Below are 243,793 nucleotides of genomic sequence, written 5' to 3'. Positions count from 1 at the left end.
CACAGCTCTCCCACTCCAGTGGCCACAGGTGAGGCTGAGCACAGGTCCACAGTCGAACCTGCAGGAAAGGACGAGGGAAACACCAACAGCAAGTCCGACCCCACAGGCTGGACCACCACAACAGCAAGAGGCTTTCCTAGAACACTGCCCTCAAGCTTCTCCAAACAAAAGAACAGAAGAGGAGGGCTCTCCTGTGACCCAGGCAACAGAGCATTCAACAAGGCCAGCCCTGGCCTCTTGGCTACTTTTCCCAGCTTCCCAAACTCCTGGAACATGGGCTTCCAGGCCCAAGCACGCTGCTCTGGACAGCCCTGCAATGCTGGGTCATATTGCAACACAGTCCCCCTGCAGGGCTGGCGCTCCTTACCCTGGGCAGGGCCTTTCCCCCTAGAAGATGGGGCCCTGGCTGAGAACATTACAGGACCCCATCCCCTTTGCTTTCCATGGTCCAATCCAAACCCGTAGAACTGAATGTGAGCATCTGAGGGCAGAATCTGAATCTTACACAAATCAGCCACCTGGTTGCAGCCACCACCAACACTCTGCTAGAGTGACGGAATGGTGGAAGGATGTGCAGAAGGCCGCAGGGGAAGGGAGGAGGGGGTTCAAGAGAGGCTGACACAGCAGGTCAAAGGGGCTTCTGATTATCACCAGAGCTGGAAAGGACCTCAGACATCAGCCAGTTCCAGTTACATGCTGCTGGGGAGGAAAGTCATCTTAAATCTAGGAATATTAGAAAGCTGAGGGAGCAGGAAAAGATGGGAAACAAGCAAAATATAGGAATCTCCATCACAACAAGTTACAGAAATTGACCTTTATTTATTGTACTAAAGTCTGTTTAACTTTTGATACAAAGTAAGGTTTCAGTACAGAAAATCCCAGTCTGTCAGAACAGTACCTGTGCACACTGTACCATCACAGTCCCACTGCCCACAGCGCAGAGCCACAGCCGGAGCGCGCACAAGTGAGACCTCGAGACAGCCTACAGCTTGTCTTAGTCGTCTGAGCTAGAAAACTTGTACCTGGAAAACAAGGGGCAGCATTGAGGACTGAAACGTGTCTCTTTTTGAACAACTGTGCAAGAAAATATATCCCTTTTTTAAAAATGTCAGTACGGCTAAACTACAATCTAGTGTCTAGAATTACAAAGAAAAAAATGAAATCAAAGATTTCTTGCTAGTAAAATGAAATGTTAGGAACAGTATTAAAATATAGGTCCCACCCCACTGACACATACACGGAGCCTAGCACAGTACCTATCACTAATGGGACGCACAGTTCAGGGAGGAACCACATCAAATCTTCAGCCAGAGACATCCAGCGTCTGAAGTGCAAAAAAAAAAAAAAAAACAAAAACAAAAACAAAAAACAAAAAACAAAAAAAACATATCCTGAACGAAGACATCCTCCTGGAGTACTTCTTGTTCATGTCGTGAGTGCGTAGCCAAGACTAAAAGATCCCACTCTCTCTCTTTAGATTTTTGACAAGGACAACACTAATCATCAGGCTTCCCCGAGGACTCTCAATTCAAAGCTTGAAACACTTTTCACATCCAAAAGAGCTGATGTGCCTGCCTCACTCTACAGAGCTTAAGAAGCACCCTGCCAATGCTGCACTGATAAAGGCTGTCACTATTTACAGAACCAAAAGAGGACCCAAAGGCATGCATGCATCAGCTTAACATCCTGCCCACAACTAGTTGTCATCGGGAACCCAAGAGGCTGCGATGGACCAGACAGAATGCTGAAATGGTAAACGCTGATGGAGAAGAAATAAGAGGGCGTGGAAGGCAGGAGGGAAAGTCTGAGAGACGAGGTTGTAAGACTGCCAATGTTGCCTTCCCTGCCACGGGCGAGTCGGCCCCACAAAGGCACTGGTTCTGCCACCACAGATGGCTAGGCATCTGCAGTCACGATGTCCTTCCAGGAGAGATGACGTTGAGGAGCAGAAAGTTTTTCAGAGCTCTGGTCCCACCAAGAACCTTCCAGAGCAAATCAGCCCCAATGAGGTTCCAGAGTTGTTTTGCTGAAAACAGGAACTAAACCAACACCAAAGCAACACAGGGGAGTGACAGAGGGCAGGGGCTGGGCACCGACAACATGGGCCATTCAAGTAAACATAAACAACCAAATACTTAGAAAAGGCTTGTAAACTTGTGATATGAAAGGGTCTCTTTGCAGCATCTCTGATCAGCTGGCTAAAGAAAGGTTGGTGTTGAACCTCTCTATCAAAGTCTTTTGTGTTTTTTGTTTTGTCTTAAAGCACACGTGTGAGAGGAAGACAGTCTGCTGGGCTGGGCCTGGATCCCATTCATCTGCGGCCCTCTGTCTCAAAGGAGGTGCTTCTGGAGTCCTCGTTCGTGGGTCCTTCCCCTTCGTGCTTATATACAGACAGACTCTATTTTTAGTCACTAAGGAGCTGTGCCAGATATTGACACCAGCAGACAAGCAACAGTCGTTTCACAGCACGGCGTCCTCCTACGGCGGGCAGGCTGGGATCCACAGGACTTTATTTTGTTCTTGATTGACCAATGCCAAGATCTGAGTGCAAATGCTCGACAGGGCTCCTCCTTGGACAACCCCTGCAAAACACACATGTCACTGAGCTCAGAGGAGAACCCCAGGTTTGAGGTAAGTAAATGCATCCTTTACTCTTTTGGTTTCTCTGCCTGTTTTGAGCCAGTGCCTCATTCCTACCCCACTCTTCCATCAGTAGGAAATTGGAGAAGAAAAAGAAATGAAGAGTTAAAACAAATCACTTTGGCTTTGTATCTGTCTCTCTGGTCCACTGTTCAGTAGGATGCTGAAAACACAGGCTTAAATGAAAGCTGGTGCCATATCTCACCTGGCTTCCCCAGCCCCTGAAACAGGGTAACCAGGATTTAACTACTGGCATCACATGCAATATGCCTTGTCTCACCATGGGGCCAGCATATCAGAAAGCCATTTGAGGTGTGTTATGATAGTCTAATCAGCAGCAGAATTCTACAGAAACAGGTGGGTTTAGCAGCTGAACAGCCTACAGACCAGAGGGGATTCCCAGCTAAGACAATGGCGTGCTTCTGTGTATGGCCCAGCCCTCAAAGAAGGCTTTTGACCCCTCGGGTCCTACAGACACAAAACCAAGGTGCTCAGTGCTCCAGGCAACAGCGCCTGCAGACAAAACAGGTGCCAGCTGCTTGCTACAAGGTGCATGTACAGGAATTGCTGGGAGTATTTACAAATTACTATAAAAACATGAGAGTAATTGTATGTCTGCTGACTCTAACAAAAAGGCAAGGCTTGTACTTTGTAAGTTTTGGAGTTTTAAATTTTCATTTCTCTACCGACTAAAATATTGGTCTGTGATGGACTGGGAATTAAAACACACACATAGACAGAAGCACCAAAGTTGGTTTTGAGAACAAATGTTGCCTGAGAAGCACCAATCTAGATCACAACACCCTCTACAAGTTAATTAAAATGACTGTCCCCACCTCTCTGTGGCCTCAGTATTATTACCCCCCCTCCCCGCAAGGGACAGATTGAAAGCCACAGAGTCAAATGACAACTAGGAACTGGAGCCATGCTTCTTTTGGTTTGCATCCTTACGAGAGACAGGAAGAATGCAACTTTTCTTCACTAAACCTCATGGTACAACTGACCTGCCCTGGAGGGTGCTGGGGACGAGGGTCATAGCCACCACCACCATGCTGCCCCCTGGGAACACTGAAGCTATTATACAGGGCGGTGAGACACACCTGCCACTGCACATGTAAAAAAATCTGGGTGAACAACACCAGACCATGACCCAAGTGACCCAAGGCCAAATCAGTGAACTTTATACCTTTCAACCTATAATCTTTCTGGCATTGCCCTGTGCCTGCAGTCAGAATGCCCACAATGCCAGTGCTTACATGGCATCCCCAGGCATCCGGAGAGCAGGGCTGTCACCACTTCTAAGAAGGATGTCTTTGGGACACCTGATTCCATCCCTGCTGTCTGCTGCTCCTCTCCAAGCCAACGCACACCTACCTGTGAAGTACCTACTGTACTCCTGTTCAATCTTCTGAGCCGTCTCAAACTGCTCCTTGGAATGCCTCTGAGTCACCTTGTCCTTCAGGTACAAGGGATCTCTCTGTTCCCTGTAGGGACATCCAGGGAACCAAGCTAAGTCTCTTGCTTCCCCAGGCCCTTCTCTTACCTTCCTGTGTTCAGAGTCACAGGGATCTCCATTGCTTCAGGGGCCTGGTGTGCTCCCCTCATAAAGCACAGGAATAGCTTGCAGACCCATGAGGAGCTCTGGGCCAAGTGGGGAGGTGGGCACCCCAGTGCATGCACACAGTAAGCAAACACCCCAGTAGCCCCTGAGAACAGAAGCTTGGAAGCATGAAAAAGCAAAATGGAGGGGGAACCTGATGAGCTGTTAGCCCAACCCATAGGGAAACCGAGGGTCAGTGAAAGCAAAGTCTTATCCGAGTCACAAGCCTGCTGGCAGAGCTGGACCTGACCCAGACCACCGAGTTCCTGTGTCCTTACAAGCACCAAGCTGAGAGGCAGGAACAGGGGGCAAGGGGAAGGGGCAAAGGGGGTGCTTTGCAGACAAAGCTGGACATACTCGGAACTGTGGCAGCACCCAAACAGGGCAGAGGGATGGTAGGCAGGGAGGGGCTGAGCTAGGCTAACACGGCCTGACTCTGAATGTGACAGTGGCTTAAAGTGGAAGGGTCATCCCCACATGTGCTGTCTGTTTCAAGGCCGATGGGTCTGTCTCGTTCTTCCACCCCCACCCAATACCCGACCCCTGCCACCTTGGCCATTTGAGCCAGTGGTCCCTGCCAGGCCCTAGGCTGACCCCCAAGGAGTCAGCCACCTACTTGATGTGCTTGGCGCTCTTGTAGTGGATGAAGATGACGATGGGGTAGATGTGCATGTGGTGCAGCCGCTCGATGGCATGGGGGGCGATGTCCAGCAGACAGTGCCGGTTCTGAGGGTGACAGGTAGAGAGTGAAAGCCAGGGCCAGGCCAGGGGAGCTGGGCCTCAGAAATACTGGAGCCCTTCTGGGGACACCCTCCACCCTTCTCTGCCACGAATGAGTCCCACCTCTCACCTCACACTGCTCTACCTAACTCCATAAATAAACATATAAAGTTCTACCCATGAACAAGGAAGCAAGACCTTCTTTTATGAAGACCACACATGGCAAACCGTGGGGAAAGCTTACCCCGAAAACTCTCTCTTCCCACCAGCTGTCAGCTCTGATGGGGTCAAGGCTGGGAGCCAGAGCTGAGTGGAGTTTGAATGGCCAACTGCAAACTTCCTTTCCTGCTTTTGCCCAAACATGGGGAACTTCTTAAAGTACTACCCCAGGCCATTTTTAGAAACCTTACTTTTGCCAGACTGAGCAAAAGAAAACTTGAGAACCTCAGCAGTGCCTGTGGTGGGGAAGGGGGCTGTCCGTCTTTGCAGTGCTGTAATAAAATGCATTCTGGGGTCCTCTGAGCCTCCAGGAGTGTGAGCCAAAGGAAGACCACAGGCACCGTGCCTATGGCTCTCCCTAGTCTCCGACAGCTCCAGAGAGCGACCCTACCACCAGCAGGCTAACTGCCCAGGGCACCGCTGACTGGAGCTCATGCTCTCCAACTCTACTTACAGCTCTAAGAAGCCACTCCTTCAGTTAAGAGGAGGAAAGCAAAGCCCAATGAGGTGGATGGACAACTGAGAAGGACGGAGTGGAGAAGTGCCCACACCCTCGAGGGCTGCCTTTCCAACACGATTTGTGATGTCCCCCCTTTTCCTCATGCTGCCTGGCAAATGGATCCCAAAATACTTGAGAGTCTGAAGATGAACAGCAGTGGCTCTTGGCCCTCTCAGGGGCGGGGGCCCTGAGGGTAGCTGTGTGCCCCGTCCCCAGATAAGGCACACGGAATGCTCTGCGCACAGGTTCCACAGATGCAGCTGGGGCCCTGCTGTGCAACTCCCTGGGACAGGCCCTTCTTAAGAGTTCAAGGTCTCATCAGAGGGGCAGAAGAGGCCTGCACACAGGGACTCCTACACTCCTCTCCCAGACTAGCTTCGTCTTTATGGAAGTGGAAGCACACAGAAGCACTGGGGGCAAACCCCGAGCAAGTTCATCTGGTTCATCTGGACTAAAGGACATGGGGGAGCTCAGTAGTCAGAGCTGCACAGAGCAGGGGACAAAAGCACAGGGTGGTGCAAGTCCAATGCTCAAACAGGTGCCAAACCCTCTGTCTGAAGCAACGGGTACCTTTTCTGTGATCTCCTTTATGGAAGCCACTGTGGTGACATCAAAATGGCCACTCCTCCGCTTGTAGTCCACAAACAGGCAGTCTTTGACACCTCGCTCAATGGCCTGCTGGGAGGCCTTCATCACCTCTGCAAAGCACAGACTCAGGAATCAGAATGCCCTGGTACTCGGCACTTTCTGGGGAAGAACTCTATGCAAAAGGGCTGTTAGGAACCCAGTCCTGCCATCCTGTCTTCCAGAGACAGAACCGGATGCTACTCGCTGGTCTGATCCAAGTTAGGAAGGCTCTGAAACACTGTGGGAGCCAAGCCCAGGAGATGGTGGACATGGACACAGGGACAGGCATGCAGGGGGCCCCTTACCAAGGGGGCATCTGCAGAACTTGCCAGGCGCCTCGTTTACCAGCATTTCCTTCACCACATCCAGTAAAGGCCCCAGAATCAGGACGGGCCTCAGGGAGGTGCAGTCTACTTTCTGGACCCGCTGATAGGCAAGGCTCACTGAATCTGAGGAAGAGAGAGGGGCAGGTCATGGGAACCCACTTGGAGCAAAGGGAGGGACAGTGGCTGGGGACACACCACTCCTTGGTCTTGTTAACTCCAGGCAGGCCCACCCACTTCACTCCACAAGTCCAGAGCCAGGTAGAACGTCCCACCCACCCCAGTATGCCTGGTAGTTAACCAGTTTTAGCACCAAGAGTCAAGAGTCTCACATCCTAGGCATCATTCTGGAGTGATTTCGCACTTCCTTCTGCTGCAATTCTTCCTTCTGTGTCTTACATCTGCTCACCTCACCCCCAGTACCAATTCCCTGCTCCCTAGAATGGTGATCCCTCAGAGGTCAGCAGGTACAGCCTTTCCTTCAGGTAGTTGTTCATGTGACCCAGACCTGCCCAGTACAGTGAGCAGAGGTGAAGGCCCTACTTTCTCGGCCCCTTTCCCATGGGCCAAAATGAACAGAACCAGGTGCTGTGAGCCAGCTCTGATCCTATAGATGAGGACAACCCTCAGGAAATGGCAGAGCACAAGACAAGGGATCTAGGTCCCTGGACAACCCCCAGAACAGGGCTGTCTCCCTAAACCACCCACCAGCTCAGATGTGTACATGGCAGAAAAATCAGCTCCTTATCATGCCTCAGCCACTGTTCTTTGGCCTCAGTCTCAGCAGTCAAATGAATATCCTAGCTGATACATGTAGAATAATCTAGTCCATGCAGGAGGTAATGGCCTAAGAACCGGCTTGTGAACACTTGTAGGCTCCTCGGCATCAGTCATAGTGCTGGCATCTCAGAAACACTTTTAAAAGTGTAAAAGAGCACAGTCCTTGCCCTTACTAAGCTCATACTCTAACCAGTGTCATAAGACAGCACCACGTGACAAGACAACCACAAAACAGCTGCCCAACAACTCCAGGCAACAGAACAAGCAATCCCAGGGATGGGACGGGATTAAACAAACACTGTTGGATCGGACGACGAAGAGACACAGGGAAGGCCCAGGAGGGCGGTGGGATGGGAGCTGTTCCTCAGGCAGAGCATGGCAGGATGGTGGGTGATGGCGATAGGTGGGGACAGAGCTGAGATGAGAGGGTGGAGACTAAGGGGGGCTTGTGAGAAAGGGTGGAGGAGAGGCTCAACCTGGAAGATGTGAACATAGCTGTGCATCAAAGTGCAACTAGGAGATGAGGAAAGAGGAGGCAGAAGCGTGGCTTTAACTGAACACGGCCCAGTACGAGGTGCAGCCTCAGCTCTATAAAGACCTTAAACACTGTAAGTCACCTTCCTGTTGGCCGCTCTATGGGTGGAACTCTGAGACTAGTTCAGGCTTCCCAGTTCACTGACAAGCATGGGAAGTGTGCCCAGCTGGCTGGAAACCTGGCAGTGACACCACCAAGCCCGATGTCCAGAAGAGCAAAGAATATTTCTCTAAGCAGAAGTGAGCACTGGGCCATTATAGGGTCATGGCGGCAGTGTACAACTCTGAGAACAAAACCTCTCTTTTAGTATTGTCATACATAAAACACAAGATCTTAGATTTAGGCCAGATGTGGTCTGGGATAAAACAGGCCTTTCCTGCAGGGTTTGGGGAGGCCAGCCTTTCTTTTTCTGAAGGAAATGGCCTGAACTTATGGGGGCCAACTGAAGTGTATAGTAGTGGGACATCACCTTTTATTTTGTGCAGTTTCTATTAAACTTGAACTGAGAAAAAAAAATCATAAGAATGAAATCATAAAAAGTACCTTCTCTGACCACAATGAGATAAAACAAGAAATCAATAGCAGAAACAAAATCCACAAACATGTAGAAATTATTTTTTTTAACATGTGGAAATTGAACAATTCTCTAACAACCAATGGCTGAAAGAAAAAAATTACAAGGAAATTTAAAAAACATCTGGAGACAAATGAAACTGAAAACAAAGCATACAAGCCAACACTTCACAGCAAAAACAGTACCAAGAGGGGAAGTATATAGCAATAAATGTTAACACTGAAAAAGAAGGAAGACCTCAAACCAACAAACTATATACTTTAAAGAACCAGGAAAAGAACACATTAAACCCAAAGTTAGCAGAAGGAAGGAAATAATAAACAGCAGAGATAAATTAAATAGAGAATAGAAAAACAATTAGAAAAAAATCAATGAAACCAAGAGTTAACTTTTTTAAAAGATCAATAAACTCATACCTGACTAATGAAGAAAAAGAACACATAAATAACTAAAATTAGAAGCAAAAGAGGGGACATTAAAACAAACTTCACATAAATAGAGAAGATTAAAAGAAACTATTATACTAGGAATAATTATATGTCAACAAATTAGATAACCTAGAATTCATGAAATATTCCTAAAAACACACAACCTATCAAGACTGGATCATGAAGAAATAAAATATCTGAACAAACCTGTAGCAAGAAAATTGGAATGGTAATCAAAAAACTTCCCAACAAAGAAAAGCCCAGGACCAGATGGTTTCACCACAGAATTCTACCAAACATTTAAAGAAAAATTAACACCAATCTCCTCGGATTTTTCCAAAAAGAATTTATGAGGAAGGAAAACTTCCAAACTTATTCTGTGAGTTTACTCTGATTACTTTGCTAGCAAAACCAGAAAAAGACACAAGGAAACTGCAGAACAGTATTACAGATGAATATTGATGCCAGAATCCAAAGAAAATACTAGCAAACTTAACAGTATATTAAAAAGATTATACATCATGATCACATGGGATTTATACCTGGAATGTAAGGATGGTTCAACATAGAAACACCTATCAATGTAATATAACACATTAACAAAATGAAAGACAAAACCACAGTATCATCTCAATTGATGCAAAAAAATCTGTCAAAATTCCACACCCTTTACAACAACAACAACAACAACAACAACAACAACAACAAAACACTCAGCAAGCTGGAATAGGAGGAAACTACCTCAATATAATAAAAGCCACATATGAAAAGCCCACAGCAAACATTATACTCAATGGCAAAAGACTGAAAGCTTTCCTTCTGAGATCAGGAACAAGGCAAAGATGCTCACTACCACCACTACTATCCAATGTAGTACTGGAAATCTCAGCCAAAGCAATTAGAGAAGAAAAAGAAATAAAAGGCATCCAAATTAGAAAACAAGAAATAAAAGTATGTTTGCAGATAACATCATCTTTTAAGTTGAAAACCCTAAAGTATGTTTAAAAACTGTTACAACAAATAAACAATGTTAGCAAGGTTTCAGTACACAAAATCAACATACAAAAAATCAGCTGCAGTTCTATAAGTAACAATGATCAATCTGAAAAAGAAATTAACAAGCCCATTTACTATAGTATCAAAAACCAAAATAGGAATAAACCTAACCAAGGAAGTAAAAGACTTGTACTGAAAACCACAAAATGTTGCAAAAAGAAATCAAAGAAAATACAAATAAATGTAAAGACATTTTATACTCATGGTGTGGAAGATTCAGTATTGTTAAACTGTCCATACTACCCAAATTAACCTATAGATTCAATGTAACCCCTATCAAAATTCCAATTGTTTTGCAGAAATGTAAAAAACATCCTAAAATTCATATGGATACTCAAGGGGCCCTTAGTAGTAAAAAAAAAATCTTAAAAAGAACAAACCTGAAGGTCTCATACGTCCTGATTTCAAGACATACTGCAGTTGACCTTTGAACAGCATGGGGATTAGAGGTGCTAACCCCCCAACGCACACACAGTTAAAAATCCATGTACAACTCTTACCCAAAACTTACTTACAGTTGTCCCTCAGTATCTGTGGGGTACCAGTTCTAGGACCCCCTATAGATACCAAAATCCACATATGCTCAAGTGCCATATATAAAATGGCACAAAACACTCCCAACTGTGGACTGAAAATACTGTCTTCAATCCATGGTTGCTTGAATCCATGGATACAAAACCTGGGTTTATGGAGGGCCAACTGTATGTTTATGAAAAAAACCTGCATATAAGTGGACCCATGCAGTTCAAAACTGTGATGTCCAAGGGTCAACTGTACAAAGCAACAGTAATCAAGGACAGTAAGGTAATGACATAAAAACATATATTTGTACCAATGGAAGAGCATAAAGAACCCATGAATAAATCCTTGTATATATGGCCAAGTAATTTTTGCTAAGGGTACCAAAATTATACCAATAGGGAAATGAAGACTCTGATATCTACAGGCAAAAGTATAAAACTGGGCCCTTATCATACACCCTTATACTAAAATTAACCCAAAATGGATTAAATACCTAAATGGAAGAAAGCATAGAGGAAAAGCTTGATGACTGGTATAGGAAATGATTTCTTGGATATGACACCAAAAGCACAAGCATCAAATAAAATAGATAATGAGACTACTTCAAATTTTAAATTTTTTTGTGTTAAACAATCAACAGAGTGAAAAAACAATTTATAAAATAGAAGGAAATATCAGCAAATCATATATATCTAATAGGGGTTCTATATCTAATAGGGATATCCAGAATTTATAAGACACTTCTAGAATTCAACAACAACAAAATTTTTTAAATGGGTGAAGGATTTCAGTAGACAATTCTCAAAAAAAAAAAAGACATAAATGGCCGACAAGTATATGAAAAAGATAATTAATGTCACTAATTAGGAGGAATGCAAATCAAAACTTCATTGAGATACCACCTTATACCACATTAGGATGGCCACTACCAAAAGAATGAAAAATAACAAGTATTAGCAAGAATGTAGAGAAAGTGGAACTCTTGTGTACTGCTGGTGGTAAAGGAAAACAGTGCAGCCACTACAGAAAACAATAGAGTGGTTACTGTCCTGGCTGGTGTGGCAAAGTGGACAGAGCGCGAGCCTGCAAACCAAAGGGTCACTGGTTCGATTTCCAGTCAGGGCACATGCCTGGGTTGCAGACCAGGTCGCCAGTGAGGGCCACATGAGAGGTAACCACACATTGATGTTTCTCTCCCTTGCTTTCTCCTTCCCTTCCCCTCTAAAAATAAGTAAATAAAAATTAAATAAAACAACAACAACATAGTGGTTCATCAAAAAAATTAAAAACAGGATTACCATGTGATCCAGCAATTCCACTTCTGGGTAAATAGACAAAAGAATTCAAAGGAGGATCTCAAAGAGTTATTTGTACACCCATGTTCATCCAGCATTATTCACAACAGCCAAGTGGCAGAAGCAATCTAAATGTCCATGGACAGATGACTGGATAGGAAATTTGTGGTAGACAGATCCAATGGACTGTTATGCAGCCTTACAAAATTAAGGAAATCCTGTCACATGCTATAAAATGGATGAACCTCAAGAAAATTTTGCTAAGCTGAAGACAGAGGCTTAAGGTATACTTTGCCTCCTCGCATAACCAAAAGGACAACAACAAATTAAAAAAAAATAACCAGGACTGCCAGAAAATCAGACTGTATGGAAGTCTGACAACCAAGGAGTTAAAGTAGAAACATTCATCCAGACAGGTAGGAGGGGTGGAGACAGGCAGCTGGGGCAGAGAGGAGCCACAGTAAGACAGAGGCTGGAGGACCAGAATGAGCAAGTCAGCTGCTGGCAGGCCAGGTGGTCCCACATTTGCATGAGGATAACTGAGAAGAACAACTGGGGAACCAGACAGACCATGTAACCCAGGGTTCTAGTGTGAGGAAATAAAGTCTCAAAACCTCTGACACTAAAAACCTGTGGGGGTTGAGGCAGCAGGAGAAACTCCCAGCCTTACAGGAGAGTTCATTGCAGAGACCCACAGGGTCCTAGAACATACACAAACCAACCCACCTGGAAACCAGCACCAGAAGGGCCCAATTTGCTTGTGGGTAGCAGAGGAAGTGACTAAAAGCCAGTGGAGAGCCAAGCAAGTGGAAATGTTCCCTCTCGGACCCCTCCCCCACACACATCATCACAACGCAACAACACGGGTTTCCCTACCCTCACAAAGACCTAAGGCTCTGCCCCTTACAAGGTAACAGGCACACAGAGACAAAAAACATATATGGTCCAAATGAAAGAACATATCAAAGCTCCAAAAATAGAGCTAAGCAACAAAGAGAAAGCCAATCTATCAGATACAGAGTTCAAAACACTGGTAATCAGGATGCTCATAGAAATGGTTGAGTATGGTCACAAAATGGAAAAAAAACTGAAGGCTATACAAAGTGAAATGAAGAGAAATGTACAAGGAACCAACAGTGAAGGGAAGGAAACTGGGACTCAAATCAGCAGTTTGGAGCAGAAGGGAGAAATAAGCATTCAATCAGAACAGAATGAAGAAACAAGAATTCAAAAAAATGAGGAGAGAATTAGGAACTTCTGGGACAACTTTAAATATTCCAACATCAGAATCATAGGGGTACCAGAGGAAAAGAGGAAGAGCAAGAAATTGAAAACTTATTTGAAAACATAATGAGGATTAACCTCCCTAATCTGGCAAAGGAAATAGACTTCCAGGAAATCCAGGAAGCTCAGAGAGTCCCAAAGAAGTTGAACCCAAGGAAGCACACACCAAGGCACATCATAATTACATTAGCCAAAATTAAAGATAAGGAGAGAATCTTAAAAGCAGCAAGAGAAAAGGAGAGTTACCTACAAAAGAGTTCCCATAAGTCTATCAGCTGATTTCTCAAAAGAAACCTCACAGGCAAGAAGGGGCTGGAAAGAAGTATTCCAAGTCATTAAAGGCAAGGACCTACATCCAAGATTACTCTATCCTGCAAAGCTACCATTTAGAATGGAAGGGCAGATAAAGTACTTCCCAGATAAGGTCAAGTTAAAGGAGTTCATCATCAACAAGCCCTTATTATAGGAAATTATAGGAAATGTTAAAGGGACTTATCTAAGAAAAAGAAGAAGATCAAAACTATGAACAGTAAACTGACAACAAACTCACAACTACCAACAACTGGAACTAAAAACAAAAACAAATACAAAAACAAAAACTAAGCAAACAACTAGAACAGGTACAGAATCACAGAAATGGAGATCACATGGAGGGTTATTAGCAGGGCAGGGAGGGAGAGAATGGGGGAAAGGTACAGGGAATAAGAAGCATAAATGAAAGATACAAAATAGGCAGGGGGAAGTTAAGAATAGTATAGGAAATGGAGAAGTCAAAAAACTTATATGTACGGTCAAGCCATAGACATGAACTGAGGGGGTGGGGAATGTGGGTGGGAGGAGGGTGCTGGGCAGAGGGTATTAAAGGGGGAAAAATGGGACAATTGTAATAGCATAATCAATAAAATATATTTAAAAATGAAAAAAAGAGAAAACTTTGCTAAGTACACGCCTATCACAAAAGGACGAATGCTGTATTATTCCATTCACATGAAGTATCCAAAGTAGTCAAAATTACAGAAACAGAAAAAGGTGGCATAGTTATCAAGAGTGGTGAGGAGATAGGAGGGGACTTAGTGTTTAGTGTGTATGAAGTTGCAGTTTTGCATGAAAAAGTTCTAGAGATCTGTTGTATAACAATGCAAATACATTTAACACTACTGAACTGGATACTTAAAAATGGTTAAGATGGTAGATTCAATGATATGTGTTTTTACCACAAAAGTATCAACTGGAAACTAAAATTAAATATGCAATTTCTAAAATAAGAACATATATATTGGACACAACAGAAGATGCACTGAAAAATGGGAAAGAGGGCAGTAGAAAGCATCCACACTGAAGCATGGGAAAAAAAAGATGGAAAACATGGGGGGGGGCGTGTAAAACACATATGGGACATGGTCAAAGAAGAGAGAAAGATACAGAAAGAGAGGAAAGAAGAGCACAGAAGTACTTTCAAGGAAACAATGGTCAGGCATTTTCCAAACTAAAACAATTTTCCAAAGTGTAAGTATATGGGCACTTTTTCATACCTATATTGTACTTGAATAAAATGAAAAGAAGTTAGTCACTGTGGGTTAAAAACAGACCCACATGCTGCTTGTAAGAGACATTTAAATATAAAGCTATAGAAAAGTTTAAACTAAAAGGATACAAAAAGATGAACCATGCAAACACTAACCAAAAGAAAATGGGTGTAACAGTGACATCAGACAAAATAGACTTTAAGGGAAGAAACATTACTAAAAGTATATTTCATGATTATAAGAGGCTCAATTTGCTGGAATATATAATAATTCAAAAGATGTATGCACCTAAAGACAACTTCAAGAAACTGGCAAACTAAAAGGAAGAATAGACAAATGGCTATTTTTCAAAGATATTAATATGTCCATTGAACATACAAAAATGCACCAGAGATGGTGTCTATGGGGGAAGGGAGGGGGAATATGAAAGCGGAGATCAAACAAATAAAAGAAGGAAAAAAATAAAAAATTAAGTAAGTGAGAAACCTTGCCATAATCAGGAGGTCAACAGACTTTATCTGCCAAGGGCAAGATGGTGAATATTTTTAGGTTTTAAAGGCCAAAAGGCAAAATCAAGCAACTATTATTGCCAAAAGGCTACCATTTTTACATTTTACAATGCCAGAACTAATTCTTACCACGCAGCATATAAAAACAGGCAGTGGGACCTGTTGGCTCAGTTGGTTGATGTCATCCCACAAACTGAAAGGTCACTGGTTTGATTCCTGGTCAGGGCACATGCCTCCTGGGTTTCGGGTTTGGTCCCCAGTCTGGGTGCATGCTAGAGGCAGCTGATCAATGTTTCTCACACATCAATGTTTCTCTCCCTGTCTTTCTCCTTCCCTTCCCTTCTCTTTAAACAATAAATAAAATGTTTAAAAACAGTCAGTGGGCCACATGTAGTCCATGGACTGTGGTATGCCAACACTTGTCCTGACTCAGATGACAGTGAGCCATGAAAAAGGTAGAAATCACTCAACTCACTACGCCGAAGGCCTTAATTTTAAAAATAAGGAAGGAGCCCTGGCTGGTGTGGCTCAGTGGATTGAGCATGGCCTGCAAACCAAAAGGTCACTGGTTTGATTCCCAGTCGGGGCACATGCCTGGGTTGTAGGCAACATCCCAAACTGGGGTGTGCAAGAGGCAGCTGATCAATGTTCCTCTCACACATCGATGTTTCTCTCCCTCTCTCCCTCCTTTCCCCTCTCTCTAAAAATAAATAAAATCTTTTAAAAAAATAAAAATAAGGGCGGCACGGAGGGAAAAAGGAAATAGCCTGTTCTACCTTCTGACGCTCATTGCCACCTCCACGCCCAGAAAGAAATAAAAGAAGGTGCACAATCTAGGACAGTGGACATATACGAGGGTCTGAGGAGCAAATGTCACAAGCATCTCCTGCCTTATAGGACAAATATACCCTTTCCTCAATGGCAATCTGCCAGGAGATGTCTGACTCCCCCCTATGCAACTCCAGGCCTGGGTCAGCACCCAGCCCTCGGAAGATCTTATAAAAATCATTAACAGATACAAAAGTGAGGCCAGAAAAGGGCAAAGATCTGCAGAGACTGGTGGTCACCACTGAGTAACCTATAATAAGCGTCCCCAAAAACTAGAAGCAGCACAATGAGCATTTTGCCTACTTACTACCTGTCCTTCCTTACTAACAGAACCTGCATTACAGGCTAGCAATGTGCCTTTTCAACTTTCTCGCACATGCGAGTGGCCAATGAAATGCAAGTAGAAATTGCAGGGTGGGGCTTCCAGGTGAGCTATTTAAAGAGGCACACTCAGCTAAGGCACATTTTGCCCCTTCCTTCTTCCTGCTGCTGGAACATGGACAGGATGGCTGGAGCTGCAATGAAAGCCATATCCTACACAGCAGACTGAAGACAGCAGCACCACCATTCCACCCCAGGCCCCTAACTCTAGATTATTTCTGTGCAAAAGCAAAGTAAACCTCTACCTTGTTTAAGTCACTGTTGTAAGGATTCTGTGGTCAACAGCACACCCAATCCCAAGAGCCCATTGGAAAAACAAGCTCAGTCACTTGCCTTCAAAGAGTGGAATGGAGTCACTGGAAAAGGTATCCAAGGTGAGAAGGTCTTTCCCATCTTTAGACCCGCTGCGTTTGTGCTTATGTTTTCTTCGAAAGAAGGATCTGCGTGCAGCTGCTGACAGTGTCTTTGAGGCATTGTTGTCATCTTTGACTTCAGACATGCTGAGCCTCCTGGAGAATTCCTGGTCCATCCTGCAATCACAGGGAATGGCAGTCCTGGGAAGGGACCATCTCCTGCCTGGCCTGCCCATGAGGAGAACGAGAGCTGAGAGTCCAGGTTCCTCCAGTGCTCCTCTGCAGGTGTCATGGATACTTCACTCACCTATGCCACCAAGGGCCCCTGGCACCACTGCTGTGGGGCGACACAAACACCAGTGCTGGGGGCAAGCTCTCAGAGCAGGCAATTTCTATATTCAGAAGGGTGTCAAAAGCAACTAAGCCTGCACTTGGTGGTATTACAGGTAATGCTTCCTGCCATAAGAGGAATGAAGCACTGATACACACTGAACATGAACAAACCTTAGAAAGATTATACCAAGTCAAAGAAGCCAGCCACAAAAGACCACCATGCTATATGAGTGTATTCACATTAAAGTCCAGAACAGGGAAATGTACAGATATGGAAATATTAGTGGTTGCCTACAGTTAGAGGAGGAGGCAGGGAAGAGAAGGACAAAAAGAGTAGCTAAAGGCTACGTGACTTCTTTCTTAGATGAAGACGATGTTCTAAAATTGACTGGTGAGAGTTGCACACAACTGTGAATATACAAAATCCCACAAGTTTGTACACTTCGATGTAAACTACATGGTATGTGAATTACATATCAATAAATCTGTTAAAAATAAAAAAAGTTATGTCTCCTAAATTGCCACTGTGCTCTTGTACAGAACTGACTTATGTACAAAATTGACTTAGGCTAGAAGTAGCTTTTTAGATGAGCAACTGTGGCAAGACAGACAGACCAGAAGCCAAAATAAACAGCAGAATGAGTCCCCCATCCTGTGGGATAGTGTCACAGGTGCCACCCCAAGCACCGTACACAAAGCACTTACACGTATTTGCTGGGGATCTGCCCCCGCTGGATCTTCTGGGCACTCTCGTCCAGCTGCCACGCCATCCAGGACCCAAATGTACCCTGGGGCAAGGTGTCATCGACATAGAGGATGTCGTCTTTCTTAAAGCTCAGCTCCTGCTCCACCTCTGCCAGCCGGTCATACAGGGCCCTGGACCAGGTGACGGAGGGAAGAAGGTCAGGAGGCCACGTGCCTTGGCAGCCATGTTCCTGGGTCTGCTCTCCTGCTCTGAGCTCTCCCAGACCATGATCAGGTCCTGCCATCTCCCCTCATCCTGGTGGTGGTTCCCCAAGAAGGGAGCCCAGACTTTACACAACAGGACAAAGAAGCTGCCTTTACTCCCTGAGATAGGGGCTCTCTGGGAACAAGGGTTCCCTCATACCAATCATGTACAGAACTTACTGCCAAGAACCAAGACCACATCCACCCTTCCTATTTGCTGCCTTCTCTGAGGCAAGGCTGATGGTTCCTACAGACTGGAAACTCCCTAGGATGGAAACATGTCATCCCTCACTAGGAAGGGGATCCTAGGGACAGGGACCCATACCTCATGGTACACAGTTGACCAGTGTTTTTATTTCTCTTGTGGCCTCAGATCTTAGGGAATATGAAGGAAGCTATGAGCACCCTTTGGAAACCACTAGGTGCCTGCCCCCTAGTGGGGGGAAATCAGAGCACTGTGGACATACTGCAGCAGGATCACCAGAGCTGGCTCAGGGGAAGACTGGGAAAGGAGGGTAGCCCACAGGAAAATGGAGCTCTGAGGCCTCAAAATCCCCCAGGACCAAACCCTAAAGGGTTTGGGTTTGCCTGGGCCCCGCAAGCCCTCGTGGGTTTTTCTAAGTCACAAGTACCTTGCCATGACCTTGCAGTTGGGCCCTAGTAATGATCACGGGCCTCACACTTTGAGGCAAGAATGCAAAGACATTTACTAGGAACAGTCTTCATCAAAAGCCCCTCCCCTGGCCCCAAATCCCTGGAACCCATGGCCACTGGCACCTGATGTAGAAGCTGTCGCCAGGCAGACCCTTGACCTTGGCAAACTCCTCTGGGCGGTACTGCACCTTCAGGCGGACACCATCCTTGGGCTTCAGCATCTCCACATAGACCTCCTCTACTGTCTTGCTGCGCATATCCAGACTGCCGAACTGCCCAGAGACAGGGAACTGGGGTCAGAGGGCAGAGGCCAGGGGCAGCTTGGGCACCCGTGAGGGGAAGATCGTGGGATCAAGTACAGATTCAATATCCCCCTCACTGAGAATCTGCCTGCCTCCCCTTCACAGGCAGCGCCGAGTCGCCTGCTCACTGTCTGCTCTGCGCTCCAGAGCAGGATAGAAACATGCCATCCCCCACCAAGGAGGGGATCCAAGAGACAGGGACCCATACCTCACAATACACAGTCGATCAGTGCTATTATTCTTTTTTGCAGTCCAGGAGAAGCCCCGCTCTGTCCCCCAGCAACAAACGCTGCACTTCAACTTCCTTATGCTACCTGTATTTCTCAATGTCTACAACCCAGCTTCCCTATCCAACAGGAGACCCAGTGAGAGGCAGATGACACTCTCATCATCACATCAGAGTCCTGCCGCTGACAACAGCAGAGCATCTTCCCTCCAGACACCAGTGCCTGAGCTGGGGCACTGCCCACTTCCCTGTGATCTGCCCAGAGGATCTTGGCAGCATTCAACACTGACAAGGGTCACCAGGTGAGAGGCTGCGTACGCTCTTCCACCTCCTATGCCACCTGAGAACGCAGGAAGCCTGAAAAGCAGACAGAGGAGCCTGGCCTGCTGCTCAGCAGCTCAGAACTCACCTCAAGGATGAGGTCCCCCGGCACAAGGCCATCGGGGCCCTTGGCAGGACTGTCGTCCTCCACCTCAGCCACAAACACCCCATGCAGGTTCCCACCACATAAATGCACTCCAAGCTCCAGCTGGGACTTTCTGATGAAAACGACTCGTGGCTCTGGGCTCTTCTTGGCATCTCCCACCATCCTTTCAGGAAAGAAAACAGAGTTCTCTAATCATGCACAGGGTGGAAGGAGGGCATGGAAAAGACAAAACAGTGGCCAAGGCCCTAACCGTGTCTGCTTGCTCCCATATCTCATGAGGCCTCAGAATCACAGGGAGCTGAAAGGGGTCCCTGCATAGGCTCCAGTTCTAGTGATTTAGCTTACTGGCAGGACACTGAGGTTTGGCAGAGATGAAAACCTGGGCCCCAGGTCACAAAGCCAGTTGGGAACAGAGCGGAAATCAAACCCCCTGCTTTCTAGCCCAGCTATTAACCACGTGCCTTAGGCTGTGCATCTCTCCTACCTGGATTGTACTTGTTTTCCTAACCTTATTTTGCCTAAGGAAAGTTAGAGCCAGTCCCCCTGGCCAGAACACAACTCATTCAGCAAGTGTTTACTGAGCAGCTTCTGAGGCCCAGGGACTGAGCTAAACCACAAAGACGGACCCACTGCCATTAAGGAACTCACAATGCAGTGATGGAGACTAAACCACTGGCAACAGATTGACTGAAGGAAAGGGGACAAGGGTGGAATGTGATGAAAGGGAACTCAGGGGAGATGCCAGCTGGTGATTACAATATGCTGTAGGTCAGTTCCAATACGACGGACTTTGGTGCAAAGGACACAGAGCTGGCCTATTCTGAGTGAGGCCAGGGCTTGGTCAAAGTCCCAATGTGACAGGGATACAGCTCCGTGCAAGACCACATGCCCTGGCCCTCAGGGCCCTCTCCCCATTTCCTGCTCCAGCTCCCACGCGTGCCCTGCCTCCTCCTGCTCACAGAAAAGCCAATTACTCCTCTGACTGCTCTCCACCCCCACCCTTTGTATGCCTAACCCCTGCTCATCCTGAACATTTGACTTAGCTGTCACCATTCCCTGCCACACTCCTGACTGCTCCATCACGGCCTGTATGGCCCCTCCTAGCAAGTATAAGACAAAAAAAAAAAGAAAGAAAGCACGAAAAGGTAAGAGGGAGGAAGGGGAAAAGCCTTGTGTCAGTAGCACAGGGCAATACTGCTGTCTAGTACCCGCACCTCTCAGAGGATGTGCTCCTGCCAAGAAAACGACCCACCTGGCCCACCCATTCACTGAGGCACACAGGTGAAAGGCTCACAGCATGCATTTGCTGACCTGGAGCTGGGGCCGCTCTGCTTGGGTGAGGGGGTGTCAGGGCCTTCATCTTGCTCCATCAGCGGGTCAATGACAGAGGGATGCTCTGGGGTGGTAGCACCACTGCCCTGGAGAGTGGAGTGGGTGCTGGCAGGGTCCAGGTGGGAGCTGGGGATACAGGACAGGAAGAATAAGGAGCACACAGCCTTCAGCAGCCTGGAGCCATTTGCTGTCCCGCAGTGACCAGGACTAGGCCGTGAACAGGAACCAGATTACACGACACTGCACCCTGAGCCCTGAGAAGAGCAGATGTCCTGGGGGCTTGAACTCAGGTCATCCACCCTGGAGAATTTGCCTGTCCTCTCCTCATCTCCAGTTCTCAACTCGGGGACACACTGCGAAGGTGTCAGCCTAGGGGACACACAAATTTGCATCCCTTTTCCTCTGTGCATCTCATTTCACCCCTCAGCTGATCTGTGCAGTGCTGCATGGCAGGGGCACGTCCCCCTTCTCTCATCTACCCTGTAACCCACAGCATGAGGGCAAGTAAGGGTGGTGTCTGCTTTTGGACAGGGGCTGTGTGTGTGAATCCTACCCCAGGGCCTCAGCTCCTGGTTACCATACCCCAAGCTGTGGGGCCTCCTGCAGCTCAGGGGAACCCAGCCACCTGTCTCCATACCTATTTCAAAAGGAGAAACCTGCCCTCTAATATGTCCTTTCTCCAAAACCCAGAGCTAGTCAACTCTCCTCTTACAGCAATAGAATGCACAAAAGTTGCAGCTGGTACCCTGGGTCTCCCTGTGGTGAACCATGCATCTGCCACACTCATCTCACCACCCCCAGCCCAGACAGCCCTTCAGAGGCCCAGGCTCTTACCTGGACCGGGAGTGGCTGCTGAGCTGGTGCATGTGGGGGTTGTACTGGGCCAGGATGGTGATGGTGTCACACTGCTGCCCAATGATGAGCCGGGCCTGCTGCTCCGTGGCACTCCGCAGGTTTATGCCATTGAACTAGGAAATACCCAGAGTGGGGTCAGTGATATGGCAGGGCTGGGAACGTGGGGAACACGGCTCTTCCATGGAAAGGAGGCAAGGAGGAAAGGAGGGAGGGAAGAAAGTAGTGCAGACAGGCAGCTCCCACTTACCTCAAGTAACTGATCCCCATACTCAAGGCCAGCCTGGTGTGCAATGCTGCCCCCAGTCACCTTGGAGACATAGACACCACCCTTCTCTCCACTCACAATGGAGATGCCCAGCGGCTCTGAGCCCTTCTGCAGCTTGACATGGCGTGGCTCCTCCACGTAGGGCCTTGGAAAAGAGACAACAGTTTGGGGGACTCGGAGCCAAGGGAAAGGTTTGGGCAAGACTGGAGGCAAGGCATGCAATCAGCTATGCAGAAAGGGCCAGTGAGCACCAGATGCTCCTATGATGACACAGCTGGATGGGAACGTGATGACCCCACCTTTGTATGACAGTGATACACATTCCTGAAACCTCATGCTACACAAACACAACAACCCAAATGGACACGAACACCCAGCCCCAAAGACACAAAGAATAGTCCAACTGAACTAGAAGGACTAATATATGCAGGGGGAAAGCACAAAGATTTTCATAACATGAGAACAGTTCCTTCACAATGTGCAATTTACAAACCCCCAGTGGGGTGTAAAGATGGCCTCAAGTGAAAAGAAATGGCTTCTGGGATGATACTCACCCAAGAAAAGACAATATAAAGTATCAGTTTTATATTTGCCTATATACCGGGTGATGTAAAATGATCATGGAAATTAAGCTAATGCAAACTCAAGCCATTAAAAAGGGAGCAGGAAGCCTGAGAGTAAGGCAGCAACCATGCACTTGCTGGCCTGGGGAAAGTTTACCACGTGCCAAGGGCACGGGGGGGAGGGGGGGCTCAAGTGGTGACCTCAAGTCAGGCCAACCTCAGACTCCTCAGGGAGGAGGCCCTGGGCCTGGCAGCCATGGGCAGTCTCAGGAGGGATCTGTGGTGGTGAAGACATCTGGAAGGTGCGAAAGGTTAGAAACAGAGGGCTGCTCGGAGAAGGAAGACAACCACAGACTCCTGGAACGTAACAGACAGAAAGACAGCCAATTGCACTTTGCGCTGCCCTGAGCTCTTCCTTTCAGGACAAAATCACGGCCAAACGTAGAACCAGTAGGAGAGTCATCTCCTTGGGCTGCCCTCCAGAACATATGGGTAGGGTGGATCCATGTGGATCCACGCAGCAAAGGGTAGCAGAGCAGGAGGAGGGCAGGGCCCTGAACCATCCACCCTTGCCGCCCAGAGGCACAGCAATCTCTCAAGCTCTGTGAGCCTCACGCTGCGTCCCTGCTGCTCGGCGCCCAGTCCTCTTAGATGCTGAGGTCAAAATCCTCCTTGACTTGTCACTTCTCCTCTCCCACACTCCAAAACATTCTCCCCTTCCCAACTCACCTGCTGTGCAATGCCTTCCTTGACCCTCCAGCTCAGACGCATCACCAGTCCCCGGCCTGCACCCTCCATTACTTTAAGACTCAACACATATTAGAGTGCCAAGCAGTTTAAATGTTCTAAGAACCCTTAGCAAGCAACCACCCCAACACCATCCTCATGCCCCAGCCAAGGACAATGATATTAAGGCCCAGAGCCGTGAGCAGGTCGCCTGCCCAGGCCAGCCTGCTGATGCAGCAGAGCTGGTTTCTGGCTGCAGGTCCTCATTCCTCACTGAATACCCTTTCCTCTGTTCCTCCTCCAAACAACACACCTATCTCAAAAAAGAACAGGTAACTGAACCATAACAGCCATACAACAGACGCCATGAAGCCATTACGAATGATACCAAGATTGACTGACACATAATGATATCTAGGACATGATGTGGCTGAGAAGATAAGGCAGGCTGCTGGGGCAACACATCAGTGAATGCTAGGTGACCCAAACAAGGGTGGCCTCGCCCTCGGATCAACTCAGTTGGAACTCTCCAACTCACACTGCTTCCACCAATAAGCACCTCCCCTTGCCTGAGCCCTGGCCCGCCTGCAGGGATGCTTTGTCCATCACTGTGTCTGGCACAGATGCCCAGGTCATGCTCACCTGTCCTTTCTCCGCTCCCCGAGGGCCACGGGGTTGACTGCAATTCTAGGCAATGTGGAGGCTGAGGTCTGGGACTGGCTACAAGAGGACAGGGTGTCGATGTTGAGGGGTGACTGCGGAGGTGTGCTGCATTCAGAATGCGACAATGAACCTGCCAAAAAAGGTGTGAGGTAACTCGGGCCTTGATCTTGTATTTCATTCTCTAGCAGCAAAGATCCAGAGGGAGACATGATCCAGACATGTGGCCCCATGCCACAGCCACATCACATGTCCTTGAATTCAGATGCTTGGCTCCATATGGCCTTTCTATCCCCCACACCACTAGTGTTTACAGACTGGCTGAAATGACGACGCGGCTATAAGCAATGCCCAGACACTGCACTGTGAGGACAGCATGAAACAGCAGGCAGGGGAGGGAGTGCTGAGTTCTCACCTCTGTCAGAGCCCACAACAGACCGGGGATATCTTGGTGTTGATGGGATTTTAATGCGTTCTGCCTTGAACTGCAAGTTGCTGGAAGATCCTATGGTTCCAGAAGAGGAGAAAACTTTAGGTCTGTGAGTAAACACCACCCCTCACCCCTCCTAGTGGTCAGGGAATACACTCAGTCATGACAAAATGCAGAGCAGGGCTCTGACATTTATCCCCAAGGGGACGTGAATGTGGAACAGGCAAGAAAAGCAGACACTTAACGCCCAATATTTGAGTAAACTGTGCAGGAATGGCCTGCTCCACAACAGAATCACATCAATCTCATTTTTTGCCTTGGAATAGGGACAGTGACCAAGTGAAAGAGGTGGCTGCTCACCTTCTCTCACAAGGCTGAAGCATCTCCACAACAGTCTCGTTGTGGGTAAGTGCCAGACTCTGCTCTGGGCTGCATTTCCCATAAGTGAATAGCAATACAGAATCCCCTGGAATGCCCACCAAGCTCAGTGACAGGGAGCAGGGCTCCTGGGCCAAGGGGTCACCAGAACAACACACTGCCGCTAGGGAAAGCATGGAGACACAATAGAAGGCCAAAGGAAATGTGCATTGCAAAGCTGATCTCAGCTCCGGAAAGGGAAGAGCCACGAAGGCAGGCCACCAGGAGGCCAGCCAAGATGATGCAGGTGGAGATGAAAAAGGCCAGTGACCTACTATGGTGAGAAGGTTCTAGCGGTGCAGTTACCAAGGCGGGCGCTGGAGGGCAGTGAGTTGGACCCATGGGAGGCTCTCATCTCCGAGTAGTCGCTGCAGGCTCTGTGGCTCAAGTCCAGGCTCAGGCGTCCCTGGTGTTGAACACTGCGAGAGAACCAGACAGGTGAGGGGCCAGGACCAGACACAGCTCCTGGGGAGAAACACAAGTGACAGGCTTAGGCAAGGCTCCCTCCCTGGGCCGGCAGAAGGGAGGCCCAGAAGCCAATGGCTGTCAGCTGAGGACAGCACCCTGCCTGCAGCCATGCCCAGAGGAGGCATCCACGAGGCACCCTGTGCATGGAAGAAAAAGGCCCACAAATGAAGCGGGATCAGCACAGCCACTTCAGCCTCAGCCAGGGTTGGGCTCACTGTAGGAAGGGCTTCTACAGGGAAAACAGAGGCTCTGAATCCTGGGTGGGGTCTCAGAGGGGAAGCCTCTCCTCCAGGGTGAGCAGACAGAGGCTAGCTAGGCAGAGGGCCTTGGAGAGCTTCAACCAGAACAAACTGAGGAAACCTGAGGGCAGAGAGCCCAGACGACACCCACACCAGTGGGCCTGCAGTCAGGCCCGATGCTGTCCTTTTCTAATTGCATAATGAGACTACAGCCCTTTCTGCCTAAAACCCTGGGGGTCTCCACTGTGCTTAGAATAAAACCCAAACTCCGTATCATGACTGCAGCCTCTGCAGGATTTGTGCCCTATGACCTGGGCTCGCCTCCTGACTTACCGTGCTTTTGTCAAGCTCCCCGACTCTGTCCCAAGAGCCCTCCACACTGTTGTCAGGTGCCTGGGCCACAGCGCCAACAGCCCTCCTTCCTGGGGACTCTGCCCCAGGTCTTGTGTAGCTGGTCTCTTCTCAGCCTTGTGGTCACAGCAGCCTCCACCTGACCAGGGGGCCCTCCCCACCCTCTTCCAAGTCAGCCTAGCTTGTTACCCTGTTTTATGGATTTCAGAGCTACTTATAGCACCATCTGGTATGCCTCTGTTCACCTTTTCCTATCTGTCTCCCACACTTAAACACAAACGCCGCATGAGAAGAGACTTGTCCATTTAGTTTTCCCCTGCATCCTCTTGGAACTAGAACAGTCCATGTCACTTAGCAGGTGCTAAATAAACACCTGTCAAATACATGAATAAACAAATGAATGAAAGTGAGCTTGAGCCAGTCCACTCACTTTTTAAGGATCAGTTTCCTCACCTATATAAAACAGAGACAATAACAGTCCCTAGAGCCTAGGGTTGTAGCAATTAAATGGGGTATTTATAAGGGTCTCAGCACAGTGCCTGGCACATGAGCAACAAAGCATTGGCTACCAGCACTATCATCTTTCCTTAAATACATTTTCAAGCTCCATGTTGGTGAACCAAGAGAGCATCCTTAAAGCCCACTTTGTGTGAGGTCCTTGAGCTGCTCAAACCAGCCCCTTCCCAGCTAGGCAAGGAAGCAGCTCTGTCCACGAGCCTCTTTATGCACAAGGGGGCTTTGTGTTCAGGTAGGCTTAGATGGCTGTGGTGCAGGAGGTGTGGGGTGACTTCACATACCTTGGATGTAAAACTTGGGGGCCGATCTCCCTGGGGACGGGTGGAGAGCTGCAAGGGCCAACCCTGTGGCTACGCACGGTGTAGATGGGGTTCCTCAGGATGGAGCTCACAGTGGTGCTTGGAGTCATGCTCCGGGGAACAGTGCCTAGAAATGTACTGGGTGAGAACACTTGTCCCAAAGCACCCAGCCAGCCCCAGACCTGTGCAAGCCTCTGGCCTCTCTCCATCTATAAAACAGGAGACCTCTCTTTGATGCTTCCTATTTCCTAGGCTGCTATGGGGAGAAAGCACTCTGAAAAGCTAAGAAATGTCAATGGAACAAGACTAAACATCACCCCAGACAGGGCAGTAATTGCTAGCTCTTTGGACCTCTGGCTGCTCCTTGAAATGACTGCCTCCTTTGGGTAGCCCTGTGGGCCCACAAAGACCCTCCTCCTCCCGGCCCCCACAGCTGACTTACCCACAGATGCTTTGCTGGGGTAGAGTGGGGGGTTGCTGTGTCGGTTGGAGTGCCCTGGCGAGTAAGGGGACCAGTCCTGAAGCTCTGGAGAGAGTTCTCCACTGGCTGAGACACACTTCTGCTCCTGCTGAACCAAAGGCAAGAGGGAGTGGCTGGAAACAGGGGAACACATAGGTGTTTGCAAGCAACTCTGCAATTCTGTTCCTTATACACCAGCTCCTCCCATTTGGGCATGAAGTAACAGTCAGGAGATGTCACTGCTCATTCAAGTTGCCTTACACACCTCGAAGAATTTCCCTCAAAAATACTAAAAAAAACCCTACAAAGAACCTGTTCTTTCCAATTAAGAGAAGTTATGCATATGTGTGTAGAAGGTGGACTATATATGCATCGGGGCTGTGTGAGGCTCTCTGTCTGCAGAGAGTAGCATGGATTTGTTCTCTGCTCACAGCACCCTCCCTTCTGGAAATGACTCTAGTACCCATAACAACAAGCCAGACTGTTAGCCAGGCTAACAGATTCACGAGTGCTATCTTCTCTCCCTAAACCCTTCAAGGTAGGCCTGTGTCACCTGGCTTTGTTGTACAACTTCAAAAGCTTCTTGTTGAATAAGCAAATTAAATGCTATATCCAAGAACGTGTTTCTCTCTTGGTATCATATCCTCAGTAATGTGCACATCCCACACTACTCTCCAGTCTCTTAAGGAGGGTTGCTTCCCACCAGCAGGCACCAGCTACCCCTTCCCCTCCCTCGGGTAGATGCTCAGGACAAAGGAGCCAGGGCCAAGCACAAGCCTGGCAACACAGGTGCAGGCCACTTGGAGCATTCTCATAGACAGCTACCCTTCCCCACCCCAAACCCCAGCCCAGCATTGGTTCTACCTCCAGGAACTGAGCAGGAATCACCACTGGTGCAAGCTTTGGCCGGAAGCTGGGAGCAGACTTTGGCCGGCGACGCTTGTGTCCCAGCTCATCTGTCTTCTGGGAGGTGAGGTCCTCGTCACAGGACTTCTTGGCAGGCAGGTAGGAGGAGTCCCCATCCGCCTCAGGGTAGTAGCTGGAAGCAATTCGGACCCTGGCCTTGCGAGGGGGTGAGGAGTGCATGGGTTCCCCAGGGTCCACGTCGGGAGGCAGGGCACTCGGGGGGCTGGTGGATGGGGAGCTGCCCACCAGGGTGGCCTCAGACTCGGAGCTGGTTTCTAGCCTGTGCTGGAACTTAATGGAGTCACTCCTCCTAGGAGGTTTTGGGGGCGTCAGAGGCCCCACCCTCTTGGAGGGCTGGGGGGAATGAGCAGGCCCAGGGCCTGGGAGCAGGTAGTCTATTTTGGGGGGTGTCTGGGGGCGTTTGAAAGTGTTAGGGTCAAAGATAGACTTTCTTTGCTTTGGCTTCTTGTAAACAGAGAGCTTCTCAGGCCCAGCCGTGGAGCTGAGCACAGCCTTGGGCCAGGTCCCACCACTGTTGGAGCTCTCGGGCTCGGCCTTATCCAGGGGAGCCTCTGTTGCCCCACAGGAACCAGCCTCAGTCTCGAAGGGCAGCAGGGGCCGCCGGCTACGCATGTCCACCAGCCCATAGCCACGCTCCCCAGAGGCATCTGAACGAAAAGAGCTCAGGCTACGCTCAGAGGCACTGGGACACGTCTCAGGGGAGACTGGGAAGGGTCCCCCAGGGAATGGCTTGTGCAGGAAGGCGCTGCTACCTCCTGGGGGCTCCTTCCTGTCCTCCAGCCTGTCTGTGTAGAAGATGTCTGTCTGAGTGGAGTTATTGTGCTGCATCAAGTTCCGTTTATTCTGAGCCTGGACCTCTGGGCCATGGGCTCGGAAACTCAACATCTTATCAGAGTCCTTGATGTTTTCAAAGATGTTCTGGCCACTCCATGAGGAGCTCTGAGGGAACACCTAAGTAGGAATTGCAGAGGAATGAGAAAGAGAAGAAAAGACTATAGAACCTGGCACTGCCCCTGAAAATGCCCCTGCAGGTAGAGCAATGGCCAGGAATGGGCCACACCCCCAAAAAAGGCAGACATCCACACATGAACACACACACACAGACATGCACACATACCTCTCCCTGGCAGGGGAGGCTTTCTCATGGCCCCGGTCACTGTGAACCCACAGGACAGCCATAAAGTGCTCTTGACTTTGAGCACTTTCTGGTATCACCTGTGTAATGTCCTGCACACTTTTTAAAATTGTTAAGTAAAAAAAGATTCATTATTAAAAATGCATATCTTGTAGTACATTCACACAGTGGAAGATTATTCAGCAGTAAAAAGAAATGAGCTATCAAGCCATGAAAAGACATGTAGGAAACTTACATGCACATTATTAAGTGACAGAAGGTGATCTGAAAAGGCTACATATTGTATTAGTCCGACTATAACACAATCTAGAAAAGACAAAACTATGCAACCAGTAAAAAGATCAACGGTTTCCAGGGATGGGGGCGAGAGGAAGAGGAATGAATAGGTAAAGCACAGAGGATTTTTATTACCGGGAAACCATGCTGTGTGATGCTGTAATGGCAGATACATGTTGCTGCATATATGTCCAAACCCACGAAACGTACACCACAAAGAGCAAGCCCTCAAGTAAATTATGGACTTCAGTTAATACTAACATATTAACATTGAGACAAATGAACCCCACTAAACCAAGACACATTAACAATAGGGGGGAATCAGGGAGGGGGATATGAGAATTCTCTATATTAGCTCAACTTTTCTGTAAATCTAAAACTGCTCCAAAAAAAGTCTATTAATTTTAAAATAATTAATTTTTTAAAATTTCACTTAGTAAAGTGGATGGATCCTCTATTACTAATCTTTTTTCCCTACCCTCTATTATTAATCTTTTCAATTCTGTAGGAAAGTTGATAGAAGAGTACAACAAACAGGCATAAACCCACCATTCAGAATCAACAATATTTTAAAAAATTATCTGTATCTGTCAATATTGCAGAACATTTGAAGTTAAGTTACAAATATGACATTTCAGCCCTAACAATTTTATCATGTACTTACCCAAAATAAGGCCATTCTCCTCAGTAACCCCAATACTGTCGACTCAGAAAATTCAAGTTCCCTAAGTTCACTAATTATTCAATCCAGATTCAAAAGCACGCACTCTCTCCAAAATGTCCTTCAAAGCTGGCAGGGGGAGGGGGGTTGTTTTTTTGGTTTTGTTTTTAAACAAGATCCTAGTCAGGGTTCATGCACACCCTGCACTTTATAAATCAATACCCCCTTTTCAAGGATCCCAGGGACGCAGAGAAGATCAGGCGTATGGAGCTGAGGCTTGCTCAGCGCACACACAGCAAGAGCAGGGATGGGATGGGCAGGGCCCTTACCTTCAGGAGGGAGAGGGTCAGGGAGTCCTGGCAGCTACGCAGCAGAGATTCACACTCAGTCAGAGACTTGTTGTCCAGTGCAATGCCATTGATCTAGGGCCAGACAGAGAGCCTGTCAGGCCCGCTGCCAGGACAGGGCTCTGCACCCTGCCGGCCCATGTGGGACAGTGGGCCTAGTTCTGTAAGGTGTCCAAGTCTGACGCTGGCAAAGGAAAGAAAGCCCCTCCCCAGGAAGGCCTTTCTGAAGCAAATGAAACACACAGCCTTAAAATTACTCTACAGGGAGGTGCCTATCTGACTAGGCCCAGGACATCAAGGGTCCTGGAGGAAGAGCCCAGCTCTGGGGCTTCCTGCTGTGTGATGTTGGACCTTGATTCCAAACTCCTTCCTGCGTGTGTGCCCCACAGGGGCGGGAAGAGATAGAAAAACAACATCATGGGGTGAAAGGCCTTTGTAGACTAGAAAATGCCACGTGAGATGAAGTGTCGTCACTGTCCACTAAGACACACCACACCACTCATGGTTAAATTTCTGGCCACATCCCTCTCAGATGTGTTCCAATCTTTGGAAAAGCACATGTGCAACAGGTGAAGGGTTAGCCCAGGCTGCGTCCACACGCCGGAGCACTACACCCTGCAGTGAGAAGGAACACACTACCCACACACCCAACCATGTTTCCTTCTCACAGCACTGTGCTGAGCAGAAAAGCGAATTGAAAGGTCACACACTGTATGGCTCTACTTATTATATACTGTTCACGAGATGATGACGTTACAGAAATGGAGAACCAATTAGTTGCCAGGGTGTCTGAACGGGGGAGTCGGGTGTGGGTGTTAGTATAAAGAGATAACAGAGGGAGATCGTGGTAGTAGGACAGTTCTGTATCCTTTTTGTTGTTGTTTACCTAAACATGATCAAATGACACAGAACTAAATACACCCACAGCACCAATGTCAACTGTCTGGTTTTAACTTTCTTTATAATATTAGTTAAGTTACGTAAGATGTAATCATTAGAGAAAACTGGGTGAAGGGTATATAGGACCTCCCTATATTATCTTTGCAACTTTATTTTTAATACTTTTTATTTAATATAACTGAATTATAATTATTTATGTAACTATTTCAACATCAAAATCTTAAAAAATACATGCAGAAGGATTATTTTAGAGTGATAGGTTAATTTGATTGTTTTTTCTTTGTAACTTTTCCACATCTTGAAATTTTTCACAATGGCCGTGTAACTTTTAAAGTCTGGCACCCCTGGAATCTGGAAAACACTGGCAAAGATGTGAAGCAATGAGCTCCCCTACACACTGTAGGTAGGATTAAAAACACCATGGCCTTTTGGAGGCACAGGGGACCATATCAAATGTTAAATGCTCATAGATCCAGCAATTCCCCCAGCCCAGGAATAACTGCCCCAGTGGCACACTTTCGTGGGCCCCATGCAGGGATGCAGCAGTGGCCACACAGCTCCACCTGTGCAGGCAAAGATGTCCTGAATGACCACTGGGGACAGGGGGTTGCTTAACAGCTGGTGCTGCTGTCACTAAGGACCGTGCAGCTACTGAAATGAGCCAGACACACCTAGGAAGAACCACAGATCATGCTGATAGCAACAAAAACAAGGTTAGCAGCCAAGAATATTATAACCCCACCTGCTTTTTTTTCCCCCCCAAAATGTGGGAGATGCACATGTTTTAAACATTTCTGGAAGAAATGTTTGTTCTTCACAATAATTGCCATGAGGGTGGGATGGTGTGGCCAGGACCAGAGAGGAGTTACTGTCACTGAGCCCATTGAATGACTGGAATTTCAGGTGTGTGTCATGAAAAAGTGTATGCCTTCAATTTTAAAAAGTAACTTAAAATTATTAAATGTGCATGCCCCATGACTGAGCAATCTCACAGCACTGCAGGGATGTGGTCACGACGGATGCCGTTAAATATCCCCAAAGCAGCTGCTTCACACAGGTAAAGTCCACAGCAGGGCTGTTTGCAATTGCAGAAAACTGAAAACAACTTGTGTCCACCCATCACAGAATAATTTAAACTACAGATAATCAAACAACAGACCACTATGACATGGACAAAAATAATAAGGAAACACAATGTAGAATGTAAATTGCAGAATAACGTAAGATGATTCCAGTATTATATTTTTAAAAGCAAACAGAAACCATGAGTCTCAATCTGTGTATACAATTTTGGTTGAGCTGGGAGCACATCTTCCCAGTGGGCATAGAGAATACCTCCAGGAGTGGGACTGAAGGGAAAAGAGGAGGCTACTACTTTATACATTTTTGTGTTGCTTGAATATTTTACAGCAAATGAGTCTTACTTTGGTAATAAAAAAGAAACATAAAAATAAATGGATAAAAGATTTAGTAAAAGGATTTCTAAAAAAAATCACATATAGATATCAATTTTTTAAAAATTGACCTAACTTGACATTCATATATAGAATACTGGTTGTAGAGAAATACAGTAAAAATGTTAGTAACTGTTATCTATAGGTGGTAGCAATAATGCTAATTCTTATTTCCTTCCTAAGCTTCTTCCATACTTCCTCCTTTTCTACAGTAAATAGAAACATACTATCAGAACAAAAAAGCCACATTTAAGTGTTCACATTTAAAGAGTAAGGCAAATATAAAAACAATGTTCATTATGTCTCACTCATACCTCCCACATTTGCAATCTAACTGTCCACATGCAGCAGACGGCCCGGCTCCTAGAGACTCACCGCCACGATCCTGTCTCCCACGGCAAGGGACCCCTCCTTGGCAGCCGGGCTTCCAGGCACCACAGCAGCAGCATACACTCCATTCTCCAGACTGATGCCACTGTCTGTGAACCACAGGGTGGACCACAGGTGGTCCCTGGTTAATCCTTGCCCCAGGTCTCATGGTCCACTGGTTGTCCCACCTCATCTTTGGGAGATACTTTTACAAAGTTGGCAGACTGTGACCTGTCCATTCCAGCACCTGACCTGAGCCAGACCACCAGGGGCTCAGTCATATCTGGTCTGGTGAATCACTCAGAGACAAGCAAGACCCAGGACCCAGGACCCAGGTGGTCACATGTCAGGGAAGCACATAGGCTGCACTTAAGCAGCATCAACACCTCAACCCTGGCAATAAAGTACACCTGAAAACACACATATCCCTCAGCACAAGAAAGGGCCACCCTGCCATCTGAAGCACTCTGCCCACTTTTGTGGGCCACTACCTTTCTGTCCACTCAGGTTGATGTGCAGTGGCGTGACCACCTTCCCACCTAGGGACTTCCTCCGCCGCACGACCATGTTGATGGCCCCCTCCCCATTGAGGAGAGCCTTGATGGCCTGCTTCTTATCCTTGTTGATAAGGTCCACGTCATTGATTCTCAGCAGCCAGTCATTGACCCTGAAGAAGGGCACAATCAGGTCAGTGTCCATGCAGGTCTTTGGACCAGGGGGCAGCCCAACTGCTCCCACTGGAGAGTCACATGCCAGAAAGCGGGTGGCCCACATACACATTCAGAAAGATTTCCCCTTCCAGGATGGTCAAATGATTAAACTCAAATAGTGGAGCTAGACTGCCTGGGTTCAAATCCTGGCTCTACCACTTACTAGCTGAGTGATCTAACCCCTCAGCACCTCAGTGCCTTCAGCTGTAAAATGGGGTAACACCTACCTCATAGGACTGTAAAGATTAATTATGTGAAGTGCTTAAACCAGTACTGAGCATATAGTAAGCACTCTTTTATCATCATAGGTATTTCATGGAATGAGCATGCAATGTATATGCTATGCTCTCATACATATTGCCTGAGCACTTTCTATCCAGAGATGCGAAAGGCAGTGCCTGGCGACTGGAGAAAGGTCGGGTTCAAAGGCAACTGCGAGTCAGACTGTTAGAGTCCACCCTGCCTGGTCTCAGGAAGCTATAACCCCCCCGTGACTTAGGCTGAGTGAGAGACCTCTGGACCAGGAGCCACTAAGGAGACAAAACTTATTTCCCTGGCATAAACACTGCCTGTTCTGTGCCGGCCCCCAGTGCTTGATCAGTTAGCCAATGACAGGTAAGATTTCCCATGAGGGGAATCGCCTAAGACAGGCATGATCACGTGGAGGCCTCAGGGAAGAGACTCGGGGCTGTGGAAATGAAGGGGTGATAAACATCAACCCCTGCCCCCTCGGCTTTGTCAAAGCCTAAGTCCTTGTTCTTAGATGTGAGAAATCCAAGTCTCCTGGCTGCCTTTGTCTCCTCTGCCCGACTCAGGCCTGCAGAAATAACAGGGGCAGTGCAGTCCAGACTAGAGTCAGCGGACCCCCAGGGTAATCAGGCCTGGGACATAGAATATGCAAGATCCTGTGAGATCTGCTGCTGGTGGATGCTATTGAATTAGAATATGAAGGCATGGGCAGGAAACGAGACTAGCCTTTTAGGTCCTGTAGCCTTTTTAAGTGATAAAACACAAACTCTGCCCATAATCCCAGCGGGAGTTGTCAGTCCCTCTGAAAACTACCTATTCCTTTTGATCTTCCCTGCCAGACTGTAATCCACAAACTGTATCTGTATTCTTAATAAAAGCCTGCTTGGGCGGGAAAACAGGGCGCTCTCCACTAGAGAGAGTGGCCATTTCATCCCTATTTCTCCACAGGACTCAGTTGTCCCTAGGTATGTTTTTCTCATGTTTCGACATCAGACAGTATCCTTTAAGAACAATGTTAGCAGCTGAGCCTGCAGGCCTCAGATAGACTCAGTCTCTCAGACCCTGGGGTGCATGCATTTAACTACCACCAGGCTCCCCAGGCTTCATTGGGTCGCAGGGCCCAACCTTCCCTCCAGAATCGGGGCTTCCTCAACTCTTACCGTAAGCGGCCATCTGCAATGCTTCCTTTGTCCACCTTAGTAACAAATATGCCACAGTCCCCAGGCAAACAAGGCTCATTCACACCTTCTGCCATATCGAACCCCAGTGCCTTCAAATCAATGTCCTCCTGTCAAAACAGTAGCAGCACACTTTACAAAGCAGTGACGAGAAGCATTTGGCTCTTAAACCCCAAACCATTCACTCTAATGTGGGGACTCTCCCTTCACCATGATTGACAGGACAATTAGTCCCCAAGATACAGCCTATGAGCAGCTATAGTCTTCCCCTCTCAGCCACTACAAACACACATCCCCACCAGCATCACGCTCGGGGACTCTGCTCTTCCCTCTTCAATCTGTGGGCTGTGTCAGCACCTGCCCCGTGACATAGGAAACCAACCTGCTATAACCCAGCTTGAACAAATGCAAGGAAAGGATGCATTTGCATCCTGGGAGGAAAGCCAAACCTCCAAACTAGCAATTATGACACTGGGTGAAAATGCAAGAGGGCACCCCCTTCCTCCACCATCCAAAGTCTTCATGTCAGGAGAAGAAGAAAAGACATGAAGAAAGCTTACGGTCTCCCTTTCAAACTCTACAACTTCTGTTTCCCACTCCATGGAATCTGTGTCGATGGCTGAGTCATGGGAGCTGTGGGCCATCAGCTGCCGGAACCGGGCCTCCTTTTCCAACTGGGATTCCATCTGCTCCCTGTGAAGAGAGGGAGCCATGGCAATGGCCCTATGGGAGGTGAAATATCCCCCGCAAGTCTCAGCTTGGAAAGCAGGTGGACCACTCATGAAAGCTCAATGGGGCTTTCACCGCATACTTCCCAATAAATCTGGAGCATCAGGTCAAGGCTTCTTGGGTATCAGTAGGTTTTTATATGTTTTTTTTAAAGACTCAGAAATTCTCATATTCATCTAGAGGTTTAATGCAATTCCTACGGAAATGCTAACAAAACATTTCCATAGATACAGAAAAGACTATTCTAAAATTTACAGGGAAAGGCAAAAAAGGTAGAATACCTACATCAAGACAGTCTTCAACCAGTGAGGCTGGAGCAGCTGCACAACCATGGCAAAGAAAAAGGGGATCTCAACTTAAACACCATACCTTATAAAAACTAATTCAAAACGTATTGCAGATTTAAATGGAAAAATAAAACTATAAAACTTTTAGAAGGAAAATATGGGAGAAAAATCTTTGAGATCTAGTGTTAGGTGAAGGGTTTTTTAACATAATACAATTCATTGAAAATTAAACAAAAAATCGACAGACTTCTGGCCAAGACAGAGGCATAGGTAGACACACTGTGCCTCCTCGTACAACCAAAAGAAGGACAACTACAATTTAAAAACAAAAATCAACCAAAACCGACAGAAAACCAAAATGTATGGAAGTTCAACAACCAAGGAATTAAGAAGACACATTCATCCAGACCAGTAGGAGGGGTGGAGACAGGCAGCTGGGCAGAGAGGACTCGCAGAAAGGTGGTGGCTGGAGGACCCAGTGAGGCAAAGGATTGTGCAGCAGAGCACGCAAGGCTGCAGCTGGCCAGCAAGGGAGCAATGGGTGGACCCCTCGAGGCAGTGCCTGGTGGAGCAGGTGGTCTCACATTCACATGCAGATAAACCAGGAGAAACAAATGGGAAGCAGGACAGACTATGCAACCCAGGGGCCCAGCGCTGGGAAATTTTATTTCCTCAAACCACTGACTGAAAACACTGGTGGGGGTTGAGCCTCACAGGAGAGTTTGCTGGAGAGACCCACGGGGTCCTAGAACGTACATAAGCCCACCCACACGTCAATCAGTACCAGAAGGGCCCAATTTGCTTGTGGGAAGTGAGGGAAGTGACTGAAATCCGACAGAGAATGGAGCAAGTGCCATTGTTTCCTCTCGGTCCCCTTTCCCACATACAGTGTCACAACCCTGAGACTGAGTCAACCTGCCTTGGTGAACACCTAAGCCTCCGCCCCTTACTACGTAATGGTCGCGCCAAGACAAAAAAAATGGCCCAAAGGAAAGAACAGATCAAAGCTCCAGAAAAAAATACAACTAAGCGACGAAGAGATAGCCAGCCTATCAGACGCACAGTTCAAAACACTGGTAAATCAGTATGCTCAAAGAATTGGTTGAATTTGGTCGCAAATCAGATGAAAAAATGAAGGCTACGCTAAGTGAAATAAAGGAAAATGTACAGGGAAGGAAAATGGGACTCAAATCAACAGTGTGGACCAGAAGGAAGAAAGAAACATCCAATCAGAAAAGAATGAAGAAACAAGAATTCAAAAAAATGAGGACAGGCTTAAGAACCTCTGGGACATCTTGAAATGTTCTAACATCCAAATTATAGGGGTACCAGAAGGAGAAGAGGAAGAGCAACCAGTGGAAAAGTTATTTGAACAAATAATGAAGAACTTCCCCCATCTGGCAAAGGAAATAGACTTCCAGGAAGTCCAGGAAGCTCAGAGAGTCCCAAAGAACTTGGGCCCAAGGAGGAACACACCAAGGCACATCAGAATTATATTACCCAAGATAAAAATGAAGGAGAGAATCCTACAAGCAGCAAGAGATAAGGAGAAAGTTACCTAACAAAGGAGTTCCCATCAGACTGTCAGCTGATTTCTCAAAAGAGACCTCACAGGCAAGAAGGGGCTGGAAAGAAGTATTCTAAGTCATGAAAGGCAAGGACCTACATCCAAGATTGCTCTATCCAGCAAAGCTTTCATTCAGAATGGAAGGGCAGATAGAGTGCTTCCCAGATAAGGTACAGTTAAAGGAGTTCATCATCACCAAGCCCTTATTAAATGAAATATTAAAGGGATTTAGCTAAGAAAAAGAAGATAAAAAATGTGAACAGTAAAATGACAGCAAATACAATCATTAACAACCACACCTAAAACAAAAACAAAAACTAAGCAAATAACTAGAACAGGAACAAAACCACAGAAATGGAGATCACATGGAGGGTTATCAGCAGGGGAATGGGAAGGGGAGAGGGGGGGAAAGGTACAGAGAATAAGTAGCATAGATGGTAGGTAGAAAATAGAAAGGGGGAGGGTAAGAATAATATAGGAAATGTAGAAGCTGAAGAACTTACACGTATAATCGATGGACATGAACTAACGGGGGGGGGGTGGGTTAGGAGGGGGTGTGCAGGGCGGAGGGGATTGAAGGGGGGAAAATGGGACAAGTGTAATAGCACAATCAATAAAATATATTTAATAAAAATAAAAATTGATTTAAAAATATCAATAAGTTAGACTTGATCAAAATAAAACTTAAGCTCTTAGAAAGACCCAGTTAAGAAGATGAAAAAAGGCATAGTAACCTTGTCCTATCCTGCAGTCACTTGCATATAATGCCCTTCTTCCTAAAACCTGGGCCCAGGCCTCCTTCTCAATTCATCAGCCCTGCCTACTGGGCTCCTGGCACACTCGTGACTTACTTTTGTTTCCTTCTCCCAGGTTCACACATCTGGCTAGGCTGGGCTCTCACTGGCCAGCTCTAGAATGCTACCCAGCCTCCTGGGCCCTAATACCCACTATATAGCCTGGAGCTTTTCATTTAAAGCTGACTGCACCTGCTTCATCTCTTTCCCACTATTGCTTCTGGTGTAGCAGCTCAGACTGTGTCACAGCATCCACAGGTTAGAGAACTCAGCAGGAAGGAGATACAAATACAAATGTGCTGAATGAACCAAGGAAGCTGACTTTCTTAGACAGCCTTGGCAACTCCAGCACAATTAAAATGGAAACCTCCTCCCATGCTGAAGCCCCAGAGGATCTACTGAAGTTTTCTTTAGAGCACTCAAGCCCCAGAGGTTCTAGGTTTTTATTTAAGAAATGCAGTTGCTTGTCTTATATGTTAGATGTTACTGAATGGGAAGGGGAGGGAACCTGTACTCCCTTCTGAAAGGCATACCCCAAGTAAGCTAGGCTTGCCCACTCACACTCACAGGCTTCTCACCTTCCTTCCCCACTCTACAGCTTGGGAAGTCCCTGGAATGGATAGAGAACCATTGCTTCTCAATTAGAATCTGGCTCTAGGCTCTAGTAATGACTACTGGCCTCTGCCAATTTCTCTTTTAAACTTTGATCATCGTATTTTCAATCCACTGCTTAGAGTCACCATGTCTTAAGGGATACCCCCAGGGGCAGGGCTGTCGCTGAGCTGGGTTGTCTGACATCCCAAACAGTTTCTTCCAGACGGGCATCCATAACACAGCAGGACAGACTGCTGAGTGGTGGTCACAATTACCTGCAAAACTCTGCACCACAATCACTTGTTGCTTTGTTCCTTTATGCCCTCGCCTCTCTGATGGCTGCCTGTGGTGTCTCCTGCGTGCTGTGAGCCCCACAGGGCAGGGACCTGGTCGGCCTGCTCAGTTGTTTCCCCTGTGCCTCCCTCAGGCCTGACCCAAACAGAGCAGGCACGCAGTTAGTCCTTGCTGAGTTGATGAATGAGTGAGGGAGGGAGGGAAGGAGGGAATGAATGAGTGGACAATGCATGCTTGTCTGTCCCCTGATGGCCTGTCTGCGAGCAGGGCCCTTCCTTCCTGTCTTTGTGCACAGTGCACACCTCCATGTGCTCACAGGGCTGCTGTCATTTTCTCTGCTGGTCTAAGAGTGTCTAATAAACTCTCCATGTGGAGGCAGCATCTGAACCCTTTCTACAGACTGACAGAGTACAGGAGAGGGAAGGGACAGACGGTCAGGCCCTGCCCTGCCCTGAGAGGAGAGCGGGCGCTCCACTCCCAGATACAAGCACGGCCCAGGAAGGCGCCCACCCCAGCATACTTGAGCTCCTTAAGCTCCCGGCTGACGTCGTTCTTCTGTTTTCGAGTGTCGTCCAGGCTGCGCAGGGCCTCGGCCAGCTCTGTCACTGCCCTGTCCCTCTCCCTCCTCAAATTGTCACACAGCGTCCTGGCAGAAGAGGCAAAGGTCAAGGTCACCAAGAGAGGTAAGGGATGGAGGACCCACAGCCTGCAGTGAACACCCCAGGATCCCACCTTGCCCCCAGATGCACAGGAATGTTGGCAAGTTTAGAAGGCCATCAAGGCTAACCCCACTGAGGGACAAAGGTAACCTGAGGACCCAGGAAAAGAGACACCCCCCAGTTACCAGGCAACAAGCGCTGGGTTCCAAATATCCAGTGCTCACCCCACTGCTTCACTGTCAATGTGCCTGGGGTCAAAGACCGCCTCTCACCCCAGCCCACCGGGCAGCCCTGTGCTCCAGCACTGGCCAAATGCCTCATAACCACCCACACGCAGGCCTTTCCAGAGCCACCCCCAGCCCACAACCAGACTGAGACCCCCCCACTCAGACAGGAATCATGCCTCATGCGTCTCTGCAGCCCTGAGTTCTATGCAGGTAGCAAGGGCAGGCTTGACAACCCTCTGCTAAAGGACATATGGCTTCTGGGACCTCGAAACTACCTCAGCCATTCAAAGAGGAGGTGGAGACAGGGGGTCTGGCAGCAAGAGGATCTGTGCCCTGTGCCACCCCCAGAACTGCATCCTGTTACTGGATGGACCCTGAGAGCTGTCCCCCCTTCTCCATGGCCCCATATCCTCCCAACCCTGAACACTCATCTCCTGACCAGCTTAGGTGGACATCAGTCTCTCCTTAAAAAGGCCGCAAGGGATCTTTCAGAATCTCTCATTGCCAAGTCCTTGCTAACTACCAACACCCCACCCCACCTCCAGCCTCTCCCGGCTCTACCTCAACCAAGGATCCAGTCTACATTCCCAGGCTTCCCTTTCAAGGCCCTAACAACCTGTGTTCAGGAGCGCTGTCAGCTGCCTGTTCTGTTACTTCACACCTATATCCCTGCCCTGCCCTGATCACACCACACCTTTGCTCATGAGGTTTGCTCAGGTTGCAATGCCCTTCCCCCTCTCCATCTGGAAAAATCCCACTCATACTTAAGTTCTGGCTCAAATACCATGTTTTCTGGAGAGACCCCTCCATCTGTCCCCCACTACCCTCCATGCCCCCATCACAGCTCTGCCTGTGACCCTAGAATTCCGTCCACGCATCTTCCTTCCCCACTGCCCTGACAGAGTGGCCCACAGCCCCACAGTGCCAGCCCCTCACAGGCATCACAGCCACCTGGGAGCTTTGGAGGCTATCTCCCAGGGTCTCCTTACTCAAGTGACCTGAGATCCTGGCACGTAGTAGGTACGTAATGAATACTGACAGAGAGAATGCAGTTCTAATTGTCAGAACTTAGAATAACACCTGGTCTGGTGCCACTTCATAGTACCCGCTCGGATGCCTAGGGTGAAGTGGAATAGGATGGAAACACATAATAGAAAATACTAGTGCTCTGAGGCAAGGTGGGGGCATCACCTAGGGTGAGAAGGGAAGAACCTAGTCACTCTCACCCTACCCGGACATGTGGCAAGTGACTGTGGCCCTCCCCACAAACCCCGTGTGCCCTGGGGAGACCTAAGGCCAGGCCAGCCCAGGGGCACCGTACCGGATGCTGTCCCGCTCTGCCACGATCTTGTCCCGCTCCTGGAAGGCCCAGTCCCGCCGGCACTTGGCCACATCTGCCTCCTGGAGGGCCTCCTTCAGCTCCTGGCACAGAGCCTTGCACTGCTTTCGAAGAATTTCAGCCTCCTTGTTGGCTCTCCCGGCATCCATAGTTACCGTGTCTTTGATCTGGTGGGAACGAGGGGCAAGCAGAGGAGGAGGTAACTGGGCCTTCTGGCTCAGAAGTACCATCCGATGGGTGCAAGGGCTGGGGCTGAACTCTCGGGAGCTGGATAGAGGGAGTTAGCAGGATCCCAGCCACAGCCCATCCCAACAACCACCCTACTATGCCTGTTACCATCGCCCCCCACACCAATGACCACAGGCCCCACAGCCATGCTTAGACCCCCAGTGATGTTAAGGTCCAATCCAAATTCTTACACAAAGCCTGGACTAGAACCCCAGTCCCTTCTCAGCCAAGGTCTCACTGGCCCGGGTGGAATGCTTCCCCTGGAGGGCTTGTTCCAGGCCCCACCCTGCCACTTGTGTGGTTTGTACCTACAAAGAGCCACATCTCTCTAAAGGGTGCCCGTAACATAACATAATGACGCAAGGCCTGAGTGCAGCGAAGGGTACAGACACTGGTCATGATACAACACAACTCCCTGTTTCTGCAATACCAGTTTCTATATTCTGGTTTTCATACTCTAGCATACAGAGTTATTTTTAAATAACTCTATATCTGAAAAAAACAGCAGCATTTTTGCTGGTGAAGTCCCATGTATCTCAGCTCATTTTCAAAGCTGAATCTGAAGCATTTGCTTCTTGACACTTCCTCAAAGCATTGCATGCTCCATTAAAATTTCAATTCAAACTCTTAGAAGTGCTCATAGAGAAAGCTCCCTCGGTGCCACTATAGCTTTAGAAAACACGGGGGAAATGGCAAGTAAGTGTCTATTGCAAAAGTGACTCCTACCCTAGCTGAAAGGCTTTCTGAAGAAGCAAAGCACAAACAAGACAGGAGAGGAACAGATTCTACTGTCTCTGCATTGGGAATCTCCACCTCTGAGTGATAAAAATAAGGAAGAGAAACACACTGAGAACGTTTCCACTGACTCCACAGCAGACAGCAATGCAGCCTCCACTAAAACACGTTCAAAAAGATCTCAGAAGTTCAGCCAAAAGACAAGTATGAGGGACACAGAAAAATGTATGCAGTCAGCTTATAACTCCCCCCTTGTCTCTCACGTACAGAATCAGAAAGAACTGGGGGGAAATCTGCACAAAAAAAAAACACCTTACCTTGAGAGAGGGAGAGCGGCATGCTCCGCGGAGAACGCGGTTCCCAAGAGCAAGTCAAATTATTTTAGTTTTGATTTTTTCCCATTTTTATGCAGTAATGGGTATTTTGATATTTTTAGAAACAATTATTTTTATTAATTCTATCAAGAAATTAAGAGTGCTCATAAATTTAACAATAATATTTTCTTAAGTTTATATTTCACTCAGTGTTTTACAGTAATATAGTTTTCTACTTGAACTGTGTTACATTATGGTTTCAATGAAAGGTCTTTCCTTTTGGCCCTGGATAATTACCTCAAGCTGAAGGCCAGAGGTGGAGACAAAGAGGGACCAGCACCAGGGAATCGGGCAGAGCCTACCCTCTCCCCGTCTCCCCTTCCTTCCACTGGGCCCCCATCACTGTTAGTCTCCAAAATGAGAACACCTCCAAAACACTGCTTCCTTCTGAGAAACCCTGGAAGTATATAATACTTAGTTTTATCAAGAGAGAAAAGGAGGCCCTGGCTGGCGTAGCTCAGTGGATTGAGCGCAGGCTGCAAACCAAAGCATCGCAGGTTCGATTCCCAGTCAAGGCACATGCCTGGGTTGCAGGCCATGGCCCCCATCAACCACACATTCATGTTTCTCTCTCTCTCTTTCTCTCTCCCTTCTCTCTCTAAAAATAAATAAATAAAATCTTAAAAGTAAAGTTTAACTTAAAAAAAAAAAAAGAGGGAAGAGGAGGAATACAGTGTCCCAATTTAAAAGGACAGGAGAATTGGGGAGCTAAGGTCCCTGTCCAGGGACCTGTTTATACTGATGAGAAACCTCAGGGTCCAGAAGTGACTGCCCCTGAGGTCCCACCTCAGGGAGCTGAGCCCAGAACCCAAGTCTCCAGGACTCTTGCTCCTGTGCTGCTTCTTCCACAACATGCAGATCTCAGTCTGCAAAAGCACCACCCATGATCTCCTTCTGCCACCCTGGGTGACCTCAGGGCCACAGGCTAAGGAAGAGATGGGCTGGTTTTCTCGAGACACTCACCCTGCTCGGGAATGAGGCCAGGGAAAAGGCCCAGGGACTGCACCTCAGCCCCTAGAAGAGGAAGGGCCCACACCAGGGGGTCTCATCAGGCCATGAGGAGATTAAGGCCCCCCCACCCATACCTCAGAGCCAAAATGGGCCAGGCCACAACCCTGGCCTATTCTGGATGAGTGGGAAAGTGGTCTTATGGGAGAAACCAGACAAAGTAGAGGAGGAGCCAAGGGTTTCAGTTCTGGAAGCTGTTGGGGGGTTGGGGGGGACGACACTGTCCTCTCCTGCCTGCTGACTCAGATCAGTGCCTGGAAAAGATTCCTGCCTCAGCTGACAGGCAGACTTGACACCCAGCCAATGCCCCCCTGCGAAGGCTGGGAACCAGACTCCAGGGTGAAGGGCACACATGAATGCTGGGAGAGGGGTGACAGGCTGCCACCAGATGCTAGCACCTCAGGGAGTCAGTGGTTCTGTGTCTTTCTTGGTGCTTTCCACCATCCTACAGAGGGCACAGTTAACCTCATAATCCCAAAAACCCCTCCCTGTGGGCTTCAGTCGTCTCCCGGGCTCACCTCTCACGTGCTTGACACATTGTCCTTGACGTTTTTGGTTTAGAGACTGACTCAGTCATTTTCAAAGTTTTACTCTATCAATTTGTTCTCCTTGTTGGATAACATTCTCCCAACCATTAAAAGCTCTCAGATGTCAGAGTGTGAAAATGAGTTGGTAGTTTTTCTAAAACAATTACCGAGTCCTAATACATTGTATTTGCTTATTAAAAATTGCTTCTCATGATCTTTTACAAAGTTCATCAAGTAAATTCTCCTTTTCACAATGGTTTTCACCTTGATGATATGGAAGTCTCACTCCCTTGACATGAAATTGCCATTAGTTGGTCCATTTTTGCCTACAAAAACAATTTCATAGGGTTGACAAAGGAGCTAATAATCATCTTAATAATAACGACTCAAGACATGCCTACTTTGTGTGGGCACAATTCTAAGTGTGTTTTCAATATTAAATCATGTGACTGACATACCTGCCCATGAGGCAGATGCTATCTATTATCATTTCCATTTTGTAGATGAGAAAACTGAGATCCAGAAAAATAAGAGGTCACATGACTGAGAAGGGCTGCTCTCCCAGCACAGGGCCTGTTCCCCCTGCATCCATGGCCCCTAGTACTACCTAGGCATGAGAAGGTGTCACTGTCCAAGAAAGCCACCCAGGGCCGGGCCACCCCTGGGGCATCAGCCCTGCCTTGTGTTGGGTCCAGGAGGTTCCAGCTCCAACAATCAAATGCCTGCCATCCCCTGCCAATTTGCCCAACCTCTAACACCTTGCTTTTTCAGTTCTCACAGACCATTTTTAAAAGCTGCATTCCAAATGACCTGCATAGAAAAGTAGAATGGAGGCATTTCAATGGGAAAAAAATCTGCTATGATCAAGTTCAGCAGCTCTAAACAGAGCCACAACACTGACCAACAGGATGGGGAGGGAACCTCAGATCAGGGAGCAAGTAGGACACATCTGCACTTGGGGGTGAGGGCTGTCGGTGATGAGGCCCAGAGGCCAGGAGGAAGAATTCAAAGAATCAACATTGAGCCCTCAGGAGGCAAGCAAACTGTCCTAACTCTAATGCTAATGAACCCCAGGCCCCTGACCCTGGTGGCATGTCCCCGAGGGAGCAAGACCCACAAAAGGGCGTCTGGCACAGCCTATACTATCTTTCCAGCAGGAGCCAGACTGCCCCTTAAAAAGGAGACCCTTCAGATGCTGGGAAAAGAGCCCTAAGGGTGACTCACAAAGCCAAAGGTATCTATGGCTTTGGGATGTTGGCCTTGGGATAGACCTTCTTAGCGAGCAAGTCCGAGATACCACTGACCTTCAGCACGACTGATTATTGAGTGTGAGTGTCTGTAGCTGGAGCACATGAGTATCTGGGCATGTCACCTGACTTTCTTCCTACAATGTAAGCTGTGGAGGCCTGAGACCATAGCCAGAACTCCCCTTGCATCCCTGTAGCCCAGATTAGAGCTGGGCACTGAGTGTAGTGAACTCAGCGATATCCTTGGCAGTGTCCAATAACCCAGCCCCAAACTCTGATGCAGGAGCAGGCTGCTGGTCGGACACCGTGTGCACCACAGCCCTTCCTTTCTTGCTGCTTTCCCAGGGTCTGGGAGGCCAGCCGCCCAACCACATACCTGTCGCAGTGCCTCCATCTCCTCGCTGGCTGCCTTCTTCTCCGAAGTGCTACTTTTGAGCTTGGACTCGGCCAGCTCCACCTCGGTCTGCAGCTTGTCCAGCTCAGAGATGACCTGGTCACGCTCACTCATGATGAGCTTGTACTCGCTGTATACCGCATCCCGCTCCTCCTTATACTTCTCCGATTCCTTGGCGGTTTTCGCCTGCGTGGTCCTCAGCTCTGTCAGCTCCGACTGCAGCAGCTCCATTTCCCACTGCAGGTCCTTATTCTGGGCTGTGGCCTTGTTCAGCTCATGGTGGATCGCCTCGAACCTGGGGGAGAAAGGCAGCCAGGACGTGGGGGGGTGGCGGGGACTGGCCCGGTCAGCTCTGTTGTGCTGGACAGTCAAGCATGAAGTTTCAAGGGAGGTCATTCTCTACACCCCTGAGAGAGAAAAGTCACGGAGTGCCAGTGCCCTGGACGTGGAATTTTCCTCAGCCTTTACAAAACCAAAAGCTGAACTGAGGACTTCATGCCCTCTGCTCTACTAAAAACAACAGCAAATTTCTCCCACCATCAAGCTACATTTTTTTTTAATGCTAGAATCACAGCATATGAGAGATAAAAGGGAGCTTAACAGTCATTTAATCCACCCACCTCATTTCACAAATACAGAAAAGAAGGAGATGTAGTCAGCTGGCCCGAAGTCACCAGGTTAGTGTCAGAGCACAGCTGGTCAGATTAAGAGCCTAAGGCTCTAGCATCCAGAGTAACACTTCAGAAAGTGTGTTCTTTGAACACCAATCTCCTGCATGGCTCTCCATTTAAAAAAAAAAAAAAGTATGTCTTTGATGACTTATGTTTGGGAAACACTGCATTCTGTGTCCCCATCTTAGATAGTCTAGTGCTCAGCACCAACCTGAATGCTCTGAGAAGTCCCGCACTGCAGATACCCATCCTTGTGCAACCTGGCAACTCCCAAACCTTTTCATACCCAGAGACCACTTCTCACGGGAAACCAATGAATGCCCCCAGGAACTAGTATTCTGCAGGAGGGTACTTTATGAAACACTGCTTGAGGCCAGGGCTCACATCCCTACAGACGATATACCTTAATAAAAAATCAAATTTTGGAAGAAACAATACCTAGGATTAACTTTGCTATTTGCTAGGTGGGTGACTGACAGAAGAGAGGCCTCGGAAGCCCTAGGCACTGGGATGGTCGGTACATACTGAAGTTGTTCAAATGAGAATGACAACTCCCAAGACACAGCGAATGTCCAAAAAAAAAAGTTTCCTGGAAATAAGCACTTTTCGATTGAAAAAACACAACCACGGTGCTGTTTTACTCTCTGGTAGTGTCTGAGAGCCTTGTGGATAACCACAAGCCCACAGAGGAGAGTGGCCCCAAGCAAAGAAGGTCCCTCTGGCCCTCAGTGGCCCCAGCTCCCACCTCCTCAAGGAGAGGGCACACTGGTGCTGCAGCTGGATGGCTGTGTCCCTCTGCTGGGTGAGCATTTCAGTCTGCTTCAGCAGGCGCTGGTTCTCCTCCTCCAGCTGCTCCAGCCGGCTCAGGTCCGAGTTGTGGATGGCAACTTTCTCACTGTACCTCTTCCGCAGGGCATCATAGTCCTTCTTAACCACCTCCAGCTTGTCCATGGCCGTGTCATACAGCTTGTTGAGAATTTCTGAAGACCCATTGTGCTTCAACACCTGGGGACCAGAGAGCCACACTTACCTAGGGCCTGGCAGCAGGAGGAAGGACAGACTGACCACTCTTACCTCCCTGTGTCTAAGGGTAGAACTGCTGACCAGGGAGGAGAGGTCATGGCCTCTGGCCTTTGGAGGCCAAGCTCTGATTCCACTGGCCCTGCAGTCACACTGGGTGATTCATTTGTTCACAAACATTTCTTAAGTAGTGTGCAAAAGGGTGTTACCCTAGTAGGCCCAAGACTTCTATCCTTTGAAAGCCCTACTTGCCAGTTCACTCTTGGCTGGTGCCTGGGAACTTGAGTGGCAAATAGTTCCCTACACTGATATAAAACTTGCCCCAAGTAATAAGAGGGGCTCCCAATGCCTGGATCAGACAAATAGTGTGGCTTAGGCTGAGTATGGCTTTCTCCTGGGAGTCTGAAATCTCAGTACACACTAGGCAGCAGTGCCTGTGGGGCCAGCCCCCAGGAAAATCCCTGGCAGGGAGTATTTCATGGGTTTCCCTGACAACACCTCACATGTGCTGTTGTGCTTCAGTACTGGGGGAACTGAGCATGCCCTGCATCACTCCACAGAGAGACTGGCTGGAACTTGCACCTGGTTTCCTCTGGACTTCACCCCACACACCTCTTCCCTTTGCTGATTTTGCTTTGTGTCCTTTCGCTGAAATAAAATTTAGCCATAAGTATAATTATACGCTGAATCTTGTGAGTCTCCCCAACAATCACCAAACCTGGGGGTGGTGTTGAGGACCACCAACATAAGTGCCTGACATGTTCTAGTGATGTTCTAGATGCTGGCGGTGCCAGACAGGACACATACAGACCGTGGCTTACTGGAGGATATGAACGCCCAGCTGGACAGACAGACAAATAGGCAGGTAGACAGAAAGGAAGACCAAATAAATAACTTCTGGGCAGAATAAGAGCCCTCAAGAAAATAAAAAATAAAGTAGGGTAATAAGCTGGAGAGACTTCTGAGCAGCAGAGCAGAATGTGTGAGAAGGTCTGAGGACGTCTCCCTAGGAAGTTGACTTCTAAGCTTGGATGCAAATGAAGAGCAGCAGCAAGAGCGCACCTGGCAGTGGGGTAAGCAAGTACAAAGGCCCTGAGGCAGGAATGACCAGAGTGTTCTAGGCACAAGGAGCAGGGGAGGACAGAGTGACTGGAGCCCTGTAAACAAGGAGCAGTGGGTTCAAGAGGAGGCTGGAGTAGTGGGCTTGGCTTCAAGGCTCACAGCCAAAGCCAAAACTGTCCTAAGGGAGATGGGAACCCTGGGGGATGTTTAAGCAAGAGAGCAAATTACGGGTTCACTGGGGCAGGGGCGCATTGTTCCAGAGAATAAAAAACAAGAAGATGACTCAAGAGGTTGTCAGGGGCCTGTTGACTTCTGCTAAGCACCTTGGGGGATCTGTGCCCTTTGGCAGGTCACTCCACTTCTTTGGCTTTCGGTTTCTTTAATCCTCAAGTGATAGGACTGAACCAGAAAAGCTTGCTTACTGGTGCAACCTCCGACAGTCCAGGAATCGCCTGGCTTATCCAGCATGGACCCTGAGCGATCAGATCTCTGCAGCCTAGAGGAACCAGAACCTGGAAGTACCAAATACAGGCATGCCTTGTTTTACTGCACCTCACTTCACTGTGCTTCACAGGTGTTACGTTTTCTTACAAACTGAAGGAGAGACTCCCAACCAGCAAACAGATCACAGCTCATTGTATTGGGATGGCTTAGAACAGAATCTGCAAAATCTCTGAGGTCTGCCTGTGCTCTGTTACAATTACAATTAGCATGAAATGCCCAGGGACAGCTAATTTAGCAATGAAATCAGAGACAAAGAAAATGAGTTTTTTCTTCTAAGACATAAGCATTAGCTCCTAAGACTGCAAACTAATGAAGAGGAAAGGAATCTCAAAAAACGGCTCACTCAGGGTTCTGTCTTTGCTTTATTTATTTATTTACTTTTTAAGCAAAACTCTTTCCTTTAGGGGAACTCTTACAAAGACACCAAGATACAAAACTCCTATAGGACATCTGTTCCTTGGGCAGTTAAAATCTTCATTGTTCTATAAAAATGCTTCATGCTGCAGACAGGACTGCACACCGAGAAACAAAAAAAAAAAAACTGGGCCCCACTCTATCATTTAAAGTCTTTAAAACAATGACAACAACAAGGATACCCCAGACCAGTGTGGCTCAGTTGGTCGGGCATCTTCCTGCAAAGTGAAAGGTCTCCGGCTCTATTCCCTGTCAGGGCTTGGTCCCTTGTCAGGGTGCCGACGAGAGGCAACCTATCGATGTTTCTCTCCCTTTCTTTCTCCCTTCCTTCCCCTCTCTCTAAAAAATAAGTATTTTTAAAAAATTAAAAAACAAAACAACAAACTGAGTATCTTCCAAACATACAGAAAAGTACAGCAAACAAAGTAACAAAATTTTAACTACTCACCACTTAGTTCTAATCTTAACATCTTGTCACATGTGTCAAATTGTTTTTCTTTTAAAATACAGTATTACTGGCATTGCTAGAGCCCCCAGTGCACCCCTTCTTATCTCAAACCCCTCTCTCCCCTCCAGAATTAATCGCTCCCTGGAATTTTCTGTCAATCATCTCCATTCACAGTATTTTCTTTATACTACATATGTATTCATACATTTCTAATGGTACCATACTATGTGTGCTACTTCTTACTTAATGATGTTTTTGAGGTTTAGTCAAGTGATACAGTCAGCAATTCACTGTATGAATACATCACACATTCTCCTCCTTCTGTTTGATGAACATTTACATTGTCCCCCCTCTTATTTTGGTTGTTATAAATGATACTGCCGTGAACATTGTTGTATATGTCTCCTCTCCCACACCTGTGAGAATTCACTCTAGAAGCAGAGTAGCCAAGTGTCAGGACATGGATTTGTTCATACTTTCTGGACAACATCAATTGCTCTACCAATGCATGATCTGCCAGCTGTGGGCAAGCTCTGAGAGTGACTATCCTCAACACATCCTCACCAAAATTTCATACAGTCACATTTTTCTTTAATTTTTAGTTGTGACAAAATACAAATAACAAACTGTTGTAACCATTTTTTCTATTTATTGATTTTAGAGATAGAGAGGAAGGCAGAGACAGGAAGAGAGAGAAGGAGAGAGACTGACTGATTTATTATTCCACTTACTTATGCATTCACTGGTTGACTTTGTATGTGCCCTGACTGGAGACCAAACCTAACAACTGCGACTACTGAGACAACGTTCTAGCCAACTGAGCCACCTGACCAGAGCCTAGCATTTCTAAGCGTACATTTCAGTAGTATTATATGTACGCACATCATTGTGCAACCAGTCTCCACAACTTTTCCATCTTGCAAAACTGAAACTCTGTCTCTGTTGAAAAACAATTCCCCATTCCATCCTCCCCTCAGCCCCTGGAAACCGTCATTTTATTTTCTGTTTCTATGGATCTGGCTACTCTAGGTACCACACAGAAATTAAATCATACACTAATTAATCTTTCTGTGACTGACTTATTCATTTAACATAATGTCTTCAAGGTTCATCCATATTGAAGTATGTGACAATTTCTTCCCTTTTTAAAGATGAATCATATTCCATTTCATGTATATACTGCATTTTGTTTATCCACTCACTCAGTGAAGGATCTTGGGTTGTTTCTACCTCTTGGTTAGTGTGAAAGAGTCAGATATTTTAAAGTATTGCCAATCTCATGGACAAAAAAAAAAGATCTTTTTTTAACTTGCTTTCTGATTACTAAAAAGAGCAACTCTCCTTATGTTTACTTCTCTCTCTTCCTTTCTTTATGTAGGGTTCATTTTTAAATTCCAGGTACTAATCCTTTCCTAGTTATATTACAAATATCTTTTCCCAATATGTGGCTTCTCAATTTTCTTGCAGTGTCTTTGCTACACTAAACTTTCACATTTTAATACTGTAAAACCTACCAATCATTTCCTTTATGGTTTGTGCTTTGGTAGTTTTATTTCAAAAGTTCCTTCCTTCCTACCTTGAGATTATGAAGATATTGTTATATTTTGCTACAAAGTATTAGTTTACTTTATATATTCAAATCATTAAACAACTTGGAATATATTTTGTGTATGGTATGAGATGGAAATATAACATTATGCTTTTCCATAAATCAACTGACAAATGAGAACTGGGACCCTGGGTGCAGGGGCTCCTGCGTTTGTCTAAGTGCAGGCAGTGACGGCTGGAGGGCACTAGGACATACCTGACACAGTGCCCACCACTGCAAGATGGGAAGGGCATCCCAAAGGGTGTGCCCATGCGTGCCCAGGACACACAGAGCTAATGGAGAGCTAGCTCTCCTGACTCTCGGGTCAATCAGTACCTTCTACTCCCATCTGGAAAAGGTACTACTTCTAGAAAGGACTACCTGACTTGTGGGCAGTGCCTCCAACCTTTTGATAAAAATCGCTTCAAATTTTTCACTTTCTAAAATCCCCTAAGCCAGGTCAAGAAGCCCAGTGTCCCCAAAGGAGGTCAGTGGTTTGCTTCAAAGCAGAGGCACTGCCGCCATTCCCGGAATTCCCCACAAGGTGGCAGCCCTGGGACTAGTCAAATGTTCTGCAGTCCAAGCTTCTTTAAAAAACAAACTAATTTTAAAGGTAGCCTTGAAATGACACAAAGACCCTGTTGAGGGTGTTGGCCCAGCAGAGCCTACCCACCTCCATGACAGAATCTGGATTCTACACCATGGCTTGACCTTTCTTCACAGGGAAATAGTCCCCCAAATGCGCTAACCACCAGGAGCCTGGATTAGCGCCTGCATGTCAATCCAGGTACAATCCAGGGCAGATGGGTCACAAGTTCCCAGTGAGATGGGGTTGGTTAGGGAAAGTCCCAGAGCAGCCCAGGGATCCTTCCTGATGCACAACCCACCTGTGTGAACACGGTGGGACCCAGGAACAAAAGGGGTCCAGGGGAGATCAGGCCGACAGGGCCATGGCTCCACCCACCCTGCAGGTGGAAACTGCACAAGGTCTTACTTGCTGTGAGCTGAAATCGATGACCTTCCCCAGCTGCTCACCTCTTGTTCTCAGCGAGCCCCAGAGTCACACAGAATAACCCTTTTCCCACAGAACAGCACCCACATATTCAAAGAGGCTCACGGGCCCCAAACACTTCTCAGCTTTTCTCTACAAGCAAACTCAGAATCATACCTGTGCTAACATAATCAAAAGCATCTGAAGAAATTTGGGGAAATCACAGCCATAGTTAACCCCACAGAATGTGAAAAAACATCCTATTAGTTAGAATTTTTTTTTTCCTTTTCATCATTAGATTATGTTCTCAGGAGGAAGCCCCACACATGTGCATGCACACACACACACACAACCATCAAATGCTTAGCTTCCCGGCTGAGATTGTAACGGAAGTCGGAGTGAGAGAGAATATTTACATTTGGCCCAAAACCCCCAAGGGATCTGGTCTCAGGCAGACAGTAGTCTTTAGGAATGACTCCTCCCCAGACTGAGGAAGGGGCCCGTGAGGAGGGGACAGGAGTGGCACAAGGAGGCACAGAGCCAGGGTCTGGTTCCGGCCACAGCCCGAGCTGTCCCCTCACCTCGTCACTGCACTGGTCGGAAACCCTCGTTCTCTCTGGGCCTCTCTGCGAGGCATGCCTTTCAGAGGAGTATCTGGAAAAGAAGCTAACTTTCATGAATCACCAAAGTATATTTAAGTCAGGCGCCGGGGTCAGGAGGAGGAGTGAGAAGACTCCCAAGGCCTTACAAGTTTCCCAAATAAATTAGCAGAACTGATTAAAATAGAAAAGCAATGCTCTGGACCCTGCAATTTTACCTCTAAGAATGTAACTTCACAAAACAGGTACAAAGGAACATATGGACATTCCAAATGTACAGAAAATATAAGGAGGCCCACGATATATTTATGAGGGGGGGAGGCAGGTGGAAGAAAATAAAAACAAAATTTTGTGTGTTAAGTATGACACAGAAAATGTCTATAAGGACATACCCAAATGGTTCAGAGAGGTCAGTTGTCTCCAAGGGATGACACTGGGTGGGGGTAGGAGGCTGGAGACTTCACTGCTGTTTGAAGTTTTCTTTTCTTTTCTTTTTTTTTTTTTTTTACCAAAGAACATTAATTATTATAGTAAAGAAAGACGATGTAAAACTATCCTCTACATTGCACCCCAAACCAAGTTTGGCAATTTGTGCCCAGGGTCTCCTGGACATTTCTGACGCAAAAAAACAGAAGAATTCTGATGGCTCATTCTGACTGAGGTGCCCTGGAGATGGAATTGCCATGCTGTGGCCACCTCCCACCTCCAACGCCCCCCCCCCACACACACACACACAAGGAGGACCACCTGTCTGCCGCTCCCCAGTGGGAGAGGCCCCAGGCCCCTGGCCTGCAGCGCTGCACCCTCCCATCCTCACCCAGGGCTGCCTCATTTCCTCAGAGATAAACCACACAGAGCTGGGGAGCCCCACAAATCCCTCAAGCAAACATGCAAGTCAAACAGCACCGTTTACCCCGCAAGGGCCTCTTCAAGTTAACAAGGCGTGGGAGGAACCAGGCAACAAAACCGGCCTTGTCCAGCAAGGTCAACCTTTGCCCTCGGGCCTGTTGGGAGGAAACCTGTGGCCACCCCCATGTTCCCTGCTTCCTCTGCTGCTGACCTACCCAAGGCCTGGGCTTTGCTCAGCCTAGGAGCCTACCCCTGACCTGGTTAAAGTGAGACAGCCCAGGCCAGGGACAGCACACGACCCTGGCCGCTCAGATAAGATATCTGCCCCCACCCCACCGGCAGCCATGCCTCCTCTCCTGGGCGGGAGGCAGGGAGATCCCCAGGTGGCAGGCACATGGCAAAGGGCACCGGTACAGCTGAACAGAATTGGGAAATTGGCCACTATAATAAACTGACCCCCTCCAAGGGTCACAGCCTTAGGAAAGGAAAGGAGAACAAGGAATGGGAGGGAGGGTGAGGGAGAAAACCTGCCCCCGTCATTTGGGGGAAGAACAGGAAAGGTGGGGGTGGCAGAATAATCCCAGCCTGTTTGTACAAGCTGTGACAGGCCTAAGGGAAGAGAGAGAATGGGAGGAAATGAAATTTTATGCCTCGTGAGGGCAGATATTTTTTATGACAAGGTAATAACTAGAGTCATTTTTTATTTTGAGGCATAATTCACGTAACAAACAATTTGCCCTTTGAAGTTCACGACTCGGTGGTTTTTGGTGTAGTCACAAGGGTGTGCAGCAACCACTACTACTTGTTCCAGAACACTGTCATCACCCCAGAAAGAAATGGTCCCCATTAGCAGCCACTCCGCACCCCCCAGTCCCAATAGCCCCAGGCACCCACCCACTCCTTCACTTTCCGCCTCTATAGGTTGCCCTGCTCTGAAGGTCTCACATGAATGGATCGTATAATGCATGGGCTTTTGTGCCTGGCTTCTTTCACTTAACATAATGTTTTCAAGGTTCATCCACACTGTGGTGGGTACCAGCATGTAATTCCTTTTTGGGCTGAGTAATATTCCACTGCATGGAAAATGCCACCTTTTACTGATCTTTCATCAACCAATGGCCATTCGGGTTTTTCCCACTTTCTGGCTGTTAAAAATAATGCTGCTACAACACTGACAAGTTTTTTGTGTGGACATATGTTTCGAATTCTCTCTGGTATATGCACTGAAGTGGAGCTGCTGGGTCACCTGGAACTATATTTAACGATCTGAGGAAGGGCCACAGGTCTCTGAAGTGACTGCGTCCCCATACGTTCCCAACAGTGCACGAGGGCTGCAGCCACGCCCCACCCTCAGTGGGAGCAGACTTTAGTCTAGCTTGATAGCACTAGAATAAAAACAATGCCAGCAAACATTTACTGTGTGCTTTACACACACAGGCACGGTACCACTGCTATTATCTGTGGTATCTTACCGTGTGAGACCAACGCAGCTACACTGACAAAGCCCTGCTCCGCCACTTTGTAGCAGGCCTGTGGGACTGCCTTTAGACAAAGATAGAGCCACAAACTCATCTGAAAGTAAGGAACGCTGAAAGAAAAGTAAAATCCAAACTAAACTCAAAGGCAAAAGGTTGAGTCAAGTTTAGACCAGGGTGAAAAATGTCAGTGAATAAGTGAGCAAGAAAACAAAGTGGGGTGAAGATGATGATGGGGTGGCCTGCCTTCAGGTGGGCAGCCAGCACCCAAGCCCAGTGAGGGTCACAAACCTTCAGTGGGGCTGCCCCTGCCTCCTGGGCAGCCTGCCTCTGCCCTGACTCCCTGCAGCAGCTCATGCTAATCTGCCTCACACACTTCATTTCTGCAGAGGAGTCTTTTGGGGTAAACATGGTTTGCCTCTAAATAATCAAAACCCCAGTCTTAACCCTTTGCTTTAGGAAGCTCCGTGGATGTGCAGGAGGAAGGATCTCTGCGGAGAAACTCAGTGAACTCAACATGGTACCAACCACGGGCTGGTACGGCACTTCCTCCTTGGTACCTCATTTCGCCCTTTCAGCACCGCTCCCCCAGCACCACGAGCCCCAGGCTGGGACTGTTAAAGGGATGGAAAGGAAAGTGCAGCGTGTTGAAGCAGCGTCCGTGGAATCAGAGAGCAGGTGGGCAGTGGCGTCTCCCGGGTACAGGAGGGAGACTACAGCTGGGCCCCGGCTGCCGTGGCCTGGCACCTACCCCCACTCCCACAAACCTCCTCAGTACCAAGGCTCCCTCAGGGCCTACCAAATCCCGCCCCCAGACCTGACCACACACAACAAAGTCCCCTAGTCAGAATGCTCACGAAGAAGATGTCAGGTAAGTCCAAGTGCACCACCTGAGGTGTGCACTGGGTCTGCACTGGGTATTCCATATAAGACTCCACATAACAAAGATAAGAGAAAGAAAACCAACAACAGAGGCCAATTTTCCCAACGGAATGCATTTATAATGGGGAGGTACTGAGAAGGGCACAGGAGTCAGTCAACAGGAGACTGGTTAAGTCATGGTGCTTCTCTGACACTCAATACTCTGCAGCAGTGAGAAACCCAGAAGCAGAGTTTGTACTGAAACAGGAAGATGCACCAATATATATTCAGCAGAAAGCTGTGTTAACACAGAACGCACGTATGATTCCATTTTGTGAAATAAACTAACAAGATACAGGGGTTCTATGCACACATATAAAATATCTCCAACTTTTCCCTGGTAGTACACTCACAGCAGTCATTTCTTGGGAGTGAGACAACTGAAAGAATTCTTTTTATTTTTAAAATGTCTGTATTGTTGGATTCTTTTATTATGGTACGAAAAATGAAAAGTCCTACCCCTCCCCTGGCCGAGCAATCTAAGCTGCCAGCCATGAGTGAGGCAGAGCAGGACAGGGGCTGCCGCTGGCACATGGCCCTCGTGGTGCCCGGCATGGGCATCGGGGCCTGCACAGGACGGGGCCACACGGGGGCGGGGGGCACGGCATGAAGCCCGAGGGCTGAGCAGGTGAGAAAGGGGTGGTGCGAGGAGGAGCGGCAGCGGGGATGGGAGGAGAGCACACAGTGGGGCTGACTAAGTAAGTCAACAGGTTAGCAATAACAGGGACCAGGCCCTGGCTGGCTTGCTCAGTGGGCAAGACCATGGGTCCTCAACCTCTGGGCCGCAGACTGGTGCCAGTCCAGACCTGTTAGGAACCGGACGGTACAGCAGGAGGTGAGCTTGCACACGATGCGCTTGAACCATCCTGAATCCATCCCCACCACCCCAGTCCCTGGAAAATTGTCTTCCACAAAACTGATCCCTGGTGCCAAAAAGGTTGGGGACCACTAGGTTAGAGGATCATTCCGATGCACCAAGGTTGTAGGCTGGACCCCTGATCAGGACACATACAAGAATCCACCAGTGAATACATAAATAAGTAGAACAACAAATTGATGTCTCTCTCTTTCTTCCCCTTTCCTCTCTCTCTAAAATCAATTTAAAAAATAAGAGTAATAGGAACCAGTTTTCATACTGCTATAAAAGGGAATTACAAAAATGGAAAGAGAAAACTAGAATGAACCCTATGGTGTTGTAGCACTGGATTGAAACTGAAAGTGTTAGTGTGAGTGAACTCATGACTTTTGATACATATTACAGACACAGACACATAAAGGGGAGAGAGAGGAATACTGAAGCGTAAGTGTGGAGTGCAGAGGTGCACTCAGCTATTCCCTACTCTGCCCACTGAGAGGGCCTGGGAGCAGTGATAGATGTCGCAGGAGCCATGAGGGCACCCAGCTATGGTTGCTAAATACCATTCTCCACTAAAAGGAGTGGGGACTCTTTGGAGCAGTGGCTGATTTTCCAGGGCAAGGGCAGGGAAATTATAAAATGAGCCTGGAATATCTCGTGCCAGAGAACAAGGAAGCACTCAAAGATTAAGGAGGACACAACAAAAAGATGGAGAAGCAAGCTTCAAGGGGCTCTTACTGGCCACAGTGGATCATAACCCATTGGATAAAAACAGGAAACCATGAGTAAACAGGTAGGTAGGTAAGTACACAAAAGGAAAACAAGTAACTTCACAGGGGAAGAGCCTGGGGACACCACCTCAGTCAAGTGATCAAGGTGAACGTCATCAGTAACAGGTGATCCCAAGCCACGTCCCAACCAAGAGGATGCAAAGAGGAGAAGATGGCATCACTTCCATGACAGTCCTGCCTAAGATGCAGAACAGGTATCAAACAGTGAGACTCACCCAAATCCAGGAGGAGGGACAGCCTACAAAATAACTGGCCTGGCCTGACATCTTCCAAGGCATCAAGGTAAGCAGGTCAAAGCCAGAGGAACTGCTCCAGATTTTAAAAGACCACGGAGCTGTGACAACTGAATGCAACACCGTATTTTGGACAGGAATCCTTTCCTACTAAAGACACTATTGAAACAACTAGCAAAACATGAACAGGTCTGACGACTGATCAGTTGGTAGTATGCGCATTAACTCCCTCATGATGTTTATGTTGCTATTATATAGGATATCCTTGTTTGTAAAAAGTACACACTAGTGTGTGCGGGGGTGATAGGACACCTGGTTGAAAACTTACTGTTGAATTAAGGGGGGGAAATTCTCTGCACTGTACTTAAAACTCTCCTGTAACTTGGTACAGTTTTGCAATTTAAAATTTTTTAATTATAAATGAAAAAGCAATAAAGTTAGATAACATCATGCTAAATTATCAGGTAAGGTCAGATTGTTCCAAACTGTCGGGCAAGCCCCAGCAGTCCTGCTTGAACTCTGGGGACCACAATGACTCCGAGGGGGAAGGAGCTCTCTACCTAATCAGAGCTATGATGCAGAGCTCAAAGAACACACTGCCTCCTCCTGGGACTGCCTTCCAACCCCACACATCCAGCCATCTGTGGACACAGAGCACGCAGTCAGCCCGGCCACATCCCTGGGCGGCGCTGGTAGTGTCAAGAGAAGGGATCAACATTACTCACAGCAAGCCAGTTCTGACTGGCCTGCTCCCTGTGCCTTTATCAATGTGAAACAAGAGCTGAGCACAGCAAAGAATCTAACTTGGAATGCAGAGAGCAAGGGCCATAGGCCACACTCCCACCCAAAATAATGATAACTGTTCCATCCGTATTTGCACAGGGCTTTCAAATTTCCAAGATTCCCTCCATCTGTAATCTCATGTGATCCATACGTAGGAAAGAAGCTACCGACCACCAGACCCCCAAGCCCCAAAGTAAATCCTGTTATGCACTGCACAGCACCTCCTCCTTCACAGCATTGCAACATTCGTAATGAAAGATACGTGTGATTATTTGATTAACATTTGTGTCCCCATTGGACTGCAGAGTATGCCAGAGCAAGGGTGTTTGCCCACAGATATCCCAATGCCTCACATGAGGCAGACACTCAGGAATACTAGCTAAATGATCAGGTGAGTAGATGTGCGAATGTGCGGATGGGTGAGTGGGTGTCGGGGTGGGTGGGTGACTGGACTTGGCCTGCCCCTAGCCACCTGGCCCAGCTCTACCTGCTGCTGCTGGGCCCGGAGGTCACCAATCTCCTTCTGGTCTTCCTCATGGAGCCGCTTCATGTCCTCCCACGACTGCTGCAGCAGGTTACGCTCCCGCAGCAGCTGCCCATTCTCCCGCCTCAGCATGTCCACGTCATCCTTCAGCTGGGTCTGGTCACTCAGGAGCCGGCTGTGGAGTGTGCTGAAATCCCCCCACACACAGTGAGCCCCATACAGCCTCCAACCCCCACCCCAAGGCATCACCTGCCCCTCCAGAGCCCAATACTCCCAATGCACCAGCTGGGGAACAACAGCAGCTGAGTCCCCAGCACTCAGAGGCAGACCAAAGCCTGCTGTCAGCCAGATGCTGGAAGGACCCAAACCACTTGTGAAAAACCTCACACCAAAATGGGTACATATATGAGAGGGAGGAAGGGGGCGAGAGAGAGAGATTCCTCTACCTGGTACAAACCTGGCACCTCCAAGTACTGAGGTACTAGGCCTGAGCAAACACCAGCAGGTAGGCAGGCAAACACCCTCAGAGAGACACCAGGAGAACGAAAGGGAACATGCCCCATCTGCCTCTCCTGTGGCAAGAGCTGCAGCAAAGCCCCCAGACAGTGACCCAGAAGCCCAGGGTCTGCCTGGCCCTCTGTCTCATGTTTTCAGTCACCTTCCAACCTGCCATGCATGGGTAGCAATCAATGGTGTGAAGGGTTAACAGCCTCACTTTGCACTTAGGAAAACTGAGGCCCAAGGACACAAACCCACTTGCTGAAGGCACACTACTCAATACACGGCAAAGGCAGGACTAGGACCAGAAGGCCTGGTTCCAAGGCCAGAAATAGGGAAGGGTAAGAGGGAGCCGTTCCGGGATGCTGGAGCCCTCGCCAGGCAGGCCCCACTCACTGGTAGAAGTCAGTCTCCTTGGCCACCTCCTCACACCTCTTCAAGGCATTGGTGTGCTGGTTCTGCAGGCTCTGCAGGTCCGACATGGCCCGCACACACTGAATCTTCAGCCTCTCGTAGTCAGGATTCAGCCTGTGGTAGGGCCTGGCCCAGACAGTGAACAGCACCATGAACACACTGACAAGGAATGTCCCTCCCCGCAGAAGCCATGTCCTAGATCACTGCAGCCCAGTGATTCCCAAATAGTGGTTTCCTGTGCACCACGACCACCTGCATGTTTGTTCAGCTCAGATGTCCTAGCCACATCTAGGCCAACAGAATCAGAATCCCCAGGATGTAGGGACCCTCGGTTGCCTGTGCTCCTGCATGGGCCTAGAGAGCTGAGAAAGTACCTACCATTCAACACTTTCCAGGAGATCTTGTGATGGGTCTACACATACAATGGGTCCAGCAAAAACCTGTGATAAAGTTTCTTCACTCTTTAAACCAGTGATTCTCTATTTTGGATATACTTTAAAATCCCCAGGCCAATTACATCAGCACCCATTAAGTGGGACTCAGACATCAGGATTTTTTTTTTTAAGCTCACAAGGGAATTCCAATGTGCAGCCAAGGCTGAGAACAGTGGCTAAGAGCAGTGGTTCTCAAAGTGGGGTTCCAGGACCTGCAGCATTGGCATCACCTGGGAACTTGTTAGAAATGCAAATTGTCAGACCAGCCCCAAAACTCCTGAATCAGACACTATGGAGGGACAGAGGGCAGACTAACTAGCAATCTGTGCTTTAACAAGGCCTCCAGGTGATTCAACTGCATGCTCAGGTTTGAGAACACCTGCCCTAAAGCAGGCATCAGCAACCCTTTTCTATAAAGGGCACACCATGAACACTTTAGACTTTGCTGGTCATATGGTTGCTATGCAACCACACACTCTGCCTTGGTAGCAGGAAAGCAGCAGTGGACAACATGCATTCCAGTGCACCCTGTCTTCATAGGCCCTGCCTTTTGTGCCATCTGATTGGGGCATATGCTCATCAAAACAATCTCAAGGAGCAGGCTTCGCAGCGCTGACACTTCCCCCAGAGGGACCTTCCTCAGAGCAAGGCACATAGCCTGATGCTTTTCACCAGGGGCCACATCAGCCTCACAGTTGCCTTCAAAGGGCCGAGATAATTTTAGGACTGTATAAATGTAACTACTCCTTAACTGTTAAGGAGTTGAAATTACATTCAGCCCTTTGACGGCAACCACGAGGCTGATATGGCCCCCAGGGAAAATGAGTTTGACAGCCCTGTCCTAAAGGGAAAAGATTAAACTACTCAGGACCTCTCCAGGATCTCCTGGAAGGATAAACCACTTTGCATCCCTCCCCCTCCCTCATGAAGCCCCCCTGGATCATGCAGGTGGTAAAGAGTCTCCCTTTGCCCACCTGCTGGACTGCCCTTCCCTGGCAAAAGAAGCAATTAAAGATTTTCTTCAAAACAAAGAAGTCAGGTGGAATACACCCTTTCTAAAACACACACATGGCAGGGTACAGTTAATGTGTTTACAAACTGCATAAAGTTCCACCCAACAGGAGGCAGGCAGGGATCTTCTGGGAGAGAGTGGCACATGCACACACACAGAGGTGGACCCTCCTGGGGCTCAGCAATGGGATGGCTGTCTCTACTAGGGCAGGCGCTGCACACAATAGCAGCAGGGGATAAAGAGGGAAGCATACTGTCTTGGGGCTGGAAGACAGAGACCTAGAGGGCAGTAATGATGAACTCAAGGCCTTCCAATCAACCGGTGAGGAGTTCCAAGGTAGGACCAGGCCCTTATAGCTGCTGCCACTGAACAACCATCTGCAAGGCCAGCAGAAAGGCGAGGAGGCACACCCCAGGCTCTTCTGCTGTGCACACACGCGTGTGCACACACACACACACACAGATGAGCGCACCAGTATCAGGGGCCAGACTCATTATAGACACATATTTGTGTCACACCTTTCGATCCTCAAGTTGTGGGATTCAGGCCATGGGCTCCAATTTCAATTTGGAAGAAGCAGAACAAGGCTGTGTCGTTCTCCCCAGGAGCTAAAGAACCCCCGTTTGGTGGGGAGGGTGGTGATGGCATCAGGATAATAACCCTTGCCCATTGGCGAGTTGGTAAGTGTGTTCAGCAGGGGAGCTGGCCGATCACTACCTCTTGTCAAAGGTCGTCCCATGGGCCGCAAAGGCCAGGCGCTTCCGCAGTTCATTCCTCTCTCGGGTCATCAGCCGCAGCTGAATGGAGAGGTTCTCCACCTTCTCATTCACTTGGCGGTCAGTGAGGAGGGGTGGCGGGGACGGTGCTTTCCCAGTGGTTCCTGGCAGGAGGAAAATAATAAAGTGAACTGGCATTCAGAGAGCATCACCAGGTGCCTGGCACTGTTGTGACTTTTGGCCTTAGTTACACCCTACAGCCCAACCAGGTGTATCCTGTTAGCACCCCCTTTCACAGCTGACAACACCAAGTCAAAGCTAAGAGGTGACACAAAGACCTAGGGCCAGGCAGTCTGGCCCCAGCAGCCACACACTCACCCTCCTCCACTCTGCTGGCCCTGGCTAAGAGCCCTGAGGACCTCCACTCTTCCCAACCGAGCTGCAACACTCCCAGGTGAAACTGTTGGGCCCGAATTCTCACATCCTTGCCTGTCTGGAAGCGCCAGCTATCACCCTCCCCTGGACATGGAGAGGCCAATCTGAGCCCTGAGCAGAGCAGGAGACACAGCCTGAGGACGAAGATCCCGTTAGATCCCAGCAAAGATCCTGAGGACCAAGGTGGCTGGCTACAAAGCTGGGGTCCCAGGGCTGTACCCGTCCACCCCTGACCAGTGCTGGACACTTCGTACAGCTCCCTTTTCCAAGTGATGGCAAGGATGCAGAGGAACTGGAAATTTCAAACATTGCTGGTGGGGATATGCAATGACACGTCCACTTTAGAAAACACTTTAACAGTCTTTAATAAAGTTAAACATGCATTTACCATGCTACTCAGTAATCTCCCTCGAAGTATTTACACAAGAGAAATGAAATTTTATGTTCGCACAAAACCAGCACACAAGTGTTTACAGTAGCCCATGAATGGATAAAACAGAATTACATTCCCACAATGGAATACTACTCAGCGATAAAAAGGAATGGGCTACTGGTACAAACCACTAATACACACAAAAGCATGGGGGAATGGCAAACGCCTGATATGCCAACTGAAAGAAGCCAGGCTGAAAAGGCTTTATACTATATGACTCCACTTATGAGGTTCAGGAAAAGATGAAACTACAGAGGCAGAAAAGAGATCAGTGGTTGCCAGCCCTGGGGTGGGAGGAAGAAAGGCAAACCAAAAAGCCACAGAAGGAAATTTTGGGGGTGAAGGAATTGTTTCGTGCCTTAATTGTGACTATTGGTTAAATGCACATGTGTCTGTCACAGCCCACTGAACTATGTACTAAAAAAAGTAAACTTACACCTCAATAAAAATGACTTTTAAAAAGTTAAAAAAAAAACAAACCCTGTAGTACCCTAAGAAGCCATCATCCCAAGAGTGGTATGACTGGTGAAGAGCTGATTGTCAACCCCCTCAGCAGTCACCACGGTTATGACAAACATTTTAAATAACAAGCAAAATAAAACTAACTTGAAGTGAGTTGTCCAAAAAATGTCCAACGCCCTTTTTCCCCTCCTATTCAAGTTGTTCTCTTGAATTCAAGCACAAAACTGTCCACTCTCTCCCAGCTTCACTCCTTCGTCTTTCCAAGTCTGGAACCCAGTTAAGGTGGCAAATTTTCTTTTCCTTTTTGGTGTCCAAAATGGGATTCAGGGGATAAGGGATTTGGACCACACTAAAAATGGCCCCAAAGGGGGTGGTGGGAGATGCCAGGAGAGCTGGCACAGGCCCTGGATTCTGGACACAGAGCAGTCACTCCCCTGGGCCTTGGTGTGAGCAGGGAAGCAGCAGCAGAGCCAGAGCAGGCAGAATCAGCAGAGACCCTCTCACCATCACAAGAGGCCTGGCCCCTCCTCCAGGTTGCCCTTGCTGGTGTGTCCCCCCACCACCACAGGCCAGGAGGCCCAGTGAGCAGCCTGGCAGCTGAGTGGTCTTCTTGGCCATAAATGCCTTTGTCCTTGGCTCCCTCATCACCACGCTTCAGCCGGCCCCAAAGGCAGTCCCCTCAGTCTTATTCACAGCTGGACAGGCCACAACTCTGCTTCAGGGCCCTGTGGGCCCATGGTACTAGAGGCTGAGGAAGAAGCTGGTATTGGCCAGAAGCAGTCAGGTAGAGTGAGGATACCCAGGTAAATTTCCTGGCCACCTCCAGGCCCCGGCAGTCAGGGGAGAAGCAGAAGAATGTGGTCATCACAGGCAGGAGAGAGCAAAGCCAACCTCACCTCCAGCCCAGGAGAGCCAGAGCCATGGGGAAAACACAGTCTCACACATTGAGCCAGCACTTCTAAAACCACCTTACCTTCAGGAGAGAACTTGTTAAAAATGCACATTTCAGGCTTCACCCAGAATTAATGAATCAGAAATCCTCACAGAGATCCCTTCTAGGAGATTCTGATGTCTGATAAAGTTAGAGAACCTCTTGTCTGGACCACAGTTATATTTGCTGGCGAGAATGGCTTTTCCTTCCTCGTTTTATTGACTGTCTGGTATCCACTGCAGTTAAAAGCATCACCCACTGATGAAATGCAGGGAAGGCCCCTCCCCTACCCTCCTGTGGAAGCCCAGGGAGACACCCTCCCTGGTCAGTGCCAGCCATAGCTCAGCTCCTCCAAGGCCTTAGAGTGACAGAAAGTTAGATTCCAACGCAGCAGCTGCAGCCTTGCCCAGCTCCCACATCGCCTCCCAGAGAAGCTCCTTGCTCTTGAATCCTAAACTCAGAGACACACAGAGCTGGCCTATTGCTTCCTGGTTGCTCTTGCATCCCGAGCACCATTCCTGGAAGGCCCAACTCAAGGGCCCCCTCCTCCCTCAAACTTACGCTGATGCCCCTCGTCAGAAACAAGTGCTCCTTCCCCTGAGCTATTTGTTTGTTTTACATGGGACAGGGCAGGACAGCCAGTAGCTTACCTCTCTGCTGCTGTGGTCAGAATGTGTGTGTGCCCCCACCAAATTCCTACACTGAAATCCTAACCCTAAGGTGCAGTATTAGGACGTGGGGCCTTCGGGGATGATTAGGTCACAAGGTTGGAGCCCTCCCGAATAGGATCAGTGCGTCACAAAGGAACCCCACCCAGACAGCTCTCTCCCAACTTTGGGGGATACAGGGGGAAGATGTCATCACCGAACCAGGAAATGAGCCCACTAGGCACTGAATCTGCCTTCATGCCTGGCCTTGGGCCTCCCAGGCTCTAGAAGTGTGAGAAATAAATGTTTCTAAGCCATCCGTGCTCTTATAGCAGCCTGATAGACCGAGACAACTGGCTGGACTCTAAGATCAGGGGCCAGGCCCCTCTGTGATCCCTACAAGAATTGAACACATGCTCCCTTCATCTGATGAACAGAGAGAAAAGAGGCCTCTGAACCCAAAGGCCTAGAAAAGGAAGGGTCAGAGGGCACAAGCAGCTGGGGTACAGCCCTGCCTCCACCTTCCCTGTCAAGCAGAAGTTGCACTTTCAAAAAATCTTCGCTGAGATATGAAGGAAGCTCGCCAGCTCCCTGTCCTGACAGCAAGCCAGGAGAACTCTCTGTTTAATAAGAAATCTCTCTCGTTACTTCAATTTGCGTGAAATTGAAGTCCCACTGTATAAATGCCACCCAAGAATGTCTCTTCTTAAAACTTTCCCAGTTTTCAAGATGAGAAATAAAAGGCACCACAGAAATTAGATTGAGGTGAATGGAGAGGAGCCCTGGCCAGCCGGGCTCAGTCGGCTGAGTGTCTGTTGTCCCACAAAGCGAAAGGTCACACTGGTTTGACTCCCGGTCAGGGCACCTTCCTGGGTTGCGGGCCCTTCCCAGTTAGGGCAAGAGGCAAGCAATCAATTCTTCTCTCATCTCACATCAATGCTTCTTTCCCTCTTTTTCTCCCTCCCTCCCCCTCTCTCTAAAAATAAATAAATAAAATATTTTAAAAATATAAATAAATAAATAAATACAATCTTTAAAAAAAATAAAAGATGAATGGGGAGGAAAAAATATGGAATGCCTAAAATGAGTGTGCAATACCTGGGCTTACCCAGGGGGCAGGTGACTTAACAGCAGGTGGCATGGGATGCGGGAAGGACTCAAAGAAGCCACTCACCCTCAGCTGATAACAACTGCCTGGGAAGACCTCAGCAGAAAGACACTGCAACCTGTAAGACCATTAGATGGCAAAGGCAGGTGAGCTGTCTGTAGGGTCAAGCTGGAGAGCTGAAATGGAACAGCCCACCTAGGGATCTAACGCTAACTAGGGGAGCTGACCGGGCACTTGCAGTCACAAGAAAATGTTACATCCTCCAGGCTTCATCTACCAATTTCTCTTATGCTGAATATAAGCTGCCATTCTCTTCCCAAATGTTCTTTGTTAGGGAAATATACCTGGAAGAGTAAGAGTGATATTTTTATTCTAAGACCTTGCTCTTGCCTTTGCTTAGGTTCACAGAGAGAGACCACGAACAAACACAGCCAGTCTCCCCACCTGACTTACCAGCACCCCCTTCTGCAAAGGCGGTGGTGCACCTGTGAAGGCCGGGAAAGGAAGAGCTCTGCCTGTCACTGGACAAAGGCTGAGCCAGGAGGAATTCTCTGGGAGGCGCTGCAGTGGTCCTACAGCTCACCCCACCATTCACTCCACACCAAGGGGCTGGTCCAAGCCAGGCACAGACACTCCAGTTCTCTCGCCAAGGCTTGGGTGAGGCCAGCCCATCTCAAACCAGGAGGGCTATTACATATGGATGCGGGGCCCACGCTCAGAGCTTCTGACAGAGCAAGCATGACAAGAAGCTCAGGAACCTGCACTCTAACACACACCTGAGTGCTGCTGGGCCACCAACCACTCTGGGCAAACAAGTAGTTTGGCCACAGACAAGCAACTCACTCGTGGTCAGTGAGAAGAGACCATCCGAGGGACTTCTGGGGAAGGCTTCTTTGCTCATAAGGAGACACTAGAGGAGACAACCCTCCTCAACCTCTGAACTATTTGTGACGACGGAGATGTTCGTTTATCTGCTCTGTTCAGCATGGTAGCCACTATGCCCAAGAGGCCAGAGAACACCTGAAATGTGGCTAGTGTGACTGCTGAAACTAGAAATTTTATTTCATTTTAATTACTTTAAATTTAAAAACCACCTGTGGCTCCCATAATGGACATCAGAGCCCGGGGCACTGTCAGGATGTAACAGCTGGAAATGCTGCTACAGCACCCTGGCCATCAGCCTGAGGGGCAGGCACCCAGAGGGGATCAGAGAGCCACATCCTGACGTGCTCAGCCCAGCGGCCCTTCTTATTACATGAGGTCACGTTTCTTCACTGTTTAAGGCAGTGTGCGTAGGTAATCCCTACTGCTGCAGCCATGAGGACATTCAAGTCAGCCTGTGAAAAAATGGAGCCACTTACCCCAGGGGCAATGTCACCAGCATGCATAAGAGGAAGAACAACAAAACTTTGTTCCCGGTGAACTCAAGAAGGTTTGTTTCATATGAAGAGATGCAACCTGCTCTTGTTGTATTCAAGATCTGGACACAGCACTGCTCTCTGCCTGCCTGCCAACAAGTATCCAGGGACACTGCTGACCCCTCCATCCCGAGGGCCACCAAGTGTGTGGAGAACCAAATGGAGGGCCACTGACATGAGGACTCTCCCAGAGCACGCAAGGGTTCACTGCAGGAAAAACACCACCTGCTTTGGCTCAAAATCCCACCATTAACAATACTTGCTGTGGTTTATGCAAGACCTCTCTCTCTGGAGTCCCCTTCTAAAAGGCAAATGCAGTTAGGAATGTACTGGATCAACTTAAAAGTGCCAATGTGATACAAATTAGTTAGAACATTGTACCTTGTTCCCAAGAGAACAGGGAACCAGAAAAAGGTGAAGCATAAGAGAGCCAAGAGATACATACTCAGGGCTCAATCGGTTCGCAGTTTTACACAAGTCCCACCTTCTGGCTCTCCTTACCCTGACTGCACCACCCCATGCTACCTGAGAGCCAGTCCTAAGTTCAAAATTCTAACAATCCCAGCATTCAATCAACATGTCCAAAACAGGAAGGACAAAGTGATACTGAGCAGATCTGAACAGCAGTTCCAGAAGAGTTCTCCCTAAATGCTACACAGGATGAGGGAGACCATGAGGGGCTGCATTGTGTCTTCCAAAAAAAACATGCTCAAGTCCTAATCCCTAGTAAATGTGAATGTGACCTTATTTGGAAAGTCTTTACAGATGATCAAGATGAAGATCACAGTGGAGGAGTAGGGATGGTCCCTAAACCAATATGACTAGTGTCTTTTTTCAGGAGAAATCTGGAAAGACTTACTTACACACAGAGAACATTATGTGAAGATGAAGGCTCAGACAGACTATGTGATGTATCCACAAGCCAGGGAACATCAAAGATTGCCAGCAACTACCAGAAGCCTGGAACAGACCCTCCCCTAGGGCCTTCAGAGGAGGCATGGCCCTGCCAACACAAATACCCTGATCTTAGATTTCTAGCCTCCAGATCTGTGAGAGTATACCTCTCAGTCTGTGGCCCTTATGGTAAGGGCCACTATGGCAGCTCTAACAAATGAATATGGTACCCCTACTGCACCTGTCTTCCCTTCTGATCACTCTGACCTCACTTTTCGTATTGACTCATTTAACTGTCTCCCCCATAGACCCTAAGATCCACAAGCACAGGAACCACACCTGCCTATTCACCACTGTATCCCAAGCCCACTTCAGGCACACTGGAGGTGGTCCATAGTATTAGTCAATTGACACAAGAAAGGTCTGCCCCTGGATAGTTCTGGAATCTTTAGCACAGCCAGATGATCTCTGGGAGCCTTTTCAACTCAAAAACTCCAGGACTCACCACTGAAGGTATATCCACCCATCAGGATCAGTCAGGACATCAGAAACTGCACTAGGGGTGTTAAAGAGAGGGCACTGAGGTGTGGGAAAGCTGGGAGACTATGACAGTCTTCCTGTCGGGACATCTTCAGAGAAGTGAAAGCAGGGCCGGCCTCACAATGGGCTTCTGGAAACACATCCATGAGAGCATGGACTGGCTAATCCTGTCCTCAAGGCAACAACCTTCATGGGCTGTTCCTGCTTACAAAGCACAGTCCCAAAAGGGGCCAGTCTCAGGGACGGGTAGCCTTGGCATGGGTGGGAGGGTGGGGCTCACTGAGAAGTCCTATGCCTACCCCAGCTCCCTTCTACCGCCAGAACCAGATTTTCGCCCTCCTCCATTAAGATGACTTATTGCTGAAGAAAGAAAATGTGAATGGAATTGTACTAAGTAATATGACGCCGTGAGTGATATGGAAGCTAAGGGCCAACTTCCCATTCTATGAACCCAGGGTTGCCGTGGCTGGCATCCAGACCCTGGCCTATCTGGTTGTCTCCAGGAAGCACGGGTGCCCCGAAAAGAGGTACTCACCCACACTGCTGAGGGAGCTGCTGCTTTCTGAGTCTGAGGGCATGATGGATAAGACGCTGTACGTGGAGCCTGGGGACAGAAAGGGAGACCATTTGTTACTAACCACAAAGGGGTCTCTTGGTATACCACAAACCACCATCAGACCAACTGATCTTCAGTCATCCCCAGGCTGGGAACCCACACTGCACCAGGGAACAGAAATCGAATTGCAAGGGACAGGCAGGGGAAGGGCAGTCGGCTGGGACTAGTCTTTGGTGTTTCTGCCTGACCCTCTGCCTCCCCTTCCACCACGCTCCAGCTGTGGAGACTTATCTATGTACAGGCAGAGTGGAACCTGGAATCAATCAGCTGCCTTCCCATTGAGACATTTGGGGAAAACAATATCCAAGGGAGCGACAGGTCCCAGGTGAAAATGGAATCTGCAGGACTCCTGGCCAAGACGGAGGCATAGGTAGATACACTGTGCCTCCTCGCACAACCAAAAGAACAACAAATTCAAAAGTAAAATACAACCAGAACTGCCAGAAAATCAAACTGTATGGAAGTCTGACAACCAAGGAGTTAAAGAAGGAACATTCATCCAGACTGGTAGGAGGGGCAAAGGTGGCAGCTGGAGCAGGGAGGACTTGCAGCAAGGCAGCGGCTAGAGGACCGGGGCAGGCAGGGCTGCGGCAGACAGACCAGGCAGTCCCACATTTGTGTATGGATAAACTGGGAGGAACAACTGGGGAGCAAGACAGACTGCAACCCAGGGTTCCAGCATGGGGAAATGAACCCCCAAAACCCCTGACTAAAAAACTTGTGGGGGTTGAGGCAGCAGGAGAAACTCCCAGCCTCACAGGAGAGTTTGCTGGAGAGACCCATAGGGTCCTAGAACATACATGAAACCACCCACCTGGGAACCAGCACCACAAGTCCCCAATTTGCTTGTGAGTAATGGAGAAGTGACTGAAAGCGGAAGAGAACCGAGCAACAGGCACTGTTCCCTCTCAGACCCTTCCCCCACATACAGCATCACAACTGCAGCCAAGTGGGTGGCCCTGGTGAATACCTAAGGCTCCACCCCTTACTACATAACAGGCATGTGGGGACAAAAAAATACGGCCCAAAGATTCTTGCTAGACTTCCGGCCAAGATGGAGAGGTAGGTAGACACACTGTAGAGGTAGGTAGACACACCTCCGCACACAACCAAAATAAGACAACAAAAATTTAGAAACAAAATACCAACCAGTACTGACAGAAAATTGAAGTGTATGGAAGTCCGACAACCAAGGAGTTAAAGTAGACACATTCATCCATACAGGTAGGAGGGGCGGAGCTGGAAGGTGGGGCGGAGAGGGGTCTCAGCAAAAACAAAAAGCGGTGGCTGGCAGACCCTGGGCATGCAAAGCATCAGCTGGAGGACCCCAGGCACACAGGTGGCAGCTGGCGGACCCAGCAAGGTAGCAGATTGTGGAGGGGTAGGGCGCGCAAGGTGGCTTGCGGAACTAGGCGGTCTCACATTCACACACAGATAAACCAGGTAAAACTGGGGAGTGAGACATACTGTGCAACCCAGGGTCCCAGTGCAGGGAAATAAAGCCACAAAACACTCATTGAAAACACCTGTGGAGGTTGAGGTGCCAGGAGAGACTCCCAGCCTCACAGGAGAGTTCATTGGAGAGACGCACAGGGTCCTAGAATGTACACAAACCCACCCACATGGGAATCAGCACCAGAAGGGCCCAGTTTGCTTGAGGGAAGCAGCGGAAGTGACTGAAACCCGGCAGATAGCAGAGCACGCGCCATTGTTCCCTCTGACCCCTCCCCCACATACAGCGTCATGAGGCAGCAACTCAGGTGGCCCCGCCTGGGAGAACACCTAAGGCTCCACCTCTCCCTACCTAACAGGCGCATCAAGACAAAAAAATGGCCCAAAGAACAGATCAAAGCTCCAGAACAAATACAACTAAGTGACAAAGAGGTAGCCAATCTATCAGATGCACAGTTCAAAGCACTGGTCATCAGGATGCTCACAGAATTGGTTGAATTTGGCCACAAATTAGATGAAAAAATGAAGGCTACACTAGGTGAAATAAAGGAAAATGTGCAGGGAACCAATAGTGATGGGAAGGAAACTGGGACTCAAATCAATGGAGTGGACCAGAAGGAAGAAAGAAACAACCAAACAGAAAAGAAGGAAGAAACAAGAATTCAAAAAAAATGAGGAGAGGCTTAGGAACCTCCAGGACAACTTTAAATGTTCCAACATCAGAATCATAGGGGTGCCAGAAGGAGAAGAGGAAGAGCAAGAAAACAAAAACTTATTTTAAAACATAATGGAGGAGAACTTCCCTAATCTGGCAAAGGAAATAGACTTCCAGGAAGTCCAAACAACTCAGAGAGTCCCAAAAAGTTGGACCCAAGGAAGCACACACCAAGGCACATCATAATTACATTACCCAAGAATAAAGATAAGGAGAGAATCCTAGAAGCAGCAAGAGAAAAGGAGGCAGTTATCTACAAAGGAGTTCCCATAGGACTGTCAGCTGATTTCCTCAAAAGAGGCCTTACAGGCAAGAAGGGGCTGGAAAGAAGTATTCCAGGTCATGAAAGGCAAAGACCTACATCCAAGATTACTCTACCCAGCAAAGCTATCATTTAGAATGGAAGGGCAGATAAAGTGCTTCCCAGATAAGGTCAAGTTAAAGGAGTTCATCATCACCAAACCCTTACTATATGAAATGTTAAAGGGACTTATCTAAGAAAAAGAAGATAAAAAATATGTACAGTAAAATGACAGCAAACCCACAATTATTAACCACACCTAAAACAAACTAAAACAAACTAAGCAAACAACTAGAACAGGAACAGAACCATAGAAATAGAGATCACATGGAGGGTTATCAATGTGGGACTAGGAGGGAGGCGGGGGAAGTATAGAGAATAAGTAGCATAAATAGTAGGCACAAAATAGACAAGGGGAGGTGAAGAATAGTACAGGAAATGGAGGTGCCAAAGAACTTATATGTATGACCCAAGGATATGAACCAAGGGAGAGAATGCTGGTGGAAGGCAGGGTGTAGGACAGAGGAGGATAAAGGGAAGAAAGCAAATGGGACAACTGTAATAGCATAATTAATAAAATATACTTAAAAATGGAGTCTGGTGATTCCCTACAGATTTGTATGAATATGATTCTGGCTTTCATGCAGAGGGTAACAGCATAAATTAAATGTCTATGAACAATTAGGGTTTTTTGTTTTTTCTTTTTTATTTTTGCCTGACTATTCTGTTCTTAGGTTCTAATTCAGGGGTGTCAAATTCATTTTCACCGGGGGCCACATCAGCCTCGCGGTTGCCTTCAAAGGGCCAAATGTAATTTTAAGACTGTATAAATGTAACTGCTCCTTAACTAGGGGGCAAGGAGCTTGGCACTGCCAGTGGGAAAAAAAGGTGCCAGGCCGGATAAAACAAGGTGGAGGGCCAGATTCAGCCCTCAGGCCTTGTGTTTGCCACCTGTGTTCTAACTGTATTCAAGCTCAGTCCTTAATAATTTAGTCAGAGTCTACCCCCTTATTAAAAATTAATCATCAGCTCTAGCTGGTGTGGCTCAGGAGATTGAGGGCCGGCCTGCGAACCAAAGGGTTGCCGGTTCGATTCCCAGTCAGGGCACTTGCCTGGGATGCAGGCCAGGTCCCCAGTAGGGGGTGCGTGAGAGGCAACCACACACTGATGTTTCTCTCCCTCTCTTTCTCCCTACCTTCCTCTCTCTCTAAAAAGAAATAAATAAAATCTTTTAAAAAGTTATCATGAAATTATGAGCAATTACACTGTCATCAAAGCCAGGGAGTAGCACGTTTTTGTTGTTGTTTGTTGACATAATGTTGCCAAGTCCTGGTTACAGACACACAACCACCATGGTTTTTGGTTTGAATTAACATATTTTCAAGGACAGGGTGGTACCTGCCTGGCATCAGGAAAGGCCTCTAGGTCAGGAAACTCAGTTTGTGAACATAGCTCTTGTCCATATACAGATAGCTGGGTGATGCTAAGCAAATCACTTCAGTTTTCCAAAACTCTGTGTCAGGTCTGTAAAAGGAAGGGTTCAACCAGACAGCTTATGAAGTCCTTTCCCCTGTCCCATTCCAGTGATCACATTCTCCACTTATAATGGAAACAGGAAGTGTGCTTTGCTTACCAAGACCACAGGTGACACAAAATTACACAGTTAACAGACTCAGAGACTAAACTGGGAGTTTACAAAAGTACAACATGCAAAGATGGTGGGTCAATTAAATCAAGATAATGGGAAGAATGCAATGTTTTGTTCTGGGAATCAAAAGAACTATGCAATGAAGAGGTGTTTATACTGGGCATAGTGGGTGAGACCAAGACAGGATTTTTAGCAATAAAGCCTTTGAACAAAGCTTAGGACTTTATGTCAGAAAGTGGCCAAGAACTAATGAGACCTTGGGCTCCAGGACCAGAAATGTGGGGGCCAAATTTATGGGGTTCTCTCCCATCTCAACCCTTTACTAGCCATCCTATACATGCACATCCTTAGAAGAGAAAGGAAAGAGAGATGGGAGTAGACAGAGAAGAGGAAGAGGAGGCAGGACACTCATGGGAGGGAAGGGGAGATAGGAGAGGCCCCAGGGAGAGGCGAAGATTTGGGGGAAGGAGATAAAGACCAAATGTAGAAGGCAGAGATGTGTACAACTGGGCTGTAACTGTGCTGGTGAGCTAGCAGGTATGCCCACATGAGAAAGAAAAAAAAGAGAAGAAAAAAGGGACTTTGGTAATGGCAAAAGCTAGGACAGTGGCCAGGAATGACCAATGACCTCATTATCACATTTTCCGAGAATCTCTGAAGAACCTGCAGGTATTTCACGTGGGCTGAGAGGACGATTTGGAGAGTGGACAGGTGTTTTGTCTTTAAACAGGACTGTCAGAAGGGATTCAATTTGTTCGGTATGGCCTCCAGAAACAGCAGGTAAATGCAGGAGAAGCTGCAGGTCAGGACTGTCAAACAGTTCATGCTACCCCAAGCACACCTGGCAGGGGTATCAGAGAGGGATTTGCACAGCATCAGAAGGGAGACAGAAGCAGAAAACCCCATTTAGCCCTGATGTTCCTTGATCCTACTAAAAAATGAATAGCAACATTCACTGAAATACCACCTGTATTTCAAGTTCAACCCACACCATTCATTTTACTGTCCATTCAATATCTCTGCATTTTTGTCTGAAACAATGAGCATCAAAACTTTCTCAAATCATCTCTCTTCCCAGATCATAAATGTTAAGTATTGTGTAAAGATCAATGAAACAAAGTTAGACACAATTCAAGCAATCCATTGATATCTTCAAAGAACAAGAATGCAACACAATGCCTATTTTTTAAACTCAATCATCTTCTCTATTATTTCTTTCATTTATGAGGGTAAGGAAGACTGGCCGGCTGGTATATTGGTGGACTGTTTTCCAAAGACACCAAATCAGAAAGCAGGCATAAATACACTCTTCCACTCACACCTCTAAGATCCGAGTTCAACCGGATCCTGCTTGCAACACCGCAGACGCCATGGCCCGTGCACTGGTAGATGCTCCCTTCAGGAACGCCTCTCCTCTTTCTCATTATTGGCACCAGCAGCGCCCCATCTTCCAGTAAACCGCCCCTCCTCCTCAAATTGTTTATCTCCTCCCCCATAGTGAGTTTCTACTGTTAATTAAACTTGGCAGACACCCTACTCTCTCTCCGCCCATCTCCCGCCCTAGCTGGGGGAGTCAACTGGCCAACCAACACATTCTGTTCCTCTTCCCTGTCCCCAAAGTCCTGCCAGAGCTCTGGGGCCTGACCCAGGGATGGTTTGACAACTCTGTCTGCATCTCTGGGCATCATCACCCCCCAAGTCAACTGGCAAGACTTCTGTGAGCTAGAGGTGGGGGCTGGCAGGAGTAATTAAAATTGGACAGGGCCCAGCTTTTACAATGTTCCCAGGGCCTTAGACGTCATTCCGAGGGAAAAAAAGGCCCAAAGATGACATTGTCTTGGTCATGCTTTGTCTTTGTGGCTATTGTGGTCTTAAAAAGCCTGTGTGGTCAGGACTTTCGGGAAAAGGCAAAGGAGTCACTTTCCTCCAAAGTCACGAGGTGTCCTTTCAAAGCCAGTGCTTCTGAGGGGCGGGTGTGGAGTGTCATCTATCCCTGGGGTTTCACAATCAAATCTGGAGGCCAACAGGAGTCCTGTCACATAAGCACACGTGTCCCTGCCCCTCACAGACCCTCACTCCTAGCCCTATCGAAGACAATTTCCCCAGGGGCTCCCAGAAGGCACCTCCATCCCACCTGCCCTGAAACCTAAGGCACATGCTCCACCTCAAGGAGAAGCCCAGACTAACAAGCTGCCCCACGGAACTGCCTCCATCCCCTTGCCATCCACACCCCCAAGCCCACAGGACAGCAAACACTGCCATTCAGGACACTCCCCACAACTTCATGCAAGCCTGTACAGAGGCCTGAGAAGATCCAGGGAAAGCTGGATGATCTGGAAATGTCTCCAGCAAAGGAGAGCAGAGCATGAACCTAGGTTTTCATGATGTGTGGACAAGAGAGGGTTCTTTACTGACAGGAATTACTTTGGGGCCTGGTCAAAGTGCAGGTTCTCATTGGGCAGATTAGGGTGGGACCTGAAACTCTGCACTACTAACAAGCCCCCAGGGAACAGGCCCACAGACGGAATGGATGCAGAGTACTGAGGCTGACCACAGTTAGCAGGTGGAATGCAAATGGAAACCAAAGCAGAAGCCTGGAAGAGAGCCGGCAAACTGGGACAGGCCTGGGCCACACATTGTCTGTGTCCTTCCGAAGAGCACTGCAGGCCCCTGCCAACTCTGTTTACTATGTGACTCAGACCCACTGGGTCATGGAGACCACTTGAAAAGAACTTCCAGTAAAATCACCCAAGCGATAACCAGCCTGTGGGGCCCAAGTGAGAAAGATATTTGTCCCAAACACAGGCCTCCATTCACCTGGAGCTTGTCAAGGTCCCAGTGACTCACACTTTCTCCCTGTGAAACCTGCAACACTGAGCTGAGAGACTTGTTCCAAGCCTTGAGCCAGCAGCACACAGTCTTCCCTGAGCTTCCAGATGGTGAACAGAGGCTGGCCTGCCAAGCTGACGTGGAAGATGTGCACCACCCCACCTCAGAGCACCTAAGAGAGGGAGAAGGCAAGCTACCACCCCCTCAGGGCTCTGTGAAAGAGGGGGGAGGTGCTGCCTGGTCTCAGGGTGGGAGTCACCACCAGGTCACCTGCCTCTCCCTGGTACCCTCTCCCCGGTATCCTAGCTCATACCTGAGGAACCACAGCCAGCACACAAATGACAGAGGGCTCATTGTGTCTACCACGTTCCTGATGAGTACCTGAGCCCTGCAAGGCATTGGGCCAGTTCTGGGAGAAAGAAGATGGGGCTAAGGCAGGTGCCCACCTGCTGGCATACTCTGCAGAAGTCCCTTCCCCTCTCCGAGCCTGGGGCCCTTGTCTATAAATCAAGGCAGTAACTAGAATACCAATGCCCCCCACCCCAGCTTGGGTTCACCTCCCAACTCTGCTACTTAGCAGCTCTGCGCCCTCAGGTAAGTCATTCAGGCTTCATATGCGTATCTGTAAAATGGGATAATAAGTGTACTTACCTCATAGAGGATCAACTGAGTTCATGGGAAAGGGCTTGAAATAGCACCTGTACAAACAGCACTCTAAATGTAAGCTGCTGCTATTATGGTCAAACCAGACCTTCCAACCTGCCCTCAATCCCTTGCTTACCTAATTGAAAGCTGTACTAGCATGACAGGGTTACCCAGTGCACCATGACAAACTGCTGGACTGTATGAACCTCGCTAACAATAACAACAGCAGCTAATAGACACAGAGCACCATTAGGTGCCAGCATGTGTAAGCGCTTCGTAAGCGTTGTGTCAGTTAATCCCCACAACAACCCTGAAGCTGTCATTAGCCCCACTTCACAGGGGAGAAAACTAGGGGTTAGAACAATTAAGTCACTTGCTTAAGGTCATGGTAGAGCTACTGAGGGGGCAAACAGGATACAAGCCCAGGCAGTCTAGCCCGAAGTCTACATTCCTCTTCCCTCTACACAATGGTAATGCCTGGCTCTAAAGGTGGAAAAGCAGGCAGGGGAAACTTCATGGAGGAAGGGTCTGGAGCTGGCCCTGGAAGAGAGTGGACTTGGATAATCACCTGAGAAGCCAGATCAGCCTGTAGGAGACAAAGGCAAAACCTGTCACCCTGCACAAGTGAGGTCTCAGAATAGGAACGGCCTCACCCAGGGCTTCCCAGCCTGGATTCCCTAGAGTGAGCTTGTCCCTTCCCTGCCCTTCTCCCCACACTGAGAGGACACTCAACAGGCACTGTGAGCTGAGCTGAGCACAGGGACTACAAATGGGGGGAAAAGAGAGGACGACGAGCCACGGCTTCATGGCACTGACATATGCTGTTGCTTCCTGCCCACCCCAACGCCCATGTCCATGCTGAGTGCAGAGACTGGCCCCCAAGTGTGGGGACCCTCATTCAAGAGGACCTCCAGAGGTGCAGGGAGGATGGGTTCCTTCGGCTGCAAAGAAGCCCTCTTGCAGAACCAGAGTTCAGGGCAGCCACACTCCACCCCATGGCCTCAGCCTCCTTCCCTTTAAAAACATGGCCCAAGGCAGTGGACACTGGACCCAAGGTTGGCGGCTGACAAGCTGCAACATTTCAGGATGGAATGGGTGACTGTGGCCCCGGAATGGAGCAGCCACAAAGGCTGGAACATCCATTAAGGAAGTCCTGCTTCGTGCAACCTACACACGATGGGGTGGAAAATTCCCCTTCTCCCTGACAGGCACAAGGAGGCTGGCAACACAGAGGAAGGCTGCTATCTGTTATCTTTGGGTCAGGTGAAGAGTCACCCCCTAGTATGCACGGTCCACCCACAAAGTATCAGATTTGTAAGTTAATATTGGTTCTCCCTAACTGAGATGTAGTTGCAGTACCTTCCGCAAAATTTTGGAACAAGAGTCATGAACTTGCTAAAACATCATAGTAATGATGCTTATTTTCCACTTTTTGTGGTCATTATAAGGACCAGTAGTCCATCTTTTAACGTGAATGGGGTTGGTGAATGGGTGTCCATTTCCCAGGTAACTCTGAGGTGTGTGAGTGAAACCTGTGTGGGAGCAGCATGAAGGACTCAAAAGGGACTTTGTGGGCAATAAAGAGGGCACCGAGTTTTACTGAGTGAGATGGAAAACCTCTAGAAGGTTCTGCATAGAGGAGAGACATGGTCTGACTCATATTTTAATAGGATCACTGCTGCTGTGTTAAATACTGTCCACAGGCAGAGAAGGGTGGAAACAGTGAAACCAGTCAGACAGCAAATACAATAATCCAAGGGAACTCTGCTGGTAGCTAGGAGGAGGGTGGTAAGAGTGGAGCTGGTGAAGTGGCTGAATTTGGGAGACATTTCAGAGGTAAAGCCGAAAGTGTCTGCTGACAGACTAAATGTGGAGAAGGAAAGAAAGAGACATTAAGAATGACTCCAAGGTTCTTGGCCTGGAAATGGAAGGATGGAGTTGGTCTTTAGGGGAGATGGGAAAGCCTTCAGAAGGAACAGTTCGGGGAGGGAGGTAGAAAATCATGAGTTCATATTTGGCCAAGTTACATGCATATTTGAGATAAGTACAGACACGCAAGTAGAGGTGTCATATAAGCAGTTGGGTGTATGGTCTGAAGTTCAGGGGTGAGGCTGGGGCTACACCTATCATTTGGGAACTGTCAGCATATGCTCAATATTCAAAGCAATGAGACTTGATGGGACAACCCAAGGAGGGAGTGTGGACAGTGAGGGCAGTGAAGAAGTCCACGGAATAAACCCTGAGCATTCGGGGCTGAGGATGAAAAGAGAAATCAACAAAGATGACAAAGGAGGAGCAGGTGGTAGGTAGAAGGAGAGTCAACTGGCCAAGTGAAGGAATGAACACAAAGGCATGTGGTAGGGACTTAGAGAGGTGGGCTGATGTGCCCAGGATGCTTAATGGTGAAGGTAAGGTGGACATAAAATCCTCATGACTTCTGATCAAACTGTACCTGTATTTCTCCTACTCCCCGAACTTTCCTGGGTATCAAAGAGACTGATGGAAATGATTCAGGGAGTGCTAGGGAGAGCCATCAACATAGAGTAAGTACCTTGCCTATTTTGGCTCAAGTTACAGTATTCTTGAATGTACTACCACACTCTGACTACTCACAGCACCTAACATTTATTGAGTACTTATCACAGAAAAGGCACTATTTAGAAAGATTATTTCATTTAACCTTCCTAAGGACCTTATGAAAAACAGACTACAGACAACTCATTTTCTAGATGGCAAAATACAGGCTCAGAGACACCAAGTAACTTGCCCAAAACCACAAAGCTAGTAAGTGGTGGGTCCAGATTCACACACAACTCTTATCCACTAACTCTATCTACGTCCTTTCTAATAAGATCAGTGAAGCTGAAACTCACCAATTCCTTGCCCCAATGGACAGCAGAGGATGTGAGCAGCCATCCCTTGCTCAGTGACAACGTTCAGGTGAGAGGCACCTAGGAGTCACAACTGATGGGTCAGTAACTCTAATAAGCAGCTGTGCCAGGAAGTGGCTTATGGGCCAGTGTTCAGCGCTGTGGCCAAGGTTAACTTTTCCAGCAGTGGAAAGGAAGAAAGGGAAAAAAGTTGGGTTCCCATCATCTCTGCTGCACCTCAACTGCCAGCCTTGTCCTCTGCTCTTGGTTTCGACCCCTCCAACCTTGTCACTCCTCCAGCCATCCACTAATCCTGATCCACCCAGGGGAGACCAGTATAATCTCTGGACCAAACTTGATAAATATTTCCATTCTGGTTAGAAGGCAGCAGGAAATAGAATGTCCCATGGAGTTTGAGGAACCCAATTATGATTCTGATGGTCAGACTGAATGCAAAGAACTGGAAAAGATGTCTCTCTGCCACTGTGCCCTTGATGCCACGTCATCCCCCAAATGGCCATTTTCCATCCTTCTCAGATCAGGGTAAGCTGAGGCGTCAGTCAGAGAAAATGACGGCCCAGGGAACAGACCAAGTCTGATGGCATAAGCTTGAAAGTGAACAAGGAGATGACAACCCGGACTGGACAGTCCAGGGACATTTAGTCCACAAAGGCCAAAGAGGGGAACTGCAAAGGAAAGGTCTTGACTTGACCAGCAACAAGCTGTTTCTGCCCCCTCCTCCAGCAGCAGCAACATCACACTCCCTATCTGCTTTGTGTGGTGCCTTAAAATTTACTGATCACTGAAGCAACTCAGGCTGGGTCTCCAGGACTCTGAGATCATAGAGAAGTGCTCACTTCCCCCTGCCCCTCTCCCCACAATATTCCTGCTGAGTTTGAACCCACCAAGAAGGCCCCTGCCACAGAAGTGGGAGGTACAAAGTAACTCTTCACAGTGGAAAGGGCACAGGATCAGCAGCTGAATAAATCTGGGCTCTCCCTGGGTTTGGACAACTATCAAGGGGTGACCAGGGGCAATTAATTGTTATGAGCCTCAGTTCCCACATCTATACACTGGGGCTATAGGAAGTATTTATCTGTAGCTCACAGATTGTTGTGCCAAGCACAAAAAATAACAGACGCTGAATGTGCTTTCTACCTGTAAAGGAAATGCTCACAAACACTGTGTTCTAACATGCTTAGAAGACCAAAGTCTCACTGTTCCCTGACTCCACTGCTAATCTTTCCTCGTTTCCTTCATTCTTCCACTCTTTACTGCTAGCCTCTCCTCTTCCAGAAATTCCACCTCCTTTTTTCTACTCTTATTCAAAACATAAACAAAAACAATAAATACAAGGAAATTAATAAAAAGCAAGGGCTTTGTTAAGACTCCCACATTACACAAAGCAATCTACAGACTCAATGCAATCCTTATCAAGATTCCAATGACATTTTTTGCAGTAATAGAAAAACCCATCCTAATTTTAACAGGGAAGCCTAATGAATCCCAAAGAGGCAAAACAATCTTGAAAAAGAAGAATTAAAGTTGATTACTCTCACTTCCTGATTTCAAAACTGACTGAAGCTACCGTAATCAAAACAGTGTGATATAAAGGCAGACATAGAAACCAATGAAACAGATTAAAGAGGCCAGAAATAACTCTTTGCATAGATGGTCAAATAATTTTTGTAAAGTGCCAAGACTATTCAATGAAGAAAGAACGATCTTTTCGAGAAATGATGCTGGGAAAACTGGGCATCTACATGCAAAAGAAGGAATTTGGACCCTTATCCATATACAAAAATGAACTCAAAGTGAATCGAAGTCCCAAACATAAGAACTAAAACTATAAAACCCTTAGAAGAAACTATGAGGCAAAACTTCATGGGATTTCATTTAGCAATGATTTCTTGGGTTGACACCAAAGGCACAGGCAACCAAAGAAAAAAACAGACATATTGGGCTCCACTAAAATTTTTAAATTTGGGCTTCAAAACATACCAGCAGCAGTAAAAAGGCAATACACAGAATAGGAAAAAATATTTAAATCAAATTGATAAGGGGTTAATATCAGAATATATAAAGAACTCCTAAAACTCAACAGTAGAAAAACAAACAATCTGATTCAAAAATAGGCGAATGACTTGAATAAGTCATTCCTCTCCAGAGAAGATATACAAACAGCCAATACGCACATGAAAAGATACTCAACATCACTAGTCATTGGGGAAATGGAAATCAAAACCACAATGAGATATCACCTCACACTTCTTAGGATATCTACTATCAAAAAAATCCCAGAAAACAATACATGTTGGTGAAAATGTGAAGAAATTCAAACTCTTGTGCTCTGTTGGTAAGAATGTACAATAGACTAGCCACTTTGAAAACTAATATGGTGGTTTCTCAAAAAAATTAAAAATAGTATTACCATATAATCCAATAAATCTACTACTGAGCATTTACACAAAAAAACTAAAGCGGTGTCTTAAACAGACACTCCTATACCCACATTCATAGCAGCGTTATTTACAATACCCAAAATGTGTACGTAATGCAAGTACACACTGACGGATGAATGGATACACAAAATGTGGTTTATTCTTACAATAGACTACTAGTCAGCCTTAATAACGTAAGAAATTTGAACATATTCTACAACACAAATACACTCTGAGTGTTATGCTAAGTAAAATAAACCAGTCACAAAAAGACAAATACCCTTTGATTCCACTTACATGCAGTACTTACAGCAGTCAAAATCACCGAGACAGCAGAATGAATGGTGGTTGCCAGAGGCTGGGTGGGGAGAGGGAGATGGGGGTTACTGTTGAACAGGTACAGCTTCTGTTTCACAAGATGGAGAGTTCTGGAGATGGACAGTGGTGATGGCAGCACATTATAAGTGTATTTAATAGCACTGAACTATATACTTAAGAATGGTAAAGACGGTAAATTTTGTTATGTGTATCTTACCGCAGGGGAAAAAAAAAAGATTGGCACCCAAAAATCCAACAGTGGGGTGAGGCCGGTGGGGGGAAGGACCTTAACTCCCCCCCTCTCCATTATAGTTATTATCCAAAATCCCTGGGCTTTCAAGGCTGTCCAAACCTCATCTGGCTTCACACAATCCTATCATCACTTTGGTCCCTACAAGTGAAGCCCCAGCTCCTCAGCCCCGGGACTCAGGAAGGCCCAAGGCTTTGAGCACAGAAACAAGAGAGCAGGGATAAACTTCAGGAAACTGTCATAGCAACTACGAACAGGAACAGTGGGAGGAGGGATGTCTGGAAGTAAAGGAAACAATTAGGATTCTCCTGCAAGAGCTCACCTGAACCACTGGTCAAGGAGTGCAGGCTGGGAGGGGGCTCAAGAGACTGTGTAGAGGTGAGAGGGTGGGATAAGGAGACCACGGGTGGGAGGAGTGCAGGAAGATGTTGGGGGCTTCAGCTGGGGTATCTGGGAAGGTACTACAGTGAACAGAGGAAGAAAACTTAAGGAGACCAGCTGAGAGGGATAAGGATATTGATTCAGGTTAAGTGAAATAAACCAGACACAAAAGGGAAAAAAAAAAAAAAAAAACCCCGAAAAGATTCAGGTTGAATGTGCTAAAGAAAACCCCTGTGCAGACAGCCTGCTGTCTTAGAGGTCGGGAGAAAGTTTCAGGCTATGCAGTCCACATGGGAGTCGTCCCACAGAGCCTGGAGGACGTGAGTGACAAGCCCAGTGTCACTAAATGGTAACGTGAAGCCCCTGGGTAAGAAAAAAAATGAGGGAAGGGGGAGGGCCAGAGCTAGGACTTCCGGCACAGCACCCACGCAGGAAATACTGTCCTAGGCGTATACAGGACAAAATCCTGGGACGTATGACTGGTGAAGGTAGAAGGAATAACAATTTCTGGGAAAGACATATAATAGACACAGAAAGACGACTCACGGGCACCGGAAGAACAAGAGAATGAAATCTTCTAGAAGGCAATGGAATGGAGAGTGTTTGGAGGGGCCTGTCTGCTGCAACAAATGCTGGGGTAGGACACAGACTGCAAAGAAACATTTGATTTGGTCAATGTTAAGGCAACTGATGACCTTTGGTTTCCCCATCAGAATCGAAGGCCCTGGATTAGACCAGAAAAGGTGAGAGATTCATCATTAAGAGACTACCATGTTTTATAATAACTGCCAGAAGTACTAAGCACAGCACTGCTAAAAGAACATGCACCACACCTGGCTCATTAAGAAAGAAGCCCAGGAGGGATGGATCAGTGACAACTGCCAAGGGCGGGGCGGAGGGCTGCATCACTCCTCCACTGGGGGCTTCTAAGGGTGTCCACCCACAGAAACACTACTTCATGGTGGTGAGTTCTTAGCAAGTTTACCATACGAATTAGTGATTGGAATGAACTCCAAAATCCTGTTTCTCTACCTGACTCCAGGACTGAAAGGGCCTTCGGGGGGAAATAAAAGGATGATGAGCTCTTCCCATACATTCTTTTGAGGCCCTGAGAAACACAGTGTCAAGACTTTGGCCCTTCAAGGGGTCTGTGGGAAGCCCAGCCCAAAGCAGATGGTTTTCTTATACAAGATGAGCTACAGGATACTTTACACAACTTGCTCTTGGATAAGACAATACCACCTAGGAGGGTTCACCCCTTATTTACACAGAGCTTGGCTTTTCAAACAATAACCTGCAGAAGTGGGTAGAAACAGTCCATTCTACAGTGTTCTACAAAAAAGAGAGCTGCATGTCCTCACCTGCAGAAATCCACTTAGGTATCAAATGTTCACCTTTGTCACACACAGAGCAGGCTCTGGGCTATGGACCCACTGCACCAACGCACTCAGGCAGTGAGTGTTCCTTTTGCAACCTCCCCCACCCCCACTCCCATCAAATAAAGGTGAAAGACCTTGAACATCTGCCTTGCTGAGCAGGCAACAAAGCCTTCCATCATGATCCACTTTCACACCTAGTATTTCGGCAAATCCAGTGCATATCTTCAATCAAGTGCATAAATAATCATATGCCAATGCTCAGAAAACAGGCCCATGGTCATTCCTTCCTCTAATGCAGAGAAAAGAGCTCCTCCACCCTAGGCAAAATCTGGTCACATAATGTCTTTGAATTGCCCCAAGTCAACTCCAAGAAATAGGGAGTAGATAAGAGAAGTATTTCAAATGTGCAAAGAGGGGTGAGTATTTCTCACTGAGGCAGTCCAGAGCAGAGAAAGTTGATCTTAAGCAACAAGAGAAAATATTTTATTATTTTGTGCACATGCACAACCACAGAGTAGAGCAAATGAAACTGCACCAGCCCCCAAAGGTCCCAGTCTCCTCCTAGCTCCTGGTCCTTTTGCCTTCTGCAGGAGTCCTTATAAGAGGAAATTTGGACACATAAAATGTCTGCACACAGAGGAAAAACTATGTGAGGACACAGAGAGGAGACAACCATGTCTAAGTGAAGGAGAGAGGCCTCAGAAGAAAACAACCCTGCTGACACCTTCATCTCTGACTTCTGGCTTCCAGGCCTGTGAGACAATAAATGGCTGCTGTCTGAGAGTCACTGCCACCACTGGCCTGCGCCCCCAGCCCTGCATCCCCCGCCCCCATATGTGGTACTTTGCTGCAACAGCCCTATCACACTAACACAGTTGCTACAGTGCCAGGCTCTATGCAGCCCTTGAAAAACCGTCAAATGAACATATTATCTTACTTAAAACCCTCAGCACTTCAGGAAAAAGTAGCCCCAATTTAGAATGACCCTGAAGTTCAGAGAGGTTAAGGAACTAGCCCTAGGCCAATCAGCTAGACTTGAAATCAGATGTGCCATGCACCTTTAACTACTTCTGAGCTGCCTCTAAGCCAAACCGTGCTCCCTCTGCCCATCCCTCACCCACTCAGCAGCCACAATATGATCGCCAGAACGGCCCTGCGACCCCTGTGCCTTCTTCCCCAGCCTCAGGCCCCTGGCAGATACTTAAGAGAACTCAGCATTTCTGTCATGTTTAGTTGTGGAATCTTTTCCTTTCTTCTTCTTCTTCTTTTTTAAAATAAACAATACTTTAGTAATTATGAAAAAAAATAATCTTAAGAAAAAAGAGTTAACATGGTTAAGAAATTCTACTGAATCTTCAGCCTCTGTGGAAATAAATAAGTGATCAAAGGACTATACTTAGAAAGACTATTAAGATTAAAAAAAAAATACAAGTAACCCTTGGGTGGGTCTCATCACCCATTAAGAGATAAGGGACTTACAGGAGCAGAAATAAGGCCACCAAGGCCAACCATCCCAGCCAGGCTATCTCCAGAAAATGTGTATTTTTGAAAGCATGTTCCATTTCATCACATTTCAGAAAAACAAAGAGGAGACCTTGGGGGACAGATGAGCAGGCTCTGAAGCGACATGCAGCATGCATACTTGCAGCGGCAGAGGAGACAGTCACTCCCGGCTAGTCAGTGATTCTCATCTGAAAATTCAGATCTCTGCTGATAGACAGACTCAGACACAGAGCTACCACGAGCTTACAGCCCAACAAAGCACCAATTTTCATATTTCCTAGGCCTGCTGGGCCCCCAACTTCCTTGTTTAAATGGAAACTGTCAGACAGGATTTTGTGCAAACATGCGCTTTCCTTGGGGGCAAACATTCTGAGTCTACAACTTGTTCTTTCATTTTGAGCTTTTTGTCCATAGCGACTACATCAAAGATGAGAGACGCAGGTGGGGAGGGCTGTCCAGGGCACAGAGCAAATACAAAGTTCGGGGACTGAATACCTAGGAGGCAAAAGGCAGCAGGAGCCTCTTTGCTCAAGCCCGCAGGGTCAATCTCAGAGAAATGAGCTCAAGAGACTCCACGTGGGAGGAGACGGCTCCCTCTCCTGCAGTTCCTGCACAGGTGTCCCAGGCTGAGTTAGCACCCCTCCCCTCCAGAGGACCTGCAAGGTCCTGGAGAGGGACGTGGTACAGAAGAATATGCACCCCTCCCCAGTCCCATCTCTCCCAGCCATTCTAAGGATATTCAGCATTACCCACACCAAATGTGGGAGGTAGGAAAGAACTAATTGTTTTTGAATTGCAAAAAGCTGTTATAAGGTGGGGAAGGAGCAATAAAACTGTGATGAGAGAGGAAAGAATTACACTATGAAAGCATTAGATGAGGGGGTTAAAAGTACTACTAATATTCACCGGGCAGAGCTGTTAAACACAGTTTTAGTTAATGATACTGATTTTTCTGCAACCATTTTAAAGGGCAAGCCCGAGGTGGTGTGGCTCATTGGATTGAGTGCTGGCCTGGGAACCGAAGGGTCCCAGGTTCGACTCCCAGTCAGGGCACATGCCTGGGTTGCGAGCAAGGTCCCCAGTGGGCGGACACACAACAGGGAGCCACACATTGATGTTTCTCTCCCTCTCTTTCTCCCTCCCTTCCCCTCTCTCTAAAAATAAATAAATAAAATCTTTCTTAAAAAGGGCCAGTCACTTTTTCATTTTAAGATCACTCACTGGAGCCTCTTAAAACAGTCTCAAATCGACCTTTACACCATTAGAGTGTGTCAAGCAAATAAAATTCTGAGGCAAAGACACCTAGGACCATCCCAGCTGGTTACTAAGTTACTTTCTTAAGTTTCACGTGTTAAACCTAATTCAACCAAGTCACCTACTATTTACCTAGCTCCTTTGAGGTGTGTGGTCTTTCCTAATGTGTGGTACGTTTGGTGGAGTGGTGTGGAGATTCCCTTGAGATATCTAAGGAAGAACTGCCAAAACGGAAACATTCAAATCTCCTAAAGTCTCATTTTCTCTCAGTTTGCATCTCAAGGAGACTTGGTAAAAAAAAAAAATAAAAATAAATAAAAAACAACAACAACAACAACTAGCCATGCATCGCTTCTAGGCCTTTTGGCTAAGATCAAGTATAAAAAAGCAGCCATGGGTAAGTGCCACAGCCCCCTGGTAACCTCTCTGGCCTAGGCCAAGTAGGGAACCATCGAAGCTTCTTGACACAGGCACTGTAAAAACAGGAGAAAACTGCCTGCGACAGCAACCAAAAGGGAAGAGAAGCAGTCCCTGCAACTCTGCACCCCACATCATCACGAAAAATGGGCTCTGCTTCAGGCCTCCCAGCTCCCTGGGCCCCGTCCAGCCTGGAAGGCCTGTCTGTGCAGCTACCTCGCCCATGCTGACGGCCACTCTGTCCTCTGGCTCACCACAAAGGCCACTTGTTTCCCATGAGTGCCCAGAACAGTGGCTCAACCTGTTAGCCCAGTTGGAGGACTGTGGTCCTGGTGGATGGGCAGTGGCAAGGGCTACTTGTGACCTCAGCAGACAATTAGCAAAGCAGTGTTGTGTTACCAAGCACCGCAGGTCACCTGTCAGGCTGGGAGACTGTGTAGGATTCATCTTCCAGACCCAGAAAGAGGTCGGGCAGGGTCATTTGCAGGCTATTTCATCCCTTTACGCTAGTATTCTATCCTCTGACAGCTGGGGACAGAAGAAGAAAGGCAGGCCACATGAACAAGTCTAGAACTTGTCACATGAGTAACCTGGCCAGGTCTTAGGGTACAGGGTATGGGAGTTAGCCCTCTGAGGAAGGTATGTGTGTGGACATGGTTCAGTGGACATATGATGGGGAGGGGCACTATTGGCCCCCAGTGGGTGGGGGTGGCAAAGATAAGGAACATCTTCAAAGCGCAAGAATATCTAAAACCGAAAGACATCCACTGAGACAGGCTGTAAGTCAGTTCCATCTCTCCCAGCTGTTCTAACCATGCCTGAACCACCATATTCAACGTAAAACCGCAACAAATGTGGGAAGTACAGAAGTACCAAGAGTCGCAAAAACATAAAAAGTCTGGGGAACAAACTCCTGCCTTTACATGACCAAAGACTGATGATGAGGAAACTTAGAAACAGATTAAGGTGAAAAAAACACAAAGAGCTAGCAGCGGGCAGGACTTACTGACGAGTCAGGAGAAGGGGGTGTCCACCACTGCTGTCTCTGGGCTGCAGCGAGATGGCCACCCCCCCGGACTCAGGATGTCTTCAGCTTCGGGAATGCTCAACTATGCAACTCACTCAGATGCCTATGTCCAGCTGACCTACGTCCACACCTTCTCATACCTGTCCCTTCTCTCTGTTGCCACCATTGCAGTAACACCTCTCCCAGCTCAACTGTTTCATCCATGTCCCAATCCTGCTTGGGTCTCTAGGGTACCAGTTCAGCCACCTGCCACCGTGGGCAAAGGACAGAACACCTCTCTGCACCTCCACTTCATCATCTACAATGGCTCAGAAGATTAAGAAAAAAGCCAATGTCAAGTATCTCAAGCTCAGTCCTTCCAGCTACTGGGACGTCACCACGCCCTACCTCCCGAGAGTGTCCCCCAGAGCCCAGCTCCATGCCATCTCCAAGTGCCCAGAAGTCCCTGTCTACACAGTAAAGCCCACCTAGAGGCTGGCATCTGAGGGTCTTTAAGACTCAAGGGCTGGGCCTAGCCTGTCTGCACCATCCCTCTTCTTCATGCCCCCGTAGGCCACCGGCCAGACCACAGGACCTCATACTCACCACTCCCTGCCCACTTGTCCCCACCTTCAGCATCACCACCACCTCGACCTAGCCACCCCTCTAGGCCCAGTGCTAAATGGAACCTCTCTAAGCAGTCTTCCAGAACCCTCCACCAGAAAATGGCCTGTTACTACCACCCTGCCTGTTCTTCCCTGTGGTTCTAACTGACATCTACCAGGCCGGGCTTCGCCTATGAGATGAGACCAGGGCTGGCATCCTGAACACAACAGCTATGCAGTCTCACAAGGCCCCACACCTGGCTTCACACTCTGCTGTTGCCACCTTAAAATTCTTAATGACTTATGAGCAAGGGGCCCCACATTTTCACTTTGCAGTGGGCCAAAAGTTCCATATTCAGTTCCACTGAGGACTTCTCCAGGCAGAGGCTTTGGTGTATCTCTGTATTGCCCACAGCACACAGTAGTGCCTGTTACATAGTAGGGATTTAATGCAGGAGAAAAGGAGGTGAAGGTCCAGGTGTCTCTGCTCTATGTGAGCAGTTAATAAATAAGCCAGGCGGTGAAAGACAAATACCATATGATCTCACCTTTAACAGGAACCTAAACAACAAAACAAACAAATAAGCAAAATATAGCCAAAGACACCGAAATAGAGAACAGGCTGACAGTGACCAGAGGGGAGAGGGGAGGGAATTTCAGGGGAGAATGAGAAGGGTTTACAGGAACGAGTATAAAGGACACATGGACAAAAACTAGGGGGGGTGGAAATGGGAGGGAGGTGGGGAGGGATGGGTGGGTGGGCTGGGATGGGAGTAAAGGGCAGAAAACTGTACTTGAACGATTAAAATAAAATTTAAAAAAAAGGTCCCTGACACCTCCAGCCACTCACCTGTCTCCCTTCCCCACACACACGTGCACAGGCGCAGAGCAGAGCGCAGCAATTCACTGCAGGTCGTTTCCTAAACTCACATTCCCCTCTGCTTCCCACTACACCTCACTCCACAGGACACCAAGAAAAAGGCCCTTGGACACTAATGAAAAGGCAGCACCTCCAGTGCTTCAACTTAATGACACACCGGTTGCTGGAAAGCTCACTCTCTGCAGAGCTTTAGAACGCAGGAACTCCGACTCAGAGGTCATCCCAGCTCTGCTCCTTGCTGGCTGGACAACCTCGGCCAAGCCTAGTATGAGGCCTGGAAAGGGAGATCCCTCAGGGGACAGGGCCCTCTCCAGACTTCCCTGCCCCTGCCCCTCCATCAGACCTGCTCCCAGCCCTGACCCGACCTGCAGCCTGCCTCAAGCGACTCGGGCTCACAGTGACTCCTACTCTGCTCTCGCAGCCTACATTCGTGGTGCCCACAAGGCCCACACTCGGGAGGACAGACACACCCACAGGCCAGACACAGCCTTAGGAACCAGGGATAGCAGCCACTTCCCTGGGACACCCTGCTAATGGGATCACACCCAACCCTGGCTCAGACCTGCAGCAGCACATCTGACACACGCCCCCGATCCCTCACTACCCCATGACCCGTAAGCAACCTCCTGGTCCGGCACAGAGCCATAAGCCAAACCAACGTGCAGAAAAAACACTCCCTGGCCACACAAAACAAGTACATCTGGCCCATTAGAACACTAATTGTTTGTGAAGAGATAAATATATAGAACACAGCAGACTGTTCCATCTCCATCTGGCTTGGAAGCACTTTCAACATAAAATCTTGGTTGACACCAGGTCTGTTTAACCCTCAACACAACACTGTCTTCATGAAGAGTCACAGAATGTAAAGACAGAGGGACCCAGAAATCAAAGCGATCCAAAGCACCCGTTGACAGATAGGGAAACTGAGGTTCCAGCAGGTCAAGACGGTCAACTTTTGGGCTTCTCAAGCCCCACCGTATTCCACGTGGACACTATGCCTGGGCACTGTAGAGCACTGACTGTTTACAAACTGCTGTCCCCCACCGCACTGTGAGTTCCCTGACACCAGAGCGTCACTCCTTTAATTTCTGCAGCTCAAGCATCTCTCACAGGGTCGGGCACCACAGGTGCCCAATAAACAACTGTTGAACAAACAAATGACCCACAGAAGCCTCCCAAAGCCACACAGTCAGTCGTCGGGGCAAACAAAGCTGACTCTGGAGGCCTGGCTTCCTGTGTCCGCTGCTTCCTGCTCTCTTCTTGGACTGAATGCAGCAGGTGCTGGATGGCTGAGGGAAAAAACAAAACCTCAGAATGGCGAGACAATAAGCTGCAGGGTTAAGACACTGGCCTGGGGGCCAGACCTGTCTCCAGCCCTGCCTCTAACACTGGCATGTGGGCCACTGTCACCATACGAGCAGTCTCTCTTAACCTTGGTTTCTTCCATTCTCAGCTAGAGGATAAATAAACCTCACCTTGCCTACCCACCAGTGTCAGAGCAAGGAGGGATAAAAGGAATATATATGCATGTGCACTGAAGACAACAGGAGTGGAACTAAACTCCCCAATTACCCTGACTCTTCCTCATCTACCAGCTCCCTGGTAAGCAGGGAGAACAGACATCATCAGCCCCACTGCACAGATGGGAAAACAAGGTCCCAGAGGCCACGCCAGTGCCTGCAGTGCCCCTGGATACCCTGGTACTCACTCTGGCCCCAACAACTGACTCAGGCCTTGGGGGGTGGAGGTGGGGAATGGAGGTGGGGGGTGGGGAAGGGTTCCGGGAGTGCCTATCCCCCAGATAGTAACACCTGCCAATCCCATGTCCCTCTGGGCAGCGATTATGGCTGTGACCTGCCAAGCCTATAGCCAACTGCTGGATGCCACAGGGAAGCACCAGCTGTGAATGGCCCCATGTCTTGGGGCAGAAGGACAGAAGTCCAAGGAAACTCAAATAGCCAAGTAAAACATAACCACACCCTATAGTCTAGAAGTCAACAAAGACACCATTGCCTGGTTTTCCAATTCTCCTGGAGTAAACGTTATTGACAGCATATGGGGGGAGAAGGAAGGCAGTTTTAGACCCCAGCTGTTCTCAGACCGAAGCTGGAGACATCCCCTCCTCCACTCCCCGCTGTCTCCTCTTCCTAATCTAGCCATCTTGGGGCCTTCCCACAGATGAGTGACCTCTATCCCTCAGCACCCACAGCAAGTAGACAAACCTCTGTTTCTAAACTCCAGGCCACACTGCCTAAAGGCTTTCCCACAGGGAGCTGTGGGGTGGAAGGCGGTGCAAACTGCCATGTCTACTACAGCCACGGCATGGTGGTGAGAGTCTCTACCACCCTCTTAGAATCTGAGTCCTAGCCTATGTGTGTATAAGGACATGCGTTCACACATGAAAACCATCAGGTGTCTGCAGGGGTGGTCAGCGTCCTGGAGGGGCTGGTTACCAGTGTGGGCTCTGAAGCCTGCCTCCCTGCCGGGAAGGCCAGCTCCTGCACGTTCTATGTGACTAGGCCACCTTCCTCAACTGCTCTGTGGCCCACTCTCCTCACCGCTAGAACAGGGATAATAAAAGTACACACTTCCCAGGGTTTTTGTGAGGCTGAAGTGCGATAACACTTGGCCAATGCTTGGCAAACCATAAAAGCTCCATTTCCCCCCAGCACAATGTGAACAGCACTGCCTCAGGGATTTTGTGCGCTTTTCTTTTCCCTTCTTCATTAATTAAATTTTCTACATGAATGTGCATGCTTTATTATCAGCAAAGAATAAAGCTTTATGTTTATTTTTTTGAGACGGAGTAGGAAGAACAATTCAGAATCCCAAGGAACGCTTTCCTCCGAGCACATGATGCTGAAGCAGCCCTCGCATCACTGGTGTTTTCAGGAATCCTCTCAGGGCAGGCGGCGCTACCATCCAGGGCAGCCACCTGCCACCTGACCCCCATTACACATCTTCTCCACTCCTGCCCATCCAGCCACCAGCCAGCCTTTTCAGCCACCTGACCCCCATTACACGTCTTCTCCACTCCTGCCCATCCAGTAGGACTCGACTGTAGCCTGGTCTCCCAGGCCTGCTCTGAGAAGACCTCCCTGAGGGCCCACACGGCCACCTACCTCCGTGGGAACACCATTTTTCCTGACCCCTGCCCTCCCGTCTGATCCTCGCCCACCCAGACCAAGCCCACCTTGCACCACTGTCTGCCAGGTCCAGGCATGAAAAGCTTCCCAACACCACAACACACAGTCCTGAGGGCAAGGCCGCCTCCTTCCTCTGCAATTTCAAGGCACTCGCCCCTACTCTCTTCTTGGATCCTCACTACATACAACCCTCTGAGTGGAGGAGAGACTCAGGGAAGGGAAGAGATGAGCCAGTCTCACAACTGGATTTAAAGCCAGCCTGACCAACTCCAATCAAGGACTCATTCCCAACACTGTTTCCCCAAGGGAAGCACAGAACAGGCCCTCAGCTACCAGGCCCTAGGGCCAACTAAGCGCGGCAGCTGCACTGGCCAAGGTAGCAACGCTCTCTCTGCTGGCTCCCGCCCACCTCCTGTCATTTGTCACATCCCTCCTCCTTCTTCTCTAGATTTCCCTCCTCCCTGGCGGGGCTGCGGTCCTCAGTGGCCCCACAGCAACCATCGGCCCTTCTGAGGATGTCCACAGTTAAGGAAGCCAGGGACCCCACACTAAAAGGAGTGAGGGCAGGAGGAGAGTTTGAGCTTTGTCAAAGATACTACTGGTTTTTCTCTGTTTTATGTCAAATGACCTCTAACACTCCAGGCAATGGTGTACTGGAGCCATGCGTACCTAAAAGAATTTAGCAGAACAGTTTAAAATGTCCAGACATGGAGGTGTCAGATTGCATAAACGGAAGAAATTCAGACCACATATGCAAACCACCACCCTGGGACACTGCAAAGGTCTCTTAACTGTTCAGACCACAGATTCTGCGAAGAGAGAAGACTTCCAAGGCCCCTCCCAAGTTTCAAGGATTCTAAGATTTTCGGAGGGGGTGGGCGGGGGGTGGGGTTTACCAGTACAGCACGTACATGTGTGTCTGTATAATAACAATGGGTTCTAACAAAGACAGGTCAATCACGGATAATCAAGTTTATAATCCATGTCTTTTAATAACATCAGCATAATAACCAAATACATGTTTATTAGAGCTTAGATTTTTAAAAGCCTACAAAAGAAATGTTTAGGACAATTAAAGAGACTTACAATGGACTTCAGAGTTGATTATGGTATTGTATCAGCACTGAATTCCTTGGGTATGATAATGGCGGTGTGTTAAGTAGGAGCACATTCTGGTTCACAAGTGATGCACACTTCAGTCTTTAGGGGTAAAGTGTCCTAAGGTATACTTTTTCCTAAATGAATCAGGAAAAAAATTATATGTGAACAACTACAGAGAGAGTGACAGAATGAAGCAGCAAATATGTAGGCTGCTACCCACTGGTGAACCTAGGTGAAGACAATACACGTATCTATTGTACTATGCTTCCCACTTTTCTGTGAACCTGAAAATTTACAAAACAAAGTATCACAGTAAAAATAGCACTGTTAGAAATTCATTTAAAGCAGAAAAATATTTTTTAAAATTAAATGGCTTATAATCCCGTTGCCTAGATAATTCTTTTATTTTATATTTTACAGGGAGGGAGGGAGAGGAAAAAAGAGACAGATAAGCAATGATTGTTGTTTCACTTATTTATGCATTTATTGGCTGATTCTTATATGTGCACTGACCAGGCATCGAACCTACAACTTTGGTGTATCAGTATGGGATCACACTCTAAGCAACTGAGCTAACCAGCCAGGGCCTAGATAATTATTTTGATAACTGTGAATTTAAAAATACATGAGCCCTGGCTAGTTTGGCTCAGTGAACTGAGTGCTGGCCTGTGAACTGCAAGGTCACCAGTTCAATTCCCACTCCAGACACATGCCTAGGTTACCGGCCAGGTCCCCATTTGGGGGCATGCAAGAGGCAACCAAATCAATGTATGTCTTGTACATCAATGTTTCTCTCCCTCTTTTTCTCCCTCTCTCTAAAAATAAATAAGATTTTTTTAAATAAATAAAATAAAAATAGGTGAGGGCCCTGGCTGATGTGTCTCAGTGGGTTGAGTGCTGGCCTGTGAACCAAAAGGTCACTGGTTTGATTCCCAGTCAGGGCACATGCCTGGGTCTTCTTCTCTCTCTAAAAAAAATAAATAAACCCTTTTAAAAAAATAAAAATAAAAATAGATGAGTAATGAGAGGTAGGGGACTTGGCTGAAAAGGTGAAGAGATTAAGAAGTACAGATTGGCAGTTATAAAATAGTCAGGAGGATGTAAAGTACAGCACAGGGAATACAGTCAGTAATACTGTAATAACTATGTGTGGTATCAGGTGGGTATTTGAAATATTGGAGGGATAACTTTGTAAAGTATATGACTGTCCAACCACTGTGCTCTGTAAAACTAACAAAAATACTGGATGTAAATTATAACTGAAAAATAAAATTTTAAAAATACATAAATAAAAATACGTAAGTAATGCTGTGCGTCCACCATGTTTTAATCTGCCCAAGAATGAAAATACCCTATGAGAATTTTTTCTGTTACTAAACCAATGTACAAGCAAATAACCAATAACAGTTTTGAAAGTCCACTGCATCATCTCTTAGTGGTAGAATGAGATTTTTCAACGAGGGCCTGTGCAAAGACAGGCACTACCGTGGGGGGCCCTTTGAAAACGGTCTGGGAGAACACTTGGGCCGCCCGCCTGCGGGCCACACGACCACAGTGGCAGGGTTTCCAGGCAGGGCCCTCCCTTCCGTCTCCACTGCCCACAGACCCTCGAGAGTCCTGAGATTACCTACTCAGGGTCCCGGAGCATGGGACCACCCAAGACCACTCATGACAAATGACAACGCCCATGTGAGCAGCACCTCCCCTCGAGGTGCCAGCACAGCCTCCTGCAGCAGTGATGAGGAGACACGGCTCCCAGCAAAGCCCCATGCTTATTTAGGCCGAGGAGCCCCCCTCAGTTTCCTCATCTCTACCTTGCCCCACTTCACTTACACTGTAATTCCTGGGGACTCTGATTTTCTCAGAGGGGGAAGGGAGAAAAGGGAAAGAGAATCCTGCTAACTTGCTCATTAGAATTATTAAATTGTCCACAGAGAGGAGGCTGGTGACAAGGTGGAAGAGACAAAAGTGGAGGCACCAGCTGAGGAAGGCTGTCCTGGCAGCTGGAGGGGACTAAGAAGAGAGGCGGAGACACTCAGGGGCAGGGGTGAGAGAGCCTGCACAGAGCCCAAGGGGCCTGGTTATTAAAGGCAGGAACAGGCTGTTTCTTCCACCAACAGAGTTATCTTTTAATCCAACCCCTACATGACACCATGTGGCAGCAGCACAAGATCGACTCCTGAGGGCACACAAGTCACAAGGGGCCCTGGGTCTCTCCCTTCAGGCCAGGGCTTGCCCATGCTCCTAAGGAAGTGAGGGCCCCTGTTCCTCCAAGGCCTACTTCTCAACAGGCCTGTGCATGCCTGGGACAGGGAGTAGGTGAGGGAGTGGAAGAAGCTGCTGTGTTAAGCAGGGTCCCCAAATGCCAGATGCAAAGACCCGAGAAGGGAAGGCCCTGGCCCACGGTCGCTGAGCAGACTGGCATCACTCCAGGATTTTTCTTCTACCCAGATGTGGCAAAGAGGTTTGCAGCTCAAGAACAGCTGCCATCAACCGGCTGTGCTGGGCTGCCTGGAATTCTATGCAAGAGGATTTCTGTGACCCTGGGCGGGCTCGGCAAGCAATAGCATCTTGACCGGTTGGTGAGGAAAGAGAACGATACTGCCCCAGACCTGCCAGGAGTTCATGGTGTGCCCTCTGGATTCCGACTGCCAGGGGTGAAATCCTGGCTCACTGGTTTGGGACTCTGGGCAAGTAACTTCCCTTCTCTGTGCTTCAGTTCCCTCATCTGTACAACGAAGACAGTAGCCCCTCATCTTTGGGTTTCTGGAATGACCCATGAGACACCCATGTAAATAACCAGGCACCCACTGTAAATGTCATGACTGTCTACATCACACCAAACCACTGCCATCATGGTCTACTGCCACGGGCTCTGGCCCACCTCCTGCCCACCTCCTGCCCCTCACCAGACACACACCCTACCTTCTCACAGCCAGACTAGTGCTCGGCCAGTGTCCAACTCTGCAACCTCCCTTAGGGGCAGCTGGCTTAGTGAAGACACATTTCCAACTCTAGTCTCTTCCCTGGAAACTTATGCCCAAAGCTCAGGCAGGCTACCCCAGCAGCCACCGGAGCAGGCAGACAAGAAATGCATCAGGGGACCATGACAGGGGAGGATTCTCATCCCTCCTGGCCTTGGCCCATGTCCCTAGCATTACCACCCCAGACCCCAAAATTATCCTCCACCAGACCACCAAAAACACACAAACACTCAAGCAAATAGATATAATCTTATTAATCCATGCTCTACAATTTTCCGTGGCTCCCTTCAACCTGTCAGGACAACGTCAAAAAGTCCCACACCAGCACTGAAAGGAAGGAAAAGAACATTCATCGAGCATCTCATTTTGTGCCAAGTTCTCAGCTACACACTTTATATGTATTACACATATAATAACTCCCTCTGAAGTTGGTCTTGTTACTGCATCTCAGAGGGAGAGGAAGTCAAGGCTCTGAAACATTAAGCATTTTACTTAAGCCACACAGCTCAGGAGCATCAGAAGCAGACTCGGAGGCCAGATCCACAGCCCTGCCCCTGCCTCCTTTTCCAGCTTCTCCCCTCCAGCCCCTCCCGGGACCAGGCCGCCATCCAGTTACCAGTGCCCATTGTCACCCAGCATGCCCAGCTCCCTCCTGCCTCACTGCCCTTCCTTAGGCTCCTCTTCCACGGCTGGAATGCAGCTATACATCACCTGACAACTTCTACTCAACCCGCCAAGCCCGGCTCTCTGGTTCTCTTCTCCATGAAAAGAGACCCTCAGCCCAACGACTCTCCTTTCCACAAGACAGAATCAGTCCCTTCCATGGATGTGCACTAGAATACAACTTACCAGTCCCCAAGCCAGCAGTGCTGTCTACTCCCTAATGCAGATCATTCATCTCGTCACCACCACAGCTCAGTGTGTTGGCTTGAATAAGTGAATGATCTCCCTGCTAGACTTACAGACCAGGAAACAAAGCACAGTCAGAAGTGGACTTGACCTTTGCAGGGAAAATTGGTAAACAGTCTGTCTAGAGTAGCCTTCTGGCAATGGTTTATCCTTAGCTGGGTGCACGTGAGCAACCTCATCAGGACTATCAACTGCTAGGAAGTAGCACATCCACATGGTGAAGCTGTGGTAACGGCTGCATCAGTGACTTCTGGGAGCCACACTGCTGAGGAGGGACCACTGGGCCTTTTCCACCCCCTCCTGGCACTGGCAGAGGAACCCACTTTGAGCTCAGCCCCTAGGCTTCCTGGTATTCATTCCTGGACACAAGCAGCAGCTCCTCTCCACTGACCTGGACAGAAAGACGCCAGGACCTGGAAAGGCCTTGGGCAACTACACCCTGCTCGAACAGTTTATCAGCACCAAGTCCCCTCAGGGAAGAGGCAGAAAGATGAGCTCTCCCTCCTGACCCACTTTTCCCAGTGCTCCCTTCCCAGATCTGGCCCAGCCCAGTGAGCTCTCTCTCCCCTGTGACATAAGTAAGAGAAACAGTCACATACATATTAATATAAGGTGCACTTCTGAATCATCACAACCAGTCTGAGACTCCCACTTTACATAAAGATAACAAAAAACCGGTGCCCAGAGGGGGGTCCCTGGACTATGCTTTTCTTGTTCTACTGTCTCCCTGACCCCCATGAACATCACAGTTCTCCCTCAGGGGAGACAGAATGAACACCATTCTCACCTTCCTTCCCTGGGCAGGCTCGGGACACTGAAGGAATGCCCTGCACTGCATATAAGAACCTCCTGGGTGCTCATGAAAACGCAGCTGCTGAGAGCAGCCCGCCCCCAGGCTCTCTTTCAGGAGACCCAGGGTGGGGCCCGGGAGTCCTCATTTTTAAGAGGTTTCCTAGGTGATTCTGAGGACACCAATCCAAACACCACACCTGGGGAAATCCAGGAGTGACTCAGGACCCATGCCATCAGCCTGATAATTGATCATCTGTATCAACAGCCTTCAAAACGTACACACTCTTTGACCCAAAAGCACCACTTCCAGGAATTTATCCTGAGGGAATAAAGATATGCACAAAGATCTATACATAAGAATGTTCACTGTGACATGATTTATACTGAAAAATGGGAAATCTCTAAATCTCCACAAAAGGAAACTTGTGACATATATCTTGCTAGGGCAATACTGTGCACCCACTAAAAATAATTCCTTTTTCACTCTTTAAAAAAAAAGTCTGTGGTGGTTATCTCCAGTTAGTAACATTACCTTCAACTTATTTTCCTTTTGATTATCTGCCTTCTCTAAATTCTCTACCATCAGCATGGCTAATTACATAGTATTTTTAAAACCAAGTAACTTTTCTGTTTGAATTACCAGTATCAGACCTAAAATCTGAGGCCCAGTAGTTCAGAGAGAACAGGAGGGATTGCAGAGAGCGACTATTTCAGCCCTGAGGATGGCAGAACTCCTTCCCTGCCATGCCTGAGGCTCCACCTGAATGCTTTCGGCAGTGTGGCGACAGCTCGCTCCCTTCCCCAGGGCAGTGTCTGGCAATGAAAAAGCTGTTCCCTAACCTGAACAGGATTCTACCTTCCCAAAGTGGAAATCTCCCATCTCCCTAATACAGGTTGCAGTGCATGGCATCATAAGCTGAATAGAGACACAAGAACAGGGCTGCTCTTTTAAATGAACGGACTTACAGGATGAGCGCCTGCACTCCCCCACGGTAGCCAGGATGAGAACACAGGGCTCTGCGGCTGTGGCTGGTGCACGTTCACAACACCATGTTTACAGCGACTGTGGTTCACGGCCTGCCCCCCACAATCTCTTACAGGATTACTAAAAATACCTGTGTCCCTACTGCGTGAACTGTTCCATAGCCAGTCGTCCCACCCCCACTGGTCGCTCCACTGGCCAGTAACTCTTTACTGAGGACATTTTTGGGTGGACAACCTGCTTGAAGTTGCCGGCTCTACTGAGACACACAGACGATACACTGCTAGAAGCTGAGGGACCAAGTGCAGCCCAGACACGAAAGGCCTTCCTGCAAAGAAAGCAGCAGAGCAGAAAAGTGATGTTTCTTTCCTCCCTCGTTTAGTTTCCTTTTATTTCCATTTCTCTTCCCATTCTCCTCCCCCAAGCCCATAGGTGACCATTCTTTTGTGTTAATCTTTTTCTTTGTGTTCTTGCAAAGTGGAGGGGTTTTTTTGCATTAATTTACATATCAGTACAGCATTACCCCTCTCACTCAGCTTCTTACTTTTTCCCTGAGCTCTATATTTTATGATCCATGCCACGGCTATGTGTGTCTCGTCACTTGGAACTGCTTCAGGGGACTGCTGGCCTGTGTCCACCACTGCACCCATCAGTTCTCCCAGGGGTGAACACCACCCCATAGGCACCTCCAGGGACCTGGGTAAGAGCCTTCGGGGGATGGGGATCAGGCTCTCACACAGGGTCAGGGCTTTTACAGGAGCTCTGCCAAAGGCTCCAGCTCAGCTGCACCAGCAGAGGGGAGTGTGTGAATCCCCACACACCACTGCCCACTGACATCATCCAGCTTTCTAGTTTTCTACCAGCTAAGAGACGGGAATAGAGTTCATTGTGGATTCCTACCAAACCTGCCAGAACCACGCCTACTAAAACAGCAAGGGAGGTGTTTGCCACAATAAGTTGAGCTGAATAGAAACAACTGCTCATTAATAAGAATCTTCAGCCCTGATTGGTGTGGCTCAGTGGGTTGGGAGTTGTCCCACAAACCAAAAGGTTGTGGGTTCAATTCCTGGTCAGGACACATGCCTGGGTTTTGGGTGTCAGGTCCCCAGTTGGGGACATGGGAGGCAAATGACTGATTGTTTCTCTACTCAATGTTTCTCTCCCTCTCTTTCTCCCTCCCTTCCCCTCTCTCTAAAAATAAATAAACAAAGTCTTTAAAAAACAAGTGAGAATCTTCACAGGGAGACCTCACTGCCTTGAGTTGTCACAGACTGCTAGAGCACAAATATCACATGCTGGCTTGCAAAATGCCATGGATCCCGCCTGTTCTGGTGGGCAGAGGCTCCTCCCCAGGAAGCCGACTGTTCAGGTAGGCGGCAACACAGTGGAGCTCTCATGTCATTCCACTTTTATTTGCGATCACACGGTCCTACTACCCGATGACTATTACGCACAACTCATACCGCATGTGACTGCCATGTGATCTGACAGCACCTGAAGCAGTCTGTACCTGTTCAATGAGTCCCAGCAAGGTCAAATTGCTCTAGAGGTTGCTAAACACTCTTAAATCTCTGTGCTAACTTCATCACGGTCCAGAAACCAAGAGCTACAGACCAACCTTGATCTGCAGACTACACCCTGAGTGTGGGACAGTGTGGAAACCAACCAACCATCCCCTCCGAAAATCAGTTTCATGTGCACTTAAACGGCCATGGGTCTGGGGCTCTAATAACAATACCAATAACACCTTATGCTTACGTAGTGTTTACTCTCTGCCAGGCACTACTCTAAACACTTTACAAATAGTAATTCCTGTAATCCTTACCATACAAGGCCTATTATTATCCTCATTTCACAGAGGAAGAAACTGAGGTACAGAGAGGGAGAGTAACTTGCCCAGGGTCACAGTAAGTAGCAGATTCAGGATTTGAACTCAATACTTGGGTTAGATACAGACTCTTAACCACTCTACTAAGCTGACTCCCACATGACATGGCCTCTTCCACCTGTTCCCTCATTTGTAAGGTGGAGTAAGGACTCCCAAAGGGCTGCTAATGAGATCAAACGGGAAATTAAAAACAAAAATAAAGACAAAGCATTCTGTGCAATAAAAACACCATCTACACAACACACAACTGCCTATATGCATGTGACCATGTCTCTGCACCACCCACCCACTTTCACACCAGCTGTGGGCCGGGGGTGGTGTCATGGACCCCATCAGAGAGCTAAGGATAAGGCTTAGAGAAACTACGTGAGGTCGCCATCGGGACTCATTCCCCATCAGCCACCTTATTCCTCAACCACCCCCTTCTCCTTCACAAAGAGAAGGCCAGCAGATGGGAACTAGTCTCAAGCTCCCCAGAGGACTCATGGACTCTGGTTTCTAAACAGCCCAGCTGTAATTCTCAGACTTGAAAGTTAGCAAAAAGATGTCTTTCCGGTCCATCTAATAACTCACAGAAAACCAATCAGACACCTCTAGGGATTCTGCAAAGGCCAGTAGGCCTATCTCCCTCACCCCACCCTCCTCTGGCTGCAGCACCCTCCCCCACATTCCACAGTCCACCCCTCTACTCCGTGCCAACTCTGCAGCTCCTCTCCCCAGCCCCATGCTCAAGCAGCATCACAGAGACCTAATGGCAGGGAGAATGATGGGAAGCAGCAGTCAGGCCTGCCCTGTGTCTTCCAGGGGCTGGTTAGGCTGTACTCATTTTCCCAGGGCTTGCCGAATGCTTGCTGAATGCTTGCCTCCAGCAGAAGCCTGTGCTTCCCACAAAGACCCACTATTCAGAGAATGGATTCCCTCCCAAATCTCCTCCCATGTCCTGCACATAGCCTTTGCCAGGCCTGCCTCCCCCTTCCCCCTCTCCAGCACCCACCCAATCTTCCAGTCATCTGCCTTCACCCAGCTCAGTGTACAGTCTCCTCTGGGCAGCCTCCCCTGCTCTGTGTGATCTGTACTGCTGCACACCTGCTCCTACAGGTGTGGACTTTCCAAAGAGACAATAAAGTCCAAAGGGGCAAGAGCCATCTTCTTTTCGCCCTTTTGAGAATATTACAGAATTTTGCAATCAAAAGCACTTGCCACTTGCTATAAATCAAAATATGGAAGGTAAGGAATAAGAAGTCAATAAGCTAGGCTGATTACTTCTGACAGTATAGGCAGAATAGAGAGGCAGAATAGAGCAACCCAAAATGAAAAGCTTTGATGAACAACAGGATACGTACTCCAGCTAAAAGAACAAATCAAAGTCAGGGTGTTTGGTATGGGTCTATGGTATTGATCATGGGCGATGCTAATGTCTGTCTCATCTCTACATACTCAGCACTTAGCAGAGCCATGGACCAAGGCATGTGCTGGACACACGATGGAGGGGTGGACAGACGAATGGATGCACACCCTAGAGGCTGTATGATCTCATGCAAGAAGACACCGTGACCAGCTCCGCTGAATTTTCATGACAAGCCTTACTATGAGGGAGGCTGAGAGCAGAACAAGCTTACGTGAAATTCCACAAAGCAAAGCTCCATAGAAGGCAAGGACAGCAGTCACTGTTTCGTTCCGTCTCCCTGGGCTCATAAAATGGAGGAGAAAATATGACAGGACTTATAATGGGAGTCTGCCATTTTCTGTCAAAAATTAGGAGAATATAGAGGCATATATCTTCTCTCACAGCCCCTAAATTCTAAGCTGCTTGAGGTTCAGCTACATATATATATATAATATATAAAAATATATATTTAATATGTTTATGTAAAGAAAAAAATTGTTTTTCAGGAAAAAGACCTAGAACCAGCACATTTTGGTTTGTTTACTTTCTTTTTCCTGGATCCAGTTCCCACTGAGGCTGGCCATGGGGGTGGGCCCCAACTCAGTGTCCTGGGGCCTTTACCCTCTTATCTTTATTCAAGGCTTTTCCCTCTGAGGCCAGAGACTCAGTGGCGTCATTTTCCTGCTTGAACTCTGTCCTGTGACTAAGCAATAAGAAGCCACAGCAGTCAGCCCTGGAAGTTTTTTGCTGTGTCAAACAATGAGAAAAGGAGGTGCCTCCTGCCAACATCAGACCCATTATCTGACTCAGCACTAAAATTCAGATGTCACAACCTATGTCTCCATCCAAACAGTCCCCCTGTGTGACAGGTTCTCAGAACACATCTGCTGAATGAATGAATGCTGTGGTGAGAAAGGGAGGGGTGTCCAAGGCTCAGGGCACTGACATCTCAACAGTGACCTTCACCGGCTGGCCCCAGGCACAGAACAAATGCAGTCTTGATAAAGAAACTGTCCAAAACCTGGCCAGTCTCTGAGCAGCTGGCGGCCCTAAGCAAACTGATGAACATCTCTTGGCCTACTTTGCCCATCTGTAGAACCTAAATACCAATTACTGACAAAAGATTTGTTTGAGTGGTCAGGAATGAGAAGCTGTAGCACAGCTCCACAAATTACAATGCCCTGTTACTTATGCTCGCTGGAAAGGCTGGTGCCTGCAAGCGCCAGGCCCAGATCAGCAAAAACCCACCAAGGCTCTGGAGCCTCCCTGCCCAGCCTGGGGTTGGCAAAGATGCCTTGGAAGGAACCCCAGCGTGGGAAGAAACCTGGACCCTGTGTCCCGCTCTGCCAGGGGCATGCTATGAGATCCCGGTGGAGTCCCTTCGTGTCTCTGGACTGCTGTTTCTCATTTGTAAAATACGCAGTTTGGGCAAAATGGTCTCTAAGACCCCTTCCAGCTGTGACACATAAGTCTTAAGCTGCTTAAGAAACATAAACAGGAAATAAAAAAAGTTTAGCCAGATGAGAAGAGGTTACCCTGAATAAGAACAGAGGTTCTCATGAGTATTGAAAAGAGCATTAAACTTTTTTAAAGTATGACTTCTGACGTCAAAATATAAAAATCCAGTTTCTGCCCCTTTGTTTTGTTATCACATCACTCACTGCTGGTGGGACGGATTTCCATCACTTTTGCTGAGCACATTCACAATGGTCAAATGATGCACGAGAGTTGTTTGGGGGTCCCAGGCCACCTTAAGGAGTCAGACACCATTCAGGCAAGTAACTTAAAGCTGACTCCATAAGAGGCCTGAGAGCCGCCTGCGAGACAGGCCACACCTGGGAAAACACTGTGGGCACAGAAAAACACTCCCTGGCTCTCTTGGGCAGCAAGGCAGCAGCAGGGAGTCACAGGCGATTATCTCTGAAGGGCAGCTTCCCACACACAGGCAGCTCCACCTACCCCACCTGAAGGATGCATGTGGGCAGGGGCTTAATTAGGCACCAATGGCTAACAGTTCTCTTATGCAATATAGGTGTAGGGCAAGCTAGTGACCATATATTTTTTAAAACAATAATTTTTCAAAAAAAGCAACCACTTCCCACTACAAGGGACCATTTGATGGGGTTTCACTCTGCCCCTTCCCTTATCACAGTCTGGAGAAGCAAATGGGTATTTTTTTATTAGTCACATTGTGGTTGTCATTTTTGAAAGCATGGTTCATTCAGAAAGGAAGCCTACAAAGGTAAACAGAGGAGGCAGATGGAGACAAGAGTATCTGATGGAAACACAGCTGCCACCACTTGCCGTCTGTGAGTCCACCTGAGACTCACCAACCCAGCTCAGGCAAAGGAAGGTGAGGCTGGGGGTCTGGAGAGTGGGGACAGTGTGGGGGCTCTTGTCTCTCTCAGCATGGGGAGCATATTAAAGGCTTCCAAACCAGTGGTTTTAAAACTGTGTTCTGTGGAACCCTGAAGAAGCCTGGGGAACCCTGCGGAAGAGCCTCAGGGAGGCCACAAAGAAAGGGGGCAAGCTCCTGGCCTCCACGCCTGATCACCTCAGCACCTCTTTGCCCACTATACACATCTGGCTCTCCTGTAAGAGTCCAGTTAAGGAAAAGGGTCCAATCATAACGGATATTTACACTTCACACGTTATTTAATTGTTCACAACAGCCCCGTAAGAAAACTGAGGCTGAAGAGGCTTCCGGTCAGCCTTCACAGCCCACTCTCTGAGAACCACCCTGTGCTCACCCCGTGTCTATGTGGACTCCAGGGAAGGAATATCACCACCTAGGGCAGTCCACTCCGTGGCTGGCTGGCACTGACCACTAAAACAAGTTCATCCTTAAACAAAAGGCCCAGGGACAGGGTACTGGGGTTTACAGAAGGCTCAGAGGGCAACGCTAACTAATGCCACATGTGGACCTTATTAAAACCCTGATTCAAACCATCTATAAAAAGACATTTCTTTTCTCTTTTTCATCTTGGTATTGACATCTATCAATTACATTTTTTATTCAGTTTGAGATCATCCTTGTTTTTGATACAGAGAGTGACTGATTTTTGTTTGAAACGTAGGCTGTTTTATATTTATGATAAAAAGACATTTCTGAGACAAGGAAAACTGAGTATCAACTGCCTATCAGAGGACATTAGTAACTATCAGTACTGTTTTTTTGTAAAATTGGTCTTCTGGCAATGGTTTTTTTAAAGCCCGAATGTCTTAGAGACACTTCCTTAAGTATTTTTGAGGAACATGATATGCTGTCTGCAATTTGTTTTAAAATACTACGGAAAACAAAAGTTGTTAGGAAAGCTGTGTGTTTGTTATATTATCTTCTCCATGTCTGCATATGTTTGAAATGTTTTAAAATTGTTGTTCAATTACAGTTGTCCCCATTTTTTACCCAGTTACACTCCCCTGCCCTAACCACCCCCCACCTCCCACATTCAAGCCTCCCCACCCCTGGACTTTGTCCGTGGGTCCTTGGCTGGTGTGGCTCAGTGGACTGAGTGCCAGCCTGTGAACTGAAATGTTTGAAATTTTATACTACAAAGTTTACAAGGAAATAAGGAAGAAAGAAAGGCCTTTGCTTAAGTTCAGCTCAATACTACCTTCCAGTACCTTCCACCAATCAGCCCCTGGTCAGCTTTCTGGGATCCAAGTCCACTGCTGGAGAAGACCACAAGAGGGTGAACCATCTCAAAGAATCACCATCACGGACCAGACTTCATCTTGTCAAGCCACACTGGGGAAATGGGGGCCCAGAGAGGCCACATACACCTCATAAGATCACACAACCAAAAATCTGCTGGCCCAGAATCACCTGTGCCCACTTAAGCTTAATTTATAAGAATGGGAAAGTTTAAGGTTTTGGTTCCCCTAGTGAGACAGCTGAGGGAAAATTTGAAAAACAATGGTATATATTAATGTTCCAGTTCCATGCACTAATGCTGAAGTTTCCCAAAAGTGCATTTCTCAGAACACTGATGTCGCAAAATGCTCAATGAAAATGATTTTGTGGTCAAATCACTTTGGGAAACACTGCACAGTGAACACACTCCAGTGAAGTCCCAAAGCACTCTGGCTTACTAGTGTCCTCAGAGGCTCCCAGCAGGGGAGGCCCAGAGACCTGCTGGAACCAGCACTGGTGAAATGCATTTGACCACAGACCCCTTGAATCGAGCAACACCACTGACATCCCACCAAACTTGTATTTAGATGTTTCCTTGGGAAATGCTGATCTAAGCCTTTTGATCAGCACTTTCTTTGTGGCTCAGTTGTTTGGAGTGCTATACTATAACCAAAAGGTTGTAGGTTTGATTCCTGGTCAGGGCACATGCCTAGGTTATGGGTTCAATCCCTGGTAAAGGAGCATACAGAAAGCAACCAACTGATGCTTCTCTTCCTCTCTCTCTAAAAAAGCAATGGAAATATATCCTCAGGTGAGGATTAAAAAAATAAATATTTTTTAAAATGACTGTGCTTTAAGAAAAAGGAAGGAAGGAAGGGAGGAAGGAAGGAAGGAAGGAAGGAAGGAAGGAAGGAAGGGAGGGAGGAAGAGAGAGAGAGAGGAAGGAAGGAAGGAAGGAAGGAAGGAAGGAAGGAAGGAAAGAAAGAAAGAAAGAAAGAAAGAAAGAAAGAAAGAAAGAAAGAAAGAAAGAAAGAAAGAAGAAAATCTTGACAACCAATTACCCTAGATTCCAGACTAAGAAACCAAACTACCCTGAATGGGATACAGAAGGAAGTGTGTAAAAGCAGAAATAACTAACATACTTCAAGGCCTTTGGGGACAAAGATTTTAGTACTGGAAACCCAGAGGAAATGTGTGAACATCCCTTGGCTGCCAGATACGAATACTGCTGGGATTCAATGGTTAGTAACTTGTAGCCTCAAAATTGAGTGATAGACGACTACTGAAATTTAATTTTTCTTTAAAGGAACTGTCCCAAGACTTTCTAAAATAGGCCTGGAAAAAAAGAAACAATTTTTAGAAGAAATAGGGAAAAAAATGTCAGAACTAAGGCTCCAGCCAGACCAAGGGCCCCCAAGTCAAGGTGTTGTGGACAATATGGATTTCCAACTCAAAACAAACAGTACGACAGTTCCTCCAAAAACTAGGCACCGAACTGCCTCATGAGCCATCATTCCCCTCCTGGATGTGTATCCGAAAGAACTGAAAGCAGGGTCTTGAAGAGGTATGTGGATGCCCATGTTCATAGCAACACTCTCACAACAGCCGGCAGGGAAAAGCAACCCAAGTGTCAGTTGACAGATGACTGGACAAACAAAATGTGGTCTACACATGCAATGGAATGCTGTTCAGCCTTAAAAAGGAGGGAAATCCTGCCACATGCTACAACATGGATGAACCTTGAGGACACTGTGTGGTAAGAGAAATATGCCAGTCACAAAAAGCCAAATACTATATGATTCCACTTATCTGATGTACCTAGAGCAGTCAAATTCATAGAGACAGAAAGGAGAAGAGTGGTTGCCGGGGGAAGAGGGGAGAGGGGTTGTTCTTTAATGGATATAGTTTCAGTTTTTCGAGATGAAAGAGCCCTGGAGCCCAGGGGCACAGCAATGTGAGTATACTTAGTACTATTGAACCATACACTTAAAAATGGTTAAGAAGGGAAATTTTATGCCACATGTTTGTTACCCCAATTAAAAATAAAGAAAATAAAATAAAGGAAGGAAATTCTGACATACAACATGGATGAACCTTGAAGACATTACGCTAAATAAAATAAGCCAGACACCAGATGACAAACAGCGTATGATTCCACTCACATGAGATAGCTAGAGTAGTCAAATTCAGAGACAGAAAGAAGAGTGATGGTTGCCAAGGGCTGGGAGGAGAGAAGAATAGAGAGTTACTGTTTATTTGTTACAGAGTTTCAGCTTTGCAACATGAAATGGTTCTAGTGATGGATGGTAGTGAGAGTTATAACAATGTGAATGTACTTACCACTGAACTAAACACTTAAAAATGATTAAAAGAGAAAAGTTCATGTTAATGTATCTTTTGCCATGATTTTATAAAATAGGAAAGAATGGTTCAAATAGTAAATGCTACGCTATGTACATTTTACCACATTTTTAAAAGCAAATAGGCCATGACACTTTATGTGAAATAAATGTCAAGACCAACAGTCACCCCCCAATTATCCATTAAGAGTTTATATCTGGACAGCTAACATGAAATATCCCAAACATCCCTGTTCAGTTTAAAAGGTTTCTGTAGCACTTTCATGGAACCCTGTCTCAAAAAGATCAACAGAGACACACAACCTAGAGATAAGCAATCTGCCCCAGGTAAAAGATAAAAAAAGATGCAGTATCCTCCCCAACTCAATCCTCCTGAAAATTCTTTCCTGTAGAACAAGCTCAGCATCCCCCCTGCACAGGCTGATAGGCAGCCCAGCCCCCCTGCTCTACATCCACTATGCCTGGGGCTCACGTCTCCCCAAGGTTCCAGGACACTACTGAAGAGCACCCTTGCACGGGCCTGCAGAATGTATAGGTGGTTGGAATGAGATGGAACAAAAGAAAAACCTAAGACAAAATATTTCTCCTCCACTGCTTACTTTTTCAGGAAATAGAAAGCCAGAGTATCAAAAATCACTCAACACTAACACTAAAGGAGAAAACTTTAATCATGGTACAGAGCAAAAAGAAGCTTCAGAAATCTAGTACAACCCTATCACCGAGCCTCCTTGGACCTAATGCCACCTTAGAAGCGCTGAGGATCCCAAAGGACTGAGCACATTCTCAGTCAATACTAAACTTCTGCTGGTTTTACTGTTGTATGAAAAATAAACAAACAAACAAACAAGCCCCAGGTAGTGAAGAAGTTCATCCAATGTCAAGATGTTGCAGTCAGAACCAGATACCCATCCAAGACTTTGTCAGGGACACTAAGCTGACATTCAAATTCTAAGCGCAGAAAAGGAAGAGCTCTCCATCCTACAAAAGGCAATGTGGGTGCTCTGTATGGCTCCTGGCAGCCAGCCCCACAATGCCAGTACCTGATAGGTGACCTTGGGAACTTCAGACACCAATGTCACACCACCTGCTTCCATCACAGACATACTGTGGGTGGTGACATCTGTGTCTGCATCTGGAACTCACTCTAGCCTTCCTGCACTCCCACAGCCTTCTGTCACTGTGAAGTCACCACTTAAGAAACCTGCACATGAGGGTGGAGGGAGGTAGGAGAGGGTGATGGGGGAATAAATGGTGATGGAAGGAGACTTGACTTGGGGTGGTGAACACACAATATACAAATGATGTGTTATAGAATTGTACCCCTGAAATCTATGTAGTTTTATTAACCAATGTCACCCCAATAAATTCAATTTTAAAATAAGAAGAAAAAAGAAATCTGCATGTATTGCTGAAGAGGACTCACACTTACACAGGGTTGCACCACTTATTCTACACACAGCTCATTAGTCATCCACTCTACAGAAATTTACTGAACGCCTGCCTATCTTGGGCCAGGCTCTATTCTAGACATTAGAAATATAACAGCAAATTCAGTTCATGGGGATTACATTCTACTCTTGGTGATCCACAGCCGCACAAAAGGCAACCCTGTTCGACATCTGTTCGACATAGTTTACACAGAGTTCTCACATAAGGCTCAGAAATATCAGGAGAATCCCAGGTTTCTGGTTCTAAGTCTGGTTCCAGGCTGTACTACTCACCACACTAACAAATGCTCCTCCTTTTTCCTTCCCACTGATTGTGAAATAGCATAGTAAAGCAGCTATTGCAGAACAGGAAATAAACTCAGAAAGGTTAAATGTTTTGCTCAAAGTCTAAAACCTAGTAAAGTCTTCCCACGTCACCCCACTCTGGCAATGAACTCACCTGCTAATTGCATCATCACATGAAGATGAGACCACACATAATGAAAATTCACCAGCTGTTTTACTGGTACAACATCCTTCCCACTCTTCGTCCTTTGGAGAAAGGCTTCTCCCCACTCTAAAGAACCATGTGGTACTAGTATGGGACACCAATACAGCATCCCATCACCCACCCCTATTGGTTGGGTCCACTGCTGGGCCAATCTCAGTCCTCTTTCCCTGACCACGATGATTGAGCCTCACATGGACACATGAGCCTAGTCAGGCCAATCGAAATCCTTCCATGAGATTTCTCTGTCTGGACTAATTGGGTAGAGCTCCCTTATTCCCTGGTGAAAAGACTGTGAAGATGGAAGCCCAGAGGCTGGAGACAATGTTCCAGGCCCACAGGAAAAGAGGGCCGCATTCGGGATCAACCATCCAAAGGCCAGTTTCCCCAACTCATGCCAAGGTTTTGGAATATATAATAAATTTCTCTTTTCTGGACTTCTGACCAAGATGTAGGCGTAGGTAGATACAGGCTCTGCCTCCTCACACAACAAAAAAAAAAGACAACAACAAATTTAAAGATAAAAAATAACTAGATCTGCCAGAAAATCAAAATGTATGGAAGTCCAACAACCAAAGAGTTAAAGAAGGAACATTCATCCAGACTGGTAGGAGGGGCAAAGGTGGCAGCTGGAGCAGGGAGGACTTGCAGCAAGGCAGCGGCTAGAGGACCGGGGCAGGCAAGGATGTGGCTGACAGACCAGGCAGTCCCACATTTGTGTGTGGATAACTAGGAGAAACAACTGGGGAGCAAGACAGACTGCAACCCAGGGTTCCAACATGGGGAAATGAACCCCCAAAACCTCTGACTAAAAAACTTGTGGGGGTTGAGGCAGCAGGAGAAACTCCCAGCCTCACAGGAGAGTTTGCTGGAGAGACCCATAGGGTCCTAGAACATACACGAAACCACCCACCTGGGAACCAGCACTACAAGTCCCCAATTTGCTTGTGGGTACTCAGGAAGTGACTGAAAGCAGAAGAGAGCCAACAGGGTTCCCTCTCATACCCCTCCCCCACATACAGCGTCACAACTGCAGCCAAGTGGGTTGCCCTGGTGAATACCTAAGGCTCTGCGCCTTACTACATAACAGACACACAGGGACAATATAATATGGCCCAAATGAAAGAACGGATCAAAGCTCCAGAACAAATACAACTAAGCAACGAAGAGATAGCCAACCTATCAGATGCACAGTTCAAAACATTGGTAATCAGGATGCTCACAGAATTGGTTGAGTATGGTCACAAAATAGAGGAAAAAGTGAAGGCTATGCAAAGTGAAATAAAGGAAAATGTACAGGGAACCAACAGTGAAGGGAAGGAAACCAGGACTCAAATCAATGGTCTGGAGCAAAAGGAAGAAATAAATATTCAACCAGAACAGAATGAAGAAACAAGAATTCAAGAAAATGAGGAGAGGCTTAGGAACCTCCAGGACAACTTTAAATGTTCCAACATCGGAATCATAGGGGTGCCAGAAGGAGAAGAGAAAGATCAAGAAATTGAAAACTTATTTTAAAACATAATGAAGAACTTCCCCAATCTGGCAAAGGAAATAGACTTCCAGGAAGTCCAAGCAGCTCAGAGAGTCCCAAAAAGTTGGACCCAAGGAAGCATGCACCAAGGCACATAATTACATTACCAAAGATTAAAGATAAGAAGAGAATCTTAAAAGCAGCAAGAGAAAAGGAGAAGGTTACCTACAAAGGAGTTCCCATTAGACCATCAGCTGATTTCTCAAAAAGAAACCTTGAGGGCAAGGGGCTGGAAAGAAGTATTCCGAGTCATGAAAGGCAAGGACCTACATCCAAGATTACTCTACGTATCAAAGTTATCATTTAGAATGGAAGGGCAGATAAAGTGCTTCCCAGGTAAGGTCAAGTTAAAGGGATTCATCAACACCAAGCCCTTATTATGGGAAATGTTAAAGGGACTTATCTAAATCCCTTCAGATAAAGGGAAAAAGATCAAAAATACAAACAGTAAAATGACAACAAACTCACAACTATCAACAACCAAACCTAAAAAAAAAAAACAAACCAAGCAAACAACTAGAACAGGAACAGAACCACAGAAATGTAGATCACAGGGAGAGTTATCGGGGGGAGGTGGAGGTGGGAAAATGGGGGAAAAGGTACAGGGAATAAGAAGCATAAATGGTACGTACAAACTAGACAGGGGGAGATTAAGAATAGTATGGGAAATGGAGAAGCCAAAAAACTTATATGATCCGTGGACATGAACTAAAATGGGGGAATGCTGGTTGAAGGGGTGGTATTGGGAGGAGGGGAATAAAGAGGGGAAACAATGGGACAACTGTAATAGCATAATCAATAAAATATATGAATAAATAAATAAATTCCTCTCTTCTGACTAATACAGTTTGGGCTACATTTCTGTCACTTCCAATAATCTGTCTTTCTCTTAGAAAACTCTTCTCAATTATTACGTCCAAGTTCCTCCACCCCTTTCTCTCAAATAACACAATTAAAAGAAAAACTATAATGGTTGGAACTTTTACTTAGTTCACTGTCCCTGCTGACCCTCCAGGACTAAGTAGATGAAGAAAAGGAGGCTGGTACTTAAGAGAGTAGGGAGAGAACAAAAGGCCCAGGTAACCTCTGATGAATAATAAATAATCCACACCTGACAAGAAGCAGCCAACTGCACTCGTCCTACTGGAAAAACCTGGCAGGGTTATTCCTTTTTAAAAAATTCCTCCAGCTGTAACTTCTGACAAGTGTACAATGCCTAAATTCCAAGAGATATCCAAACCCCTCACTCAGCTAGCCATTGTGACCCTCCAGATTACCTTTGCATCCCCATCCACCCAGGGCCAGTGCCAATCCCCTGCTCTACCCGAGCTGGTCTAATTCTGCAACCTGAAAACATACTGCTCCTCTCATGGCTAAGCCTACTGCCCAGAATGTCCTCCTTCTTTCCCTGTGCATTTTCAAAGTGCCCCTTCGACACCCATCTCAAGGTCCAGTCCCTCCACAAGTCTCCCTCAGCTTCTCCAGCAGATGCTGCTGTCTTCATTGTCTTAACTCTGGTGAAGCTGAGTCAGCCAGCTCACTAGGGAACTAAAGAGGAGGTACAGAGGAAACAAGAAGAAAACATTCAGCTCTGAGTACATTAGAGGGGCCAGTGGGCAATTACCAAGTTCTGCCACTTCTGCCCCACAAGAAAGGCCTGACATAAAATGGTTTGGGGAGCCCTCCACATTTAGATGGTAATTAGAGCCCCTAGGAGTGGGTGAGAGTATTTAGGAAAAGCCTCTAGTATACAGAGCTTTAAAAGGAGGAAAAAGCCTGCTTGCAGTGTATCACTCAATTGATCTGTCTCCTAATGTCACTCTCCTAAGTGTCCCATTCCCCCCACTAGGCAGCGAGCGGCAAGCTGGAATTACATCCTACGCACCCCGTCTCTGTCTACACCCCAGCCCCACCTGGACTGAGCACAGAACCAAGCACTTCAGTCCTCCCTGACTGAAGTCACATTCTGCCCTCCCAGGGGCTGAGGCAGGCAGTGTAGCACCCTTAGCCCCATCTCACAGATGAAGACACTGAGGCTCACAGCCAGAAAGGGGCTCTCAGGAACAGGCAGTAGAGTTTCCTCAAGTGAAAAAACCCAGATGTTAGTAACTGAATCAAAGAGAAAAAACAAAGGACTGTGTGGATTCCGAGTGAACAAACAAGATCCTGGTACAACTGTGGAAAAAACCCCAGAGACCTGAGCCACTCAGAGGAAAACAACAGTTCTCTCCTATTTCTACCCTGGGAGGGGGGTGCAGAGAGAATCACTTCCTCCTTACAGATCCATATATAGGGACGAGAAAAGTCTACATAATTCCACAATGCAGGAAATGGCCTGACATTATAGTGGGAGGGCCTAATCAGGTGTTAGGAAAAAGTGTGCCCCACACAGAATCAGGAGCACTGTGCTTCACCTTGACTCCAGCTCCTCCATGCCCTGCAACTTCTGGCCTGTCTTCACACCTCACAGGTAAGGTCACAAAACTCAGCACAATGCAGGAAAGACATCCCTCATCACACTGGAGTTGCCACAGAATTAAGTGAGACAGTAAAGCATGTGGTTAAGATATAATACACTGAATGACAATGTACTGTCAATCCTGACACAGGAGTCCCCCTACCCCACCCCCAAAATAAAACAACACTATTTTCTTAGATCCCTTCATACTCCAAGCCTAAACTTGGTGGGTTATGTATGTCCAGGGTTCTAACTGAGCATGAGCAGAATAGATGGGCTTAGTGTGTTCACCTGTCCAGTACCATCTAAGCCAGCTTCCTCCCAGTTCCAGGCCCTATGTGAGGGGCTGCCAGACATCATTTACCTGCAGCACAGCAAACTCCCATCGCATACAAGTGCCAGGGAGGGGATGAGCATTCTGACCCACACAGGGTGTGGAATTCACCAAGGAAGCCCATAACTGGGTGATGGCAGCACCTCCGATGTAGAGATGGTGATAAAGAGGGCTCCCCTTCCTGCTTTGGATCCTTAGAAAGCCAACTGGTTCCTCTCTCAGGATCCCACAAGGTTCTTGCACTAAGGCCAACTTATGGGTAGAGCTGTAGACCTGCATGAAATGTGGAAACTGCTGGGAGAGCAAGGAGGCAGGACACAGTGCTGGATTTCCCTGACTCTGGCTCCTTAGGAATGAGACAGGTGCGTCCATCCCTTTTATGCAATGAGCTTTCTCCCATAAGGAGGGCTCTCTGGCTAAAAGAAAAAAAAAGTAGGAAAACCACCATACAGTAAGTCACCCATTACAAAGACCTCAACACTCTGTTGTTTACTTGCACATCACGTCACTTCTCCCCTAGAAGCTCTAGATGGCATCTTGCCACAACAAATGCTACCCTGTATGTTTTTCTGAAGTATTAACTAAACTCAACTTCCCCTTGAAAATTATTTTTCTGGGGATGTAATAACCCTCTGCAAGGCTACAGAACTCTGCATTGTAGTAAAATGTGGGTCTGAAATCATTACCCTTGGGAATAAAATCCAAACTCTATTCCATTCCTTCCTCAGAGGTCAGGACCAGCTCCTAGAACTTTGGCCCTGCAAGGCCCCATCTTCTCCACCAGGCAACGAAAGGGAGAGGACCTAATTAATGGCAATTCACCCATCTATTCCAGAGATTAAAGTTAGTGCTAACTTTACGCACCCCAACAGGACTTGAGTCTACACTCTAACTTCTATGCTTCCTTGATAAAACTCCTCCTTCAAAGACAGATAAATGGACAGACAGACTTCTGGCCTGTCTTCACACCTCACAGATAATGTCACACAATCCAGCACAATGCAGGGAAGACATCACTCATTTCACTGGGGTTGCCATAGAATTAAGTGAGATAGTAAAGCAAGTGGTAAGATACAATATGCTGAAAGATAAAAAGCAATTAAAAAGAAAAAAATTACCCCATTGACATTTCCCTCTGTCCTTATCCATCTTTGTACCTTCAAAAGCACCATCCCAAGACTTGATCTGCCCAGAAACTCAGATATGACCATAATAGGGGGGACAGCACACGGGCAGCAAGAGGTGTAAATGCTGGAGAGTCACAAACCCAAAGGGAAGACAAAAGGGCCATCAAAAAAAATGATGTGCTGAGCGGCCAGCTATTAGTCTCTCTGTGTGTCAGTTTCCTCCACTATAAAAAGTGAGGTGGAGAGGGTCAATATACATCGAAGCTGTTACCAAGAGCACCTTATAAAATCATCTGCTTAATAGTGAGGCTTCTAACAGCCATATAAACGGGTCTCATCAGCCTTTGGCCTACAAGTTGCTACAGATAGTTTGTCAGCCCTCTAGGTTCACTCTTAAAGTAAAGACAAGAAATAGAAACGGTGGCACTTGCAGCTTCCTGGCTCTGAACGTGTTAAATAAAACAGCAGGTCATAATTGAAAACTGGTGTCCAGTACTTTGAGCATTTTAACCACTTCAAGGCAGAGTTTTCCCTCTGGCAAGGTAAAAATAATAGCTCACAAAGTAACAACAATTAAATGTGATAAACCAGAATGCCTGCCACAACAGTAGGTGCCTAATAAATGCTCATTCTCTTCTTTCTCAGTGCTACACCTTCCTGGAGCTTCCTTGCCTGAAAGACTGGCCTTCCACACTCCCCAACCAGGCCAGTCCAAGCCCACCACTCGTCACAAACTCCCAGCATAACCTCCACATACAAAAACTCACAAATCCGTCACCCTACCCCCACCCCCGGAAACCGACCACCATTCTTCCCTCCTCACAGCTCTGCACCGTCAGGGAGGGATTTGAGCCCCAGCAGCCACTACTAGGATTTTCCCATGGTGCAACGCAACTTCCCCAACTTTTCCGGGCCCACAGTTTCCAAAGAAACCTAGCAGGCATTGTGCATAATCAACTACAAGTCTGGACTAGCGAACAGACTGAGCTCTGGGCAGAGGGCGCGGGGAGAGCCAGAAAGTGAAAAGGCACCCGTGGTCCTGAAACCAGGTGGCAGAGACCAAAATTCAGGTCCTGGGCCAGGTTCCATGCTTCTATACCGTACCACTGATTAAAGGCTAACAGAGGCTCTCAAAGAGCTGGTGGATGGTGAAGAGCCTTAGAAATGCGCCTGACAGACATCCCTCAGCGGTCCCCGGAGGCTAAACCTGGCTGGACCTGGCACCAGAGAGTCAAGGCCTGCAGTGCCGAGTATTGTTCACAGAGACGGCGAGGCTGGCGAAGGAGGTGTGAAATAAAGGTCCGCGCGTCACCCCTTCCCCAAGCGAGCTAAAGGAGAAAAGGCTGTCCCCGTGGCCAGCAGCAGGGAGAGGAGTGGCCCTCCCGAGTTCCCCCTCCGCGAGCAGGAGAGAGAAATCGTGGGAGGCAGGTCCGAAAGGCTAGGCAGGGGTCCGACACTCACCCGCGCCCTCGGCGGGCTGAGGCGGGCCGACAACGCCGTTCAGGTAGAGAATAGGCAGCAGGTGAGGCTGCGTCTTCTCCAGCGCCGCGCGCAGGTCCTGGAAGTGGTCCCTCTCCTTGGTCAGGAGCAGCTTGAGCAGCAGCTCCGCCTTGGTGCCTCCCGCCTCCTCGTCCAGCTGCCGCCGCTCGCCGGGGCTCAACGCTCCCGCGGCCTCCAGCAGCCCGAGCACGGCCTCCACCTCCGTCATGGCCTGGGCCAGGCTCTGCTGACACTGGGCGAGCAGCTCCCGGCGCTGGGGCTCCATGGTGGCGGGCCGCCCCGCCCCGCCGGACGGCTCCCGGGCTCCCGAGGGGCCCCGCGGCGCCTTGGGGCGGCGAGCGCCTGGCTACAGCCCTAGCGTGCTGGGAGCCGTGAGGCGACGGGGGCCATGAGCCGGGGGTCGTGGGTGGGCTGGGGGCCCGGGCGGCGGGCGGCGCTCAGCTGCGGCCGCCTCCCGGGCTCAGGAGCGCAGCCATGTTGGCGGCGGCGGCGGGACTGGAGGAGGAGGAGGAGGAGGAGGAGGTGGAGGAGGAGACGGAGGAGGAGGCGGAGGTGGGGACGGCGGCCGGGGCGCGCCCCGAGGCCGGGCTCCAGCTGGGCATGCTCCCCCTCCCCTTCCGCGCGCGCCGCCGGTCGCTCCCTCCGGGCCCCGCGAGAAACTCGCCCAGACACCCCGGCCTCCGCGCCGTTCCCCAGACCAGATCCCAATTCCAAGTGGAAAGTGTCCTGGGTAGGATTCGCCAGGCCCCCGACGGCTCAGCTCTGCCCGGCCCGTGAGCCCCGGTTCGGCTCTCAGGGACCCCCGGAGCCGCCGCCCGCTCCGCCCCGCCACGGCCGGAGCCCAGCTTTCGCCCGCTCGGTCCTCCACTCTGGTCCCTCGCAGCGCCCGGGATGGCGGGCCCCGAGGGGATGGACCAGGGGAGGGGTCCTGCCCCGGGAGGTGGGGGCACAGTGCTCAATAGCCTTCCCAGTCCGTGAGGCCCAGGCGCCGCCAGGGATGAGGGGTGTGGATTTAGGAGCCCCACGAGAAGCCGCCGGAACCCCTAACCCCATCGGCCAGGCACACAGCCAGCCCTCAAGCAATGGGAGACCTCTCAAACAAAAAACCCTGACCCCATCCAGGGCCTCTTAATCTGAGAACTCCAAAAGAAAACTTGGAGACAACTGAGGGTGAATGGGCTCCCCTAAACTTGGACATCTCCAAATTAAGACCTCCCCGGAATCTGTGAGAGTTCCCCACCTCCAAAGAGCTTTTAATACAGAGACTTTCCCAATATAATCGCCTGAATTTTGGTTAATCAGGACCTTTCTCCTCACCCCCATTTGAGATGGGTTTGTCCCCAGAATCTAAAGGATGTTGGGAAGAGGAAGGGATGTGTTCCGGATGCGGAAGGAAGCGGCAGTCGTCTACCGTAGAACGTTATTAATCTTTTGGGCAACAGAAGTGCTCTCCCTGCTAGAGGTCACCCCCAGCGGGGTGAGGGCCATCAATGGACTAGAGAAATAGAAACCTTGCTTCTGTGATGCCCCAATGAGGATCTAAGGTCCTGCCCCAAGTATGTCTTCTGCTTCCATCACAATCCTTTGCGGACACATACCACTTACCTTCAGAGAGAACAAGGTTCTTAAAAGCTGAAATCCCAACTGATTGCGTTCAACAACCCCATTACCCTAGTGCAAAGTGAGATCCCAGGGCCATTGTAAATGTATGTCTGCGTTGTAATGGGTGAATCTCACCAACACTGGGAGCCAGGCAAGCTTTTCCTACTGTCACTCCCACTCCCATCATTCTCCTTCCAACAAAAGCAAAATTCTCCTTCAGATTCTCTTTTTCAAATGGGAGGAGTCGCTTTTATTTAATGGAAACAAACTCTATATTGTGATTAAAACAAGAGTACCAGAATTTGCACTTCAGTTTTGGGTTTCCCTTTAAGTAAATGCACAACATGAGAGCAAATCCATTACCCTGGCTGAATTCAGTGTCTCCTCTGGAAAACGGGGTGTGGAGAGTGTGTTCAATCAGGGGTTATTAGCTTTGGGTTCATGAATAAGCCTGAGGGTGTCAATGAAGCTTTTGAAATTATCTGAACTTTTCTATGGATATTTATGTATATTTTTAGGATAGAGGTCCATAGCTTTGACTGAACTCTCTATGGCTTCCTTGACCCCAAATAGATACTAATGGCAGAACAATACTATTTTAAGCTGCCTCCCTGCTCAAAGACTCTGGGCTTCTATGGCCAAGCGAGGTCCTGGGAGAGGGGAAGTCTGGCTCTTGCACAGTGCCTGGGGTCCAGTTGGGCTCCCTAGCTCCTGGGGCCCCCTCCTGCCCCTGAGAGGTGGTTCCCCCTTCTGGCTGACACTTACCTTACAGCAACTGCAGAGCCTAAATCATCCATAAGGCATGCACCCTTCAGGACACACCTGGACTTCTGTTCTTAGCTGTATTAACTAGAAATCTAGGGAGTGGGAGGAAGGTGAAAAGGTGGGGATGGGGAGTGGGAGAAATTGAGACTAATTTGGTTTATGGTTAGAACCAATAGTAAGTCTCCATTCAAAAGCAAGGGGTACAGGAGACAGAAGGGGGCAAAAGAAAGGCACTATCTCCCAGCAACCCCTAAAAGGAAGGTGGGGAGCATGTGTGTTTTGTCCCTGGAAGCCTTCCCAGGAAGCAAGCAGTAAGGAAGTCCATTTGCTAAGAGTACTTTCTCCCAGGGGCTGTGCTGTGATGGACACTACTTTCAACAAACCCTTTATTGGAAACTCTGGGGTTTTATGCAAAACATAAATTCTGGAAGAAATAGTTTACTTTAGAAGTATATTCAACTTTAAAGTTCCTTGAACCAGTGATTTTGGTATGACTTTCAATTCCTGTAGCATTTATACCCTTCAGGGCACCTTCCCGCACACTATATCCTTTGTGCCCTGCTTTGGGTTGAATTGTTCTCCTCCCTCCCCTGCTCCAAAAAAAAAAAAAAAAGATATGTTCAAACCCTAACTCCTAGTACCTGTGAATTTGACCTTATTTGGAAATAAAACCTTTGCAGATGTAATCAAGTTAAAATGAGGTCATAGATTCTGGTAGGCCTTAATCCAATGACTGGTGTTCTTATAAGAAGAGGGGAATTTGGACTCAGGTGCACACACACAGAGGAGAACACCACATGGAGATGGAGGCAGAGGTTGGAGTGATGTGTCTCCAAGCTAAGGATCACCAGGGAATGCTGGGAACCACAAGAAGCTAGGAGAGAGGCTGGGAACCGGTTCTCCCTCAGAGCCTGCAGAAGGAACTAACCCTGCAACATCTGGGTTTTGGACTTTTGGCCTCCAGAACTGTGAGAAGCACATTTCTGCTGCTTTAAGCTCCCCCTGCCGCCACCCGCCCCCCAAAGTTCATGGTAACTGGTCATGGAAGTCCCAGGAAATTAATACAGTCTCATCACAATGGGGTGGATAGGAAAAACAAAGATGGGCATCCCCTTTACAAGCCACCCTGTCACATTAGTCTTTTACTGTCAGAATTTCCCTATAGATTTACCCACCTCTCCTGCTTTCTTCTGAACTTAGCAAAAGAGGGTCTCTCCTCCTTGAGAACAGCCTTCCCATGGTCTGGATATAATCCCTGCACCTTACACACACACACACACACACACACACACACACACACACACACACAATCTCCTTTCCCTCGGGCTCATGCTTCCCTCTCCTTTCTCAGCAAACAGGCTCAAAGCTCCCCTTCTCTCTCCACCACCTGACATGGGGACCTGTACGTGTTCATAGAGCTCTCACTCTTAAGTTGGAGCTTTACAGTCCAGCTTCTGAAAACAGCTCTGCACAGAAAACTGCTCTCTCCCCATTAATCCCTTGCTGCCACCATAAGACCTCTCCTTCACACATCCTCCAGCCTCAGTCCTGCCCTATGCCACCCCACTCTGAGAAGATCCTTTTCTCCCTCTAACCCCTCCTTCCCCACTGGCTCCTTTCTCCCCATAGTCGACTTTTCATTTCTCTTCCCTCTCCACATAATAATGGGAAATCACTTTGGAGCTGAACAGATAGGAGCTCAGATCCCGATGCTGAGACTCACAGGCTATGTATCCCTAGGTTAGTTACTGAACTTTCCTGGGCCTCTATTCTTGCATCTCTAAATGGGGAGTAGAGGGTTATTAGGAGAATCTAATGCCAGGACTTACACAAAGCCCTAGCATAATGCCTGGTCTCTGGCAGAAGTATAGTATAGTATAGACCCCGGAATGTAGTGTAGGAGCCGGCAACTTCTGCAGTCATAATGCCTGAATTAAATACTATTTTTGCAACCTGTTATCTGGGTAATGTTGATTAAATCTACCTGTGCCTCAGTTTCCTCATCTGTAAAATGGGGGTATCGATGACAGTATCAAAGTGGTTAATGCTCAGTGGTAGGTGCTACTCTTGTAGCTCCCACTCTCATCCATCTGAAAGGAAAAACTGTCCACAGCCTATAGCAACAGGTTTTGAACAGAGGTTTCCAGGTTCCTGAATGAAAGATTTGCATTTTGCTTGTGTTTAGATGGTGAGCAGGAGCCCCTTCTACCTTGCTGTCTGCTGTATTCTCCTAGCAGGCACTTGGCATGTGGTAGGTGCTCACTAGATATTTTATAATTAATAAGTTAACATATGAATGAATGAACTAAAGAATTTTGCATTGAAGCCCCTTTTCAAAAACATATCTGCTGTAAGTGGAAAGATGAGGAAGGACGACACCTGCAAAAGGAGTGGCATCATAAGCAAAGGCAGAGGTTCAAACACTCTCTCAGGTGCCCCAGGATGTTTGATGCAAGTTGGGAGCTCAATGCCGCACCATGCCCTGCCCACTGCAAAGCCCCTACCTCCTGGAGACTAAGCACAAGACCTCTACCCTCTCCTGCCTTGCCTTGCCTGTAAACTTGGTCCGTCAGACTTTACTAAAGATGCCCCTGGTCAGAAATCCATGCTGAGCTGAGGGCACCAAAGCGAAGGTAGTCCTAGGGCCCAGCCCCTTCCAGGTTTCTACAAGCACAGTCCTGCCTGGAAGAGTTAACCCTTTGATTCAGAGCCCTTTCTCCACATCTCAACTTAGGTGTTACCTGCTTTAGGAAGCCAGGCATGCCTTACCAACCTCCACTCTAAAGGTCTAGATGTCTCTGCTCCTTGCTCTCAATGCAGCTTTTTACCTCCCTTTTATTAACATTATTCAGTGTGTATTGTTAAAATAGTTTACTTCTTTGTAGCCCTGTAGTAGACAGAATGCCCCCTCAAAGATGTCCATACCCTACTCCCCATAATCTGTGAGTATGAAATATGTTAAATTACATGGCTAAAGGGACTGTGCATATTTGACTAAAGTTACAGTCTGAAATAGGGAGTAGCCCGGATTATCCAGGTGGACCCAATATAATCACATGGGCCCTAAAGAGCAGAGAATTTCTCAGGCTGGAGGCAGTAGAAGGGAAAGTCAGGGAGAAGGATTTGACTTGCCATTGCTGGCTCTGAGACGTAGGGGCCCGCATGCAAGGACCAGAGAGAGGCTCTAGGAACGAAGGGCAGTCCACAGCTAACAGCCAGCAAGGAAACAGAGACTTCAGTCCTACAACAGCAAGGAACTGGATTCTGTCAACAGCATAACAAGCCTGGAAATGGAGACCAGCTGACCCTTCAGTTAGAGACCAGTTGGCCAACACCTTGATCTTAGCCTTGTGAGACCCTGAGCAGGGAAACCAGTCCAGCCAAACTGTACCTCTGACCCACAGAGCTATGAGATACTAAATGTAGATAGTTTTAAAGCTCTAAGTTTATGGAAATTTGGTTATGGCCACAATAGAAGACTAACAATCTCCAAAGACTATGAGCTCTGCAGGGACAGGAGCAGTATAAACTGGTCCACTGACGAACCCCGAATACCAAACCACAGTGTCTGCCATTTGGCAGGCACTCCAGAAACTCTGCTGGGTGAAGGAACGGAAAGCTCTTCGTCCACCAGGGTTGGTTTCGGGCTAATTACTTAAGGCATGTTTGAAAAAGAGAATCCAGTTTTCCACCAGCGACTGGAGGAAAAGTTTTCAAATGAAGATACCTAAGAAACTGGGCCTTCTCTGCAGGCTGAGTGAACTGGGGCCTCTGATCCTGGATCTTGTGTTAATGGAAAAGCAACAGTCGTTCCTGGGAGAAATGGGTCCCAGTGCCCTCCTCCACATGCACAGTTCCTTTGACAATAAACAAGACGTTCTGCAAGAGTCTGTGCGTGTGAGAGCATGTGTGTGTTCATGCAAGCCTGCATGTGCACCGTGACAGAAGTGTGAGGGCATCGTAGGCAGCAGTGGGACAGTTTCAGTGTCAGTGTGGGTGTCCGTGAGTACAAGTTGGATCTGTGTGAGTGAAGAAGCGATCGTTTCTAGGATGGCTTTCCATCCCACCCTGGAAATTGCAGGTGGCCCAACACCCAAGATGTGACGTTTAAAAGGATTTCCTTTTATATCCATTCCTCTCCTGATGGGCACTCGAGCTGCTTCTGGATCTTGGCTACAGTAAATAATGCTGCAATGAACAGAGTGGTGCATATATTGTTTCAAATTAGTTGTTCTGGGTTTTTTCAGATATATTCCCAGAAATGGAATTGCTGGGTCATAAGGCAGTTCCGTGTTTAGTTTTTTGTTAAAACTCCATACTGTTTTCCACAGTGGCTGCTCCAGTCTGCAATCCCACCAACACTGTACCAGGGTTTCCTTTTCTCCACGTCCTCACTAGCACCTGCTGTTTGTTGGTTTAAGAATTGCTGTACATTCACACGATGGAATATTACTGGTCCATAAAAGAAAAGGGGGGATAGGGGAGGTGGAAGAGAGTAAAAGGGGGATAAATGGGGACATGAGGATGGAGAGAGAATTTGCTTTGGGTGATGGGCACATGATGCAGTGTGCGGTTGATGTTTTGTTGAGTTGTACACTTGAAACCTGTATGGTTTTTTAAACCAATGTCACCCCAATAAATTCAATTTTTAAAAAGTAAAAATAAAATAAAAGGATTTCCTTGAAGAATTCCTTAAAGCAATGAACTGTCCCACAATACTGAAGATGAAATTCTGTTTATGCAAATGCCGTGTTTCACACAACTTTTTAGAAATGTTATGCCAGTGAATGAACTATGCCTATTTAGAAAAAAATTAGTTTACACTTGGCTATTGGTGGCTTCTCAAATCATGAAGATATTTTTCTTCTGGACTACTTTTGTTCTTAGTTCAGGAATAGCCCAGAGGCAAATGTCCTGGTACTTTAAAACAGGAAATCTGAAAGAGGCTCACATCTAGTGATGAATCTTGCCCACAGGACCAGGACAGGGCAGAATTCTGAGATCAGAGATTCAAAGCATTTGACAATTTCACAGAGGATTAATTAATGATTAATAATAATTAACAGCTATTTATTGAGTACCTACTGTGGACTAGGCACCAGGCCAGACCCTAAGGCTGCTCAGCTCCTTCTACAAATGAAGAGCCAGGAAGTTGTCTGCCCAAAACCACACAGTCAATTACTGTCAGAACTTGGGCAAGGATTTACATTCGTCACCTAAATTCATTGCTCTGTGTACTCCAGACCATGCCCTCTGTTGGAGTCCTCAGCTTCAGTTCTCCATCCTTTCTGAATACTACTCAAACAGTCTGCATCAACTGTAAGTCTTATGCCCCAGCTCCTCACCCTGTACCTCTCCCTCCCATTAAAACACTCCTATGGTGTGTCTCTTCTACAGAAACCAGCCTGATGTCACATTGGGAAAGTATCTGAAACTAATTCATAACTTCTTGGTTACTCCTGCCAAAGGATTGGCATTTTGACAACAATGATGCCGAACCTCAGGTCTGTCTGGGTGAACCCCACTGGGTCAGGACTGGCTGGCATAGTCTTCATCCGTGCTCCATCCATTCTTCAGAACACTGCTACTCCCTCACTTCCTCAACATTCTTCACTAACTCCCCATTGCCTACAGGGCAACATGCAGCACCTTAGATAGACATCCAAAGCCTGCTGTCTTCTAACTTTATCTTCTCACCTCCTCCAGTGCTCCAGTGACCTACCCACTCTGTCCTCCCCTAGGGAGCCACTCCTTCTGGCTCCTCTTTACCTGCACAGCCCCCCTCTCATTCTTTAAGACCAGGAAACCCTCCTGCTCACTTTACTTGTCCCTCTCCAGAACTCCAGATGTGTTTACCCCTTGAATCACTCTCCCACATTGCTGTTATCTATTTCTTCACATTGTTCATGAGTTTCCCTGGGTTGTATTTTACCACCCAAACACACTGGGGTCAATAGCCTAGCACTATTATTTTTCTCAGCTCTCTCACAATATGGCCTAGGGTAGTGAAGACCTAGAGTAGGTGCTTCAGAAAAACTTGAAGATTGAAAGAACCAAAGCAAGGGAAAGTGGGGCAACCTTTAGATCTCTGTTTAAAGGTCTCTTTTTTAGAAGCCCACCTATCCTGGCATCTCCTCCAATTATCAGAAGTGTGGTTCTATTCCCTTTAAGCAGTAATTTTTCTTCCTGGCACTCATCACTGTTTACATTATTTTTTATGGGACTCTGTTTTTAGCGACTGTCTCCCACTGACTGTAGCTCCACTGAACACCTATCCAGTTCACCTCTGTATCCCCAGCATCTAATCTGATGAATGATAGTCTCAAAACTATTTGTTGAAAGAACAAATTAGAGAAGAAGAGGAGATTATTTGCTTCTGGTGCCTATAACTGTACTCAGGAACTCCCTAAGGGAGCACTTCTACCTCTGTAGTCTAGACCAAACCCAAGTCTGAAAGGACCAGTATCTGTAGGGTTACTACAACACCAGCCACAAAGCAAATTGACAGTCCCCTTTTTCTGAGTATTAAGTACATGCCAGGCACTATACTGAATGTTTCCCCCACAGCTCCCGGTTATTGTCCACCACACCCAGAGGTAGTAGGTACCTTGATCAGCTCTGTTTTACAGATGAGGGACCTAAGGCTCAATATTCCTATACCTCCAAGCCCTACTAGCTGTATGTGTCTCCCATCTTGCAGGAGAGAAAATCTCTAGTGCAGGGAGTGGCCAAGAAGACTTAGGAATGTTTTCGAAAATGCGTCAAAACTACCCCTGCCTTCAAAGGAATGAAATCCAGCTGCTGAAGAATGAGCCAGAAATCAATAGTGGTCCTATTTTTGCAGGCAGATGTAAAGTAGATGCCAATGAACTCGTGGGCCTGGTCAGACTCTTGGTGTGAGAATGCCCTGAAGCCAAAAACAGCATGTTAGAAGGGACAGTGCAGCTTGGAACTCTGGCTTGGGTAAATCAGAAATCTACCTGGACCCTAACCCTTCCAGGGCATTTAAAGTCATTTAACACATCCTCTCAATTGTTTCTCCCCTCCACAGAGTGGTGATAACAATGCCTCATGCCCACATGGAGGCTCAGAGAAGCAGCCGGCCCAGGCCCTTGAAGATGGCAAGTGATGGAATCAGAGTTAGCATCAACAGCCTTGGGAGCAACTGCCCCGGTGCCAGCACAGCACTCCTTTTAACCAAGTCACTTCTGTGCAGAATCAGCAGCTGGAGAAACAGCTGCTATAAAATGCTGGCCTCCAGTTTCCAGCTGAGCTATCACCTTTCCTGGATTGTTCCTCGGTGGGAAAGCCCCGCCATGGGAGGCCTCATTTAAGCAAGTAGGTCCTATGAGGTATTCTACATCAGGCTGTAGAGAGGTTGCTGCCTGAGTGTAAGGCATGAAGACCTCTGAAAGACTGGATACACAAATGGACAATGGCCAGACCATATATAAAAAGTAGAACTCTGACCCATAATTTGAAGCAGCCAGTTCAGAGTGCCAGCCCACCATCTATAGCAACCAGTACGGGAAACCAAAAATCAACTCCAGTAGAAATTGGCTCAAACAGCCAGAACTTAATAACTGACAGCTTCCCTGATTTCTGCATCCACTTGCAGCTTAGGACTAACTGGAGAAAGCCAAAAATGCTCCCCTAGACAATCACATAGAATGCTCATTAGTTAATCTGCCTCCCGCTTCCCCCTGCCAACAGCCTCCAATCAGAGCACACAAAGTCCTCCCTTTTCCCACCACTCCACTACCCACCAAAGCAAGTGGTAGCAGCTGCCACTGTTGCTAGAGCAAACTCCAAATAGAGAGACTTGCTTGTTCTCATTTGGATAATGTTCATTTATTTCCATACCTCCTAATTGTCTAATTGCTTTGTGACTCAGTTTTCTTACCTATAACATGGGATAATAATTTGGGGCAAAAATTTCTGGGGAGGAAACTGCCTTGGATGGTGGGGGAGCCTCCTGATACTACCCCTGTCCCTGGGTCATCTCTGATCTCAATTCAGCTACCACATAACCTACTTCCCTTTTGTTCTTAGCACACCTGGGTACATCCACAAGTTCAGTTCCTTTCATTGTTTTCAAGACAGGAACCTGAAGCCCAGGAAGGAAAAGTGCCTGTGGAGGCCTCCAAGAAACCAGTCTGAGTCTCCAGTTTCTTTCCACTTACTCCCAGACTCCAAAAGCAAGTACATGAGCCTTTTGAGGAACTCCACAGGTATCACCATATGCCTTTGGTGAAACTGAAGCAGGCTAAAGAGAGCAACAGAAAGACCAGCTGTGGCCTGTACATAGAGCTCTGCCCCGTGGACTCTTCCTCCTTAGTGTCAGGGAACCCCACCCAGCCTCTCTAACCCACTTTTATTCAGGGAGGCTGCCTGGCTCCAGAGAAGTCCCTTCTCCTTTCCTGAGGTCAGCCTCACCCAAGGCTGGCCCCACCTTCTCACTAAGACAAAAGCAAGAACACAAGAATGAGTAGTTACCATCCTTTTAAGCACCGTGCCATGCACTATTTTAACAGCTTCACGTGTATCAACTCGTAATCCTCAGAACAATCCTCCAAAGTACGTACCATTATTAGCATATTCACTTCAAAAATGAGGAAGTCACAGAGAAGTCAAGTAATGTGCCCAAGGTCACACAGTGAGCAAGAAGAACAGTGATGAAAAGCCATGTCCAGAGATGAATTCTTCACTGCCTCACTGTACCACCTCTAAATGTTTTCAAATTAACACAAATGCTAACGGAAGTATCTTTGGGGGGTGTTTCAAAGTTGGGAGCAAGATATATTGACATCTCAGAAAAATGCTGGGGTCTACCTTATTCATCCTTAGTGCATTTTGGTTCCACAAATATTCACCAAGCCCTGAGGAAGTCCGAGAGAGCAGAAATGAAAAAGGCCTTCTCCACCTCAGATCAAGCACTTTTCTGGGAATGAGGAGGCCACCCGCCAATCCTCCTACCAGTGACTTCAGGGCCTCCCAAATGGTGAAATGTGTCTTACATTCAGAAGAAAGCAGGATGTAATATCAATAGACAATACATGTGACACCAGAAAGGGGAGTGAATTTGACATCCAGATTCTTGGTCCCAGCCCCGGCCTACAAGGCCAGGCCCTCCAGGGCCAAGGATGGAAAATCTGTACCCAGAATAATCTAATCAATAGTCTCAAAAACAGTGGACTTCAAACTGGAACTCTACAAAGTCCCTTTCTAGGGACAGTAAATGCAGCCTGTATTTTAAGCTTGGAGAACTTCACACTGATTTGCATAGGGGCCTGAACCAACAACCCCCAAAGCAATGGTAGGTGGAGAGATAACAGTGCTGCAAGGTCCCCTTGGGCCACCAAGTAGATCGTTCTTTAACCTCTGCTGCTGCCACCTCTGTTAGAATCCAGGCCCTGAAGGCACAGGGCCAAGTGAGGCCAGTTGGTGGAGACTTGTCTGCCCCCCACTAGACTCTGAGCTGCAGGAGGAAAAAGGCCAGGTTTGTTCATTTTTATTGGTTAACTCCCTCCTGTCACCCCCTTCCTCCTTCTGACACTTTGGGACTTTCAGTAACTGTCAGCTGAATGAATAAATTAATGACAGAGGGAGACAGATGTGTTAACAGCTAACAGTAATTCAAGCAGAATGGAGTAAGTGCTAAATGGTGGCAGAATGAGTCATTATTGCTGACAGGGAAGGAAGAGGGAAGAGGCATTCATCCTCTCTCCCCTGCACTGTCAAAACAGACTCTTAACTCTTCCTCCCTTCCTGCCCCCCTCACGTTAAGAAGAAAGCAGAATGTGCATGTGTAGAGTTAAAGAATAATTCCAAGATGAACACCCATATAGTCACCCCCTTTTTGACCCTCAGGCTAGGAAATAGATCCTTGCCAGAACCCCAGAAGCCCCCTGATTTCTCCTCCGTGTCAGCCTATCTCCCCTCATGTCCCCTCCTCCAACCTCTGTCCTGAATCTGGTGTGAACATTTCTTGCCTTTTTTTATAGACTGGCCATGAATGTATGTATCAGTAGATAACACACTGTCTAGAGTTGCCTGGTTTTGAATTTTCTATGACTGCACAGTATCTTCTGTAGCTTGCTTCTTTTGTGCAACGTGATTTTCTTGGAGTGTTGCCCATGTAGATGCTCATTACTGTTCATTTGATTCTGTTATGAAAATACCCCCTCATTTACATAGCCATTCTCCTGTCGATGGTTATTAGAATTGTGTCCAGCCTTTGGTGATTACTGACAATGCCACGGTGTGTGACTCCTAAAACATGGCTCAGGCCTCCTGTCCAGGTTGTTACAGTGCTCCGAGGTATAGGTTCCTTCTATATTGTGCCACTTTCCTCTGCACATGCTTGAGCTGCTTAAACTCCCATAAGGCTGCTTGAGCTCCAGCCATCACATCTATGTTTCAGCTATCAAAAAGGAGAAAAAAAGAAAGTGTCATCGCCTTTTTGGAATGCACTTTCAGAAAATTACACAAGACACTTCCTCCCTTATCCCATTGGCCAGACTGAAGCTTATGGACACAACTAACTGCATGTGACCCGGAAATGCAGTCTTCATTCTTGGTGCCCTCATGCTCACCTGAAAGCTGGGAGCTCTATCATTTAAAGAAGAGAAAATGGACTCACAGGACAATAAACACTGTCTGCACTAGATGTCCTTGCTCAGAAGAGAATTTCCCAGCAGTTCTGCCTAATACTCTCACCACACAAACACAAACACACACACACATGCACAGTCCATGACACAAAATGTTGGTGAGTGAAATACGTAGTTGACAAGCCACATCCTTAAACATTGCAAGCTAACTGTCTGTTCACCTAGGAAACTGTGGTGCCCACTGGCCAATGTTAAAGGAAGTTTTTTCCCCCCAGTTGTAATCTTGGCATCCTCCTCTCTGAGTTCTCCACTCCTAATTTTTTTAAGTCTAGGGCTTCCGCACTACTGCCTGCCCAGCCTCTCCTAAGGAACTGGTAATTAAAGTCCCTTTGGAACATAAATGCTGCACTAAAACCACATGGGGTATCTTAGAAGCCCACCCGTCCAGCCCAGGTAAACATAGAGTAAATATATAAACTTAACGGCAGACAAGTCCACTTCTAACAATTCTAATAATCCTCTGCCTCAAAAGCTCCCTAGCTGCTAGAAAAATAGAACCAAGGCTCTTTCAAGGCCCCTTGTAACCTGACTCCACCCACCTTTTTAACTATGGGTGCTGTCCAACACAGACCAAAATAAAATGGTAACAATAATGATGATGATGATGGTGTCATGACCAGTGTGGCTCAGCTGGTTGGATGTCATTCCGCAAAGCTGCTTCCATTCCTGGTCAGAGGACATGCCCAGGTTGTGGGTTCAATCTCCGGTTGGGGCATGTATGAGAGGCAACTGATGTTTCTCACATCGATGTTTCTCTCCCTCCTTCTCTCCCATCCTTCCCTTCTCTCTGAAAGTAAAGAAGTAAAATCTTTTACAAAATAATGATGATGGTGGTGATAATAATAACACCTATACTGGAAGTTACCATTAAATTATTCTATATTATGTGCCATTTCCATCTTAGGCTATTGACACACATTTCTTCCATTTAATCCTCACTGGACCCTTACATTATTGGCATTTTTGCCATTTTACAGATGAGGAAACTGAGGCTCCAAGAGATCAGGGAATTTTCCCAAAGCCCTGAAACTGCTGTGATATTAGAATTCTCTGATATGGTTAAATCCTGCTCACCTTCAAGAGTGAAGCTCAAATGTCCTTTCCTCTACAACCCACCTCCTGACTGCTAAGCAAAATGCAATGCTTCCTCCTCTGTGCTCTCCTGTACCATGCTCATTCTGTTTACAGCACTTTCCAACAAGTATTCAACAATATATCACTGGATACCTGTTATGTACTATGCTTTAGGGTATGTGGCTATGTCCCTGTCTTCCTGCCTAGCTAGACCTGGGTATGTTGATGGAAGGCTTTGAGTCTGTTTTTAAATATATATGTGTATATTATTTTAATTGTTCTGAAATACTGATAACATAAAATTTACCATTATAACCATTTTTGTATATAGTTCAGTAGTTACATATATTCACATTGTTGTTCAGCCAGTCTCCAGAACCCTTTCATTTGCAAAACTGAAACTACACCCATTAAAGAAGAACTCCTTCTTCCCCCTTCCCCCAGCCCCTAGCAACCACTCTTCTACTTTCTGTCTCTATGAGTCTGACTGCTCTAGGTAGATCAGATAAATGGAATCATACAGTATTTCTCTTTTTTGTGACTATGTTATTCCATAGATCCCTCAAGGTTCACCCACGTTATAGCACATGGCAGGATTCTCTTCCTTTTCAAGGCTGAGTAATATTTCATTATATGTACAGACCACATTTTATTTATCCATTCATCTGTCAGTGGACACATTGAGTTGTTTCTGCCTCTTGGCTATTGTAATAATGCTGCTGTGAACATGGGTGTGCAAATACCTCTTCAAGACCCTGCTTTCAGTTCTTTTGGTTATATGACCAGAAGCATATGGGTATATGCTGGATCTATGATAATTTTATCTGTAATAAACCTCATACTGTTTTCCACAGGGGCTGCACCATTTTACATTCCCACAAACAGTGCATGAGGGTTCCCATGTCTCCATATCCTCCCCAACACTTGTTTTCTGTTTATTTTTTGTTTTTGTTTTTATAGTAGCCATTCTAATGAGTGTGTGGTGTTTTACTTTTTTAAAATTCTTGCTAAATAAGTCCAGACTCTGGCATATCAGAGTGCTTACAAAGTGAATGAATGAATGAATGAATGAATGAATGAATTTGACCACAAATGGATGACATAGTTTTGGTTTCAAGGATATGGCCTATGAAGAAATAGCCTCCACTAGGTCAGTGTCTTGTCCAAGGTCAAGAGCTTGAATTTGAACTGCAAAACCACAAACTCTGTACATGATGGAAGCTTTCCTCTGAGTCCCAAGGCATTTGTTCCTGCCTGCCAGGCCCCAAAGGCCCAGCTTCAGTCCTCTTGGTCAGTAGATCCTAGGGGTTGGGGCCTGGGCTGGGGGGTCGGGGCAGACAGGTGGTAGGCAGCTCCTCTCTAGAGTCATCTCACCAGCCTGGTTCCATCTTGGGCAAGGCAAACAAATCCAGGAAAAAGGAACCCTCTGACTTGCAAAATCCAAAGACCCTAGGCCTCCGCAGCCCACCAGGGATGCTCTGGGGGCATCAGTCGGTGAGGAGGGGAAAGGAGCCAGCTCCCCCCCACCCCAGTGCTCAGTGGTGCAAAGCCAGTCGCATTTCAGCAACAACACTCATGCAGGCTGACTTGAAAGCTGAAAAAAGTGACTGCCACCGCTGCCTGAGAACTCCTCCGGATGCCTGAAGGCTTGCACTGGTCTGACTCACTTCCTCACCTTAATTCTCCCCTAATACCTTCCCTTTCTCTGCAGCTTTACTGTCTGGCACCACTGTCTGGGTGTGGAATGTCTGGTGAAGCTGAGCAGGTGGGTCGGCAGAGCTGTCTGCCCAGATATTACAGACCTGACCATGACTGGGGATAGAGGATGTGGGGGGTGAAACTGGGGGCAAAACTAAACCCAGGCTTGTCTGTATCCTAATCCTCTCGGCCAATTTGATCTCTGCAAGCTTGAGCACAAGTCATCACCTCCAGGCAGGAGTCCTGAGGCCGAGAGCAGGGGCTGGTGGAGGATGGAGCAGAGGACAACGGCAGGGAGTGGTGGCTGCTTTGGGTTCCAGGCACTTCCATCCCATGCTACCTTCCTTGGAGAAGCTCTCTCCTGCCATCTCTGGAGGAACAGGACTGCATCCTGAAGGTCAAATTTAAAGGTTATGTTGTGTGTGCCCATCTTTCTACTAGCCTGGGCCTGCCTATTTGTGAAAGTACCACTATCCCTCTAGCCTATACTCTTTCCCTCCCTGTCTACAGCTAAAGCTTTCTTTTAGGATCCTAGATTCTGCATCTCTGTTTCCTTAGCATTGCGTCCTGTGTCTGCCTGTCTCAGCTTGCACATGCTAAGGTAGAAATCAAGACAAGGTTTTAATTTTTATAAAAGTTATTCATTCATATAGCTGAGAGTCAAACAGTGGTATAAGACTTAAGAAGAAGAGCCCTGGCTGGTGTGGCTCAGTGGATTAAATGCAGGCCTGCAAACCAAAAGGTTACTGGTTTAATTCTCAGTCAGGGTACATGCCTGGGTTGCAGACTGGGTCCACAATAGGGGGCATGCGAGAGGCAACCACACATTGATGTTTCTCTTCCTCTCTTTCTCCTTCCCTTCTCTTCCCCTCTCTCTAAAAATAAACACATAAAATATTTTTTAAAACCTTAAGAAAGAGCCCACTCCCTCATCAGAAATATAGCCCTTCAATCTTTATGACTCGTTCTTTTGGCATTTATCACAACTTCCTAAGTAATGGAGTTTTATTATTACTTCATGCCTTTTCAGTTTTAGGCTCTACTTATGTGTTTCCCACCCCAATAACCCACTCACCCTTCCTGGCCCCCATCCTCCCAACACAGCTGTACAATAATTTGGTCAGAGCAGCAGTCAGTGTTTACGTTGTTACCACTAGGTAAACACCAGCTCAGTGTGTGTTTACACAATAAGCCCTGGGATAGACTATGATTACTTCTCTTTCCATGCATGAGTTTTTATTTGCCCCAGAGTGAACACTTATCCTCCCTACCCCATTCACTTAGCTTTCTTTGTACTCAATGCCAAACCCTTCCAGTTATTAAAACCTCCCCTGAATATATTCAGATGATATTCTACCAATTTTATTTTCTTGACAACATCTCTCCAGGAGCTTTCCAACCTAGTCTGATTTAGGCAGCTGCTCGCCAGGCTCGTTGTGTTGTGTTCAATCTGTAACATCTCTTACTGCTGACCCAGGGGTCTTCGGCTCCCTGCCCTGCGTCAGATTCCTGCTTCTGTTGTCTGTCATGCTCTTGCTTCACTACTTTATTTTGGTGAAACACATCCTCCTGAGTACATGCAAAAAAGTCTCACCTTAAATGACTGAAAATGTCTCCTACTTTCAAACTTCATTGATAGTTTGGTTGGGTATAAATTTTGAAGTTGGGGATAATTTTCCTTCAGAATTTTGAAAGCATTGCTTAAGGGTCTTGTAACTTTCAGTGCTTCTGTTGAAACATTCAAGCTGTTGTAATTTCTGACCTGATCTTCAATCCCTTTGAAAACTTGTAGACCCTTCTCTTTGTTGTCAGTGTTCTGAATTACAATACTTTGTCTTGATGTATGTCTGTTTCCATCCACTCTGTCAAGCATTTAGTGGACCATTATAATCTGTCTTTCAATTTTGGAAAATTTTCTTCATGTACTTCTTTGATCATTTCCTCCGCTCCATTTTCTCTGTTTTTTTTTTCTTTCTTTCTTGGAACTCCTGTTTAGAAGGTGGGCCTCCTGGGTTAGTCCTCTACTTTTGTTATCTTTTTCCTGTCTGTGTCTGTGCACTACTTTCTGAGAGATTTCCTTAGTTGTCTCTTCTAATACTTCTATTGTGATTTTAAAAAATATTTTTAATTTTTAAGAGCTCCTTTTGCCTTTTGAATGTTCCCTTGCTGAAAAACAATAATATTGTGTCCTTTTTTTTTTTTTTTAGAGAGAGGAAAAGGGAGAGGGAAAGGGAGGGAGAAAGAGAGGGAGAGAAACATTGATCAGTCACCTTTTGTATGCACTCCAACTGGGGACTGAACCCCACCAGCCAGGCATGTGCCCAGACTGGGAATTGAACTGGTGACCTTTTGCTTTGCAGGTCAACACCCAACCAACTGAGCCACACTGGTCAGAGCATAATATTGTGCTCTTGTTTCAGGTTTATATGACAAGTATATAATGTCTATGTAAAATATGTCCATATATGCATTATATATTTAATAGTATTGTGTTGATAATTTTAGTGATGCATTATATTTTTAAAATTGCTCGAAGGGTAATAAATGATAATTTTTTGTTTTGTTTTAAATTTTTTTCTTCTCCCTTGACTCAGCCGTTTCCTCCAAGTTTTTTTTTAATGTCTGACTTTCATGTTAGATATTTTTGTCAGATGTCTGATGATGATGTTTTTATAAATGAGAGCAATGAAAAGGTGATTGGAAACTCTGAGCACAAAGCTGGACATTTTTGACTGGCTGAGCCATTTCATTCAGGAACCTATTATTAGCATCCTTACGTCTTTGATGTGGGGGAGGCAGCCAGTCAGCTCCCCCAAGGCACCCTTCCATCCATCGCCTCAAGTTACAGTGTCCTGGGTGCTGAAGGCATGAAGTACTAGGCTAGGGCTCCACACTCCATCTGTAAACATTTGCTTAACCGCATGGTCTAAGTACAGAGCCCCATTACAGGCTTAGCTATTGTCCCCAACTCCAGAGAGCCTCTGGTTTACCTTCTCCTGAGAAAAAACTTTTGGTCTTGCACTAATTATCTAGATGGTACAATAGGAAAGGGCATTTGGGGTGTCTGATTTCTTCCTAATTTTTTATTTAAATTATTTTATTATGGTCAATTACAGTTGTCTGTATTTTCTCCCCATCCCTCCCCCTTCTTCCTAAATTTTTTAACAGTTCTCTTGTTCTCACCCCCCACCTTCAGCCCTAATTCTGATGCCACCAATTTCTGAGCTTTTTGGAAACTCCGTGTAGTAAATCTACTTGCTTTTAGCTTCTTCCCCTGCCAACTTAGGATTCAGCTGTCTTGAATCTGCTAAATTAGTTGTTATTCATTTGTTTTCTAGCTCCCAAAGTTATGTACTGTTGTTGTGTTGTCGACTCCATCCCCACATCCAAGGCATGGCCCCTTTCACGTGTGTGCGACCTTCCAGGGGCCTCAGCCGAAAGCCTCTTCCCCTCAGTCTATCCACTCTGGCTGGCACCAAACTCCAACTCTCCGGCAGTGAGCAGCCTTGGAAAGCTGGACTCAGCTGTCCTACTGCAGAGACCGTTCTCTGCTTGTTCCCAAGTCTTGCCCCGGGCACGGGTGCTTTAGGAGTCAGCCAAGCCTTGAGGGGAACATTTAAATGATTGACTTCATTGATTTTAAATACAATACACTGGTTTACTTATAGTAAAATTCAATCATTTTAAGGGTACAATTCAATGACTTTTTAAAAGAGATTTTATTTTTATTTATTTTTAGAGAGAGGGGAAGGGAGGGAGAAAGAGAGGGAACAATGACTTTTGACAGATGCAAACAGGTGGGTAGCCATCACCACAAGCAAAATATAGAACATTTTCATCACCTCAGAAAGCATCTTTGTGCCCTCATGGGGGATTTTCATGTAGAATTTGGCTCCCCTGCATCCCTCTCCCACACCTCCAATTAATGGCTGCCTTAGACACTATTTTCCAGTTTAGAACATGTCCTCAAGGTGAACGCTGAGGGAAACATTATGTTAATGACCATAGCCCTGTACTGGCTGATGTCCCATGTATGCAGAGTGATGTTTCGTATCTTTTGTCCAGCTGCTCAGGGGTCAGGGAAGCATAAATGTGATACCAGCCCCTCAATCATGCCTGGAGCCAGAAATTTAAGAACATCTTTTTGAAATAAAGTAAACAAACAAAATAAAACAAACACAGACTTATAGAAACAGAGACCAAAGGGGTGGCTACCAGAAGAGAAGGGGGCAGGGGATGGGAGAGAAAGATGGAGAGGAACACAGTCAGTGATGTGTGACAAGTTCGCACAGGGGCAGATGATTCCTAGAATCAGTGGGATGACCGCATGCAAGGCATAAAAGTGTCAAATTACTGGACCGTGTGCCTGGAAACAATGTAACCAACATACTGTTGTATACCGACTATACTTAAATTTTAAAAAATGTTTTTCACTACACAACTTATACATTTTTTAAAATATGCTGGCTAACATGCAGGAAACACCTGCCCAAGTCTCTCATACAGCACTCAGATGGGGAGCCTCATGTTTGGAGCCCTCGGGAACTTGAAGAACATTCAAAGATCCAGATACAATGGATCTACAGCCAGAAAATCAAGGTTATATGCTGCCACTTATTCACTGGGTGGCCTCTGGCCACCCCTGGGGAGGGGGGTGTTATGATTGTGAAATCAACCACTTGGGGAGGCTGGTGACTTCAGTGTCAGGTGGAGCTGGGTTTGCATTTTGGTTCTGACATTTACTGTGTGCCGTGGGAAAGCACTAGAACCACTCTGGTGCTTGGTTCTCTCATTTATAAAACACAGAGAGTACTGCCAACCTCAGAGGGTCATTTTAAGAGTTAATGGCAGAGAAGATGCTGTGTACCCTGTTGAGTACTTTGAAAAGTTGGTGGGCATTATCTTTTGGACAGGCTGGCATCTGAACCCCCTCTTCCTGCACTGCATGAAGGCCTTCCCTTGCCTCCCGATCCCCGGGACAGGAACTGCAGCTCCCCTGGTCCCTGGCCCCTGGCCCCTGGTGGCCAGCACGGCCAACCAGATGCTCCCACGAAGCAAGAATAGAGAGTCTTATTTTGGCAGTGGGGCTAACGCAGCACCAGGCCCACTGGCACGGGGCCCTGGGTCCTAACCAGACCGCTGCTGGGGCGTGCCCCAGCTGGCTGTCCGCTGCAGTTTGCCCTCGGGTTTTGCCCATTTTCTCCTCATGGGTCTCCAGCCTTCATGACGATTCTGTGAGCTGCCTGCTTCCAAAAACAAAACAATAAAACTTTTCCACATCATTAGCCAGATTTAGTTTCTCTTTCTTGTTACCAGGAACTCTGATTAATACACCTGATTCCAGGCAAAGCAAGTTACCAAAACAGGGCGATAACGTTTGAAAGGCGGTGCGACAGCGAACAGAGGGAGCAGGCTTGCTGTCCTGGTTGCTCGGTTAAAGACAGGCCACTTGTGAGAAATGAAAACACATCGTCAGCAAAAACTGGAACCTGAGTAGATAGCATTTCCCCCCATCACATTAGCAAACGTACAAATGCACATTTGTGTGCGTGTGTATAATTAAATTATAATAGCTGGTGTGGCCGGGGGGGCCACGCGTCCCACCCCGTCACAGAGTGTCAGCCTCAGTGGGTCCCAGTGTAGTCCGGACGAGGGTCTCAACCCCCCTGGTGGAGAAACACTGTAAAGACTGCTTCCCACGGCTGTGAACAGCTTTTGTTGTTTTTACAGGACAAGAGGGGCAACAGTGGTTACTCCCAGGTGCACGGACTTGCTGGAAAGTGTGACTTGCTGTGCCTGTTTGTTCATTGCAGTGTTGTTTACATAGCCACTGTGTGGACGCCGCTGTGTGAGAGGATGGAAAAAATGTGAGACATATCACACACGTACAATAGAATATTAGTCAACAACACAAAAAAGATGAAATATTGCCGTTTGTGACAACATGCATGGACCCAGAGGCTTTGATGCACTCAGTGAAATAAATCAGAGAAAGACAAATACCATATGATCTCACTTACATGTGGAATCTTAAAAAAAATAAACAGACCCATAGATATAGAGAACAAGCTGATGGTTGCCAAAGAGGAGGGTGTGGGGGCATGGAAATTAAAAGAAAAAAAAAAGAAAATTGGCTGTGCCTTTTTTATAAAACATGTGGTAAAATATACATAATATGAAAAGTTTCACTCCCCCCTTTTTCAGTGGACAGTTCAGTGGTATTCAGTGCATTCACACTGCTGTGTGACCATCCCCAGGACGCTTTCATCTTGCAAGACCACTGCAGGACTCTACAACCATTAAACAGAAACTCACTGTTTCCCCTCCCGTCAACCTGTGGCAACCAGCCTTCTACTCTCTCTCTCTTTTTATTTATCTTTTATTTTTATTTATTTTTAGAGAGAGGGGAAGGGAGGGAGAAAGGGAGGGAAAGAAACATCAATGGGTGGTTGCCTCTCGCGCATCCCCTACTGGGGACCTGGCCCTCACCCCAGGCATGTGCCCTAATTGGGAATCGAACCAGTGACCCATGGTTTGTAGGCGTTCAATCCACTGAGCCACACCAGCCAGAGCACTTTCTTTCTCTTTTTGACTACATCAGATAACTCTACAGGTGGAATCATACAGAATTGGTCTTACTGTGTCTAGTATAATGTCCTCAAGATTCATCCACGTTGTAGCATGTGTCAAAATGTCCTTCCTTTTTTAGGCTGAATGATATTCCACTGCATGTATAGACCACCTTTTGTTTACTCATTCATCTATTGGTTGAATTTGGGTTGCCCCCACCTTTTGACTATTGTGAATAGTGCTGATATGAGCGTGGGTGTGTAACTACTTGTTAATAGGTGTGCTTCTTACAGGGCCAATGCCCAGGTTCTTAATCTTTCTGTCATCCCTCCTCATAGTTTCTCAATGGCTTTCAAATTTTTACTTCTCTTTTCTTGTGGCAGTAGACTTCTTTCTCCAAATGCTCTCCTGAAGCAGGCCCAATTGTTGAGGAACACGGCGCTGGTTGAGGGGCACGGGGGAGGAGGGCATGATGTGAAGCCCTGCCACTAGGCACCACTCATTCCAGAAGCAGCCTTGGAGGCCCTGCTGGCCCCCTCAGAGAGAGCGAAGGGGGAGAGGAGGCCAGCCAGGAGGCAAGCCCAAGAGCAGCTGCTCAGTGTTGGGGTGATCCTGGGTTAGCACTTTCCCTTTCACTCTCTTTTTAAAACAGCTTTATTGGAATATCATTCGAATACCATATAATTTACCCATTTAAAGTATGCAACTTGGTGGCTTTTAGAATATTCAGAGTAGTGCATCTATCACCAAAATCAATTTTAGAACATTTTCATCACCCCCGGAAAGAAACCCCATACCCATTCTTCCCATACCCCAGCCCTAGGCAAACCACTCATCTCCTTTCTGTCTATAGATCTACCTAGTCTGGACATTTCACACACATAGAATCACTATAAATGTGGTTCTTTGTGAGTGGCTTCTTTCACTTAGCATAATGTGTTTGGGGTTTTTTTTTTTTTGAGAGAGAGAGGGAGCGGGGAGGGAGGGAAAAAGAGAGAGAGAGAAACATCGATATGAGAGACAAACATGGATTGGTTGCCTCTCATATGCACCCCAACTGGGGGCAAAACCTGCAGCCTAGGCATGTGCCCTGACCTGGAATCAAACCAGCGACCTTTTGCTTTGTGGGACAATGCCCAACCAAATGAGCCACACTGGCCAGGGCAGAGCATAATGTTTATGAATATTGTCCACACTGTAGCAAGTGTCTAGTACTTCAATCCTTTTCATGGCTTGATAATATTCCATTGTAAAGATGTCACCATATTTCATTTATCCATCCATCCATTGACAGACATTTTGATTGTTTATGACTTGCTCTTATGGATAATGCTACTACGAACATTCATGTACAAGTTTTTGTGTTAACAGATGTTCTGAATTCCTTGGGGGATATGCTTAGGCATGGGAGTATTAGGTCGTGTGGTCAATCTACCTTCTGACCAACAGCCAGACTGTTTTCCAAAGTGGCTTGTTATGAATTCAATGTTTGTGTCCCCCCAGCCCAGTCCATATGTAGATGCCTCAACCCCAATGGGATGGCATTAGGAGGTGGGCCTTTGGTAAGTAATCAGATTTATAGGAGAACATGAGGGTAGGGCCCCCATGATGGGCTTAGTTCCCTTATAGGAAGAGAAAGAGACACCAGAACTTCCCCTCTCCATCCTGTAAAGACATAGCAAGGAGGCAGCCAGCCATCTGCAAGCCAGGGTGAGGGCTCTCCACAAAGAACTAAATCTGCCAGCACCTTGATTTTGGACTTCCTAGTGTCCAGAACTGTGCGGGGAGCGGGGTATGGGGATGTCTGTTGTTTAAGCCACCCAATCTGTGGAATTTTGTCTGAGTTATGACATGACTGTGCCATTTTGTATCTCCGTCAGCAGAGTATGAAGGTTCCAATTTCTCAACATCTTCTGAAACACTGGCTATGGCTTGACTTTTTTATTTTATCCATCCTAATGGGTGTGCGAAGGGATCTCATGGTTTTGGTTTGCATTTCCCTGGTGACTCACCTTCCCTCTCTTGGGCCACATCTTCCTCCTCCTCTGCTGAGACTGAATCTAGAGGTGAGTGAATCTAGAGGTTCTTCAAGGGTGTCTTTACGTGTTTCATTAGGACCCTAAAGACTCACCCCTGAGGATGGGGGATTAGGGAGTGTGGGGGGAGACAAAAGGAAGAGAAGGAGTTCAATACTAGCCCTCAGAAACTCTTCTAAAGATCCTCAGTCACAGGCTGTCAGAGCTAGTGGGACTTCTGCCTTCATCCAATCCAAACTTCCAAACTACTTTACCGCTGAGGAAATCGAGGTCCCAAGGGAAGCCAGCTACCTCAGGTTGCCCAGCCTGTGACAATGATCCACTTCCATACCACAGTTCCCCCGTCTGTGCGATGGGGATAATATCTGTCTACCTTAAGGAGTTGTTGTGAGGATATAAATAACACAGTAAGAACTCTGTAAATAACTTATTTAATTTTAATTTCATAACAATTACTATTTACATACCTGTAATAAAAGAAATTCAAACAGTATACAAAGAAGCATACAATGAAAAGTTTCTCTTCTCCTCCCCTTTCTTGGGGGCCGCCACTATTACCAGTTTCCTGTCTAGTTTCCCTTCAGATATATTCCATACACACAATAGAAGTTATTTATCACATTGGACCCTATAGCTGGTGAAGATCATTAACTTGCCTGCCTTTCTAAGCTGGTCTTCCCCACTCTGTCCCTTTACCTACCTTCTCCCACCAGTACACAGAACATGGGGCTCCCTTATTTGTCCAGCTCCCCCTTCCTAAGCCCCCTCCACCTGGTAATGATTTCCTAGAGAGTCTCCCAGGGGTCTCCATGGGGACGTTTCCTGCTCCGATCTCCATGGTAACTCTTTGGGTTGCCATGGTGACACTTAAGTGATTATTTGGAGACCCTTAAATAAATCACCCATGGTGGTATATGCTAGAAGCATTTGGCTCCGACTCTTATGTTCAGGGCCAGGGTTGGGGCCCAGGCCCCAGGCAGAAATAGGAGGAGGGGAGACAGATGTCAGGGCCTGTTGCCCTCGGTTCTAGCGCTGAGCGGGGCCCTCTCTGAGCAAAGGTGGAATTGAGCCTTTTGGGAAGTGGTGCCAGGACAAGCAGCCAGGGTTGTGCAGTCTTTGAATAGATCTTGCAGCCAGGAGGACACCCTTAATAGGTCTGTGGGCTCAGGACAAAGGGCAGCTGAGAGGAAGCTGCCAAGTGACTGAGCAGGTATTCGAAGGATTGAGGATTCAATCCTTCGAAGGATTCGAAGGATTGGAGCCCAGGATTGCTGGGCTCCAAGGTCCTCACCACCTGACATCAAATGATGAGAGGGAATTTAAGATTTAATTCACTCCTTCATTTTATATATATATATGTATATATCTCCAAGGACATTTTTTCATTGCTTTAGAGGGAGAGGAAGGGAGAAAGGACAGAGAGAGAGGGACATCAGTGCAAGAGAGAAGCATCAATAAGTTGCTTCCTGTATGTGTCTGGACCGAGGATTGAAACTACAGCCCAGCTGTGTGCCCTGATTGGGAATCAAACCTGTAACAGTAAGGTTATGGGATGATGCTCCAACCAATTGAGCCATACCAGCCAGGGCTCAACCAATATTTTTAAAGCTATACTATATGTCAGATACTGAGCTAAGCAATGAATATACAGCAGTGAATGAAACAAAAATACTGTCCTCATGGAGCTTAATTCTACTGGGGGAAATGCAATTAACACAATGAATAATAAAATGTATAGGCCAGATGGTGGTTTAAGTGGTGGGGCAGGAGCCTGGGACTACTGGGGTACGCTGTAGTGCCCACAGTCACGGGGGCTCCCTGAAAGGGAGGCCGGTGAGGTGTGAGAGGGGAGGACTCCGTCAGCAGCACCCTGCTCCTTCACAGGTCCTCACAACAGCCAAGCAATTTTCAGGCTTCTAGCTTCCTGGCGCCTCACAAAATACACTGAAGTAGACAGGCATGGCTGAGTTTAATCTCTCTTCTACAGACTGGGAAACTGATAGCAGAGGAAGGGAGGCAGCATGCTGGTGGCAGTGTGGCTACTGGCAGAAATTACATCTTAGAGATCTTAGTCCAGGACCATTTCTGCCAGTCCAGTGGACTTACCACCAAGTCTGCTAATTCATACCTACCCCAAGCACTGTGTTATAGGAGGCTGAATAAATCACTGTGTTGTACAACTAGAAGACTGGTTTAGTGTGTCTGGGTCAGGGTGGAAGGGGTATTGTTTATTTTACTCCTAATGTCAACTTCAAATGGTTATGATATGCTCCCCTGACATGTATGTCATGCTCATTCTTTGGTGGCAGGACAGACTGAAGGGTATGATTCTCCTAACCCCTGGCTTCCGTGGGAGACAGTACCTCCTCCAGGAAATGGAGAAGGTTGGAAGCACAGGTCCAAGGCACACAATGTACACAGTGTGGACTCTGCCCAAAAGCTCACTAAGAAGGCAGTGAGACTCAAGTCCTTCTACACTAGGCTAGCTCTGCCTTTTCAGAGTGTGGATCCCCTACCTTCAAATAGGCCTGGGGTTTGGGGTCAGGTTCACAGGCAACAGAAAATGATTTCTGGACAGTTTAAGCCCCAAGAGGTGTACACTGGAAAGTCCCTTGGACAGTGAGTGGACAAGCTGAGTAACTAGCTTCAGTATGATGTCTGGGCTCAGCTCAGACATCAGTTTAGTTCCCAGAGGGGATGTGACTGGTCTCCTGCTGGTGGCCCTTGGCCCTTGGAAGGTCCAAGATCTCCCCTCGCACATGAGCTTCCTGTGCACTCATCCCTCTGCCTTGAACATGCCCTTCCCCTTGCCCTCCCCATCCTTTAGGTATCAGCTTCAACATCACCTCCTCCCGGAGGCCTTCTCAGAGTATCCAGTCGGAGTAGGTCTCTGCATTTCTTCTCTTTCACTGTAGGTGTCTCTTCCTTAGCTCTTAGCAGTTTGTAACTACATATTTGTTTGCTCTCTCTTGCACTAACCTGTGTTTTCCAATCTGAATACAATACCACTAGTCACGTCTGGCTATTGAACACTTGAAACCTGAGATGTGCTATTAAATGTACAACATACACTGGATTTTGAAAACTTAGTATGTACAGTGTAAAATAGCTCATTCATAATTTCTATATTACTCACATGTTGAAATATCTTGGATATGTTGTGTTAAATAAAACACGTTAAAATTAAGTTCACCAGTTTTCTTTTTTTTTTAAATCCTCAACCGAGGATATATATATTTTTTTAAGATTTTATTTATTTATTTTTAGAGAGGGAAGGGAGGGAGAGAGAGAGAGAGAGAGAGAAACATCAATGTGCGGTTGCTGGGGGTTATGGCCTGCAACCCAGGCATGTACCCTGGCTGGGAATCGAACCTGGGACACTTTGGTTCCCAGCCCGCGCTCCATCCACTGAGCTACGCCAGCCAGGCCGAGGATATTTTTTCATTACTTTTAGAAACAGAAGAAGGGAGAGAGAGAGACAAGAGATGTCGACGTGAGAGAGAAACATTGATTGGCTGCCTTCCTGCACACACTCCGACAGGGAATCGAACCCACAACGCTTTGGTCTACAGGGCGATGCTCCAACCAACTGAGCCACACCAGCTAGGGCTCACAAGTTCACTTTTAATGAGGGCACTAGAATATTTAAGATTACATATATGGCCTGTATTGTATTTATGTCGAACAGTGCTGTGACTAGATCAATTCTTCAAGGAAAGGGTCATACAATCTGTTCATCACTCTGTATCTAGCTCCTGGTACCAAGGCCAGGACACAATAGGTGAGCAATAAACAGTATAATTTATTGAATACATTTGACAGTTACATTTTCCATCAGCCCAAATATATTCTGAACAGTCTGCTAAGGAAATGTGATCTAATTTAAAAGTCAGTTTACGAAAAACCTAACTCAGGCATAAAATTTGGAAGAAACAGAAACAAAGGGAGAGTTAGGGGTCAAGGTCTCAGTCTCTTTCTTCTGAAGAGAAAGGTTTCTGGGTCCTACCCGCCCCAGCAATATTCTAGTTCCAAGGGATTTAGGGAACTAGAGCTTTGTCACAAAAAAAATCCTGATACACCATTGTGCTGAGACACAATTGTTTCCCACTTCCTGTTCCTCTCTTTTCTTTGATAACAGAAGCCCCCACGTTTAGGCAAGCCCATGGCTGCCCAGAACCCAGGCGACATTTTTCAGCTTCCCTTGGAGCTCGGTTTGGTTAGTTCTGGCTGAGGGGAGGTAAACAGTATCATCGAGTAACTTTTGGGAAAGTGCTGAAAAGTTATGGCTTTCTCTCCCTCCTTCTTTTGGCTGGAATGCCTGGGGCTCCATCAGCCACCTTGGACCACGAGGAATGAGAACTGGGCCTTGCCATCGGGACCGTGGAAGGTGAGGCTGAGAGGGACCTGGTCCCTGACAGCTTGGTAAAACTGCAACAACAGCCCTGGAATGCCCCCTATTGGCTTTATGTCAGAAAGAAAATCTTAGGTATTTAAGACTGTGTTGTTAGATTTTTTTGTCACCTTATTCTGATAACAATATTCTTCCCCCTGAATATCTGGTGTCTACTTGCTTTATATTTATATAACTGGAAGGGATCACTCAACTACTTTCAGAACAGAATACTTAAGTACTTGCCAGAATAATGTCGGTTCCAAGGTGACTTGATGACTTGATCTTTTTCTTTTTTTAGACTTTAATTGTTTGTTTTTAGAGAGAAGGGAATGGAGAGAGAAAGAGAGGGAGAAAAACGTATGTGCAAGAGAAACATCAATTGGCTGCCTCTCACACGCCCCCAACTGGGGACCTGGCCTGCAACCTGGGCATGTGCCCTGACTGGGAAGCAAACCAGCGACCTTCTGGTTCCCAGGCTAGCATTCAACCCACTGAGCCACACCAGCCAGGGTGATGACTTATTTATCACCAGAGATTGATTTTTAAAAAATTGGTGCTGTGGCTGGTGTGGCTCAGTTGGTGGGCAGTTGTCCTGTAATTGAAAGGTTGAAGGTTCAATTCCAGGTCAGGGCACACACCTAGGTTGCAGGTTCAGTCCCTGGTTGGGGCATGTACGGGAAGCAACCAATTGATGTTTCTCTTTCACGTCAATGTTTCTCTCTCTCTGTCCCTTCCTCTCTCTCTAAAGTCAATAGACATTTAAACAAATTTAAAAAATGCCATTACCCTCACAAGATACAAAGTTGAAGGTACAATAAAACACAGAGTAAAAAATAAGTCACCTCCACCTTTATCCTTTAGCTATCTGGTTTCTATCCCCAAAGGCAACCATTGCCAATTTCTTAAAAAAAAAAAAAAGATTTTATGTATTTATTTTTAGAGAGAGGGGAAGGGAGGGAGAAAGAGAGGGAGAGAAACATCAATGTGTGGTTGCCTCTCGCTCGTCCCCCACCAGGGACCTGATCCTCAACCCAGACATGTGCCCTGACTGGGAATCAAACCAGTGACCCTTTGGTTCATAGGCTGGCGCTCAATCCACTGGGCCATACCAGCCAGGGCTGCTAATGAACTTAAATAGCAACATTTCCTTTTTATAAAGAAAACAATAATTTTATTTTTGATTTTGGAGAGAGGGGAAGAAAGGGACAAAGAGAGGGAAACATCAGTGATTGAGAAACATCAACTAGTTGCCTTCCACACCTTCAACGCAGGCATGTGCCCCCACCAGGAATCAAACCAGTAAACTTTCGGTTTGTAGGACAATGCCCAAACAATTGAGCCACCAGAGCAGCAAGCTTTCTTTAAAAGAGAGAAAAAAAAAGTAAAGTTCCATCTTATGGGACAGCCTGCTATGTAATAAACCTGTATAAATAAATGCATCAATTTTTATAACTCTCAATAAAGAATCCAAGTCATTTTGATTTTACTATCCATACTTTTTAATTCAAGATCACACTTACTTTATGGCTCAGATTTAAATGTTCAAGCCCTTAGTTACATGACTGCCAAATATCAGTCCTCTTCCCTAGCTCTCTTCCTTGTGCAGTATGAAACACTGAATCTGCTGACTGAGCAGAAGTGGGGCGGGCGTTAGGTCTAGGGAGACCACAAGGGACAGCTCCATCAGTGAATTAAAAGGGCGTTTTAGAGGATGGGGTTTTAGTTGTGAATTATTAGACCAGGTTTTTCAGTAAAAAACAGTGATAGTCACATAACTGCAAACATACTTGATGAGTGGATTCTCTGTGCCAGGCACCATACTAAGACCTTAGATGCACAATCACACTGAAACTTCACAGTGATCCTGAGTTAGGTACCGCTAAAAAGCACTTATAAATGAGTGAGCCAAAGAGAGGTTAAGGTCAAGGTCTCCAGATACAAAATGAATATTGAGGTTTGAGTTCCAATACTTTGATTATAGAACCTTCACAAAACCCAGGATTTAAAAAAAAATTATTTTACTGATTGAATTGAGGGGGCAGGCTGGAGGAGGGGGAAGAAGAGACAGAGAGAGTGAGTGAGAGTGAGAGGAAGATATTTGTTGTTCCACTCATTGATGCATTCATTGGTTGATTCTTGCATGTGTCCTGGTCAGGGATGGAACCCACAACCTTGGTGTATCAGGATGATGCTCTAACCAACTGAGCTACCCAACCAGGGCAGAATCCAGGCTTTCAACCACAAGATGACTGTGCCAGATGAGTAAGTCCCATACATGCAAGAACCTTCCCTAAGGTCCCAATGTACCAAGCACGCTGATTGGGTACACTGGGACCTTAACAAATATTAACAAATCAGCAGATTAACAAATATTCATGGGATTAAATATCCACTTATTAACAATGCGAGTATGTTAGGGACAGGAAGAGGATGGTAGCATGCCTTACCAGTGACTATAGGCTGTCCCCTACTCAGGACACACCATCTAACACCCAGATCCAAGGGAAGGAAGCCAATTTAGGGGCTTGAAGGGCCCTGAAGGTTGGAACCTGGTGGGCAGGGGGCAGCTCTGGCTCAGAGAGACCTTTCTCTTTGCCCTGGTGAGGCCCAATGTGCTGTGAGCCTGCCCACAGGAAAAGGCCCTAGATTGTGCTGGATACATTTCTTACCAAGTTTGATGCAGAACCTTTTTTCTTAACCCCTCTTCCTGAACTATTTTAAAATACATTAGTGTCTAACTTACCCATTTTATTGCTGTACTTCTAATACCTAGAACAGTGCCTTGGACATAAATTTACCATTTTAGCTATTTTTAAAAAGATTTATTTATTTATAGAGAGAGGGGAAAGAGGGAGAAAGAGGGAGAGAGAAGCATCAATATTTAAGAGAAACATCAATTGGTTGCCTCTCATGTACCCCCAACCAGGGACCTGGCCCACAACCCAGGCATGTGTCCTGACTGGAATTGAAACTGGAATGTTTCCGGTTTTGGGACAACACCCAACCCACTGAGCTACACCAGTCAGGGCAGTAGGCCTTTATTTGTTGAATGAACAGTTAAGCTACACACCTGATCCTGGCCAGGTGGCACCTCCAACACACAGATTTAGGGGACATTGCGTTGTCTTCCGTTGGGTTTGAATTAGCTACATCACAGGTTGGGGCTGGGCACTGACTGATGGCCTCCAACACCTGAGAGTGGACTCGCTGCAGGGAACATTATTTTAGGAGTTACAACCCATGTGTATCTCAATCATCCTGTTTCGCTACCTACAGCAGAGATTCTCAACCTTTTCCATCTCATGGCACACACAAACCAATTACAAAATTCTGTGTCACACACAAAATATATTTTTTGCCAATCTGACAAATTATAGGTGTAGTTTTGATTCATTTCACACCAATGACTACTGTGTTAGACAATGTAAGGGAAAAGTCAGTGCCCTGACTAAATAGGTATTGCATGTTTTAAAAATTCTTGCAGCACACATGTTGAATATTGCTCACCTACAGGGATGAATTGCTAGTCTTACATACAGCAAGTTTTTCCTCTTTTGAGTTTTGGTAGGAAAACAAAATTCTGCCGAGAGCAAAAATTTAAGACAAATCATTATACAGTGTCAGGTTCCATCATACATGAACCAATGTGAATACACATAGATAAACTCTGAGACAGAAACACACCATAGTTTAACTGACAGACAGACAAACACTGAGACTCTGGAAGTAGGAGAAACATTTTGGAGCTTCAGTGTCTGTCAATTAAACTATGGTGTGTTTCTGTCTCAGAGTTTATATAAGTGCTGAACAAAGCAGGGGGTTGTAACTGAGTCAATAGCCATTCCAATCCCCTTGTACAAGATACAAAAAGGGGAAAGGACTAGACAGATTACTAGTTAGAAATATGTATCTATTAATGGATGGGACAGAATTTAAATGTTTTTCATATTTCTTCCAAACAGGCCCAGAGTAAAATGCTAACCTATTGAGCTCACTCTTGAGATTAGATTGCTATCTGGTCTTCAATCTCTGTGCTTGCTACAGCACCAAATGCCAAGGTCAGAGCAAAGGATCACATTAGGGAAAATGTTACTACCCACCCATGGCACAATGCGGAGTCAACACTGCTGTTGCCAGTGGTCCCAGCGGGGCTGGCACTACTCCAGAACCAGTGCATGCAGAACACATCACTTCTTATTGGGTGGTGAGCTCCCTCATGTAACCCTTCCGTTTTGAGATACATGGTGATGTAAACCCAAGCCCCCATCTGTGCCCATCGAAATCACGTCTCCCAGGGACACATCAGCACCCAGAGGGTACTCCCTCAGGCAGGATGGGGCTCCTGGAAATGTGCCTTTACTACTCACAGAGGCACATGACTGCCACAATCTTCCTCCCCCACTTCACATATGTGTCACCCAGAGGAAAGTGGGTGCTGGTGTTCCCTCCTGCTATCCAAGTACATCCTCCCTGGCTCTAGTGTGCATTTCCAGCAGTCCTGGATCCAGTCAGGCCTGAGGCTTCCTTCCCAGGCAGTTGTCCAGGAAGGCAGCTTTGCAGCCCTTGGATTCTTGGCAGGTTGTGAGCAGCCCTGCTGGTAGTGAGGCCCCCCAGTGGCAACCCTGAGTAAGTGCGTTAACAAACTTACTCCTTTGCCTTGAACCAGGCCAACTCAATTCAAAGACACAGAGAGGCTGAACAAGAAGAAAAATGACATTTTTTTCCACATCACTGACACCCTATGGAAAGTTCATAGGTCAACCTCCTGGGTGTAGTGGGACCATAGCACCAAACTACAAATTGTAATAGAATTTTAAACATGAATCTTGGCCAAAAATAATTCAGATTAAGAATTCCTAATTCAGAACCACATCAGCATGGGGGAGCAAGCACCCATTCTAACACGGACCAAAGTACTTCAGCAGCATCAACTCAGTAACACGGGAATCAAGTAGGAAATGTCCAAAAAATGTAAGTCTAAAAAACACCACTTAAATTCTTTGAGACTGCCACTTTTTCTTTTACTACACCCCTCTCTCTACTCGTCCAAACCATCTTCCTGCTCAACAATAAACTCCCATCTCTTTGGTTCAGGCTATTTCTTCCAGTGGCTTTACATGATGAGATAAATTGACTGAGTCATATAAGTAAACCTTCTCAAGTGTATGGAGCCAGAATTGGTGTCAAAGCCTTACTTTTTTTGCACTATCCCCTCACTCCCAACCAAGAAGCCTTGGTCCTGAAAGGCCCCACTGGGCAGGAAGGAGTCAGGACGGTGGGATGAGGCTCCACAGTACATTCTCCAGGGGCAGAGGGGCTGCAGCCATCACTATTTCTTCTCTGTGGCCCTGGGCCAACTTGGCACAAAGAAGGCAGTCTCCAGGACCAAACCCTTCCTGCTCTCTAGAAGACAAGCTATGTACTTTTCTTTCCTATGTTGCAGATATCCCCCTCAGAAACCCTGAAGAATCCACTAGCAAGGGTGCATTCACTGGCAGATGCCTGAGTATACTAAATGCAGGTCTCTTTTTTCTTTTTTAAGATTTTATTTATTTTTGGAGAGAGGGGAAGAGAGGGAGAGAGGGAAACATTGATCGGTTGCCTCTTGCTCACCCCCAAGGGAGTACCTGGTCCACAACCCAGGCATGTGCCCCAACGGAGAATCAAACCAGTGACCTTTTAGTTTGCGGGATGATGCCCAACCCACTGAGCCACACAGATCAGGGATAAACGAGGGTCTTTCTGGGATACCCTGCTGGTTCTCTCCTCACAGCCTGACACATGCTTTCTGTTGTCACCATACATTTTCCGTTCGAGGAGGCTGCCATGCCAAGTGGGCAAGTCCCCAGATCCAGCTGGCACTCACCCATGTGGGTCTCCATTCCTCTGAGTGACCCTTTCACCCCTTACAGCTGGCACCTGCTGCCAGTGCCCCTGGGGCACTTTTTAAGCCACCAGTTGTGCACCTGCCTGTTGCTTCAGGAGGGGTGCAGATGCCAGTACAGGCAGCCTGGACCGGCCTCGCTCATCATCTCCACATATAAAGACAGTCCCCACCTCAGCAGGGCCCAAAGGCCACGAAGAACAGGCTTGACTCTGTCACATAGTAGTGACAAGGCAGTGCCACAACCTGTGGGACTGGAGGTAGACGAAAACGACAGGGTGGCCAGGGCACCTGTGAAAGGCATTTCAGAGCAGCTTGGGCCTCACGGCAGCCTCAAATCAATTACAAATCCTAGACTGTCTCATTTGCTTAACCAGTTTTTCCAGTGACACTTCAATGCTGGCTTTCGTGGTTTCAAAAGTAAAACCAAATAACAAAACCTCCAAATTTTTAAACTGAATAAATAGTAACAGTATTTACAAGGGTACATCAGACTGAGATTCCAGCATGACTGAGGAACTGGAAACCTGGGGCTGTGCCTTGGCTCTGGGGCTCAGCACCCTCGGTCCTGGGCCCTGATGGGCAGATGAGTGAAGTGGGAAGCAGTGAAGATGCCTGGCAGGGCATCCCTGTAAGTCAGGGAGGTGGGTGGGCAGGACGCCTGGAGTTATTCCTGGGTTAGGTTTAAAGAAACGACAGAGAAAACTCAGTTGTCCTGACCAAGCGGTGTGGTCAGTTAGTGGGTGAGCTGCTCCCGGGGGCGCAGGGGCCTTCTTTGACTGCTGACAAGGCGTGGGAACCAGGGCCTCCGCCCCAGGGAGCACATGGCCGAGGCAGCTGTTGGTCTGAAGGCCCTTTCTAGACAGGACAAGGTCAGGCATGGTCCCCTCTTCCTTGGACTATGTGACAAGGGGGATGTGGAATTCGTTTGTGTCGAAGATCAGGGGTCTCCTGGGAGGGCTCGGGTCTTTGTCAGCCTTGTGGAGCAGCTTGAACAGCCCAGTTCCAATGTTCATGGGGATTCCCATGATGATGCATTCAGACACCCCTGAAACCAACCAGAAAGAAGATTAGAGAGCTTCTCGACACAACGGTGGGCTGTCGAGATGGAAAGACTGCTGACTGAGGAGCCAGAAACTGGGATTTGAGTCCCAGCCCCACTGCACATCAATGGGTTGCACTGGGGCTGGCCACTACTCCTCGTCTGTGACAGGGAGAGGGCTGAGAAGCACAGGCTGCACACTGTGCGTCTAGATGTGGGGGAGAGTTCGTGTGCTCGGGGAAGGGCAGTGCCCTTTCACAGCCCAGCTGCTGGCTGGAGACTGACGGCTCAGCAGTTCGCTCCATCTTGAGCCAAACACTCTGTAGCACTAAACATAGAGAGCAAGGCTAGTGAAGGATGCTCAGGGAATCCCTAATTTGCCAGCCAGTGTTTCCTATCTTAGCGCCAAGAAGAAAAGCAAACAGCGTGATATGATCAGGCAATAATCTCCTCGGAACCAGCAACAGCAAGAGGTTCACTGTGCTCAGAGGCCAGGGTTGGGCTAGGATGAAAGGCACCCCCAGCCTTGGGAGATCAGAGCTTTAACTGGGAACACTCCAAAGGCAGGCAGGGTTCCTAGTAGAGCGACAGAAATAAGGATGTGGTGAAGATTCTTTCCCAAGCTCCCTTTCAGCTTTCTAAGATGCAAATGCTGGACTCTGCATCAAGCTTCTGGCTCTAAAATAAGCAAGTGTGTGCCTGCTGCATTCTGAGCTCTGTGCTATTGTGAAACCAGACAGGCAAACCACCAAACTAAAACCCAACACATAGTGAGGACTGACACTATGTTACAATGTGTAAAGGATCAGGAGGAGGGGGAAGATTTCAAAGTGGGGGTTGGGTGGCTGTGCCAGGTGCCTAAAGGGGTCGCAGCGGAGAGGGAGCAGAGGGCAGGGCCTCAGGAGGGCAGCAGGGTGACAGAACAGGCCCAGGGTCCCATGTCCTGTTGGAAAGGTTGGGGTGCTGGGTCTCAGTGCCCTTGTCAAGCAGACTTGCTCTTACTTTTACCTTGGCTTTGGCCTTCTCCTGCTCCAATTTCTGTTCCCTTTTCTTGCCTTTCACCATTTATTATCTTAAAGAATTATGTACTTTCTTTTTCCTTTCATCTGCAACTTATACCCCTTTTGAAAGGCATTCGTCTTAGGCATATGCTGACTGGGCCCCACTAGACCATCACCTGTTTGGCAAACCCACACAAGAGTAGGCGGTGAGGCTTTGAAATGGCCACTAGGAAGCAGAGATCTGGAGGCAGGGACAGCAGCCAGGCTTGGACTCCCCACATGGGCTGATGAGTTTGTGACCTTGGAAAGCTACTGACCCACCTCAGCCCCTCATAAGCTCCCACTCAGGCCTGTAGGGTCTTGGCCTGAGAAAGGCTGAAGTACAGTGGGCTGCTGTAAAGGACACAAGGAAGAGCAGGGTGGACAGCAGGCACCTTTGTGACAGCTCCCGCTTAACACTCCTTTCTCTCCCAGGCCCCATCAGAGAAACACTGCATGGTTGGGGGATACGGCCAGCGTAGCGAGAATTTATAGTCACGCTTGATGGCAAGTTAGTTTCTTCGTTCTTCTCACTTGTAAAAGGGTTTAATGCCTACACCTCCCAGAGGTGCTGAGATATGGGCATTTAAGGTGCCTGGCACAGGGGCTCAACAAGCTGGCTGCCCTTCCCAGGCAGGAAGGACAACAGAGACACATGGCACTGCCCTCTCCTGCCAGCCTTGGCATCACATGGGCTGGGAAAGTTCCTACAGGCCCATGGTTGATCTTTTTCTTCTTGGACCAAATATTGGCGGTACTGACAGAGAGGCCCTATAAAAGATGGGGGGATGCAGGATGCTCTGCTCAAGCTCTGGAAATGAAATTGATTGGTTCCAATTCCATGACCTGTAACTTTATTCTTAAAAAATAAAAGCTCTGCCTACTCAGTTTGTTCACTTCCCCAAAAGCCCCTGCTAGGGTTTAAGTTACAGACAACCAAGGCCTTGGCTACGCTTTTAGAAACACCAAACCTACCACACACGGAGTCCTTCTGCCCAAAGTAGGCAGCATCAAAGAGGTGGTCAGCCGTCTTCTCAAAGGAGGCCAGCATCAGCACACTCTCTTTCATCTTGGCCAGGCCAAACCTAGTAATGCCCAGAACTTCCCCCTGTGTCAAGGGATAAACGTGTCAGAGTGGTACCCACGCCACTTGTGAAAGCTCAAAACCAACCACATCCACGGCATCCCCTCAACAGAATAAGCAAAAATTAGCCCAATACAGCGGTTGCTCAAGTCACAACCTCAGGCTAGAACGGGACCCTAATAGCTCTCTGCCCCACCTGTGTCTCTCACTGGGGCTATTCGTCATGGACATTCGTCATGGATCCTCACACTCACAGGCAGGGGCCGTTGGAACAAACAATTAGGAACCGAGAACTAGAGTTCAGAACCTAACTTTAGAAAAAAGAGAGTACTTCTGAAGATGTTTACTATGGCTTAAAGAGCTCAAAATGCAACTTAAACACCTCAAAGCCGGGAGAGAGTTAAGTACATTTAGGTGTTTTCAATCCAAGGACTGGTGAGCCATCATTAAAAAGGTATATTTAAAAAACTATGAAGCCCTGGCTGGTGTAGCTCAATAGATTGAGTGCAGGCTGCAAACCAAATGGTCGCAGGTTCAATTCCCAGTCAGGGCACATGCCTGGGTTGTGGGCCAGATCCCCAGTGTCGGGTATGTGAGAGACAACCACACATTGATATTCCTCTCTCTCCCTCTCTTTCTCCTTCCCTTCCCCTCTCTCTAAAAGTAAATAAATAAAATTAAAACAAAACAAAATAAAAAACTATGCAACAACATGGAAAATACAATGTTAAATAAAAAGTCAGGATAAAAACCGGTGCCCACTCTTTACTGAAACCAGAGTAACACAATATATGTGTGCAAAGCAAGGCTGAAAGGGAAGACTTGACAATAACAGCCTTATGTAGGTGGTGAGAATGGGCCACTTCTCCTGCCTAGTTTCTGAACATTCTACAGCACAGTGCAGGTCTGAATGGGAAAGGCCTTGGAAACCTCTTGTCATATAGCACTGCTAGACAGAAGGCACTTTGGAGGGAAGAAAGAAAATACAACCAATCAACCAACCAACCAACCAACCAACCTCAGTCACCCACCCCCAAGATCATGTTAAACTTATTCTTTTCCTGGGTATGGCTACAGAAGCGTGATGAATGGGTTTAATAGGGAATAAACACCTCAGTTTGCCAGGAAATCCCTGCCCTTTTGTCAACGGCTAGCTTTGCTTTAGAACAAAATTTCTAATAAGAACAAAAGACCATGCTCCACTGCATACCATTCCAGTGTTTGCACTGGAATTTTACTGGAGCAGCCAGCTAAGCACCATGATTCGTTTTTTTGGGGGGTGGTGCCACCTTATTTTTGCTCAATGGACATCAGAGCCATGTACTCTCCATGTCTTAGCATGACAGCTTCCTTCTCTAGAGACCGGTTGCTCCCACAAACCTTGTAGGTCATCAGGTCAGAGAGCAGCATCACGTGTCTCCTGTCAATGCTCATGCCGTGGTTGACCATTGTGTACTGGATCTCATTGATGATGGTGGTCCGGGCAGCTTCAATGCCCAGAGTCTTCTCCACCTATGAAGAGCCAGGAGGAGTGGAAGCAGCCACTTCCGGGGTGCTACCCAACTTCTCCTAAGTCCTCCTCTGCCCCACAGGTTCACAGCAAGTCCCATGCCCTTTCCCAGAAACCGATGTTTCGCTGTAGACCCAGAGCAAGCAGCAAGGTCTGAGGAATGTGCCAGGAGCCAGCTGAGGGTCAGGAGGGGGTGCCAAGGGAGACAGGACGACTGTAAGGGGACCCTGGGTGTGAGCAGTACCTCATACGTGTTATTGGAGGTGGTTCGGGTGCCCTTGACACCGTGGGTGGCCATGACTGCCCGCAGGTTATCGCCCTCCACCAGGAGCTTGTACTTCTCCTTTCCACTCTGCTCGTCGATGTGGATGACAGCTCTGGACACCTCTGGGATGCCCTGTACCACCACCTGGACTCAGAGACACAGAAGGTTTGGGACCCTGTAGTGCCCAGGGCCCCCATCAAGCTGGCAGCCTCAGAAAGCGCAGCAGCAGTGAGAACGGGAAACGCCAAGCCCTGGGTTTGTCACTCGGATCATCCCCGTTTCTCAGTGGTAGTATCAGTGGCATACCAAACCTGACGGTGCCCGTCCGCTGTTTCAGGGATTAGGGATCCCCACAGAAATTCAGGGGTCCATGTCCTTTTGGACCATCAGTTTTATGAGAAGACAGAAAGAAATCTAATAGACACAGTCAGCATGACAGTGCTAGGAAGGAAAGAAAATGGGCTGATTCCTTAGGAGTGTGGCAAAGAAGAGAGGAAGAAATGGGGTGCCATCCTCAGTCTCGGTGGCAGCAGAATCCTTCACTGGCACCTTAATATTCCTGTTAGTGGTCGCTGTGGTTGCCCCCTTTACAAATCTCCTGGCACTTGGCTGGGGAGGGCCCTGAAGGGTGACTGTCGTCTCACCTTGGGGAGATCCTCTTTCAGGAACTGCAGCACATAGTACATGGAGCTCTTGCTGTTTTCTCGGGGGGTGACACACACCACAGCCTCGCCGTGAACAGCCACATCACCCGGCTTCACACGGAGCTTGGACATGCAGATGGAATACCGCACCGTCTCAGCGTTCACCTACAAGGTGACCAGGCATGGGCCAGATGCCCAGGACATTAATGACAGCAGTTTGGAGCCTTTGTTTCCAGGGTTTCCTAGTCTTTTTTCATCATTGTGGCTCTGAAAAGCCTTTTTTAGGTATTATTTTCCTAATCTCTCTCCCCACCATGAAAATTTTATACCAGGGATATATTGTGTATTTGTGTGTTGTATGAATATCTGTGCTTATTCATAAAAAGAGCATAAAGTTTTTTTATAGCCTTCCAACCCCCACCCCACTGAAAAGGCACACTCAGGCCCTGGAGGCATGCCTGGGCTCTAGGGGAGTTGAGGGGAGGCTGGAGGCTGGTGGCTAGGTCAATCTAAAAGCATCAGTGAAGCCTCCCCTTACAGTCTTCACCACAACTGCTACATTCCTTGAGGCTACCCCACCCTTCTGGTAAAAGGGCCGCAGGTGGCCAGAGCCAGGCTACAGAAATCCCCAACCTGGACAACTGGCCACTCAATTTAGGTCATCTTTCACATGGACAACACATGAACTTGGTACTTGAGAGAATGGGATACAGACTGTGTGAAGACTAGTGCAGATTTTAACTACGTGAAAGAAAGAGGAAAGTGCCAGGGAATTACTCAGTTTGTACCCTGAGGAGGGTTGATAATCTTCCAACTGTTAAGCAAGGTTAACCCACCCATCCAAAAACAGGCACCAAGCTAGCCAGGCGCTGCGCTGGTGCTGGGAGCCACAGATGTATAAGACGCAGACAGCCCTATGGTCCTTCCAAACACTGGGAAGACAGACAAGGAGAACAATTATTGCAACACTTTGTCACAGTAAATGGGTATTGTGGCCAGCACAAAATTTCTACTAATTCCCTTTATGTCTGTCAGAGTCTGGCTTAGGAATACAGAACGTGAAGATACAACAGATTCACACAGATCACACAGATCAACCAAAGGAAAGCCTCTATAATGCTTGTGTCTTGCTTCGCCCCTGCCCTGTTTTATCAGTGCCTAGCTCCAGACTAAGAAAGGATGGCTTCTTCTACACATTTAATTACATGACTCACTTCCAGTCTCAGAAGTCTAATCCGTTCCAGGGAGAGTTTGACGAGAATAAAGCAATCATCGGGAAGAAACACTTCTTCAATATACTCTGAAATCTGTAGTGTCAAAAGATCAGAATGTTAATCAATCAGTCACCTTCCCCTTTCCCAAGAGCATTCACTGCTTGCTCTTTTTTTAAAGATATAGAATAGTGTGAACATACTAACCCGTATATCCACTGCAACTGGTTTTATACTTCCTTGCAACACTGATCTAGTTTTTTTGTTATTAAGAGGGATTTCCCTTACCTCTCCCAGGAGGGTTTTCTCAATCCTCCCTTTCACAAGGCGAGCGTAATCCGCATCATCATCCTTGTCCAGCTGTGCCGTGATGATTGGAGTGCTGTGAGAAGTAAAGGAGAAACAATTACAGCACAAGGAGTGAGCTTGCTTGCAGGCCACTGTTAAACCTAACTACTACTGAGAAGCGAGATGTTAAAAGTGACTGAAATTTATTGAGCATTCACTGTGTGTCAAGCACACTTCTTCATACATTCTCATTTAGATTTACTATTTTTGGAGCTCATGAGGCAAACCACTCTACCAGTGAATGAAATGACTTTCAGAAAATTCTTCCTGACCAGGTGAACCTACCTCTTCCTCTTTTGGTCCTAATAAGTAATTAATTTAGTTCTGTTCCCTGAATAAATTGGCCCTTTGTGTATTACAGCTTCCTCCATCCCTTTCTCCCACCCCCACTACCTGGTCTCCAGGATACTTCCAACCACTCCTCCAACCACTATTTAATCAGTTTCCATTTTCACTGACCTGGGTGGTGTCCCTGAACACACACTCCTGGCAGAGATCTGACCAACCGGGAGGAGGCAGGCAGAGTTCCTGCCCCCTGGACGTCTATAGCTGCTGTTCTGGAGCCAAGTGTAGCTCTTTCACTTAATGCTGTCTGTCATTTTTTTAGATTCCAATCATGGGTGAATCATCACTTTGTCATCAAATGCACTGCAATACATCTCTATCTTTTCTGGTCTCAGATCGCCTACAAATCCTATCATGAAATCACAGTCACAGAATATTGCCACAGCCCAAGTGGTAGACACAGCAGTCAGGTTTCACTGGGAATATATCAAAAGTTTGAAATCTACCACAACACACTGCTATCATTTTTCCAGTAGTACTTGTTTTTTTAATGCTTCTTTCATATTACCTGTAGCCATTAAGAACCACTTTTTCAATTTTGACTGTAACTGGTTTCAACCTGTTTTTTTTCTTGAGTGTGTTTTTTTTAAACTATTTTTTTAAAGTTTTTATTTATTTTTAGAGAGAGAAGGGAGGGAGATAGAGACAGAGAGAGAGAGAGAGAAACATCAATGTGTGGTTGCTGGGGGTTATGGCCTGCAACCCAGGCATGTACCCTGGCTGGGAATCGAAACTACGACATTTCGGTTCGCAGCCTGCACTCAATCCACTGAGCTACGCCAGCCAGGGCCTTGAGTGTGGTTTTTAAAAAACTAAAATATGGTTAACACAAGCATGACACTGAAGTTTAAGGTACTGCCCATTTAAACAGAACATCTGACAGAGGATCACTGTTTCTCAAAAAACATGACAGGCAGTTCTGGAAGAAAAGGGAAATGGAGGTAGGGCACCTGATGGCCTTGGAAGCGTTGATGATCTCTTTGATCCGGGGCACACCCAGAGTGATATTCATGGAGGCCACACCTGCAAAGTGGAAAGTCTTCAGGGTCATCTGGGTGCCTGGTTCACCAATGCTCTGGGCACAGAGTGCACCTACCGCAGAACCTGGTTCCATCTGTGCCCTGGAAGAAAAAGATATGAATGAAATGTCCATCAAAACTTCTGGGGAGAGGCTTCTGGTTATGTCTTTTCAACAGAATAAATGCAGGTGCCTTTAGGGTCAGGAAGGAATTGGCAATGAGCCAGGCTGTGCTTGTGATAGAGGGAGAACTGGGCACAGATCACTAACAGGTGCAGACAGGGAGACACAATGCTCAGAGGGGTCCAATAATGAAAGTGAATACTGTGTGGCTTACTTGCGGTCAATATGCAATGCCTGGGCCCAAACGTCTATTGCCTGAAGAACATATAAGAGCCCACTAACAGCCCTGGCTGGTGTAGTTCAGTAGATTGAGTACCAGACTACAAACCAAAGGGTCACCAGATCAATTCTCAGTCAGGGCACATGCCTATGTTGTGGGCCAGGTCCCTAGCTGGGGGCGCTCAAGAGGTAAACACACATTAATGTTTCTCTCCCTCCCTTCCTCTCTCTAAAAATAAATAAAGTCTTAAAAAAAAAAAAAAAGCCCGTTAACAAATGGTACTGAAGGTGGAAACAGCAGGTAGCACCTGCCAAATATATTGGTAGTTTCTCTGCGGGGAGAAAACACTTGGAAGTTTCTTTGTTATTTCCACATCTTGGAGCATCCAGTCTATCTATCTACCCACCGGAATCCCTAGGTAAGAGGTGAGAGAACCTGAGCCCTGGCTGGTGTAGCTCAGTGGATTGAGCGCAGGCTGGGAACTAAAGTGTCCCAGGTTCGATTCCCAGCCAGGGTACATTCCTGGGTTGCAGGCCATAACCCCCAGCAACCGCACATTGATGTTTCTGTTTCTCTCTCTCCCTCTCTCTCTCTCTCTCTCCCTCTCTCTCTCTCTCTCTCTCTCTCTCTCTCTCTCTCTCTCTCTCTCTCTCTCTCCCTCCCTCCCTTCTCTCTCTAAAAATAAATAAAATAAAATCTTAAAAAAAAAAAAAAAAAGAGGTGAGAGAACCTGCTGAAATACTGGCAGTCGATAAGTGGTCCTGGTGCAGAATTTTATGTCCCTGGGGAAACAGGAAGGATATGAGAGAGCCATGTGACTGCCTGGCAGTCTAAGACAATTAGCATCCATACCTCATGTACTTGTCCCTACAGGTCTCCAGAAACTTTTCTATTTGGGTTGGGGTGATCCGGTCCAACTGGTATAACACTTGGGGCTGGAAGAGCAGAACCAAATGCAGAGTTAGGGCTGGCAGCACCTGAAAACACCTTAGCGTCCGTCCCACCTGTTGGGAAAGGCCAGTTACCTCTGTTGTGCCATTATCGTTGATGCCATATTTGTCTCTGGTTTTCTTGATCTTCTCAGAAACTCCCTTAATGAATTTTTTTATTTCCTGAAAGGTGACACAGCAAACATAAGTTGCATATTCCTCAGTAATTCAGATGGCATGATGTTTTAAACTTCAGTAGTATGATGAGCCTATATTTTAGTGACAGCTAAATATATACTTACAAGAGATACACTATGGATCAAATTCCTATTACAAAATGTTTTTGTAAAGAATATACAAAATCATCCACAGCCCAGACGTATCACTCATTGGTTTAGATGTTTCTAAGGCCTTTTTATTCCAATGAGGCTTCAGCCAATGAGGCACGCTCCAGCTACTCTCCTGGCTCTGTTACGTCACCTTGTACAGAACCAGGACCATCCTTTGTACCTGCTGCTTTCTCTTCTGCTCCCCAGCACACTGCACTGCTTACATTCACACAGTTCAGACAGGTAGAAGTGTACCACTTACACTTTTAGTCTCTAGATTAATTTCTAAATTTTTTCTGAAGTCGTTATGATCAATTTAAATACTTACACGCTAAAGCATAGCTTTGCAGACATTACATACATTTCCAACACATGCTTTGAACTTGCCTTCATTGCAAAGGAAACACTCCCCAATCCAGCTTCTCCTTCTCTCCGACTCTCACCTCTGCATCACTCCCTCAGTCTCTCTCCCTTCCCACACACCATTAGAACTTTGGAAGGATTCCTGGAAACCACTCTCAAAGCTAGAAGTGAAACATCAGTTTATTTGCTATTCTTGCTACATAAAATGAAAGAAACAAGAAGAAAAAAGAACAACAAAAAGAACAAAAAAGATGGAAAGAACAGTACTCTAAGCCCCAGGATGGTGACTAAATGGAGCAAGGAAGGTGAGAAGTACATCCAAGGGGGGGTACACATGCCAGGGCTAGAGTCTGTGGACCTGACTCAAGGTTTTCTGGCAACTGCTCAAAGAGAAAAAAAGCCATCTGTTTACAAATGATAGTGTGTCTATGAAACAAAGCCAGCCTCATGGTCACTCCTGGAACCAGAATCAGCCAGCACCTCCTCTCGGGGAGTACTTACAGAAGGGGGTATGGTGTGCTTTAATGAGCTACCCCATCAAAGTCCTGCTCCCTGGGGGAGGTGGGCTCACATATTAGGCGCAATAGGACTTTTAATTTTAATTATTGATTTGAGAAGAGAAACATCGATTTGGTGTTACACTCATTCATACATTTATTGGTTGCTTCTTGTATGTGCCCTGACTGGGGATTGAACGTGCAACCCTGGTGCAATCGCATGATGCTCCCACCAACCGATTCATTACCTGGCCAGGGAATGAATGACTCTTAAGAGTACTTTTCAGATGAGTTGATGTCACATACCATGCAGGAGCAGAAGTCCTTTTTGAGGGTATGGGGAGAGTGGACAGACATTTCCCCTCAGCAGCTCTCTGGGAAATAGAATTTCCCTTGATGACTTTGGATAAATCATGGTGAGAGTAAGCATGAACGGCACTCTGGCCAACTGTAGGCATCCAGCTGCATGGACAGACCAGTGAGTGACCTGGCCCAAGGATGGACTGCATACTGTGACTACAAAGCCTTGAGGTCTTGTTTCTGGATTCTGAGGTTGGTTAAGGGGCCCCCCAAAACACCAGCATGCCCTGCCCCAAGTCCCCTCAGTTAATATCACATAGCTGAAAACACCTAGTTTTGTTTGAAACAGGTTTTTTTTTTTTTAAGAGCAGACTGAGGAGAAAGGAGCACGGCCAGGTGTCTTCAGAGTCCTTCCCAGTGCTGGTTCGCCTCACTCACTCATTTGAGCCTAGGGTGAGATGGGACCTTGGCTTTGCCTCTGTGGGGGCACTGGGTGTATCCAGGTAAATATGATGGTGTAGAAGCCTTGGGTGAATGGAAACCCTGCTGAAGCCTGGTGGCAGCTGCCATCACACCTTCCTTGGCCTCCCTGCCTGGCTGTCCCCGAGTTGATCCTACTATCCATGCTGCTGAGGTGGTCCTTGAGGTGGAAGTCTGTGCATTTGTCTAATCTTTGTGGAATGGCAGTTGGGGGTGGGATTGAGGGCCCATCCTTAGAGCCCAGGACACTTTCTGAAGAGCCATGTTGGCTGGTGGCCAGTCTCAGTCTGGAAATGCAATAGCCCTTCAGAGTTAGGGAGTACCTGCCCCTCTAGCTGTGACCCAAAAGTATCAACGTGAGGAGGGAAATAGGTTTCCTAAAACCTACTTTATAGCACCCATGAACAGCCTGACTACATGATCCCAAAGGGCATTAAATGACTACTCTGTTCCCAATCTCTTTATAATGAAGCTACTGGGTGTCCAATAGGAAAAGCTTGCACTATATTGTTTCCTTTTTTTCACTTATATTAAGTGCCTTATTGACAACAAAAATGCTGTAGAAGGATGTCTTGATGTGAAAGGGGCTATGCTCATTCCAAGGCAAGGCATCAGGAATTTTAATGTAGCTAGCGGAGCAACTTCAGATGTTCTTAATAATAAAAGATGTTTTTCCAAAAATAGAAGGAGAAAATCATGCTTTACTGGGAGCTGAAATTTCTATCCAGGCTGTTTGATTTTACTTTGGGTATTGGTATTAATGCTTATTTTCCCTTGAAAGCAGGTAAGGAGAAATGGGTATATAACAGAAAACAGTATTTGATGCTTTGTTTGAGCCAGGCGGCAGAGAGGCTGAACTTTGCTACTGTCTTGCTCCCTTGATTAAAAGCTTAGCAGAGCTGTCAGTGGTGTAGCTCAGTGGATTGAGTGCTGGCCTGAGAACTAGAGGGTTGCTGGTTCGAATCCCGGTCAGGGAATATGCCTGGGCTGTAGGCTTGGACCTGGGTGCAGGTGTGGGAGAGGCAACCACGCACTGATGTTTCTCTCTCTCCTTCTCCCTCCCTCCCCCTCTCCTCTATAAAAATAAAGTAAATAAAAATCTTAAAAAAAAAAAAAGCTCAGTAGAAATAAACCAGAGGTTCACTTTCACAAAAATAAACACTGTAAGGTACCTATAGAAAGCTTAACATGTAGTAACCCAGTTCTATCCTAACACTGCAAAAATAAACCTCTTTAGCCTCCCACTGACTGCCTGGCAATTCCTGTTACTACCTTTTCTGAAAATAAACTAGTCCGTGGCTCATGGGCCTTTCTCTGGCAGTGACTGCACAGCTCAGTGAGCCCTCCCTCTGAGGGGGCATGGCACTAGTCCCAGCACTCACAGCAGAGACCACTAAGGGGCTAAAGGCAATCATGCTTTGCCAAGGTGACAGGCCTCTTCATGAGGTCAGATGCTTTCTCCAAAGTCTGCTCTTCGGATAGGGGTTTCAGCAATGTCGTCTTTACCCACTATGAATTTCAGTCTATATCCTACAATCTCAGGTGGACAAGGGGCTTACCTGTGGAGTCCATCACACCTTGGCTACCCCTTGTTCATGAACATGGCCTTTTCATGCCACACTGCCTTCTTCTCATTGAGAAAGTGTGGAGATACATTCAGCCATTGTTGTACACACAAAGGACTTTTATTAGTTTGCAAGAACTTGAAAATTCTCAAGGGACTCTTTTTAAAGAGAAACTCTCTAGGCTTACTTACTAATTACAAGTTTGAGAGTGCATTTGTAGATACAGTCCATTATTGAAAACCAGAGAAGGAAATTAGAGCTGGAGAGGGCGGTGGAGCAATCTCTTCTGGAGTGACTCTGCCTAACAGTGGGAATATTCAAAGGCAGGAATACTCTCTGCTGCTTCATTTTTTGCTATATATTACTCAGTGAAAAAGATTCTTTCATATTGCTCACTTCCTCCCCCAGCCTATTTGTCTAGGTGTCGTCGTATCCTTCTAGACGAGCTCCTGAAAGCCCTCTTGGCTCAGGTGCTGCCATTTGATCTTCAGGTGTTAAAGGCTGCCCCACCTGTTGGCGCAGGGAAACCGGAACGAGAGCCTATGGCTGAGCAGATCAGGGGATTTTCATTTGTGAGGGGCTTTGCACACATAGGAGTAGAGAGGACACACCTAAAACCATCCCCGAGCTTAGGTGCTAGACATGTGATCTCTCAGCTGCCACCCACAGGGAACTGCTTCTAGTGGCTTTCCTGAAAGAAATGACTTTCCTTACACAAAAGTTAGATATTCTGGAGGTTAAAAAACAAAAAAGCTTATTTTGCAGAAATGGAAACTGAAATAAATGACTAAGAATTCAGCTGCATCAACCCATGCATACTACAGAGAACTAACAACATGGCAAATGGCAGGCAATTAATCACACGATTAACCAGCAGTTAAATCCTCACACTTAATGCCACAGCAGTCTGTGAACACAGGCATAACCTCTGGCAGGGCCAGGGCTTGACGCCATTTAGGAGCTGCCTCTGCTCTGGCACAAAGCAGAGCCAGAGAACATTTCCAAGGTTCAGACACATCAATCTGGCCAGTGGATTCTGAACCCTCTTGGCAAAACTGAATTCATCAGATTGTGAGCTTACTGAAGGGCAAGGACATGTTTAGTTATCTTTGTGTCCCGAGGATCTGCACAGTGTGTGACACAGTGACAGCTGAACAAGTGCTTGCTGACTAAATAAACACTGCAGGTCAGAAGGTCACCCATTAAACCCTGTCAAAGGCAAGAAAGGCACCAGTCCGAAGTGATGCACAGGGAAGCCGTGTTTGCCAGCACCGGGATGGAAGTCTGTTGTCTCTGGCGCTGGCAAACAGCTGGGGCACTGCTAGAGCTCACTCCTTCACACTCAGCAGTCAGCATGCTAAGTGCATTACCTCGTTATACTTCTCATAGCCTGTCTCAGTTAAGGTCTTCAAGGGTAAACAGAGAAATAAATACGTAAATATAATTATGCAGAAAACAAAGTCACAATTCTAATTTCTTAGTTAAAAAACTATTGAAAAAAATCAAACAAAGGTGCACAGCCTAACCCCACTCTTGATTTCAAACATATTAAAATCTGTAAGATTTAAAAAAAAATCTGTAAGATTCTCTTTTTCACTTTTCACACCTCAACATATGAAAGGAAGTGAAGAGCTTCCTTAACCAAAGCATTCTTAAAGTTTCAATTTGTGGTTTTTAGTTTTGATATACTGAAAGGGATTCATTCCAGCTGATTTTTTTGCTGCATCTGAATCACCAATCAGTACACAAAGGAAGCCACACTGATTTCTGTATCCTTTTGCTTTGGTCATAACCACAATATAAATAGGAAGGAGCTGTTTGAGCAGATCAGTGGCATTAAAAAACAAAAACAAAGAAAACCTTAAGGGGACATCAAGGTAACAAGTCCCCAGAAGGAAAAAGAAGGTGGGCTCCATAGATTTCTAATCCACACTGCAGTAGGAGAAAGAACAATTTAAAATGAAAGGTACTAGAACAACTCTACTAATATAAATCATTGGGATTCAGAATGATGTAGGGAAGAAGCACTGGTCCACAGGATAAGAAAGTGACTGTAGGGTGTTGATAATAGGGGTAGGGTTAAAAAAAATTAGTTCTCTAGCTAAAGCATTTTTCTTCTAGTGTAAAAACACCTGTGTAAGAGCCATAAACTAAGAAAGACATAAGATAAATTCTTCATGTTGGCTGTTAGATTTTGCCGAGGCCATTCTTGAATTTTTTAACAAAGAAACACTCTTACATAAACCCCCCAGCTTAAAAATTCATCTGCTGGCACTCGGCAAACAATTTTGTGACAGCCAAGTTGGGTGTGATCAGCATTGGAAAGCTTACCTGCAGGAAGCTGTCCTGGCAGCAGAGGAACTCATTCTTCTTCATGATCGACTCAGTGGTCAGGATCAGTTCGTTTTTACTGAGAGCAGGCTCACTCTGACACGGGAAGACTGCCTCAAGTATTAAAAGGAAATGGTGTGGCATGTGAGGGCAATGGAGAAGGGGCTGATATTAAATGCGAGAATTTACAAGAGACAGAACAACTTTACTCAGAGGGATCTTTTTAGCAACCTGTGATGTTTTTTTCCCATTCAAAACAAATTTCAGACTCTACCTTTAATATGAAGGTGAAAACAGGGCAAACTGATATTCTACCTTATACAAAGACTTCTGGGATAGTCAGTGGATATTGTTCCATTACTTCCTAAACTTTACCCCAACTCAGATTTGCATTAAAAATACAAACTTGCCCTGGCTGGTGTGGCTCTGGGGACTGCGTGCTGGCCTGTGAACCAAAGGGCTGTCGGTTTGATTCCCAGTCAGGGCACAAGCCTGGGTTGTGGGCCAGGTCCCCAGGTTAGGGTGCACCAGAGGCAACCAATTGATTTATCTCTTGCACATTGATACTTCTCTCCCTCTCTTCCCCCAACTCTAAAAATAAATCCATAAATAAAACTTAAAAAAAAAAAGATTGTTAGGGGGAAGAGGGTATTAGGGACTTAATGGTAATGGAAAAAAAGGACAATAAAGACTAAATTAAAAAATACAAATTGTTTTTTTTAAAAAAAACCCAAATATTTTAAGAATGAAAATATTCCTCCACCCTCAAGCTCATGGAATTTCCCCGAAGTTGTAATGGCTCCTTACCATCCTAATGCACAGGCAGACCATTAGATATTTGAGCTCTCCTACCTGGATGGCTTGTCTCTACTATAAACAACACTGGGAAAATATTCTTGGCACATTTAGATAATTTCTGTAGGGCAGATTCCTGTGAGTGGAACTATGGGGTCAAAATGCACCCACATTTAAATTCAGATCAGTATTGTCAAACTACCTCCCAAAATGATTGTTCTCAATTATACCCCCAGTTAAAATATGTGAAATGTGCCTGCTTTTCAACACCCATGGTCAGTGTTATAACACTGGCCACTACTGCACAGAAACCAAAGGTCTCTTTTCCTATTGGCATCTGGGTACTAAATTTTTAAACTGAGAAAATATCTTTCCTTTATGTTTGGGAAAATTATGCAGAATAACACAAAAAGAAAAGTACTAAGCCAGTAGTTGGACACGATTGAACATTAACTGTGTGTGATTTTTCCAAAGGGTACCTCCATTCTAAAGAAATGTCCTCCAAAACACTACCCGATATAATACTAAATCTTACTTTGATGTTGTCCAGAACCCTTTTAAACTCCAAGGGTTCATCTTTTCCTTCCATAGCTGCAGGATCTAAGCCATCTCCTCCATAAATGAACTGTATAATATCACCCGTAGAGCTTCGGACTGTCAAATCATACTGTGAACAAAGATCTTCGAGGGACTTCACAAGCCTTCTCTAAAGGGGAAAAAAAAAAAAAACAGAGGGAAAAAAGCTCACCTGCTTTGGGAAGACTAGTCACATGTGCAGAGGATGAGATGTGCAACTCTTAAGTTTCAAGGTTACTAGCCCATTAATCAGATAAACACATTTTATAAGGAATTCCTTAAAAAAAATTCCCCTGACCCCAAGAACAAGGCCAAGAGTGTCTCACTAGCTGGTCCAGTGGGATTTATAATATGCCTCAAGCTCCAGCACTTTAGTGTTTCAGAATACATGCAATTTAAACCCCATCAACTCCAAATGGTATATGCAAACACTGTTTTCCTAGCCTGCTTTGCCTTCCCTTTCTTTTTCCCTAAGGTATAAATTAATGCAATGGCTTTGTATTTCTAAACACAACTTAATCTAGGACCCCTGTGGACTTCCATATGAATTACAGAGGATCAGGTGCAGACCCTCTTCTGGGACAGACGGGAAAGAAGAGAGAACAGGGAAGGCATTGTGCTTGAACCAGCAGGCAGCAGCCATTTCTCAAATCTGCTTAGGGAAAACCTCCCACTGGCAGAACACACTCCAGCCAGCAATGTGACAGTGGCCCAGTGAATTAAAGAGAAATAAAGCTTCTTCCAGGCAACTTCAAAACAAAAATCCCTCATGCCAAAACTAATTTGTTCTAGGTTAACACACTGCTCTGGGAAAGTCATATTCTACTCTAAAAGATAAAGACAAAAGAATAAAGTCAAAAGACATTCTGGCAACAGTGGTAAAGGCATTTCAGTCTGTTGGGTTTTTGACAAAAGCAGCACACTCCAAAACTGAAGGGGAATTTCCCATCAGGAGATGATTGAAAGGGAAGTATCAGTAAGGACACATGAGGTACAAAAGTGGTTACAGAAAGAGGTGTCTATTGCCCCAAGTCCATGTTCACCCTCATCAACCTTGTTTGTTCTGGTCCACTCAATTACATCTCTTGATTATCAATCCTGGTTTCCCAGTTTACAAAGAGCCATGTTTCTCAAACTGGGATCCACAGTGAGAAGAGGAGACAACAAGCTACAGCAAGTTCATGGCCCAGCAACTTGAAGTTTTAACTTTACCCAGTGTTGTAAGTAGGTAAAAACATTAACCTGCCCCGCCCGCACCTGCATATTATGGAGTACACAGAGCAGAACTAAAAATTAGATCGAAAAGAAGTCCTCTCCTTGTGGTCTTATGGAAGAGCAAAGTAGGAATGTGTTCCCACACCTCTGTCATTAGGGTACCTTTGTGGAAGCCTGAGAAGCACAGTCGCAGGAAACCCTCTGGTTTGGCCTTATCTACCTGAGCCTATTATCTTAGCACTGTACACACAGTGGAGAGCCTTCCCTCATGTGGCGGGCACCAGAATAGGTTCTTGGAGTCTATCAGAATGATACTAATAATGAGTTACACAATAGTTCAAAGTGAGAAGCAGAGTCTGTTCAATGAACAGGAGGCACGAGCTGTTACGCCCATTATCGTGCATTAGGAAACAGGCTCCGTGAGGTTCAGCAGTGTGTCCCAGGATGCACCTCCAGTCCCCATGCTCCTCTCACGGAGCCCTGGTCTGTGTGGATCTGGCCTGGTCTTGATCGTTCGAGGAACATACGATCTGGAACATTAACACTACCCTTTTTGCTGTTTAATTCTAGGGCACCTATGTTTCTTAAGTTTTCCTTTTAAATATCAAGATAGGATAAATTTTAGCTCATGCACAAAATATGTAAACACTCAGCAGTCAAAATCCACAGAGAGACCTGTCTACTCTGTTGCTAATGGTCTACATTCCTTTAAATTACCTGCATGTATCCTGTTTCAGCTGTCTTTACGGCTGTGTCAACTAGACCTTCCCGGCCAGCCATTGTGTGGAAGAAAAACTCGGTTGGTGTCAAACCAGAATAAAAGCTATTAGCCACAAAGCCTTTGGCAGCTGGAAGCTAAAGAAAGGTAGGGAAAAAAAAAAAGAAAAATCAAACAACGACAAAAAGTTCAAGGTCCACTATTCCAAAACCCATTCAAATCAGAAAATGCCACACCTTCAAGCTATAAACACCTGGCCAATGTACTTTCACAATGCGACAGGCTTTATATACCCTTTCCTAAAGGAGAAATAATTTGGCACAACCCAGCCTTACCAAAGACAAGGAGGGTGAGGCCCAGCCAGAGTTTGTGCTGGTGCTAGTGGCAGGCAAGTGACTCGGGAGAGGGAAACTAAAGCCTGGGTTGCAACTGATTCGGTCTCCAGAGGGCGCTGCCTGACTGCAGTGGCCTGTTCCCTGGGAAATAATGATTCCCCTACAGACAAGCCTTCCTGTGGGCCCGGCCTGCCCACCTCCCAAACACAACCTCATGTTGCTAATGTTTATGGAGTTGCATTATGGGGTGCTGAAAATGCCCTAAAATTAGACTATGGTGGTGATCGCACAACTATCTGAATATACAAGTCACTGAATGGGTATCCTTTGCAGGGGTGACTGACATATGAAATGTATTTTAGTAACACCATAAAAATACACAAATATACAAAACACTATGTAAAATGGCCAAATGGGCTTTGATTGATAGGTCTTTGTCCCTTAGAGGACAATCTGGATGAACAGACCAACTTCCTCCTTCCTTATTTTGTTTAAGGGGCAGCTGCTTTACTCACAGACATTTCTAGGCAAGCACAGACTTCCTGGAGTCTAATCTAGCACTGGTCCAGGGACTAAGCAGTCTGGATGCCCTGGCCTCTCCTCTGAGTCAGGTTGCCTTACAACTGTGAGCCTGACAAGCACGGGCAGGCACCATTCCAGTGATCACTTATCTGCCTGACCTCTAGTGAATTCTGATCTTGGACAGAGGATCTGAACTGCTCCTGGGGCTACCTGATACAGATAGTCCACATATCTGGGAGGGGATGGACATTTGTGCCTTAATAGGAACAACAGCTGACTCCAAAGCCAGAATTTACTAAGTGACCAAATCTACTTTAAGTTCCTTAACTACAGATTTAATACTTGTCTGCTCTGAATCCCAAAACAACCTTGGCACAGGTTTGTCTCTTTCTGCTTACACTAATGCCCAAACCACAAAGGTTAATAAAATTCAGAAGTCATTTTCAAGCGGAGTTTGAAAATTCCAGAGAGAACCTGAAATTTCCTGGTTGGTTGAGTGTGGTTTACACGATCACTATTTTAAAATCCTTATACTTTTATATCAGTGCCCCCAAAACAAGCATACTGATTGTGTGTGTGTGTGTGTATGTAGTAAGTAAAGTACTGGTTTGATTACTGGAGTTGGATGGGGAACTGAAATCTTCCTCCTCAGAGAGAAAATATACAAGGGGGCATTGTCCAAGTTTTATAGCTCTGAGTTTAACAAGGCTCCTGTCCATGACTCAGTTTGGACTGAAGAGGGAATAACAACCCTGAGCAGCGCCCACCCTCATACAACACCTTGTGGAGTCGCTTGGTTGGCAGCCACAGAGCTTCAGTTACTTTCTTCTGCACTGCTGATGGCTGTCCTTCAAAGTTCTGCCTGATCCACTACTGCTTACCTTTGAGTGTTTTTCAAAGTGAGGCAAGGACCTGTTTTCAAAGCCATCTGGAACTCGGGAGCCACTGATGGCTTGCTGTCCCACACAGGCAATCATCTGTGATATGTTAATGAAGGAACCTGGGGAAGGAGGTCAGGCATGTAATATTCATTTACTGAAATAACATTAATTCAAGTGAAAGCAGATCTGTGGGATAAAACAGGACCATAACACAGCACAGCCCCTTCTCCTCGAAAAGTTCATAATCTAGAGTAGAGCTATCAGTAATGCAGGAAAAGGAGAGCAAGCCAGCACTTCAGGGCCAGAGGTAACACCTGCAAGTGCATCTTCAAGAAGCAACCAGGTTCAACTTTTGGAGGACATTATAAATGAGACACAAAAAGGGGGGGGGGGTGGCTTCCAAAGCGTGTGGAAGCATGGGAAGCAAAGACATAGGAATGGAAATATGTGGGGTAAGTACCAGGAGTAAAAGTAGAATATTAAGGTGAGAGGAAGCAAAGGTCAAAGGCTGGACTTCATCTATAAAGCACGCACAGAAATAAGAGAAGTATGGAGGTTTTGGATTTGAGCACAATATCACGAAACCTAATGCTTTAAGGTAAATATGAAATTAAAGCATTTTGCCCCATCACTAAATACTGTATATTATTTTAAAATTCCCTAGCTTTTCGAAAAAGTTGTTTTATATCTGCAATGGTGTTGCAGAAACAATAAATGTGTTAATATAAATTTAAAAAAGTTGATTTAAAGTTGCTCAAAATATCTTGAAACTCAGAAACCCACACACATTACCAACAAGCTCTTCTAGAAGAGTTAAACTCCCCCAAATGCACATAATTCTTTTTGTATACACAGCTGACCCCTGAACAACAGAAGGGTGAAGTGAAGGACACTGGCTGCCTGCACAGAAATCCACAAATAACTTAAGTCAGCCCTCCAGATATGTGGATTCCCAACTGTGGATCGAAAATACAGTTTATTTAAAAAAAAAATCACTGTGTAAGTGAACCCACGCAGTTCAAACCTATGTTGGTCAAGGTTATCTGCACATGGGTTAAAAAGATATGCTTTATACACAAAAGGTCTATTTGAAGTCATAATTCTTCCATTTTCCAGAACCACACCAGCCTGCCCACACGGAGAATGTGATGATGGCAGCAGTCAGAGAGCACACGCACCTTTGGAGCCGCACAGAGCCATGGTGAGAGGGCTGTTGCTCTTGTCCAGCTCCCGGAGGCAGGCACTGCCGGCGTGATCACGGATCACCGACAGCTCCTTTAGGATCAGAGCCTGGTGGGAGAAAGGGAGATGTGTGGTGGAGCCACCTCACTGGCTCTGCTGACCACCAATGTACAATCCGACATTTATGGAAATTTGAAAAAATTTAAGCAAGATGTCAGACTTCCAAAAGATAAAGGTTTCAGAGCCTCAGAAGATCAGGACACCCTATATACACAGACAAGGTTCCAAAATCAGTGTGTAAGGTAAAAATGATTAGCAACAAAACCTTGAACAATCCTTTCAGTAGCAATAAAGTAGACCGTACATGGTTTTGTGTACAGGAATCTTACCTATACAATAAATATCTGCATCTATATTACTGTATATACACACACGCGCCTAAATAAATGTATAAAGTGTAAGATAATACTTGTACTATTTATAAAATTTGTCTATTTTTTTCTTGCCAAGAATACAACTGAATTCCCACGTTTACCATGTGATGAGGTGACTCTACAGGAATATTCTAGTCCATGAGCTCATCCAGATTGTTATTCCTCAACTCACAACTTAGCATGTTGAATCACTTAGGAGTCATGGTTCCATTAAAAATGGGTGCTGCTGAGCCTCAAGTAATTTTCTAGGTGACAAACATGCATTTCTTTCCCTCTCTCTCTTTAACACTTAAATGAGATTAAGGCTGAGCTAATAAGGGTGAGTACCTTACACAACTTTTTAAAACATTCTGTTCATCAGAAAATTTCTTACTGCTTAACCAGCCTTCCTTCCCTACTTAGGCGAGTTAAAGCCCTGAGCCCAGGCTACAGGGTTGGCAGAAGGGAGCCATGCAAGCCAGGTGCAGTCAGATTCCTGACCCTGGCTGCTTCAGAGAAAAGGCAGGGCTCTCCAGGGATGGTGGTGATTCTGACTCCGGCATGTGCTGGTCCTGTTGGCAGCTAACCTAGTTTCACATGTGAGGGAGTGCGACAGCAGTCTGGTGTATGACTCTCGACATGAACTTTCCATCTTCTGTATCCAAGTATCTTTCAAAGACCACCCATTTAAACAGCTGCAGTGCTAGCCTCCAGTCAAAGGACGTCAGAAATAGAAAGGGCAGAAGCACTAAGCACCAGCTCCAGAAGGGGCCTAAGCATGATGTCAGAACAAGAACAGGCCCGTGTGGCCAAATGAACAGATAGGGCTGTGTCTTCACTACTTAGAATGTAGAGAAAGGGATGTAAGGGGCCTGATCGAAGGCCTTCTCCTCATTAAACAAATGAGAACATGCACAAGCAGTGCCAGGCCAAGATGAGGCTGAAGCATGTTTATTTCCCACTCCCCTCTGCTACCTTCTCTTCATCCTGTGAGCATGAAGTGGTTGAACTAACCGACCCAAAGAGCCAGACTCACCTCCAAAGTCTCCTCAGCAGTGCAGCCAGGCTGCTGCTGCAGCTTGCCTGTGTTTAGGGCTTCAATGTACTCATCACATTTTTTGTAGCCAGCATTCAGTAACTCATACTTGGCCTTTAGCAACCCTTGGCCAGGTGTGACGTCACCAATCCCAATCGAGAATCCACGGTTTGCTGTAGAATAGTTGGCAGGTAAAGCAGGAAGAGAGAGTCATAGATGTCAGTAAACCTACTATGTAGAGATAAGTTTATAACTTCAGGGAATCTGTTATAATTTAATTAAATTAAAACAGCCCTGGCCCAGTAGCTCAGTTAGTGTCATTTCAATGCACCAAAGTTATGGGATCAATCCCCTGTCTGGGCACATATAAGAATCAACAAATGATCACATGGATGGGTGGAACAACAAATCGATGCTTCTCTTTCTCTCAATAAAAAACAACAAAAAACTTGTGTCAGTGTCTAGGGAGTTACACAATCATGACTGGGACGCACTAACTCCTCTCAGAGACCTTACAACTTAGTGGGGAGCACAGTGATGTCCTAACTGTAATATAAAGCAGACTGCCATTAAACACTAGAGAGCGACCCGAGAAAGCTATGGAAAGTGAGTCATCTGACTTCTGGTTCTAAGACAGAAGCATAAGGGCTGAGATTCTGCCCCACACTCCCAAGTCCTGGTTTCTCTTTCCAGAAATCATTCCAAAACAGAGAGAATAAGAAACAAATGTAAACTTCACCTTGACAGAAGTCTACACCATCAATAATCTGCACCCTAATATATGTAAAAGTGAGCAGATGAGAGGTGGGGAATAACATGCCTAAAAGTGGCTATAGAACTGAGGGCCAATGGAAAGGCTCAGAAACTAGACCACCAGGTTCCGCAGATGCTAGAGAGAGTGTATGTGCTGGAAACAGAGAAACCCAGTGTAAAGTCTGCATAAAATACAGGCTCCTGGGCCTAACCCCTGTGGGAGATGAGAGCTTAGTACACCAAAGATGGAAGGAGAAAGACTCTGGATCAGGGGTGGTAGGTGCAGACAGGTGGGGATGACTTAAAACCAGGTACTGAGGGAAAGTCTTCATATTCCATGGCTACAAAACTCCTTAGCCCTTTTCCCTGTTCAGTTCCCAGAATCCCGGCAGCCAGGTCTTTATCCTTGGGAAAGAGGCTGGGATTGAAAAATGTCTCTGGAGAAAACATTACTAATAGGGTATTAGGCAGGTCCTCAATACAAAAACTGGTTTCCAGCTCAATTAAGAGACCCAGAGGCCCATCAGACAATCAGCTCTGTTTCCAATCAATGTTTTAGGGCCTTACTCATAAACTATGAATGACGGCCAGGGAATTAGATTATTTGAGCAAAGTTTCTACCATGAAAGACAGAAAACAACAAACACAAAGAAAAAAGAAACCTAAAGACTATTCAGGAGGCAAATAAAACTGAGTAGTATTCTCTCAGAGTGACAGAGAAGATATATCTGGGGAGCAAAAACAGGAAGTCTTAAGAAAAAGGAAAAGGAACAAATTAACTACCTGTGGATGAAAACAGTAGGTGGAAATTAAATACATAACAGTAAAAAGGACAAGGAGAAGATAAAATCAGAGAATCAATACAGGAGCTTTAGTTGGCAATTAACAGAAATTCCAAAAAGAAAGAACAAAGGAAATAAAGGAGAAAATTATCAGAAAAATAATAAAGGAAAATTTCCAAGAGTGAGGGACACACAGTTACAGATTAAGAGAGTTTACAGAGTGCTCAGCACAATGAATTTTAAATCACCCATGCCAAAGCTGTATCACTGAACTTTCATAATGCCCAAAAAAGAGGATTCTTAAAGCTTCCAGAATAAAATGAAAATTCAAATACAAAAACTTGGGAATAAGAATGCCATTAAACACTAGAGAGCATTATTAAACATTTTAATAACAACCCTGAAAGCTAGAATAGAGCAATAACTTCAGAAATCTGAGGGAAAATAGTTTCCAATTGAAAATTCTATATCCAGCCAAATAATCAAGTGTAAGAGTAGACCTAAAGATGTTTTTGAGCAGCAAAATTGCTTGAACCGTGGTACGCTCAAAACATGAGAAAACAAAGAAAATGGAATAGTGCAGAATACAGGAAAACATTTGAGTATCTGGTAGGGCTGAAGGGTTGAATCCTGGAAGGCTCAGAGGGCTACTGTGAGTGGAACCTTGGAAGCAGCCAATGAAAGGTCCTTCATGTAGTAAAACCTTATCTGGTAGGCAACAGGGAGCCACTATAGATTTTGAGAGAATATTGAAAAGCAAATTCAAATCTGCAACAAAATCAGTCAGTGTATCACATTAATTCCATTAAGAAAAGCATAAGTGTTTAGGTTGGATTAAGTACCCTTTTCTCTGTGTATGTGTGTGGGATGGGAAGAGGAGGATGAAACAATAGCAGAAGTCCCTAAAAGCACAATAAATACAGCAATAAGACGAGGATGCTGAGATACTCACAGAGGTAGACAGGCGCCAGCCTGGCAAGCCGTGACATGGCATCGGCAGCTTCATTCTGGCCCCAGTCTCGCAGCAGAATGTAGAAAATATTATTCTTAGACCCTGATCCCAGTGTTCCTTTGTCCATGCTACCAGTCATCAACTCACTGTTCTGGATAGTAACGTCTGGGAGGATAATAATGATCATGCATTTGAACAAACAATTAATATGCTTTGCTTCATTCCAAAAAGAATTTGAGGTAGTTGAGAAAGTTTATTCCCAAATTGAAAGTTAAAGCAAACAGAAATTCTCCTTAAAATTTTTCTTTGGTTGTGGGGAAGGGGGGAAATCTAGAGACTTTTAAAAAGCATGAAAGGCCCTGTCAGTTACCTTATAGTCCTAACTCTGAAATATACTATTTGACTCTTTCTCTTCATCTGTGAACTGTAAATGACAGTATCAAGCACTTGCCATCTTTATGTCATGGGGATATTTTGGGCATCAATGAAATCATGTATGGCAAAGTGCTTTGTAACCATGGTGGAAAAGCACTATGTTATTCACCTAAGATATTGAAAACTAACAGTGGCACCATCATGAAGAGCCTATTCAACAGAAAAATGAAATTCTTTTCTAGAAAGAAATGAAACACAATTTAAAACAATAAACCAAAATATTTACATATCCAAGAAGTATATATTCAAAGGAAAGGTTACAAACTTGAGAGAAATCAATGCCCTTCAAACATTTCATCTTCATTATGACAGTAGAAACCTTGGCCTTCGGAGAGACTCTAGAGTTTATTCCTTCATTTAGGGTTCTACAGATCTTGTCACAAGGCCTTGCTAGCCAAGCCCATTCTTGTTAGCAGACTGGGGTGAACTAAGGAGCTCATGCTGGAAAGTCAATGCTGGCTCAATGGCACTGGCCTCATTCCAAAAAGAACCTGCCTCATTCTGTGGAACATAATGTGGGTTGAATTAGCCTAGATGAATCTGTTGGCTTGCACTTAAATACTCATTGTTACACCTGACCTTTGGGTTGTCAGAAAATTCAATGACCAGGTAAAAACAATCAGTCTTTTTTGTTATACTTTTTAGTCATACTTTTAGTCAATGAATGCATTTTTGCACATAAAATAATAAATTATATGCTTTAAGTAATGAGGTCCACATTGATGAAAAAAAAATTGCCCCCAAAACAAAAAAAGGCAGAATAAAAGAAATTGCATTAAATGACAGAAACTAAACAATGTCATCCAAATAAGTTTAATTAAAAAACACAAAATGAAAAAAAAGACAGAACCTAGTCACTTAAGACACAATACATGCAAAGAAGAACATACTAATCACTAGATCGTGTGTCTACAGGATCTCTACATTCTGGAGAAATGGAAAATCACATCTGAGAGGAGAAACACCAGCTACATTTCCCTGAAGAATAAACCTCCTGTCTAAGTCTAAGGCCTTAGAGAAACATCAAATTTGCTCGCTAGGTGAACTTAAGTTATTGGTTACTTGCTGTTCTGACCTCCTTCCCCTCTTCTGTTGTTTTAACTCACAGGAATCATTGACACAGAGATCTTCTCCTTTGCCACAGTACTGCTTGCCCTTGGTTCGAAGGTTGGCCCTCACTGGACTGTCATCACTAGGTCTGAGGATGACACTGAAGATCTGCTTTCCTGTCCACAGGGTGACAGGCTGAAAGAGGAAAGGAAGCCAGAGCATCAACTGGCCAAGTCTGGTCTCAACCCCTTTCACACAAATAAGGCAGTACTATAGCAATCACACGCAAACCCAGCACTGCATGGGTACGTCTATATGGGCAGATGGGGGTGGATGAATGGACACACACACACACACACACACACACACACACAGTTTCCTGCACAAACCTTTAATATTGTAGGAGGTGGGAGGCGAACTTTAATTTTCTCATCCTTGCCAACCAATATTGAAGCAATGATTTGGCAAGCTTTGGCTCGGTCAAAGAAAGTGTCCTTAAGAGTGAGGAGATAGGCACCTAAAAATGTTAAGAAACACACACACATAAAAGGAATGAAACCATGAGAAAATCACATTTCAATTTTATTTCATTTTATTTATTTACATTTAAAGAAAGGGAAAGGGAAAGAGAGGGAGAGAAACATCAATGTGTGGTTGCCTCCTGCTTTCCCCCTACTGGCGTCCTGGCCCTCAACCCAGATGTGTGCCCTGACTGCAAATCCAACCCTTTGGTTTGCAGGCTGGCACTCAACCCACTGAGCCATACTAGCCAAGGTATATTTCAATTTTAAAATAAATATGTAAGATTACTAAAAAAGTGACAATACATATAGCTGCTTATTGGCTCTCTCTCCAACTAGGACTAAGCTCCACAAGTAAAAGGACTTTGATTTACTCACTGCTGTATCCCCAGTGCTTAAAAAAAGCCCTGGTCTACAGTGGAAGTTCAATAAATGCTTGTTGATTCAATGAATATTCAACCAATACAAAACATCTCAAGTAGGTTCACAGTTAAACTTAGTAAACAAGCAATAGAATTAAACACAGGCAATAAACCAGCCTTTCAAGTTTTCACATAAAAGCATTGCGAATGAGAATCAGTGTCCCACAGTCTCCTTTCAAGTGAACCTCACAAACCCACCTGTTAGAAAATCCTGAATAGCAGCAATTAGTGGTTCTCCATTCCTTGGAGTTACAAGATTTGCTTTAGTCTAAAAGAAAAATGAAAACAGTAAATTAGCCCTTCTTGGAGGCATGATGCAGTCCAAAGATCTGCACTCCAAGGCTGAGAAATGGAAGCCAAAGGCCTTAATTCCAGCTTTGAGACTAATTTCCATTTTCTTTATCTATTGAGGGGAGAGAAGAAATACCAGCAAGACATACCTCAGAGGTTCCTACTAGCACAAAAATAAAAAACTGAGTGAAGTTGTTTGGATTCTTGTAAAGAGCTCTACTGTCCATCCAAGACTACTGTTACTAATAAATATACTTCTCCAAAAAAAAAAATCTTCACATCTATGAGTGAACAGTACTGTTCTCTTTCTCATAAGACAGGCATTACATTCTAACAACAAATAATTCAATAATAGCATTTAACTAAAATTTAGTGAGTGCACATTGGGTAGAAAAGGACGCTAGCTGTTCAATGCACAGGTAAATTTAAAGGAGGTTCTGTGTGTCAGAGTGCATCTGCTCAGCTCTTGATGTGGAGGTGCTCGTGTGCACTTGTGGGTGGGTACCCTGGGCCTCCTCACCCAGAGCGAAAGGCCCTCCAAGTAGAGACCTGTTCCTGCCTTCTTCTGAACCCCTACTCAGAGCAGCACCCAGATCCTTTAGCTGGGCATTTCACTTCTGGCTCAGAGAATTTCTCTGGAGTTGGACAGCAAGTGGTCTGGGGTGGGAACAAAGTGTGTGAGACTGAGATGTACACATTTTGGAAAAGTTTCCAGAGCACTTTGGGCTACATTCAAGCTAGAGTCCACCCTGGTCCACTGAGACAGGACTGCTGCATTGGTGCAGTAGATAATTTTCTCACATGAAATTGAGGGGATCTGTCTAGATATTAATTATGGATTCTTCCAATCCAACATCCTTGAAGTCTGTGTTTTACTGTTTTCGCTTTTAATCAATGAAATACGTTGCAATAACAAGATATCTAACAAAATGGACCTATGATAGCAAATTCAACAGCAAAGTCTAACTGGCTGTAGGCTCATAGCTGTTATCACTAGTAACATTCTAAACATTACTTTTTAATTTCAGAAATAATGTATATCCATTACAGAAAATACCCCATGAAAATACTCCACTAAAAACACAGACCATAAAAATATCAAAATCCTCAATGTGTCAAACTGCCAAGTAAAAAGACTATTGTTTTAAGGTTTTGGTATATAACCCTTTCAACTTTTTGCTGTGAACATTTTTACGAACATATAAGCATCTATTTACCAATCAACTATGTGTACAACTATGTCACCATTTTTAAGAGCCATAAAGGGTTTCATTGTGTGGCTGTGACATAATTTAATCAATTTCTTATAGGTGGAAGCTGCCTGTGTTCCATTATTTCAAGTAATTTTGCAACTCTGATTATTTCCTCTGGAGAACTTGCTAGAAATGAGAGTGGAAGAATGACTGTATTGATGTATTCACCCTTCACTCCTCCTGCAGGAGTGCAGAAGAAGAACTCAGTCATGGTTATCCATCCACCATCAACCACCCACCCGTTAACCATCTTGTCCTCTCTATCACTCACCAGTTCCCAACATGACACTCATCACCACTGCCACAGACAGGGATGCTCTGGAGAAAACAAGTTAGTCCTTGTTTCCCCAAGTGTGACTGTACCACAGGGCCTTTGCATCCGCCGCTCCTCTGCCTGAATTATTTTTTCACCGACAGTCCCACTGCTTATTCTTCCACTCCTTTCAGAACTTGGCTCATACGGTACTTTTCTAGCGGCCCTCCCAGACGAGCTCAATGTAAAACAGAACCCCTTTCATTCTCTTCCTTTCTCATCTTGCTTGATTCTTTTCTTCCTAGCACTCATAACCAGCTCACATATATTTTACATTTGTTTATTTTCCATCTCTCCCCAGTCAAATAGGAATGAAAGCAAGAATTTGACTTTCTTATTCACTGCTATATTCCTAGAAGAGTCCGTGGCACATAGTAGTGCTCAATTGGCATCAACTAACTCACTTGAAAAGGCCAAAGAGATAAAGGAATAATTCAAAAGATTGTAAATGCAAAGAGGGATAGCCCCTGAGGGATTAATTTTCAAAGGAAAACAACAAAAACACCTTAAACCTTTAAACTTTCAACAACAGAGGGTAGATAATCATGGTGTGTTAACTTGGTGAAACACTGTAAAGCTATTATAATCAATCATGAAGACCCTACAGCAAATTGTGTATTTAAAATGTTAACCAAAAAAAGGGTTATTTAAACCATGACAGCAACCATCTAAATTCATGGATAAGGAACAAACTTACCTCTAAGAGGCAGAAATAAAGAAAGCTGTAATGTATAGAAACTTTACCTTATTTAAATAACTTACATTATTATGCTAGAACATTTGAATAAAAATCAATGTTTTTAAAAGTTGAAGGTCTCAGTCAATTTTAGCACATAAATTTCTTAGAGTTATTAAATTCTTCAAAGGATAATTTAAACATGTATATACAATACAGGCTACATTAAATACTTCATTTATCAGAAAAGATATGTCAACTCCTGCCATGAAGAACCCTGGGAAGGGCCACAAATACAGCTCCCTTCCTCCCATTCCCACCAAATCCCCATGGGCTTTAATCATCTTCACTTCAGAATTGATACTAACACCCTAACCCAAAATAGATTAGAAGTATCATAGCAGAAATGGTAGTGTTTTTGGAGGAAGGAACTCTTACAATCAGAAGACACATCAGTGTATAACGTAGAAAATTAGAATACTGGAAAAGCAAACACCTAAGTCCTAAAAATTCAATAGGTTGGGGTCATTAAGTTTAGGAAGAGAAGGGCCCTACACAGCAGGCACCACATGACACTGTGCTATGGCTGGGTTCAGGAGTGAAGCATTAGAACAGAGAGAGCCCAGTTGCAAGCTCCCCAAGAATAGGCAACTGCCTCACTTGTCACTCAGCAACTCTAGCATCTAATGGCTCTCCTTATTGTTAATAAAATAAAATGGTGCTAAAAGTCATTACAAAAATGACTATGTTTTTAGTGTGTCTTTTAGAAGACAAAGTAACATATAATACACTTTAGGAAGGTTTCCAGTCAGATGGAATGTTCAATAACATGTATTGGTGTTTTAAGAATCTTTAGCTACTGGAAAATCTGCTTATGTAAAATACCTTTTCCCATGGTACCCAGTGGTTACTATATTGCTGCACTCTTCTCTCATTTTTTCATAACTGGTACTCATGTACACATCTTCTCTCAGGGATCCACATTATAGGTTGGAAAATATCAACGCCCCCCAGTTAAGCACCTATTACAGACACTGACTCACTTATATATACTGTGGGGGGTTTTCCAACAGGGCATGGTCCCCTTTCCCTCCTTTTATGAAGCTATAATCTGGGCCGCATTACCCTACTTACACCCATTAGAACAAGGGCCTCTGCTTTAGCTTCTTCTGTTTGAGGAAGATGAAGATTCATTTCATCACCATCAAAATCTGCATTGTAGGGTGTACATACACACTCATTAAATCTGAAGGTTCGGTGGGGCTTGACCCTGGCCTGTGGAATACAAGAGAAGGACTTAGTCATTTATTTAAAAGCTTCTTCATTTCAAAACATTAAAAAACAGCTTTCTGGAAAATGGAAATTTAGATTAAGGAAATAAATTTCTAGTATGTTCTGTCAAATGAGGTATGTCATTTGTAGACTCACTCATCAATGCCAATGCACTGAGCTTGTTTTAACACTATGAGGCAAACACTAACATTGGAGCCATGTGAAGGGGTTCCCTCTGGCCAATGACATCAGTTTGATATTAAAAAGATTTATGGCAAAAGTTAATTAAAATACACTGACTATTGGGTTGGCCAAAAAGTTAGTTTGTTTTTTCTCATACAATGGCTCTAGTAGTGCTTAGCTGTCTTTAACTTCACTTGAAACAATTTTGTTACATTGTATTGTGTGCATTCAAAACAGACTTATCAAAATTGGTCATTTTTGTGTAGTTATTTTAATATTTAAGATGGAAGAAAATACACAAGTTTTCTGCATACTATGCTTTATTATTTCAAGAAAGGTAAAAACACAATGAAATGCAAAAAAAGATCTGTGCAGTGTATGGAAAAGGTGCTGTGAAGGACTGAACATGTCAAAAGTGGTTTGCAAAGTTCTGTGCTAGAGATTTTTCGTTGGACGATGCTCCATGGTCAGGCAGACCAGCTGAAGTTGACAGTGGTCAAATTGAGATATTAATTGAACCTATCAATGTTATACTATGAGGGAGAGCTAACGTACTCAAATATCCAAATCAATAAAGTATTGGTGAAAATGAAAAATGTGTTTTTTATCTTACAGGAAAAACTAGACAGACTTTTGGGCTTACCCAATATATAAAAATCTATGAGTTTATTGTGACATTAAAAAAAGGGAAAGCCAAACAAGTAAACAAATAAAAAACCTAAAACAACTGAGTTGGAAGTAACAGAACACCAACTTTTTACTTCCCAAGTTGACAATAAAGGAAAAAGAATTAGGTATTTAGGCTGCCTTTCCTCTATGAATTGTATTTCTAGGTAAGCAAATAGACCTAGTTTTTCAGTACAAGAATCCTATGCATAAAATGTTGAAGAAATGATAAATTAGAGATTCACCACTTGGTAGCCCTAATGAACTAATGTATAATGTAGGCAATGATCATAAATGAATGAAATCATTAGAAAAAAGGCTGATGAGGAAGGAACCTTTCAAAAAGACATCAGGTGACTTCTCCAAGGTTTTTAGAGTAAGAGTGGAGCACTCAGATAACACGAGACTCTTCAAATAAGCCCTCCTGGAAGTGGCAGGCACTAACCATCATTACACCTGTCAAAAAGTTGAACCTGAATCTGATCGTGTCTTGACAGCTAATTTCCAGTTTATAGGAATAAAAGGAAGAATGAAGAAACATTTAACTCCATACAAACTAAGAACATGGGATGTTCTTGAGGACAGATAACTTGGTTTCTTCAACAATGAAATTAAACTTTAAAAAAGGAGGACTGTTCTAGATCAATAGAGACCTAAGACATGTATCAACTAAATGTTATGTGTGGACTTTGCACCCTGATTCAAACACTAGCTGCAAAAAGATTTTTGAGACTCTTGGGGAAGTGTGACTGGACTGAGCACTGGACTGCTTGTTTGTGAGGCGTGGCGACAGCACTGTGGTGGTCGTGTGTCTTACAGATGCACACTGAACACTCATGGAACAAGGACACGGTGTCTCAGTTTGTCAACAAGAAAAGGAAGACATAAAACAAGTGAGGCAAAATCAAGAAAATTATTGAATAAAAAGGATGGGAATATGTGAGTTCATCATAGTATTCTTTCTATTTTTGTATAAATTTGAAAATACTTACACACAAAAAATTCTGTTTAAAAAACTGCTTCACAGCCATACAGAAGTTTCTAGAAGAGGAAGGCTTCTATTCCTCTGGATCCCACAATCACAACATCATAATCATATACTGCGGTTTTGGTATTTCCACCGCTAGGTAAAAAGACTAATGTAATGTGTTCACAAACTATTGAAAAACTCAATTTACTAAAACACTATTTTAAAAGCCTGTTTAAACACTATTTACAAATGCTCATGGATTTAATGGCTTTAAAGATAGGAGAATTGAAGAATATTTAACAAGTTAAAGTTGTATCTCATTTCCATTTTAAATTTCCAGAAAAAGCAGCTGCTGCTGTTGCAAAACTATACCACCAAAAAATATGGTTAGGGTCTTAATTGGAGGACTAGTGCAAAGGAAAATTTTTTAAGCATTTTAGTTCCTTAGTTAATATGCTAAGTCAAATCGAAGTCAATTTTCTGCTATATCTATTTTATATAAATTTGTGCACACACATATGTAATACATTTAAGTTTACAAGTGAAATCATGCTAATCACTTTCACACTAATTTTCAATTAGTCACTGTGTTTTACTGTGTATGAATATCACATTATAAATATTAAAAACACTGAATAGGAGCTTGAAATTTACAAGTTTCACTCAATTAATAAGTGAAAGAAAGGGAAATCAAAAGTTATGAAAATCTGAGATTACTGGCAACTTCAATTTCAGCCGTCTGGAATTTAGCACTGCATGCACAGCATTCTTTCCAGCCCACAAAAAAAGAAAACCAGAAATCTCACACTCACCAAATGCGCCATAATGCTCAGTTTGTGCAGCGAGGGCTGCCGATTGAAAAGTACCACATCCCCGTCTATGAGGTGTCTCTCCACGATGTCCCCATACTTGAGCTCCTGAGCCATTTTTTCCCTATTTCCGTATTTCAAAAACCTTTACAATAATAAACATGAGTTGTGAGAACAAAGTTCCCTCACCAAGTTTCTCTCTTTTTATCAAGATTCAATCTCTAATGATCGTATTTCACTGAATCTAAGGTGTTCCCAGAAACCATCAATTAAACTATGACAAATTAATGTAAGATATAGCTTAATTTATCCCACAGTGTTCGTTCATTAGATCCAGTAACAGCAAGTGCTAGGGAACAAACTCACACTGCATGTATATTCATTCGTCCAACAAGGCAAATGACATACATGGGCCCACTGCAACTTCAATATGTATTTTCCACATGCTAAAATGTCCCCAAAACTGTACTCTGGACTGCATTCTGTGGCTGAGTATGGCAAGAGTGCACTTAGTCGTGAGGAGGTAGTTATATCCAACTAGATTGGGAAACCATTACCTTTTCATCTGTGTATGTCTCTGCTGAATGAAATTAGCTCCTGGGTGAACTTCAGGTCCATTTTGAACCAGTTTCCTCAAAAAGCTGATGTTTGCTTTGTTTACCTGCAAGACCACAATGGGATACTATTAGATTATACTTGTCATACTTCTACCAATTGTACACTATACTGAATTGAATCTTTACTTTCTTTGTGTGGTTCTAGAAGAAAGAGCAGCAGCACCCTGGGCATCCTGCTGCTGAGGGCCAAGTGTAATGATAGTGGGTTGGCACAAGGACCCCAGCTTCCAATCTGCACTTGGTCACTCGCTGGATGACATGGTCAAGTCCCTCACTGGCCTTTGGTATCCCATCAGTAAAATAAATGGGCTGGATCTGTAGGAACATTCCAGCACACCTGTGATCCTAAAAACAGGTGGCAACTTCACCTGCAATAATTCACCATGGCCTTCCAAGGTTTAAAAGCTGTGGCACAGGCACCAGAGCCCCTGCTCTGCATCACTGTGTCTGACAACCTTCTGGACACCAGTCTCCTAGGACATCATCTCAGAGAAAGAAACTCCGGATCATTAGTAACTCAGCTAAGGATACTTTACACAAGTTTTACCAGAACCATCTGTGACCTGGGCTAATTATGAATTTCAAGGGCAAAGCCTATTAATATCCCCCTGTTATTACACCTCCTATACCTCAGTTAAAAAAAAAGTATTGTATGTTTTACACTCATGAGGAATGTGAGTTGAGTATAAAGTGGTGGAGTCTTTTTGGTTATGCACCAATAGCCTTAAAATATTAAAAGAAAAAACAAATGGTTTTTTGTTTTTCTTTGGTCAACTGAAGCATTTTATTTGCACACATGTATTACATCCCTAGAAAAAAGAATCCCAGGGAATATATTCCCTCCTGTGTGTTTCGTCTTGCTTCCTCATGGTCTATGATGCCCGCTGAGGTTGTCAGTACAATAAAACCAAACTGACGGGACGAAAGCAGGTTGTTCTGCCATTTTTCTACATCTTTGAGTAGATGTACTTCCACAGCAAATCTGGGGCCGATTACTCCGCACTTGTTCAACTTGCCCACGAGATTCACAACAGCTTTCCCAGCTCTGTGGTCATCAATAATTTAAAATTCACCAATGTATCCTGTTTTAACTGTGCTGGATCATCACAGTTAGAAACCAGATGATGACTTAGGAGCATCACCTGGTAATAACCCGGCATTTGCCTCTCTTTTCAGCATTGTTGACACTCTTAAAAGTATTGGCCAGGACATTCATGCGCACCATTATGGCCACCACGAGGAGATCCTGGCACCGCCGACTGACCAATCACCTTTCTGGGGGGGGGGGCGTCAAGAGCTCTGGTTCCCACCAGCCTGTGCCCTGTAATTCAGCTCCCCATGATACTGGATTCTAAGGTTTTTAAAAATAAAAATCCATCCTAAGAAAATTAACTGTATAGGGTGTTTATCATTTCGCTGTTTTAAAACATGAGGTATGAGATCTTGTCAAGATAGAGGAATAGGTAAACATGGCTCACCTCCTCGTACAACCATAACAAAATCACAAGTAAACTACAAAGATCACCCAGAACTCTCAGATATCAAGCTGAATGGAAATCTGACAACTATGGAACCAAAGAAATCACATCAATCAAGAAGGGCAGAAGATGCGGAGGCACAGATGGGTGGGCCTCACATCCACATTTGGTGGATAAAAATTCCTCCAGAATATCTCGGGAGTGAAGGGTCCCAGCTCCACATCAGAACCCCCAGCACAGGGTATCAGTGCCAGGAAGAGAAGCCCCCATAACTCCTGGCTGTAAAAATCAGTGGGACTGGAGTTGGTGAAAAGAAGTACTGGACTCCCTGCAGTTTCTTCTAAAGGGCCTGCACCAAACTTATGCACACGCACTCCCTCTGATCTCTGGCACCACCAGGGTAACACCCTGAAAAGCACCAGAGGCATACGGAGAGGAAGTGAAGTGTCTGGCATCAAGGTGAGAGCTGGGGGACAGTTCCCTCCCAGACAGAAAGGTGGGCAGAGGTCATTGTGCCTTTTCTGAGCCCTCCCAATCCCGGAGCCACAGATCCAGCAGGTGGTAGGCATGTCTGAGACCCTATCAACCTGGTTTACACTGTTTGCCCTGACCTGGTATTTACCTGAGGCTCTGCCCCACTGAACTTAAGGCCTGCCCCCAGCCCCATACCTTCAGCTAAACGGCTCCAGGCTGGGCATCAGCAGCAGACAACTTTGGATCACAGTTTGGTTCCAGCTGGAACCTCCAAGCCCAGCACAAGTATCAGCCAGCTACTTGTGGATTGCTTTGTAGCTCACACTGGGTAGCCCTGGGGCAGAAAATAAGTGGTGACTGACCCTGACCTACCAGGGAAACCCCAGGGCCAGCACACCCAGTGGAGAGCTACAGACCATGCCAGACCACCACTACCTTGCCCTGGCACAGGTGATTCTGAGAGTGAAGGTTGGTGACCAGTGGTCACAGCCAGTCCTTGCAGCTGACTGGCCTGGATAAATCCCTCCCCAACAACAATCAAGTCTCAACTATAAGAGGAGGGTGTACTCAGCTCACAAAGAGGTGCACCTTGAGTACCCAGTTTGGGTAACAGGGAAGGCTATGCCACTCAACCCTGCAGGCCATGCTACCAAGACAGGGAGTCACAGCAGCTCTACCTAATACACAGACACAAACACAGGGAGGCTGCCAAATGAAGAGACAAAGAAACATGACCCAACTGAAAGAACAGATCAAAACTCCAGGAAATGAACTAAACAAAATGGAGATGAGCAACCTATCAGATGCAGAACTCAAAACACTGGTTATAAGGATGCTCAAGGAACTCAGTGAGTACTTCGATAGCATAAAAAAGAGGCAGAAGTGAAGGATATACTAGTGGAAATGAACAATTTACAGGGAATCAACAGTAGAGCAGATGAAGCTGAGAATCAAAACAATGACATGGAAAATAAGGAAACAAAAAACAACCATGCAGAAGAAGAAGAAGAAAAACAATCAAAGGAAAAACAAAAACAAAATAAGGAGAGTGCAAGCAGCCCCTGGGACAACTTCAAGCATTCCAACATTCATGTAATAGGGGTGCCAGAAGGAGAAGAGAAAGAGCAAGTAATTAGAAATCCATTTGAAAAAATAATGAAAACAAAACAAAACAAAACAAAACTTCCCTTATTTGGTGAAGGAAATAAGACATGCAAGTCCAGGAATCCCAGAGAGTCCCAAGTAAGATGGATGCAAAGAGGCCCACTCCAAGACACATCATAATTAAAACGCCAAAGGTTAAAGATAAAGAGAGAATCTTAAAAGCAGCTAGTTACCTACAGGGGACTCACATAAGACTGTCAGCTGATTTCTCAAAAAAAAACTTTGCAGGCTAGGAGGAACTGGCAAGACATATTCAAAGTCATGAAAAGTAGGGACCTACAGCCAACAATGTTCTATTCAGCACAGCTATCATTTAGAATTGAAGGGTAGATAAAGAGCTTCCCAGACAAGAAAAAAACTAAAGGAATTCATCATCAAACCATTATTCTATGAAATGTTAAAGGGACCTATTTAAGAAAAAGAAAATCAAAACTATGAACAATAAAATGGCAATAAATACATATGTATCAACAATTGAATCTAAAAAACAAACTAAGCAAAGAACAGAGCCAGAATCATGGATATGGAGAGCATTTTGATGATTACCAGATGGGAAGGTGTTTGGGGGAATGTGTGAAGAGGTGAAAGATTAAGTACAAATTGATAGTCACTGAATAGCCATGAGGATGTAAAGTACAATATAGAGAAAGAAGTAGTAGCCAAAGAACTTACACACATGGTCCATGGACATGAACAATGGTGGGGGGACGGCCTGAAGGGAGTGGGGGTGCTGGGACAGGGCAGCAAAGCGGGAAACATTGGGACAACTATAACAGCACTATCAACAAAAAATTTTTAAAAATGGGGTATAAAGCAACACAGAAGGATGTCAAAGACGATATTACTTGGGAAAAAAGTTGCAGAACAGTGTATTTCATCAGTCTATGAGTACACATACAGTTGTGGTTGTATGTGCTGTAGATATTACACATGGGGATATTTGCATAAAACATGAATCAAACAGGAAAGATGTGCTTGCTAACGCACAGCAAACTGTGGGTTAGGTGGGTTACTGGGGATTTTCTGCTGTCTGTTGTTTGGATTTTAAAATATAATGTAAAAGACTGGATGCAAAACAAAGAATCAAGTAGCTGAATGGTACTTACTTTCTCGGGAAAGGTTAGAATTTTGGCCACATGAACTGGCACAGCTACCTCATCAATTCGGAGGTTCGGGTCAGGTGAGATGACTGTTCTGCCAGAAAAATCCACCCTCTTTCCTGAGAGATTGCCTCTAAATCGACCTAAAAAAATAAAAATGTGTCGCAGGTCTCCATAGCATAAGATGTGCCATTTGGGGATAATGGGAGCAGAAAGAGGAAAGTCTGTGATCTCCAATTAGATAAGTTGGACATGCATTCAAAAACAAACCAACCAAACACACACACACAAACAAACACACAAGCAAAGGCAGTAAACTGTTTCCTATACATTTTCTTGGTGACATACCCTGTTTTCCCTTCAGGCGCTGGACAAAGCCCCTGGTCCATTTCTTGGGTGCCATGTTAAGGGGAATGCCTGAGAGCTCACTGTTGATGTAGAGGGCACACTGTAGCTGTAAGAAGTCCCAGTCTTCCATGATCATCTGGGTCTTAGCTCCTGATATCCGATGCTAAAAATGAGCAGAGTATGAACAGAAACAGGCCTTGTCAATTTGACTCTTTATCACAAGTGTTTGCATAGATACACTCTAAACCTTAGGGCTTGCAAATACTAATGGGAAGCACTGACCTTTTTAATGACATCATTTAGGAAAATGATTTCTGTCAATTTCATTGTCAGATCATCTTCATTGGTGCCAGACTTCAAATCACTCACAACAGAGGGTCTGATACACAAGGGGGGAACTAAAAGTCGCGTAAGAATCAAATCGGAAGGCTTTCCAGCTTCTGGGTTCATCAGAAGAAGAGGGACATCTTCAGCCGGGATTTGTTTAAATAAATTTAGAACTACCAAGGGATTCAAGTTTTCCTGTGGGAAGGGAAAAGGTATGTCAATTTCCCATAGCTTGGGCAAGGCTTATTTTTCCATGCTTTCTGGCCTACTTGCCATTTAGAAGAAGTACAAGTGATGACAGAGATTTCTGTCAATCTGGTATGTTGTGAGAGCTCTTAAAATACGCATGCCTTTCATCCCAATGATTTAAACTAATAATTCCACTTCTCATGATGATTCCAAAGGGTATGATTTCAAAAATTAATGCAAAGTTTCAGCAATGAGGATGTTCACTAAAGCTGTCCTTAATTGTGAAGTTGGAAATAGCCTGACAGGTTATTAGATACAACCATGAGATACCCATACATTGAAAAACCTATGAAGGCATTAAAAAGAAAAAAAGACACTATGGAAATGTAGCTACTGCCATGAAATGTGTTCACAAAATACTGGTAAATGAAAAAAGCACATATACAATATGATCTCATTTAGGATGTACATCAATACAGAAACAAGGAAATGGAAGAGCTTACCAAGGTTTTAACAGTGCTGTCTTTCGGTGAGTGGAATTATAATCATTTTGCTTCAATTTTTACATTCAAATGTTCTGTAGTAAACTTATATTGGTCTGTATTAACTTCACTTAAAACACTGCCATCCTGTAAGAACTTACTCTACAATAAAAGAACTAGGCAAACTATCAGAGATAATCAAAGATTAAAGGTAAGAATGATCAGCTTGTGTCTTACTGTTGCTTATTAATTTTTCTTGGGATCAAAGATTGTATGACTGAGAATATGTGCTACAAGCAGAACTTGCTGTGTATAACTTAATGAGAAGGGGAAGAAAGTTAAAACTAAAGAAATGACTGAATGGCTACTGCCCTTAGAACAGTGCTGCAGCCCTGGCTGGCGTAGCTCAGTGGATTGAGCTCGGGCTGCGAATCAAAGTGTCGCAGGTTCGATTCCCAGTCAGGGCACATGCCTGGGTTGCAGGCCATGGCCCCCAGCAACCACACATTGATGTTTCACTCTCTCTCTCGTTCTCCCTCCCTTCCCTCTCTAAAAAGTAAGTAAATATATAAATAAAATCTTAAAAAAAAAAAAAAAAAGAACAGTGCTGCAAAAGAAAGTAATTGCAGTCCCATCCTGGAGAAAAGGGCACTGAAGTCAGGGAGAGGGAGGCTTTTCCAATCAATATTCTTGCCCAGAGAAGAATTCCCTTCCTCAGTTTCCCTGTCTCCCAGCAATGGGTACACCTCATTGTACCCCTGAAGCAGGTAGGGAAGGAATCTAAAACTGTTCACAGAATTCTAGGAAAGAGATGAAGGTCAGACATCACCTGCAGCACCAGTTAGTACTAGACGAGAACACCATGGGACTGAAGGCCATGCAGGAGAGCAGAACACTGGCAAGAGTCTGGAAACCGTTTTTTTGCAAGAGCAGCTACTCCAAGAATGATGTAATGACAGCCTCCCCAGAGGCGGCTGGAAGAGGCTGGTGACTTACTCTGTTATGCACCAGAGGGCAGAAATCAGGGACCCATGCAGAGACAGTAGAGAAGGACTAAGTTTTGTACAGGGCAGAACATTGTAACACCTAGAGCTCTGAAGTGATGGCGTGTATGCTGCTTTGGCTGGTGGTGAGGGAACATGGCTGGAAGGCTGTCAGACAGGGCAGCCCGCCACCCATGTACTAGGCATGTTGTGACATTTTTACCTGGTGGGGAGACAGGACTGATGGCATCTATGGAGGGACTTTTGTCTGCAGGTTCACCAACTCCTGGATTTGTATTAAAATTGGAAGTGGATATACATTAGTCTTCCAGGGATAGAGTCCAGAGGTTCTGTTGAATTCCTAAATGAGTGTGTAACTCAGAGGAAGTCAACAACCACTGCACTAGGGTCTGTTTCAACTCAATCATGCTGCGCTGCCCATAAAGGTATGGGGTTCCACATTCCTGAACATTAAATGAACTAGGATGAGCCAATGATCTTTAGGGTCCTGCATACTTCAAGCATCAAACAGGACATCAGAAAAATGGAACTTGTTACTGACCAAGCTTATGCAGAAGAAACCATCAAAAATTTAAGACAGAGTACAAGTGTTATACAAGGCAGAGAAAATGTACACATGGTTGAGGGAAGGCTGAGATCTTAAAGCAGGTCCAGAGAGCAGAGGAGGCTGCATGGAAGCAGCTAAGGGATGGGGATTCTGCTGATGGAGAGGAGGAGGGAAGGACGGCTTTCTTAAGCTCAAGAGACACTATGAGTCTGAGCACACAGCAGAGGTGGGAGGAAACCTCATCTGTCTGATTGTGATGGTTATTATAGGGATGTTAGCAGCAGGGATAACCACTACTGTAACTGGGTAACATGCTCTACGTGCCAGGCACTGTGCTAAGTACTCGATCTGGAATTCATCTGCTAATCCTCACAAAAGCCCTAACGCACATACTCTTGTAATCTCTGCTTTATAGTTGAGGAAACTGAGGTCCAGGTTGGGTCATGTGCCTAAGGTCATACAACAGGTAAGCGGCCAAGCTGGGATCTAATCTGAGGTCTGTCTGACCCCAAAGCCAAAGCTCTTAACTACTACCCTCAACTACCTCTAGGGTGTTAACCTGGGTAAGGTCAGGCTGCGGGGGGGGGTTCGAGGGGGTTACACAGGGAGGTGATAGCAGTAAAGTCATGTTCCAAGACCCCAGCTTAACACTCTAAACAAGTGATTCTTAAATGGAGGGGGTTACCTCCTAGGCCAAGCCAATTGGGAGACTTTCCCAAACAAGATGGCTCCTGGTCCTTGGGGAGAATCACTAACTGGGCAGATTGCCAGAGAGGTGGTCCTCGACAAGAAACGACAGTGGCTGTAGGTGCTGGGCAGAAAGCCAGCAGGGGACAGTGCTGGTAGGATGTCAGGGAGGCTGATCTGAGAGCAGCAGAGTAACTACATGGGGAACCGCAAGTGAGGCTGCACCCAAGAAAGCCCAGGCACCCTCATCCAAACTGACCAAGGATGCCGGCCAGGCCTCTGACAGCTGTCTACAGGGCCGCCAGCCTGGACAGCGCTGCCCTTTCATGCCGTAGAAAGTCATGATTAGCTTCCTCTGCCTTCATCTCAACTTCCTTTGCAGAAGCTTCATTTGAACTACCTTGACGACATCTCCACCTCAATGAATCATTGCTGCTCCCCCTTCCCATTTCCAGAATTATTTCCCTGATGCCCACACTCAGGTGCTCACTCACCTCTGATCACTCCCTCTCACCCATGCCCACCGTGGCTGGTCACCAATTCCTGTCTTCTCTTACGGTACACAATGACTGGCCTCTGATTCCACTATCACTGCCCAGGTTCAGGGCTGACTTTCTATTTTTCTCTTTCAATTCAAAGCATAATTTACACATAGTAAATTGTACCATTCTTAAAAATGTTTTTTAAACCTTTACATGTACACACCTGTGTACATTTATACCACCATTCAGATCAAGATATAGAATGTTTCCACCTCTCCAAAAAGTACCTGGACACTCCTTTTTGAGTCAGTACTAAGCCCTCAGCCCAGGGGCAACGGCTCTCCTGGTATCTGTTACCACACAGATCAGTCCAGCCTGTTCTCAGGCCTGATCCAAATAGAACCCTACAGTGTCTACTCTTTTACATGGCTTCTTTCTCTTGGCAGGATCCGAAGATTCTGCCAGGCTGTGTGTCAGGAGTTCACGTCTTTCACTGCCAGATATCCCACTGCATGGGTCTATGACAGTTGTTCATCCTCTAGTTGACAGGCACCTGGGATGTTTCCAATTTTGGCTTTTTCTAATGAAGCTGCAATAAACATTTTTGTACAAGTATTTTTGTGGACATACGCACTCCTTTCTTTTTAGTATATACCTAAAGGTAAAACTGCTAGATCATATGGTACGTATGGGTTTAACTTTATAAGAAATTGCCAAACTGTCGTTCAGAGTGGTGGTAACATTTTACACTTCCACGATCAATACATGAGTGCCAGTTGCTACAGATCCTTCCCCACACTTGTTTTTTTTTTTTAAACATTTTACATTTTCTGGGAAAGTGTGTGTGTAGTTTTAATTAGCTTTCCCTGATAATCAGTAACATTGAGCAACTTTTCATTGATTTATTGACCATCTGAATACATCCTTTTAGGAAGTGTCAATTTAGGTCTTCCTCCCACCTTTTAAAATCAGGTTGTATTTTCCTTAGTGATTTGTAAAAACCGTTTTCTATGTTCTGGCTGTGAGAGTCCTGTCAGATTTATGAATTGTGACTGTTTTCTCCCAGTCAATGTTTCATGCTGGTCTTTTGAAGAACGGGCAGGTTCTTCTAAAATTCTGCAATTTATTCATCATGTCCATTCCCCGTTCGAAACTTTTGGTGGCTCCACACTCCCCAGAGCAGGATGCCTTCTACAAAGTGGTCTCGTCGTTTGTTGAGGCCTGCACGCCAACTGCCTTGGCAAGAATTCTTGCTCTATCACTCACTGTCATAGACAATGCTGTCTAATAAGGCTGTTGAGAGGATTAAATACAGGGTGGGGCAAAAGGAGGTTCACCGTTGTTTATATGGAAAATAATATGACAATTAATAAACGATACTATAAAAGTAAACTTTGTTTTGTGTATCCACAACTGCAAACTTTCTTTGCCCCTCCCTGTATGAGGTAGCACTGCTGCAGAACTCTGAACCATGCCTGAGGTTAACAGCAGTCACTAATGCAGGTGCTTCTATTTATATCACTCTCTGGTCTTCCAAACAGAATCTCAGCTCCTGAACGAGCCTAGACACTCACCTGGACATTCTGAGCTCACTGCCCTGGACTGTTCACACCCTACTGACCTTTAAGAAGCAGCTCAAACATCTTTCCTCACAGTCCTCCCTAACCAAGTTCAAAATGAAATTTTCCTCCTGATTTCCCACTGAACTTCCTGTCCTTGTTATTCTTGTGACAGCCAGCACTGTGGCCTATCATATTAGTTATCTTTTCACAGATTAGTGGCTACTGATACACCTAACCTGTGGGATCTTTGAGCAGACCAGTGCCTGATGCTCCCCGTCAGGTCTGATAGAGTCTGGTACTCAGTAGACACTCAACTAATTTGTTAGTTTCATATAGTATTCTATATAGTACTACGGAAATTAAGAACTAATTGAACTCAGAGCAAGGAAAAACATGACACTTCACAGAATTCTATTGGTTAAGTTTGTACCAATTAAAGTTATGAGAATTACCTACAATTAATTACCTATGTCTTACTATCTAAGTGAGAAACAATATCTTTCAGTTTATGCTCTATTCAGCTATAGCTTTAAAATAAAAATGTAATACATTACCCAGACAATTGAAAATTTGTTAGTTATAAGGCCAGGTGACATTAAACTCAGGGCTAAACAATTGCCACATGAAGTATTCCTGGAGATCTAATTGAACTGAACTTATTTTGGAATAAGGTGTATGTATCAGAAGGTGGAGGGACAGGACGTGTGTGTTGAGACCTAGGGAGTAGCGGAGGCAGGAAGAGGGTAGGCACGCACAGCAGGCTCACCTGTGCTCGTCCCAGCAGGGGCTCCACTTCTTTGTTATGCTCTATGGCAGTTTCAAAAGACTGAAGGAAATTTGATACGACAGGATCTACCACTTTTTTGTTGGTCTTGTATTTCTCATGAATTATCTTCAGTAATCCACATTTCTTCACAGTACCTATAAAAATTTGTTTACCAAGGTTCAACACATTAGGTTCATGGAAAGGCTACCCTGAAGTTGCAGCCTAGGTAATGAAGTTACTGAAATTGCTACAGCAATGAAAGATGAGAGATGCGTTTCCTAATAGGGCGTCAGTGAGTAGGCTCTAAAGCCTAATTTTTTTTTAAAGATTTTGTTTATTTATTTTTAGAGAGGGAAGGGGGAGAGAGGGGGAGAAAGGCGGAGAGAGGGGGAGAAAGAGAGATATCAATGTGGGGTTGCTGGGGGCTGTGGCCTCCAACCCAGGCATGTACCCTGACTGGGAATCGAATCTGCGACACTTTGGTTCGCAGCCCGTGCTCAATCCACTGAGCTATGCCAGCCAGGGCATAAAGCCTAATTTTTAAGAAAAGAGTTGACTTGGACAAACTGCATAAAACCAATACACTAAACAAACAATTCATAGAAGGGTCATTGCTAAGCCTTTCCTGCATTGGGCTCACCATTAAAAGCACCACAGTGATGGCAGATGTTTTTCTTTCGGCATTTATCAGAGATTTTCTTCTTCAGTCCTCGCTTCTGGAGGTAGGTCAGGCCAGGCCTCTTTAGATAATCTAGAAACTGCTTCTTCTCCTCCTGGGACAGCATGATATGGCAGCAGGTTTTGCAGATCATCTTTTGAAAATTAAAACAGATAAAAGGACAAGAGGATAAAAAATCTTATCTTTTTAAAATGGTGTCCCCACTCCTTGCCCAGGACACGTAACTGATGCATGAACGGATCTGCATGAAGATATGTATAGAGAGGCAGCCCATGATCATGAGAATGCTAGCGATAGTCGTAGCTGGCTGGTAGGGTTTTTAAGTTTGTTTGTTTGCTTTTTAACTCTGTGCTGTTCTTATTACTTGAATTATTATTTTATAATATATATCTACCATGTACTAAAGGAAATTCAAGGAATAAAGAATCCTTAAGACATTTAATTTACTGAAGATAAAACATTATGTGCTTAATATAAAAATCTTCCCTAGGTGTGTCTCCTACCACTCACAATTCCTAAGCTCACTGCGATGTCCCTAATTGATAACTCCCTGTCCCTAATAGATAACTCCCAAGTTCATGCCTGGGTTATGAACACATAAATGCTCACCTGTAAGATGCCTATAACTGCTCTGAAGTACCCCACGTGAAAACATGGCAGTTCCAAGTCAATGTATCCGTAGTGGCCCAGACAGTCAGCCAAGTTTTTACCACAGGTTTCACAAGGACGGTCCTTCTCACTGGTACCCTTTGATAAAAGCACACCCAAAAATCAATGAAGAATACTGGACAGCAAAATGGGGACCAGTACGCACAGGTGGCCAGGTCAGAATAAGAATCAGAATCACCTGAGAAGCTAAAGCATATTCCCACATAACTGACCGAATGCTAGAGGTGGAGTCCTTGTGATGTGCAGGGGAGTAGGGTGGATGGAAAGAAGTTCTTGCTTCTACCAATCTGGTAGGTCACCAGTTTCATCAGTAAGTCAAAACAACACGTGGCACTGGGAAGTGGCAGGGGTCTTACCATCCTGTGGTCAAGCACCCCATATAGCAAGGGGGCATGGTTGTTGTCCTGGCTGTACAGGTTCTTACTCACGACCTGGATGTGTGCCTGCTGTCGCATCTCCTCGGGTGACTTCATTCCAAAACAGATGTGGCTTCTTGAATGAAAGGAAACAAGGGAGCAATTACATCAAAACCACTTACCCAAAATGGCCATTACATATGCGACCCACCATAACCAACCACATCCTTCCAGCTCTTTATGGGTTCTGCTCCCCCATCATGTATAGTTAAACCTCTCCCACTTTTCCTTGGGGAGGCACCCCTTCACTCTGCGGGAATTGTTCCCACTCTATCAAAGGAAATGGTGCTCACAAAGGTCACCAAGTCCACCTGCTTATTGCTAAATCTAATAAGAACATTTTCGTTTTACCTAGCTGTAGCATTAGCATGTAACACCTCCCTCTCCCCTCATCTTGAAATACTGTCTTTTCATGGCTTTGGTAACACCATATACTTTTGAGTTTTCTTCCCATCTCTGGCTGTTACTTTTGTTGTCTCTTCTATTGCTGTCCCTTAAATATCGGCATCTCTCCCTACCTAGGATTATAGGCCTCATCCTCTTTTCATTCTCCACATTTCTCCTGAGTGACAGTGTCACTTGAGTACATGCTGATGTCAGTTTATCTCTATCTGTGGTCCAGCTACTACTTCTATTCAGCTGGAGACCATATAGATACCTCTTTGGGGACCTCTGCTTGGATATCCCACAGGCACCTCCAACTTGACACATCTAAAACAGGACCTAGTACTTTGTCTCCCAAATCTGTTGCTGCATTCCCCCCACCCCAAACTGGGGATTTACAGTGTGCCAGGCACTATCCTGAGGGGTTGAGAATACAGATTAAATAAGACAGACAACATCCCTGCCAACATGGAGCTCACAGTTCAGTGTGGGCAAGACATAATAAACTGATAAACAAAAATGAACAAATACAGAGAATTAAATGATATGAAGGGTTAGAGAGAGTCTGAGGAGCCTACTTATGTTATGTGGTCAGAAAGCCTCTCTGTAAAATTGACTTTTAAGCTGAACTTTGAATAAGAAAGAACAAGCAATAAGATGATCCACTGGTTGAACATTTGAAATAAAATATAAATAGGGCAAGCGTCCTAGGACTGGAACAAGCTTGGCACTTTCAAGAAACCAAATGAAAGCAGTACAGTACAGCAAAGAAAGCTGATCGTACAAGATGAAGTTAGTGAAGAACCTGAGCCAGGTTCCATACATAGGGCTTGGGGACCTATGGTAGGGAATTTAAATGTTAGTGCAATGGACGGCTGCTAGAAGATTTTAAACTGAAGTGTCAGGGATGTAATTTGCATCTTAACAGAGGCTCTTGGGTTGCTTTGTTAGGACAGATTACATCTGAATACAAGAAGGGGTTGGAGAGGGTGTGAGAGGCCAGGGTAGATTTGGAGAGACTGCCTGGTAAGGCACACGTTCCCCATTGTAGTTAATGACAACCATCAACACGGCTGCCCAAGCAAGAAATTCTGTGTGTCAATCTCATTTCTCCTTACCAATTTTATACTTAAATCCCTTTCAAATCCACTTCTCTCCAATGACTCTACTACTCCAGTGCAAGCAAGCCATCATCATCCCCTCCTGGATCTCTACAATGGCTTCTAAGGTCTCTCTCTTATTCCCTCTCTCTTGAGTCGAGACCTGTTAGAAGTACTCTTTTCAAGCCACTGCCCTGCTTTATTAAAACCCTTCAAAGGTCCCATATTGCTTGCAAGATGACTCCGGAACACAGCTTAAAATCTCCTGCTTCCTTCTAATCATCCACCCTTTCTTCCTCCGGTACGTAGAAGGCTGTTTAGTCTGTTTTCTTCTGCCTGAACCTCTTTCCCATTCAGTGCTCTCAGAAGCTCCTATAAATGCTCCTGTCCTTGTACTTGTCATAACCAACGTTGACTTGTCTACCTTCTCCAACTAGACTAGGCAGTAAGGTCCTAATTCAGGTCGTATGTCTAAGGCCTATCACTGGGCCTAGCACACACCTTCCTCGGTAAATATGTGCTGCCAGAACTAGTGATTTTCATTTTTCTACAGGACTCTAAGGAGAGCGGTGGCCTAATGAATAAGCTCTGAAGGAGAAGGGCCACAATGGTAGCCTCACTTCTGAGACTGCTATCATCGCTGGTGGTACCGTCCTCTACCTGACAAGTCTATTGATCAGCAATACTGCCTCCCAGTCCCGTGCTCTATAGCAAAACCAGGATTAGACAGTCCCTGCCCTAGAATGCTGCTCACGCTGAAATGGCGAGAGATTTGTGTAAAGAAAGGGATTATCGTTTGACCTCGGGAGAACTCAAGCTTCGGTCCAAGGTGTACCCATCGCCAAGGCTCACGCCACATCCTGCCCAAGCCCAGTGATCATCCCAACCTGCAGGCCCCTAGATGCTGAAATGCCCTCGGCCTGATCAATATTCTTTGACTACTCTGGTAGTTCTGATCCCGGCCCGCCCCATCCAATTGGCCCTCACCTCAAACCCTTAGAAACTGGGACCCCTGACCTCGGTCCCCTGTGCCCCTCATTTGTCCGCTCTTTGGCCAGTGTTGCTCTATCTTACATTTTCTTGGCCACATCCGTCTCCCGGAACTGCTCCTTCACCATGGTGACGGCTGCCGGGATACCTCCTCGAGACTCCGGCAGTTGCGTTAATAAAAAGACGGTCCCTACACCTCCCGGGAGCGCTTCTTGACTCGTTACTGACAGAGGCACCGCAACCTCTCGGCCACCGTAAAACGCCCCACGTGGCCGCTTCCGCTTCCGCTACACGCCAGCACGTCAGTCAAGAGAGGCTTTGGACAAGACAATTTTTTAGTTCTATCTATGCTGCCATCTTGCGTGAGTTCTTTGAAACTACAGCAGATTTTGTATTTTCAAAATCCCATTTCAGCCCCATTTCTCCAGATCATCTGACACCTGCAGATAAACTACAACCTATTGCCTTAAGACTTTTTAGACAACCAGAAAGCAAAGATTGCTAAAATGAAAAATAGTCATTATCAACATTAATCCCATTTTAATTAAAGCCTCTAATTGTTTAAAGAGAGTTGGAGGCTAAAATGAATCCTCCCAAAGAACAGAGGGCACCATCTGGACGACCAACAAAAGAAATAAACGGGGCAGAAAACACGGCCATACATGCTCCTCCAGTTCACAAAGTTATTTTGAAAAAGAAAATAATTAAACCCATATTCTTGATTACAAAAACAGAAGCTGAAAATGTCAGTTCAGAGTGAGAAGTGAACCATGATGAGCTAGGGAAACAAGATGAGGGGAGAACAGGAAGGGAAGGTCATTTATGTATTGAAATATATGCTTGCTTACAGTCTGTGACAACCTGTGGAAGGTGATCCTAATGAGACTAGCAAGGAAACCACACCACCATAGAACTCAGCCCTACAAAACCTGAGTTTTCCTTACTATTTGTGAGGAACTCCAAAGAGAACCCAAGAAAGTGGACCAACAACTTTTGAATTTTATAAAGGGATGCCATCTCATTTTCAGATTCAATGAATTCCCACTAATAAAAACAATGCTGTCACACACAAAGAGCAAAGCAAATCAGATTTTCCTAACCTATTTCAGCAGTTAATCACTTATTGTATCTTTGGAGTAATGTTGACAATTCTGTAACAACAAAATTTGATGAATGACTAGAGGTTAAGAGCAAAGGTTCTTGAACTACCATGACTTCAAGTTCTGTGAGTTTGGTAAAGTTATTTAATCTCACTGTGTTTTAGCTACTTACCCATCTATAAAAGGGTTAAGTAAGAGGTACCCTGTTTCTTAGAGTTGGTAAGGTTAAATGGCATAATGAAGGTAAAAATAATTAGAATGTTACAGGCACATAGCAATCACTCAATGAATATTAATTATTCTTACTATTCTGAAGCATATAGGAAAGCTACCCTCAAACTTGCATCCTGGTGTCCTAGTCCACACTGACCTTTGGGAACCTCTTTCCTAACATTCTCTTTGAACATGAACACTCTACTTCTTTATCTTTACGTTTCTTTCACTTTGAACAACTAAATTTCTGGATCGAGCAAGTACTCCTTAAAAGCTCAATTTTTTGTAAGAACTAAGATTTGCACAAAAAGATGAAGAACTATTCATTTTTAGTCTGAAAAATCATCAGAGAATCTCAGAAAATACAAATTAGCAATAAATCAAAACAGTTTGTGCACTTGACATAGCAAAGATTTTCAGTCAGAGTTTCTGAAGTTTCTTTAGTTGTCAAATGAGGAGGCTGATCAGTAGGGACTCCTACTGTGTGTTCCATCTTTACCAATTTCTAACTAGCTGACGTGATTTTTTCTTTTCATTTAATATTTTTAAACTTCATTTTTCAATTACAGTTGGCATTCAATATTTTATATTTGTTTCCGGTGTGCAGCATAGTGGTGAACAGTTATATAATTTATAAAGTGGTCCCACTGATAATTCAAATAACTTCCTGGCACCATACATAGTTATTTCAATATTATTAACTATATTCCCTATGCTGAACTTTACATTCCTGTGACTATTTTGTAACCAATTTGAACTTTCACATTTTTTACCCATCATCCCAACACCCTCCCTTCTGGCAACCATCAGTCGGCTCTCTGTGTCTAAGTCTCTTTCAAATTGATTTGCTTGTTTACTTTGTTCTTTAGATTCCACGTATACGTGAAATCATTGGGTGTTTGTCTATGGTTGGAGTTAAGTTATAATTCACTGTACAGAAACTTTAAGTACGGACAACTTAGATAACGTATTGAACTAAAATTGAACAAGTGCTTACATAACCTAGTCAGCTCCTAACTGTTCCATCTCCGGATTGCCTAGTCCAGAACTCTGGGGCGTGGCCAAAAGTGGGTGAGGCGGGGCTTTAGGCATTTTCAATCCGGCATTGGCGAGGTCTGCCTCGGGGCCTGGCCACGCCCCACACCGGCTGCACTTGGGGTCCTTTCGAATGCGTTGATATGATTGGCCGGATTCAGGTGGTTCTCTTTTCCTCCCTTGCTGCACGAAGATCGGCAGCCATCATGGTGAGTTTCCCAAACCTGTGCAGTCATCCACTGCATATCTGAGCCATCTTTGGTCCCCCGCTTTCACTGTCTGCGCTACTGCCGCCGGAAACCTGGTTGCTTTTCCCTGGCCGCTTCTGACGGAGGCCGGTGGCCGAGGGCCCCCTCCGGCTTGAATCTCCAGGCTGCGCTGCGGACGCGGCATGCCGGTAGTCAGAATTGAGAGCCCCCGGAGAGAGGAAACGACTGCTGAGTTTGTGGGCTTCGTAGAGCTGAGAGGGTTGGGGCGAAAGACATCGCACCTGCAGTCGCAATTTGGGACAGGCAGTTCGCTGGTGATGGCAGCCCTGGAAGTGAAGAGGTTGCTGGCAGACCCCGGGCGAGTTGCGGCGAGTGCAGCCGTTGCCCTGTGTAAGCTAGAATATTGTCAGCTAATTGGACCCTTTTGTTATACCTTGGGGAAACTGATGCCCGAGAAAAAGAACCCATCATCCTTAAGTTGTGACTACCAAGCCCGGTCATTCGAACGTTTCAGCACAAGTTTCTCAGTTCGCTCAGTTGCGGCCCATTTTTTCCTGACTCTACATTTGTAACTATGTACCGTTGAAGTGGACAAACTGTTTGATGTGCTTTTTCAAACAAATTGAAATCTGGCAGTCAGTCCTTGGCATGTGAAGCCTTCCCACCTTTTTGGTAAAATTTCCTTTTAGTGTGAACATTCTAAGTACCGATGTCTCTTGGTAGTTACTGTGGAAAAGAGCTGTTGGGCCATTCAGAAGGCAGTCCATATGGGCTGTAGAGTTGGTCGTTCAGGAAGGGTAGTTTACATGCAGGTCAGTGCAGTGTTTGTGTCAGATTAGTACAGGATTAGTACAGTACTATAAACACGGTATTGTGACTCTTTACAGGCTTGTATTACGCCAGAGAGGCTGTTTTTAACTGGAGGTGACTTTTTGCTCCAAAGGGGACAATGAAAATATGCAAACGCTTGGTTACAACTGGAAAGTGGGGTTGCTTCTGGCATCTAGTGATTTTGGAGGCCAAGGTTGCAACTAAACATCTTAAAAGGCTGGGGACAAGTCTCTGGACCAAAATACCAATAGTACTGAGGTTGACATACCATGCTCCAGGGTGATTCCCATTACAAAGTGAAGTAGTATAAATAGATTCATACAAAGCCGTTGACTGCATTTTTTTGGTACTTAGTTGGTGTGTGTGTGAGGTGTGCCCTGTGAGTTAGGCACTGTAAGCGGGTTAGGAGGAGATGGGAATTTGTGCCTTTTTTCTTTGTATTGAAGTTTTCCTGTTACTAATCCATGTGGCTCTTCAATATTTGAAATGTGGCTCCGGTAGCTGAGGAATTCCATTTTAAGTATTAGTTAATTTTTATTAGTTATCCACATGTGGTTAGTGGCTACTGACTTGGACATTGCAGTTCTAGGACTTGGGAAGTCACAGCAATACCAAGAAAAGGTTGAATAGATTCACTAACTACTATTTATATTTTCAGAATGACACAGTGACTATTCGGACCAGGAAGTTCATGACCAACAGACTACTTCAGCGGAAACAAATGGTAAAGAAGGGACACATCAAAGTTGGCTTACTTGTTCTCTACTTTGTGTGTGTGTTTTCATTGCCTTTTCTTAGAGGGAAGGAGAAAGGGAAACACTGATAGAATTGGCTGCTTTCTCACATATGCCCCAGTGGGGTTCAGCCCCTCACCCTGGGTATGTGCCCTGATCTAGAATCGAACCCACAACTTTTGAGTCTACTGGACAAGGTTCCAGCCGAGGCACACTGGCCCAGGCAATTGTTCTTCATTTTTAAAGATGTGTTTCATATTAACAAATACCAAACTTGATATTTCCTTTTAGGTCATTGATGTCCTTCACCCTGGCAAGGCAACAGTACCCAAGACAGAAATTCGGGAAAAACTAGCCAAAATGTATAAGACCACACCAGATGTCATCTTTGTGTTTGGATTCAGAACCCATTTTGGTGGTGGCAAGACAACTGGCTTTGGCATGATTTATGATTCCTTGGATTATGCAAAGAAAAATGAACCCAAACACAGACTTGCAAGAGTAGGTATCCTTATTTTGTTCAAGAGCTACTGAAGACTTGTTTTTTAAATGGTTTTTGTATGGGGAGGGACCTAAAGAACTGGTAAGGGATTAAAAGAAAAGGTTTTTTGATACAGGAACTAGGAGAGGTGGGGTCTGCAGCTTTTGACCTGGGTCTAGAAGGGCAGACAAAAGGTAGTATTGCAGGAGATTAGAACTGGAAGTAGCGATGAGTTTGGAAAGGTAGGTTGGCACCAAATAAAGTGAGATCCTTGTTACCAAATGTTTTTTGGACTTAACTCCCATAGGTAGTCAGGAACCACAAAGGTTTGTGATAATTTCTTGAATGCCAGGCACTAGAGTAAACTACAATAAACTGCAGTAGTGGGCTTGGCAAGCTTCTGAGTTTACATTCTAGACAGTAAACTAAATTAGCCAATGGATTGTTATTTATATCTGTCACTAGCCCTTTTCCTCCCTGCCATTAGATACATTTTCCTGTAGAAGAGCTGTGAGGGAAATCGCTTTGGTGTGGCAGATAGACACTGCACTCTATAATTGGGTGGTCTGGGAGGTGTTGAGGTGGCATTGAAGCCGAGGTCCTTGCAGAGATGGGGAGGCAGTCTTTAGGCAGCAGGAACAGTGAGTGCAAAAGTGGGCAGAGTGAAGATGAGTAGATGATATCAGTCACCTGTCTATGAAGGGTGGGTAGAGCACCTGGTAAAGACTTCTGTGTCAGCTGAGAGCAGTAAATCTAGAGATGCAGTGTGACCCTTGGTTAAGAAGAGATCATTGGAGAGAAGTCAAAATGTGGTAACCTTGGGAGCTGTAGGTTCAAGGATGGCCAGTAATAGCTCAGTCTCCCAAATTTACCATGCATGGAGTGTTGAATGAACATTTGTTTCTTGTGCTGATGTACACAGTTCCTTAATTTAATGAATGACCCTTTCTGTTCAAGTACTAAATGTATTTTAAAAGTTCCAATATAAGGAGCCGTATTTATTGAGCTCCAGGCTGATCTGTTGCCCTACCACATTAGTAGGTAATGTTTGGCAAGTCACCTGTGTATATTCCTTTTTCCTTCAGCATGGCCTATATGAGAAGAAGAAGACCTCAAGAAAACAGAGAAAGGAACGCAAGAACAGAATGAAGAAAGTCAGGGGGACTGCAAAGGCCAATGTTGGCGCAGGCAAAAAGGTATGGTTCATCAGGGAAATTACAGAAATGTCAACTGCAGGTCTTTATTTTCTAGAAAAGAGGGGTTTTATTTTTTTTTTAATAACCTTTCTTAATGTTTCTTCCCTTGTACTTCTTCTGGATCACAGAAGGTAACGTATTTTGAGAAGCTACATAATGTAGTATCTTAACACCACCTCAGTAGAGTAGCTTCTTCCACAGTAGCTTTGCTACAGCTCACAGATTAGCACAATGTGGGGGCCACATCGGTTCACTGATTGTCTTGGTAGGTGCCTTGCAAGCCCAGTGAGGGTTTTCATTTTACTGCTGATTGGCATAGACTTAACTGTGGGAGCAGATCTGGTTTTCTGAAACTAATTTTAAAATGGACAACTGGTTTAAGAAAGCTGAATCAATGTGGCCCATGTTTTCCTGGCATGCTGGAGAGACAGTTGAAATCTCAATTGTTTACCTCTCCAGTTAGCCAAGACTGAAGTGGTTTTAATGATAAGCAGCTTTTTACCAGCTTTGCCTAGCTAATAGTAAACAGTTGATTTAAGTGTTAGGTTGTTAAATTAACAAATAATCAAGTGTTGTGTGAACTTTTTTTTTTTGCCTTTTTCCTCTACTTTCTTGGATTTCTTGTTCATCAGAAATGAAGTGTCTGGCAGGTACTGAGACTCTGAGCACGGTGTGGGGATGCATCACCTTCACTGAGTTTGCTTTGATGTTTTGCATGTTGGCTTTTGAACGACAGTTTTGTAGTATGATTTATTACAACACCACTGCTATGTTTTAAAATAGCATATTGTGAACAAAGGAGAAACACTTGTAATCACACTTACTTTGGAAACTCAAACATGCATGTTAGATTGTAAATTGACCTAGTGGAGGAAGGTGGATATCCTGCAAAGTAGGCCTTTTAACTTCTACTTGGGAAGCTGTGTCCCAGAAGGTTACATAATCAGGAAATGGCTTTAGTTAACACAGGGCTTTGGAGAGGCCCTCTCACCCATTTAGGAGCAGTCTTTTCTTTGGGGGCTGGAGATTGCTCCACATTCGGGCAGGTCCGGTAATAAACTGGTCCAGGGAATACAGCAAAGCCACTGTCCTGGGATCATCCACTCAGAGCTGCCTTTTACCCTCTCTACCATTCATTTGGTTTTTACTGATCTCTAGTTTTTCATCTGTTTGTCTTTATTGAAAACTTTCCAGTATAATTGTATATTCACATTAAAGCTGTTGTTAAATGTATTTTTTCCCACAAGTATATATAATGTGGGCTGAGCCTGGGCTGGGGATAGTAGGGTTTTGAAACTGGTGGTCACTGACCCTGGCAGGTATTTCCTGCCAGGCTGGGCAGTAAACCTGTTCTGCCTGCCCAGAACTCAAATCACATTGAGTTCTCAGTGCCATGAAATTAATAGTAACAAACTGCCCAAGGAACTGCTTGCTGCTTAAAGACACTCCCTGTTTATGAGGCTTACATCTATTTACAGAAGTTCTGGAGGTTGCAGAAAAGGTTCGGTCAATATGTGCCTTCTGATCTATAGCTGAAGGATATTTAACACATTATTTTCTTCATTCAGCCTGAGTCTCACATGTTACTGCTCAGTAGTGACAGGTACAGAGAGGAGACCTGAGCCATCACTTAATATTTAAACTGGCTCTGGTGCATTTCATTAGCACTGCTCTGAAAAGTCAACTGCAAAGTGAATGCATAGATGAGCTGTATTTTTTTGGCTAAAAAAAGGCAGGCATATTAGTGTTCCTTTCATTTCAGTTTTGTTCACATGTTGGAATTAGTATTTGCTTCTACCTTTTGGGTGCAATAAGAGTTATTTAAAATTAAGGAATAAATAGTTTAATGTTTGAAGAACAGTTAAAGCATTTTTAATTTAGCTAAATTCTCTTTTAATACTAATTTGCACTGCTTTTGTTGGCTGTGAATGGTGGCCTTTAAAGTATTAAACTGAGATGAGTTATCAAAGACTTGTTTGATCATTTAGAGCTCTCATATTGTAGTTAAATTAGACTTTGGCCTGGGATGATGACCAAGTCTGTCAGTGCGCAAGTGTGCCCAGCACAATGTTGCTGGGCAGAGCAGGGGGCCCAAGGCTAGGTATGCTGACTTCATCCAGAAGTAGGCAGGGGCAGCCTGGCTTTCCATTGTCATTATTACTTACCTCCTTTCATAGTGAACTCATTGTGCCAGCCACCTTGTTTGCATAAGAACCATAGTAACCAGGCAAGGTATTCTCAAAATTGGGAGTAATAATATCAATGAGTGTGTCCAAAGAGTGTTGTTTATACAGTTGCAAAGAACAAAATGATCATCTTTAAGGTACCTGATTGCATGCACTTAAATGCAAGTTATTTTGGAGTTTAAAAAGGACTGTTAATGAATGTTTTTTTTCCCTTTTCCCTTCTCCTTTCCCTGCCACTAATTCAGTGAGCTGGAGATTGGTCAACAGGTATAATTCAAGCTTTTCATTTAGATCACTAGACTTGGTTTACTGACACAGTAATTTAAAAGTAAAGCATGTGAAATAGATTAAGAAAGTAGACTTACAAATGCTCTCAGGAGTTGTAGCCTATTAAATGCTCTAATAGTGACATGGTTTGTTTTTAAAATACAGTAATATTTAACTCACTTTTTTGTTTTATTCCTAACTTGAAAGCTTTATTTGTTGATGCTTACATTGTGTTGCAATCATACAAACCTAACATAATTCTAGGTTACTAATATTTGTTCTGCATGGGTGTCGTGAATTTTGGAGTTTGTTAGACTTTGAACTTTAATTTTTAAAGTTCAGTTCCTCAGTTGCTAACTAATTTTTTTTCTTTGATTCACAGAAGGAGTAAAGATTCTTCAGTGACTTTATCTGTGGTGATTGTGCAGATTTTTCATGAGAAGATTAATAAACTAAGAATTTTTATGTGTCTGGTTCTTTGAAATATATTTGAAGTGTACTGGGAATGTAATTAGTGTGCCGTTTTAGCAGGCTTAGTTTGCTGTCCAAGTTCACCTGTTCCATTAAGCATTCACTGAACACTTGGTGTGATGGGGTGGTGTTTATCCGTTCATTTCATGACACAAACATGTCACGTGTAGAGTATGGGCAACACGGGAGCATATGGAGCCAGTCTGGAGTGCTCATGTTAATATTAGCCCTCAGTGTAGTTTGTCTCTGAGAGAGACACTTAAAATTCTATTTTGGTCTTTGTAGAACTCCACTTTGTTCTTGTTACCAAAACATTATTTACTGGCCTCCCCCTCCCCCCAAATCTGTAGGTCACATTTTCACTTGTTCTGAATAGGATCTATCAGAATTGGCATTTGTGTATTGTAGGTTTATGTTTGGGATTTGAAAGAGGCTCTTGTGTAATGAAAATTTGTGTGTTGTGTGTAATTGTTAAATCTGATGATGCATACTTTTTATGAAACATGGAGTGTTACCTAGTGCTGCTTTTCTTTTTCCCCCAGAACACTGATTCTCATGGCTTTTGCAGCCAGTAGGGTTGTCGTCTTGAACTTTGAGTTTTTGGTTAGTTGTGTGGGGTTAGGAGATTTGAGGAGGGGTTGTTTTAGGGTTACTGTGTGGGTTGAGGTGCCTTTTGAGAGGTAGAAAAAGTGGGTGTGAGGGGAGAAAAGGGTTAGTGGCTTAGGGGTTTGGGATGCCATTTTATTTTTTCCTGAAATTAATGTATGATAGGCTTGCACTTTGGGTGGGTCCATTTGGGAGTCAAGTTTACAAATGCTATTGGGAACCATGGTAGAGGATGAAAAGCTCCAGGGAAACCTGAGGAAGCAGTACAGGATTTGAAAAGACCTGGTTGATTGGGTAAAGGGGATCCAGGAAAAAAGGAGGAATTGTGACAGAAGGCATATCAGATGTGCAGGAGTGAATGGGGAGACGCCTTGACAAGATGGAGCTAGACTAGTGGGTAGAGTGTGCATACGTGAGGGTCCTGGTTGGAGGGGCAGGTGTTGGTATAGTTGCTCTGCTTGTGTTGAGACTGCATACCTAGGTTTGTGGGGCCTTTGGCCTGTTGGGTCCCTTGCTAGGACTCAGGAGTTAGATGGTTAGTAGGGAGAAAGGAGGAGTAGGGGCGTTAAGCCTGTAAGCTTCAGTTTGCATCCATATAGGTGAGGAGTAGGGGATTTGAGGTGAGTGGCATATTTAAAGGAACAGTGCATGGAGGATGGGTCATTAATACCTGATGGCAAATGTTGCAGTAAGGGTTGGAGTTAGCTGTGATTGAGCTGGGCTTTGGGAGTGGAGGACTGGTCAGTATGCAGGGGCAAGACTGGGAAGATGTTGGGAGAGGTTATATTTGGGCTGGCTGGATGCAGGGCAGGGGGTGAAGCTGAAAGTAGGGGTGGGAGGGGCGTGGTCCCAGGAGTAGGTGGTTATAAAGGAGCAGGTCTAATGGAAGTGATACATCAAAAACTGAAGGTGTGGGTAGTTTTCACAGTGGGATACCATAAGGACTGATATGACAGCTGCAGGGAGCCTGAATGGAGGTAAAGGTGGTCCTCAAAGTTTTAAGATGTAGTCCAAACTGGCTTTGCTCAGTGGGTTGGGCATCAACCTGCAAAGCTAAATCTGGTTCAGTTCCTAGTCAGGCCCAGTTCCTGGGTTGCAGGCCAGGTCTCTTGGGCTCGTGCAAGGGACAATGGGTGGTTTTCTCCCTTGCCCTCTCTGAAAGTAAATTTTTTCATTTGTTTTTACTATTTTGGTTTTGTTTTATATTAGCCTGTCAGATTTTTAAAATTTTCATTGTTCAAGTACAGTCTTCTGTCTTTTATTCCCATCCCAGCCCACCCCCATGAAAGTAAATCTTTTTAAAAGTCTCAAGATGCAGAGTTTGTGTGGGTGGGTTTTTAAAAATATATTTTATTGATTATGTTTTTACAGTTGTCCCATTTACCTCCTTCACTCCCCTCCACCGTGCCCCCCCCCCCATATTCCCCCCTTTAAGTTCATGTCCATGTGTCATACAAGTTCTTGGCTTCTACATTTCCCATATTATTCTTACCCTCCCCGTCTATTTTCTCTGCTACCTACCATCTCTGCTACTTATATTCTATACTATTCCCCCCCTTCTCCCACTCCCCTGTTGCTAATCCTCCGTGTGATCTGCATTTCTGTGATTCTGTTCCTGTTCTAGTTGTTTGCCTAGTTTTTGTTTTTGTTTTAGGTGTGGTTAATAATTGTGAGTTTGCTGTCATTTTACTGTACATGTTTTCTTTTTTTTAGATAAGTCCCTTTGACATTTCATATAATAAGGGTTTGGTGATGATGAATTCCTTTAACTTGACCTTATCTGGGAAGTACTTTATCTGCCCTTCCATTCTAAATGTGTGGTTGGTTTTGGCAGGGGAGGGGGGAGGCGGTTTGTAGCCTTAGTCTCTGGAGAAGGGAATCGTGATTAATTCTGGTAGGGCCTGTTTTTCTAGGGAGCTGCTTGGGCTGAGATTGTGGAAGTCACAAACTGGCAGTCTTCATCAGTAGGCTTTGTTGGACAGGCAGAGCATTTTGAAACATTTTACATGAAGGTACAGATTTTTAGACTCTTGAAATACCAGAGGATGATGGTAAGGTTTAGAGGTCTGGCTACAAGCATCAGGATAGGTAGGTGTTTGCAGCTAGCCTGTTTGCTCGTCTTGTGTCCCTTCTGCATACTCCTGCGTGCTTATTCCATCTATTCCAGCTGAGTGTGGGTAAGTCACTCGGTCCCCTGCTCAGGTTAACTTCTCTTTAAATTGGGGTTCAAAGGGTATTTTGCTCTGCTTCCCCAACTCAAGGCTGTTTTGATGCTCATGATGCATCTTTGAGAACAGTTTGGAAACTGAACTGCTGGGCAACTGACAGGAAGCAGGGACTTGCAGGAATTATCTGAATTGTGGACAATTGTGCTATTGAACTTCTGGGCTCTTGGAGATTCAGCACTTTGTTGGCCCTGACAGTAATCACACCACACTACTGCTGTCAACGGGCTTTGAAAGAGCCTCCATAAAAATTCAAGTTTGACTTCACTAATCAGAGTCAACAGGGAGAGCACATCCACTCCTACAACTTGGTACTTGTTGGGGGCTGAGCCACTGAGAGGGAGCAAGTATCTGTGGAGAGTGGTGAGAAAAGCTAGAGGTGGTTCTGAAAAGGGCAGCTTTAAACAGCCCAGTGAATAGTGGGTGCTTTACAGCTTGCCTTAAAACTACACTCCTGAATTTTGTAGCTTCGTGTGCCCAGGCAGCTCTTTTCGCTGGCAGTTTGATTATTTCAGGCTCTCCTTGAAAGCAACATCTTAAATACGTCTCCTAATTTGCACAGTAACCCTAAGAGTCAGGTCTTAACTGTACTCATGTTGGAGAGAGCTTAGAACAGTTACATAACTTACCCAACTAAGTGATGGGGCCGAGATTGGAACACAATTTGTAAGGTGAGTGTTATGCATATATTCATGCACTCAGATATTGAGTACCTGTTTTCTGCAGGACATAAAATACATAAGACTCATGAGCTGTGTATGTACTATGTTATCAGCAAGGTGTCTGTTGCCAGGAAATTACTGGACAAGTTATTACATGGCCAGAAGAATCCCTCATTTACCTAGCTGTGTGTGAGTTCCTGCTCTGGGACCTGGATCAAGAAGCAGTCCCTCCCCTTAAAGTTCAGAGTGGGTTTATCAACCAAGTCTCATAGCCTGGCTTCTGCTTACCATGAAGAAACAAAGTGTGTAATTGTGTTAAATTATGTTGTAGGGACCCAGAGGCGAGAGGATCTGTGTAGGAGGGTTGGGTATTGGCTGGCTTTTGAGAGAACGGCTGAGGCAAGACACATGATTGGGTCTGGACACAGGAACGGGGCTCACTTGGGGCCATGAAAGAGGAGAGGAACAGAGGTGGGAAGAGCAGGCAGCTGTGGTAAGGTGTGATACCAATCATTCTATTGGGGGAAGTGGATCAGTTTGGGGAGGGTGCGAGCAGAGTGGGCAAGTAGGGTTGTCTTCATTATCAGTGAGCCGGAAGGTCCCACAGTGATATGGCTTCCAGCAGTTTTGCACAATGCATTTCTGGTAGGAGAAATCCCATTTCGGAAACCAACTTAAAGGTGGTTGCAAGAGTACAGAGGTATCCCAATCGATTCGTTTATGCTGACAAAGCAGAGAGGCTTTCCTGAGTTCTAGAGCTCTGCAGTGTGCGTCTGAGTGAACCAACACTACTTTTCGTTCGACCTTCCACACCCTCTCACCCTTAAACTTATGTGTGCTAGACTTGTGGAAGTGAGCCCCACCCCCTGCCTCCGCCACAGAATAACAAATTGTGGTCTGGTTAGGAGTTCCAGTGAGGTTCTGGTGGGAAATGTGACTCTGGGAACAGGTCAGGGAGGACCTTGTATGCCAGGCTAAGGATTTCTCTTCAATGTTTTGGTTGAATGAATACAGTGGAAAATTAGATGTTCAACAGTGGATTGAGTGTCCTTGACACATGATGAATTTGTCTGCTTGGCAGATACTTAAGCTGTTGGACTGTTCATCATGTATGTAGGAGAGAGGATTTGTGCAGGGCGTTAGGGATTGATGAGCTGGCATTCAAGCAGTTTAGTTTGGGGAAAGACTAGACTGGAATCTGGAGACCTACTTTCTGATCACCCATCTGCCAAGCAGCTGGGCCATGGGATGGCAAGGGACTTCCCTTTTCTGGGCCTCCATTCCCCTGTCCAGATGAGGTATAAGGGCTAGATAAGTGGTTTCCAAGCCTGCCATGTGTTGGCTTGTTCAAAATACAAATGCCCAAGGCTTCTGGTCTCAGTTTCCAGACTTAGTGGCACCCAAGCATCTGAAGTTTTAACAATTTCAGGTGATGCTGCTGGTCAACTAGGTTAGGGAAACTGAATTGAAGAGTCTCTGAAGTCCTTTCTGTCTCTGAGAATTATATGTCTTTGAGTAGGGTACGGTCTCTGTCCTCAAGAAACTGGCATACAAACAGTGATACTATTACTTATGCTAATAAAATAGTTAATGACAGCAGAATAGTTTTCTATTTGCTAGGTACCTAGTAAGCCTGTCAGATGAATTATCTCATTTACTTTTCACAGCTACTCTGAGGGAGGTACTATTATCTCCATTTTATAGATGAAGAGATTGATGCTCAAAGAGTTTAAGAAACTGGGTCAAAATTACACAGGTCTGACATTCTATGACATGTTCCGGGACACTCGTGGAATTTCTCACTAAGGGGCTAGAACTAGTACTGAGCCTTGATGGGTGCCAAGAGATTAGCTAAGGCAGTGGTTCTCCCAAAGTGGTTCTGAACAGACAGTGTCAGCAACTGGAAACTTGTTAGAAATGCAAATTCTCAGGCTTTCCCCCCACCCCAAGAACTACTCAATTAGAAACAGGGTGGGGCCCAGCAGCCTGTGTTTTAAGTCCTTCAGGTGATTCTGATGCAGGCTGAAGTTTGAGCAACTGAGCTAATGGAGGGGGAGACTTTCCAGAGGGGACAGCTGTGGAGCCTAGGAAGGGCAGTACTAAAGACTGCTCCATCACTGACCTGCCTTCCCTTTGGCAGAGTAAAGAGATGTGATGAGCCACGCAGATTCCCACAAGGGGGCACTGTGGGCACAGGCTTGGATCCTGCCTGCTTTGTTGTCACGGTTGCTACCCTTGTGGAAGCGTGAAAAAAGCTCGATGCCACATCAACTGGAGAGGTCACTCTTTCTTCTCAGAGAAGGTCTGATGGGGGTGGTAATCTTGTTTATGGGATTCGGCCCTTGTAGGGAAGCTGAACCTGCAGGGCTTTCTGCTGTTCACACGTGCGTGGCAATGTCTACCCATCCTTGCTGCAATGCCTCTGCAGATCCTGTGCAGACGGCATTCCTCCTGTAGCTCCCCAGCCAAGGGGCCTGTGATTTCTTTGGGAGGAAGAATGCTAGAACCCCAGAGGCCAAATTCTGGTTCAGTGTTCTCCCCACAGCACGATGTCTCTGTCACGTTCTTTGACATTTTGGGTAGGGGGCCAGAGTCCTGGGTACAAGGCCTGCCTGCAAGCCTTACCTGTGCCAAACGGTACTTCGTGATTTCAGGCAAGTCCCCTTTTGTCTCTGGACCTCAGTTTCCTACTCTAAGATAAGGGAGTGGAGCTGAGAAAGTGGCTTTCAACCACCTTATTCGAAGAGCAAGAAATTGAAAGGTAGAAAATCCTGCCCTGGTGAGTTGAGGAGATAGTCTTCTGCTCAAGGAACTTGGACTGCAAGGCAGCTGTAAGCCCTTCCTGCATCACATCCATCTCCTGTATCCCTTTAAGTAAACCTTGGCAGGGACTTGGTGCAAGGCAGTAAGGTGGAACCTATCAAATTGGATTCTTTAAAAAGTCCACATCTTTGTACATCAAGCATTTGCCTCTATAGATTTCTATTCTGCATTGCTTGGAGGAAGGAAAGATTTACACCCTGTTCTCTTCTCAGCTGCAGTATATATTTCTTTCAGAAATACGTTGTTTCAGAGGGAGGGGCTGCGGCAGTGTGGGGGCTTCAGCATTCACCTCATTAATCCAGGGATAGGCTCCCTGCACCTCACAGTGACCACTCGCCCAGCTGAGCTGCTTTGCCTGTGCAGTTAGTCTGTGGAATTATGTTTTCAGAAAGCTGTACATATACACATCACAGAGCCAGAGGGGATTCAAGAGAGGGTCTGGTTCAGTCCTGTGCTGACTCCTGCTGTTGACAATGATACTCAGGGAGTTGGTGAGAATTTGCCCGACCTGTAGGTAAACACTGAGTTGCAACTCTCCTTGGTGGAGGAAATGTGAAACAGGATGCCTGTTTCCTTCAGGCCTCCTCACAGAAGGAAAGAAAATTCTCAGTTGATTTCTCACCTCTGTTTTACACGCAGGTAGCACTCCATTTTTTTTTCTGCTTATGGATGAGACCACTGAGGCACAGAGAGGTTAGGTGACTTTCCTCAAGTCCCTCAGCTTATCGGTGGGGAGAGGACTGAGCTTCAAACCTTTTCACCTTGAGCTGGCTTCCCTCCTGACAGCAGGTGAGCCATTTGCTACTCAGTGCCATTTACTTTAAAAAAAAATGTTCTACCCTTAGGTGTTTTTATTTTTATTTTTATTTCATTGAGATATAATTGACAGATAACAGTATTAATTTAAGGTGTATAATAGCATAAATGGTTTGATATATGTATATATTATAAAATGTTTACCTTTATAAGTCTAGTTAATATCACCTTACATAGATACAATTTTTTTCTTGTGATAACTTTTAAGATCTATTCTAACAACTTTCAAATGTGCAATACAATATTTCTGACTGTCGTCATCATTCTGCACACTACATTCCTAGAACTTCCTTATAACTGTAATTTTGTACCTTTTGACCCCTTGCTTCCATTTTCCCCACCTTCCACCCTTCTTGACCCCCCCGCCCCTGGCCAACACTTCCTTTGGCAACCACAGTCTGTCTTCTATTTCTCTGAGTTATTTATTTTTTTTAAGATTTCCACATGTAGGTGAGATCATGCACTAATGTTTTTCTCTCTGATTTCTTTTGCTTAGCATACTGTCTTCAAGGTTCCTCCATGTCATAAGTGGCAGCATTTTCTTTTTATGGTTCAGTAATATTTGTGTGTGTGTGTGTGTGCTTACATATATTTTCTTTATCCATGTCTCCTTTTGTGGGCACTTAGATTGACTATTGTTGATAATGCTGCAATGAACATGGAGTGTGGATGTCTTTTTGAGTTAGTGACTTCATTTCTCTTCCACATATACCCAGGAGTGGAATTGTTGGTTCACATGGTAGTTTTTAATTTTTGGAAGAACCTCCATACTATATTCCATAGTAGTTGCACTAATACATTCTTACCAGCAATGTACAAGGGTTCCCTTTTGTCCATATCCTTGCCAACACTTGTTATCTCTTGTGTTTTTAATGACGGCCATTCTAACAGGTGTGAAGTGATAGCTCATTGTGGTTTTTATTTGAGTTTCCCTGATGATTAGTGATGCTGAGCACCTTTTCATGTACCTGCTGGCCATCTGTATGTCCTTTGAAAAACTGTTTATTCAGTTCCTCTGCCTGTTTTAAAAAGTTTTAAATTTGTATATTTTTTAAAGATTTTATTTATTTTTTAGAGGGGGAAGGGAGGGAGAAAGAGAGAGCAAAACATCAATGTGCGGTTGCTGGGGGCCGTGGCCTGCAACCCAGGTATGTGGCCTGACTGGGAATTGAACCTGCGACACTTTGGTTCACAGCCCACGCTCAATCCACTGAGCTACACTAGCCAGGGCTAAATTTGTATTTTTTAAATTACAGTCTATATTTAATATTACTTTGCATTAGTTTCAGGTGTACAGCATAGTAGTTAGACAATCATATAATTTACAAAGTTATCCCTCCAGTATTTCCAGTACCTGCCTGGTCCCATCCATAGTTACCACAATATTATAGACATTTTCTCTCTCTGTATTAGCTCCATTTTGTAAGATGGTTGCCAATTACAGTGGCGGCTAACAGGGCTAGGATCAGGCAATAAGGTGCCTAGGATGTGAAATCTAAGGAGGTGTTCACTCAGGGTGGTACAAGTAAAGGTTAGCATTTTCATGACCTCAAGATTTCCTCACTCTACAGTCCTGGCCCTGGGGCTAACTGTGCCCTCCATCATGTTGGTGAGAGAGACTGCCTTCCTGCTTTGTTTTAGTTATAGCAGGCTAAACTGACAAATAGGTCCCACAATGGGATGGGCACAAGCACAATACAAATTTATTTTTAACTATTCTAATCCAAGGCAGAGTAGTCATAGTCAGTAGGAAGCTTTTTTCTAGTTCTTCACAAAGGCCTGACCAGAAGTCCACCCTTGTCACTTCTGTTCCTATTGCATTTGCTGTGGCTTAGTCTCCTGGCACACCTACCTGCAGGGGGGTGGTAGAGGGGGCGGGGAAATAGAGGCTAGCTCTAGCCCAGGCAAAGGTGAGGAACATGGTTTTGAGGGACAACTACCAGGTTTGCCATGGCAGGAAGAAGTAAATGGATACTTCATAGGGACCCTTTGAACAGAAGTCTCAAGCAAAAGGAGGAATTTACTGGAGATGTCAAACAACCAAAATATGAATAGGCAATGCTGGTGGTCTCCCTGAGATTGGGACTAGAAAGTATTCCAGGGTAAATCACCCTTTTCTTCCTCCTCCTCCTCCTTGAGGCTACTCCACATTCTGTTTTCAGGCTGGCTCTTTTTGCTCTTTTATCCATGGCCATTACACCAGGTTTCCCATTACTTCCCACTGTAAGTACCCAACAACATCAATTAGACCCTGCATCCTCTGTCACTTCCCAGGAATGAGATGCTGACTGGACTGGTCGAAGAGAGGGGTCCATTCCTGGTCCTGCCAGCTCATGGGTACCATTTTCCACTAATCTATGGCAGAGGGAGCACTTGCTGAGAAGACAGAGGAGGCTGCTAATATGGCCATGGCAGCTATCCCTCATGTTGCTGACTTCTGCGTCTCTCGGTGACTCCCAGACTTTACCATGTTAACACTTAAAAAAACACAAACACCATACTTTAGAGACTTGTGGCCAAGATGGAGGCATAGATACACTTTGCCTCCTCGTACAACCAAAAGAAGGATAGCTACAAGTTTAAAAACAAACAAAAAAAAAATAACTAGAACTGCCAGAAAACTGACTTGTATGAAAGTCTGACAACCAAGTAGTTAAAGAAAAAGCATTCATCCAGACCAGTAGGAGGGGTGGAGATGGGGAGCCAGGGCAGAGAGGACCAGGGTAGGTGACGTGGTGGCTGGCAGATGGGTTGAGACTGTGGCAGGAGGACTGGGTGGTCCCACATGTCCATGTGGATAAATAAGAAGGAACAACTGAGGACTGAGACAGACCCCACAACCCAGGGTTCCAGTGTGGGGAAATAAAGCCTCAAAACCCCTGACTCTAAAAATCTGTGGGCAGTTGTAGCAGCAGGAGAAACTCCCAGCCTCACAAGAGAGTTCATTGGAGAGACCCACAGGGTCCTAGAAGGTACACAAAAACACCCACTCGGGAATCAGCACCAGAAGGGCCCAATTTGCTTGTGGGTAGTAGGGGGAAGTGACTCAAAGCCAGCAGAAAGCACAGCAAGCAGCATTGTTCCTTCTGGGACCCCTCCCTCATCCCAGCACCACAACACAGCCAAGTTCCCATAAGACTGTCAGCTGACTTCTCAAAAGAGACCTTGCAGGCAACAAGGGGCTGGAAAGAAGTATTCAAAGTCATGAAAGGCAAGGACCTACATCCAAGATGACTGTATACAGCAAAGCTTTCATTTAGAATGGGAGGGCAGATAAAGTGCTTCCCTGATAAGGTCTAGTTAAAGGTATTCATCATCACCCAGCCCTTATTATATGAAATGTTAAAGGGATTTATCTAAGAAAAAGATCAAAATTATGAACAGTAAAATGACCACAAATTCACAACTATCAGCAACTGAACCTAAAAAAAACTGAGCAAGTAGCTAGAACAGGAACAGAATCACAGAAATGGAGATCACATGGAGGGATATAGCAGGGAGGAAGAGTGGGGAGAATGTAGGAAAAGGTACAGGGGATAAGAAGCATAAATAGTAGGTACAAAACAGACGGGGTGGGGGGCTAAGAATAGTATAGGAAATGGAAAAGCCAAAGAAGTTATATGTATGACCCATGGACATGAACTAAGGTGGGGGAATGCTGGTTGGAGGGGTGGTGCAGAGCAGAGGGGAAGGAAGGGGAGAAAAAAATGGGACAACTCTAATAGCATAATCAATAAAATAGATTTAAAAACACATTTAAAAACTTTATTTAAAAATAGCTTTATTAAGATATAATTCACAAATATTCATTCTTTTAAAGTTTGCATTGCAGTGTGCTTTAGTGTATTTGAAGGGTGTGCAACCATCACCACCACCTAATTCTGAACATTTTTTCACGCCAAAAGAAACCCATTTAGCAGTCACTCCACATTTCCTCCAGCTTCTACCCCCTAAACTGGGATGCCACTCATGTACTTTCTGTCCCTATACATTTGCCTATTCTAGACAAATCCACTTTGTATAAATGGAATTACATAATATATAGTTTTTGTGACTGGATCCTTTCACTTAACATAGTTTTCAAGTTGCATTCATATTGTAGAGTGTATCAGTACTTGATAGCTTTTTAAAATGCAGCTTTATTGAGATACAGTTCACATACCATAATATTCACCCTATGATATATACAACTCAGTTGTTTTTAGTATATTCACAGAGTTGTACACCACTCACCACTATCTACTTTAAGAACATTTTCATCACTCCAAAAAAGGAACCTTTTACCTATTGGCAGTTTCTCCCCATTCTCTCTCCTCCCAACCCCTGACAACCATTAATCTGCTTTAAAGTCTATATGGATTAGCTTTTTCCAGACATTTTATATAAATGGAATCATACCATGTGTATGATTTTGTGCCTGGCTTCTTTTACTTAGCATAACAATGTTTTCTAGATTCATCCATGTTGTGGTAGACTATAGTCCTTCATTTTTTTGATTGTCAAATAATATTCAATTGTGTGGATATACCATATTTATCCATTCATTAATTGATGAACATTTTGGGTAATAAAAAAATTCTTGGGAGTGTTTGAAATCCTGCTTTCAAGCATATGTCATCAGTTTGGTTGAAACTCTTGTAAAACTTCTTAAAAAAATTTGCTGCTATGTGTTATTTACAATTGTCAAGATATGGAAGCAACTCAAGTGCCCATCAGTATAGTGAAAAAAAAGAAAAGAGCTGGGGCACATATATATAATGGACTATTACTTAGCCATAAAGAAGAATGAAATCTTACCCTTTGTGACAGCCTGGATAGATCTAGAGGATAGGTATTGTGCTAAGTGAAACCAGTCAGAGAAAGACAAATATCATGTGATTTCACTTATAGGTGGAATCTAAAGAATAATATAAATGAACAAATGAAACAGAAACAGACTCATAGATACAGAGAATAGACTGATGGTTGCCAGAGGGGAGGGGAGTTGTGGGACTGGGTGAAAAAGGCGGAGGGATTGAGAAATTCAGATTGGTAGTTACAGAATAGTCATGGGGATTGAAGTACAACACAGGGAATACAGTCAATAATATTGTAATAACTATGCATGATGCCAGGTGGATACTGGAAATATTGTGGGAACGCTTTGTAAAATATGATTGTCTAGCCACTATACCATATGCCTGAAACTAATACAAAATAATATTGAATATAAAACCAAAACCAAAAACCTTATAGACAACAACAACAAAGTAATTCTGCTGCTATTAAAATGTGTGGGCAAGTTTTTGTGTAGACACATGTTTTCATTTCTCTTGAGTATATACCTAGGAGTGGAATTACTGGGTCATAATGATTACTTTATATTTAACATTTTGAGGTACTGCCAAACCATTTTCCACAGAGGCTGCACCATTCTATGTTTCTATCAGCAATGTATGAGGGTTCCAGTTTCTCCACATCCTTGTCAACACTCGTTATTATCTGCACTTTGATTTTAGCCATCCAAGTGAGTATAAAGTGGTATCTTATTATGGTTTTGATTTGTATCTTGTAATAACTAATGGTGTTGAATATCTTTTCATATGCTTATTGGCTGTTTATGTCTTCTTTAGAAAAATGTCTATTTAAGACTTTTGTTCTTTTAAAATTGGGTCATTTGTCTTTGTATTGAGTTGTAAGTATTCTTCATATATTTTAAAGATTAGTCTCTTGGAAGATATCTGGTTTGCAAATGTTTTTTCTTCCATTCTGCCTTTTCCCTTTCTTGATGGTGTTCTTTAAAATTTTGACAAATTCCCTTTCTTGATGGTGTTCTTTAAAATTTTGACAAATTCCACATTATCTTTCTTTTGTTACTTATGCTTTTGATGTTTTATCTAAGAAATCATGCCTAATTCAAAGTCACAAAGATAGCTATGTTTTATATTATGAGTTTTATAGTTTTAGCTCTTACATTTTAGTCTGTGATTCATTTTGAGTTAATTTATGTATGGTGTGAGAAAGACACCTGACTTCATTCTTTTGTGTGTGACTATTCACTTGTCCTAGCACTACTTGCTGAAAAGACTGTTCTCCCCCACTGAATTGTATTGGCACCCTTGTGGAAGATGGGTGGACTATGTTGCCACTTCTTGGGTTTCCTGTCCTTGGAAATTGCTGTCAGGGATCCCATGAGACTTTGACTATAACAATAATACTTTCCTTTTATTAAGCACCTACTATTCTTATGCTAGGCACAGTATATATATGAGATCTGTCTGGAAAAAGTCCAGCCATTGTTAATAGAACAAGAATGGTTTGCATGACATTGAAATAACCTTGAAGCCAAGGAGAGTGGACTGGAATGTACATGTGTGAACAATGACCACTTCACTGTACTAGTCAGTGGGGGTGGTGGATACCGTTGAGTGAGGGTGTGTCTTGTGTGGCCATTGCTTTCAAAATGACTGAATGAGTAGAGCAAGGAATCTGCATCAAATTTCGCATTAAGTTTGAACATTCCTCTGCAGAAACTATTGGGATGATTCAGAAGGCCACAGCTATGGGCAACTGGTGATTGGCAGCTTTATCATGACAACATGCCCACTCATGCAATACATCTTATGCAGAACTTTTGGCAGAACATCAAATCACCCAGATGTCTTAGCCTCCCTACAGCCCAGGTTTGGCACCCTGTGACTTCTGACTTTTCCTAAAACTAAAATCATTTTTGAAAGGGAAGAGATTTTAGGCTATCAGTGAAATTCTGGAAAATATGACGGTCAGCTGATGGTGATTGGGAGAACTGCGTGAGGTTCTAAGGTGCCTGCTTTGAAGGGGACTGAGGCATCATTGTCCTGTGTACAGTGTTTCTTGTATTTTGTATCTTCTTCAGTAAATATCTCTATTTTTCACAGTATGTGGCTGGATACCTTCTGGACAGAATTTGTATTTTCTTTTGTCCTCACAAAAGTTTTGCAAGGTTTATTGTCAATAGGTATATATTTTTAAACTTATTATTTTTTTTAGAGGGAAAGGAAGGGAGGGAGGAAGAGAGGGAGAGAAACATCCATATGAGAGAGAAACATTGATGGGTTGCCTCTCATATGCATCCTGACTGGGACCAAACCCACAACTTAGTCATGTGCCCTGACTAGGAATCAAACTGGTGACCTTTTGCTTTGTGGAATGATGCCCAACCAACTGAGCCACACCTGTCAGGGCTGGCAACAAGTATTTTTGTTCTCAGCTCAGAGATATGCAAATTGAAAGTCAGGATTTTAGCCATTTGCTGAGGGTTGTGCAGTAAGGCACAGCTGGGTCTTGAACTTCAGTCGGTGTGGCTCCAGGGTCTGGGCTTGTCCTTTTGCCGTGGTTCTCTGATCCCAGGGGGTTCTACCACCTTGGGCATGCTTTCTGGAGCTCTTTGGTGTCATGACTAGCCAGAATCATGTGTAGCAGAGGTTATGGTCTGAAACACAAATGTAAATTATATGATTTCACAGTGTGATTTGGACGTTAAAAAAAAAACAAAACAAAAACCTCCAACAAATTGTTGCCTCTAGCTGCCTTCATAGGAAGTGGGCACCTGGAATGAAGGAATGCTGGGTCTTGTTCTGCCCTGTCCTGTCGAACCACTGCTGAAGGTTATTATTTTTGGAGCCCATTCAGAAAAGAGCATCAGGATGGTGGTCTGCCTTCAGATGGTGGCTCGTGAGGCCTGTTTGAAAGGCCTGGAGGTATTTAGCTGGCAATGAAACATAAAAAGGGGCTGTTGGTTAAGGGTTACATGGGAAAAGGGTAAGGTTTGTCCTAGAGCATGGAAAGTTTGGTGAAATGGTTTAGTTGGACAGGAGTACGTTTTAAAAAGTTCAGAGCTAATGGAAGAAGGCAGGTTCTACTTTGGGGAATATTGAGGTTCCTGTTGCTGGTGGTGTACAAGCAGAGCCTAGCTGCTTCCTTTGTGGGATTGCTGGAGAAGATCTTGGGCCTTCTGTGAAGTGTAGGCCTGGGGTATTTTTTATGGTTTCCTTTGACCCCCAAAGCCTGAATGTCTTGCTTCTGGTTTTACAGGGACATCCTATCCATGCAGCTGGGATTGCTCCCAGCTCAGATCTGTCAGGCCTCACTGATCCTGAGGGCTAAATTTGGAATTTAACAACAACACTTTGTATTTACATAGTCCGTTTCCTTGGAGGCACTTCATCTGTTATCCCATTAATTCTCAGAACACATCCCTGAGTGGAAGGTGATGGAAGCAGAGAGAGGAGAAGAAATCTCTCTTTGGGTTCTTCATTAGGAGAAAGCTAGGGAAGTGGCCTAGATCACATCCCATTGGGCTTGCTGCTTCCCCTCTCTCCCCTTCTCCCACCAAAGTACATGTTGTCCATTTGGTAAGGCATGTATCTCTCAGCTGGAAGCTCACATCTTGGGCACAATATTGTATATTGGTGATCTGATTCCGTAAAAAGTTTCAGACACACCCGCCATGGATAAGACTCCTGGTTGACTCTGTCAGGAATGGGAGTGGGTGGGCATGGAGGTGAGAAAAAGTCTGAGCCCCAAGATGAAGGGGAGGACCAATGTATTCAACACTAACTGTCTTGCAGAGGGGGTAATTTGCTGATGTGAAGCAAGAGGACTTCCTCAGGCAGAGGGTTTTGAGTTGAGTTTGGGGAGTCCTGGAGAGACTGAATTTGGCTCTGCAGTCTGGAGCTCAGAGATTGGATCTGGTTTTCCTACCTCCTAGGTATGTAATGTAGGCAAGGTCCTTGTATATCTGGCTCACTTTCCCCAGGAGAGGGCTCTCATAGGGGGCTCTTTAAGATTCTAAGCCTATGAGCTGGGTGTTGTTGCATAGATGGTCTGAGAGCCAGGGCATGTAGAGGCAGGACTGTGGTCTGGCTCAGGGAAGAGGCTGCTGGAATCTCTGTGAAGGAGGAGCCCAAATGGAAGGGAAGGTACCCTAGATCAAGGACTCAGCTTGGGCAAAGGCAGATTGGCTGTTGGGTTTTTGTCTACTTTAGCCATGTTATTTGTCATTCTTACTTCTACTCACACTCTCATAGCCACCTATCTTTATACCTCCCAACCTCTTTCCCTTCAAGCTTTGGCATTTGTTTTTCAGGCCAGCCCTTGGAGAGTGCCCCAGCCTGTAGTGGGGATACTCTTGGCTGGACTCTGTTGCTAGTCTTCCCTGACACCAGGCAAGGGGACAGTGCACAAAATCCCAGGGCCGCAGACTGCTGTAGCTGGAAGGTCCCTTGAAAATCATCTGGTATTATACTCTTTGTTCTTTTGCAGATGAGGGAATTGGGGCTCGGAATAGCAAGCACAGGGAGAAATTTTCTAGGAAGAGAACAGCAGATGCCAACATCTTGAAGCAAGAGAAAGCGGGTGGGTTCCCAGATAGTGTAAGAGCCAGGACCTGGAAGTATATGGAAATGTGGCTCAAAGATGTGGGTGGGACCAGGTATTGTAGGGACTGTAGCAGGTATTTCCAGGTCAGACTTTACCTGGAGTGCAGTGGGGAAGCCCCTGGAAGATTTTAAGCAGAGGAATGGTGCTATCAGATTCACCTTTTACAAAGGGCATTGGCCAGCAACTGAGTATTCCTTCCCTGCTTTCCCTTTTTCCCTGCTGGCCTTCCCCACCCATGGATGGCAACTTCATTCTCTCCCCTTGCTGGAAGTGAAAACCCTGCAAATGTCTCTCACCCCTACATCCAATCCATCCACAGATCTTTTGGCTCTTGATATCCTCATATATCAAGAATCTGACCACTTCTTACCACTTCCTTTGTTTCTCTGGTTCAAGACCTCACATTTCACCTTGTTACTGCCAAGGCCCTCTCACTGTGCTCCTGATTACTCCTTTGCCCTTTAATGTATTCTCCATGCAGCAGCTGGAGTGCACTGTGAATATCAGAGTCAGATGAGGTCATTTCTCTGTTCAGAACCCTTTATGGGCTGCACATCTCACTCAGTGAGATGCTGAAAGTCTCTTCATGATCCACATGGCCCCAGACCTGGTTTTCCACCATCCTCCCAGTCAGTGGCTCTGCTCCCAGCTTGTCAGCCCTGTTCCTGTTCCAGGGCCTTTGCATTTGTCATTTTGTCTGCCAGGCCCACTCTCTTCCTTTCTTGTGGTCTTTGCCCAAGTTTAGCTTTTCAGGAACATCTTCTCTGATCATCTTACCAAAGGTTGTAACAACTACCCTGAAATTCCCTTCCTGGTTTCAATATTTTTCTCCTCAGCATTCACTTTTGATATTTTCTTGTTTATTGGTTGTTTCCTTGCTAGAAAGGAAGCTTCATGAAGGCAGGAATTTTTTATTTTTGTATGTGCATCTAACTCATTCATTGCTGTGTCCTGAGCACCTAGAACAGTGCCTGGTTCCCAGCAGGTAAATGAATACACAGTGGGGCAAACGTAGGTTTATAGTTGTGAGTGTGTGAAACACAGAGTTTATTCTTGTATTATTATTTAACAATTATTGTATTATTTTCCATACGAACAACTATAAGCCTACTTTTGTCTCACCCTGTATGACTGGCTGAATGACTGGCCCATCAAATGGTGGCTGTGTGGGGAGCACGCTGGGCTGGGGACAGGACTGGAGTGGAGTGGGGGACCAGCTGGGAGGCGGTGGCAGAATCAGATGGGAGTAGATGGGGGTGCTTAGGTCTATAAAATGCCAAGGTTTAGAGGCTCTTCCCTGGCTGTGATACACGAACTGTCAATTGAGGAGAGCTTTTGGATTTAGTTTATCCAGTTCTCTCTTTGACCATGTGTGGAGACTGAGGCCCACATAAATAATTCCCCACTAAGTTAGGGACAAAACCTGACTTTTTGTCTCTCTTTATTTTTTCTTTAAGATTTAATTTATTTACTTTTAGAGAGAGGGGAAGGGAGGGAGACAGAGAGAGAGAAACATCAGTGTGTGAGATACATCAGTTGGTTGCCTCACCTCCAAATGGAGACCTGGCCTGCAACCCACGCATGTTCCCTGACCAGGAACCAAACCGGTGACCTTTCCATGTGCCAGCTGGGGCTCAATCCACTGAGCTACACCAGCCAAGGCTCTTCTGTTTATTTATTAAAGAACTCTCGTGTCTATGGGGGAGGGGAGACACCTCAGGTTTGTGTGGCAGTGACTGAGAGTGGCTGCTAGTGCACTCAGTGGCAGGTTGAGGGCCTGCTGTGACTGAGGACATGTATGAAGTGCTCTTCTCACTTGGGGTTTCCAACCTTGGGGTTGATGCATAGAGACTATAAGATGGCTCCTGCCCCAGGTACTGCAGTTAGGTTGGGAGCTGAGGTGTCTGCCTAGCAGTTTGTGGAAAGAGATCTTAGAGGAGCAGTTGCCTCACCAGGCATCCATTTTGTTTCCCCTATGACTCTCCCACTTGTTTTTCTTAGGGGGTAGGTCTTGACTGGTATAAGCCAATAATAGTATGATGTCCACTCCTGCTGTAGCTTGGTGATGGGCAGTGACCCAGATCTAAGCCTATCAGTGCAAGGAATTGCCCCTGGCTAAAGTGACTGATTGAGGTTGGGTCAATCAGAGTGGCCAGGAGGGCTTCCTTTTGATGGCTGGGAAGAGATCACTCCTGTTCCAGGTCATGTGAAGTGCAGAAATGAGGCTTGGAACTGCCACAGGCATTTTACTACCATGAGGGAAGCCTGCTTGAGGACAAAGTTTCAATTTGGAGCAGGGCAGAGCTGTACTCAAACCTACCTGAAGCACTCATTGTCCTGGACTCCAGTTATGGGGGCTGATAAATGCTGTCTACTATTCAAGGTAGTTTGAGTTGGCTTTTCTGTCTTGGTCATTGAAGAAAGCCTAACTGATATTTGGGTAGATCAGCAGTGATCAAGGGCATGACTGGGGATGGTGAGAACCTGGTGTAGCTTTTGATGGAAGTGTTCTCCACACCCCTGTCCAAGTACCCACTCCTCTGAGAAGCCTTCTGTCCTACCAGGTGGAGGGTTAGTGCCAAGGAGATGCCCTGAGCTGTTTCTTCTTGAAGTGGGCCAGCTTAGGCTGTCCTCATGGTTTCTAGCACTACTGGAACCATGGGAAGAAATCTCTTTATAGAGTCACTGGGTTTTTAACCCTACCCCCTTATGGACACATGTCCTCTTAGGAGGGTGTTGCTCAGAATGGAAGGCACTGGTCCCTCCTCTGCTGGTGGTCTATGCACACATCTCTGTGGGCTCCTGTGCTCACTGGCTGGACCACGGGCAGCTTCATGCCATCCCCATGCAGGACCTTTAATTTTCTTTGCCCTTCTGGGTGGGCTGGTGACCAATGGACTCCTTCCTAGAATTTTACATAATGCCTAAAAAACATGAACTTAAAAAAACCAATTATGTTTAGGTACATTTAGCAAAATATTAAAAGTTTCTGACAAGTACCATGTATGCTTTTTAAAATTTTCCACAAATGCTTCTTTATTAATATGATAATAACAGTGTCTTGTGGCAGGTTTAATAACTGCTACAATTCAAGGTGGTGATGGAGAGTGGAAAGGACCTTTGGAGATACTCCCTGTAATTCCTGTGATGCTATATTCAAATATGTAACATCTCTTGGTGACAAAGTCACTGGAACTGATCAGACGGCTGGGGTTTGTTGTCTACGTTTGTAATTGAAAAAAGTTAGAGTTTAGTGAAATAAAGATGTAATTCTCCCCCCATCCAAGTTAATGGTCTCCTTGCCTTCTATCCATGAATGCTAAGTGACAGGTAGTTGTAAAAAAAAACACCCCAAAACCCTTACACACACACACAGTGAAGATATATGCACCTACACTGCTCCTCCCAGGATCCTCTTACCTCCCCAGCTGAACAAGCTGTGCATGCACACTCATATACAGCTACAGGCACACCCAGAGAAGCACTGCATGTATGTCCATATACACATACACATTCAGCATATGTGACCTTAAGTATACATCTCTCCACAGAAGTGTATCTCTCTACAGAAGTACATATTCACATTCACACATGCTCATACAAAGGCATATGAACACACATCTTGCTCTGTACCCACAGCCTTCTATATAAACACATGCACAATGCTCAGTCCCAGGGTAGGTGAGCAGAGTTCTGGGACCTGGTGTGACCATCAGCAGTTGTGCATGGGTAGAAGAGGTCAAGCTCATGCCACCTGGACATTGCCCACCAGGCCCCCAAGCATCATGGAGGCCCAGTCCATGAGGGTGAGGATTCTGTCCAATCCACTTTCCCAGGGTGCAAATCAAGGAGCCAGGAGGTCTCTAGAGTCTTCCCTGTTTCCTTAATGAAGTCCTAATCTTCCCTGATGGGTGATGGATATTTGGTTGATGTTCCTGTGCTACCATAAGTGGGTCAGCAGGGAGCCCTCAGCTTGGGCTCTCTAAGCTGGTGGGGGCAGTGGGCAGTGGGCCCAGTACAGTGCAGGAGTGTCCTCAAAGGAAAGCATTCTTCATTGGTAATGAACATTATGTCTACAGAAACTAATGGCCCAGCCTTCTATTCAGTTTATGTAAAATAAAACAGGCCATATGTTGCTGCTTTCAGAGTTTGGGTGTTTAAATTAAATGTTGTTTAATGAATATTCAAACCCATTTGCTCCAAAGTTGTGCTCAATGTGGTGGCGGCTTTCATCCCCCTCCTTCCTTGCAGCCCCCTCCCTGCTCCAGTACCCAGGGTATTAAGCCATTAGAACGGGGTGTGAACATCCAGGCATCTGTCTTTCAAAGGAAAGTTGGATATTAAAATGCTGGAGCAGATGACAGTATAAATAAAGACATACAGTGAGAGGCTCATCTGGTTATTTTTTTGTTTGGTAATTAAGACTGAGGAGGTTTTGACTTAAGTTCTGTCTTACTGAGAAACAGAGGTGGGGGCTGAGAGCCCTCCACCTCTTTCTTTTTTCCTTTGCCTATAAGCCCAGAGAGGGCCTTCCACATTTGGCCTCATGTAACTGGTTTATTGATCAGTGTCAGCTTGGTAGCATAGAGATGTGGAATGGTTTTATTTTTCCTCTAGTTGCTGCTTTCTGCTCAACTCTGTCGAATTACCTTTAACATCAGCTTGATTGGAGTCCATAGATTTTTTTTCTTTTTTAGATTTTATTTATTTAATTTTAGAGAGAGGGGAAGGGATGGACAAAGAGAGGAAGAGAAACATTTTGATGTGCGAGAGAAACTTTGATCACTTGCCTCCCTCACTCATCCTGACTGGGAATCAAAAGTGCAAACTTCCGTTGTGCGGGATGACATTTAACCAACTGAGCCACACCAATCAGGGTAAGCCCATAGCTTTATGGTCATTTAAAGTCCAAGCTGGTTCAAAACTGCCAGCTCAGCCCTTGGCCTACTATAAGCCAGATCTGTACTCAGATGATGGAAGTGAGGAGGGGGTAGTGTCTGCTCTCCATTCCTCCTCCTACTCCAGAGCCTTGAATCTCCTTCAGATTTGGGAGCAGGGACAGTGGGCTGTGGAGGCTACCTAGAGGGTGTTGAGAAGCATCTTTACTTTGGTTTGCTGCCATGGCTGACCTGGGGATCTCTGTGTAGATGGCAGAGCTGGTGGCCTTGGGACAGAGTCCAGCAGCATGCATCACTGAGGACGCCCTTAGAGAAGGGCAGGTGTTCTCCCTTCTGCCCCATGAATGCTGCATATGCTGTCTCTTTGAGTGGAGCACTGCTTCTTGGGCTCTTCCTAAGTTCCAGCCCATCCTCACCCCTGCACCTCCACATGGCAGCACAGGAGGAGCTGAAATCCTTCCGTGCCTTCTGCAGGCTGTGGGATCAGAGCTGTGGATACCCTACTACCAGTTTTCCTTGGCATTCTGTTCCCTGGCCCTCCTGATGCTGTGAGCTCTAATAAGTCTTTTGCCTTCAGAGAGCTCCAGGGAAAGTGGGCATCACGTTCCATGTTCAGGTATATCCTCTAGCCCCAGAGGACCTGAGTTAGCTTCACTCATGTACTCCTTCACTAGGTTTTGTTCCTCTTTCATGGCAGTATCAGAGTGGGGCTGCAGATTCTGGGGAGAGAAATGCCAGCTTCCCCATATCGAGGGCACCCACCATTTCTATGAGTGATTGTCTGGAGCACCTTGCATCAAAACTACATGCTCTGTACAAGAGAGCATGGGCCAGCTCCCCCCAGTGGCCCTCTTCTGTCTCTCCCCTCCCTGGTCTGTAACATGTAGGATGTGTGTGTATGAGAGGGGATTACAGTGGGGTCTGGTATTACAAGAACTGGGGCTGGTTTAGTTTCTTCTTTTTTAAAAAAATTGGGATTATTTATTTATTAAATTCTGACCCAAGGACACTTTTTCATTGTATTTAGAGGGAGAGGAAGGGAGAGGGAGAGAAACATTGATGTGAGAGGGAAGCACCAACTGGCTACCTCCTTTATGTGCCCAGACTGGGGAATATACGTGCCTGGACAAGGGACCAAACTCGCAACTTAGGCATGTACCCTGGCCAGGAATTGAACCTGCAGCATTTTGTTTACCAGGTGATGCTCCAAACAACTGAGCCACACCACCCAGGCCTAGTTTCTTCTTGATGAAACCCTTGCAGGGTGTCTATTACTGGTGGCTCTCTTTACGTGTGATAATGAGCATCTCATTGCCCTTAGCTATGTGCCCCAGTGTCTAGCCCAGGGGCTGCAGTAAAAATCCCACCGACATCCTGTTGTACATATGTACAGTGAGCATTTGTGTACAGTGAGGATTTTAGGAGCATCAGGATGGTTTCCATCCTCCTCTCCCACCCACCAAATCACCTTCCAACCCAAAGAGCTCAAATGCTCCCATGCTCCTAATTATCACCTCCATGTGGGAGACCCCCTCTAGCTTCTGTCACCAACCCTGAGCTCCCCCTGTGTGTCTCTGTCTCCACTTTGACATCCCACCAAATATTACTATGCTCATATCCAATTTCTGATGTCCTTTCCTTCTCTCCTCCATAATCCAAACCAGTGTCTTCTCTGCAGTGAGAATTTACTCAACAGGTACTTAACTGAGCAGCTACTATAACCCTAGCCCTGTGATAGGTACTGGAGATCCAAGAATGACCCAAAATGGTGCCTATCCTCAGGGAGATCTTGGCTAAGTGGGGGGTCATAGACATAAGGAGAGACTCTTGGCATGAAATGGTAAGAGGTGAGGCCATGGGGGTAGAGACCTCTTAGAGGTTATTTCACTAACCTTTGAGCACTTGAGCACTCAGGAAAGCCTTTCTGGAGGGGATGACCTTTGAGCTCAGTCTTGGATTATAATAACTAGCAAGGTAAGAAATTTAGGAAGGGCATATTAGGGAAAGGGAATAGCAAGAACAAAGATATGGAGGCATGGTGGAATAGGGTGTGCTGAGAGCTTGGAGCATTCTGGGGTCTGATGTGCAGGGTAGGGAGTGGTAAGAGATGCATTAGTGTTCTGTCTCCTTTTCTGGCATGTCCTCCTAGTCCTTTGTATGCAGAGTTGTGGCTGACTCCTCTTCAGCAAGCCTTCACTCCTGCCACCCATCCCACCATAAGGTGAATGATAGAGTAGGGTGGATGATCACATGGTATCTTCCTACTTTGACATCATGTCACCAGTAGGTGTGAATGGTGATGTCTCTCCTGGGACAAGTGGCCTGAAGGAACAATTTGAGGATGGGAGGTTCTTTGAGGTAAGTCAGCTAACCCAAGGCTCTGACCCTGACCTTTCTCTGGGCTCAGCTCTTGGTCTGAATACCAAATCATTTGGTGTGTGACTTCCCTTTGCCTCCTTGGTCCCTGAGTTTGTCCCAGAATATGGTTCCCAGATGCTATCTGGTTCCTTGAACAGGATCCATCTTTGTTGGCATTAACATTTTGCACGTGGCAGTACATACCCTCAGGGAAAACAACCCACTCATGGACTCCAAGCTATCCCTGTAGGTCCCTGCCTGGCCCAGTTCCTGCAACTCCTATGCAACTGTCTGAGGATTGGGATCTTCTAAGTGAGGCTAGCTTGGCTTGGAGACTTTCTTCTCTAGCCTGGTATATATGTGTGTGCATGTATGTGTGTTGAAAGAGATTGGCAGGAAGCCAGTGTCCCAGCTGAGAATCTGTTTCCAAAGCCCAGAGGAGGCTGGGTATCCCTGTCCACTGGCCCTGGTTCCCAATCATCTATTTACCACAGTGGGAATGTTCCATCCTGGCTAAAAAGAAGTCCTAGTTCCAAATCCATGCCAAGGCTTCTGACTTCTAAGGCAGCAGGTGTGGACTCACAGAATGCATTTTCATGATAATGAGAGCCAAACAATTCCAAAGCTGAATGTGTTGTAAGGAACCCATTCATTTGTTTCTTCATTTCAGGTCTGTGCCACAGCTTGTGCTGGAAACTGGGGGATAGCAGGGTGAATAAGATAGAGGTCCTGTTCTTGAGGGGTTCATGGTCTAGTGCAGGCAGGGAGCAGGTTCTGTGATGCACATGTTTAATGGCACTGGGCATAATAGCCAGCGACCTCCATAGGAGGAGGAGGGCTAATGTCTGTTGGATGTCTGCCATGTACTTGCTTGAGGCTGAACTCTCCTCCTGAATTATTTAACTTCATCCTCACAATTGCAATGATGAGAATATTACTATTCCAGAGGTGGAAACACGCTCAGGAAGGGTAGGGAAAGCATCCAAGGTCACAGAGCATAGAGTGACAAGGATAGGCTTTGAATGTGGACAACCAGATTCTAGAGATTCCACTCTTTTTTTTTTCTGTAAATATGGAACACTTCACAAATTTGCATGTCATCCTTGCACAGGGGCCATGCTATTCTTCTCTGTATTGTTCCAATTTTAGTGTATGCGCTGTTGAAGCAAGCACTAGAGATTCCATTCTTAATTCCTGGGAGTTTACAATCTACTTGTGGCAGAAGGGTGACCTACAGAATTATTAGAGTGCATCAGACTAAAGGTATGGTTCTGGGCCTTAATGTGTGACACAGAGAGTTGGGAGGAGCCCCCGGTGGGTAGGGGGGAAACTCTGAACTTTACTTGAGAGTGGTTCTGGAGTTGGCAGAAGTGATCTGCTGTTTCACTGGGCAGCACTCCTGGCCTGGCTTTCTGAGATCCACAGAGACAGGTCCATCCCCCTAACCCTGGACTTGTTCCCAGAGGCAAAAGGAAGAAGCTTCAAGTCTTAGGCTCTCCTGTAGTCCTTAAGATAGAAGAGGCAGTGCCCAGGAAAGCAACTGGTCTAACTGAGCCTACTTGGGGTTCCCTCCTGGTGCTTACTGCAAAGAAGAATTGGATCATCCTGTAGTCCTGGTAGGGGATGGAAAGGCAGTGGGGAGTCAGATGCTTTATCTGTAAGTTGGGGATAGTAATTCTGCCTCCCCTTGCATTCTAAAGTGGTCATGATGAGCATGTGAGACAATATTTGTGAAAGTGTCAAGAAAAATCAACCTCTACAAAAGTGTAAAACATGACTCACACTTCTACCTTATTTTTTCCCATTTCAGTAGGTTTTCCTGGTCATTAATGTTTTTTAAAACCAACCAAGCAAGCAGCTCCCCCACCCATCACAATACATTTATTTTGTATCTACTTGTTGCCAGTCACTTATAATGAAAAATGACTTATAATGGACAACCTCTTACACTATTTTAAATTAGATGCATTACTTTGCTGAATCTTTCCCAAACCATACCAGTTGGATACTAGCTCCACAAGATGAGAAATTTGAACAAGAGAGGTTATTTGCCCCAGGTCACAGAGCTGGTAAGTAGCAGAGCCTGCATTTGAACCCAAGTTTTTTGATGCCAAATGGCTTGCTTGGCTAATGATGTAGTGGCTTTGAAGGTTTATATTTTTATTTGGTGGAGGAGACTCTTTCAGTTCCAGGAGACCAAAGCAAACAAATCTATCATGTCATGGTTGCACTGAAGCTTCCTTGGTAAGGGGCAGTAACTCGAGGACTATTTTACAGATCTCTTGTCTGTAAAGATAGCTGAACCAGGACACCAGGAGTTCTGTGGCAGGCTAATCTGCTTACTGCCGAGGAACTTGAGGAAGTCCTTGCATGCTTATTGGTTTACAGCTCCTGGAAAAGATGGAGAGATGGAGAGAAGGATATTCAGACAGGTATGGAGTCAGATCCCTTACACCAGGGCCAAGAGGCCCCTGAAAGATATACCCCTGCTTGCTGGTGGATGCCCCTTGGCATCATTATTGTAGGTGAGCATCATTGAGTTGCATGGAACACAATTCATGTGCACCAGCTCATGAACTGCATGCGGGTGGGGTACAGGGCATGGTTATTGGAGCAGTACAGGCTTCTTTAGATGGAGTGAGGCCATCTAAAGTGAGGCCAGGCAGCTCATGGGAAGTAGATCTGGGAGCCACCAGGGAGAGAGTGCCTTCTTTCTGTCTTTGTCTCCAGCCTCCCATTTCTCTTGGGCTGTATGGCCTCTGCTCTCTGCCTCTTTCTCAGCCTCCATTCCATTTTTCTCTCTGCAGTCAGGATTCCTCTGCTTATTCATGGCTTGTCTGCTCTGCATACCCGCTTCTCCAGCTTGTTTGCCATAGGGCCGACCATGACCACGACTCTATACAACCCCAAATGCCCATTACTATCTAACTTTGTCTAAATTCTTGAGAGAAAAAAAATCTGATTGGTCACTGGTTAGCCAATGAACTTAATGTTCTTAGGTCAAGTGTCCATCTCTGGCCCAACCAGAGGAGAGTATGTGGTACAAAAATGGCCACTTAGGGCTGACCCTTCCTCTGTGTCTGTGGGCAGGACAAATACACCTAAACACATCTACCATAGACCAAGGGCAAGCTGTTGCCATTTGTCTTACTCTAGACCATGGGCAGGAAGGCAGAACCAGGCTCAGTTTCTTGTGGTCTTATTTTCTCTGAGTAGGCAGCTACTTTCTGAAGGTTCTGAGCCGAGAGCTTATGCCCTTGGGGAGGCCTGCAAGACTACAGTTCACTGCTGGGTTTCTATCTGACTTTGACTCATTTGAGCCCATGAGGAAGGGAGGGCACCATGGAAGTCATGTATATACATTAGTCAAGAATCTAGGAATACCATTTCCCGAGCATCTCCCATGTGCCAGGTACTGTGCTCAACATTTTACCCATGTAATTTCATTTAATTCTCACAGCCCTGTCAGGAAAAATGGGCCCAATTATAACTATTACAAAAATGAAGACATATTAATTTGTTCATCAACTGTTTATTGAGTGCTTACTGGGTACCAAGGCTGTACTGGGTACTGGGGATACAATGGCACACAATGGCTACTATTACTGCAAGCTAACTAGACCAGAGACCATGTGAAGGAGTTGGTAATATACAGGGTCCAGCACAAATAATGCCTCTTTTTTATGACAAAATCTTTTATTAAAAAATCATAGCACATAATTCTGTAACATAACAATATCACACTGAAGCACAACATATGACATTTTAGGTGAAATATTAAAATTAAGACTATATATTATTATACCCATATACCCTACCAACCACACTCAAGCAGGCCTTACTTCTGCTGAATCCTGTCTGTATTTATCCCTTTCAGTCCTCAAAAGAACCCTATAAAAGGGTTTCTGTTTTTAATACTTTTTGCAGGTAAGGAAATTGAAGTCTGGAGAAGTTAAGTTCTTTATATTAGTAAAAGGTCACACAGCTAGTGAGTGACACAATCTGAATTTGAACCCAGGCCTAAGGGCCTCTTATGTGATTCAGAAATTCTTGGTAAAGAGATTTTGCTGGCCAAGGGGCACCTGGAAAATAATGTTCTCATGGTCTTTGCGTCAGCTGGTTACTCTGATTTCTGAAGGAGTGTTGGGGAGTGGGGTTCCTGGGTGTGCTCCTCCCACCTTCCTGCTTTATATCTAGGACTTTCTTTCTTTTTTATTGTTGTTTAAGTTTTTATTTCATAATCATAAACTTAACTCTGCAATCCAGCTGGACTTGGAAGGGGTAAGAAAAACATGGGACCCAATGAACTGAGGCAAAAGCATGAAGATTTTAGAACATTTTAAGCAGATGGGGGTGAAGGGGCGCTCTCCTGAGCTACAGAATGAATGCTCTGGTGGTTCAGATAAAACACAAGTCAAATTTATGAGAGTTGTCCACAGTCAGTAATGGTGATCTTCCTGCTGGTCTTGTCATTCCTGGACCTGTAGCACTCCATGGCTGTCACAGCATCCGTGCCGTCTTTCACCTGGGGGAAGACCACATGCTTACCATCCAGCCACTCGGTCTCAGCAGTGCAGATGAAAAGCTGGGAACCGTTTGTGTTGGGTCCAGCATTTACCGTGGACAAGATGCCAGGACCTGTGTGCTTCAGGACGAAGTTCTCATCATCACTTTTCTCCCTGTAGATGGACTTGCTGCCTGTGCCACTGTGCCCATGTGAAGTCATCACCGTGCCATGGAAATCCCAGAATAACTCTGTGACAGCAGGGGCCTTTATAACAAATTTTTTTCTCCCCAGTGCTCAGAGCACGAAAGTTTTCTGCTGTCTTTGGAATTTTGTCTGCAAAGACAAAAGAGACACTTGAAAGGAGATGTGGCCCAAAGGCTCGCTGTTGGCAGTGATGTCGAAAAACACGGTAGGGTTGACTGTGACTGAGCTCAGGAAGATCCAAGGTGGTGGCAGTGTCTGCAAGGCATCCAGGACTTTATTTCTGCTTTCTGGCCCCATTCCTGCTCCTCCCTGTGTGGTGTTCCCCATTCTAGTGTCACAGAGACCTGTGGGCTTTTCATAGGCCACATGTCATAGCATGTATGGTGATCCAAATGTCTGTGTCAGATTATAATTCATATGTTGAAATCATAACCCCCAAGGTGATGGCATTTGAAGATAGGGCCTTTGGGAGGTCACCAAGTCATGAGGGTAGAACCCTTGTGAATGGATCAGTGCTGTTAAAAGAGAGGCCCCAGAGAGTGCCTTCACCCCTTCCTCTGTGTGAGAACACAGTGAAAAGTCTGTGACCTGGAAGAGGACCCTCACTTGACCATGCAGGTGCCATGATCTTGGATTTCTAGCCTCCAGAACTCTGAGAAATAAATTTCTATTGTTCATAAGCCATATAGTCTGTGGTCTTTGTTATAGTAGTTTGAAGGAACCAGGACTCTGTTTTTGTGTCTGGGAATTCTGCTGGCCCAGCTGGCTGAGCAGGGTCATGTTTGTCTGTGGCCACTCCTGCCAAAAATTTCCCGAGTGCTATGGATCACTCCAATGTTGGAGTCATGTCTACGTGAAAAAATAAGCTGTGTGCATGTAGGGGAGAGAGAGAGAGTGTTAGACATCAAGGTGGCTTTAGTATTTTAGCATTAGGGCTTTTAATGGGCAATGTGACAACGTGACCATTCTTTACTGCCTGTCAGAACAGCCAGCTGGGTCCTGCTACATCCATACAGTCCTGCTTCCTTGAACGTCAGCTATGTTAGGTTAGGGGTCATGTGGCAGCACACTGTCAGAGCTCAGCCAGAACTATGTGGGGCAGCCTTCCTTCTGGCTCTGGAAATTCAGGAGACTAATCCTAGCAGGGACCAACAGGCTTGGGCAACTTTCTGGAAAGTGTGAGGGCCTTCTCCCTTTACCTGTTTGCTTTTATCACTGTATAGGGAAGGAGCTTCTGGCTGGGAGTTTTCAACTCCTAGGTTGTTATAACTAGCTCCTTATGTTATAATGAACCCAGAAGCCACCAGTGAGAGTATTGGTGAAGGAACAGTCCTGTTTTGGATGAACTGGGAAACTGAAAGAGGACCTTGGCCCAGGACTCCTGTTTCAGCTGAAGAGAGAAGACATGGCAATGTCAAAGCACTGACCTGGCAGGGAGATGTCTGGCTTTGACGTCATGGGAAGAGTAAAAATGTAGGAGTCAGGGGGCTTGGAGCCAATCTAATAATAACATAGTACTTATTATGGGCTGGGTACTCTTTTAAGCACCTTACAAGTTTTAATTTATTTAATGTTCACAACACTGTGAAATAGGTACATCATTGACTCTATTTTATAGTTGATGAAATGGAGGCACAGAGAAGGTTAGTGACTTTCCCAAGGTCACGTAGTCTCTTAGTGGCTAAGCAGACAGTCATGAGCTGTGTCAGCCTGCTGAGTGACCTGGGCCAGACCCCGGGGCCTCTTTCCATGCAGTAGCTGGTCTAGTATTGTCTACTGTGTTTTGACACTGCAGTCTGCCCCCCTGTGTGTGATGGCAAGGGTTAGAGTGTCTCTTTCCAGGGACAAAGGAACTGCCCAGATGACGCCATCACTGAGCCACAGGGCCAGCCTTTCCTGGTTGACCACACTAGTCATTAATCCCCATGTGAAACACAGTTTGGGACCAGGCTGCAGACCTTGTAGTTACTGCCATGTTTTCATGTGCCTGATAAACGAGTCTGCTGAAAGAGACTTGAAGAGCATCTGTGGAAAGTGGTTGTGAGCAAGATCCTTTCAGACCTTTTTATAATTCCCATCCATTCTGAGGCTGCCCTGGGACCAAGAAATGAGAATGCTCACAGCATTGGGAAGCCATGCTTTGAAGGTCTTTA

General features: G+C 45.8%; 3 protein-coding genes and 1 non-coding gene across 10 annotated transcripts; 1 reads left to right on the top strand and 3 right to left on the bottom strand.

Moving 5' to 3' along the window:
• Positions 1-799: 799 nt before the first annotated feature.
• DLG5 (discs large MAGUK scaffold protein 5) lies at positions 800-120,087 on the bottom strand. Of its 2 annotated transcripts, none has more exons than XM_045842033.1 (32): positions 119,556-120,087; positions 70,546-70,614; positions 63,144-63,306; positions 60,963-61,106; positions 60,072-60,255; positions 47,796-48,055; positions 46,362-46,674; positions 41,849-42,033; positions 40,162-40,287; positions 35,937-36,069; positions 35,359-35,486; positions 33,731-33,906; positions 33,246-33,349; positions 30,499-30,591; positions 28,035-29,048; positions 27,153-27,279; positions 26,693-26,837; positions 25,144-25,256; positions 24,406-24,495; positions 23,973-24,123; positions 22,024-22,186; positions 21,756-21,889; positions 20,901-21,047; positions 19,572-19,752; positions 18,758-18,906; positions 17,738-17,908; positions 16,680-16,876; positions 6,611-6,754; positions 6,249-6,376; positions 4,857-4,966; positions 4,015-4,124; positions 800-2,582 (listed from the first exon to the last, which is right to left on the bottom strand). In XM_045842033.1, the coding sequence occupies exons 1-32, from the start codon at positions 119,857-119,859 to the stop codon at positions 2,479-2,481; spliced, it is 5,760 nt and encodes a 1,919-aa protein (XP_045697989.1). In that variant the 5' UTR covers positions 119,860-120,087; the 3' UTR covers positions 800-2,478. The 2 variants fall into 2 exon arrangements, with proteins under 2 accessions (XP_045697989.1, XP_045697990.1); XM_045842034.1 differs by having other exon boundaries at positions 27,153-27,276.
• A 33,151-nt stretch (positions 120,088-153,238) lies between these two features.
• On the bottom strand, positions 153,239-204,668 carry POLR3A (RNA polymerase III subunit A). 2 transcript variants are annotated; one of them, XM_045842077.1, is made up of 32 exons: positions 204,504-204,668; positions 201,886-202,021; positions 201,470-201,607; positions 200,822-200,993; positions 200,182-200,336; positions 194,418-194,657; positions 194,136-194,298; positions 193,794-193,930; positions 189,512-189,615; positions 188,958-189,099; positions 186,189-186,329; positions 182,720-182,789; positions 181,968-182,095; positions 181,635-181,773; positions 180,094-180,258; positions 177,607-177,779; positions 176,154-176,265; positions 174,976-175,094; positions 173,237-173,374; positions 171,264-171,434; positions 169,934-170,047; positions 168,973-169,008; positions 164,165-164,251; positions 163,992-164,074; positions 162,729-162,899; positions 161,374-161,467; positions 161,089-161,181; positions 159,875-160,039; positions 159,210-159,374; positions 158,836-158,967; positions 157,347-157,479; positions 153,239-155,337 (listed from the first exon to the last, which is right to left on the bottom strand). In XM_045842077.1, exons 1-32 carry the CDS (start codon positions 204,545-204,547, stop codon positions 155,189-155,191), a joined length of 4,209 nt encoding a protein of 1,402 aa, XP_045698033.1. In that variant the 5' UTR covers positions 204,548-204,668; the 3' UTR covers positions 153,239-155,188. The 2 variants fall into 2 exon arrangements, with proteins under 2 accessions (XP_045698033.1, XP_045698034.1); XM_045842078.1 differs by lacking the exon at positions 168,973-169,008.
• A 2,190-nt stretch (positions 204,669-206,858) lies between these two features.
• RPS24 (ribosomal protein S24) lies at positions 206,859-213,140 on the top strand. Of its 5 annotated transcripts, XM_045842245.1 has the most exons (8): positions 206,859-206,976; positions 208,466-208,531; positions 208,833-209,042; positions 210,108-210,218; positions 210,347-210,349; positions 210,851-210,868; positions 212,650-212,671; positions 213,054-213,140. In XM_045842245.1, exons 1-6 carry the CDS (start codon positions 206,911-206,913, stop codon positions 210,854-210,856), a joined length of 462 nt encoding a protein of 153 aa, XP_045698201.1. In that variant the 5' UTR covers positions 206,859-206,910; the 3' UTR covers positions 210,857-210,868; positions 212,650-212,671; positions 213,054-213,140. The 5 variants fall into 5 exon arrangements, with proteins under 5 accessions (XP_045698201.1, XP_045698203.1, XP_045698202.1 ...); XM_045842247.1 differs by lacking the exon at positions 210,347-210,349; XM_045842246.1 differs by lacking the exon at positions 210,851-210,868.
• A 24,855-nt stretch (positions 213,141-237,995) lies between these two features.
• Positions 237,996-238,102, bottom strand: LOC123821226. The gene has a single exon (XR_006786077.1). It is a non-coding gene; the product is annotated as a U6 spliceosomal RNA (small nuclear RNA).
• Between the last annotated feature and the right edge of the window lie 5,691 nt (positions 238,103-243,793).

Source organism: Phyllostomus hastatus, unplaced genomic scaffold (assembly GCF_019186645.2).
Source record: "Phyllostomus hastatus isolate PE091 unplaced genomic scaffold, TTU_PhHast_1.1 phas_contig_38, whole genome shotgun sequence".
Classification (NCBI taxonomy): Eukaryota; Metazoa; Chordata; class Mammalia; order Chiroptera; family Phyllostomidae; genus Phyllostomus; species Phyllostomus hastatus.
The sequence above is the reverse complement of the archived record's forward strand: the minus strand, read 5'-3'. Positions and strand labels throughout refer to the sequence as shown.

Bases quoted from the DNA above. Each gene is read 5' to 3' on its own strand.
- DLG5 (XM_045842033.1), bottom strand. From the start codon at position 119,859: ATGGAGCCCCAGCGCCGGGAGCTGCTCGCCCAGTGTCAGCAGAGCCTG. The intron at 46,675-47,795 runs GTGGGAGCTGGG...TTTCTCCCCCAG, and splicing joins TGTGCCCTCTCCTTGAGGAG to GTTCGAGGCGATCCACCATG. The intron at 21,890-22,023 runs GTAAGTGGGAGC...GGTATTTCCTAG, and splicing joins ATGGGGATCAGTTACTTGAG to TTCAATGGCATAAACCTGCG.
- POLR3A (XM_045842077.1), bottom strand. From the start codon at position 204,547: ATGGTGAAGGAGCAGTTCCGGGAGACGGATGTGGCCAAGAAAAT. The intron at 177,780-180,093 runs GTGAGTATCTCA...ACTATTCTACAG, and splicing joins GCTGGCGCCTGTCTACCTCT to CAAACCGTGGATTCTCGATT. The intron at 164,252-168,972 runs GTAATGCACTTA...GTCACCTTTCAG, and splicing joins GCTATGAGAAGTATAACGAG to GAAATAAAAAAATTCATTAA.
- RPS24 (XM_045842244.1), top strand. From the start codon at position 206,911: ATGATTGGCCGGATTCAGGTGGTTCTCTTTTCCTCCCTTGCTGCACGA. The intron at 206,977-208,465 runs GTGAGTTTCCCA...TTATATTTTCAG, and splicing joins GAAGATCGGCAGCCATCATG to AATGACACAGTGACTATTCG. The intron at 209,043-210,107 runs GTAGGTATCCTT...TTTTTCCTTCAG, and splicing joins CCAAACACAGACTTGCAAGA to CATGGCCTATATGAGAAGAA.